General features: G+C 44.6%; 2 protein-coding genes and 1 long non-coding RNA gene across 5 annotated transcripts; 2 read left to right on the top strand and 1 right to left on the bottom strand.

Annotated features, from left to right (window-relative positions):
* Positions 1–52,531: 52,531 nt before the first annotated feature.
* LOC132397075 (ceramide-1-phosphate transfer protein-like) lies at positions 52,532–83,860 on the top strand. Of its 2 annotated transcripts, XM_059975336.1 has the most exons (5): positions 52,624–52,760; positions 53,166–53,249; positions 75,631–75,701; positions 81,492–81,661; positions 82,866–83,860. In XM_059975336.1, exons 2-5 carry the CDS (start codon positions 53,210–53,212, stop codon positions 83,389–83,391), a joined length of 807 nt encoding a protein of 268 aa, XP_059831319.1. In that variant the 5' UTR covers positions 52,624–52,760; positions 53,166–53,209; the 3' UTR covers positions 83,392–83,860. The 2 variants fall into 2 exon arrangements, with proteins under 2 accessions (XP_059831318.1, XP_059831319.1); XM_059975335.1 differs by lacking the exon at positions 53,166–53,249 and having other exon boundaries at positions 52,532–52,760.
* LOC132397076 (uncharacterized) lies at positions 53,814–112,368 on the bottom strand. 2 transcript variants are annotated; one of them, XR_009513262.1, is made up of 4 exons: positions 111,850–112,368; positions 105,322–109,263; positions 91,354–91,440; positions 53,814–54,149 (listed from the first exon to the last, which is right to left on the bottom strand). It is a non-coding gene; the product is annotated as an uncharacterized LOC132397076 (long non-coding RNA). The 2 variants fall into 2 exon arrangements; XR_009513263.1 differs by lacking the exon at positions 91,354–91,440.
* A 139-nt stretch (positions 112,369–112,507) lies between these two features.
* dvl2 (dishevelled segment polarity protein 2) lies at positions 112,508–208,971 on the top strand. Its single transcript, XM_059975333.1, has 15 exons — positions 112,508–112,749; positions 162,045–162,114; positions 176,234–176,355; positions 178,896–179,002; positions 180,377–180,506; positions 186,265–186,355; positions 187,255–187,324; positions 189,401–189,540; positions 195,527–195,603; positions 197,666–197,733; positions 200,397–200,531; positions 201,588–201,719; positions 202,673–202,849; positions 206,949–207,176; positions 207,973–208,971. The coding sequence occupies exons 1-15, from the start codon at positions 112,589–112,591 to the stop codon at positions 208,386–208,388; spliced, it is 2,124 nt and encodes a 707-aa protein (XP_059831316.1). The 5' UTR covers positions 112,508–112,588; the 3' UTR covers positions 208,389–208,971.
* The last annotated feature ends 9,015 nt before the right edge of the window (positions 208,972–217,986 follow it).

The following is a 217,986-nucleotide window of genomic DNA, read 5'->3' as shown; positions in this document are numbered from 1 at the left end:
ATTCTGACAGTCTGCGTCACTATCTGGTATGGGGGGGGGAGAGCATTCTGACAGGCTGCCTCACTGTCTGGCATGGGGGGGAGAGGAGAGAATTCTGACAGTCTGCGTCACTGTCTGGTATGGGGGGGGAGCATTCTGACAGGCTGCCTCACTGTCTGGCATGGGGGGGAGAGGAGAGAATTCTGACAGTCTGCGTCACTGTCTGGTATGGGGGGGGAGCATTCTGACAGGCTGCTTCACTGTCTGGCATGGGGGGGAGAGGAGAGCATTCTGACAGGCTGCGTCACTGTCTGGTATGGGGGGTCAGAGGAGAGCATTCTGACAGGCTCCGTCACTGTCTGGTATGCGGGGGAGAGAGGAGAGCATTCTGACAGGCTGCGTCACTGTCTGGTTTGGGGGGGAAGAGCATTCTGACAGGCTGCGACACTGTCTGGTATGTGGGGGTGGAAAGGAGAGCTTTCTGACAGGCTGCGTCACTGTCTGGTATGGGGGGGAGAGCATTCTGACAGGCTGCGTCACTGTCTGGTATGGGGGGGAGAGGAAAGCATTCTGACAGGCTGCGTCACTGTCTGGTATGGGGGGGGAGAGGTGAGCATTCTGACAGGCTGCGTCACTGTCTGGTATGGGGGGGAGAGGAGAGCATTCTGACAGGCAGCGTCACTGTCTGGTATGGGGGGGAGAGGAGAGCATTCTGACAGGCTGCGTCACTGGCTGGTATGGGGGGGAGAGGAGAGCATTCTGACAGGCTGCGTCACTGTCTGGTATGGGGGGGAGAGGAGAGCATTCTGACAGGCTGCGTCACTGTCTGGTATGGGGGGGAGAGGAGAGCATTCTGACAGGCTGCGTCACTGTCTGGTATGGGGGGGAGAGGAGAGCATTCTGACAGGCTGCGTCACTGTCTGGTATGGTGGGGGAGAGGAGAGCATTCTGACAGGCTGCGTCACTGTCTGGTTTGGGGGGGAGAGGAGAGCATTCTGACAGGCTGCTTCACTGTCTGGTATGGCGGGGAGAGGAGAGCATTCTGTCAGGCTGCGTCACTGTCTGGTATGGGGGTGAGAGGATAGCATTCTGACAGTTTGCGTCACTGTCTGGTATGGGGAGAGAGAGGAGAGCATTCTGACAGGCTGCGCCACTGTCTGGTATGGGGGGGAGAGCATTCTGACAGGCTGCGTCACTATCTGGTATGGGGGGGAGAGGATAGCATTCTGACAGGCTGCGTCACTGTCTGGTATGGGGGGGAGAGGATAGCATTCTGACAGTTTGCGTCACTGTCTGGTATGGGGAGAGAGAGGAGAGCATTCTGACAGGCTGCGTCACTGTCTGGTATGGGGGGGAGAGCATTCTGACAGGCTGCGTCACTGTCTGGTATGGGGGGGAGAGGAGAGCATTCTGACAGGCTGCGTCACTGTCTGGTATGGGGCGGAGAGGAGAGCATTCTGACAGGCTGCGTCACTGTCTGGTATGGGGCGGAGAGGAGAGCATTCTGACAGGCTGCGTCACTGTCTGGTATGGGGGGGAGAGCATTCTGACAGGCTGCGTCACTGTCTGGTATGGAGTGAAGTGAGCATTCTGACAGGCTGCGTCACTGGTATGGAGGGAAGTGAGCATTCTGACAGGCTGCGTCACTGTCTGGTTTGGGGGGGAAGAGCTTTCTGACAGGCTGAGTCACTGTCTGGTATGGGAGGGGAGAGAGGAGAGCATTCTGACAGGCTCCGTCACTGTCTGGTATGGGGGAGAGAGAGAGGAGAGCATTCTGACAGGCTCCGTCACTCTCTGGTATGGGGGAGAGAGAGAGGAGAGCATTCTGACAGGCTGCGTCACTGTCTGGTTTGGGGGGGAAGAGCATTCTGACAGGCTGAGTCACTGTCTGGTATGTGGGGTTGGAGAGGAGAGCATTCTGACAGGCTCCGTCACTATCTGGTTTGGGGGGGAAGAGCATTCTGACAGGCTGAGTCACTGTCTGGTATGGGAGGGGAGAGAGGAGAGCATTCTGACAGGCTCCGTCACTGTCTGGTTTGGGGGGGAGAGGAGAGCATTCTGACAGGCTGCTTCACTGTCTGGTATGGGGGGGAGAGGAGAGCGTTCTGTCAGGCTGCGTCACTGTCTGGTATGGGGGGGAGAGGAGTGCATTCTGACAGGCTGCGTCACTGGCTGGTATGGGGGGGAGAGGAGAGCATTCTGACAGGCTGCGTCACTGTCTGGTATGGGGGGGAGAGGAGAGCATTCTGACAGGCTGCGTCACTGTCTGGTATGGGGGGGGAGAGAGGAGAGCATTCTGACAGGCTGCGTCACTGTCTGGTATGTGGGGGGAGAGAGGAGAGCATTCTGACAGGCTGCGTCACTGTCTGGTTTGGGGGGGAAGAGCATTCTGACAGGCTGAGTCACTGTCTGGTATGGGAGGTTAGAGGAGGAGAGCATTCTGACAGGCTCCTTCACTGTCTGGTATGTGGGGGAGAGGTGAGCATTCTGACAGGCTGCGTCACTGTCTGGTATGGGGGGGGAGAGAGGAGCATTCTGACAGTCTCCGTCACTGTCTGGTATGGGGGGGAGAGAGAGGAGAGCATTCTGACAGGCTGCGTCACTGTCTGGTTTGGGGGGGAGAGAGAGGAGAGCATTCTGACAGGGTGCGTCACTGTCTGGTTTGGGGGGGAAGAGCATTCTGACAGGCTGAGTCACTGTCTGGTTTGTGGGGGTGGAGAGGAGAGCATTCTGACAGGCTGCGTCACTGTCTGGTTTGGGGGGGAAGAGGAGAGCATTCTGACAGGCTCCGTCACTGTCTTGTATTGGGGGGAGAGGAGAGCATTCTGACAGGCTGCGTCACTGTCTGGTATGAGGGCTGGAGAGGAGAGCATTCTGACAGGCTGCTTCACTGTCTGGTTTGGGGGGGAAGAGCATTCGGACAGGCTCCGTCACTGTCTGGTATGGGGGAGAGAGGAGAGCATTCTGACAGGCTGCGTCACTGTCTGGTATGAGGGCAGGAGAGGAGAGCATTCTGACAGGCTGCTTCACTGTCTGGTTTGGGGGGGAAGAGCATTCGGTCAGGCTCCGTCACTGTCTGGTATGGGGGAGAGAGGAGAGCATTCTGACAGGCTGCGTCACTGTCTGGTATGAGGGCAGGAGAGGAGAGCATTCTGACAGGCTGCTTCACTGTCTGGTTTGGGGGGGAAGAGCATTCGGACAGGCTCCGTCACTGTCTGGTATTGGGGGGAGACGAGAGCATTCTGACAGGCTGCGTCACTGTCTGGTATGGGGGGGAGAGGAGAGCATTCTGACAGGCTACGTCACTGTCTGGTATGGTGGGGGGGAGAGGAGAGCATTCTGACAGGCTGCGTCACCATCTGCTATGGGAGGGGAGAGGAGAGCATTCTGACAGGCTACGTCACTGTCTGGTATGGTGGGTGGGAGAGGAGAGCATTCTGACAGGCTGCTTCACTGTCTGGTATGGGGGGGGGATAGAGGAGAGCTGTCTGACAGGCTGTGTCACTGTCTGGTATGGGGGGGAAGAGGAGCGCTTTCTGACAGGCTGCGTCACTGACTGCTATCGGTCGGGAGTGGAGAGCATTCTGACAGGCTGTGTCTCTGTCTGGTATGGGGGGGAGAGGAGAGCATTCTGACAGGCTGCGTCACTGTCTGGTATGGGGGGTAGAGCATTCTGTCAGGCTGCCTCACTGTCTGGTATAGGGGGGTAGAGCAATCTGACAGGCTGCGTCACTGTCTGGTATGGGGGGGAGAGGAGAGCATTCTGACAGGCTGCGTCACTGTCTGGTATGGGGGGGAGAGGATAGCATTCTGACAGGCTGCGTCACTGTCTGGTATGGGGGGGAGAGGAGAGCATTCTGACAGGCTCCGTCACTGTCTGGTATGGGGGGGAGAGGAGAGAATTCTGACAGTCTGCGTCACTATCTGGTATGGGGGGGGGAGAGCATTCTGACAGGCTGCCTCACTGTCTGGCATGGGGGGGAGAGGAGAGAATTCTGACAGTCTGCGTCACTGTCTGGTATGGGGGGGGAGCATTCTGACAGGCTGCTTCACTGTCTGGCATGGGGGGGAGAGGAGAGAATTCTGACAGTCTGCGTCACTGTCTGGTATGGGGGGGGAGCATTCTGTCAGGCTGCGTCACTGTCTGGTATGGGGGGGGGCGGAGAGGAGAGCATTCTGACAGGCTGCGTCACTGTCTGGTATGGGGAGAGAGAGGAGAGCATTCTGACAGGCTGCGTCACTGTCTGGTAAGGGGGGGTAGAGGATAGCATTCTGACAGGCTGCGTCTCTGTCTGGTATTGGGGGGGGGAAGAGCATTCTGACAGTCTGCGTCACTGTCTGGTATGGGGGGGGAAAGTGAGCATTCTGACTGTCTGCTTCACTCTCTGGTATGGGGGGGAAAGTGGGCATTTTGACAGGCTGCGTCACTGTCTGGTATGGAGTGGGAGAGGAGAGCATTCTGACAGGCTGCGTCACTGTCTGGTATGGAGGGGAGAAGAGAGCATTCGGTCAGGCTGCGTCACTGTCTGGTATGGAGGGGAGAAGAGAGCATTCGGTCAGGCTGCATCACTGTCTGGTATGGAGGGAAGCGAGCATTCTGTCCGGCTGCTTCAGTGTCTGGTATGGGGGGGAGAGGAGAGCATTCTGACAGGCTGCGTCACTGTCTGGTATGGGGGGGAGAGGAGAGCATTCTGACAGGCTGCCTCACTGTCTGGTATGGGGGGGGAGAGCATTCTGACAGGCTGCCTCACTGGCTGGTATGGAGGGGAGAAGAGAGCATTCGGTCAGGCTGCGTCACTGTCTGGTATGGGGGGGGAGAGGAGAGCATTCTGACAGGCTGCGTCACCATCTGCTATGGGAGGGGAGAGGAGAGCATCCTGACAGGCTGCGTCACTGTCTGGTATGGTGGGGGGGAGAGGAGAGCATTCTGACAGGCTGCGTCACTGTCTGGTATGGGGGGGGGAGAGAGGAGAGCATTCTGACAGGCTCCGTCACTGTCTGGTATGGGGGGGAGAGAGGAGAGCATTCTGACAGGCTGCGTCACTATCTTGTATTGGGGGGAGAGGAGAGCATTCTGTCAAGCTCGTCACTGTCTGGTATGGGGGGGGAGAGTGGAGCATTCTGACAGGCTCCGTCACTATCTGGTATGGTGGGGGAGAGAGGAGAGCATTCTGACAGGCTCCGTCACTGTCTGGTATGGGGGGGAGAGGAGAGCATTCTGTCAAGCTCGTCACTGTCTGGTATGGGGGGGGAGAGTGGAGCATTCTGACAGGCTGCGTCACTGTCTGGTTTGGGGGGGAAGAGCATTCTGACAGGCTGAGTCACTGTCTGGTATGGGAGGGGAGAGGAGAGCATTCTGACAGGCTCCGTCACTGTCTGGTATGTGGGGGTGGAGAGGAGAGGATTCTGACAGGCTGCGTCACTGTCTGGTTTGGGGGTGAAGAGGAGAGCATTCTGAGAGGCTGCGTCTCTGTCTGGTTTGGGGGGGAAGAGCATTCTGACAGGCTCCGTCACTGTCTGGTATGGGGGGGCAGAAGTGAGCATTCTGACAGGCTGCGTCACTGTCTGGTATGGGGGGGGGGAGAGGAGAGCATTCTGACAGGCTGTGTCACTGTCTGTTATGGGGGGGAGAGGAGAGCATTCTGTCAGGCTGCGTCACTGTCTGGTATGGGGGGGCAGAGGTGAGCATTCTGACAGGCTGCGTCACTGTCTGGTATGGGGGGGAGAGGAGAGCATTCTGACAGGCTGCGTCACTGTCTGGTATGGGGGGGAGAGGAGAGCATTCTGACAGGCTGCGTCACTGTCTGGTATGGGGGGGAGAGGAGAGCATTCTGACAGGCTCCGTCACTATCTGGTATGCTGGGGGAGAGAGGAGAGCATTCTGACAGGCTGCGTCACTGTCTGGTTTGGGGGGGAAGAGCATTCTGACAGGCTGAGTCACTGTCTGGTATGGGAGGGGAGAGAGGAGAGCATTCTGACAGGCTCCGTCACTGTCTGGTTTGGGGGGGAGAGGAGAGCATTCTGACAGGCTGCTTCACTGTCTGGTATGGGGGGGAGAGGAGAGCGTTCTGTCAGGCTGCGTCACTGTCTGGTATGGGGGGGAGAGGAGTGCATTCTGACAGGCTGCGTCACTGGCTGGTATGGGGGGGAGAGGAGAGCATTCTGACAGGCTGCGTCACTGTCTGGTATGGGGGGGAGAGGAGAGCATTCTGACAGGCTGCGTCACTGTCTGGTATGGGGGGGGGAGAGAGGAGAGCATTCTGACAGGCTGCGTCACTGTCTGGTATGTGGGGGGAGAGAGGAGAGCATTCTGACAGGCTGCGTCACTGTCTGGTTTGGGGGGGAAGAGCATTCTGACAGGCTGAGTCACTGTCTGGTATGGGAGGTTAGAGGAGGAGAGCATTCTGACAGGCTCCTTCACTGTCTGGTATGTGGGGGAGAGGTGAGCATTCTGACAGGCTGCGTCACTGTCTGGTATGGGGGGGGAGAGAGGAGCATTCTGACAGTCTCCGTCACTGTCTGGTATGGGGGGGAGAGAGAGGAGAGCATTCTGACAGGCTGCGTCACTGTCTGGTTTGGGGGGAGAGAGAGGAGAGCATTCTGACAGGGTGCGTCACTGTCTGGTTTGGGGGGGAAGAGCATTCTGACAGGCTGAGTCACTGTCTGGTTTGTGGGGGTGGAGAGGAGAGCATTCTGACAGGCTGCGTCACTGTCTGGTTTGGGGGGGAAGAGGAGAGCATTCTGACAGGCTCCGTCACTGTCTTGTATTGGGGGGAGAGGAGAGCATTCTGACAGGCTGCGTCACTGTCTGGTATGAGGGCAGGAGAGGAGAGCATTCTGACAGGCTGCTTCACTGTCTGGTTTGGGGGGGAAGAGCATTCGGACAGGCTCCGTCACTGTCTGGTATGGGGGAGAGAGGAGAGCATTCTGACAGGCTGCGTCACTGTCTGGTATGAGGGCAGGAGAGGAGAGCATTCTGACAGGCTGCTTCACTGTCTGGTTTGGGGGGGAAGAGCATTCGGTCAGGCTCCGTCACTGTCTGGTATGGGGGAGAGAGGAGAGCATTCTGACAGGCTGCGTCACTGTCTGGTATGAGGGCAGGAGAGGAGAGCATTCTGACAGGCTGCTTCACTGTCTGGTTTGGGGGGGAAGAGCATTCGGACAGGCTCCGTCACTGTCTGGTATTGGGGGGAGACGAGAGCATTCTGACAGGCTGCGTCACTGTCTGGTATGGGGGGGAGAGGAGAGCATTCTGACAGGCTACGTCACTGTCTGGTATGGTGGGGGGGAGAGGAGAGCATTCTGACAGGCTGCGTCACCATCTGCTATGGGAGGGGAGAGGAGAGCATTCTGACAGGCTACGTCACTGTCTGGTATGGTGGGTGGGAGAGGAGAGCATTCTGACAGGCTGCTTCACTGTCTGGTATGGGGGGGGGATAGAGGAGAGCTGTCTGACAGGCTGTGTCACTGTCTGGTATGGGGGGGAAGAGGAGAGCTTTCTGACAGGCTGCGTCACTGACTGCTATCGGTCGGGAGTGGAGAGCATTCTGACAGGCTGTGTCTCTGTCTGGTATGGGGGGGAGAGGAGAGCATTCTGACAGGCTGCGTCACTGTCTGGTATGGGGGGTAGAGCATTCTGTCAGGCTGCCTCACTGTCTGGTATAGGGGGGTAGAGCAATCTGACAGGCTGCGTCACTGTCTGGTATGGGGGGGAGAGGAGAGCATTCTGACAGGCTGCGTCACTGTCTGGTATGGGGGGGAGAGGATAGCATTCTGACAGGCTGCGTCACTGTCTGGTATGGGGGGGAGAGGAGAGCATTCTGACAGGCTCCGTCACTGTCTGGTATGGGGGGGAGAGGAGAGAATTCTGACAGTCTGCGTCACTATCTGGTATGGGGGGGGGAGAGCATTCTGACAGGCTGCCTCACTGTCTGGCATGGGGGGGAGAGGAGAGAATTCTGACAGTCTGCGTCACTGTCTGGTATGGGGGGGGAGCATTCTGACAGGCTGCTTCACTGTCTGGCATGGGGGGGAGAGGAGAGAATTCTGACAGTCTGCGTCACTGTCTGGTATGGGGGGGGAGCATTCTGTCAGGCTGCGTCACTGTCTGGTATGGGGGGGGGCGGAGAGGAGAGCATTCTGACAGGCTGCGTCACTGTCTGGTATGGGGAGAGAGAGGAGAGCATTCTGACAGGCTGCGTCACTGTCTGGTAAGGGGGGGTAGAGGATAGCATTCTGACAGGCTGCGTCTCTGTCTGGTATTGGGGGGGGGAAGAGCATTCTGACAGTCTGCGTCACTGTCTGGTATGGGGGGGGAAAGTGAGCATTCTGACTGTCTGCTTCACTCTCTGGTATGGGGGGGAAAGTGGGCATTTTGACAGGCTGCGTCACTGTCTGGTATGGAGGGGAGAAGAGAGCATTCGGTCAGGCTGCGTCACTGTCTGGTATGGAGGGAAGCGAGCATTCTGTCCGGCTGCTTCAGTGTCTGGTATGGGGGGGAGAGGAGAGCATTCTGACAGGCTGCGTCACTGTCTGGTATGGGGGGGAGAGGAGAGCATTCTGACAGGCTGCCTCACTGTCTGGTATGGGGGGGGAGAGCATTCTGACAGGCTGCCTCACTGGCTGGTATGGAGGGGAGAAGAGAGCATTCGGTCAGGCTGCGTCACTGTCTGGTATGGGGGGGGAGAGGAGAGCATTCTGACAGGCTGCGTCACCATCTGCTATGGGAGGGGAGAGGAGAGCATCCTGACAGGCTGCGTCACTGTCTGGTATGGTGGGGGGGAGAGGAGAGCATTCTGACAGGCTGCGTCACTGTCTGGTATGGGGGGGGGAGAGAGGAGAGCATTCTGACAGGCTCCGTCACTGTCTGGTATGGGGGGGAGAGAGGAGAGCATTCTGACAGGCTGCGTCACTATCTTGTATTGGGGGGAGAGGAGAGCATTCTGTCAAGCTCGTCACTGTCTGGTATGGGGGGGGAGAGTGGAGCATTCTGACAGGCTCCGTCACTATCTGGTATGGTGGGGGAGAGAGGAGAGCATTCTGACAGGCTCCGTCACTGTCTGGTATGGGGGGGAGAGGAGAGCATTCTGTCAAGCTCGTCACTGTCTGGTATGGGGGGGGAGAGTGGAGCATTCTGACAGGCTGCGTCACTGTCTGGTTTGGGGGGGAAGAGCATTCTGACAGGCTGAGTCACTGTCTGGTATGGGAGGGGAGAGGAGAGCATTCTGACAGGCTCCGTCACTGTCTGGTATGTGGGGGTGGAGAGGAGAGGATTCTGACAGGCTGCGTCACTGTCTGGTTTGGGGGTGAAGAGGAGAGCATTCTGAGAGGCTGCGTCTCTGTCTGGTTTGGGGGGGAAGAGCATTCTGACAGGCTCCGTCACTGTCTGGTATGGGGGGGCAGAAGTGAGCATTCTGACAGGCTGCGTCACTGTCTGGTATGGGGGGGGGAGAGGAGAGCATTCTGACAGGCTGTGTCACTGTCTGTTATGGGGGGGAGAGGAGAGCATTCTGACAGGCTGCGTCACTGTCTGGTATGGGGGGGGGAGAGGAGAGCATTCTGACAGGCTGCGTCACTGTCTGGTATGGGGAGGAGAGGAGAGCATTCTGACAGGCTGCGTCACTGTCTGGTATGGGGGGGAGAGGAGAGCATTCTGACAGGCTGCGTCACTGTCTGGTATGGGGGGGAGAGGAGAGCATTCTGTCAGGCTGCGTCACTGTCTGGTATGGGGCGGGAGAGGAGAGCATTCTGACAGGCTGCGTCACTGTCTGGTATGGGGCGGGAGAGGAGAGCATTCTGACAGGCTGCGTCACTGTCTGGTATGGGGGGGAGAGGAGAGCATTCTGTCAGGCTGCGTCACTGTCTGGTATGGGGGGGCAGAGGTGAGCATTCTGACAGGCTGCGTCACTGTCTGGTATGGGGGGGAGAGGAGAGCATTCTGACATGCTGCGTCACTGTCTGGTATGGGGGGGAGAGCATTCTGACAGGCTGCCTCACTGGCTGGTATAGGGGGGTAGAGCAATCTGACAGGCTGCGTCACTGTCTGGTATGGGGGGGAGAGGAGAGCATTCTGACAGGCTGCGTCACTGTCTGGTATGGGGGGGAGAGGATAGCATTCTGACAGGCTGCGTCACTGTCTGGTATGGGGGGGAGAGGAGAGCATTCTGACAGGCTCCGTCACTGTCTGGTATGGGGGGGAGAGGAGAGAATTCTGACAGTCTGCGTCACTATCTGGTATGGGGGGGGCGGAGAGGAGAGCATTCTGACAGGCTGCCTCACTGTCTGGCATGGGGGGGAGAGGAGAGAATTCTGACAGTCTGCGTCACTATCTGGTATGGGGGGGGAGCATTCTGACAGGCTGCCTCACTGTCTGGCATGGGGGGGAGAGGAGAGCATTCTGACAGGCTGCGTCACTATCTGGTATGGGGGGGGAGCATTCTGACAGGCTGCTTCACTGTCTGGTATGGGGGGGAGAGGAGAGCATTCTGACAGGCTGCGTCACTGTCTGGCATGGGGGGGAGAGGAGAGAATTCTGACAGTCTGCGTCACTATCTGGTATGGGGGGGGAGCATTCTGACAGGCTGCGTCACTGTCTGGTATGGGGGGGCGGAGAGGAGAGCATTCTGACAGGCTGCGTCACTGTCTGGTATGGGGAGAGAGAGGATAGCATTCTGACAGGCTGCGTCTCTGTCTGGTATGGGGGCGGGGGGAAGAGCATTCTGACAGTCTGCGTCACTGTCTGGTATGGTGGGGGAAAGTGAGCATTCTGACAGGCTGCGTCACTGTCTGGTATGGAGGGGAGAAGAGAGCATTCTGACAGGCTGCGTCACTGTCTGGTATGGAGGGGAGAAGAGAGCATTCTGACAGGCTGCGTCACTGTCTGGTATGGGGGGGAGAGGAGAGAATTCTGACAGGCTGCCTCACTGTCTGGTATGGGGGGGAGAGCATTCTGACAGGCTGCCTCACTGGCTGGTATAGGGGGGAGAGGAGAGCATTCTGACAGGCTGCGTCACTGTCTGGTATGGGGGGGAGAGGAGAGCATTCTGACAGGCTGCCTCACTGGCTGGTATGGGGGGGGAGAGCATTCTGACAGGCTGCCTCACTGGCTGGTATGGAGGTGAGAAGAGAGCATTCGGTCAGGCTGCGTCACTGTCTGGCATGGGGGGGGAGAGGAGAGCATTCTGACAGGCTACGTCACTGTCTGGCATGGGGGGGGAGAGGAGAGCATTCTGACCGGCTGCGTCACTGTCTGGCATGGGGGGGGAGAGGAGAGCATTCTGACAGGCTGCGTCACCATCTGCTATGGGAGGGGAGAGGAGAGCATTCTGACCGGCTGCGTCACTGTCTGGCATGGGGGGCGAGAGGAGAGCATTCTGACAGGCTCCGTCACTGTCTGGTATGACAGGGAGAGGTGAGCATTCTGACCGGCTCCGTCACTTTCTGATATGGGGGGGGAGAGGTGAGCATTCTGACCAGCTCCGTCACTATCTGGTATGGAGGGTCTACTGCTCAGGACCACAAGAAGCTGCAGAGGGTGTAAGTTTAGTCAGCTCCATCTTAAGTTCTCGCCTTCAAATTATCCTGGATATCTTCAAGGAGTGGCATCTCAGAAAGGCATCATCCATTATTAAGTACCTCCAGCACCCAGGGCTTGCACTTTTCTCACTGTTACCATTAGGCAGGAGATACAGAAGCCTGAAGGCACACACTCAGTGATTCAGGAACAGCTTCTTCCCCTCTGCCATCCGATTCCTAAATGGACATTGAATCCTTTTTTAATATTATTTCTGGGTTTTGCACAATTTTTCATCTTTTCAATATAGTATAATTTATTTATGTTTATTATTATTTTATTTTGTTTTTCTTCTAGATTATGTGTTATATTGAACTACTGCTGCTAAGTTAATTAATTTCACATGAGATGATAATAACTTGATTCTGATTGGCCACAAAATGTATTTGATGCACCATCAATAACTCACTCTGAGACGTAAGGCGAGATATCGGCTTTTATTGTCTGGAAGAAGGACAAGCAGTGGTTGACCACCATACTACATCCTGGAGACTGAGAGGCCGGGCTCAGGCCTCAATCGCCTTTATACAGGGGTCAGTGGGAGGAGCCACGGGAGCAGTCAGCAGGGGGTGTGTCCAGACAGGTATATGTAGTTCACCACAGTCAGCAGGGGGAGTGTCCAGACAGGTATATGTAGTTCACCACACGGGGTCTGTGGGAGGAGCCACGGGAGCAGTCAGCAGGGGGCGTGTCCAGACAGGTATATGTAGTTCACCACAGTCAGCAGGGGGAGTGTCCAGACAGGTATATGTAGTTCACCACAGTCAGCAGGGGGAGTGTCCAGACAGGTATATGTAGTTCACCACAGTCAGCAGGGGGAGTGTCCAGACAGGTATATGTAGTTCACCACAGTCAGCAGGGGGCGTGTCCAGACAGGTATATGTAGTTCACCACAGTATTCCTACTCTTATGGCTTATGGCCTTGTGGTTAGCGCTGAGCTGAAACCTCAAACCTGAAAGAATGGTGGACCACTCTTGATCTTGCCTCTACCCTCTGACCTGTTTGGCATGGGTGACCAGACCATGAGCCAAATCACAAGGCCCTGACTCCAGGTCATTGAGACATGCAAACCTCTAAACGACAAGTTTATGGTCCTTGTGGAGGCTTAAGTGAAGAGCTCACTTACCATTTCCCTTGATTGGGTTTATGTCCCTTTCTCACCCTAATATTTTCAAAAATCTTTCTAATGTCAGTACTCATTGATCCTTGTCACTTTATCAGTCTCATACTGTCATGTCATAAACCTTACTTCTTTCCCAAACTCTGCTTGGAAAGCTGAAAGGCCTGTATTTTTTTTAGAGTAGATTTGTAGTACACGACAACATGGAAATAGCCTTTACTCCTCAAATCCATGTTGGCTATGGTGCCCCTCCATCTTGTCCCAATATCCCTCTAAGCCCTGCCCCTGCATGTACTTAAATGATACCACTGTGCTTGTTTCACCCAATTCCCCTGGCAGCTCATTCAATACACTCACACCTTCTGCATGGAAAAGTTACCCCTTATATTCCTTATAAATCTTTCCTGTCTCACACTAAATCTGTGGACCTTAGTTTTGGACTCCTTGACCCTGAGGAAAAGTCTGCTTTTTCTCTGCCCATCTTATCGATGCCACTTACCATTTTATGAACTTCTATAAAATCATCTTCATTCTCCAGTGCTGCAAGGACTAAAGACCTAGCCTTGCCAATCTCTCCTTATAACTCCAGCCCTCTAGTCCTGGTGACATACTCATAAATCTTTCCTGCTGAACCATGTCCTTTCTGTAAGAGGGTGACTGAAGACTGTAATTCAACTGCGGCCTCATGGACAACTTGTACAACTGCAATAAAACGTGCAAAAAAATAAACTCAAACATTCTGACTGTAGAAAGCCAAGCATGCTTTTCCACCTCACTGTCTACCTGCGCTTCCACTTTCAACAAACTTTTGTAACCTTAAGTCCCTCCATTCCAGGAGTTCCCAACATGTTTTTAATGCCATGGGCCAATACCATTAAGCAAGGGGTTGGTGGAACCCAGGTTGGGGACCTCTGCTCTGTTCCATTGCACTGCATTGATAAGGTTATAAAGAAAGCTTTTGGCACACTGGCCATAAATCAAAGTACTGGGTACAGCAGCTGAGATGTTTTGTATAAGACAATGGTGACGCCTAATTTGGAGTATTGTGTACGGTTTTGGTCACTGACCTACAAGAAAGATGTAAATAAGGTTGAAAGAATACAGAGAAAAATTATGATGTTGCTGGGTGTGGAGGACCTGAGTTCTAAGGAAAGATTGAATAGGAAAGGAGAAGATTGAGAGGAGATTTGACAGAGGTATACAAAATTATGACAGATATGGATAGGGAAATGCAAGCAAGCTTTTCCGCTGAGGTTGAGTGGGACTACAATTAGAGGTTGTGGGTTAAGGGTGAAAGGTTTAATGGGAACATGAGGGGATGTTTCTTCACTTGGAGGAATGTGGGAGAGTGGAATGAGCTGCCTGCACAAGTGGTGCATGCAAGCTAGATTTCAACATTTAAGAGAAATTTGGAGGTACGTGGAGGGTACGAATATGGAGGGCTATGGTCCAGGTGTAGGCTGATGGGAGTAGGAAGTTTAAATGATTTGACACAAACTAGATGGGCCAAAGGGTCTGTTTCTGTGCTGTACTTTTCTATGATTCTATGACTCATAGTAAAAGCTGATTTGACTTTCCAAATACCATCACCTCACACTTATCTATGTTGAAATCTTTTTGTTAATTGTTGGTTCACTTCTAACTGAGCAAGAACTTCTACTTAATGTCATAGGATCATAGAGTCAAATAAGACCTCAACCCAGAAACAGGTCCATCAAAACAACCATTACCCCACAACCATCAGGTGCTTAAACCAGATGGAGTAACTTCACAGATCTTCACTTGCTGCATCACTGAATTGTGCCCACAACCTATGCACTCACTTTCAAGGACTCTTCAACTTGTTCTCGAAACTTATTTCTTATTTATTTCTTTATTCTTTTAGGATCTCTTTCTTTTTGTATTTGTGTAGTATGTTGTCATTTGCAAATTGGTTGTTTTTCCTGCTGCATATAGTCTTTCATTGTTTCTATTTTGCTCCTTTGTAGTTACTGTAAATTCTGCAAGAAAATTGATCTAAAGGCTCTCTATGGTCACATAAATGTACTTTGTATTTATATTGAAATTTCTACTTTTTGAACTCAACAGATCAGGCAGCGTCCCATGGAGAGAGAAGCTGTGAATGTTGCAGATAGCAATCCTTCACTTCCTTGTCTTGTTCTCCAAGCTTATGTTTGGACCTTTATCAAAAGTCACCTGAAATTTTAAATACTGCCTCACCACTGTTGTCCATATCCGGAATAATATAACGTTTTGCCTCCATTTGCAGCCCAATCTATATCTTTCAGCATAGGTGTCTGGGGACTTGTCATTCTTTCCTGACACATATTGAAAATCCCTCTGCATAAAGCCTGGTGTTTGAACAGCCTTAGCCACAGATTGATTTTAAAGTTACGAATCTGAACCACCAAATCCCTCAGCAACAAGTATACCCCTCTGGATACAGCTGGGGGGGGATGTTCTGTCAGGACAGAGCCCCGGCTGCCAGCCCAGTGGCATTGTGGCTGGCCTGACTTGATTATTAGGGGGATGGACAGGAGATTCTGTGGCTGAGAAAGAGACACCAGGATGGTGTGTGGCCTCCCAGGTGCTGAGGTCCAGGATGTCTTAAAGCAACTGCAGGATACTCACAATGGGGAGAATGAGCAGCTAGAGAATGTGATGCACATTGGTACTAATGACATGGATAGAAAGAAAGAAAAGTAGGGAGTTAGGAAAGAGGCTGAAGAGCAGGATCTCCAAAGTAGTAATCCTGGCACCATGTGCCAATCAGGGCAGGGATAGGATGCTAGAACAGATGAATGAGTGGCTGAGTGACTGTGCAAGGGCAGAGTTTCAGCATCTTGGATCTTTGTGGCCTCTTCTAGGCCCAGGGTGATGTGTGTAAGAGGAACTGGTTGCACTTAAACTGGAGGGGAACCAATATCCTGGCTCAGAGGTTCTCTTGAGTGACTCAGGAGGGTTTAAGCTAGTTTGGTAGGGGGTGGGGACCAGGGCACCAGCTCAGAAAGTGCAGGGGTGAAGAGGAAGGTAGATATCTGACCCAATTAGCACTGGCAGAAGCAAAGTAACAGATAAAATGGGGACAGAAAGTTTGAAGCGTGTGCATTTTATTGCTTGGAGTATTGTAAGTAAAGGTGATGAACTCAGAGCATGGATCAGTACATGGAATTACGATGTTGTTGCTGTTACAGACGCTTAGTTGAGAGAGGGACAGGAATCAGTGCTTAATGTCCTAGGGTTTAAATGTTTATGAAGATAAAGAGGGGGTACAAGTTGGGGGGGGTGTGAGTTGCACCACAATATCACTCATAATAGACATAGTGGAGGATCACACTGATGGGATTGTATCACAAAATGCCAAACAGCCATGAGGTCATTGAGGAACAGATATACAGACAGTTAGAGAATGATGTAAAAAATACAAGCAATGTTGTTGTCATGGCAGATTTCAACTTCCCAAATATAAACTGGTTAAACTCAGTGGAAGTGGTTAAGATGGGGTGGAATTTGTTATGTACATACAGGAGGGTTTCCTGAATCAGTCTGTAGGTATTGTACTAGAAGGGGCTGAACTAGACCTGCTGTTGGGTTCATGAGTCTGCCTTTCAGTGCGTGAACAATCAGGGCACAGTGAACACAACTCCTTAAGTTTTAAGATTGCCGTTGATCAGGATAAGTATGGACCTTGTGAGAGAGTATTAAATTGGAGCAGGGCAAATTACAAGGCAGGAACTAGAGAGAGGCAGGAACAACTGTTCTCGGGCAAGTCCACATCTGACAAGTGGAAGGTGTTTAAAGACCAACTGAACAGAGTATGTTCCAGTCAGAAGGAAGGACAAGGATGGCAAGCTGAGAGCCAGGTAATGTTGAGAGAAGTGATGAATTTAGTCAAGAAGAAAAAGAAAAAGTATGTTGAGGTTAGAAAGCTAGAAGCAGACTCTTAGAGAATTATAAAGAAGGCAGAAATAACTCAAGAAGGGAATTAGGAAAGCCAGGAGGGTCCATGAAAGGTCCTTGCCAGGTGGGATTAAGGTGAATCCCAGGACATTCTAAACATACATCAACAGCAAGAGAATAACTAGGGAGAGGGTAGGATCATTTGATATAAAGGGGGAACATTTGCTTGGATGCAAAGGAAGTGGGGCAGATCCAAAATGAATACTTTACATCAGAATTTGACAAGGAAGAGGATGTAGTATTGAGTCTCTTAAAGAGCACGAAGATGGATAAATCTTCAGGGCCTGATGGGATATATACCAGATTATTGAGCGAAGGAAATGAAGAGATTGACCAGCCTTTGACAAGCATCTTTCTATCCTTACTAGACACAGGTAAGATTCTGAAGGACCAGTAAGTTCAAGAAGGAAACTAGGGATTATCCTGGAAGCCATAGACCGGTGAATCCTGTGTCAGTGGTAGAGAAGTTATTAGAGAGAATTCTTCGGCATAGGATTTATAGAAACATAGAAAATAGGTGCAGGGGTAGGCCATTCGGCCCTTCGAGCCTGCACTGCCATTCAGTATGATCATGGCTGATCATCCAACTCAGAACCCTGTATCTGCTTTCTCTCCATACCCCCTGATTCCTTTAGCCACAAGGGCCATATCTAACTTATGAGCGTATAGAAACCCATGACCTAATATGGCTTTGTGCTGGAAAAGTCATGTTTTACTAACTCGACTGAGTTTTTGATGAGCTGAGGAAGGTGGTTGTGCTGGAGAAGTCATGTCTTGCTAACTCAGCTGTGTTTTTGATGAGGATAGAAGGGTCATTAATGAAGGTAGAGCTGTGGATGCTGTCCATCTGGATTAGGATCAGTGGTGAATTGTCCATTTGGATTTAGAACTGGCTTGTGCATAGAGGACAGAGAGTGATGGTCAAAAAGACATTCTAGTTGGAGGTCTGTGAGAAAGTTTCCATGGGGATTTATACTAGGACCTCTGTTTATGATGTACATAAATGACTGGATGAAAATGTAAATGGAGGGATAAGAGACAGTACTCTGTTAAGGGCAAGATCCTCACCAATGTTGATGAGCAGAGGAATCTTGGGATCCAAGTTCATAGATCCCTATAAGTGGTTACACGAGTTGATAGAGTGGTTCAGAAGGCATGTGGCACATTTGCCTTTATTAGTCAAAGCCTTGAGTTAAAAAGTCAGGAAGCTATGTTGCAAACACGAGGAAATCTGCAGTGCTGGAAATTCAAACAACACACGCAAAATGCTGGTGGAACACAGCAGACCAGGCAACATCTATAGGGAGAAGCACTGTCGACATTTCGGGCCGAGACCCTTCATCAGGACTTAAGCTATGTTGCAGATTTGTAAAACGCTAGTTATGCCACATCTGGAGTATTGCATACAGTTCTGGTTGCTCCATTATTGGAAGGATGCTGAGGCTTTCAAGAGGATGCTGCCTGGATTAGAGGGCCTGTGCTATAACAAGAGCTTGAACAAACTTGAGACACAGAATACAGTACTGTACAAAAATCTTTGACATATATATAGCACTGTAGTGATTTTATGTACTGCAGCCACAAAAAGCACACAGTTCATGACATGTGAGTGATGATAAACCTGATTCTGATATGGGTCTTTATTATGGACTGAGTGGGAAGGGGGCAAGGAGAGGGGAATCATGGTTGGAAACAGGGGAAGGGAAAGGGGAGGTAGTTGGAAGCACCAAAGAGATATTCTGTAATGATCAATAAACCAATTGTTTGGAATCAAATTACCTTGGCGAGTGTCTCAGGGCTGGGTGTGTGTACCCCATGCAAGCCATCCCCCTCCACCCATGGCACTCGTTCTCTGCCACCTGTCCCACACCCCTCCCCAGTGCTCCACCCTCACCATTCCCAGCATCCTTTGCTCAGCCGGATTTACAAACCCACTCCCTGCTCCATGTTGACAAATACAGTACTTTGCAAAGGTTTGATGGACTCTAGCTGTACACACACAGTATGTACCTAAGGCGTTGCACAGTACTATACACAGACAGTATCTGTTTCCCAGGGTTGCAATGTCTAACATTAGACATTGTTAAGGTGAGAGGTAGTAATTTCAAAGGAGATGTGAAGGGCAAGTTTTTTATACCAGGAATTGTGGGTGCCTGGAATGTGCTGTTTGGAGTGGGAAGAGCTCACTGGAAATGGCATTTCATTGACAAGCAGAACCTTTTGGAGGTCTCCCACCTCCCAACCACAGCTGCTGCTTCAGGGCGAGGAATACCTTGTCCTTGGGTACTCAGGAAGGAAGAGCCTCCCATACATTTTAGAACTAGGATTCCCAACACAGTCTACAGACTCGGTGTATGGTAGGGATCAATGGCATAAGAAAGGTTGGGAAGCCCTATGTTAGATGTTCTAACAATGGCTGAGGGCTGATATTGTTGCCTTTCTTCGGCAGTTTCAACGGGGCACGACTGCACAAGCACATGAAAGTCAATCCATGAGGCAGCGGGAGAGTTTAAAAAGCAAGCAGCTTGGGAGAGGGAAGGTAATTTCTTTGGCAGTTTGAACGGAGCATGACTGCGCAAGTGCATGAAAGTCAGCCCATGAGGCAGCGGGAGAATTTAAAAAGCGAGCAGATTAACGGAATGGGCAACGGAGTAGAGGGAGACAGAGTAGGAAGGCTCGAGAGGCTTCGGGGAGCAGAGGCTGAGCTTGCTCCCAGTCAGGTAAGGCCAGGTAAGATCCTTTAATTAATCTAATTGGCTTAGGAGTCGGTAATGGAGGCAGCAGTTAGGGCAGCCGAGTGCTCTGTTTGCAGGATGTGGGAAGTCAGGGCGAGCACAATTGTCCCTGATGACTACACCTGCAAAAGGTGCATCCAGCTGCAGCTCCTGACAATCCGAGTTAGGGAACTGGAGCTGGAGCTGGATGAACTTCGGATCATTCAGGAGGCAGAAGCAGAAATAGACAGGAGTTTCAGGGAGATAGTCACCCCTAAGAGTCAGGAGACAGGTAGCTGGGTGTCTGTCAGAAGAGGGAAGGGGTATAGACAGAATGAGCAGAGCACCCCTGTGGCCATTCCCATCAATAATATGTTTGCCGTTTTGGATACTGTTGGTGGGGATGACCTACCAGGGACAAGTTGCAGTGGTTGCATCTCTGGCACCAAGACTGGACCCTCAGAAGGGAAAAGAGAAGGGCAATAGTGATAGGTGATTCGATGGTTAGGGGGACAGATAGGAGGTCCTGTGGAAGAGATCGAGAATCCCAGATGGTCTGTTGCCTCCCTGGTGCCAGGGTCCGCGATATCTCGGATCGCGTTCTCAGTATTCTCAAGAGGGAGGGTGAGCAGCCGGATGTCGTGGTCCATGTAGGGACCAATGACGTGGATAGGAAGAAGGAGGAGGTCCTGCAAAGAGATTTTAGTGAGTTAGATGCAAAGTTGAAGGACAGGGTTGCAATCCAAGGTTGCAATCTCAGGATTGCTACCCATGCCACGTGCTAGTGAGGCCAGAAATAGGAAGATAATGCAGCTAAATACGTGACTAAGGAGATGGTACAGGAGCTTCATGTTTTTGGACAATTGGGCCTTGTTCTAGGGAAGGTGGGGCCTGTTCTGACGGGACAGGTTGCACCTGAACTGGAGGGGGACTAACATCCTTGCGGGAAGGTTTGCTAGTGCTGCTCTGGGGGGTTTAAACTAGATTTGCAGGGGGAGGGGAACCAGAGTGTTAGAGCAGATAGTGAGGTGGAGGAGGATAAAGTCATGCGAGAACTGCAAGTATAGTGCATGGAGTAAAGTCAGATCTAACGTATATCACACACAAAATGCTGGTGGAACCCTTCATCAGGACGGTCTCAGCCCGAAATGTCAACAGTGCTTCTCCTTATAGATGCTGCCTGGCCTGCTGTGTTCCACCATCATTTTGTGTGTGTTGTTTGAATTTCCAGCATCTGCAGATTTCCTTGTGTTTACTCTAACATATAGAGAGGCTTTGAGGAAAGAGAAGCAGAATGAAGGGTGTAAAGGTAGTAAAGTAGAAGGGCTAAAGTGGGCGTACTTCAATGCAAGAAGCATCAGGAGCAAAGGTGATGAACTGAGAGCTTGGATACATACATGGAATTATGATGTAGTGGCCATTACGGAGACTTGGCTGGCACCAGGGCAGGAATGGATTCTCAATATTCCTGGATTTCAGTGCTTTAAAAGAGGAGGAGGGATGGCATTACTGGTCAGGGATACTATTTCAGCTGCAAAAAGGGTGGGTAATGTAGCAGGATCCTCTTTTGAGTCAGTATGGGTGGAAGTCAGAAATAGGAAGGGAGCAGTTACTCTACTGGGGGTATTCTATAGGCCCCCGGTAGCAGCAGCGATACCGAGGAGCAGATTGGGAGGCAGATTTTGGAAAGGTGCAAAAATAAAAGGGTTGTTATCTTGGGTGACTTTAACTTCCCTAATATTGATTGGCAGTTGATTAGTTGCAATGGTTTAGATGGGGCAGAGTTTGTTAAGTGTGTCCAGGATGGATTCCTGTCAGGCCGACTAGGGGGAATGCCATACTAGATCTAGTATTAGGTAACAAACTGGGTCAGGTCACAGATCTGTCAGTGGGTGAGCATCTGGGGGACAGTGACCACCGCTCCCTGGCCTTTAGCATCATCATGGAAAAGGATAAAATCAGAGAGGACAGGAAAATTTTTAATTGGGGAAGGGCAAATTATGAGGCTATAAGGCTAGAACTTGCGGCTGTGAATTGGGATGATGTTTTTGCAGGGAAATGTACTATGGACATGTGGTTGATGTTCAGGGATATCTTGCAGGATGCTAGGGATAAATTTGTTCCAGTGAGAAAGATAAAGAATGGTAGGGTGAAGGAACCATGGGTGACAAGTGAGGTGGAGAATCTAGTCAGATGGAAGAAGGCAGCATACGTAAGGATTAGGAAGCAAGGATCAGATGGGGCTATTGAGGAATATAGGGTAGCAAGAAAGGAGCTTAAGAAGGGGCTGAGAAGAGCAAGAAGGGGGCATGAGAAGGCCTTGGTGAGTAGGGTGAAGGAAAACCCCTAGGCATTCTTCAATTATGTGAAGAACAAAAGGATGACAGGAGTGTAGGTAGGACCGATTAGAGATAAAAGTGGGAAGATGTGCCTGGAGGCTGTGGAAGTGAGCAAGATCCTCAATGAATATTTCTCTTTGGTATTCACCAGTGGGAGGGACTTGATGGTGAGGACAATATGAGTGAGGTTGATGTTCTGGAACATGTTGATATTAAGGGAGAGAAGGTGTTAGAGTTGTTAAAATACATTAGGAAGGAAAAGTCCCTGGGGCCTGATGGAATATTCCCCAGGCTGCTCCATGAGGTGAGGGAAGAGATTGCTGACCCTCTGGCAAGGATCTTTATGTCCTCATTGTCCACGGGAATGGAACTGGAAGATTGCTTTTAAATCAAAGCAAGAGGCAGAGAGGGAAGAATAGAAATAATTAAATTAAAAATTAAAAATTAAATTAAAAAATAAATAATCCAAATAGAACATACAGAGTAAATGGTAGGGCATTGAGGAATGCAGAGGAACAGAGAGATCTAGGAATAACTGTGCATAGTTCCCTGAAAGTGGAGTCTCATGTAGATAGGGTGGTGAAGAGGGCTTTTGGAACGCTGGCCTTTATAAATCAAAGCATTGAGTACAGAAGTTGGGATGTAATGCTAAAGTTGTACAAGGCATTGGTAAGGCCAAATTTGGAATATTGTGTGCAGTTCTGGTCACCGAATTATAGGAAAGATATCAATAAATTAGAGAGAGTGCAGAGACGATTTACTAGGATGTTACCTGGGTTTCAGCAATTAAGTTACAGAGAAAGGTTGAACATGTTAGGTCTCTATTCATTGGAGCGTAGAAGGTTGAGGGGGGATTTGATCGAGGTATTTAAAATTTTGAGAGGGATAGATAGAGTTGACATGAACAGGCTGTTTCCATTGAGAGTAGGGGAGATTCAAACGAGAGGACATGATTTGAGAGTTAGGGGGCAGAAATTTAAGGGAAACACGAGGGGGTATTTCTTTACTCGGAGAGTGATAGCTATGTGGAATGAGCTTCCTGTAGAAGTAGTAGAGGCCAGTTCAGTTGTGTCATTTAAGGCAAAATTGGATAGGTATATTGTACAGGAAAGGAGTGGAGGGTTATGGGCTGAGTGTGGGTAGGTGGGACTAGGTGAGATTAAGAGTTCGGCACGGACTAGGAGGGCCAAGATGGCCTGTTTCTGTGCTGTGATTGTTATATGGTTATATGGTTATAAGTAAAGGCATCTCAGAGAGAAGCCTTTTCTTTTAACTGTTAGGGGGAAAAGAGGCCAGACTGCACAGGCACATGACGTAGCGCGCCAAAGGTTTGATAAAAAGACCACCATATGCAGCGGCCATCGGCGGAGTGGACTGAGGCAGAGTGGGACGGCTTTGGCTCAACTGGCTTCGGCGAAAACAGGCAGAGGCGAGGTTTGAACAGGGCACGACTGCACAAGCGCATGAAAGTTGGCCCATGAGGCGACAGGAGAATTTAAAAAGCGAGCAGATTAACGGAGTGGGCAACATAGTAGAGGGAGACAGAGTAGGAAGACTTTGGCTCAAGAGGCTTCGGTGAGCAGAAGCAGAAGCATGAGCTTCACTCCAAGTGAGGGAAAGCCAGTTAACATAGAAACATTGAAAATAGGTGTAGGAGTAGGCCATTCGGCCCTTTGAGCCGGCACCGCCATTCAGTATGATCATGGCTGATCATCCAACTCAGAACCCTCAACCTGCTTTCTCTCCATACCCCCTGATCCCTTTAGCCACAAGGACCATATCTAACTTCCTCTTAAATATAGACAATGAGCCGGCCTCAACTGTTTCCTGTGGCAGAGAATTCCACAGATTCACCACTCTCTGTGTGAAGAAGTTTTTCCTCATCTCAGTCCTAAAAGGCTTCCCCTTTATCCTTAAATTGTGACCCCTCATTCTGGACTTCCCCAACATTGGAAACAATCTTCCTGCATCTAGCTTGTCCAATCCCTTTAGAATTTTATACGTTTCAGTAAGATCCCCCCTCAGTCTTCTAAATTCCAGTGAGTATAAGCCTAGTCGATCCAGTCTTTCTTCATATGAAAGTCCTGCCATCCCTGGAAACAATCTGGTGAACCTTCTTTGTACTCTCTCTATGGTAAGTATGTCTTTCCTCAGATTAGGGGACCAAAACTGCACACAATACTCTAGGTACGGTCTCACCAAGGCCTTGTACAACTGCAGTAGAACCTCCCTGCTCCTGTACTCAAATCCTTTTGCTATGAATGCCAACATACCATTTGCCTTTTTCACCGCCTTCTGTACCTGCATGCCCACCTTCAATGTGTACAACAACACCCAGGTCTTGTTGCACCTCCCCTTTTCCTAATCGGCCACCGTTCAGATAATAATCTGTTTTCCTGTTCTTGCAACCAAAGTGGATAACCTCACATTTATCCACATTAAATTGCATCTGCCATGAATTTGCCCACTCACCTCACCTATCCAAGTCACCCTGCATCCTCTTAGCATCCTCCTCACAGCTAACACCGCCGTCCAGCTTCGTGTCATCCGCAGACTTGGAGATGCTGCATTTAATCCCCTCATCTAAATCATTAATATATATTATAAACAACTAGGGTCCCAGCACTGAGCCTTGCGGTACCCCACTAGTCACTGCCTGCCTATCTGAAAAGGTCCAGTTTATTCCCACTCTTTGCTTCCTGTTTGCCAACCAGTTCTCTATCCACATCAATATCATACCCCCAATACTGTGTGCTTTAAGTTTGCACACTAATCTCCTGTGTGGGACCTTGTCAAAAGCCTTTTGAAAATCTAAATATACCACATCCACTGGCTCTCCCCTAATTAATTTCCTTTAATTAATTTAATTACCTTAGGAGTAGGTAATGGAGGCAGCAGTTAGGGCAGTCGAGTGCTCCGTTTGCAGTATGTGGGAAGTCGGGGTGAGCACAATTGTCCCTGATAACTACACCTGCAGCTCCTGATAAACTGTGTTAGGGAACTGGAGCTGGATGAACTTTGGATCATTCAGGAGACAGAATTAAACAGGAGTTACAGGGAGATAGTTACCCCTAAGAGTCAGGAGAGGTAGCTGGGTGACTGTCAAGAGAGGGAAGGTGATTAGACAGAATGAGCAGAGCACCCCTGTGGTCGTTCACATCAACAATAAGTATACTGTTTGGATACTGTTGGTGGGGACAACCTACCAGGGACAATTTGCAGTGGTTGTGTCTCTGGCACCAAGACTGGACCCTCAGCTCAGAAGGGAAGGAGGGAGACTCAGGATTGCTACCAGTGCCACGTGCAGTTGGGTTTAGAAATAGCAAGATAACACAGATCAACATGTGGCTAAAGATGTGGTGCAGGAGGGAGGGCTTCAGAGTTATAGATAATTGGGCAGTTTTCCAGGGAAGGTGGGACGGTTTACATCTGAACTGGAGGGGGGACAAATATTCTTGCAGGTAGGTTTGCTAGAGAGGCTCCAGTGGATTTAAACTAGATTTAAACTGGGAGGGGGAGGGGAACCAAAGTATATGAACAAATGTATGGGAGAAGGAAGAAAAAGAAGATAGTAAAGTTGTTTACACAATTGGAGATAAACAGAGAGGAAGAGGTGGAGAATTTCTTAAATGCATTTATTTTAACGCTAGCAGAATTGCAAGAAAGGTGGATGAGCTAGAGCATGGATTGATACCTGGAAGTATAATGTTGTAGCTATTAGTGAAACATGGTTGCAGGAGGTGTGTGATTGGCAACTAAATATTCCTGGATTTTGTTGCTTCAGGTGTGATAGAATCAGAAGGACAAGAGGGGGAGGTGTTGCATTGCTTGTCAGAGAAAATATTATAGCAGTGCTCTGGCAGGATGGTTTAGAGGGCTCGTCTAGGGAGAATATTTGGGTGGAATTGAGGAATGGGAAAGCTGTAGTAACATTTATAGGGGTGTATTATGGACCACCTAATGGGGAGCGAGAATTGGAGGAGCAAATTTGTAAGGAGATAGCAGATATTTGTAGTAAGCTCAGGGTTGTGATTGTGGGAGATTTTAATTTTCCACACATAGACTGGGAAGCCGATACTGTAAAAGGGGTGGATGGTTTGGAGTTTGTAAAATGTGTGCAGGATAGTTTTTGCAGTAATACATAGAGGTACCAACTAGAGAAGGGGTAGTGTTGGATCTCCTGTTAGGGAATGAGATAAGTCAGGTGATGGAAGTATGTGTTGGGGAGCACTTCGGGTCCAGTGATCACAATGTCATTAGTGACAATATAATTATGGAGAAGGATATGACTGGACCCAGGGTTGAGATTTTTGATTGGCGAAAGGCTAACTTTGAGGAGATACAAAAGGATTTAGAAAGAGTGGATTAGGACAATTTGTTTTATGGGAAGGATGTGATAGAAAAATGGAGGTCATTTAAAGGACAAATTTGGAGGATACAGAATATTTATGTTCCTGTTAGGTTAAAAGGAAAGGTTAAAAGTTTGAGAGAGCCATGGTTTTCAAGGGATATTGGAAACGTGATTAGGAAAAAGAGAGAGATCTACAATAAATATAGGCAGCATGGAGTAAATGAGGTGCTTGAGGAATATAAAGAATGTAAAAAGAATCTTAAGAAAGAAATTAGAAAAGCTAAAGAAGGTTGCTTTGGCAAAGAAGGTGCAAATAAATCCAAAGGGTTTCTACAGTTAAATTAATAGCAAAAGGATAATGAGGGATAAATTTGGTCCCTTAGAGAATCAGAGTGGACAGCTTTGTGTGGAGCAGAAAGGGATGGGGGAGATTGTGAACAATTTATTTTCTTCGGTATTCACCAAGGAGAAGGATATTGAATTGTGTAAAATAAGAGAAACAAGTAGGGAGGTTATGGAAATTATGACAATTAAAGAGGAGGAAGTACTGGCACTTTTAAGGAATATAGAAGTGGATAAATCTCCAGGTCCTGACAGGATATTCCCTAGGACCTTGAGGGAAGTTAGTGTAGAAATAGCAGGGGCTCCGACCGAAATATTTCAAATGTCATTTGAAACAGGGATGGTGCCGGAGGATTGGCATATTGCTCATGTTGTTCCTTTGTTTAAAAAGGGTTCTAAGAGTAAACCTAGCAATTGTAGGCCTGTCAGTTTGATGTCTGTGGTGGGTAAATTAATGGAAGGTATTTTTAGAGATGGTATATATAAATATCTGGATAGACAGGGTCTGATTAGGAACAGTCAACATGGATTTGTGCGTGGAAGGCCATGTTTGACAAATCTTACTCAATTTTTTGAAGAGGTTACTAGGAAAATTGACAAGGGTAAAGCAGCAAATGTCTATATGGACCTCAGTAAGGCCTTTGACTTCTGCACGGAAGGTTAATTAGATTTAGATTTATGCCATTTAGAAGAGTGGGCTGAAAGATGGCAGATGGAGTTTAATGCTGATAAATGTGAGGTGCTACATTTTGGTAGGAATGATCAAAATAGGACATACATGTTAAATAGTAGGGCATTGAAGAATGCAGTAGAACAGAGTGATCTATGGAGCATAGTTTCCTGAAGGTGGAATCTCATGTGGATAGGGTGGTGAAGAAAGCTTTTGGTATGCTGGCCTTTATAAATCAGAGCATTGAGTATAGGCGTTGGGACGTAATGTAAAAATTGTACAAGGCATTGGTAAGGCCAAATCTGGATTATGGTGTACAGTTCTAGTCAACAAATTATAGGAAAGATGTCAACAAAGTAGAGAGAGTACAGAGGAGATTTACTAGAATGTTACCTGGGTTTCAGCACCTAAATTACAGAGAAAGGTTGAACAAGTTATGTCTTTATTCTTTGGAGCATAGTCGGTTGAGGGGGGACTTGATAGGGGTATTTAATATTATGAGGGGGATAGATAGAGTTAACGTTGATAGTCTTTTTCCATTGAGAGTATTGGAGACTCAAACATGACAACATGAGTGTTAAGGGGCAAAAGTTTAGGGGTAACACAAGGGGGAATTTGTTTACTCAGAGAGTGGTAGCTGTGTGGAATGAGCTTCCAGTAGAAGTGGTAGAGGCAGGTTTGATATGGTCATTTAAAGTAAAATTGGATAGATGTATGGACAGGAAAGGAATGGAGGGTTATGGGCTGAGTGCAGGTCAGTGGGACTAGGTGAGAGTAAGCGTTCGGCATGGATTAGAAGGGCCGAGATGGCCTGTTTCTGTGCTGTATTTGTTATATGGCTATATGATTAGAGGGAGGCGAATGTTGTCCCCTTGTTCAAAGGGATAGTCCAGGTAATTATAGACCAGTGAGCCTTACATCTGTGTGGGAAAGCTGTTGGAAAAGATTCTTAGAGATAGAATCTATGGGCATTTAGAGAATCATGGTCTGATCAGGGACATTCAGCATGGCTTTGTGAAGGGTGGATCATGTCAACAAGCCTGATAGAGTTCTTCAAGGAGGTGACCAGGCAAATAGATGAGGGTAGTGCAGTGGATGTGATCTACATGGATTTTAGTAAGGCATTTGACAAGGTAGGCTTATTCAGAAAGTCAGAAGTCATGGGATCCAAGGAAGTTTGGCCAGGTAGATTCAGAATTGGCTTGCCTGCAGAAAGCAGAGGGTTGTGGTGGAGGGAGTACATTTGGATTGGAGGGCTGTGACTAGTGGTGTCCCACAAGGATCTGTTCTGGGACCTCTACTTTTTGTGATTTTTATTAATGATGTGGATGTGGGGGTAGAAGGGTGGGTTGGCAAGTTTGCAGATGACATAAAGGTTGGTGGTGTTGTGGATAGTGTTGAGGATTGTCAAAGATTGCAGAGAGACATTGATAGGATGCAGAAGTGGGCTGAGAAGTGGCAGATGGAGTTCAACCTGGAGAAGTGTGAGGTGGTACACTTTGGAAGGACAAACTCCAAGGCAAAGTAAATGGCAGGATACTTGGGAGTGTGGAGGAGCAAAGGGTTCTGGAGGTACGTGTCCACAGATCCCTGACAGTTGCCTCACAGGTAGATAGGGTAGTTAAGAAAGCATATGGGGTGTTAGCTTTCATAAGTCGAGGGATAGAGTTTAAGAGTCGCAAGGTAATGATGCAGCTCTATAAAACTCTGGTTAGGCCACACTTGGAGTATTGTGTCCATTTCTGGTCATCTCACTATAGGGAGGATGTGGAAGCATTGGAAAGGGTACAGGGGAGATTTACCAGGATGCTGCCTGCTTTAGAGAGTATGCATTATGATCAGAGGTTAAGGAGCTAGGGCTTCTCTCTCTGGAGAAAAGGAGGATGAGAGGAGACATGATAGAGGTATACAAGATATTAAGAGGAATGGATAGAGTGGACAGCTAGCGCCTCTTCCCCAGGGCTCAATACAAGAGGACATGGCTTTAAGGTATGGGGTGGAAAGTTCAAGGGGGATATTAAAGGAAGGTTTTTTACTCAGAGTGGTTGGTGCATGGAATGCACTGCCTGAGTCAATGGTGGAGGCAGATACACTAGTGGAATTTAAGAGACTACTTGACAGGTATATGGAGGAATTTAAGGTGGGGGGTTATATGGGAGGCAGGGTTTAGGGTTGGCACAACATTGTGGGCCGAAGGGCCTGTACTGTGCTGTATTGTTCTATGTTATGCACAGCTTTGATCATTCCTTTTGGGATCAATTTCTAACTGTTTGTCTGATGATGATTAATGAAAATTAAGGCAGTCACAACAGCTCTTGGAAAACAGTTACTGTATATCAGAAGGTACATCGCAAACAGAAGAGGTTCTACAGATGCTCAAAATCCACAGCAATACACAAAATGCTGAAGGAACTCAGCAGATCAGGCAGCATCTATAGAAATGAATAAACAGTCGACATTTTGGACCAAGACCCTTAATCGGGACTGAAAAGGAAGGAGGGAAAATGCCAGAATAAAAAAGAAGGGGGAGGGGAAGAGGACTAGCTAGAAGGTGATAGATGAAGCCAAATGGGTTGTAAGATAAAGGGTTGGAGAAGAAGGAATCTGATAAGAGAGGAGGGTAGACCATAGGAGAGAGGGAAAGAAAAGGGATCTGGAGGAGGGGGAGATGATTGATTTATTTATTATTATAATAGTGTGGAGTTGGCCCTTCAAACTGCACAGTCCAGCAACTCTTGATTTGAATCTAGCCGAATCACAGGACCATTTGCAATGACCAATTTACCTACCAACTATTATGTCTTTGGACTGCGAGCACCCGAAGGAAACCTATAAGGTCACAGGGAGGGTGGGGGAGCATAAAAATTCCATACAGACAATAGCAGGAATTGAACCCAGGTCACTGGTACTGTAAAAGTGTTGTGCTAACCACTAGATTACAGTGCTGCCCCAAGGTGATAGGAAAGTGAGAAGAGATAAGAGCCCAGCATTAGGAATAGAAGAAGAGGAAAGTGGGAGGGATTTTTTTTAAATTGGAAGGAGAAATCAATATTCATGCCATCCAGACAGAATATAGGGTGTTGCTCCTCCACCCTGAAGGTGGCTTTAACTTGGCACAAGAGAGGGTACAGCACTGGAGAGGGCAGAGTTGGTCCTGTGTCTTAAGAAGTAATAAACAGAAGATATGAAAGGATTTTGGAAAGGGGAAGCAGAAAGTTGATGGTTTTGTCTCTAATATGAATGTGTAACAGTTCTGAAATGTTTTTAACTGGGGAAGGTATTTCACATAGGTATTTCAAAGCACCCAGTCCTCCTTGCTCTCCTGATATTCCAAAGTTTAAGATACAAAGCTTCCTTTACCTGGGCAGCTTCAGTACTTCTGGGCCGGGCAGATGTGCAGGGATTTTCTGTGAAGGATTAAAATAGAGCACAGGATACAAGCTTCCAGCAGGATCAGGCAGCCTATGTCTGAAGTGTAACAGACTTCCTCCAATAGTTTTTATGTACCCACAGTAACCAGTTATAGAAACATAGAAAACCTACAGCACAATATAGGCCCTTCAGCCCACAATGCAGTGCCAAACATGTACTTACTTTAGAAATTACCTAGGGTAACCCATAGCCTTCTATTTTTCTGAGCTCCATGTACCTATCCAGGGGTCTCCTAAAAGATCCTATCGGATCTGCCTCCACCACCAACATTGGCAGCCCATTCCACACGCTTACCACTCTGTGTTTTTAAAACAAAACTAACAAACTTACCCCTGACATCTCCTCGCTACCTACTTCCAAGCACCTTAAAACTGTACCCTCTTGTGCTAGCCATTTCAGCCTTGGGAAAAAGCCTCTGGCTATCCAGCATTGTGAGCCAAAGGGCCTGTATTGTGCTGTAGGTTTTCTATGTTTCTATGTCTATCCACACAATCAGTGTCCCTCAGTCCTGTGGATTTTTAAAGGAATTCTTCCTGTCTTTCTAAAAAGCTCTCTCTCTCTCCATTTTCCTGTCAGCAAGACTGGATGGAGGAAAATGGAGGAAATGAGTTGAGAGTTAAGGGGCAAAAGTTTAGGGGTAACATGAGGAGGAACTTCTTTACTCAGTGGTAGCTGTGTGGAACGAGCTTCCAGTAGAAGTGATAGAGACAGGTTTGATTTTGTCATTTAAAACAAAATTGGATAGGTATATGGACAGGAAAGGAATGGAGGGTTATGGGCTGAGTGCAGGTAGGTGGGACTAGGTGAGAGTAAGCATTCAACACGGACTAGAAGGGCCGAGATGGCCTGTTTCCGTGCTGTAATTGTTATATATGGTTATATGGCCTTTTTGGATTCCTGCACTGGACTCACACATCATACACTGCACTGGTTCCAGTTGAAATGCAACAATGCTGTCCTCCGTGGCTGTGTTGGGAATAATGTACAGGGAATTTTATTGTGTCTGACCTGTGCAGGACAAATTACTGGATAGAATTGGATTTGGAACTGATTTATTATTGTCACATGTACTGAGATACAGTGAAAAGCTTGTCTTGTACACTGTTCATAGAGGTCAGGTCAGTATAGTGCGCTGAGGTAGAGGGCAATAAACTTGAACCATTTAATGACAGCAGGGTGAAAGCTGTCCTTGAGCATGGTGGTAAATGCCTTTAGGCTTGTGAACTTTCTACTCAGCAGAAGAGAGATAATCCAGAGTGCGAAGGCACTTTGGATAATGTGAGTGCATTAGGCAACAAGAAATACAGACAGGGTTCATGGAGAGGAGGGCACTTCTTGTGATATGTCCACAACTCCAGTTTTTTTAATCACAGACACAAAAACCAGTGGCCATACGAAACTGTTATGCATGCAAATGGACAACTTTCTATGGTGTATCAATAAAAATGAATAGGAATAGGACAGGGCATACCGAATTTCTTTAGCTTCCTCTTGGCTGTGACATCTACCTGGTTGGACCTAGACAAACAGATGGTGTTTACCTGAACCTCAATTCCATCAATGTAGGTAGGATCTTATGCACCACCCCTCCTCCTGAAGGCATATTATGATTACTTGCTGCTAAGGGTTTATTTATCTTAACCTTCTGTTCATTACACAACAACCAATCCAGAGTTGCCTTTCCCCTAGTGGGCTCAACCACAAGGTGTTCTAAAAAGCCATCTGTAGGTATTCTACAAATCCTCCCTCTTGTGATCCAGCACCATGATTTTCCCAATCTACCTGCATATTACCTCCATGATTATCGTAATATGACATGCATTTTCTATCTCCCATTATCATTTGTAGCCCACATCCTGACTGCTGTTCAGAGGCCTGTTGGTAATTCCCCTCAGGGTGGTTTTACCCTTGCAGTTTCTTAACTCTACCCACAAGAATCTTACACCCTCCACTCCAATGTCACCACTTTTGAAGGATTTGATTTTACTTCTTAACCAATTGAGCTATGCCACCTTGTCTGCCTACCTGCCTTTCTTTCCTTACAATATGTATCCTTGGATGTTAAACCCCCATCTGTGATCATCTTTGAGCCACGGCTCCATTATGACTACAATGTCTCACCTGCCAATCTTCAACTGTGCTACAAGACCTTCTGAATGAATGAATGATCTTTAATGTCATTATACATAGATACAATGAAACTCTGGCTTCCTCTCAGGGGATTAAGTAAAGCGGTAGATAAAAAACAAGAGAGTAATAGAAAAACAGTATTAAATAGGTAAGTAGCAGAAAATAAGTTGCAGCAGCACCAGATTATCACAGTAATGCACAAAGTGCCGTTAGTGCAAGTATTTGAGTCCTTGTGTGTGCATGTGTGTGCTCACAGTTTCAGTCATTGTTCTGTGCAAGTGGTGTGATGGAGGCCACAGCTCTGGGGTAGAAGCTGTTCTTCAGTCTCTTTGTTCTGGCTTTTAGTGTCCTGAACCTTTTCTGGATGGCAGCAGGTCAAACGGAGCGGCTGGGGTGTGTGGTGTCTCTGGTTATGCTGATTGCATTCCTCCTGAGTCTGCTGGAATAGATGGTGTCCAGTCGTGGGAACTCCATCCTGACAATTCACTGGGCTGCCTTCACCACGCAATGCAGGTCTTGTCACTCAGTGGCTGTGCAGCTGGCATACCACACTGTGGCGCTGCTGGTCAGTATGGTTTCAATTGTGCTTCTGTAGAAGTTAAGCAACAGCTTTTGTGGGAGTTTGGCCTGTTTTAGCTTTATTAGCTGATTTGAAATATAACTCCAAGGAACTTTAGATTTTCCACGCTTACCACTACCTCGCCATGCATATGGAGGGGCCTCTATACTCTGTCCTTTGATCTCCTGAAGTCAATGATAATCTCTTTTGTTTTAGAAGTGTTAAGGACTAGGTCGTTGTCCTTACACCACTCTGTCAGATGATCCACTTCACCTGTAGGCTGTTTCATCCTCATCCAAGATCAGGCCAACCACTGTGGTATCGTCCACAAATTTAATTATGGAGTTGGAGGTGTAGATTGGGGTGCAGTCATGTGTGAAGAGTGTGTAGAGCTTAGGGCTCAGCACACAGCCCTGTGGAGTTCCTGTCTTTAAGATGAGGGTGGTGGATGTGTGCTCACCAACTCTGACTTGCTGTGGTCGCTCTGTGAGAAAGTCCATGACCCATGTGCACAGGGAGGAACCAAGGCCAAGAGAGTTCAGTTTGCTGACCAGTTTATGGGGGATGACTGTGTTCAATGCAGAACTAAAGTCCACAAATGACATCCTCACAAAAGTGTTCAGTTCCTCTAAGTGGGTCAGAGCAATATGGAGGCTGTTGTGATTGCATCCTCTGTGGAGCGGTTTGCCCGGGAGGCAAACTGGTGTTTGTCCAGATCAGGTGGGATTGTAGCCTTAATGTGTGAGAGCACAAGTCTCTGAAAGCACTTCATGGCTATGGGTGTCAGCGCTACAGGGCGGTAGTCATTCAGGCACTTCACAGCTGATTTTTGGGCACTAGGATGATGGTGGAGGTTTTAAGGCATGTTGGAACAGCAGCTTGTTGCAGTGAGAGGTTAAATATACTTGTAAACACCTCAGCAAGCTGGTCGGCACATGCTTTCAGTACCCGGCCGGGCACTCCGTCTGGGCCAGCTGCCTTACTCGCATTCACTTTCCTCAGGGTGGATCTCACCTGATGTTGCTTAAGGACCAGTGTGGAATCATCATCAGGTGGGTTGATGAGTGGAGCAGCCTCCTCCCTCTGTATCAAAGCGGGCAAAGAACTGGTTTAGGACATCAGGCAGGGTGGTGTCATCATCTGGCAGCAGATTATTGGTTTTGTAGTCTGTCAGCGCCTTGATGCCTTTCCACATACTGCGGGGTTTAATTGTTATCAAACTGATTTTCAATGCGCAATTTATATTTGCGCTTTGCATCCCTGATGCCCCTGCAGAGATTTCCCCGTGCTTCACTGTAGGCTTTTTTGTCTCCTGACCTGAAGGCCGCATCACACTCCCTGAGTAGTGCCCTCACATTGCTGTCAATCCACGGCTTTTGATTGGGAAACAGCTTAATTGTCTTTTATGTTATTACATTTTCTGTGCACGACTTAATATATCCTAAGACTGAACTAGCATATTCCTCCAGGTCTGCTCCCTTTGCAAACAAGCCCCAGTCTGTGTTGTCAGAACTGTCCTGTAGCCTTGAGGTAGCTTCCTCAGACCACACGTACTGTCTTGATAGTTGGTTTTACTCTACAGGTTTGTGGTCTGTAAGCTGGGCTCAGTGTGAGGGAGATTTGGTCTGATTGTCCTAGGGGTACAATTGGGGTTGCTTTGAATGCTTCTGGAATATTTGTGTAGACTTGGTTTAGTATGTTATTTTCTCGTGTCGGGAAATTCATATTTTTGTAAAATTTGGGCACGATCAGTTTAAGATCTGTGTGATTGAAGTCCCCGCTACAATGATCACTCCGTCCGGGTGAGCCATGAGCTGTTTGTTGGCACTATCATGTAGCTTTTCCAGCGCTAACTTAGCTTTAGCTTGCGGGGGAACGTATACAGCCATAAGTATTATCGTTGAATAATTTATTCTAGCTTATTCCTTATACTGTGTGCATTCAAATACAACACCTTCAGCCATGTATTCATCACCCTTTCTGACTTTGTCCCCATGTCACACTGCAATTTTGTTCTATCATCTGCCTGTCCTTCCTGACAGTCTCATTACACACTGCATCCACTTTAATATCAACTGCACCACCTTCAGCCCTTTCACTCCAGTTCCCATGTCCCGGCCAAATTAGTTTAAACCCTCCCCAACATCTCTAGCAAACCTGCCCAGAAGTAAATTGGACCCCTTGAGTTCAAGCATAAACCTTTCCCTTTTGTATAGGTCATCTCTTCCCCGGAAGGGATCCATAAATCTGAAACCCTGCCTCCTGCACCAATTGCTCAGCCACATGTTCATCTGTCAAACCATCCTATTCTTACCTTCACTGCCACAGGCAGCAATCCAGAGATTACCTGGAGGTCAAGTGTTTAGCTTTCTACCTGATGCACCATCAATAACGCTCTGAGATGTGAGGCGAGATATTGGCTTTTATTGACTGGAAGAAAGAACAAGCAGCAATTCACCACCATGCTACATCCTGGTTTAGACTTACAGACCTTGGCAAAATGGCCCTTCTTCCCGCAGCTGGAACAGGTCGCTTCTCGGGCCAGGCAACGTTTTCAGGGGTGCTTTTCGAGTCCGCAGAAGTAACACTGCGCGGGCTTGCAACTGGCAGCAGCTGTGGTCAGGTTCGGGGAGTCCGTGGAATTGCAACTGGCAGCGGCGTTGGCGAATTTGCTTGCGGGAACTGGCGGCGGTGGGGTCTGAGGTGTCCACGGAACCGGCGGGGGATTGCGCAGCTGGACAGCATCAGCATTGTGCAGAGCAGCCTCCAGCGTGTCGGCCATCTCGATCGCCAAGCGTAAGGTAAGATTGGCATTTTCCAGCAGCCGCTGGCGCACATACACTGACCTGATCCCCGTAACGAAGGCGTCTCTTACCAGGAGCTCTGAATGCTGCTCTGCCATCAGACTTTTGCAGTCGCAAGTTCGCACAAGTGTCTGTAGGGCTCGGAGAAACACAGCGCTCGACTCTCCAGCCCACTGTCGCCGCATTGCTAAGTGATGTCTTGCATAGACGGTGTTCACTGGTCGCAGGTACTGTCTTTTAAGGGTATCCAGTGCCCCTTGGTAGGTCGACAGGTCCCTGTTGAGGGAGAATACTTTCGGACTTACTCTAGATAATAATATTTTGTACTTTGTGGCAGGCTCAGTCACTGGAATCTGTTCCAAGTATGATTGGAAGCATGCAAGCCAGAGTTCAAAGGCAAGAGCCACTTCGGAGTCTTGCGGATCAAGGTCTAATTTTTCCAGACGTAAAATGCTGTCCATGGTTTAAACTTCCAGTCAATAAAATCGATGCACCATCAATAACTCTGAGATGTGAGGCGAGATATCGGCTTTTATTGATTGGAAGAAAGAACAAGCAGCAAATGACCATCATGCTACATCCTGGAGACTGAGGGCAGGGCTCAGGCCTCGATCACATTTATACCGGGGTCTGTGGGAGGAGTCACGGTCAGTGGGAGGAGCCACAGGAGCAGTCAGCGGGGGTGGCGTGTCCAGACAGGTATATGTAGTTCACCACACTACCTAACTCTCTAAATATTCTCTTCAGGACCTCATCCATTTTTCTGAGCCTTGGTTCCAAAAAGCCAGTCGCTGTGGCTCTCCCCTGGTAGGTCGTTCCCCTCAATAGTGTCCAAGACTTATTATTGAGGAGAAATGCCACAAGGATACTCTACATTGGCTTTCCATCTCCTGACTGTCATCCAGGTACCTGTCTCCTCCAAATGAGGGGTGACTACTTCCCCGTAACTCCAATCTATCACCTCCTCAATTTCCCCTATGAGCTGAAAGTTATCGAGCTGCAGCTCAACTTCCTTAAAATATGCTCTGAAGAGCTGTAGCTTGCTGCACCTCATGCAGATGTGGTTACTCAGGAGGCCAGAGTTCTCCCAGAATTCTCACATCTCACACAAAGAACATAACAATGTCCCAGAGCGATTCTTACTACTCTAACTATAGGCAGTCCTTGGGTTACAAACGAGTTCCATTCCTGAGTCCGTCTTTGTCGGATTTGTATGTAAGTCGGAACAAGTACATCTGGTATTATTTAGCATCAGTTAGTCAAATGTTTGTCTTAGTATATAGTATATATTTTACCTTTCTATGCATATAAAACACTTAAGAAATGTATGTATTCCAATAATTGAACCACTGTGTTGCTTAGTAATAATTGTAGCTTTCATCGGGGCAGGACCTTTCACATGCTCCATTATTCTCACTTTATCCTTTATCCTTGAAAATTGTTCCGATCGTAGACTGATTGTAGCCCAATGCTTTTCCAATGACCGATGATGTTTCACCTCTTTCCAAACACTTATTTCCACTTTATTTTTGATTGTAATCACTTCCCATCAATGGAACAGAAACACTGCGGGCAGTGGGTCCTTAGGTCCACTGGGTCCTAAGGACCACCACTCTGAATTCCCCGGGTCCCAAAGTCCTCTGCACTGAGACAGGTTAAATGGGACAAGTGGGGGCTGCGCTGGGTTTGGGTATTTGATCCTCCACAATATTCCACATGGGAATTTAAACTGGAAGAAGTGGTGTTATTTTTTTACGAGGTCGAGTTGCGAGCTCAACATCAACCCGGCACGGATGATATGGGAGTCACTGGATCGACATCAACCCAGCACAGGAGCGGTCTGTCACTGGATTGAACTTGGGAACCTCCGTTCTTGAGCCTGACGCTGATCTCACTGTGCCACCAGCCGACTAGACCGGGGGTGGGGTGGGGGGGTGGTCAAGGTGAATCTTGCTAAGCCAAATACAAAGTTACACACTTAACACAGTGTCAATGGCAATGACTTAAAATGGCGGACTGCGTCGCGATCTGACTTAAAATGGCAGACGGTGTTCTCCTTCCTTGGTTCGTAAGTACGAGTTGTACGAAAGTCGGGCGTTCATAACTCAGGGACTACCTGTTACCAATGTTACCAATGATGAATGCAACACTGTCCCGGAGCGAATCTCACTGCTCTAACTATACAGTTACCAATGACGAACGTAACACTGTTCCGGAGCGAATCTCATTGCTCTAACGATACAGTTACCAATGACAAACGTAACACTGTCCCGGAGCGAATCTCACTGCTCTAACGATACAGTTACCAATGACGAACGTAACACTGTCCCGGAGCGAATCTCACTGCTCTAACGATACAGTTACCAATGACGAACGTAACACTGTCCCAGAGCGAATCTCACTGCTCTAACGATACAGTTACCAATGACGAACGTAACACTGTCCCGGAGTGAATCTCACTGCTCTAACGATACAGTTACCAATGACGAACATAACACTGTCCCGGAGCGAATCTCATTGCTCTAACGATACAGTTACCAATGACGAACGTAACACTGTCCCGGAGCGAATCTCACTGCTCTAACGATACAGTTACCAATGACGAACGTAACACTGTCCCGGAGCGAATCTCATTGCTCTAACTATACAGTTACCAATGACGAACGTAACACTGTCCCGGAGCGAATCTCATTGCTCTAACTATACAGTTACCAATGACGAACGTAACACTGTCCCGGAGCGAATCTCATTGCTCTAACGATACAGTTACCAATGACGAAAGTAACACTGTCCCGGAGCGAATCTCACTGCTCTAACGATACAGTTACCAATGACGAAAGTAACACTGTCCCGGAGCGAATCTCATTGCTCTAACGATACAGTTACCAATGACGAACGTAACACTGTCCCGGAGCGAATCTCACTGCTCTAACTATACAGTTACCAATGACGAACGTAACACTGTCCCGGAGCGAATCTCACTGCTCTAACGATACAGTTACCAATGACGAACGTAACACTGTCCCGGAGCGAATCTCATTGCTCTAACGATACAGTTACCAATGACGAACGTAACACTGTCCCGGAGCGAATCTCACTGCTCTAACGATACAGTTACTCATGAAGAATAAAGAAGAAATTTATTAGAAACTTACCTCACCCAAGATGTTGAGACAAACCCTTCCCACTCTAACACTGGCCCACTCACACAATGGCAACTCCAATAATGGCTGCTCTGCTTGTCCCTACCTTATTTTTATTTGCCTTTGCTATTGAATCTCAATTCATTTCGGCTGCTGGAAAAAGTCAAAAGCCTGTAAACGCTCCTTTTTGAATCACTTGCCCAACCTGACCTGTGTGGAGTATCCTCTGTTGATTTGATTAGGATATCTTATGAGAGGTTGAGTGAGCTAAGGCTTTTTCTTTGGAGTGAATGAGAATGTGAGGTAATTTGATAAAGGTGTACGAGATCATAAGAGGCAGAGATCAAGTGGACAGCCAGAGACTTTTTACTGGGGCAGAAATGGCAAATATGAGGGGCACCATTTTCAAGTGATTGGAGGAAAGTTTACAGAGAGTAGTCAGTGTGTGACATGCCCTGCCGGGATTGGTGGTGGAGGCAGATACATTAGAGACATTTCGTAAACTCTTAGGCACATGGATGATAGAGAAATGGAGGGCTGTGTGGGAAGGAAGGGTTGGATTTATCTTAGAGGAGGTTAAAAGGTGGCACAACATTGTGGACTGAATGGTCTGTACTATGCTGTAGTTTTCTATGTTCTATGTGTTAAGCTCATCAAGAAGGAACGTGCTCATTCAATTCATACTGCAACTCGAGAGGGAGAAGCACAAGTCACATGTATCAGTATCACAGTGGAATAAAGCCATGAGAGAGGAGCTTGCCCAGGGGGATTGGAGGAGGATGCTGGCGGGAATGATGGCAGAGCAGAGGCGGCAGAAGTTTCTGGGAATCATTCACAAGGCATAGGATAGATATGTCCCACAGAGGAAGAAGTTCTCAAATGTCAGAGCTAGGCAACCGTGGCTGACAAGAGAAGTTAAGAACTGAGTAAAAGCCAAGGAAAAGGCATATAAGGTAGCAAAAGTGAGTGGGACGTTGGATGATTGGGAAGTTTTTTAAAATCCAACAAAAGGTAACTAAAAAGCTATAGGAAGGGAAAAGAGGAAATAAAAGGACAGACTAGCCAATAATATACAGCAGGATACTAAAACTTTTTTTCAGCTATACACTGTAAGGGATAAAAGAGATGAAAGTTGATATCGGACCACTGGAAAATGATGCTGGTGAGGTAGTAATAGGGGACAAAGAAATGGCAGATGAATTTAGGATACTTTGCATCTGTCTTCACTGTGGAAGACACTTGCAGTGTGCCAGAGGTCTGTGAGTGTCAGGAAGCTGGAGTGAGTGCCATTGCTATTTCTAGGCAAACTGAAAGGTCTAAAGGTGGTCACCTGGACCAGATGGACGTCATCCTAGAGTCCTGAGAGAGGTTGCTGAAGAGATGACTAATGCATTAGTCATGATCTTTCAAATATCACTTGATTCTGACATGGTCCCGGCGGACTGGAAAATTGACAATGTTACTCCACTCTTATAGGCCAGTTAGCCTAACCTCAGTGGCTGGGAAAGTGTTGGAGGCTATTATTAAGGATGAGGTTTCGAGGTACTTGGAGACTAATGATAAAATAAGTGAAAGTCAGCATGGTTCTGTAAAGGGAAATCTTGCCTGACAAATCTGTTGGAATTCATTGAACAAGTAACAAATAGGGTGGACAAAGGAGAGGCAGTGGATGTTATTTACCTGGATTTTCAGAAGGTATTTAATAAGTTGCCTCACATGAAGCTGCTTAACAAGATAAAAATCCTATGAGGTTACAGGAAAGATTACTATTAGGAAAGAGACTACTAGACATGTATAGGGAGGAATTTAAGGTGAGGGTTTATATGGGAGGCAGGGTTTGAGGGTCGGCACAACATTGTGGGCCGAAGGGCCTGTAATGTGCTGTACTATTCTATGTTCTATGTCTATACCAGCATTTAAATCGAAGCAAGAGGCAGAGAGGGAAGAGGTAAAAAAAGCTTGGAGAGAAGTTTTTTTTTAAACTGATCGAGGCAAAGAGGCTAGACTGCGCAGACACGTGACGTAGCGCGCCAAAGGTTTAAAAGAAAGACCGCCATATACAGCGGCCGTCATTGGAGTGGACTGAGGCAGAGTGGGACGGCTTTGGCTCAATCAGGCTTTGGTGAGAACAGGCAGAGGCGAGGTTTGAACAGGGCACAACTGCGCAAGTGCATGAAAATCGGCCTCTGAGATCAGCAGGGGAATTTAAAAAGCGAGTAGAGGCCGAGTGCGGACTTCACTCCAGGTAAGATCCTTTAATTAATCTAATTGGCTTAGGAGTAGGTAATGGAGGCAGCAGTTAGGGCAGTCGAGTGCTCTGTTTGCAGTATGTGGGAAGTCATGGCGAACACAGCTGTCCCTGATGACTACACCTGCAAAAGGTGCATCCAGCTGCAGCTCCTGACAAACCGTGTTAGGGAACTGGAGCTGGATGAACTTCAGATCATTTGGGAGACAGAGGCAGAAATAGACAGGAGTTTCAGGGAGATAGTCACCCCTAAGTCAGGAGACAGGTAGCTGGGTGACTGTCAGGAGAGGGAAGGGGAATAGACAGAATGAGCAGAGCACCCCTGTGGCAGTTCCCATCAACAATAAGTATACAGTTTTGGATACTGTTGGTGGGGACAACCTACCAGGGACAATTTGCAGTGGTTGCATCTCTGGCACCAAGACTGGACCCTCAGTTCAGAAGGGAAGGAGGGAAAAGAGGAGAGCGGTAGTGATAGGGGATTCGATAGTCAGGGGGACAGATAGGAGGTTCTGTGGAAGAGATCGAGAATCCCGGATGGTCTGTTGCCTCCCTGGTGCCAGGGTCCCCGATATCTCGGATCGAGTTCTCAGTATTCTCAAGAGGGAGGGTGAGCCGCCAGATGTCGTGGTCCATGTAGGGAACAATGACGTGGGTAGGAAGAGTGAGGAGGTCCTGAAAGGTGAGTTTAGGGAGCTAGGTGCCAAGTTAAAGGACAGGACCTCCAGGATAGCAATCTCAGGATTGCTACCAGTGCCACGTGCAGGTGGGTTTAGAAATAATAAGATAGTGCAGATCAACACGTGGCTGAAGACATGGTGCAGGACAGAGGGCTTCAGATTTATAGATAATTAGGCAGTTTTTCAGGGAAGGTGGGACCTGTTCCGGCAGGACAGTTTACATCTGAACTGGAGGGGGAACAAATATTCTTGCAGGTAGGTTTGCTAGAGAGGCTGCAGTGGATTTAAACTAGATATGAAGGGGGAGGGGAACCAGAGTGTAGGAACAGATGTATGGGAGAAGGAAGAAAAAGAAGAGAGTGAAGTTGTTTGTACTGTTAGAGATAAACAGAGAGGAAGAGGTGGAGAATTTCTTAAATGCATCTATTTTAATACTAGGAGCATTGTGAGAAAGCCAGAGCATGGATTCATACCTGGAAATATGATGATGTAGCTATTAGTGAAACATGGTTGCAGGAGGGGTGTGATTGGCAACTAAATATTCCTGGATCTTGTTGCTTCTGGTGTGATAGAATCAGACAGACAAGAGGGGGAGGTGTTTCATTGCTTGTCAGAGAAAATATTACAGCGGTGCTCTGGCAGGATAGATTAGAGGGCTTGTCTAGGGAGACTATTTGGGTGGAATTGAGGAATAGGAAAGGTGTGGTAACACTTATAAGGGTGTATTATAGACCACCTAATGGAGAGCAAGAATTGGAGGAGCAAATTTGCAAGGAGATAGCAGATATTTGTAGTAAGCACAGGGTTGTGATTGTGGGAAATTTTAATTTTCCACACATAGACTGGGAAACCCATACTGTAAAAGGGATGGATGGTTTGGAGTTTGTAAAATGTGTGCAGGATAGTTTTTTGCAGCGATACATAGAGGTACCAAATAGAGAAAGGGCAGTGTTGCATATTCTATTAGGGAATGAAATAGGTCAGGTGACGGAGGTGTGTGTTGGGGAACACTTTGGGTCCAGTAATCAGAATGGCATTAGTTTCAATATAATTATGGAGAAGGATAGGACTGGTCCCAGGGTTGAGATTTTTGATTGGAGAAAGGCTAACTTTGAGGCGATGTGAAAGGATTTGGAGGGAGTGGATTGGAACAATTTGTTCTATGGGAAGGATATAATAGAGAAATGGAGGTCATTTAAAGGTAAAATTTTGAGGGTACAGAATCTTTATGTTCCTGTTAGGTTGAAAGGAAAGGTTAAAAGTTTGAGAGAGCCATGGTTTTCAGGGGATATTGGAAACGTGGTTAGGAAAAAGAGAGAGATCTACAATAAATATAGGCAGCATGGAGTAAATGAGGTGCTCAAGGAATATAAAGAATGTAAAAAGAATCTTAAGAAAGAAATTAGAAAAGCTAAAAGAAGATGAGGTTGCTTTGGCAAGTAAGGAGAAAATAAATCCAAAAGGTTTCTACAGTTATATTAACAGCAAAAGGATAGTGAGGGATAAAATTGGGCCCTTAGCGAATCAGAGTGGACAGCTATGTGTGGAGATGGGGGAGATTTTGAACAATGTCTTTTCTTCAGTATTCACTAAGGATATTGAATTGTGTAAGATAAGGGAAACAAGTAGGGAAGTTATGGAAACTATGACAATTAAAGAGGAGGAAGTACTGGCGCTTTTAAAGAATATAAAAGTGGATAAATCTCTGGGTCCTGACAGGATATTCCCTAGGACCTTGAGGGAAGTTAGTGTGGAAATAGCAGTGGCTCTGACAGAAATATTTCAAATCTCATTAGAAACGGGGATGGTGCCAGAGGATTGGTGTATTGCTCAAGTGGTTCCATTGTTTAAGAAGGGTTCTAAGAGTAAACCTAGCAATTATAGGCCTGTAAATTTGACATCAGTGGTGGGTAAATTGATGGAAAGTATTCTTAGAGATGGTATATATAATTATATGGATGGACAGGGTCTGATTAGGAACAGTCAACATGGATTCGTGTGTGGAAGGTCATGTTTGACAAATCTTATTGAATTTTTTGAAGAGGTTACAAGGAAGGTTGACAAGGGTAAAGCAGTGGATGTTGTCTATATGGACTTCAGTAAGGCCTTTGACAAGGTTCTGCATGGAAGATTCGTTAGGAAGGTTCAATCATTAGGTATTAATATTGAAGTAGTAAAATAGATTCAACAGTATCTGGATGGGAGATGCCAGAGAGTAGGGGTGGATGACTGTTTGTCAGGTTGGAGGCCAGTGACTGGTGGTGTGCCTCAGGGATCTGTACTGGGTCCAGTGTTGTTTGTCATATACATTAATGATCTGGATGATGGGGTGGTAAATTGGATTAGTAAGTATGCAGATGATACTAAAGTAGGTGGCATTGTGGATAATGAAGTAGGTTTTCAAAGTTTGCAGAGAGATTTAGGCCAGTTAGAAGAGTGGGCTGAACGATGGCAGATGGAGTTTAATGCTGATAAATGTGAGGTGCTACATTTTGGTAGGAATAATCCAAATAGGACATACATGGTAAATGGTAGGGCATTGAAGAATGCAGCAGAACAGAGTGATCTAGGAATAATGGTGCATAGTTCCCTGAAGGTGGAATCTCATGTGGATAGGGTGGTGAAGAAAGCTTTTGGTGTGCTGGCCTTTATAAATCAGAGCATTGAGTATCGGAGTTAGGACGTAATGTTAAAATTGTACAAGGCATTGGTAAGGCCAAATTTGGAGTATTGTGTACAGTTCTGATCACCAAATTATAGGAAAGATGTCAACAAAATAGAGAGAGTACTGAGAAGATTTACTAGAATGTTACCTGGGTTTCAGCACCTAAGTTACAGAGAGAGATTGAACAAGTTAGGTCTTTATTCTTTGGTTGAGGGGGGACTTGATAGAGGTATTTAAAATTATGAGGGGGATAGACAGAGTTGATGTGGATAGGCTTTTTCCATTGAGGGTAGGGGAGATTCAAACGAGGATATGAGTTGAGAGTTAAGGGGCAAAAGTTTAAGGGTAACACAAGGGGGAATTTCTTTACTCAGAGTGTGGTAGCTATATGGAACGAGCTTCCAGTAGAAGTGGTAGAGGCAGGTTCGAAATTGACATTTAAAGTAAAATTGGATAGGTATATGGACAGGAAAGGAATGGAGGGTTATGGGCTGAGTGCGGGCCAGTGGGACTAGGTGAGAGTAAGCGTTCGGCACAGACTAGAAGGGCCAAGATGGTCTGCTTCTGTGCTGTAATTGTTATATGGTTATATATGGATAGAGGAATGGCAAACAGGCAGGAGGCAGCGAGTGAGAATAAAAGGGGCCTTTTCTGGTCGACAGCTAGTGACTAGTGGTGTTCCTCAGAGGTCAGTATTGGGACCGCAACTTTTCACATTGTCAGTGATTTGGATAATTGAATTGATGGCTTTGTAGCTAAACCTGCTACAAAGGAGGATAGATGGAGAAGTAGGTAGTACTGAGGAAGCAATGTGATGGGAGCAGGACTTAGACAAATTGGAAGAAAAAGCAAAAAAGTGGCAGGTGGAATACGGTGTTGGAAAATGTATGATTGTTCCTTTTTCCAAAATGTACATTAGTGTGAACTATTATCTAAATGGGGAGAAGGTTCAAAAAGACTTAGGAGTCCTCATGCAAGACTCCCAGAAGGTTAATGTTACAGGTTGTGGTAGAGGAGACAAATGCAATGTTGCCATTTATTTTAAGTGGAATAGAATATAAAAGCAAGGAGATAATACTGAAGGTTTATAAGACACTAGTCAGGCTGCACTTGGAGTATTGTCAACAGTTTTGGGCCTCCTATCTCAGAAAGAATGTGTTGTCATTGGAGAGATTCCAGAGGAGGTTCATGAGGATGATTCCGGGAATGAAGGAGCGTTTGGCAACTTTGGCTTCGTACTCACTGGAATTTAGAAGAATGCGGGGGGATCTCATTGAAACCCACTGAATGTTGAAATTACTAGATAAGGTGGATGTGGAGAGGATATTTCCTGTGGTTTGGGTATCCAGAACTAGAGGACACAGCATGAAAATTGAGGAGTGACCTTTTAGAACAGAGGTAAGGAAGATTTTTTTAGCCAGAGAGTAGTGAACCTGTGAAAAGCTCTGTCACAGACTGCGGTGGAGGGCATGGCCATAGATATAAGGCAGAAGTTGATAGATTCCTGATCGGTCAGGGCATCAAAGGATATGGCAAGAAAGCAGGTGTGTGGGGTTGAATGGGATCCGGCACCAGCCATGATGGAATGACAGAGCAGACTCAATGGGCTGAGTGGCCTAATTCTGCTCCTATGTCTTATGGTCTTATACTGCTGTCAGTGATGCTGCCCAAATTTATTTTGTTGCCTGCAATATTAGTTAAATGATGGTAACTGTGTGTTCCTGGTGTGCTTGTCATGAAATACAGCAGATACCAGCAGGGCTTTTCCATTTTTTTCCAGATTCTGCGGTTGAGTGCAGGCTGTGGGAATGAGCCATCAAAGAAACAAGGGCAACGAGTCCAAAGAAAGCCCTCAAACCAAGTGAAAACAGACGGCTGCATGAAATCAAACACTGATTGTAAATCTTCTATTTAAACCAAAATAAAAAGTCAACAGAAAAAAGCTGACGTGTACATGTAACCTCAGTGATGCTTGATGGTCATTAGGATATTTTAATCCATTGCATCTTTGCAGAGAGAATTTGCTGAAGGAAATATGGGTCCTTTCCACACAAGAGTCAGGGTAGTGATATAGAATGTGTATGAATTCTGCTTCAACTCAGACAGTTCTATCTATCTCTCTGTCTTTCTGTCTCTCCTCACACTCTCTCTCAACTTTTTCACACCCTTTTCTCACTCCCTCTCTCCTCTCCTGCACTCACCCTCTCATGCTCTCTCACTCCCTTCTCGCTCAAATTCTCTCCTCTGTATCACTCACTGTTGCATTGTCTCTCCTCTCTGTCTGTGCCTCTCTCGCTCACTCTCACACTCCCTCTCTCACTCCCTCAGTCACCTCTCCCTTGTCTCTCCTCTCTCTCACCCACTCATTCTCTCTTCTCTCTGACTCTCTTTCTCGTGCTCTCTCACACTCTCTCCTCTCACTCACTCTCTCCCCCCTCCTCTCTCTATCTGTCTCTGCTCTCTTCCTCACTTTCTCTTCTCTCACTCCAACTCTGTGTCTCTCTTACACTCTCCCTCTCTCCTCTCTGCTCTCTCCTGTTTCTCTCTCTCTTTCTCTTGCGCACTCTCTCTCTCTCTCTCCCCTCTCTTCATCTGTCTCTCTGTATCTCTTTCTCTATTTCACTGTCTGTTTCTCCCTCTCCCCGTCCACTCTCTTTCTCTCTCTCTCTCTCTCCTCTCTCTGTCTGTCTCGCTCACTCTCTCTTACCCCATCTCTCTCCCCCCACCCACTCTCCATCTATCTCTCTCTCTCTCTTCTCCCACTCTGTCTCTCTCTTTCGGTCTCTCTCTTTCCTCTCTCTGTATCTCTCTTTTCTCTCCTTCACCCTAACACACTTTCTCTATCTCTATCACCCCTCTCTTTTTCCTCTGCCTCACTCTGTTTCTCTCTACCTCCCTCCCTCTCCCCCCGTCCCCTCACTCTTGTGCGCTCTCTCTGTCAGGAAAATACAGAGCAGGAAACATTGGCATAGGCATCATAGGCATTGAGCTATGATGTAAAAAAATTAAAATGGTGGAATCTTGGCAAATTAAAAGGTAGTGCTAGAAATGTTCTGCCAGTTAGTAAGCATCTATGGAACACCCAGAGTTTCCAGCCAGCAGCCCTTCAGCAAGGTTGGAAAGTGAGAAACCAGTTACAACATCAGGTCCAGTGGAGTCCAAGATTATTCAGACTTCCAAAGTAGTTATGAAACTGGAATCTAATTGGAATAAAAGTGGAGCCAAGATTATTTATTAATATAGAGATGTATATTTGGGAGCAAGTTTTTGATAAGAACCAGCCTGGCCAAAACAGCAAGATAAAAAAGAAAGACTGATAGTAATCTCGTCAGAGAGGACTGTGAACAATGATCCCCCATTATCACTGATTCATTGATCATTTATCAAAAGATGCAAACTGAGCACAGGCTGGAGTTCCTGACTGAGCTATCAGCAGAGATGTGGCTTTCACTCAGACAGTTAAACAGCACAGAAACAGGCCTTTTGGCTCAACTGGTCCACGCCGACTACAGTGTCCTCCCTGTGAGTCCCCTCTGCCTAAAGTCAGTCACTGGCCTGTGGGTGTCCTTTCTACCCTTCTTGAACAATGGAGCCCTCCACTCTTCTAAAATTTCACCAGTGGCTAACAACGAAGCAAGTATCGACAAAGGCCGCTGTCATTTTATCCATGACTGCCCATAAGGTGCAGAGCTGTGCTGGGATGTCTCTGTGGATTTACTCATATTAATGTGCCTCCCTCTTTCTTCATAATATGTATATGTTTCAAGACCTCATAACTATCATTCTTTTAACTTTGATATTCTCCTTAGAAACAGACAATAAAAATTTCAGCTATCTCCTGTGGCTCCACACATAGGCAGCCATGAGGTCCTTTAAAGACCTATTCTCTCCCTAGTCACCCATTCATTGTTGGGATTATCTTCAACCCTGCCTGCCACATCCATCTCATTTCACCCTCCTGATTTCCCTCTCAGCCTGATAATAAACTTAATGTATTTGATGAGGGATTAATTTCTACCCAGCTGCCTGAAGTATAAAAACATTTTATACTATCTTGTTTTTCCTGACCAGAGCCTAGATATTTCTCATTAGCTGAGGTTCCCTGACCTTGGTGTATCTGTCCTCCACCCTAACAGGAACGTTCTGCCCTGAATGTTCCTGGGATGTGGACTACAGATTACAATTGGAAAAAGAAAAGTCATGGGAGATTTTAACATGCAGATCGTTGTTAATGGATCCCAAGAGATCGAATTTGTTGAATGCCTACGAGATAGCTTTTTAGACAGTTTGTCATTGACCCTACCAGGGGATCAGCTATACTGGATTGGGTGTTACGTAATGAACCAGAGGCAGCTTAAAGTAAATGAACCCTTAGGAGGCTGTAGTTATAACATGATTAAGTTCAGTTTGAAATTTGATAGGGAGAAAGCAAAGTCTGATGTAGCAAGAGACAAGGAGATAGATGGCAGATGAACTAAATGAGTATTTTGCATCAGTGGAAGACACTAGCAGTGTGCCCAATGTGGAAGGGGAAGAGAAGTGAGTGCAGTTACTTCTAAGGGAGAAAGTGCTTAAGAAGCTGAAAGACCTAAAAGTGCTTAAGTCACCCAGATCAGAAGAACTGCACGCTAGGGTTATGAAAGAGGTAGTGGTCGAGATTGTGGAGGCATTCATTTGCCATGATCTTTCAAGAATCACTGGACCCTGGCATTGTTCCAGAGGACTGGAAATTGCAAATATAACTCCACTCTTTAAAAAAAGGAGAAAACTCAAAGGGCCAAAATAGTCTTCTTCTGTTCCTATATCTTATCAGTCAGTACTGGGACTGCTTTTTATGCTGTATATCAATGGTTTAGAATTAGAAGATGGAGTAGATGGCTTTCTTGCCAAGTTTGCAGTTGATATGATGATTGGTGGAGGGGCAGGTGGTGTTGAGGAAACAGGAAGTCTGCAGAAGGACTTAGACAGATTATGAGAATGGGCAAGAGAGTGGCAAATGAAATACAATGTTGGAAAATGCATGGCCATGCACTTTGGTAGTAGAAATAAATGTGCAGACTATTCTTAAACAGGGAGAAAATCCAAAAATCTGAGATGGAAAGGGACTTGGGGGTCCTTGTGCAGAACACCCTAATGGTTGACTTGCAGTTTGAGTCGCTAGTGAGGAAGGCAAATGCAATGTTAGTATTCATTGAATGGCAGTGCAGTCTCAATGGGCCAGGTGGCTTATTTCTGCTCCTTTGTCTTCTGGTCTTGTAAAACCATTCAAAGAGAAACATCAAATTCCAATGCACAAAATAAAAGAATAAATCTCGCAAATGGCAAAAAAAAAACTAGCGAAAAGCACTGAATATAAAACATTAAACAACAAAGTCATGGAAACAGCCCAGGATCATTCAGTGTCAGCTCAGCTCAGTACAATTTCGTGCTGTGTTGTTCGTTAACTGCAGCCCACCAAGCTGTTCCACCCCGAACAAAATTGTCCAAAATAGCAACAGAAAAGGAGTGACCAGAAACACATCAGAACATGAACTACAGGGTCCAATCCACACACTGCGTTGATTAAACCTTTCTCAAGACTCAAGGCTCCAGCAGCATCAAGCAAGATGGAGAAAGAGAGACCGGTTGATGCAAACACCTTCCTCCAGAGCAGCAAGAGACAGACTGGTCACACATAGGCCCCTTCCCCTGGCAGTAGTCTCTCGCTGACCGCTGCTCACCTTCTACTGTCATCCTTGTCAATTTCAGTCTTGATCGATGCTTTAATCAGTGAGAAATGGAGTTGATCATGCACTCGTGCCCCTTCTTGGCTTTCCTGCTTGAAGCCTCACCGAGGTACAGCAGAGCACCAATGGCTCAATCAGCCCAAAGAAGAACCATCAAACTGTAAATATCTTATGTCTCACAGGAGGTCAATTACAGCCCCTTTATTACATTAGCAGCCTTAAGGAAAGTGAGGGGTCTCAGCCCAAAACTTTTCCTAGATGCTGACTGGCCTGCTGAGTTCCTCCAGCATTTTGTGTGTGTTGCTTGAAAAATACTATCTTGTTGCTACTCGCTGTCCTCCCTGTAGACCGGTGTCCACACTTTAACCTTAATAACAGCATCCCCAACTCAATATTGCTCTTCTCAAAGCTTTGCATGTCTGTGGGCAGACGGTCGGGCTTCAGCGAGGAGGGTGACTGGGAGCAACACAGGTAAGTGTACCTCTCTTTGTTCTCAAAGTAAAAGTAAATACTTAACCCTCACCCTAACCAAGTGGAATGAAGCCCCCAGTGGACTTGGCTAATCCCTTTAAATGAGAGTACTCAGATCATTGTCCCTGGCAACTAGATGTGCAGGAAGTGCATCCAGCTGCCACACTTTACTAAGTAATTTGTGGAGCTGGAGCTGAATTCACTATGGAGCTGAGAAATAATGCTTAGTCTGTTTATTGAAACTCTTCACCCCATGATTAATGGGGATGCAAGGGTTTGAAAATATTGCAGGAGCTCTGTGGAGGGAAATAGACAGGCGATATTGTGGATCTGGATAAAGAGTCGCAACCTGAAACACCGAGTGTCCATTTCATTCAACAGATGCTGCCTGGCCCTCTGCATTCCTCCCCAGTGTGCTTTGCCTCCACAATTATTGTCGGCACTGATGTGTGACCAGCAGGTGGGGTTGTCGGCACAGGGTAACTGGCCATCCTCTTTTCAAACAATATTGGAAATTGCTGGGAGTGCTGCTTTCCAAGAAAAGCAACGACAGTCAAGCCTGTACAGCTGCACGGGGATGTGGCAATCACTATGAGACAAGAGTCGGCAGTGATGCGTGACCAGCAGGGAGAGCTCTACTGCTGGATGCAATTGCACACAGGTGGCTGCAAAAGGGATTCCCAAAATGGTGTCACCACTTATGCCAGGGTCAGGGATTTTGCAGAGCGATTTCAACACGTTCAAAATACGGAGGATAAACAGCCACAGTCATGATCCACATTGGTACTATCAATACAAGGAAAAAGAAGGATGTTGTCCTGCAACATGAAATTAGAGAGCATGACCAATGATTAATGATAATTGATGATACATTAAGGAATCCAAGGTGGTGATGAATCAGCATACAAGAGGGAAATTGAAAATCTGGTTGAGTGTTGCCACAACAACAACCTCTCACTCAATGTCAGAAAACAATAGGGTCGTTTAAGAGACTGTTGGGTAGACACATAGAGCTTAGAAAAATAGAGGCCTACGCAGTAGGGAAATTCTAGGCACTTCTAGAGTAGGTTACAGGGTTGGCACAACATTGTGGACTGAAGGGCCTGTAATGTGCTGTCGATTTCTATGTTCTAAAACCAAAGAGCTGATTATCTATAGCAGGATCTGTATGGGTTGCTTGCAAAACAAAATTGTTCACTGTACCTCAGTACGTGTGAAAACAATAAACGGATTTACCTCTACTTCTAAGAAGGACAAGAGCAATAGGACAAGGGACTACCACCACCCTTTCAAGTCACACACTCTTCCTTCATTTTAATGCTGTATAAATGCCTCCCAACAACAAGGAATGACTTTGAAGAGGACTTCATTGGCTCAGGATTGACCCAGCAGCAACCATTCCATAACAAACTCCTGAGGATTCTCCCTCCTCCCCCCTTGCCCAAGGCAGTTTAATTTATCAATAACTAGAGTGTGCAGATATTTTGGTACAAAATCCAATGTAATAAGAATTCTGTTCACTCTCAGTATACCCAAACATATTTCCCTTTTAAGACTGCAGTGACAGCAGAAAGGGAGGAACAAACAGACCAGAGGACTTTGTAACCTCTATTTGTTTGGTTAACATTTAAATCACATTTCACCACCAAACAAGGAGTCTGCATTAGGATGTCATTAAGGCTGTGGGATTCGCCAGCCAAGACAGTATCCCTGCAAATTTCAGTATGTATCAGAGAAAGTTGCAGCCAGAGAATAAGGCAAAGTTGTTGGGCTGCTGGGGGAGAGCCGTGAGATTTCTGCCAGCAGTAGTGATTATCATCCTGCTCCTCATTTACCTGATGAGCTTTAACCTCTGTAAGTAGTGCCTGTCTGTAAGCATTTTCTTTATATTTATTACTTGTTTATTGAAATACAATGTGGAACAGGCCCTCTGACCCTTCGAGCCTCACCGCCCAGCAACCCCCAATTTAATTCTAGCCTCATCATGGGACAGTTTACAATGACCCACCAACCAGTACGTCTTTGGTCAGTGGGCGGAAACTGAAGCACCCGGAAGAAACCCACAAGGCCACAGGGAGAACATGCCAACTCCTTACAGGCAGTGGTGGGAATTGAACCCCCGGTCGCTGGTACTGTAAAACATTGTCACTACGCTACTGATTTTTTTTATCTCCAATTCCTTCCAAGTTTGTCTGAGAATGATTCACTCTATTTTTCTCTATCAGTCAGACTTTGATTTGGTTATGTCTCACACTTCAGGAAATGAAAGCTGTTGGCCGGTCCTTGGTGAGGACTGAGGTAGTATGGAAGGGCCACAATTCTATCTCAGAGAAAGAGATACGTGTAAGTCTGATCTTGAGCGTAAGTGAATAAGGCTGCCTTCCTTAACAGAACATAAGAAACAGGAGCAGGAGTAGGCCATCTGGCCCGTTGACCCCACTCCGCCATTCAATAAGATCATGGCTCATCTGCACCTACCTTTTCCACATAACCCTTAATCCCTGAACTATGCAAATAGGAATGGGAATTTCCTGAATCTCCAGTTCAGATTTAAAAAAACCTTAACAATGCAAGTGTTCCAGCAAAACCGAACCTAAACTAAGGGAAAAATGCATCCAGACCCCTCTCTGGGCCCTTAGATGGGATAAATTGAGAAAGATAAGCTTTATTTGTCACACATATATCAAAATATTGAAGCGTACCCCCTTGTTCTGTGAAATGCAACAACTGTCAGGTCTTCAAAATGAATCAATAGCAAATCAGTTTTAAGAAATTCAAGGAAAAAGCATCACTTTTATGACTCTACTTCATCACAGTAAGATAATTAATTTAAATGCACACAGAAGTTATGTAAGATATTAATCTTTTTTATTATTTAAAAAATTACATGTTAATATTTTATGGGAATTAGAGATTGTTCAGCAAAAATTAAAATGTTAAAATTTTGTTTAAAGGCTCAAAAAAATACCTTATTCAGCAAAGTACAATATTTTCAGATAGTTTTACAATGGACTATAGAAACTTCACATTAAATCACTGTAGGCCAGATCACCAGCCCTGACACAGAGATCAACTTATCTCAGTAAACAACTTTTGTTTATCTGCAAAACCATGTGAAACTTTACCAAAGAGCATGAAGAAACCCGAGTTATGAAAACTATAGAGGTTTTCCCAGGCAGAAGATGGTTACTCTTTACTCCATCTGATGTTCCATTTTGGAAAGTGGGCAGCTTCTAGGCATCACTAAAAAACAAAGTGCAACATTCAAAGTAAATTTATTATCAAAGAATATGTATGTTCAAGCCTGAGATTCATTTCCTTGTGGGAATACTTAATAAATCCATAATAGAATAATAACTATAACAGAATCAATGAAAGACAGCACCAACTTGGTGTTCAACCAATGTGTGAATGACACCAAGCTGTGTAAGTACAAAAAGGCAGAAAAAAAATAAATATATCAAGAACATGAGGTCAAGAATCCTTGAAGGTGAAACCATTGGTTGTGGGAACATTTCACTGATGGGGTGAGTGAAGTTGATGAAGGTATCCACTCTGGTTCAAGAGCCTGATGGTTAAGGGATAATAACTGTTCCTGAACCTGGTGGTGTGATGGTTGAGGGGTAATAACTGTTCCTGAACCTGGTGGTGTGGTCCTGGGGATCCTGTACCTCCTTCCTGATGGTTGAGGGATAATAACTGTTCCTGAACCTGGTGGTGTGGGTCCTGAGGATCCTGCACCTCTTTCCTGATGGTTGAGGGATAATAACTGTTCCTGAACCTGGTGGTGTGGGTCCTGAGGATCCTGCACCTCTTTCCTGATGGTTAAGGGATAATAACTGTTCCTGAACCTGGTGGTGTGATGGTTGAGGGGTAATAACTGTTCCTGAACCTGGTGGTGTGGTCCTGGGGATCCTGTACCTCCTTTCTGATGGTTGAGGGATAATAACTGTTCCTGAACCTGGTGGTGTGGGTCCTGAGGATCCTGCACCTCTTTCCTGATGGTTGAGGGATAATAACTGTTCCTGAACCCGGTGGTGTGGGTCCTGAGGATCCTGCACCTCTTTCCTGATGGTTGAGAGATAATAACTGTTCCTGAACCTGGTGGTGTGGTCCTGGGGATCCTGTACCTCCTTCCTGATGGTTGAGAGATAATAACTGTTCCTGAACCTGGTGGTGTGGGTCCTGAGGATCCTGCACCTCTTTCCTGATGGTTGAGGGATAATAACTGTTCCTGAACCTGGTGGTGTGGTCCTGGGGATCCTGTACCTCCTTTCTGATGGTTGAGGGATAATAACTGTTCCTGAACCTGGTGGTGTGGGTCCTGAGGATCCTGCACCTCTTTCCTGATGGTTGAGGGATAATAACTGTTCCTGAACCTGGTGGTGTGGTCCTGGGGATCCTGTACCTCCTTCCTGATGGTTGAGAGATAATAACTGTTCCTGAACCTGGTGGTGTGGGTCCTGAGGATCCTGCACCTCTTTCCTGATGGTTGAGGGATAATAACTGTTCCTGAACCTGGTGGTGTGGTCCTGGGGATCCTGTACCTCCTTCCTGATGGTTGAGGGATAATAACTGTTCCTGAACCTGGTGGTGTGGGTCCTGAGGATCCTGCACCTCTTTCCTGATGGCAGCAGTGAGAAAAGAGCATGTCCTGGGTGATGAGGGCTTCTGATGATCACAGCAACATTTCATGTAGATGTGCTCAATTAAACAACACAGTTCACTTATATCCACATAGGTTTAACATTAACTTGTGAGAAAGTTAGGAGGCATGGGATCCAAGGGGACATTGCTTTCTAAATCCGAAACTGGCTTGCCCACAGTAGGCTAAGAGTGGTTGTAGACGGGTCATTTTCTGCATGGAGGTCGGTCACTAGTGGTGTGCCTCAGGGATCTATTCTGGATGAATGACCTGTATGAGGAAGTGGAGGGATGGGTTAGTAAGTTTGCTGATGACACAAAGGTTGGAGGTGTTGTGGATAGTGTGGAGGACTGTCAAAGGTTACAGCGGGACATTGATAGGATGCAAAACTGGGCTGAGAAGTGGCAGATGGAGTTCAACCCAGATAACTGTGAGGTGGTTCATTTTGGTAGGTCAAATATGATGGCAGAATATAGTATTATTGGTAAGACTCTTGGCAGTATGGAGGATCAGAGAGATCTTGGGGTCTGAGTCCATAGGACACTCAAAGCAGCTGCGCAGGTTGACTCTGTGGTTAAGAAGGCATATGGTGCATTGACCTTCATCAATCATGGAATTGACTTTAGGAGCCGAGAGGTAATGTTGCAGCTATATGGGACCCTGGTCAGACCCCACTTGGAGTATTGTGCTCAGTTCAGGTCGCTTCACTACAAGAAGGATGTGGAAACTTTAGAAAAGATGCAGAGGAGATTTACAAGGATGTTGCCTGGATTGGGGAGCATGCCTTATGAGAATAGGTTGAGTGAACTCAGTCTTTTCTCCTTGGAGTGATGGAGGATGAGAGGTGACCTGATAGAGATGTATAAGATTATGGAGAGACATTGATCATGTGGATAGTGAGAGGCTTTTTCCCAGGGCTGAAATGGTTGCCACAAGAGGACACAGGTTTAAGGTGCTGGGGAGTAGGCACAGAGATGATGTCAGGGGTAAGTTTTTTTACACAGAGAGTGGTGAGTGCATGGAATGGGCTGCTGGCAACGGTGGTGGAGGCAGATACGATAGGGTCTTTTAAGAGACTTTTGGATAGGTACATGGAGCTTAGAAAAATAGAGGGCTATGTGTAAGCCTAGTAATTTCTAAGGTAGGGACAAGTTCAGCACAACTTCGTGGGCTGAAGGGCCGGTATTGTGCTGTACGTTTTCTATGTTTCTATGTTAACATTAACTATTCAAATCTGTAGTACTTGGCTAGGGAGAATTCCAGGAAGAGAATCACAAAGTAATTGTGTTATAATACTAGGCTGTTGTACCTTCCAAATATTATCTGGGACTATTTTAATATGAAAATCTCAGAGCCTTCATACCTTCATACTGCACCCACAAGATCACAATAAACCAAAATGTAGTACTGGATCTAATCTGTGAGGACGCAGACAGACAACTCATTGTATAGTCAATGGGAGGACTCTTTGGGAAAAGTGATGACCTCAAAGCGTCGAGGAAGTTATGGAAAGAAATATTATATTGTGCTGTAGGTTTTCTATGAGATGATAGCATTCAATGAGAAATAAATCTAGTCTGAAAGTTGAAGTTCTGGACTGAGGGCAGGCAAGTTTCAATGTTATAAGAAAGGTTGTGCCAAGAAGCATACAGGGAGCAACCACTGGCAGATAGATCAACATCTGACAAATGGGATGCATCCAGGAAGAGCATGGCCTATAGGACAAAGAAATTGATAGCAAGCCCAGTGAGTCTAGGAGATCATAGACTGGATTAAAAACAATCTGTAAACCACAATATAGAAACTGTATGCAAAGCATGCTACCATGCAGTGTTACTTCAAAAAGAGGGGTAGGAAATATCAGGCATGAAAGGAAAATCCAAAATCTCTAAAATGCTAGAAGAACTCAGCAGGTAAGGCAGTATCTGTGCAAATGAATAAACAATCAACATTTTGAGCTGAGACCCTTCATCAGGACTGAAATCAAAACGTAGGCCTGAAATGTCGACTGTTTATTCATTTCCATAGATGCTGCCTGACCCGCTGAGTTCCTCATCAAAATCGATTTCTCCTTTCGATAAAAAACATTTTTCCCTCCCCTCCCCTCTTTCTCCATTCTCCACTCTGGCCTTCTACTTCTTCTCACATACCTAACACTTGCCTCTGGGTCCACTCCTCCTTCCCTTTCTCCGATGGTCCACTTACCTCTCCTATCAGGTTCTTTCCTCTCCAGCCCTTGATCTTTTCCACCCAACTGGATTCACCTGTCACCTGCCACCTTGTACTTCTTCCTTTCCTCCTCCCACCTCCCACCTTCTCAATCTGACTTTTCCCCCCTTCCTTTCCAGTCCTGATGAAGGGTCTCAGCCCGAAACATAAACTGTTTATTCAGTTCCACAGTCTTGCTGAGTTCCTTCAGCCCTTTATGTGTGTTCCAGGATCTACAAAATCTCTTCTGTCCAGGACAAAGATCTCTGTATCACCTTTAGCTAGTATGAGGTACCAGAGGATTGGAGGATAACTGATGTTGTTCCCGTGTTCTGGAAGGGTGGTATGGAACAGTGCTCATTCCAAGAACCTCTCTGAACAATTCTCAGGGATGGGATTCATTACCACAGGGAGAATCAGCACATTTTTGTGTGTGGGAAACCCTATCTCCCAAATCTGAGTGTTTTTAAGAATATTAATAACGTAAGTTGGTTGACATGGAATGCATGGGCTTTAGCAAGGATTTTGACAGGGTCCCACATGGTAGGCTGGTCCCAAAAGTGAAGGTATATGGGTTCCATGGAGTTTTAGCAAACTTGATCCAAAATGGGATTAAACATAGGAGTCAGAGCGATGTGTTTTTCTGACTGAAACACTAACCAGTGCTGAACATCACATATCAATGGTGGGATCATTAGTATTTGTCGTGTATCTAAAGGATTTGGAGAACAGTCTTCAGGGGACTGAGTGTATGAGTTAGGACGTAAGCATTCGGTTGGAAGGAATAAGTTTGGCCAAAAATCCTGTTTTTATGTTCAACACTCTATAACATTGTAGGAGTTATGATTCGTTTGTTTGTAGATGAAAAAAATATTGGTGAAAATCAAAAGAAACTGCAAGTGAAGGTAATCTGAAACAAAACCTGAGTAAAATAGACAATGCCTATGGAAAGAGAAGCAGTGACTGTCAAAAGGATTCATCACCAAAGTCAATATTGTTATTGACTGCAAGGACTTTTCAAATGTCAAAGTTCAAAATAAGTTTATGATCAGTATATATGTCACCAGACACTACACTTGTGGGCATTCACATTAACTACAAAGAAACACAACAGAACCAATGAAAAGCTGCACACTGCAAAGACAGGCAAACAACAAAGCTGCAAAAGACAGCTGCAAATACATTAAAACTCCATTATAGATAAATAAAAGAAACACCACGGTTTCCTTAGCTGTGTAAGTCTAGGGAAGACAACCCATGAGACTGCAGCATGCTTGACCCCAGTTTGTGTGGATGCTACCCTGTTACAAATTAATGCCACAAAATAACAGACAATCAAAGCAATTATATTTATGAGTCTTAAAGGGTTAGTAAAAAAAATAACAAAAAGGGCCCATTCTAATTAAACAGTCAAATGTGCACAAGTTGGAGCTCATCTTGAACTTCTCTGTCACTCACACACTGGGTCGTTGGTCAACGTGAAAGCACACACCACCTTCTGAATGTCACTCACAATCCATCTCGAACAAACGGGTTCCCCCCAGTGTCTTCTCTCTTCATCTCCTCTCGAATAAAAGCCCAAGACCAACCTTATTGTCCCTCACCAAGAAAACCTCCCGCTAATTGGATAGCACACATTCCCCATCATCTCTACGTACAAACAAGCTAGATGAACTCAGCAGGTCAGGCAGCATCCATTGAAATGAGCAGTCAACGTTTTGGGCCAGGACCCTTTGACAGGAATGAAGAAGGAGGGGGCAGGGGCCCTATAAAGAAGGTGGGGAGAGGGTGAAAAACCAATCAGAGGAAAGATCAAGGGGTGGGGAGGGGAAGCAGGGAGAGGATAGGCAGGAGAGGTGAAGAAGGAATGTAAGGGGAAAGCACTATGGGTAGTAGAAGGCAGAATCATGAGAGAGATGATAAGCAGCTGGCAGAGTGAAAGTGGGATGGGGGAAGGGAGAGGGAGGGATTTACCGGAAGTTGAAGAATTCAATGTTCATACCAAGGGGCTGGAGACTACCCAGACGGTATATGAGATGTTGCTCCTCCAACCTGAGTTTGGCCTCATCATGGCAGTAGAGGAGGCCATGTATGGACATATCTGAATGGGAATGTGAAGCAGAGTTGAAGTGGGTGGCAACCAGGAGATCCTGTCTGTTGTGGCGGTCGGAGCGGAGGTGCTCAACGAAGCGGTCCCCCAATCTGCTTCGGGTCTCGGCGATGTAGAGGAGGCTGCTCCGGGCGCACCGGATGCAATAGATGACCCCAACAGACTCACACGTGAAGTGTTGCCTCACCTGGAAGGACTGTTTGGGGCCCTGAATGGTGGTAAGAGAGGAGATGTAGGGACAGGTGTAGCACTTACGCTTACAGGGATAAGTGCCAGGTGGGAGATCCGTGAGGAGGGACGTGTGGACCAGGCAGTCGCGGAGGGAACGATCCCTGCAAAAAGTGGAGAGGGGTAGAGAGGGAAAGATGTGCTTGGTGGTGGGGTCCTGTTGAAGGTGGCGGAAGTTGCGGAGGATCATATGCCTGATCCGGAGGCTGGTGGGGTGGTAGGTGAGGACAAGGGGGACACGGTTCCTGTTGTGGTGACGGGAGGATGGGGTGGGGGCCAAAGTGCGGGAAATGGAGGAGATGCGGATGAGGGCATCAATGATGACAGCATAAGGGAAACCATGATTCTTAAAGAAAGAGGACATTTGAGATGTCCTGGAATGGAAAGCCTCATGCTGGGAGTAGATGCGGCGGAGACGGAGGAACTGGGAATAGGGAGTAGCATTTTTACATTTGGCAGGGTGGGAAGAGGTATAATCAAGGTAGTTATGGGAGTCGGTGGGTTTGTAGAAGATGTCAGTGGACAGTCTGTCTCCAAAGATGGAGACTGAGAGATCGAGAAAGGGGAGAGAAGTGTCTGAGATGGACCAAGTGAATTTGAGGGCTGGGTGAAAGTTAGAGGCAAAGTCAATGAAATTTACGAGCTCAGCATGGGTGCAGGAAGCAGCACCAATGTAGTTGTCAATGTAATGAAGGAAAAGTTGGGGAGCAGTACCATAGATTTGGAGCGTAGACTGTTCCACACAACCCACGAAGAGGCAGGCATAGCTGGGGCCCATGCGAGTGCCCATAGGTACACCCTTGGTCTGAAGAAAGTGGGAAGAGCCAAAAGAGACGTTATTAAGTGTGAGTACCAGTTCTGCCAACTGGAGGAGTGTGGTGGTGTTGGGGAACTGGTGAGGTCTATTGTTAAGAAAGTGGAGGGGGGCTTTGAAGGCTTCTTGATGGGAATTGAAGTGTATAAGGATTGGACATCCATGATGAAAATGAAGCAGTCGAGACCGGGGAACTGGTCTTATCTCATCTCTTATCTTCAACAATAACCCAAAGAGACTGACAGCAGAACAGCAGCTCATACAGAACTGCTAAATAAAATACCTACAGCATAACAGTACAGATGTGAACCAAGGTATTACAAAAAGAAATCGATGTTTAGAGTTGAGTGCTGTCATGCCATGTAGAAGTATCTAGACAGCCATCTGAATAAGCACGGCATAGACCGCTACTAACCAAGAGCTGACACAGTGTTTGAGTGGATAGTGTTTGATGCTCAACATGGTAATGATGGGCAGAAGGGCTGTTTCTATGTGCCATGAATCTAACAGCATCCATCTATTACAGATTGTAACAGCCAGGGGCTCCCAACCTGGTGTCATGGACCCCTTGCTTAATTGTATTGGTCCATACCATAAAAGAGGTGGGGAACCCCAACTCACAACAATTTTAAGATTGCTTTCACAGCCAGTGGGATGAGTTACAGGGCAATAAAACAGTTAAAACAGAAAGATACAGATACTGGACTGAAAATGTTATATTTGAATGCACGCAGCTTAAAAAATAAAATGGATGATCTTGAAATTCAGCTACAGATCGGCAGATTGGCAAGTATGACATTGTGGCCATCTCTGAAACTTGGCTAAAGGACGGTTGCCATTGGGAGCTGAACGTCCAAGGATATACGGTGTATGGGAAAGATTGGTTAGTAGGCAGAGGGGGTGGTGTGGCCCTGTGCATAAATATGGTTGTCTCTCAGGGTCCAAGGAAGACTACATTGTACAGGGTGACATATTTTATGAGGCCGATTTGCGAGCTCAACATCAACTTGGCACGGATGGAGAGCGTGCTCGGGGGCGGCCTGTCACTGGATCGAACTCGGGAACCTCTGTTCTCGAACCCAGCGCTGATCTCACTGCGCCACCAGCCGACCTTTTGCACAATGTAGCCAGTGTGTGAAAAATTTTAAAGTGGAAAAGCCTTGCTCAGAGACGATCCCACTCTCTTGGCCTCAGAAGTCAGGATCCAGTGGCACAAAGAATCGTTACATCTGACAACTTCCTTGGCTGCATTGGATGGTCGCATTTTGTTAAATGCTCTACGCATTCCACAATGCGCTGCTGCAACACCTTCTCAGCCACTAAACCCTCAGGGTTTCCTCCGCCTGATCCACCAAAGCAGTCTTCACATGCTGGGATGAGCAAATTCCTATCTCACCCAGGGTTTCAGACCTGTTGGCTACCCGCACCTGGTTTAGCTGGCCTGTCGAAGCTGTTGCCCGGGGTGTGGCCGCTGTCACATGCTAACAGCTACGAGGAGCCACAGTTGAGAGCTGGGTGTTGGTGGGGACCAATAGATGACAAGACACTCCAAGGAATGTGACAAGCGCCCCTCCCATGCACCCCCCTGTATACACTAAATAATATAAAATCATTAGGAAGGGATGACGTAGGATTGGAAGGTGTAGAATCTCTATGGGTTGAGTTAAGAAATGGCACGGGTAAAAGGACCCTAATGGCAGTTGTACACAAGCCTCCAAACAGCAAGCGGGATGTGAATTACAAATGACAGTGGAAGATAGAAAGGGCGTGTCAGAAGGGCAATGTCATGGTAATCGTTGGGGATTTTCACATGAAAGTGGATTGGGAAAACTAGGTCAGTACTGGAATTTGGAGAAGGAAGTCTGAGAATCAGAACAGGAGTGCTGCGGGAGCCATTTTGATTTTTTTTCTTCTCATTGGAGTTAAGAGAGGTGGGACTGAGCAGGCGTGTGACGTCAGACAGTGAAGGGCAGAAGATTTAAAAGGAACACAGCTTTATACAGCGGGCAGTGTCGTTTGCAGGCAGTGGAGTGAGCCGGGAGCAGAGTGAAGGCTTAAGGGCTTTGGCTCAATGGGCTTAGGCGGAAATGGGCGAGGCAAGGTAGGTTTAGGTTTCAGTTTTTCCTGTTATTTGAGGAAAGGGGGAAGTGTGAGTGTGAGGGTACCTTGTTGTTCTCGGTGTCGGATGTGGGAGGTCCTGGAGTCGTCCAGCCTCTTGGACGTCCATATCTGCGCAAGGTGCACCGAGCAGCAGCTCCTAAGGGACCGTGTTAGGGAACTGGAGGTGCAGCTCGATGACCTTCGTCTGGTCAGGGAGAGAGAGGAGTTGCTAGAGAGGAGTTACAGGTAGGTTGTCACACCAGGGCTACGGGAGGCAGGCAGGTGGGTCACGGTTAGGAGAGGGAAGGGGATGTGTCAGGTACTAGAGAGTAACCCAGTGGCTGTACCCCTGGATAATAAGTACTCCTGTATAAGTACTGTCGGGGGGGGGGGGGGACAACCTACCTGGGGGAAGCAACAGTGACTGTGCCTCCAGCACAGAGTCCGGCCCTGTAGCTCAGCAGGGTAGAGAAAGAAAGAGGAAGGCAGTAGTAATAGAGGACTTGATAGTAAGGGGGTCAGATAGACGATTTTGGAGACACAGTCAGGAGACCTGGATGGTAGTTTACATCCCTGGTGCCAGGGTCCGGGATGTTTCTGATTGTGTCCAAGATATCCTGAAGTGGGAGGGTGGGGAGCCAGAGGTCGTGGTAAATATAGGTATCAATGACATAGGTAGGAAAAGGGAAGAGGTCCTGAAAGGAGAATATAGGGAGTTAGGAAGGCAGTTGAGAAGAAGGACTGCAAAGGTAGTAATCTTGGGATTACTGCCTGTGCCACACGACAGTGAGTGTAGAAGTGGAATGAGGTGGAGGATAAATGTGTGGCTAAGGGATTGGAGCAAGGGGCAGGGATTCAAGTTTCTGGATCATTGGGACCTCCTTTGGGGCAGGTGTGCCCTGTACAAAAAGGATGGGTTGCACTTGAATCCTAGGGTAACCAATATCCTGGCAGGGAGATTTGCTAAGGCTACTGCGGAGACTTTAAACTAAATGGTTGGGGGGGGGGGGTGGGAAACAAATTGAAGAGACCAGGAGAGAGGAGGTTAGTTCACAAATAGAGAAAGCTTGTAGACAGTGTGTGAGGGAGATTAGCCAGCTGATAGAGAAGGGGAGCACTCAGACTGAAGATGTAGGGGAGAAGGAAGAAAAAGAAGATAGTAAAGTTGTTTGCACCGTGAGGGATAAACAGAGAGTAAGAGGTGGAGAATTTCTTAAATGCATTTATTTTAATGCTAGGAGTATTGTAAGAAAGGTGGATGAACTTATAGCATGGATTGATACCTGGAAATATGATGTTGTAGCTATTAGTGAAACATGGTTGCAGGAGGGGTGTGAATGGCAGCTAATTCTTCCTGGATTTCGTTGCTTCAGGTGTGATAGAATCAGAGGGGCAAGAGGGGGAGGTGTTGCGTTGCTTGTCAGAGAAAATATTAAAGTGGTGATTTGGCAGGATAGATTAGAGGGCTCGTCTAGGGAGAATATTTGGGTGGAATTGAGGAATGGGAAAGGCATAGTAACACTTATAGTGGTGTATTATAGACTACCTAATGGGGAGCGAGAAATGCAGGGGCAAATTTGTAAGGAGGTAACAGATATTTGTAGTAAGCACAAGGTTGTGATTGTGGGAGATTTTAATTTTCCACACATAGACTGGGAAGCCTATTCTGTAAAAGGATTGGATGGTTTGGAATTTGTAAAATGTGTTTTTGCAGCAATACATAGAGGTACCGACGAGAGAAGGGGCAGTGTTGGATCTCCTTTTAGGGAATGGGACAGGTCAGGTGATGGAGGTATGTGTTGGGGAGCTCTTTGGGTCCAGTGATCACAATGCCATTAGTTTCAATATAATTATGGAGAAGGATAGGTCTGGGCCCAGGGTTGAGATTTTTGATTGGAGAAATGCTAACTTTGAGGAGATGCGAAAGGATTTAGAAGGAGTGGATTGGGACAATTTGTTTTATGGGAAGGATATAATAGAGAAATGGAGATCATTTAAAGGTGAAATTTTGAGGGTACAGAATCTTTATGTTCCTGTTAGGTTGAAAGGAAAGGTCGAAAGTTTGAGAGAGCCATGGTTTTCAAGAGATATTGGAAACTTGGTTTGGAAAAAGAGAGAGATCTACAATAAATATAGGCAGCATGGAGTAAATGAGGTGCTCAAGGAATATAAAGATGTAAAAAGAATCTTAAGAAAGAAATTAGAAAAGCTAAAAAAAGATGAGGTTGCTTTGGTAAGGAAGGAGAAAATAAATCCAAAGGGTTTCTACAGTTATATTAATAGCAAAAGGATAGTCAGGGATAAAATTGCTCCCTTAGAGAATCAGAGTGGACAGCTATGTGTGGAGCCAAAAGAGATGGGGGAGATTTTGAACAATTTCTTTTCTTCGGTATTCACTAAGGAGAAGAATATAGAATTGTGCAAGGTAATGGAAACAAGTAGGGTAGTTATGGAAACATGGATGAAGAGGAGGAAGGGGGGATGGTGCCGGAGGATAGGCGTATTGCTCATGTGATTCCATTGTTTAAAAAGGGTTCTAAGAGTAAACCTAGCAATTATTGGCCTGGAAGCTTCAATCGTTAGGTATTAATATTGAAGTAGTAAAATGGATTCAACAATGGCTGGATGGGAGATGCCAGAGAGTAGTGGTGGATAACTGTTTGTCAGGTTGGAGGCCGGTGACTAGTGGTGTGCCTCAGGAATCTGTACTGGGTCCAATGTTGTTTATCATATACATTAATGATCTGGATGATGGGGTGGTAAATTGGATTAGTAAGTATGCAGATGATACTAAGGTAAGTGGCGTTGTGGATAATGAAGTAGGTTTCCAAAGCTTGCAGAGAGGTTTAGGCCAGTTGGAAGAGTGGGCTGAAAGATGGCAGATGGAGTTTAATGCTGATAAGTGTGAGGTGCTACACTTTGGTAGGACTAATCAAAATAGGACATACATGGTAAATGGTAGGGCATTGAGGAATGCAGTAGAACAGGGTGATCTAATGGTGCATAGTTCCCTGAAGGTGGAATCTCATGTGGATAGGTGAAGAAAGATTTTGATATGCTGGCCTTTATAAATCAGAGCATTGAGTGTAGGAGTTGTGATGTAATGTTAAAATTGTACAAGGCATTGGTAAGGCCAAATTTGGAGTATTGTGTACAGTTCTGATCACCGAATTATAGGAAAGATATAACCATATAAAAATTACAGCACGGAAACAGGCCATCTCGGCCTTTCTAGTCCATGTCGAACGCTTACTCTCACCTAGCCCCACTGACCCGCACTCAGCCCATAACCCTCCATTCCTTTCCTGTCCATATACCTATCCAATTTTACTTTAAATGACAATACCGAACCTGCCTCTACCACTGCTACTGGAAGCTCGTTCAACACAGCTACCACTCTCTGAGTAAAGAAATTCCCTCTCGTGTTACCCTTAAATTTTTGCCCCCTAACTCTCAACTCATGTCCTCTTGTTTGAATCTCCCCTACTTTCAACTCTACCTATCCCCCTCATAATTTTAAATACCTCTATCAAGTCCCCCCTCAACCTTCTATGCTCCAAAGAATAAAGACCTAACTTGTTCAACCTGTCTCTGTAACTTGGGTGCTGAAACCCAGGCAACATTCTAGTGAATCTTCTCTGTACTCTCTCTATTTTGTTGACATCTTTCCTATAATTTGGTGACCAGAACTTTACACAATACTCCAAATTCGGCCTTACCAATGCCTTGTACAATTTTAACATGACATCCCAACTCCTAAACTCAATACTCTGATTTATAGAGGCCAACATACCAAAAGCTTTCTTCACCACCCTATCCACATTTGATTCCACCTTCAGGGAACTATGCACCATTAATCCTAGGTCACTCTGTTCTACTGCATTCTTCAATGCCCTACCATTTACCATGTATGTCTTATTTGGATTCCTACCAAAATGTAGCACGTCACACTTATCAGCATTAAACTCCACCTGCCATCATTCAGCCCACTCTTCCAACTGGCCTAAATACCTTTGCAAACTTTGTAGTGTTCTTGCACAGGTGTAAACTCTGAACTAAACACAAAGTATAAACCGGTCAATGAAGCGCGATCCCAGTAAGATTAACCGTTTACTGCTCACTCTTCCTCATTAACGTATGGTGAAAACTGTTGATAAAACAATACAAAATATATACAGTATTTGTTTCCTTCTTGGCATCACATTTACATCATAAATACTTGCAAAAATAAAACTACAACAAACTATATTACATTAAAGTACAACATACAGTCAGAATCTACCTACGCCATCGACTGGCTTTAAATACACTTCAACACAAACTATCCGCAACTCTTTAAATAACAAAGAACATAAACTATCAACCATCATTACTTTTAACAGAATCAGCATTAACATTTTTACTTCAACATATCGATTATCTTATGAACTTACAGCATTGCTTCTCTGATGTTTCTAGTGCGTAGAAAGAAAACTTCTCTCACGCTGATCCTGCACACATAACCCCCTCCTTCCCGTTTCTCCAAACCAGTATTTTCCCACAGGACATAGCAAAACCGAGTGTGACATCGTCGCATGCTGCGATATATCATAGACAATGAATTTAAACAACCTTACCTTTAACTAAAAAATAAATACAAACGAATTACTAAAGCCAAAATATAATAAACTAAACAAATGCCTTTAAAATAACACAAACTTTAAAAACCGACTTCGTTATCCACAACGCCACCTACCTTATGATAATCTGCATACTTACGAATCCAATTTACCACCCCATCATCCAGATCATTAACGTGTATGACAAACAACATTGGACCCAGTACAGATCCCTGAGGCACACCACTAGTCATCGGCCTCCAACCTGACAAACAGTTATCCACCACTACTCGCTGGCATCTCCCATCCAGCCACTGTTGAATCCATTTAATACTTCAATATTTATACCTAACGATTGAACCTTCCTAACTAACCTACCATGCGGAACCTTGTCAAAGGCCTTACTGAAGTCCATATAGACAACATGCACTGCTTTACCCTCAACAACTTCCCTCGTAACCTCTTCAAAAAATTCAATAAGATTTGTCAAACATGACCTTCCACGCACAAATCCATGTTGACTGTTCCTAATCAGACCCTGTCTATCCAGATAATTATATATACCATCTCTAAGAATTCTTTCCATTAATTTACCCACCACTTACGTCAAATGGACAGGCCTATAATTGCTATGTTTAATCTTAGAACCCTTTTCAAAACAATGGAACCACATGAGCAATACGCCAATCCTCTGGCACTATCCCCGTTTCTAATGACATTTGAAATATTTCTGTCAGAGCCCTTGCTATTTCTACACTAACCTCCCTCAAGGTCCTAGGGAATATCCTGTCAGGACCCAGAGATTTATCCACTTTTATATTTCTTAAAAGCCCAGTACTTCCTCCTCTTTAATCGTCATAGTTTCCATAACTTCCCTACTTGTTTCCCTTAAACATTTCTATATCCTGCTCCTTAGTGAATACCAAAGAAAAGAAATTGTTCAAAATTTCCCCCATCTCTTTCGGCTCCACACATAGCTGTCCACTCTGATTCTCTAAGGGACCAATTTTATCCCTCACTATCCTTTTGCTATTAATATAACTGTAGAAACCCTTTGGATTTATTTTCACCTTACTTGCCAAAGCAACCTCGTATCTTCTTTTAGCTTTTCTAATTTCTTTCTTAAGATTCTTTTTACATTCTTTATATTCCTCAAGCACCTCATTTACTCCATGCTGCCTATATTTATTGTAGATCTCTCTCTTTTCTTGAACCAAGTTTCCAATATCCTTTGAAACCAATGGCTCTCTCAAACTTTTAACCTTTTCTTTCAACCTAACAGGAACATAAAGATTCTGTTCCCTCAAAATTTCACCTTTAGAGACCTCCATTTCTCTATTACATCCTTTCCATAAAACAAATTGTCCCAATACACTCCTTCTAAATCTTTTTGCATCTCCTCAAAGTTAGCCTTTCTCCAATCAAAAATCTCACCCCTGGGTCCAGTCCTATCCTTCTCCATAATTATTTTGAAACTAACGGCATTATGATAACTGGACCCGAAGTTCTCCCCAGCACATACCTTTGTCACCTGACCTATTTCATTCCCTAACAGAAGATCCAACACTGCCCCTTCTCTAGTTGGTACCTCTATGTATTGCTGTAAAAAACTATCCTGCACACATTTTACAAACTCCAAACCATCCATCCCTTTTACAGTATCAGCTTCCCAGTCTATGTGTGGAAAATTAAAATCTCCCACAATCACAACCCTGTGCTTACTACAAACATCTGCTAGCTCCTTGCAAATTTGCTCCTCCAATTCTTGTTCCCCATTAGGTGGTCTATAATACACCCCTATAAGTGTTACTATGCCTTTCCCATTCCTCAATTCCACCCAAATATTCTCCCTAGCCGAGCCCTCTAATCTATCCTGCCATAGGAACCACTGTCAACAAAATTGAGAGAGTACAGCGGAGATTTACTAGAATGTTACCTGGGTTTCAGCACCTGAGTTACAGAGAAAGGTTGAAAAAATTAGGTCTTTATTCTTTGGAGCGTAGAAGGTTGAGGGGGGACTTGATAGAAGTATTTAAAATTATGAGGGGAGTAGATAGAGTTGACATGGATAGGCTTTTTCCATTGAGAGTAGGGGAGATTCAAACAAGAGGACATGTGTTGAGAGTTGGGGGCAAAAGTTTATAGGGGTAACACGAGGGGGACTTCTTTACTCAAAGAGTGGTAGCTGTGTGTAATGAGCTTCCATTAGAAGTGGTAGAGGCAGGTTCAATATTGTTATTTTTAAAAAAAAATGGATAGGTATATAGACAGGAAAGGAATGGAGGGTTTTGAGCTGAGTGCAGATCAGTGGGACTAGGTGAGAGTAAGCATTCAGCACGGATGAGAAGGGCCGAGATGGCCTGTTTCCGTGCTGTAATTATTGTATGGTTTATATGGTGTATATGAACCTCAAGAGAGAGAATTTTTAGAATGTCTAAGAGATGGCTTTTTAGAACAGCTTACTGTTGATCCCACTAGGGGATCAGGTGTGCTGGATTGGGTGTCATGCAATGATCCGGACGTGATAAGAGAGCTTAAGGTTAAGGAAACCTTAGGGAACAGTGATCACAATATGATCGAGTTCATACTGAAATTTGAGAAGGAGAAACTAAATTCCAATGTGTCGGTATTTCAGTAGGGTAAAAGGAAATTACAATGGCATGAGAGGGGAACAAAGTTGACTGGAAAAGGACACTAGCAGGAAGGACAGCAGAGCAGCAGTGACTGGGGTTTCTGCAAAAAATGAGGGAAATGCAAGACAGATGTATTCCAAATAAGAAATTTTCGATTGGCAGAAGGACACCACCGTGGCTGACAAGTGAAGTCAGAGGCAAAGTAAAAGCAAAAGAGAAGGCATACAAGGAAGCCAAAGCTGGTGGGAAGATAGAGGATTGGGAAGCTTTTAAAAACTTGCAGAAGGAAACTAAGAAGGTCATTAGGAAGGAGAAGATGAATTATGAAAGGAAGCTGGTGACTAATATCAAAGAAAATACTAAAAGCTTTGTTAAGTATATAAATGGTAAAAGAGAGCTGAGGGGAGATATAGGACCAATAGAAAATGATAGTGGAGATATTGAAATGAGAGACGCAAAAATGACAGAGGAACTGAATGCATATTTTGCATCAGTCTTCACACTGGAAGGCATCTGCAGTAATATCAACATTCAAGAGTGTCAGGGAAGTGAAGTATGAGAGGACATAGCTTTAGGTGAAAGGGGAAAGGATTAGGGGGAACATTAAGGGGAACTTCTTCACTCAGAGAGTGGTTGGAGTGTGGAACCAGCTGCCATCTGATGTGGTAAACGCGGGCTCACTCTTAAGTTTTAAGAATAAACTGGACAGATACATGGATGGGAGAGGTCTGGAGGGTTATGGACTGAGTGCAGGTCAATGGGACTAGTGGAACAAAGTTTTGGCACAGACTAGAAGGGCCGAATGGCCTGTTTTCAACGCTGTAGTGTTCTACGGTTCTATGATTCTATGTGCAGTGTAAGTATGACTGAGAAGGTGCTCAGGAAGCTTAATGGTCTGAGGGTGGATAAATCTCCTAGACCTGATGGAATACACCCACGGCTTCTGAAGGAAGTAGCTGGAGAGATTGTGGAGGCATTAATAATGATTTTTCAACAATCGATAAATTCTGGCATTGTACCAGATGACTGGAAAATTAGAAATGTTACTCCGCTATTTAAGAAGGGTGGGAAGCACATGACAAAATAGGCTAAAGCCAGCATGGTTTCCTGAAAGGAAAATCCTGCCTGACTAACCTACTGCAATTTTTTGAGTAAATTACAAGCAGGGTAGACAAAGGAGATGCAGTAGATGTCGTGTACTTGGATTTTCAGAAGGCCTTTGACAAGGTGACAAGGTGCCGCCCATGAGGCTGCTTATCAACATAAGACCCCACGGAGCTACTAGCATGGGTGGAGAATTGGCTGATAGCAGAAAACAGAGAGTGGGAATAAAGGGATCTTATTCTGGCTGGCTGCTGGTTACCACTGGAGTTCCATGGGTTGGCATTGGGACCGCTGCTTTTTACGATGTATGCTAAAAATTTGGACAATGGGATTAATGGATTTGTGGCTAAATTTGCTGATGATACAAAGATAGGCAGAGGAGTGAGTAGTGTTGAGGAAACAGAGAGCCTGCAGAGAATTTAGGGGAATGGGCAAAGAAGTGGCTAAAGAAATACAATGTTGGAAAGTGTACGGTCATGCACTTTGGTGGAAGAAATAAACAGGCAGGCTATTATTTAGATGGTTACCATAGGCGGAACATCTGGCAGCTCTAGGGCTGTATTCCCTGGAGTTCAGGAGAATGAGGGAAGATCTCATAGAAACATTCCAAATGTTAAAAGGCCCGAAGAGATTGGACATGATAAAGTTATTTCCCATGATAGGGGATTTTAGGATAAGAGGGCACAACTTCAGGATTGAAGGATGTCCATTTACATAGAACATAGAATAGTACAGCACATTACAGGCCCTTCGGCCCACAATATTGTGCTGACCTTCAAACCCTGCCTCCCATATAACCCCCCACCTTAAATTCCTCCATATACCTGTCTAGTAGTCTCTTAAACTTCACTAGTGTATCTGCCTCCACCACTGACTCAGGCAGTGCATTCCACACACCAACCACTCTCTGAGTGAAAAACTTTCCTCTAATATCCCCCTTGAACTTCCCTCCCCTTACCTTAAAGCTATGTCCTCTTGTACTGAGCAGTGGTGCCCTGGGGAAGAGGCGCTGGCTGTCCACTCTGTCTATTCCTCTTAATATCTTGTACACCTCTATCATGTCTCCTCTCATCCTCCTTCTCTCCAAAGAGTAAAGCCCTAGCTCCCTTAATCTCTGATCATAATCCATACTCTCTAAACCAGGCAGCATCCTGGTAAATCTCCAATGCTTCCACATCCTTCATATAGTGAGGCGACCAGAACTGGACACAGTATTCTAAGTGTGTCCTAGCTAGAGTTTTATACGGCTGCATCATTACATCGCGACTCTTAAACTCTATCCTTCGACTTATGAAAACTAACACCCTATAACCTTAACTACCCTATCTACCTGTGAGACAGCTTTCAGGGATCTGTGGACAGGTACCCCCAGATCCCTCTGCTCCTCCACACTACCAAGTATCCTGCCATTTACTTTGTACTCTGCCTTGGAGTTTGTCCTTCCAAAGTGTACCACCTCACACTTCTCTGGGTTGAACTCCATCTGCCACTTCTCAGCCCACTTCTGCATCCTATCAATGTCTCTCTGCAATCTTCAACAATCCTCTACACTATCTACAACACCACCAACCTTTGTGTCATCTGCAAACTTGCCAACCCACTCTTCTACCCCCACATCCAGGTCGTTAATAAAAATCACAAAAAGTAGAGGTCCCAGAACAGATCCTTGTGGGACACCACTAGTCACAACCCTCCAATCTGAATGTACTCCCTCCACCACGACCCTCTGCAGGCAAGCCAATTCTGAATCCAGCTGGCCAAACTTCCCTGGATCCCATGCCTTCTGACTTTCTGAATAAGCATACCATGTGGAACCTTTTCAAATGCCTTACTAAAATCCATGTAGATCACATCCACTGCACTACCCTCATCTATATGCTTGGTCACCTCCTCAAAGAACTCTATCAGGCTTGTTAGGCATGATCTGCCCTTCTCAAAACCATGCTGACTGTCCCTGATCAGACCATGATTCTCTAATGCCCATAGATCCTATATCTAAGAATCTTTTCCAACAGCTTTCCCACCACAGATGTAAGGCTCACTGGTCTATAATTACCTGGACTATCCATACTACCTTTTTTGAACAAGGGGACAACATTCGCCTCCCTCCAATCCTCCGGTACCATTCCCATGGACAACGAGGACATAAAGATCCTAGCCAGAGGTTCAGCAATCTCTTCCCTTGCCTCGTGGAGCAGCCTGGGGAAAATTCCGTCAGACCCCAGGGACTTATCCGTCCTAATGTATTTTAACAACTCCAACACCTCCTCTCTCTTAATATTAACATGCTCCAGAACATCAACCTCACTCATATTGTCCTCACCATCATCAAGTTCCCTCTCAGTGGTGAATACTGAAGAGAAGTATTCATTGAGGACCTCGCTCACTTCCACCAACTCCAGGCACATCTTCCCACTTTTATCTCAATCAGTCCTACCTTCACTCCTGTCATCCTTTTGTTCTTCACATAACTGAAGAATGCCTTGGGGTTTTCCTTTACCCTACTCGCCAAGGCTTTCTCATGCCCCCTTCTTGCTCTTCTCAGCCCCTTCTTAAGCTCCTTTCTTGCTACCCTATATTCCTCAATAGCCTCATCTGATCCTTGCTTCCTAATCCTTACGTATGCTGCCTTCTTCCATCTGACTAGATTCTCCACCTCACTTGTCACCCATGGTTCCTTCACCCTACCATTCTTTATCTTTCTCACTGGAACAAATTTATCCCTAGCATCCTGCAAGATATCCCTGAACATCAACCACATGTCCATAGTACATTTCCCTGCAAAAACATCATCCCAATTCACAGCCGCAAGTTCTAGCCTTATAGCCTCATAATTTGCCCTTCCCCAATTAAAAATTTTCCTGTCCTCTCTGATTTTATCCTTTTCCATGATGATGCTAAAGGCCAGGGAGCGGTGGTCACTGTCCCCCAGATGCTCACCCACTGACAGATCTGTGACCTGACCCAGTTTGTTACCTAATACTAGATCTAGTATGGCATTCCCCCTAGTCGGCCTGACAGGAATCCATCCTGGACACACTTAACAAACTCTGCCCCATCTAAACCATTGCAACTAATCAACTGCCAATCAATATTAGGGAAGTTAAAGTCACCCAAGATAACAACCCTTTTATTTTTGCACCTTTCCAAAATCTGCCTCCCAATCTGCTCCTCGGTATCGCTGCTGCTACCGGGGGCCTATAGAATACCCCCAGTAGAGTAACTGCTCCCTTCCTATTTCTGACTTCCACCCATACTGACTCAAAAGAGGATCCTGCTACATTACCCACCCTTTTTGCAGCTGAAATAGTATCCCTGACCAGTAATGCCATCCCTCCTCCTCTTTTAAAGCACTGAAATCCAGGAATATTGAGAATCCATTCCTGCCCTGGTGCCAGCCAAGTCTCCGTAATGGCCACTACATCATAATTCCATGTATGTATCCAAGCTCTCAGTTCATCACCTTTGCTCCTGATGCTTCTTGCATTGAAATACATGCAGTTTAGCCCTTCTACTTTACTACCTTTACACCCTTTATTCTGCTTCTCTTTCCTCAGAGCCTCTCTATTTACTGAATCTGGCTTTACTCCATGCACTTCTTTCACTGCTCTATCGCTCTGGATCCCATCCCCCTTGCAAATTAATTTAAACCCTCCCGAACCATGCTAGCAAACCTACCAGCAAGGATATTGCTCCCCCTCGAGTTCAGGTGCAACCCATCCAATCTGTACAGGTCCCACCTTCCCCAGAAGAGATCCCAATGGTCCAAAAATCTAAAACCCTGTCCCCGCACCAACTCCTCAGCCACGCATTCAACTGCCATCTCCTCCAATTCTTACCATCATTTAGAACAGAGATGCAGAGAAATTACTTTAGTCAGAGGGTGGTAAATCTATGGAATTTGTTGCCATGAGCGGCTGTGGAGGACAAGTCATTGGATGTATTTAAGGCTGAGATAGATAGGTTCTTGATTAGCCAGGATTTCAAAGGGTATGGGGAGAAGGCAGGGGAGTGGGGATGACTGTTAGAATTGGATCAGCCCATGATCGAATGGCAGAGCAGACTCGATAGGCCGAATGGCCTACTTCCGCTCCTATATCTTATGGTCTTTCCAGAAGGAAAAATTTGTGATTTTCCACAGAAGAGCATAATGGCACGTAACTTGAAATGCTAGCTGAGCACATCAATAGTGTGCATTGCTTTGTGTCACTGGACTTCACTCCAGTTGTACCCAGGATTTGATACTAAGGCCCAACTACTCTTAGTTGTTCATTATTTCTACAGCCCCATTTCAACAGTTAAACCCTCAGGAATCAAGACACGAAAGTAGCCAAAGAGATCATCACAAAATCAAGGTAAGACTCTCCTCACCTACCCACCATCAATATCATCCTTCCAATAGCAGTAAAGCTCTGCCCCAAATTTTGTTGTATGTCTCCGTTTGGGAGAACCACCCCATTGGAAGTGATTTTTTACAAGGCCATTCAGTCCCTTAAGTTGGTTACGGTAAAAAATAATTTGTATTTATAGCTCAACAAAATCAAACAAAGAACTGGGGTTTATTGATGTGATTGAAAAGCAGAGAAATGATAACCTAGTGCAGAAGTTTTGAACAATCATTGGGTAGTTGGGAGACAAGATTATGGAAGGAGGAGCCCAGTCAGTCCATTGTGGAAGTGCACAATCTGATCATCCTAGTCAGACTTCCTGGGATCTCCCAAAGATCTCCAAAGATTATTCTCAATCACATTTACATTATTTTATATGCATTTAAGGATTTTTGCATTTACCATTTCTTCAAGTGTGTGTTCCAGACCAAAACTACCCTTTGGATGGAAAGAAGTTCTAAATCTCTCCTTCAATGGATTCCTTAGGCTTTTGGGGATTTTTTTACATCTCCATCCTCCTTCCCCACCTTTGGTGTTCCTCTTGATCCTCTTCTGTCCTTTGGCTATGGAGGAGGTTACAGAGGAAAGAATGGGGCCTGTCAATGCATTTGATGCTCGGGACTTTTAAGACATTTTAATATCTGTCTTGAATACTTTGGTGCAGAACTGCCAAAGCACTTCACCTCTTCCTGCATTCCTTCACACACACAAACAATAGGTTTCAATAGGTACATTTAATGTCAGAGAAATGTATACGATATACATCCTGAAATTCTTTTTCTTCCTATACAATGGAAGACAACTTGTAGCTCCTGCCTTAATCTCCTAAACTTAAAGAAATTCAAATCAACTGATTGGACATCAGCACTTTAGATCCAGCATCGTTCTGCTGAAGCTATTGTACAATCGCTTCTCTGCCATTCTCTCAATTGTTGGGATCAGGCCTCAGAACAGAATCCATTTACTCCTGGTGAAATTTAACTGGATAATTACATAACTGTAGTCCACCTCCTTCCTCCCAATTCTCCAAACTTCAAGTCACCCATGCTAAATTTCAACAGGTTGATTACAAGTCCTGTTGCTCCTTCATAGCTCCTAGAGTCTCAGCAATAAGAAAATAAAATTTCTCTTCCCACAAGCACTAAATGATCTTCCAATTCTGTGTAGTGAACACCAATTCACATTTGCAACTATTTGCAACCCACTGTCTTTGCAACTTAAGACTGCCATACACACTGCTTCATCTCAGCAACTTTGGGTGTCTGACCCTGTTTTCCCATCCAGTTCTTAGAATTTCATAGAGAAACAGCATGGCAACAGGCCCTTCCGACCAGCAGGGCTACACCACCAATGTGGTCAATTAACCATGAACCTGTATGTCTTTGGAATGTGGGAGGAAACCAGAGCACCCAGAAGAAACCAATGCGGTCACAGGGAAAGCATAAATATTTGTGCAGACAACGGCAGGAGTTGCTTGATTCTAGCCGCATGATCATGACCTATCTCAATACGAATGCATCAACTTATTCTGTCGACCTATTGAGAGAGTTTGTGGACCAGACACATTGACCTATCTAGATGACCGAGTGAGATCATGGACCAGACACATTGAACACTCCCAATGACCAATCACGTGAAGTAATGGACCAGACACACCGTACTCTGTTAATGACCATTGAGTATGATCACTGACCAGAGGCATTGATCTGTCACAATGACCATTGAGTGAGATCATCAACCAGACATATTGATCTACTGCAATGACCATCGAGTGCTATTATTGACCTGACTCATAGATCTATCTGGATGATCAATGGAAAGTAATTATGGATCAGATACATTGACCTCTCCTGATGACCAATTGAGTGATTTCATAGACCAGACACATTGATTCATCTGGATGAGCAACTGAGTAAGAGCATAGGCAGGTCACATCGATCTGTCTTGATGAACAATTTTTTACGTAGAAACATAGAAAACCTACAGCACAATACAGGCTCTTCAGCCCACAAAGTTGTGCCGAACATGTCCCTACCTTAGAAATTACCCAGGGTTACCCACAGCCCTCTATTTCTCTAAGCTCCATGTACCTATCCAAAAGTCTCTTAAAAGACCCTATGGTATCCACCTCCACCACCGTTGCCAGCAACCCATTCCACACACTCACCACTCTCTGAGTAAAAAACCCCTGACATCTCCTCTGTTACTACTCCCCAGTACCTTAAACCTGTGTCCTTTTGTGGCAGCCATTTCAGCCCTGGGAAAAAGCCTCTAACTATCCACATGATCAATGCCTCTCATCATCTTACACACCTCTACCGGTTCACCTCTCATCCTCCGTCGCTCCAAGGATAAAAGGCCGAGTTCACTCAACCTATTCTCATTAGGCATTCTCCCCAATCCAGGCAACATCCTTGTAGGTCTCCTCTGCACCTTTTCTATGTCTTCCACATCCTTCCTGTAGCGAGGCAACAAAAACTGAGCACAGAACTCCAAGTGGGGTCTGACCACTGTCCTATATAGCTGCAACATTACCTCTCGGCTCCTAAATTCAGTTCCACGATTGATGAAGGCCAATACACCATACGCCTTCTTAACCACGGAGTCAATCTGCGCAGCTGCTTTGAGCGTCCTATGGACTCAGACCCCAAGAACCCCCCGATCCTCCACACTGCCAAGAGTCTTACCATTAATACTATATGCTGCCATCATACTTGACTGACCAAAATTAATCACTTCACACTTATCTGGGTTGAATTCCTTCTGCCACTTCCCAGCCTTGTTTTGCATCCTATCTGTGTCCCGCTGTAACCTCTGACAGCCCTCCACACTACCCACAACACCTCCAACCTTTGTATCATCAGCAAACTTACTAACTCATCCCTCCACTTCCTCATCCAGCTCATTTATAAAAATCACAAAGAGTAAGGGTCCCAAAACAGATCCCTTAAGGCACCCCACTGGTCACCTATCTCCATGCAGAATATGACCCATTCACAACCACTCTTTGCCTTCCGTGGGCAAGCCAGTTCTGGATCCACAAAGCAATGTCCCCTTGGATCCAATGCTTCCTTACTTTCTCAATAAGCCTTGCATGGGGTACCTTATCAAATGCCTTGCTGAAATCCATATACACTACATCTACTGCTCTTCCTTCATTGATGTGTTTAGTTCAATCCTCAGAAAATTCAATCAGGCTCATAAAGCATGACCTGCCCTTGACGAAGCCATGCTGACTATTCCTAATCATATTACACCTCTCCAAATGTTCATAAATCCTGCCTCTCGGGATCTTCTCCATCAACTTACCAACCACTCACTGGTCTATAATTTCCCGGACTATCTCTACTCCCTTTCTTCAATAAAGGAACAACATCCGCAACACTCCAATCCTCCGGAACTTCTCCCATACCCATTGCTGATGCAAAGATCATCGCCAGAGACTCAGAAATCTCCTCCCTCACCTCTCACAGTAGCCTGGGGTACATCTCATCCGGTCCCGGAGACTTATCTAACTTGATGCTTTCCAGAAGCTCCAGCACATCCTCTTTCTTAATATCTACATGCTCAAGCTTTTCAGTCTACTGCAAGTCATCACTACAATTACCAAGATCTTTTTCCATAGTGAATACTGAAGTAAAGTATTCATTAAGTACCTCTGCTATTTCCTCCAGTTCCATACACACTTTCCCACTGTCACACTAGACAGGTCCTATTTTTTCACGTCTTATCCTCTTGCTCTTCACATACTTGTAGAATGCCTTGGGGTTTTCCTTAATCCTGCCCGATAAGGCCTTCTAATGGCTCCTTCTGGTTCTCCTGATTTCCTTCTTAAGCTCCTTCCTAGTAGCCTTATAATCTTCTAGATCTCTAACATTACCTGGCTCTCTGAACCTTTCGTAATCTTTTCTTTATTTCATGACTAGATTTATTACAGCCTTTGTACACCATGGTTCCTGTACCCTACCATAACTTCCCCATCTCATTGGAACATACCTATGCAGAACCTCACACAAATATCCCTGGAGTATTTGCTAGATTTCTTCCGTACTTTTCTCTGAGAACATCTGTTTCCAATTTAAGCTTCTAATTTCCTGCCTAATAGCTCATAATTCCCCTTACTCCAATTAAATGCTTTTCTAACTTGTCTGTTCCCATCTCTCTTGCAATGCTATTGTAAAGGAGATAGAATTATGATCACTATCTCAAAAATGCTCTCCCACTGAGAGATCTGACACCTGACCAGGTTCATTTCCCAATACCAAATCAAGTACAGCCTCTCCTCTTGTAGGCTTATCTACATATTGTGTCAAGAAACCTTCCTGAACACACCTAACAAACTCCACCCCATCTAAACCTCTTGTTCCAGGGAGATGCCAATTGATATTTGGGAAATTATAATCTCCCATCACAACAACTCTGTTATTATAACCATATAACAATCACAGCACAGAAACAGGCCATCTCGGCCCTCCTAGTCCGTGCCGAACCCTTAATCTCACCTAGTCCCACCTACCCGCACTCAGCCCATAACCCTCCACTCCTTTCCTGTCCATATACCTATCCAATTTTACCTTAAATGACACAACTGAACTGGCCTCTATTACTTCTACAGGAAGCTCATTCCACACAGCTATCACTCTTTGAGTAAAGAAATACCCCCTCGTGTTTCCCTTAAACTTCTGCCCCCTAACTCTCAAATCATGTCCTCTAGTTTGAATCACCCCTACTCTCAATGGAAACAGCCTATTCACGTCAACTCTATCTATCCCTCTCAAAATTTTAAATACCTCGATCAAATCCCCCCTCAACCTTCTACGCTCCAATGAATAGAGACCTAACTTGTTCAACCATTATTACACCTTTCCAGGATCTGTTTCCCTAACTGCTCCTCAATATCCCTGTTAATACTGGGTGGCCTTTAAAAAACACCCAGTAAAGTTCCTAGCCCTTCCTGTTCCTAGCCTCCACCCACAGAGACTCCATAAACAATCCCTCCATGGCGACCACCTTTTCTGCAGCCGTGACACTATCTCTAATCAACAGAGCCACGCCCCCACCTCTTTTGCCTCCCTCCCTGTCCTTTCTGAAACATCTAAAACCCAGTACTTGAAGTAACCAATCCTGTCCCTGAGTCGTCCAAGTCTCTGTAATGGCTACCACATCATAGTTCCAAGCACTAATCCACACTCTAAGCTCATCTGCTTTGTTCACAATACTCATTGCGGTAAAATAAATATTTTTGAGGTCATGAGCATGACAAAACAATCTGTTCTGATGACCAATTGAGAGAGGTCATAGACCGGACACATTGAGTGAGTTCATGGTCCAGATGCATCAATTTATTGTGGCAATCAATGGGAAGAGGTCATCGATCAGACACGTCAACCTGTCCCGATGTCTTCCCTCAACCGGACATCGTCCAGACACATCAATCTGTGTCAAAGACCAATTGAGTGAGTTAGTGGACCAGGCACATTGATCTGTCCAGATGTCCAGCTGAGAGAGGACATGGACCAGACAGATTGATCTGTCTCAGTGACCAACTGAGTGACGTGATGGACCAGACACATTGATCCATCTCAAAGACAGTAATGCACATGCAACTTATTTCCATCTCACTCAAAAAAAATGTACTGGAGCTATATGAAAGAAAATAGAGTGTGATAGAATTGGCACATTGTTTTCAGAATTTCCGTCCAAAAGAAATGGCTCAATTTTAATAATTTTCTCCTGCCTTCTCATACCTGCGAATAGCTCATTGCTGCTTCAGCAACCATGAATCCTATGGACAGAATTTCTGGACAACAATGTAACAACAACAATTTCCAGATCCCCAAACTATTGGCTGCCTTCCAGGCATCTGTGACCAAAGATGAAGATATTTCATTGGAAAGTTATCTTGAAGGATGGACAGAACTACAAAAGTAAGTGAGCAAGCAAAAGCATGGACCAAATCATCTTCATTTGATAGATAGAGTTAGATGGAAATAGTTAGACTAGATAAGGAAGGAGTACAAGGAGTCAGGAAAGGAACAGAGCAAGGAATAAGTGGCCTGGTTTTACACGATAGGACATCCATACATGGCAGGCAACAAAAAACGTACTTCAGTCAAGCAACTTCGTTCCATCTGCCACAACAGGCAAGAATTCCCAGTAACGCCCATCTTAATTCTACTTCCCATTCTGACATGTCAGTCCATGGCCTCCTCTCTTGCCAAAATAAAGCCACTCTGAGGTAGGGGAGAAACAACACCTCATATTCTGTCTAGGGGTAGCCTCCCTAAGAGTTCTAGAAACATAGAAAAACCACATCACAATACAGGCCCTTCAGCCCACAATTCTGTGTCGAACATGCTGCAGAAGGTTGTAAATCTAGTCAGCTCCATCTTGGGCACTAGCCTACTAAGTAACCAGGACATCTTTAGGGAGCGGTATCTCAGAAAGGCAGCATACATTATTAAGGACGTTCGTCACCCAGGGCATGCTGTTTTCTTACTGTTACCATCAGGTGGGAGGTACAGAAGCCTGAAGGCACACACTCAGCAATTCAGGAACAGTTTCTTCCCCTCTGCCATCCGATTCCTAAATGGGCATTGAAGCTTTGGACACTACCTCACTTTTTAAAAAATATACAGTATTTCTGTTTTTTGCACATTTTAAAAAGTCTATTCAATACATGTAATTGATTTACTTGTTTATTTATTATTAGGTTTTATTTTATTTATTATTTTTTCTCTCTCTGCTAGATTATGTATTGCATTGAACTGCTGCTGCTAATTTCACGTCACATGCCGGTGATCATATACCTGATTCTGATGTACTTACTTTAGAAATTACCTACGGTTACTCATAGCCCTCTATTTTTCTGGTACAACAATGTAGAGAAAATTTTATTCTCAATCTCACCCTGGTTGCATGCCCTGCCAATGTTTAACCCAGTGATTAAAGCTATACATTTGGTAATATTTTAGCAGCTTGCTAGCCAGAATGTCAAAATGGATGTTTTTCTACACTGGGTTCTATTGAAGGTCTACAGCCAGACAGATATTTCAGAGACACAGCTCCTGATTTTGCTGAGAGGTAGCCAGGTCTTTGTTTCGGTAACTGACTCTGGACTTGTCTTTTCAGAATTATCAATGCACTTGGCACTGTTTTTGGATTTATATCAGAGGAAGTGAACAGTAAGATGGAGATAATCATCCGTCATCGAAAGGGTGTACATGGGAAGGAATATGCCACTATAATGTCCATGATTGATTATGAACTGAGAAGTAAGTTGGTGAACAACAGTAGCCTTCACAGTGATGGCCTGGTGTCTGGCTGTCACACTTTACTGCGTCTCCATCGAGCACTGCAATGGCTCCAGCTTTTTCTTGATAAGTTAAGATATGATTCTCAGAGTAATTCAATATCCGATATGTGTGCTGATGCCTACCAGAGGACCCTTGCCAAACATCACAGCTGGTTGATACAAAAGGCTGCTGGTTTTGCCTTCCTTGCCCTACCATCCAGAGCAAAATTCCTCCACATGTTATGTATGCAAGACAACAAGGACACCAGGGTGAAATTATGGAAATCTGTCAATGCGATTGAGAGAGTTTATAATATTACACAACACATGTATGCACAACATGGAATGCTGGAATTGCCCTAGTCCCAAAGCACTTCATCAAATCGGATGTGTGCTAATGAGAAGGGGACTTATTATAGATAAGGGGGGATTAAACAAATGTATTTCAGTAGATCGCCTTAAACCAGCCCATCAAGATTTGGAGGATTCCACTACCAAGTCCCTGCTGTCACAACTTGACATGTCAACTCACCTCTGGATGAGCCAGAGGAATCTGCTGTTCCTCCACTCATGGAACATTGTCTGAGCAGTCTGAGCTCCAGAAAGGCTCACAATACCAGTTTAAATGAATTCTGGTTGGGGGGCCTGTGTAGGGTAATGTAATAGGTAGAAATGAGACATAATTCACAACTACTGACCTCAAGTTGGGGTTCATTTTAAGAGGCTGGTCTGACATGATGATGTAATGACATGGAAATTTTTTTAACCGCGCTTTATGTTCTGTGCTTGGAGGACAATAAAAGAGTAGTCACGGCTTTCTTTAAACTTAAAATGCCTCTGCCATTTTATTTTTCAAAAATATACACCTACATCAACTGATGGAGTTACCGAGGGTCAGAGGTCCCAGATGAGGAATGCACCCTATTACATTCCCTCGACCTGGCTTTGTAGACATAATACTCATAGTTCAGGAAAATCTCATAAGTGGCTTATTAAAATATAATATAAAAATAAATATTAGGTTATTTAATCCCAGCATGCTTACCATTAAGTTTTCTGTAGGCTTTTACCTTGTTCAAGAATTGCCACAATTTTTTTCCGAGAGTCACTGTTATGGCTAAATTTATTTATAAATATTTCAAACAGATTCTGGAGTAAATTTAGTGAAATTAAAGGAAGCTTCACTTCTTTCTGTTCCCATGCAGCTCTATTGTTTATAATATTTCCTTTCATCATCGTTAATACTCTCAGACCAATTCATCACCATGAATCTGAGTCAGGTTTATTATCACTGATTTACATGTTGTCAAATTTGTTGCTGTGCAGCAGCAGTACAAAGCATGGATGCTGCACTCTTGACACACCGCCTCTTCTACATGTCCTCAGTGGTTGCAAGGGTTGTGGCTCAGTCTACAACCCTATGCAGTCTATTGCCGTCCTCAACACAAGGCTGTGATACAGTCAGTCAGAATACTCCCTATTATACCTCTATAGAAATTTTCAAGAGTCTGTGTGACATACCAAATCTCCTCAGACTCCTCATGAAGTAAGGCTGCTGGTTTGCCTTCTTTGTCATTGCATCACGTCAGACATAGAACCATAGAACATTACAGCACAGTACAGGCCCTTCAGCCCTCCATGTTGTGCCGACCCATATAATCCTTTTAAAAAAAAGTACTAAACCCACACTACCCCCATAACCCTCCGTTTTTCTTTCATCCATGTCCCTGTCCAAGAGGCTCTTAAATACTCTTAATGTTTTAGCCTCCACCACCATCCCTGGCAAGTCATTCCAGGCACTCACAACCCTCTGTGTAAAAAAACTTACCCCTGATGTCTCCCCTAAACTTCCCTCCCTTAATTTTGTGCATAAGCCCTCTGGTGTTTGCTATTGGTGCCCTGGGAAACAGGTACTGACTATCCACCCTATCTATGCCTCTCATAATCTTGTAGACTTCTATCAAGTCCCCTCTCATTCTTCTATGCTCCAAAGATAAAAGTCCCAGCTTTGCTAACCTTGCTTCATATGACTTGTTCTCCAAACCAGGCAACATCCTAGTAAATCTCCTCTGCACCCTATAGTTTCCACATCCTTCCTATAATGAAGTGACCAGAATTGAACACAATACCCTAAGCGTGATCTCAGCAGAGATTTGTAGTTGCAACAAGACCTCTATGCATCACCTCACATTTGTCCGGATTGAACTCCATCTGCCATTTTTCTGCCCAACTCTGCAGCCTGTCTATATCCTCTTGTAACCTTTAACAACCTTCAGCTCCATCCACAACTCCTTCAATCATCGTGTCATCCACAAACTTACTCACCCATCCTTCCGCCTCTACATCCAGGTCATTTATAAAAATCACAAATAGCAGAGGTTCCAGGACAGATCCCTGCGGCACTCCACTAGTCACTGATCTCCAGGCAGAATATTTTACTTCCACAACTACCCTCTGCTTTCTTCTTTTAAGCCATTTTTTTTATCCAAACAGCCAGAGTTCCACTTATCCCATGCCTCATGACTTTCTGGATGAGTCTCTCATCAGGGACCTTGTCAAATGCTTTGCTAATGTAGACCTCATATAGTTAAAATGATAATTTTACCAAAATTTTTATATTTATTTCAGAATATTCCTGTTTTTTTGACTAAGAAGTTTTTTGATCGGATTGACTCTATTATTCTATCTTTTATTTCGGATAATAAAAGACCAAGGATCAGTAAAAATCATTTACAAAAGTTGAAAAAGGACGGAGGTCTCGCTTTGCCTAATCTAAGGATGTATTATTGGGCTGTTAATTTGCGATATATGTCCTTTTGGTTATATTGGGGTGATAGGAATGACCGGCCAATCTGGGTAAACCTGGAACTGAGAGCTGTGAAACTGTTTTATTTAACTTCGTTATTAGGAGTTGCTTTACCTATACAATTAGCTAAAGTTGCTAATTTAAATTTATATCCTGTGGTTAAGCACTCTTTACAAATTTGGCTCCAGTTCCACAATTTTTTTAAACTTAAAAAATTTAAAATTTGTAGTATAATTTATCATAATTACTTTTTTAAACCTTCCTGGAGTGATACAATTTTTTTACTTTGGAAAAATAAAGGTATTAAGTCTTTTTTGGATTTATTTAAAGAAGGCAGATTGATGTCTTTTGAACAATTAGTCCATAAATATTCTCTTTCATATTCACACTTTTTACAATATCTTGAAGTTAGACATTTTTTACAAAAATATTTAAGTAATTTTCCTTATATATTGGAGGCTGACTTGTTAGATACTATTATGAATATGAACCCCTTGATGAAAGGTTCTATTGGAAGAATTTATAATTTATTATTACAATGAGATAAGCATCCTTTACTTAAGATTAAACAGGATTGGGAGAAAGAACTTAATTTGACTTTTATATGGAAGGATTTCATGCGGATCCTGAAGTTGGTTAACTCTTCCTCGGTCTGTGCTAGTCATTCACTGATTCAATTTAAAATTGTACATCGTTACCACTGGACAAAAGAGAGACTTCCTAAAACATTTCCCAAAGTTGACAAGTATTGTGATAGATGTAAAACTGAGATAGCCACACTGACACATATGTTCTGGTCATGTTCTATATTAAAACCATTCTGGAAGTCAGTCTTTTCAACAATTTCTAAAGCACTTAGAATCAATTTACAACCTAATAAATTGACTGTGCTTTTTGGAATAATTCCTCAAAATATTCACGGTATTTCTCTGTCTGACCAACATGTTATTGTGCTTGTTACATTGATAGCTAGGAGGGCCATCTTGTTGAAATGGAAGGATATATCAGCTCCTCCTTTGTCACAATGGTTCTCTCAAGTGATGCTGTGTCTCACTTTGGAGAAAATTAGAAGTCCAACCTTTGAACCTTTATTTGATTTTGAGAAGAGATGGGGTCATTTGCTCGTTACTATCATTTCAGTTAACTGATAGATTTCCTCCACAATCTAAATGTAAATTTTTTTTGATATATTTTTCTTTCTTGTTGGCGGTTTGATGTTTATTTTTAGAAGCTTTCTGTATGGTGCATGGCTCCAGGGTTGTGCCCTCAATGGGTTATTTTTTTTTTCTCTCACTTTTCTTGCTTAGTAGGGTTTTTTTTTTACTCACAAAATTTTCAATCTTTAAGATAATTTTTTTTTCTATTAGTTTTTTTTATACATTTTACAGATTAAAAAACCCCAAATCACAATGAGGAACATTAATACAGTACAAATAATAATAATAATAATAAAAGATTTGAAAAGAAAAATCCATGTAGACCACATCCACTGCCCTACCCTCATCAATTTCTTTTGTTACCTCTTCAAAAAACTCGATCAGGCTTATGAGGCACGATCTTCCCTTCACAAAGCCATATTGACTATCCATGAGTTGACTGTACTTCTCCAAATGCTCATAGATCCTATCCTTAAGAATCCTTTCCAGTAGTTTGCATACCACCGACGTAAGACTCACTGGTCTATAGTTCCCAGGTTTCCCCCTATTACCTTTTTTAAACAAGAAAACTACATTTGCCATTCTCCAGTCCTCTGGCACTTCCCCTGCAGCCAAAGAGGATTCAAAGATCATAGCTAATGCTCCTGCAATCTCTTCTCTCAATTCCCACAACAACCTGGGGTATATCATATCTGGCCCTGGGGATTTATCAATCTTAATTTTTTTAAGAAGATCCAGCACTTCTTCTTCCTTATTCTCCACATTGTCCAGCACACAAGCCCACTCTACTTCAACCTCAACCTGATCAAGATCCTTTTCACTTGTGAATACTGAAGCAAAGTATTCATTTAGGACCTCCCCAATCTCCTCCGCTTCCAGGCACATGTTGCCCTCTTTATCCTTTAGCAGTCCCACCTTCGTTCTCATCATCCTCATAGACATAAGATATATAACATAGCAACAAAATTAGGCCTATTGGCCTTTTGAGTCCACTTCGCCATCCAGTCATGGCTGATTTATTATCCCTCTCAACCCCATTCTCCTGACTTCTCCCCGTAACATTTGACACCCTTACTAATCAAGAACCTATCAATCTCTGCTATAAATATATTCGTATATCCTGCAATATCAAGGGCTCTTACTTAGTTAAGCAGCCTCATGTCTGGCACCTTGTCAAAGGCCTTCTGAAAATCGAAGGAAATAACATCCACTGACTCTCCTTTAACTATCCTGCCAGTTATTTCCTTAAAGAATTCCAACAGATTTGTCAGACAAGATTTCTCCTTAAGGAAACCACTCTGACTTTAGCTTATTTTATTACTGCCTCCAAGTACCCTGCGACCTCTTGCTTAATAATGGACTCCAACATCTTCCCAATCACTGAAGTCAAGCTAATTAGCCAATAATTTCCTTTCTTTTGCATCACTCTCTCCTTAAAAAGTGGAGTGACATTGCGATTTTGCCTCAGTCATAGAACATGACAGCACAGAAAAGGGCCATTCAGCCCATCTAGAATGTGTCAACTAATTAATCTGCCTGGTCCCATTGACCTGCACAATGACCATAATCTTCCATACCCTTCCCTATCCAAACTTCTCTTAAATTTTGGAATACTGTAGACCCTGCATCCACTACTCTGGCAGCTTATTCCACACCTCACCACACTCTGAGTTAAGAAGTTCCCTCCCATGTTCTCCTTAAACATTTAACCTTTCACCCTTAACCCCTGATCTGACACAACCTCAATGGGAAAAGCCTGCATTTACCATATCTATACTCCTCATAACTTTGTACACTTCTATCAAATCTCCACTCATTCTGCTCCAATCTAGGGAATAAAGTTCTATTGTATTTAACTTTTTCCTATAACACAGGTCCTCAAGTCCTGGCAACATCCTTGTAAATTTTTGCTGCACTTTTTCCAATCTTATTGACATCATTCCTGTAGGTAGGTGACCAAAACTGCTCCCAATACTCCAAATTAGGCCTCACCAAGGTCTTACACAACTTCAACATAACATCCCAACTTCTGTATTGAATAATTTGATTTATGAAGGCCAATATGCGAAAAGCTTTCTTTACAACCCTATCAACCTGTAACATCACTTTCAAGGTGTTATGGATCTGTATTCCAAGATCTCTCTGTTCTACCACACTCCTCAGTGTAAGATTGGTCCTCCCAAAATGCAACATCTCACACTTGCTGCATTCCATCTGCCATTTTCCAGCTATTCTGATCCTACTGCAAGCTCTGATAGTCCGTCTCGCTGCCCACTACACCTTGTTGTCATCTGCAAATTAGCTGATCCAGTTTACCACATTTTTTACCAGATCATTGATATAAATGACAGACAACAACAGACCCACCACCAGTCCCTGTGGCACTCCACTAGTCCAGTCTTGTATCTCTTTCACCAATCAACTTTCCAGCTCCTTACCTCACCCTCCCCTCCACCACTTTCTTACTCTGACTGCTCAGCTGTTTTCTCCAGGGTCTCAGTCCGAAACGTCAACGGAGCTCTTTCTCATAGGTGTTCCTCCATCATTTTGTGTGTATTGCTTGGATTTGCAACATCTGCAAATTTTCTCTTGTTAAAGATCTCCCATCTCTTTTGGCTCCATGAATACAGATGACCATCAGAGATGACTCTGATGTCCAGAGGAACAATTTTGACCCTTGCTATCCTTTTGTTCTTAATATATCTGTCGAAGCCCTGAGGATTCTCCTTCACTTGTCTGCTAGAGCAACCTTGTGCCTTCACTTAGCCCTCTTAATTTCCTTCTTAAGTGTTCTCTTAGATTTCTAAATCTCCTCAAGTAACTTAATTTGCTTCTCCCTGCCTATACCTTCTATGTACCTCCTCCTTTTTCTTTACCAGCGCCTTAATATCTCTAAAAAACTAAGGTTCTATAAACCTGTTATCCTTGCCTTTTATTCTGACAGGAACATGCAATCTCTGTTCTTTCAAAATTTCATTTTTGAAGGCCTCCACTTGCCAAGAAAACAGCCTGTCCCAATCCACACTTGCTAAATCTGCTCTGATACCATCAAAATTGACCTGTATCCAATTTAGAATCTCAACCCGAGAACAAGACCTATCCTTTTTCATAACTGTCTCAAAACTAATAGCACTATCATCACAAAATGCAAAGTGGTCCCCTACACAAACTTCTGATACCTGCCCTGTCTCATTCCCTAATACGAGATCTAGTATCACACTCTCTCTGGGACTTCTATGTACTGATAAAGGAAACTCCTGGACATATTTATCCCATCGAGACCTTTTACAGTATGGTAGTCCCAGTCAATATGTGGAAAGTTAAAGTCACCTACCTTATGTTTTTTGCAGAAGTCTGCAATCTCTCTACAAATTTGTTCCTCTGCATCTTGCAGACTGTTGGGTAGTCTGTTATATAATCCCATTAACCTTTCTTATTCCTCAGTTCCACCATAAATCCTCAGTAGGTGAGCTCTCCAGTCTCTCCTGAGAACTGCCGTGATATCTTCCTGACCAGTAATGCCTTTATTCCTTTCTGCTCTAACACAAATGGAACAATGAAACCCTGAACTACTTGTCCTACTCTTCCTGCAACCAATGACAGTCAAATTCCACATGCTAATCCATGCCCAACACCCATCCATCTTACCTATAATACTCTTTACATTGAAATATACACAGCTCAAAGCATTATCCCACCATGCTCAACCTTTCGATTCCTGGCTTTGTTTGTAGCTTATCAACATCTTTCCCCACAACCACTCCACTATCAACACGTACAAACAAGCTGGATGAACTCAGCAGTTTGGGCAGCATCCGTTGAAACAAGCAGTCAACACTTCGGGCCAAGACCCTTTGTCAGGACTCCACTATATGTGCTAGTGCTCTGGTTCTCATTCCCCTGCAACTCCTCATTAAATCTCCTCATTCAGCACTAGTAAACCTTACCGCAGAGATATTAGTTCAGGTGCAAACTGTACAGGTCCCATCTTCCCTGGAAGAGAGCACAATGATCCACAAATCTGAAGACCTCCTTCCAGTACCATCTCCTTAGTCACATGTAAAACTGTATAATCTTCGTATTTGTAGCCTCAGTAGCAGCTGTAATGGGTAGCAATCCTGAGATCGGGGCCCTGGAGGTCTGTCCTTCAACTTAGCACTTATCTTCCCGATCTCACTTTGCAGGACCCCATCCACCTTCCTACCCGTTATTAACACTGACATGGACCAGACCTCTGGCTGCTCATCCTCCCACTTAAGAATGCTTTGGACTCTGTAACACCTCAGTCTCCTGAATGATCCAGTTCTGGCTCCGGTTCATTACCATAGTCCAACAGAAGCTGCAGCTGGATGAACTCCTTACCTGTGTATTGTCAGGGACACTGGATGCTTTCATATATTGCACAGGAGGAGCATTCCACTATTCTGCTTGGCATCCCCACTGCTCTAGCTGTGCAATAAGAAAGAAAAATTAAACAATAAAATCTGCCCACCGTCTCTTGGATACAATAGGGTCTTTTAAGAGCCTCTTGTATAGGTACATGGAGCTTAGAAAAATAGAGGGCTATGGGTAACCCTAGGTAATTTCTAAAGTAAGGTCATGTTCAGCACAGCATTGTGGGCTGAAGGGCCTGTATCGTGCTGTAGGTTTTCTATGCTTCTATGACTCTATTCCTGTCTTTGTATGTAGGTTTAACTTTCCCCATTACCACTCCACTATCTGCCCTGGCGCTCTCTTTTCCAAGCCCCTACAACTCGAGTTTAAACCCTGGAGAAACACTGCTAACCTTCAAGGATGCAAGGATGTTGGTCTCAGATGTAAGGATGCAAGGATGTTGGCTCAGATGTAAGGATGCAAGGATGTTGGCTCAGGTGTAAACTGTCTCAAACATACAGGTCCCACCTTCCCTGGAGGAGTTCCAAAAAACTGAATGCCTCCTTCCTGCACCATTCCTTAGTCACGTTAAACTACCTACTTCTGGCCTCACTAGCATGTGGCACAGTAGCAGTCCTGAGATCACCAACCTGGAGGTCCTGTTCTTAGCACCTAACTCCCTGAACTCACTTTCCAGGACCTTGTCACCTTTCCTGCCCACGTCATTGGTAGCAACACAGACCAGGGACTGGCTGCTCACCCTCCTCCTTAAGAATGGTATGGTCTCAACATGAGACATCTCTGATCCTGGCACCTGGGAGGCAACACACCATCCAGGAGTCTCATTCTTGTCCACAGAATCCCCTGTCACTACTGCTTGCTTCTTCTCCCATTCCATTCAGACCCAGACTCAGTGCATTCCTCTGCTTGGTTCCCCAAACGTGTATCCAAAATCATAAACTTGTTATGGAGGGGAATAGCCACAGGGCCACCCTGCACTGATTGCCTGTTCACTTTCCCTCTGCTGCACCCTGCAATTTAGGAGTAACTGCCTTGCCGCAACTCTGGGAATAATGGTGCATAGTTCCCTGAAGGTGGAATCTCATGTGGATAGGGTGGTGAAGAAAGCTTTTGGTATGTTGGCCTCTATAAATCAGAGTATTGAGTAGAGGAGTTGGGAAGTCATGTTAAAATTGTACAAGGCATTGGTAAGCCGAATTTGGAGTACTGTGTACAGTTCTGGTCACCGAATTAAAGAAAAGATGTCAACAAAATAGAGAGAGTACAGAGAAGATTTACTAGAATGTTACCTGGGTTTCAGCACCCAAGTTACAGGGAACGGTTGAACAAGTTAGGTCTTTATTCTTTGGGGCGTAGAAGGTTGAGGAAGGACTTGATAGAGGAATTTAAAATTATGAGGGGGATAGATAGAATTGACATGGATAGGCTTTTTCCATTGAGAGTAGTGGAGATTCAAATAAGAGGAGATGATTTGAGAGTTAGGGGGCAAAAGTTTAAGGGTAACATGAGGGGAAATTTCTTTACTCAGAGAGTGGTAGCTGTGTGGAATGAGCTTCCAGTAGAAGTGGTAGAGGTAGGTTCAGTATTGTCATTTAAAGTAAAATTGGATAGGTATATGGACAGGAAAGGAATGGAGGGTTATGGGCTGAGTGCGGGCCAGCAGGACTAGGTGAGAGTAAGCGCTCAGCACGGACTAGAAGGGCGGAGATGGCCTGTTTCCGTGCTGTAATTGTTATATGGTTATAACTCTTGTCAATCAACTCCCATCAGTTCTGAACAATCTGAAGGAATGGTGCTCTGGCTCCCAAACGTGGTCTGAACCAGAATCATGATTATTATCATCAGCATGAGTCATGAAATTTTTTATCTTAGCAGCAGCAGGACATATTAATATAGAAATGAGAAATAAATAAATAAATTACACTAAGTATATATAGCAACACACACAAAATGCTGGAGGAACTCAGTAGGCCAGCCCTGCCAAAGGGTTTCAGCCTGAAACGTCAATTGTACTTTTTTCATAGATGCTGCCCGGCCTGCTGAGTTCCTCCAGCATTTTGTGTGTGGTACTTGGATTTCCAGCATCTGCAGGCTTTCTCTTGTCACTAAGTATATGTACATTGCATATTAAATAGTGCAAAAATAGAAAGAACATAGATTATAAAATGGTCAGTGTCCATTCCCAGTGCTACACTTATGATGTAGTAAAGGAGGAAAAAGAAACTTTGCCCTAGCCTCCAACTCTTCATGCTGAAGCCTCTTGAGCCAAAGCCTCAGTCTTCCACTGTAATCCTGGCCACTCCATAATAGCTACTCTGCTTAACCCAAACTTCATTTTATTGGCCCTTACCAATGACTTATTTATCTGATCAATTTGCAACTAACAATTCACAGTTGTGCCTCCTTTAGGCTCCTGCTGCCTGAAAATGAGCAGAAAGTCCCTAACAGGCACCACTTTTCAAATTGCTGGTACAATTTCTGCCTTTGGAACCAAGAGTGCAGCTGTGAGAGGCTGAAGCTGCTCTTGGACACTTCCTCCAGGTACACAGTGGGGCCTAGAGTCTTGTAAATGTATTTGCCTGCAACCCACTGTCTTTCAACATATAGACTCTGATAATCCTACCATTGACCCACAGCAATCAATATACAGCAACTGTTTGTTTATTGGTCTCCCCTCTCCCTGTGGAAAGGGTGACACTTGTTAGTCCCTTGTTAGTGAGAGAGAGCGAGCCTGTAGCATGTCGAATTGTTGGGTGAACAATATTTTTTGTTGGATAGCAGATCATGATCTCTCTTTAGGGAATTTGCTATTGTTTGTTTGGTGGGTGGCAGACACTGATGCTTCCTGCCGAAATGTGAGGGGGGAGGAGCAGGAGAGGGGCTTTGGGGTTCCAGCGTTTTTTCTGCATTCATTCTTTAGGGTTCTCTTCTGTTTCGTGGATGTCTGTGAAGAGTAAGAATTTTGGGTTGTATATACTGTATACATTCTCCGATAGTAAATGGACCATTGAGCCACTGAACTTACCAACTCTTCATATTACTAGTATCAACACTTTTGTGAGAGGATGCAAACTAAAGTACTCACAAAAACCCCACACAATTAGAGAGAAAAATCCACAGCGTGGGTGTGGCTGCATCATTTGCTGCACTGCAACATCGCATTAATCATAGTGAAAGTGTGAAAGCCCAGACATTTGTCAACATAGCATTTGTAAAGAGCATCTCTCAAGAGTGAGCTGAGGCTACAGTCGAGAGATGAGAAGGGCTAGAAGCTAGAGTGGTGAACAGGAAAAAGTTGTTTCGGTCTTGGATGGTGGTGATGGAGAAGTTGTAGAGGATGTTGTTGGCTATAAAGAACTATACTATACAAATCAATGAACAACAAGAGCAGTGGAAACAGACAAAATAAAATTATTTGTTCTTGCCATGTGGTTGCAAGAATGGAGGTGGACATTTTGTTAAACCGTCCTTGCAGCCACTATTTTGTGAACTGCTTGGTGAATTGATTCTTGCTCTGAAATAACTTAAGCAGAGCAACTGAACATGGACACAATGAGGTTTCTACTGTTATGATCCCAGCCCCCTCCTTTGTGAGAATCGCAAGAGCACCCGTCGAAAGGGGGGGGGGGGGTCAGTAGACCCAGTCGGAGAGAGAGAGAGAAACGTGCCAAATTGCACGTCCCACCCGGGATGCAGAATAAGACGACAGCGACTATTGTCTCGTGGAGACCATGTGAAAAGCCCTCGGGCAAGGTGGGCTGGTTGAGAGAGAGATTGCATCATAACAACCTGATTGACACCTGCGACCCCGTGAGGAAGTATAAAGGAGAGTCTCGGGGGACAGCCCCCTCAGACGCACCAAGAAGACAAGAGAGAGTGATCCCGCAGCAGCGGGAAGCCATTCTGAAGGAAGTCACGTGCATTAGGTTCCGGGATTGGAATTTGTGGCTAGAATCATGGAAAACCGCTTTTAACTAACATCGGGGAGAGGAAACCAACGCTCCCCCGATTTCACGGAAGATTCATCAAGACTCGGCAAGTTCTTTCTCTTCTCCCCCAATCTCTCTCTCTCGGTCGCCCCACGTAAAACCCAGCGATTTTCAAAGGGCTGAGGCCAGCAGACTTTCTGAGTGACTTTTATATTTCCAATGGACAATCTATTAACCCCTAGACACCAGCAGAGCTCACTTCTTAATGATGATTATTACTATACCCGCGCTTTAGATTGAGTGTTGACGATGTGCATTATCTGAATGTATGTATTAACCCTACTTTTGTGTCCCTTTATAAATAAAACGTTTGAAAATAGTGACATCAGACTTCAACGGACCTCTCTATCTTTGCTGGTAAGTGATCCAGTTACGGGATTCGTAACAGTTGGGGTTCTCATCTCGGGATTTGACACCTAATTGGGAGGCCAGTGAATCGGGCTTGTAAATCAAAAACTTGAATCTGGTTACGCGGGTAGCCAGACAGGAAACCAGCAAAGATGGACGTGGGTGAATTTATGGAAAACCCGACGGCGGCCACAAAATCAGACTTGTTAAATTTAGCGAAGGGGTTGAACTTCACAGAAGTGAGGTCGTCCATGAAAAAGCGGGAGGTACGAAGGGCCATAACTCAGTATTACATTGGGAAGAAGGTGTTTGAAGCTGAGGTATTGGGAGATATCCCTGAAGAGGTACCATCAAGTGGGACAGTTCAGTTAGAGGTGGAGAAATTGAAGTTGGAACGTGAAATTGTTAAAGGAGCTGGAAGCGGCTGAGAGAGAGAGAGAGAGAGAGAGAGAAAGGGTTGAGAGAGAGAGGGGGGGGGGAAAGGCAAAGGCAGCATGAAATTCACCTAAAGAAGCTAGAAGCAGAAGAGAAAGAGAAAGAACTGGCCGAAAAAGAGGGAATGGGCCGAGAAAGAGAAACAGAGGCAAAATGACTGGGAAATTGAGAAGATGAAGAACGAGCGAAAAGATCAAGGGTTAGACCTAGCGGAGCGGTTTAATGTTAGTAGGGAGTTGAGATTGGTGCCCCCCGTTCGAGGAGGCAGATGTCGATAGTTATTTCTTGCTTTTTGAAAAGGTGGCAGTAAATCAGAAGTGGCCAAAAGAGCAGTGGGTGGCGTTGTTACAAAGTGTGTTAAAGGGGAAGGCCCAACGAGCATATGCGGCCTTGTCCCTGGAGGAGGGAGGAGTGGAGAATTATGATGAGGTAAAAAAGGTCATTCTCCGGACTTACGAATTGGTACCTGAGGCCTATAGACAAAAGTTTAGAAATTTAAGGAAAGGGTGGAATCAAACGTATACCGAGCTAGCCCATGAGAAGGGGGTGCTCTTGGACCGTTGGTGCACCGCGGAAAGAGTGGGCGAGGATTATGGGCGTCTCAGGGAGTTGTTTTTGATTAAGGAATTTAAAAGTTGTGTTCCGGAGGAGATCCGGATGTATTTGAATGAGAAGCCGGATAAGTCCATGTCAGAATTTGCTAGGTTTGCAGACGAATATGCCCTAACCCACAAGACAAAGACTCCCTCGAATAAAGGTCCCCAGAGAGACCGTGGGATCGATCGAGAAAGTCCGACGAGTGAGGCAGAGGTCCCACCGGGAGCTAGCGGTAAGGTTGAGGGGGAAAAGCAAGACGGCCAGAGGGCTCCGGGTTTGACCTGTTTTAATTGTGGAAAGGAGGGGCACATTGCATCTCGATGCTTTGCTCCGAGGAAGGAGATAGGAAGAGGGAAAGCCACAGTCCCTATCAGGTGTGCCGTGGTAATCAGCAAATCGACCAGAGAGCCGAGGGTAGACAGAGTACGAGAAGGCTCTGAGAGTTGTCTGTCACACGGAACCATGTCTGTGATGGAGGGAGACACACCAGTTCCCGTACGAATCTGGAGGGATACGGGCGCTGAACTATCCCTGGTTAGCCGTAAGGTACTAGAATTTGGTCGGGAAACGGGCATGGTAAAGGTGGAAGGAATAAATAAACGGATAGAAATGGTGCCCTTATATAAGGTCATTCTGGATTGTGAGCTGGTGTATGGGCCAGTTGAAATAGGGGTGCCCTCAGAATTCCCGAGAGCTGACGTGGACATCCTGCTGGGAAATGACTTAGCAGGGGGTAAGGTTTGGTCAGCCATGCTGACGACCTGCCGACCGGAGAGTGTGGTGGCCCCGTCCCTAGCGCCCAAGGACCGTCTCGCCGGCGCGGTCACTCACAGCCTGTCGAGAGAGAGAGCTGTGAACGAGAGCAGTTTAAATCTGGCCAGTTTTGATTTGGCCGAGACGTCTTTGCTGACCCTGTGCCATGAGGGTTTAGAGGGTGGTAAGACGAAGAGTAGTAAAGTGAAAGAGGGTAAGGGAAAGGAGATAGATCTGCCCTTAGTGAAGAGAAAGGTCCTAAAGGTAGGAAATAAAGATGAGAAACAGATAAAGCTGTTAAAAGGTCCAGAGTTGGACATGGATGATCTGTCTGGTTTGGCAGAGTTGTTTGAAGAACTTGAGAGTTCTAAAGGTGTTCCCGATAACGAGAGGAGGGCAGTCCTAGATGGAAAGGATACCCTTGCCTCGAAGGAGTCTGCTGAAAAGGCCGAGGAGGTTGTTTCAGCTCGCAGGGTTGCGCCTTCCCTGGGTGGGAGCTGCCCAGAGAGTAACTGGGAGGATCGGGGGAAGTTAGAATTTGAAAAAGGTACGGGTGTTGAAAGCCTGGAAGAGGCCAATGTCCCGTTTGAGTGTGTCCGAGATGGGGATGCACGAGGTGCTGAACCTGGTAACGGAGCTCAGAAGAAGTCTGAGATGTCTGATCCAGTGGAACGGGGCAGCCGTCCTTATGGGTCAGATGGACTCGGTTCAGTGGGAAAAGGGTTAACCTTGGTAACCGGGGAAAGTGTGAGTTCCCCGGCATCTGTACTCGAAGGTGAGTTCAAAGTTAATGCCGAATTTAAAAATGGGGGGGCTCGCCGAAAAAGAGGCGACGGTTAATGGGGATGCCATTGTTAGACAGCCAAGCAGGTTGAACGGGTTTGCGCCAAAGCCTGTGAATAATAAAGACAGCCCTTTGGAGACCTGCTGGTTAAGTTAAATGACTGAAACGATTAGTATTCGCGTAAACTTTTGTAAATGCACCTAAGCTAAGGTCACACCTCCTTAGTTTTGTTGCGAAAAGAAAAATTAAATAAGTGGTTATTGAATTGAAGTCTGATGTACGGTTCGCAATGTTAAGATATTAAAGAAAGGGACACTGTAATTGTTAACTATTTAGATACTGACTTGAATGTATAACGGTAGTATTTTGTGAAAAGAAAAACTTGTGTATTGTGTTAGATTCAAAACTCCTGTAAGACTGGACCACTCCGTTTTAACCGCTGGTAAAAACATTTTTTAAGGGGGGAGGTGTTATGATCCCACCCCCTTCCTTTGTGAGAATCGCAAGAGCACCCGTCGAAAGGGGGGGGGGGGTCAGTAGACCCAGTCGGAGAGAGAGAGAGAAACGTGCCAAATTGCACGTCCCACCCGGGATGCAGAATAAGACGACAGCGACTATTGTCTCGTGGAGACCATGTGAAAAGCCCTCGGGCAAGGTGGGCTGGTTGAGAGAGAGATTGCATCATAACAACCTAATTGACACCTGCGACCCCGTGAGGAAGTATAGAGGAGAGTCTCAGGGGGACAGCCCCTTCAGACACACCAAGAAGACAAGAGAGAGTGATCCCGCAGCAGCGGGAAGCCATTCTGAAGGAAGTCACGTGCATTAGGTTCCGGGATTGGAATTTGTGGCTAGAATCATGGAAAACCGCTTTTAACTAACATCGGGGAGAGGAAACCAACGCTCCCCCGATTTCACGGAAGATTCATCAAGACTCGGCAAGTTCTTTCTCTTCTCCCCCAATCTCTCTCTCTCGGTCGCCCCACGTAAAACCCAGCGATTTTCAAAGGGCTGAGGCCAGCAGACTTTCTGAGTGACTTTTATATTTCCAATGGACAATCTATTAACCCCTAGACACCAGCAGAGCTCACTTCTTAATGATGATTATTACTATACCCGCGCTTTAGATTGAGTGTTGACGATGTGCATTATCTGAATGTATGTATTAACCCTACTTTTGTGTCCCTTTATAAATAAAACGTTTGAAAATAGTGACATCAGACTTCAACAGACCTCTCTATCTTTGCTGGTGAGTTATCCAGTTGCGGGATTCATAACACTACTGAGACCACTTTCAGATAAGAAACTTTATTATGGAAAGTGCAGGCTGACAGAAGGCACAGCCTATTACCCGGTTGTCTGGTCTGGTTCCAGTGTTTGGCTGTCCTGTTTAGACTGCTTTGAACCAGTCTTAATTGGAAAGAAATCACCCAAGGCTCTCGGCTAAAAAGAAAGGCCATAAAGCAATACTCTGTGTAGCCTCGGGCCACGTCCAATGAAGCCAACACAGGTCAGTCAGATGACCTTGAGCCAATTAAATTGAAACATCATAGATTGATAAGGAAAAGAATAAGAATGGAGAATATTGGGAGCACAAACAACAACAAATATGGAGACCAATCATCGCTGAAGTGGATGACCCTACGTCAGAACGTCAGAATGCCTGGCCAGCATAGACTCTTTTTCCTGGGCATCACCTTGCTAATCTTTGACCACTCATGCAGAGTCAAGGAGACCTGGTGGGTGTACACACAGGTACTTAGTTTGTAAATTTGCATGCTTTTAACTGTGACAATAAAGGCGCTTGTCAGTAAATAGAGACTCTCTCTGTGCCTAACTGGTCATTAATATTGAATGCTAAGACTTGTAACATTGGTAATATGCCTCTTCAGGCTGCAGGGGAAATGCCTGGGGTAGTGGGCATGGGAGGGCAACAGCAGACAGCAGTTCTACTCATTGCACCCTAAAATTAAACTCCTTCCTCCCTGCACTGGTGAGTGATCAGGCTAGCTGGGCAGAGTACAGGGTTCCAGGCTGCACGACCATAGATCCTTCAAAGTTGCAGTAAAAGTAGTCAGGGTGGTTAAGAAGGTGTATGCTGCATTGGTCTTCATTAGCCATGGGATTGAGTTCAAGAATCATGAAGCAAAGTTGCAGCTCTATAAACCCTGGTTTGACTACACTTGGCTTACTGCGTTCAGTTCTGATCACCTGTTAGAGGAAGGATGTGGAAGCTTTCGAGAAGGTGCAGAGATTTGCCAGGATGCCTCAGAGCATGGCTTATGAGGAAAGGTTGAGCAAGTTAGGATTTTCCTTGTAGCAAAGGAATATGAGAGATGAGTTGATAGAGTTGTTTAATATGAGAGGCAAAGGTAGACAGTCAGCACCTTTTCCCAAGCCAATACCAAAAGACATCTGTTCAAGTTGAGTGGAGAAACATTTAGGGGAGATGTCACAGGAAGGTTCCTTTCTACACACAGTGGTGCATGGCTGAGTACACTGCCGGGTGGTGTTTGATAGATAGGCAAATAGGTGAAAGAAAAATGTATTATGGGCTGTACAGGTGGAAAAGGGTTAGATTGATTGTTAAGGTAATGTGTGGATCTACTTCTTTTAGAGCAATGACTCCCCTTAACACTACTTGTGATCTGTAGTTTATGCATGTGCATTGATATTTCTCTCTCCCCCCCCTCTCTCCCTCCCTCCCTGAAAAACAAGCAAATTGTTCATCAAGATCGTTACAATTTTACAAAATCACTTGAGCTCTAAACCACTGGTAGTAGCTGAGAGATTTAGATTTTACAAAAGAAACCAGTCAAAGGATGAAAACATTTCTTAATACATTGTAGAACTGCACAAACTTTCTCAGTACTGTGACTTTAGAGATGGACTTTCTAATGCATTAAGGGACAGGCTTGTATGTGGCATGCAGAGAATAATATATGTTCTCTCAAATCAGGCAACTGTCCAGAAGAAACTTAACCTTAGAATGAGCACTGACAATTGCAATAACATTAGAGACTGCAGCAAAGGGGACAGCAGAACTACAGAAAGGGGGTTACATTCAAGGAAAACGTTTGCAAAAGATGCTAGAAGACGAGGTCACACGATAGAATATATAAGGCAGATGAAAAGCAGAACTGAGTGAAAAGTTTCAAACACAAAACTAAGCAAACGCACAAAATGACTGAATGTGAAACAGAATCAGACAGCACAGACTCTGACAAAGGTGAGCTGTCATGCCCAGAACTGCATAGTATTACTCAAGCAGATAACAAAATCATCTGGATCACAATCAATGTATTTGGGGTCAAACTGGAAATGGAGTTGGATACAGGGTCAGCTTTGTCAATAATTCCCGAGGCCGACCACAACAGGCTTCTCTAAGGTTACGTTAGAGAAGACCTCAGTGATGCTAAAGACCTACACAAGTGAAAAAGTGTCCCCCAAACATAAACTAAAAGTCCTTTTCAGAATGGCAGGCAGTGACTTGTGGGGTACCGCAAGGCTCGGTGCTGGGACCACAGCTATTTACAATATACATTAATGATTTAGATGAAGGGATTAAAAGTAACATTAGCAAATTTGCAGATTACACAAAGCTGTGTGGCAGTATGAAATATGAAGAGGATGTTAGGAGAATGCAGGTTGACGGACAGGTTGGGTGAGTGGGCAGATGCATGGCAATGCAGTTTAATGTGGATAAATGTGAAGTTATCCACTTTGGTGGCAAGAACAAGAAGACAGATTACTATCTGAATGGTGTCATGTTAGGAAAAGGGGAAGTACAACGAGATCTAGGTGTTCCTGTACATCAGTCACTGAAAGCAAGCATGCAGGTACAGCAGGCAGTGAAGAAAACTAATGGCATGTTGGCCTTCACAACAAGGGGAGTTGAGTATCGGAGCAAAGAGGTCCTTCTGCAGTTGTACAGGGCCCTGGTGAGACCACATCTGGAGAATTATGTTCAGTTTTGGTCTCCAAATTTGAGGAAGGACATTCTTGCTATTGAGGGAGTGTAGCATAGTTTCACAAGGTTAATTCCCGGGATGGCAGGACTGTCATACATTGAAAGATTGGAGCGACTGGGCTTTAAGACAGCCCAGGAACACAATGACATCATCGCAACTGGCAAGAATGATGAAGAGCACCTCCAGAACCTTGGTAAAGTGTTTACCAGGCTGAGTGAGTATGGTCTGTGCACAAAGAGAGAGAAATGCATTTTTCAAGAATGAAATCTCATATTGTGGACATGTCGTTGACAAGCACGGCTTACGTAAGTCACGAGAGAAGATTGAAACAGAGCTGCAGACACTCAAAATGGAAAATGTGACACAACTCAGGTCACTCTTGGGCCTTGTAAACTAGTGTTACAGACAGGAGCAAAGTGGGAATGGTCAGACAGATGTGACAGAGCATGCAAGGAAACAAAGACTAATAACATCTGAAGAACTGCTCACTCATTTCATTATGACCCATCTCTGCCCATCAGACTGGTGTGCGATGTGTCCCTTTATGGCATTGGAGCCATTTTGTGACACAGTATGAAAAATGGATCTGAATGTCTGATTGCATTTACTTCAAAATCACTGATGAGCCCAGAACGCAACTACGCACAGATCAACTGAGAGGCCCTTGGTCTAGTAAGGGGAATAAAGAAGTTCTACCACTACCTCTACAGACAAAAATTTACACTAGTGACAGACCACCAGCCCCTTGTGTCCATTTTCAATCCCAGGAAGGGAATTGCAGTGATGTCTGCATTGTTATAACAGTTATAACATTGGCACTGTTCCTAGGAGTCCACTCTTGTGACGTAGAGTTCAAGGGTACCAAACAACACAGCAACACAATGGAATGGGCTGCCCGTGGCGGTGGAAGCAGATACGATAGGGTCTTTTAAGAGACTCCTGGATAGGTACATGGGGCTTTGAAAAATAGAAGGCTATGGGCAACCCTAGGTAATTTCTAAGGTAAGGACCTGTTTGGCACAGCGTTGTGGGCCAAAGGGCATTTTCTATGTTTTAATTGTCGGTATGTCAGAGAACACTGATGTGTGGATCTCTAATCTGCACACCAGAGTGTTAGAAAATCTGCACGACGGACACCTGGGTTTAGTCAAGATGAAGAGCCTTACCTGGAGCCTATGTGGCTGAGAATAGGTGCACAGATTGAAGACTTGGACAAAAGCTGTTCAGGATGCCAAGAACTGGACCACTGACATACACAGTGGATGTTGGAGATCAGACACAGACGTCATTGGGACCAGATACTGGATGCTCAACCGAAGAACAAACCTGAGTCGACTCCATCCAACAAGATGGACCCACTACAGCCACCAGACTTCTTGGTGATGATAATGTCACTGACAGCAAAGTGACATTTCAAACTAAGAACGTTGTTTTAGACAAGACACCTGCCCGACCTGATGCCACTCCACATGTCCAAAGGCATTATCCTGAAAAGAACAGAGCGCCACCCGAAAGACTGAACCTTTAGTGTAGTGAAGTTAGTTATGGGCTGTTATTGTGAAAGCATGTTTATTTGGATATCACACACAAAATGCTGGTGGAACACAGCAGGAACGTCGACAGTGCTTCTCCCTACAGATGCTGCCTGGCCTGCTGCGTTTCACCAGCATTTTGTGTGTGTTGTTTGAATTTCCAGCATCTGCAGATTTCCTCGTGTTTGCTCTTTATTTAGATATGGTTTGTTAAAGGGAAATTGAATGTTTTGTACATATAGAGTTTAATATTATATTAATCTAAAGGGGGAGGAAATGTAATATATGGATTTGTTTCTTTTACAGCAATGACTCCCCTTAGCAGAAAGTATGATCTGTTGTCTATGCATGTGCATTAATCTCTCTCTCTCTCACACACACACATTCTTGCTCTTTCTCTCACTCTTTCTCTTTCCTGTCCTTTCTATCTCACTCTCTCTCGTGTTCTCTCTCTCTCACTCTCTCGCTGCAATGTGAATACACCAGTTAAAGTCATCTCCCACATGCGTGCTTTTATTTCATTGATATGTAGTTGCAAAGACACCACAGTTTAAAAGTGTCATGCACTTTGGTAGAAGAAATAAAAGTGTAGCTATTTTCTAAATGGAGAGAAAATTCAAAAGTCCAAGGCACAAAGGGACCTGAGAGTCCTCATGCAGGATTCCTTAAAGGTAAATTTGCAGGTTGAGTCTGTGGTGAGAAAGGCAAATGGAATGTTGGCATTCATTTTGAAAGGACTAGAAAAGAAAAGAAGGGTTGAAATGCTGAGGCTTAATAAGACTCTGGTAAGGCCTCTCTTGGAATATTGTGGGCAGTTTTGGGCCCTGTAGCTGATTTTGGAGAGGTTCATGAGAATGATTATGGGAATTGAAGGTTTACCATGTGAGGACCAGTTGATGGCTCTAGGCCTGAACATTCAGAAGAATGAGGAGGAATCTCATTGAAACCTATCAAATGTTGAAAGGACTCAATAAAGACAATATGAAGAGGTTTCCTGTGGTGAGGTAAGTAGGCTACAGGAGATGCGAGGGTTCCTAGGTTAGTCGACCACAGGCAACACATGGGTTCATAGGTTAGTAGGCTACAGGTGACGCATGGGTTCATAGATTAATAGGCTACAGGAGATGCATGGGCTTGTAGGTTAGTAGGCTACAGGCATGCTACCTTGGCACTGGAAGCAGGGCAACACTTGTGACCTGCCCCACCACATCCTCAGACAGTTTTGGTCATTGATGTAAACAACGTATTTCACATGTGACAAATAAACCTTTCCAAGAAATATGCCCGCTCCTGCAGCCAATTCTTCTAAGAGCCAGGAATAGAAACTATCATTTGGATCCCAGTTCTGAGCATTTACTCTCGTGAGGCTGGATTGCGTGGGGTGGGAGAAGGACAGGTCCCACAGTAGGGGCAAAGATTTATTTATTATTGATTTAGCAACACAGCAGAGTAGGTAGGTCCTTCTAGCCACATTGCCCCATTCACCCTAACCTAAACACAGGATAATTTACAATGAGTTAACTTACCCAGTATGTCCTTAGACTGTGGGAGGAAACCTGAGCACCCATGCATTCCACGGGAAGGATATACAGAGACTCCTTATGGCATAGCACTGGAATTGAACCTTGAACTCTGCAATGCTCCAATCTGTTATGGTCGAAATGACAATAAAAAGTGACTTGACTTTTTTTAGACATGCTAGGCAGCCAGTATCTTTATCCCAGGGCTAAAATGCCTGATACCAGAGGGTATGCATTTGAGTTCAAGGCATGTTTTTTTACACTGTGTGGGTGGAGACAAATATAATAGAGGTGTTCAAGAGATTCTTAGACAGGCATGTGAATGAATGTGCAGAGCAGAGGGATATGAACATCAGCAGCAGCCATCAGTAATCAGGATTCAATTCCCTCCTCTGTCTGTAAGGAGTTTCCCCCATGACCATGAGACCTTGTGGGTGCTCCAGGTTTCCCCACATTCCAGACTCATGGAGGTTAGGGTTAGAGAGTTGTGGGCATGCTGTGTTGGCACTGGAAGCATGGTGACCCTCACAGGCTGCCCTAGTCTGTGTTGGTCATCGACACAAAAACATTGCATCTTATATTTCGATGTTTTGATGTGCATGTGCTAAATAAAGCTTATCTTTATCACAAGGGATTAATTTAGTTGGGTATTTGATTACTAAATGAGCTTGGCACACATTGCGGGCTGAAGGGCCTGTTCCTATATTCTGTGTTTAACCTTCACAGGTCGAACGCTGCTACCCAGAATGGGAAAAAGCTGCAGAAAATTGTAAACTCAGCCGGCTATATCATCAGCACTAGCCTCCCCAGCATCCAGGACACCTCAAAAGGCAATGCCTCAGGAAGGACTCAGAAATGTCATCATTAAGGGCTCCCATCAGCCAGGATATACCCTCTTCTCATTGCTACCATCAGGGAGGAACTCCAGGAGCCTGAAGATAGTGTTTCAGGAACAGCTTCTTCCTTCTCCCCCCATCACCATCAGACTTCTGAATGGACAACGAACCCATAAACACTTCCTCGATATTTTTCCCTCTCTTTTTGCACTACTTATTTAATTTAATTTTCTTTTTTGGATATACTTATTGTAAATTATAGTTATTATTATGTCTTGCACTGTCCTGTTGCTGCTAAACAACAAATTTCATGCCAGTGCCAGTGATATTAAACCTAATTCTGATTCTGGTTCACCCTGTGTCCTGCCATGCATCTCTAGCTTTGTATTATCTATTTCCACTCTGAGAAAAAGTCTCTGTCTGTCCCCTTGATCTTATCATCTTGTACACCTCTATCAAATCAACTCTCAATGCCCTTCTCTCCAAAGACAAAAAGCCCTAGCTCAACCTTTCCTCATAAAACATGCCCTCTAATCCAGGGAGCATCCTCTGCACTGTCTCAAGTTTCTACATCCTTCCTCTAATGAGGAGGAGGTGATCAGAACAGAACAGAATACTCCTAGTGTGGTCTAAGCAGAATTTTATAGAGCTGCAACACTATCTCACAGCTTTTGAACTAATGAAGGCCAACACACCATACACCTTTATTAACCACTCTATCAACTTGTGTGACACCTTTGAAGATCTATGGACAAGGACCTCAAGATCCCTCTGTTCCTCCATGCTGCTAAGAACTCTGCCATTAACTCAGCTACTCTGCCTTCACATTTGACCTTCCAAATGAATCACTTCACACTTTGAGTTGAACTCCATCTGCCACTTCTCAGCCCAGCTCTGAATCCTGTCAGTGTCCCATTGTAACCTACAACAACCTTCTACACCATCCACAACACCCCCAACTTTCATCTCATCTGCAAACTTACTAACACACCTTTCACTTCCTCATCCAAGTCATTTATAAAAATCACATGGACCAGGGTCCCAGAACACCATGATCATCACCCTCCAGATAGGTATCCTTCTGCTATGTCTATCACACAGCTGATGTTTGCTCCATGACAGAGCTACCTGCCAGTAGCAATACTGTGGGAATGTGCCACCGCCAGATGTGCCTTCTTTTGGACATGGTGGATGTGGACCAACACTTACTGGAGATTTAAAACAAAGTGAGGCAATCTCAATGCATTATGTAACATTCTGAGGAAAGTGCTGAAGAACAAGAAGGCTGCCTCCTCTCAGTAGAAAGTCTAGACCAGGAGCCAGAATCTCATGTGGAGCTCAAGTCCTTCTCATCCTAGCGTTTACAACTGGGATGGGAAGGATGTAGATCTCAGGGACAATGGCTCCTCAGCCACTGAGAACACGCAAGGTTTAGATCAGTAGATTTTAGGGAGGAAAAAATGAAAAAAGAGAGAAGTGAATCAAACCAGAGGGAAATACACTCGGTGGCCACTTTATTAGGTACACCTGCTCATTAATTAATTTTTGGATTGAGGTACAGTGTGGAATAAGCCCTTCCAACCTCTCGAGCCTTGTCACCCGGCAATTCCCCCGATTTAATCCTAACCTAATCACAGAATAATTTACAATGGCCAATTAACCTACTGGGAGGAAACCAGAGGAAACCCACATGGACATGGGGAGAATGTACAAACTCCTGACAGACAGCTGCAAGAACGGAACCTAGGTTATTGTTCTTTAAAGCGTTGTTGTAACCCCTATGCTACTGTGCCACTCTTAATGCAAATACCTAATCAGCCAATTACTTGGTAGCAACTCAATGCATAAAAGCATGGTCAAGAAGTTTGGTTGCTTTCCAACCCAAACATCAGAATGGGCAAGAAATGTCATCTATGTGACTTTGACCACAGTATAATTACTGGTGGCGGGGTGGGGGGGGGAGTGGTTTGAGCATCTCAAAACTATTGATCTCCTGGGATTTTCACAGAGTTTACAGAGAAGGTTGCAACTAACAAAAAAAATCCAGTGAGCAGCAGGTCTGTGTAATGCTTTGCTAATGAGAGAGGTCGGGGAGAATTGCCAGACTGCTTCAAGCTAACAGGAAGGCGATGGTAATTCAAATTACATCAATGGTGTGCAGACTAGCATTTGTGAATGGACAATATGTCCTTGAAGTGGATGGGCTCAGTAGTACACAAGGAATCTAATTCAGTGGCCACTGAGTGTATATCTGTTCCTTATGTTCTGCTTTGAAAGATCTGTGGTCTCTTGTTGCAAACTAGAGCAGAGAGCATCCTAAAACAGAACAGTGCTGTTCAGGAACAGGTCCGTTGTTCTACGATGACATGCTGAACCAGTAACTGAATGCCCAACTAAACATTCTACCTACAAGTTGTCCAGCCCCTTCGTTCTTCACAGGCTCAGAATTGGGTTTCCTTTTACTGACATTGCCCATGAGATTGGTTGTTTTGTGGAGGTTATAGATATCACTGAATATTCCATCCAGCTGATCACCACAGGGCTTTAGTACTTGGCCAGGAAGGTAGATGCATGCCATGGGTTCACCCTCCTTAAGGATACTACCTCAGTGTCACCGGTGGCTCTGGGAGTTGGTGTTGCTTCCTCCATGTTTTGACCTTCAAAGCAAGCATAGATGTTATTGAGCTCATCGGGAGGAAAGTCCTGTCGTCACTTTAGCTGTTTGGTTTCTCTTTATAAGACAGTGGTGCCAAACCATCAGGCCGTGGACCGGTACCAGGCCACAAAACACGTGCTACCAGGTTGTGAGGAAACGATATGATTTGGCGATATGAAATGATATGAGTCAGCTTCACCTTTCCTCATTCCCTGTCACGCCCACTGTTGAACTTGAATGCACGCAAGGTCATTACCCATGCGTCATCCATGTCAGTGTAGGAAGAAGATCAACTCCTTGAGTTTGCAAATGACAGTGGGCTGAAAAGTATGTTTGACATAACATCTCTGCCGGCATTCTGGATCAAAGTCAATGCTAAATATCCTGAGATAGCCATGAATGCACTGAAAACATTGCTTCCATTTCCAACATCATATCTCTGCGAAGCAGGGTTTTCTGCAATGAAAGCAACAAAAACTAAATTGCGTTACAGACTGGACATAATTGTGTTCAATTCTAGTCACCTCATTATAGGAAGGATGTGGAAGCTATGGAGAGTGCAGAGGAGATTTACCAGGATGTTGCCTGGATTGGAGAACAAGTCATATGAAGCAAGGTTAGCAGAGCTGGGGACTCTTTGGAGTGTAGAAGAATGAGAGGGGACTTGATAGAGGTCTACAAGATTATGAGAGGCATAGACAGGTTACCTGTTTCCCAGGGCACCAATAGCAAACACCAGAGGGCATATGTGTAAAATTAAGGGAGGGAAGTTTAGGGGAGACATCAGGGGTAAGTTTTTTTACACAGAGGGTTATGAGTGCCTGGAATGACTTGCCAGGGATGGTGGTGGAGGCTAAAACATTAGGGTAATTTAAGAGTTTCTTGGACAGGCACATGGATGAAAGAAAAATGGAGGGTTGTGGGGTAGTGTGGGTTTAGTACTTTTTTTTAAGGATTATTGGGGTCAGCACAACATGGAGGGCTGAAGGGCCTGTACTGTGCTGTAATGTTCTATGGTTCTATGAAGACCCCTTCAAGTATCGCTGTCTCCCATCACCTCTCAATGGGACTGTCTTGTTACAGGGAAACAGGCCCAGGGCTCCCACTGATTCACTGATATTGGTGTGTTGCAATGATTTTATATGTTCATACAAGGAAAATATGCGCTGTGTGTTTAATATCCAAACATTACTTAAAATGTTATGATACTATTGACTTATAAGTGGGTTATAATTGACTTATCACTATATTCATGCAAGGAAAATATGTGCTGTGTGTCTAATACTAAATTTGTTAGATAAACCCTTTTAGAAACGAAATTGAGTGTATTAGCCACTTAGAAGTGATTTATAGTTGACTTCTCACCCATATTCCGGTCGTGATTAACACCACCCCCACCCCCATCGGCCGGTCCGCAAGAATATTGTCAATATTAAACCAGTCCGCGGTGCAAAAAAGGTTGGGGACCCGTTATAAGCAGTAACAGCATTCAAGCCCTGTCACAGCTGTCGTGCATCCCTAAGCAATTCAAGTTTGGTCTAGAATTGCCACTTAGCAGGTGAGAAGGCTTTCTGGAGATTGTACCTGAACCTCTTGGTTGCCAGACTTGAATACCTCTGATCTGGCTCATTGCAGAGCTGATGGTTCATCCACAGCTTCTAGTTGGGGAAGAGTCTGGATGATTTTGTGGGGACACACTGGTCAATTTATAAAGTTGGTAACAACCATAGTGTAATCATTCGATGCTCTGATGAGTCATAGAAACACAGAAAACCTACAGCACAATACAGGCCCTTCGGCCCACAATGCTGTGCTGAACATGACCTTGCTTTAGAAATTACCTAGGTTTACCCAAATCCCTCTACTTTTCTAAGCTCCATGAACCTATCCAGGAGTCTCTTACAAGACCCTATCGTATCCGCTTCCATCACTGTCGCCAGCAGCCTATTCCACGCACTCACCACTTTCTGTGTTAAAAAAGCTTACCCCTGACATCTCCTCTGTACCAACTCCCAAGCGCCTTAAAACTGTGTCCTCTCATGTTAGCCATTTCAGCCCTGGGAAAAAGCGTCTGACTATCCACACAATCAATGCCTCTTATACAATCTTATACACCTCTATTAGGTCACCTCTCATATTCTGTCGCTCTAAGGAGAAAAGGCCAAGTTCACTCAACCTATTCTCATAAGGCATGCTCCCAATCCAGGCAACATCCTTGTAAATCTCCTCTGCACCCTTTCTATGGCTTCCACATCCTTCCTGTAGTGAGGCGACCAGAAATGAGCACAGTACTCCAAGTGGGGTCTGACCAGGTCCTCTATAGCAGCAACATTACCTCTCGGCTCCTAAATTCAATTCCACAATTGATGAAGGCCAATACACTGTACGCCTTCTTAACCACAGAGTCAACCTGCACAGCTGCTTTGAGCGTCTTATGGGCTCAGACCCCAAGATCTCTCTGATCCTCCACACTGTGAAGCGTCTTACCGTAAATGCTATATTCTGCCATCATATTTGACCTACCAAAATTAACCACTTCATACTTCTCTGTATTGAACTCCATCTGCCACTTTTCAGCCCAGTTTTGCATCCTATCAATGTTCCGCTGTAACCTCTAACAGCCCTCCATACTATCCACAACATCTCCAACCATTATGTCATCAGCAAACTTACTAACCCATCCCTCCAATTCCTCATCCAGGTCATTTATAAAAATCACGAAGAGTAAAGGTCCCAGAACAGATCCCGAGGTACTCCACTGGTCACCGATCTCCATGCAGACCCATCTACAACCACTCTTTGCCTTCCGTGGGCAAGCCAGTTCTGGATCCACAAAGCAAGGTCCACTTGGATCCCATGCCTCCTTGACCACTGACTCAAAGCTGCTCCTCTGCCTCCCTCAACCACCTTTGGAGCCTTGCTCTTTCGCCTCTGCCTGTCTGCTCCTTTACTGTACTGTCCTCTTCAACACCCTTGCTTTCCTCCACCACCCACGGCAATTAATTCGACATCCACAATTCTCTGTTTAAAAATAAAACTTACCCCGTGCATCTCCTTTGAAATTATTCAATTTCACCTCTAGTATTAGACGTTTTGAACCTGGGAAAATGATACTGACAGTGCGCATAACACACACAAAATGCTGAAGGAACTCAGGCCAGGCAGATTCTATGGAAAAGAGTAATCAACGTTTCCGGCCGAGACCCTTCATCAGGGCTGGATGGAAAAAGGATGAGGAATAAAAGGTGGGGGAGAGGGGAGAAGAAATACAAGGCGATAGTTGAAACACTTCAACTGTATTCTTTTCCATAGATGCTGCCTGTCCTGCTGAGTTCCTTCAGCATTTTGTGTATTGCTTCGATTTACAGCATCTACAAATTTTCTCTTGTGATTCGATAATCGACATTCTTCTTTAAGCATTGGAATAACTTGTCTTTTGTCAATTTGCTGTCGTTGGAAATCTTCATGTTCACAGCTTCATTTTCAACACCTTAAACTAAAATTAGTTAAAACAACGCACGTCCTGGGCTGAGGGTTGGAATGAGAACTGTATGCGCAAGAGCAACAACTCCACACTCTCTGCCCTTATTGATATTCAGGAATTCCGCAAACTGTGTACGTGGTGCGCGATGACGCCGCGCGCCTCGTCGGGGGACGTGGAGCGCAGTGACGTCAGGCGCCGGGTGGGTGGGAGGGGAGGGGGTGGTCGCACTCGAGCCCGAGCCGGAGCGCCCGCCGGAGGAGCAGCTGGAGCGAGCGCGGTTTCGGGCCGCTCGCCGTCATGGCCGAGACCAAGATCATCTACCACATGGACGAGGAGGAGACTCCGTACCTGGTGAAGCTGCAGCTGCCTGCCGACAGGGTCACACTGGCTGACTTCAAGCTGGTGCTCAACAAGCCCAACTACAAATTCTTCTTCAAATCCATGGACCAGGACTTCGGGTAGGAGCGGGGCGGGGGGTGGGGTAGGGGAGGGTGTGAGGGAACGTTCGGAGGGACGAGGAATGGGGGAGGGAGCAATGAGGGATGATGGAGTAGGACTGAAGGGGCAGCGAGGGAGGAGGAATGAGGGAGTAGGACTGGAGGAGGCAGTGAGGGATGATGAAGTGGGACTAAAGGGAGCAGCGAGGGAGGAAGGATAAGGGAGTGGGACTGGAGGGGGCCGCGAAGGGAAGGACTTTGAGGGAGGGGGACTGGAGGGGGCAGCGAGGGAAGGACTTCGAGGGAGGGGGCAGCGAGGGAAGGACTTTGAGGGAGTGGGACTGGAGGGGGCAGCGAGGGAAGGAGTTTGAGGAAGTGGGACTGGAGGGGGCAGCGAGGGAAGGACTTCGAGGGAGGGGGCAGCGAGGGAAGGACTTTGAGGGAGTGGGACTGGAGGGGGCAGCGAGGGAAGGAGTTTGAGGAAGTGAGACTGGAGGGGACAGCGAGGGAAGGACTTTGAGTGGGCGGCGAGTGAGTGGGATTGAAGGGAGCACCTAGAGACGGGCCATTGAGGGTGTAATATGTTTGGGTGTGGTGTAGGTGAGGGCTGGGGGAGATGTGCCAAACCTGCAGGGTCTCGACCCAGAACGTTGACAGTTACTTCCACCACGAGATTTTGCTTGACCTGCTGTCCCTCCAGCAGATTTTGTGTAATTCCATAATCCAACATCCACAGTCTACTTCCAGTGCCCATTCTGACTCATCTCTCTCCCCACCACTTGGAGTTCTGCCTGTCTACCTTCAGTTCCCTGCCTAAATCACCCACCTCCCCAAGCCCTCTCCTTCTGACCCACCCATTTCTCCACTTTCTCTTCAGCTGGCTATCCCCCTTATCAGATGCTATCAGTTCCGATTCACTTATGTATGTATGTCAGAACGTAGAGTGAAATGCGTTCTTTGTGCCAATGGCCAACAGGCCTGAGGGCTCTTAGGGGGCAGCCCATAGGTGTCGACGCACATTCTGGCCCCAGCATAGCATCCCCACCATGGTCAGTAGAACAACACCTGTAGCAACGACAAGACAACATCAGAACCGAATAGCTCAGCAAGTTCCTTTCCTTCCTTATTCCTTCCCTCCATCCCTCCTAGGCACCCACAGATGCACACACATTTTCTCCTTTTCTTGGTGTCTTTTCCCCTGTCTGCGCACATCCCCACCTCTCTGTACTTCCACGTTTCCAGTTTGAGTTCCCTCCCACTGACCCATTGGGATTTTAAAGGGAAGTTTACAGTTTGCATTGCTTCTGTTTCCTGGCTTGTATCACAAAGCCTCATTGTCACCCTCCTGGTTTCCAATCATTGTCCTCCGCCTGCTCACAGGATCCCACTCTCAACTTGGCCCTTGTAATTTATTTTTCTGTCTGCACTGCACTTTCTCTGTAAGATGCTATTTTTCCTAATGGAAAAATAGTGGACTTGTGTTTTGGATGATCTGAAAAGCAAACACAAGCTTTTCACTATATCCAGGAATCTGAGGTAATAGTAAACCAATATGTCACCTCCACTACCCTCGCTTGTCCATTTTGAAGAACGAGCTTTCCCTTTCACAGCCTGGTGTGGCCTGGTTTCATGCTCTCAACAGCTCTCATGAATCTGCAAATATTTAAATTCTGTGAGTGAAATATCTTTTTCAGGCTGGATCCACTTAAACCTCCCTCCCAACACACCCCTCTCCAAAAAATAAAGAAAACGGAATGCTGTTGATTCCCACTCTACCCCTGTGGAGATTGTTTCAGGTTTGGTGTGAGCTGAAGTTGTGCGTCCTGGGTTCCAACTGTAGTTTTTCTATCTTGCTGACTAGTAACATTCCGGTTTCTCTTGTAACTTTTCCTTGGAATCTGAATTTCTGGCTTTCTGTCTGGGATTCTGGCTTGGGATCTGCTTTGTCTCCAAGCTTTGTGTTTTTGCTCTGTCTCTCTCTACCCCCACTATTTCCACCCCCCTCCCGCCCTCACTACTCCAAGTGGTGAATTCTTTAGTTTACCCGCTTTCCCTTTCCTCAAACTTGCCTCCCCAGAGGCGCTTCAGCGTCTGACCACAGGGCCAAATCTGAGAAATGGCAGCAGAAATTGCTGCTTCTTTCCTTTTCACTGAGTGCCTTGGAAAGGGAGGGGGGAGGCGGAGGAATCCTGTGGGGTTTTGTATTGGCTAGCAGGCTCCAGTGGCCTGGATTGAGGGCCCGAGAATGTAACTGACTGGGTGACTTTGTGAATAGCCCCCCCCATCCCCCACCCCTGAATCCTTCCATTGATTATTGACCCTCCCTTGTACTGTTGGAGCAGCAGTTTTATGTTCTGGGGTCTGACAGGAAATCACCCACTTCCCTGTTTCCTCCTCGGGTCTCAGCAGCATTTTCCTTTCAGACGCACTTTGCTCGGTTGAGGTTTGTGGGGGAGGGCAGGGGAGAATTGTTGCATTAGTCTGCACAATTGTCCTCAGCAAAGGAACTGCTGGAGGAGCTGGGTGGGTAGAAAAGTGACTGCGGGGGTGGGGGAAAGGGATTGTCAATATTACGGGTCAAAGTCCTGGATCAGGATCATTTGCACCATTGGTATATTCCGGATCGTATTTTTGCTTCCCCGTAGTTTGTGTGTTTGTGTCTGGGGTTATGAACTGAGTTTAAGAACAGATTTCAAGGGTTTGAAACGCAGAGTCTGTGTGAAACAGTGGGCAGTTTAGAAGTTTCTGTTTGAGTGGTGGAGTGAGCTGGACAGCCTGTCCAAAATATGAGTTAGCTGCAGGGGGTGAGGATCTCTCTGTTGGACAGCCTGGTGAGGGTGGGGAGGTGTTCTCTTTTCTCTCTGAAAAGATGTAGTTGCAGACCTGTCTGTATCCCTGCCAGCTATGTATAGATTTCATCTGTCCCCTTGTTGGGTATGAGTGAGGGTCTCCCTGACATTTCCAGTGGATGTGGGTGAGGGGTCTCTCTGCAACCCCCTCCCCACTGAGTGTCAGTGAGAGTTCCCACTCTTCTGCCCCCACTAGATGTGGATGAGGGGTCTATGTCTCCCCACAGGATGTGAGTGAGGGGTCTCTCTGTTACCACCCCCACCTAGTGTGAGTGCAGGGTCTCTCTCTGTTCCCCCCCACCAAGCTGAAGTGAGTGACGGGTCTCTCTCTTCCTTCCCCAGCTGGTGAGAGGCGTCTCTCTATCTCACCCCACTGGCTGTATGAGAGGAAAACACACAAAATGCTGGTGGAACACAGCAGGCCAGGCAGCATCTATAGGGAGAAGCGCTGTCGATGTTTCGTGCTGAGACCCTTCGTCAAGACTTCCTTAGTCCTGGCGAAGGGTCTCAGCCCGAAACGTCGACAGCGTTTCTCCCTATAGATGCTGCCTGGCCTGCTGTGTTCCACCAGCATTTTGTGTGTGTTGCTTGAATTACCAGCATCTTCAGATTTCCTCGTGTTGGACTGTATGAGAGGTCTCTGTATGCCCCCCACACTAATGTGTAGTGGGTTCTCTGTCCCACTGGCTGTGAGTGAGGGGTCTCTCTGTTCCCCCATTGGGTGTGGGCAAGGGATCTCTTTGTTGCCCCCACCAGGTTGGTGTGAGCAAGGGGTCTCTCTGTACCCCCACTGGGTGTGAGTGAAGGGTCTCTGTCTCCCACCAGGTTATGGTGAACGTGAGTCTCTCTCTCTCTCTGTCAGGTGTAGGTAAACAGTATCTCTCTCCCCTGCAGGGTGTAGGTGGGAGTCTGATGGACTGTTGGTTGAGGTGGTGGTCCCTTTGATGAACCGCTGGGTGCGAGTCTGGGTTCCTCTACCATGTAACTGAAAGCTGTTCAGCCTGATTTGCAGGAAGTATCCCCAAATGCACGAGGCCAATGTTTACATTTCCCCACCAGTTCCTGCTGGTTTAACTGCAGCTGGACTGAACCATTTACTATGTGCTGTTAGACTGAACCTTTTGATTGGCACTGGGTGAAATGGCTTTGCAGTTCAGAGCTAGTAATATTTTGCACCTTTGTTCTGAACTGAGTGAGTCCAGTCCCGGAGGAGAATGTGAGGTGTTATAATCAAGTACATGTTGTAGCCTGCCTGCATTGAATAGATTTGTCCATTTCCTCTACAATGAAGACAGCCCAGTACCTGTTGGCAAAGAATCAGAGTTTCTGCTGTGCTCAACTGAGATATTAGCAGTGTAGCTTTGACTAAGTTACACACCAAGTCTTGGCCGTACTATGGCAGAGCAACTGATAGTGTCTTTCTATAGTGGGTCAAAAGACCGATGTGCATTTGGGAAATCAAGGTGGTGAAGTCTGTTTTAAACATAAGATTTTGCAGATGCTGGAGGCAGGCAGGTCAGGTCAGGCAGTGTCTTTGGAGAGAAATAAATGGTCGATGTTTTGGACCAAGATGCTTCATCAGAACTATTTTCTCTCCTCCCATTCTTCCTAAATCTGATCCTTCTGTTTTAGCACCTAGCTATTGCATCCAGTATCCTGTTCTTGCCCAACTTTCTTCGTGTTGTCATTCACTGAATTTAAAAAGAACTGACTGCCTTCAGTTTGCTCTTCTATTTTCTCTCTGCCTTAAACATTACCATTCCTTGTATGCTATCTCTGATGTAGCCAGTAGCTTGGCCTTCTGGCTCCAGGTGCTAACATTTACTGAAGTACAATCAGACGCCCCCCCCCCCCTTTTGTCCTAGATTCCTTGACATCTACTCGATCTGGATCTTTCAACATTCGAAAGGTTTCAATGAGATGCCACCTCCCCCATCCTTTTAAATTCCAGCGAGTACAAGTCCAAAGCTAACAAACATTCCTTATATGATGACACTTTCATTCCCAGAATCATCCTTGTGAGCCTCCTCTGAACCCTTCTCCAATGCCAGCACATCTTTTCTTAGATAAGGAGCCCAAAGCTGTTCACAATACTCACAGTGAGGCCTCACCAGTCTTATAAAGCCTCAGTGTCACATCCCTGCTCTTGTATTCTGCACCCTTGAAATGAATGCCAACATGGCACAGGGCAAGCTCACCACCGACTTAATCTGCAAGTTAACCCTTAGTTTCAGAGATACATTTAATGTCAGAAAAATGTATACAATATACATCCTGAAATGCTTTTCCTTCGCATCTCAGATTTTTGGATTTCCTCTTCGTCTAGAAAATAGTCTGCATATTTATTTCTTCCACCAAAATGCATGACCATGCACTTTTGAACAGTGCATTTCATTTGCCACTTTTTTGCCCATTCTCCTATTCTAAGACCTGCAGCCTTCCTTTTCCCTCAACACTACCTGCCCCTCCTCCAATCTTTGTATCATCTGCAAACTTGGCAACAAAACCATCTATTCCATCATCTAAATCAATGATATACAGCTTAAAAAGAAGTGGTCCCAACACCGACCTCTGTGGAACACCACGTCATTGGTGCCAACTAGAGAAGGGCCGTTTTACAGGCAGTCCCCGGGTTACGAACGAGTTCTGTTCCTGAGTCCGTCTCTAAGACGGATTTGTACATAAGTTGGAACAAGTACATCTGGTATTATTTAGCATCAGTTAGTCAAACGTTTATCTTAGTATATATTTTACCTTTCTATGCATATAAAACACTTATGAAATGTATGTATTCCAATAATTAAACTACTGCGTTGCTTAGTATTGTAGCTTTTATCGCGGCAGGGCCTTTCACATGCTTCATTATTCTCACTTTATCCTTTATCCTTTAAAATTGTTCTGATCGTTGACCGACTGTAGACTAATGCTTTTCCAATGACCGATGGCGTTATTATTTCCACTTTATTTTCAATCGTGATCGCTTCCCATCAATGGAACAGAAACACTGCGGGTGGCAGGTCCCGAGCTCTGCCGGCTCCCAAGGTCCGCTGGGTCCTAAGGACTACTGCACTGAATTCCCCGGGTCCTAAAGTCCACCGCACTGAGACAGGTTAAATGGGACAAGCGGGGGCTGTGCTGGGTTTGGGTATTTGATCCTCCACAATATTCCACATGGGAATTTAAACTGGAGGTGGCAGTGTTTTTTTTACAAGGTTGAGTTGCGAGCTCGACATCAACCCGGCACGGATGGTACGGGAGTCACTGGATCGACATCAACCCGGCACGGGAGCAGTCTGTCACTGGATGGAACTCGGGAACCTCAGTTCTGGAGCCTGGCGCTGATCTCACTGTGCCACTAGCCGACCAGAACGGGTGAATCTTGCTAAGAAAAATTTAAGCCAAATACAAAGTTACACACTTAACACAGTGTCAACGGCAACAACTTAAAATGGCGGACGGCGTTCTCCTTCCTCAGTTCGTAAGTATGAGTTGTCCGTAAGTTGGACATTCGTAACTTGGGGACTACATCTATTCCCATTCACTGTCTCCTACCAATCAGCCACTGCTCTAACCATGCTAGTAAATTTCCTGTGCATGTGTTCTTAACTTTGTAAGCAGCCTCATGTGGCACCTTGTCGAAAGCCTTCTGAAAGTCCAAATATACAGCATTCACTGCATCCCCTTTATCTATCCTACTTGTAATCTACTTAAAGAATGCCAACACGTTTGTCAGACAAGATTTTCCCTTAAGGAAACCATGCTGATTTTGTCCTATCTTGTCCTGTGTCACCAAGTACTCCCAAACCTTGTCCTTAACAATTAAATCCAACATCTTCTCAACCACTGAGGTCAGGCTAGTTGGTCTATAATTTCCTTTCTGCTGCCTTCCTCCTTTCTTAAAGAGTGGACATCTTTATTCACATTTGCAATTTTTTAGTCCTCTGGAACCACGCCAGGGTCTAGTGATTCTTGAAAGATCATTATAAATGCCTTCACAATCTCTACCTCTTTCAGAACCCTAGGGTGTAATTCATCTTCTCCCTCACTCCCTTCCACATCTGCCAGTGTCTTCCACAGTGAAGACTAATGCAAAATACTCATTTAGTTCATCTGCCATCTCCTTGTCCCTTGTTATTATTTCTCCAGCCTCATTTTCTTGCGATCCTATATCTACTTTTTAATTTTTTGTATACTTGAAAAAGCTTTTTCTATTCACCTTAATATTTCTTTGCTAGCTTGCTTTTATATTTAATATCTTCTCTCCCAATGATTCTTTTAATTGCTTTCTGTTTTTAAAAGCTTCCCAATCCTCCCTCTATCTGGTAATTTTTGCTTTGGTGAATGGTCTTTTACTTTTACATTAGCTTTGACTTCCTTTGACAACCACAGTTGTACTGTTTTGCCATTTGAATATTTTTGTTTTTGGAATACATCAAACCTGCACCTTCCTCATTTTCCCCAGAAACTCAAGCCTTTGCTGCTTTGGTGTCATCCCTGCCAGCATCTCCTTGCCAACCAAAGTACTCTCATACCTCTGTGATTTCCATACTGCTACATCAGACTTTACTTTCTCCCTATCAAATTTCAAGTTGAACTCAATCATGTGATCACTGTCTCCTAAAGTTTCCTTAAACTTCCTAATCACCTCTGGTTCATTACATAACACTCAATCCATTATAGTTGATCCCCAAGTAGGTTCAATGGCAAACTGCTCTAAAAAGCCTTGTAGGCATTCAACAAATTCATTCTTGAGATCCATTACCAGCTCGATTTTCCCCAATTGGCCTGCACGTTGAAATCTCCCATGATTATCATAACATTGCTCTTTTGACACGCCTTTACTATTTCCTGTTGTAATCTGTGGTCAACATCCCAGCTAATGTTGGGAGACCTGTACGATCCTTATCCACGAGTTCCGCATGCGTGAATTCAACCAACCGTGAATCAAAATAACCTGGAAGTGCTCTTCCAACACTTGTTGTTCGAGCATGTACAGACTTTTTTTTGTCATTATTCCCTAAACAATACAGTATAACAACTATTTTACGTAGCATTTACATTGTATTAGGTATTATAAGTAATCTAGAGATTATTTAAAGTATATGGGAGGATATGTGTGGGCTATCGTGGATCGGGATCGAAAAAAACGGAAGTTCTCTTGCTAAGTAAGTTGGAACAGGTACATCTGGTATTATTTAGCGTCGGATAGTCAAATGTTTGTCTTAGTATATAGTATATATCTTACCTTTCTATGCATATAAAACACTTAAGAAATGTATGTTTCAGCGCCGGGCGATCCAGTGACAGATTGCTCCCGAGTGCGCTGTCCATCTGTGCCAGGTTGATGTGGAGGATCAAAAACACAAAACCCCAAAGCCCTATAATTAAACCACTGCGTTGCTCAGTAATAATTGTAGCTGTCATCGGGGCAGGGCCTTTCTCACTTTATCTTTTAAAGTTGTTCCAATCGTTGACCAACTGTAGCCCAACACTTTTCCAGTGACCAATGGTGTTTCACCTCTTTCCGATCGCTTTATTATTTCCACTTTATTTTCAATCGTGATTGTGATTTTTTTCATGAACAGAAACACTGCAAATTCAGAGCTCCGCCACCAGGTCCTAATGTCCACCGCTTTGAGACAGGTTGAATAAGGGACTTGAGCATCCGCATTTTTTTGGTATCCGCAAGGGGTCCCGGGACCAATCCCTCGCGGATAAGGAGGGCCAACTGTATATAACTACCATCAGGGTCCTTTTGCAGTTTCTTAATTCAACCCACAAGGAATCAACATCTTCTGATCCTATGTCACATCTTTCCACTGATTTGATGCCATTCTTTACCTGCAGAGCCACACCGCCCTCTCTGCCTACCTTCCTATTCCTCCGATACAACGTGTAACCTTGGACATACAGCTTCCAAATACAACAATCCTTCAGCTAGAATTTAGTGATGGTCATAACATCATACTTTACAATCTGTAATAGAGCAGCAAGATCCACCTTATTTCTTATAGATATCTGTGTTGAAATATCACACTGAGTACTATATTTGCTACCCTTTTTGATTCTCCATCCCTAATGCACTGATACTCACCCTGCTGGCTACAATTCTGTTCTATCATCTGCCTGTCCTTCCTGACAGTCTGACAGCACATTATCTTTGCTTTTTTTTTAAAAGCATTTTCCTATCCTGAATCTCTTCACTCCAGTTCTGGTTCTGCATAATATCTAGTGTTTAAGCTAAGTAATTAAATGCATAGCTTAACTAATTCTTCAGTCTAAATTACATCCATATTTCCTCCATTCTCTGTACATTCTAAGAGCCTCTGAAATGCCTCTATTGTATCTGCCTCCACAATTACAGTTGACATTTTGGGCCGAGACCTCCATCAGGACTGGAAAGGGAAGGTGGCAGAAGCCAGAAATGGGGCAGAGTGTATGGGGTCAGTTGGAGCAAAACCAGATAAAGATCACCACTGAAAAAAGGTAGTTTTTTGTTTGCTCTGCAGAGCATGGAAATGTGCCTAGTAACACAAAATCTAGTGGAACTGAGCAGGTTAGGCTTGAAAAGTTGGCCATTTATTTCCCTCTATAGATGCTGCCTGACCTGCTGAGTTCCTCCAACGTTTTTTGTGTGTTACTCATGACCAAATATTGTGCTCTGGTGGTGGCATCAATACTGAGCCAGACTGTCCTTTCAAGAAGTTGCTTGCTTCTTGAGAGAGAAATGAACTTCAGATTTGAACATCCTGGATAAAAGTCTGAAATTTTGAGAGCCATAGATTTTGTTTGAGTTCCCAGTTGATGTCAAGCTCTCTCTAAGCTATATGGAGACCATGGTAGTTCTCTCGGGCAAGGATGCTGCCCACTGAACCTCAGCTGCTTCCAGAAGGGAAGAATCCTGAATGAAATCCTGGGGTTTTGTTCTGAGTGGGACAGGCTTCGTGCTGCTGAACCATTTCTATAGTAGAGAGATCCATAAGATTGACAGTACAGAGAAAGTTTTGAAGGATGTTCCTGGTAACGAGTAAAATGTGGACCTGCTGCGGCCTCTACTACATGCTCTGAATGGCACTCCTCAATCATGAAGTGCTTCGAGCGGTCGGTCATGACACAGTAGATCCAGCCTCTCAGACATCTCTGGCTCCCTGCAATTTGCCTACTGTCAAAACTGGTCCTTGACAGATGCCATTTCCCTGGCCCTCATCTCTGGATCACCTGGGCAGTAAAGGCACCTATATCACACTATTATTTACTGACTACAACTCTGCCTCAATATTATAATTTCAACCAAATTTCAGACCCTAGTCAATGCCTCTCTCTGCAACTTGGTCCTCTTCTTCCTGACCAGTAAGGACAGGCAGCATCACCTTCCCAACACTGGTGTCCCAGAAAGTTGTTTCCTCAGTTCTCTACTGTACTTCCTGTACTGTACTGTGGCCAGGTTCTGCCCTAACTCCATCCGTAAATTTGCAGATAATACCATGGTAGCGGGCAGTATGACAAAAAAACAATGAGTAAAGGAAGGAGCGAGAGCCTAGTGACATGGTGTCATGACAATAACTTTTCCTTTGGTGTTAGCAAAGCCATAGAGCTCGTCAGTGACTTCAGGAAGGGGGTGTTGCACATGCTCTTGTCTACATCAACAGTGCTGAGTTTGAGAGTTACAAGTTTCTGTGAGTGAACATAACCAATACCCTGTCCTCATCCAAAAATGTCAGGAAAGTTCACCGGTGCTATTACTTCTCCAAGACGCAGAAATTTCACATTTTTTTATTGATGCATCATAGAAAGCATTCTATCTGCTTGCATGGCAATGTCACCACTCTTCATGTGACTGAAAGAAACTGCAGAGATTATGGACACAGCACAGTACATCAGAAACCAGCCCTTCTCTCTTCTCCCCTTTCCCATTGGGTAGAAGTTACAAAAGCCTGAAAGCATTTACCACCAGGCTCAAGTATGACTATTGTAACTGTTCCTTAATAGATAAGATACTCTTGACCTCACCATCTAACTTGCACTTTGTCTGTATACTTTCTCTACTGTAATTCTTTACTCTAGATTCTGTCATTATACTACCTCAATAGTGTTGTAATGAATTAATCTGTATAAACAGTACGTAAAATGTGTTTTATACTCTACCTTGATACATATGGCAGTAATAAACTAATTTACCAATATTCCCAAGGTTTTCCCAAGTTGTCTATTGTTGGTCGTTCTCATCATAGAGCAGGAAACATCTCTGTACTCTCAGGGACAATTATCCCTGAAGGTCACTCCTCTTTCCAAATGCACTAAATTGCCTTTTGTGAGTTCCAGTTGAAAGCAGAAGTTAGGAGCTGGGGAAGCTTCTCTATGATTTAATCAGATCGGGGCCCATCAGGTTATAACCACCTCCTCTTTCTCCTGTCTGCATGTGGTAATTTTTCGTTCATTGCTTATCAACAATTTTTCCACCTCTGCCTTAAAATCCAAATGTGTATCACACCCATATTATCTGGATGTGTTGCACAATTATTTTTGGCTAATCTCCCCAGGTGATCTAAAATCTGTCTTTGATACAATCTTTGTGTGAGAGAATTTCAGTCTGCAGCTGTATGGACTGCAAGTTTCTGAATAGTGTATGGAGTACTAGTTGTTTATTGATGTCACTTTGCTTAACCCATGAGCTTCCATAAACTCAAGATGCTGGAAATCCAGAGTAAAACACACAGAATGCTGGAGAAATTCGGCATGTCAGGCAGGATCTGTAGGTGCTGTTTCAGGCCTAGACCCTTCATCAGGACTGAAATGGCGACTGTTTATTCCTGTCCACAGATGCTGCCTGACCTGCTGAGCTCCTCCAGCATTTTGTGTGTTTTACCAATGAGTTGCATGTCGAAATTAGAGGTAAACTTCCAAACATTTCCATCTTGAAGTTCTTGCACGGGCTTTCTAAGTTTAAAATCAGACCATGACATTGTCATCACTGACCGCAAACTTGTGGCAAGCGGGACTAGCTTAGGTGGGCTTCATGGTTGGCGTGAATGCGTGGGACGGAAGGGCCTGTTTTAGTGCTGTATGATTGTGCTTGGACCAGGGGATGTGTTGAAACTGTGTACAATGGTATATTTGTACTGCATGCATTATAAAGTTGTAGAGCACTGCAGCACAGAAACAGGCCCTTCAGCCATCTAATCTATGCCAAGCTTTTATTCTGCCTAGTCCCATCACCCTGCACTCAGACCACAGACCTCCATACACCTTCTGTCTATTTACTCATCCAAACATTATATGGACACTACATTATATGGTTTTTCAGTGTGCAATCACTAGTACTGTAACCTGGTCTTGCATAGCCGTAGACCATACTGCAATTTTTTGAGGAAATTACAAGCAGGGTAGACAAAGGAGATGCAGTAGATGCAGTGTACGTGGATTTTCAGAAGACCTTTGACAAGGTCTACTTGGCTGCTTAGCAACATAAGAGCCCATGGAATTACAGAGAGGTTACTAGCATGGGTGGAGCATTTGCTGATAGCAGAAAACAGTAGGGAAAAAAAATCCTGTAGCTATGTGCTACACACAATGCTGAAATAACGACATGCAGTTGGTAAGTCGTTTCGAGACTAGTTTAATCAAACTTCGTGGCGCTGGCATTTAATCCCTAGTGCCCGCCCTCTCCGGGCGGAAATGACGTCAGAGGTGCATTACCAAAGTCTCCCCCCGCGCGCTGGCTATTTGTGAGCTGGTTCGCCTGCGCAGAAAGTGGGTCGCCACATAACCCCCCCCCCCCCCCCCCCAGAACTGGCGATACACTCCCCAATGTCCACAGTCTGGATCAGCCTCTATTTGGGAGGTCTGCCTCTGCGCCGCAGTGCCTGAACCTCGACCGGCTGCGCCAAGTCCACATGGGCTGGTTTGAGTCGGTCCACTGTGAAAACCACCTCTTTCCCCCCAATGTCCAGAACGTACGTGGACCTGTTGTTGCTGATCACCTTGAATGGCCCCTTGTACGGCTGCTGTAGCGGTTCCCGGTGTCCACCCCTTTGAACAAACACAAACTTACAGTTCTGCAGGTCTTTGGATACATGGGTTGGGGTCCGTCTGTGCTGTGAAGTCGATACGGGGGCCAGGTTGCCGAGCCTTTCGCGTAGCCTGTCCAGGACAGCTGCAGGTTCTTCCTCTTGCCCCCTCGGGGCTGGTATGAACTCTCCTGGGACGGCCAGGGGCGCGCCGTACACCAACTTGGCCGACGACCCAGGGAAGCTCGTCCACCCAGTTAGGTCCTCTCAGGAGGGCCATGAGAGCTGACTTCAAATGAAGGTGGAAGCATTCCACTAGTCCGTTCGACTGTGGGTGGTAGGCAGTAGTGTGGTGTGGCTGCGTTCCCAACAGGCTGGCCACAGCCAACCACAGGCTGGAGGTGAACTGGGCGCCTCTGTCGGAGGTAATGTGGGCCGGTACCCCAAAGCGTGCTACCCAGGTTGCAATCAGTGCTCGGGCGCAGGAATCGGCAGATGTGTCGGTGAGCGGGACCGCCTCTGGCCACCTCATGAACCATAGTTAGGAGGTACCGCGCTCCTCGGGACACTGGTAGGGGGCCCACGATATCTGCATGAATGTGGTCGAACTTCCAGTGGGTGGGTTCGAACTGCTGCGGCGGGGCTTTAGTGTGCCGCTGCACCTTGGCTGTTTGGCACTGCGCACACGTTCTGGCCCATTCACTGACCTGCTTGCGAAGTCCGTGCCGTGCAAACTTGCTGGAGACCAGCCGGATGGTTGTCCTGATAGATGGGTGTGCCGAACAGTGTATGGAGTCAAAAACTCGCCACCTCCAGGCTGCCGAGATGATGGGGTGAGGTTGGCCAGTAGCCACGTCGTACAAGAGGGTCCTCTCACCTGGGCCTACGAGAAAGTCCTGCAGCTGCAAACCCGAGACTGCGGTCCTGTAGCTGGGCATCTCATGGTCTGCCTGCTGCGTCTCTGCCAGTGCTGCATAGTCCACCCCCAGGGACAGGGCCTGGACAGCTGGTCTGGAGAGTGCATCCGACACAACATTGTCCTTTCCCGAGACATGCTGGATGACCGTCGTGTACTCGGAGATGTAGGACAGATGTCACTGCTGGCGAGCCGACCAAGGATCGGACACCTTTGTGAACGCGAAGGTCAACGGTTTGTGGTCCGGGAACACGGTGCCTTCCAAGAAGTACCTGAAATGCCAGATTGCCAGATATAGTGCCAACAGCTCCCGGTCGAAAGCACTGTACTTGAGTTCGGCTGGTCGTAGGTGCTTGCTGAAGAACGCCAGGGGTTGCCAGCGCCCCTCGATGAGCTGCTCCAGCACCCCACCGACTGCTGTGTCAGATGTGTCCACCGTGAGGGTGGTCAGAACGTCCGTTCTGGGATGCACCAGCATTGCGGCATCTGCCAAGGCTTCCTTGGCTTTAACGAAAGTGGCCGTGGCCTCCTCATCCCAAGTAATGTCCTTGCCTTTACCCAACATCAGGGTGTACAAAGGGCGCATGATATGGGCTGCTGAGGGGAGGAAACGATGGTAGAAGTTCACCACACCAACGAACTCCTGCAGGCCTTTGACCGTGTTGGGCCGGGCAAAGTGGTGGATCGCGTCTACCTTGGCAGGCAGAGGTGTTGCCCTGTCTTTGGTAATCCTGTGGCCCAGGAAGTCGATGGTATCGAGACCGAACTGGCATTTGGTGGGGTTGATCATGAGGCCGAAATCACTCAGGCGGGGGTAGAGCTGGTGGAGGTGGGACAGATGCTCCTGACGACTACTGCTGGCTATAAGGATGTCGTCCAAATAGATAAACACAAAAGTCCAGGTCGCGTCCCACTGCATCCATTAGCCGCTGGAAAGTCTGTGCGGCATTCTTCAGGCCAAACGGCATTCGGAGGAACTCGAACAGGTCGAACAGTGCTGTTTTGGGGATGTCTTCAGGGTGCACCGGGATTTGATGGTATCCCCGGACGAGGTCTACTTTGGAAAAGATTCTTGCCCTGTACAGGTTTGCTGCAAAGCCCTGTATGTGTGGCACGGGGTAGCGTTCTGGAGTTGTAGCCTCGTTCAGTCTGCGGTAGTCGCTGCATGGTCTCCAACCCCCGGCTGCTTTGGGCACCATGTGCAGGGGGGGAGGCCCATGGGCTGTCGGACCTCCGTACAATCCCCGATCCCCATCCTCTTGAACTCCTCCTTCGCCAGGCGGAGCTTTTCCGGGGGGAGCTTTCGTGCGCGGGCGTGGAGCGGTGGTCCCTGGGTCGGGATGTGGTGCTGTACCCCGTGTTTGGGCATGGCTGCCGTGAGCTGCGGTGCCAGAATCGATGGAAAGTCCGCCAGGATTCTGGTGAATTCGTTGTCAGACAGCGTGATGGAGTTCAGGTGTGGGGCCGGCAACTTGGCTTCACCCAGGGAGAACGTCTGGGAAGTCTCAGCATGTTCTAGTCTTTTCCCTTGCAAGTCGACCAGCAGGCTGTGAGCTTGGAAGAAGTCCGCCCCCAGGAGTGGTTGGGCCACTCCACACTTCACACTTCACAGTGTGAAGTCCCACGTGAACCGGCTGGTGCCGAACTGCAGCTGCACTGTGCATGTGCCTTAAGTCCGTATCGTGCTGCCGTTTACGGCCCTCGGTGGGTCCTGGTTTTCTGTTGCGGGTGTCATACCCCGTCGGGGGCAAGATGCTGATCTCTGCTCCGGTATTGACCAAGAAGCGGCGTCCCGACTGTTTGTCCCAGACGTACAAGAGTCTGACCTGGTGGCCAGCCGCCATAGTCATTAGCGGCAGCTGGCCCTGGCCCTTGCAGGGCGGGCATCAACGGCAGGCTTTTGTGCCCCACCGCTGGTGGTAGAAACACCACTGTTCGCTGGCCTCCTCACTCCTGCCTTTGTGTTGTGTGCGCCCCCCTGCCAGGCCTAGTCTGGTCCGCTGTTGGGCGCGTGGCCTGGTGTTCTGACTCTGCCTCTTGGCTTTCCACAGCACACCTGCCCGGACCGCCACCTTCGGGGGGGGGGGGGGGGGTTGCTGAAATCTGCGTCGGCCGGCAGCAGATGTATGTCCTCAGGCAGTTGCTCTAGGAACGCTTGCTCGAACATGAGGCAGGGCTTGTGTCCATTGGTCAGGGCCAGTATCTCGTTCATCAATGCTGATGGCAGTCTGTCTCCCAAACCGTCCAGGTGAAGCAGATGGACACCTTGTTCACACCGTGAGAGGCCAAAGGTCTCAATGAGCAGCGCTTTGAATGCTTCATATTTGCCTTCTTCCGGGGGCAACTGTATGAAATCCGCAACCTGTGCGGCCGTCTCCTGGTCAAGTCCGCTCACCACATGGTAGTAACACGTGGAATCAGAAGATATCTGCCAAATCTGGAACTGGGCTTCTGTTTGGCTAAACCACACGCGTCGTCACAGCGTCCAGAAAGTTGGCAGTTTTAGCGAAACTGCATGAACAGATGAAGAGTCGGTCATCTTTGGTCCAAATCCCGTTTGGACCGTCGGGGTCACCAATGTAGCAATGTGCTACACACAGCGCTGAAATAAAGACACGCAGTCGGTAAGTCATTTCGAGACTAGTTTATTCAAACTTCACTGCGCTGGCATTTAATCCCAGGCGGAAATGACGTCAGAGGTGCATTACCAAAGTCTCCCCCCGCGTGCTGGCTATTTGTGAGCCGATTCGCCTGCGCAGAAAGTGGGTCGCCACAATCCTACTCTGGCTGGCTGGCAGTTACTGGTGGAGTTCCACAGGGGTCGATGTTTGGGACTGCTGCTTTTTTATGATGTATGTCAGTGATTTGGACTAAGGGATTAATGGATATGTGGCTAACTTTGCCAATGATACAAAGATAGGTAGAGGTGCAGGTAGTGTTGAGGAAACAGAGCCTGCAGAGAGACTTGAATAGTTTAGGGAATGGGCAAAGAAGTGGCTAATGAAATACAATGTTGGAAAGTGTATGATCATGCACTTTGGTGAAAGAATTAAATGGTCAGACTATTTAGATGGGGGAGAAAATTCAAAATGCAGAGATGCAAAGGGACTCGGGAGTCCTTGTGTAAGATACTCTAAAGTTAACCTCCAGGTTGAGTTGGTGGTGCAGAAGGCGAATGCAATGTTGGCATTCATTTCTACAGGTATAGAATATAAGGGCAGGGATGTGATGTGGAGGCTCTATAAGGCACTTGTGGAGTATTGTGTGCAGTTTTGGGCTCCTTATTTTAGAAAGGATATACTGGCACTGGAGACAGTTCAGAGAAGATTCACAAGAATTATTTCAGCAATGAAAGGGTTACCATATGAGGAATGTCTGGCAGCCCTTGGGCTGTATTCCCTGGAGTTCAGGAGAATGAGGCGGAATGTCATAGAACCATTCCATATGTTAAAAGGCCTGAACAGATTAGATATGGCAAAGTTATTTCCCAAGGTAGGGGAGTCTAGGACAAGAGGTCACAACTTAAGGATTGAAGGACATCCATTTAAAACAGCGATGTGGGGAAATTACTTTAGTCAGAGGGTGGTAAATCTGTGGAATTCAGTGCCACGAATGGCTGTGGAGGCCAAGTCATTGGGTGCATTTAAGGCACAGAGAGAGATTGGTTCTTAATTAGCCAGGGCATTGGGAGAAGGCAGGGGACTGGGGATGACTGGAAGAATTAGATCAGCCCATGATTGAATGGCAGAGCAGACTCGATGGACCAGATGGCCTACTTCTGCTCCTATGTCTTATGGCCTTGCATCCCTTTGTTATAATATGTTAGATTTTAGTCCCATCCTGGTCAGAATATTAACCAAAGGCTATACTGCTGAAAATGCTCTTGCCGTTACAGTTCAAGTTTGGAAAGAGTATATTGACACTTCTATCAGTAAGTAATTGAGAAAAGTAGACTTGGTATGATTATACCTCCTCATCTATCACCTGCCAGCTGGTACGCACACCCCCTCCCCCCACCCTTGTCTGGCTTTTGCTTCCTTTGCAGTTCTGATGAAGGGTCTCAGCGCAAAGTGTATCGACTTTTTTTTCCTCCATAGACACCCAGCATTTTAGTCTGGGCATGTGTGTTTGTGTGCTCTGGATTTCTAGCATCTGCAGAATCTTCTGTTTATAATCATGGTATGGAGCTTTCGCATACTACTTGGCAATTCATTGGATAAATTGAAGAATGTGACAGTGTTAAAATTCGATTCTCTGAGCTTTGTATGTATTAAACTGAGTCTACTGAGTTAGTTTGGTGGGGGGAGGGGAAGATGGTGAGGGAATAGAGCGTGGCTATCTCCTTGTTTTTGTGTCAACCCTTCACATGCCTTTTGCCCAACAGATTAGCTGGGGCTGATTGAAGTTTGAGAATTGAGCAGTTCATTAGTTCAATGATTTGATCAATAGACCACGACTCTCTTCAGTGGGAGCTAGGAGTCTTACCACAAACTGGAATATATCCTTCCGTCAATTCACTGCTGGTTGTACACTCCAGTTAATGGCCTCAGAGCACCTTGCCCATTCTGCACCATTAGGGCTGCAGAGAAACACATCTCTTACTTCACACACTTTCAATATTGAACTGTTGAATCATGTATTCGTTCTGCTGTGCAGAAAGTAGTAGAACAGATGAACCCCAGGTTGAGTGTTGGTCTTCATCTGGTACACTGTTATTACCTGATTTCAGAATCAGGTTTAATATCACCAGCATATGTTGTGAAATTTGTTAACCTTGTAGTGATAGTACAATACAATACATAATAATACAGAGAAAACAATTACTGAGACAGAGATCACAGGGTCATCAGATGCTACAGGAATCCTCACAGCTGTAGTTTTATTCTCCCTTTCAAAGCAAGCATAAAAAGTGTTGAACTCATTTGGTAGTGAAGCATCGCTGCCAATCATAGTGAGAACTACTGAATTAGAATCAGATTTATTATCACTGACATTTGTTTTATTGGCTGCAGTACAGTATAATATAGAAAACATGCTCTAAATTATAAATATATATAAAATTGTGCAGCAAGAGATAAAATATAGAGGTAATGGTGAAGGATTCATTGACCGTTTAGATATCTGATGGTGGATGGAAAGAAGCTGTTCCTCTCACATCGAGTGTGTGTCTTTAGTCTCCTGTACCACCTCTGCGATAATGAGAAGGGGGCAAGGCCTGGGTGGTGGGGGTCCTTAATGATGAATGCTGCATTTTTGAGGTATTGCCTTTTGAAGATGTCCTCTGGTAAAGAGGCTCATGCCCATGATGGAGCTGGCTGAGTTTACAACCCTCCGTTTTCTTTTTCTGATTCTGTGCATTGGCCCTTCCACACCAGTTGGTGATAGAACCAAACAGAGCACTCTCCACAGTACATCTGCAGAAATATACCAGTCTTTGGTGTCATTGAAATAGCACATGGTATTGCAATGAAAGTCAGGAGGTGGCACACATATCAAATAAATGTTTCGGATCTGAAGGATGTCACTAGGTTAAAAAGATGGGGAACAATGGTAATGAAAAGTGGTTAATGCCCAGGTAAATGTCCTGATGAAGGGTCTTGGACCGAGGCGTCGACAGTGCTTCTCCTTATAGATGCTGCCTGGCCTGCTGTGTTCCACCAGCGTTTTGTGTGTGTTGTTTGAAATGCCCAGGACTCTGTGTTTTCTAAACAGAGGAACCTGGAAGATTTTTGTTTTTCACTGCCCTACTTCCTCTAATATAGGCAACCCAGATCGTTACTGAAATTTGTCATGAGGGAATTTGTAACTCACTACCAAAATAGTTCTGGGATCTATTTGCTCTTATAAAGTTTAAGTGAAAAGAAAGTAAGTTAATGCAATTTTTTAACTTGCATTTCTTGCTGCGTGCACATATGATATGGATTTGCATTTTGGAAAATTGTGATGTGGAGCTTAAACCCTTCTAATACAAGGGGTTGCTAGTATTATAAGAAATGAATGTAGCACATTAACCTCAAGAAACAAAATTCTACTGGGTTGTAATGTGATTGTGCAGAACTGCTGGCTTCAGTTATCCACCATTCAGGAAGGAATCTTTCCCATGTAACCTTGAATTCTCTAATCAAAAATCATATGGCAGCTCACTTGCTGTGTGTATGTGAGAAACAGATTAAGGGAATGGGGTTAGTGCAGAGATTAAAGATTAGCTTTATTTGTCACATACATCGAAACATGCTGTTAAATGCAACGTTTGTGTCAAAGACTAATGCAGTCTGACAATGTACTGTGAACATTTTCTTGGCACCAACATGTCCACAACTTGCAAACCCTAACCAATATACCTTTTGAATGAGAGGGGAAACTGGAGAATCTGGAGGAAACCCACATGCTCACAGGGAGAACATTAAGACTTCTTACAGAAGGAATTTAAAGTTGCTCAGAAGGAACTGTTAACTGAGGAGGTTTGTGGTACCAGTGGCAGTTTTTTGATGGGTGCTGGGAGGCCGGAAAAGATAACAGTATTGGTATTGATATTAGTGTAGTCTTGTCTGTACTACATGTACATAGTACATGTCTATCACCGTCTACAACCCAGAGATTAACTTTCTTTTAATACATTTTAAAATAGTATTTTAAAACTTTTCAAACTTTTAACTTTTAAAACTTTCTTAATACATCCATAATAAAATAGTAACCATAGTAGAATTCATGAAAGACTGCAACATCTTGAATTAACCAGTGTGCAAAAGACAAACTGCAAATACAAAAAGAAGGAAATAATAATAATAATAATAATAATAATAATAATAATAAATAAGCAATAAATATCAAGAACAGGAGATGGAAAGTGGCAGCAGCGGCAACAAGAGAGCATGACCTAGGTAGTGGGGGTCCCTGATGATGGATACTCCTTTCCTGCAACAATGCTTCATGTAGATGTACTCGATTGTGGGGAGGGCTTTACCCATGAAGGGCTGTATCCACTACAACTTACAGAATTTTCTGTTCAAGGGCATTGGTGTTCCTATACCAGGCTGTGATGCACCCAGTTGATATACACTCCACTACACATCTTTAGAAGCTTGTTGAGGTTTTATATGTAATACCAAATCTTCATAAACTTCTAAGGAAGGAGAGGCGTTGCCATGGTTGTTTTGTAATTTCACAGGTACTGGACCCAGGGCAGGACCTCGGAAATAATAACAGGAAATTATAGTTGCTAACCCTCCCCAACTCTGATCCTCCATTGAGGACTGGCTCATGGACCTTAGTTTCCTCCTCCTGAATTCAATAAATTGGCTCCTTTGTCTTGTTAGATTCTTTATTGATCCCAAAGAAAATAATAGTGGCACAGTAGCATTACAGTGCACAAGTATACAAATATTAAGAGAAGAAAGAATTTTTTTAAAAGTTGCCTCAGTCTAACTGAAGGGAGTCGTCACTTCCCTGGCTATAGGTAGACTCATTATAGAGCCTAATGGCAAAGGGTAAGAATGACCTCATATAGCGCTCTTTGGAGTAGGGTAGTTGTCTTAGTCGATTACTAATACTCCTTTGTTCAGCCAAGGTGGCATGCAGAAGGTGAGAAACATTGTCCAGAATTGCCAGAATTTTCTGAAGGGTAATTTTTCTACCACAGTCTCATGTGTCCAGTTTGACTCCTATAACAGAGCCAGCCTTCTAATAAGTGCTTTGAGTCTGTTGGCATCATCCATGTAGAAGTCATTGCCCCAGCACACCACCACATAGAAGATTGTATTGGCAGCAACAGACCAGTAGAACATGTGAAGGAGAGGCCTGCATATTCCAAAGGACCTCAGTCTCCTCAGGAAGTAGAGGGAACTCTGGCCCTTCTTTGTACACAGCCTCAGAGTTGGTGCTCTACTCAAGTCCTTCGCCCAGGGACTCTTGAACCCTCACCACATCCTCATCATCAGTAGTAACAGGGAGCAGTGCAGTGATGGACTTCTTCCTGAAGTCCATCACCATCCCCTTTGTCTAATTGAGTGAGTGAAATTTTGTTGTTATGGCACCGTTAAGCCCGAGTTTCAATCTCCCTCGTATATGCTTATTCTCCACTGCCTTTGATTTGACTTATGACAGTGGTGTTGTCAGCAAACTTGAATATGGCACTGGAGCTGTGCTTAGCCATACAGTCATAAATGTAAAGCAAGCGAGAGCACAACTTTGTGGTGCACCTGTGCTGCTGGAGATTGTGGAGATGTTGTTGCCAATCCAAACTGACTGTGGTCTGCAAGTGAGGAAATCGACTATCTAATTGCACAAGGAGATGTTCTCTTGAAGCTTATTGATTAGTTTTGAGAGGGTGATGGTATTGAATACTGAGCTGTAATCGATGAAGAGTATCCTGATTACTGCAGCTTTGCTGTCCAGATGTTCCAGGGTTGAGTGAAGGTGACATTTTGCACTGGTAGGCAAATTGGAGTAGGTCCAAGTCACTTCCCAGGGAAGAGTTGATATATTGCATCACCAACCTCTCTAACACCTCACCACTGTGGATGTAAGTGTTACTGGACGATAGTCATTGAGGCAGATTACCACATACTTCTTGGGCACTAGTATAATTGAAGCCTCCTTGAAGCAGGTTGGTACCTCAGACTGCAGAAGTTAAAGGTTTCAGTGAACACTCCAGCCAGTTGATCAGCATATGTCTTTTGTATGTGCCCAATTCCTTCAGTTCCCTGAGGAAGTGCAACAGGGTTTGGAGATAAAAACACTAAAAGCTGGTCACACACAGCAGGTTTGGCAGCATTTGTTGAAATAGAAATGTTGTTACCACTTCAGCTCAGAGACCTTCTATCAGAGATATTGATGCCCTTGTTGAAAAAACAACAGTGGCAGGTGTAGGCAGCAGAAACAAATGAGATGCTTATGGAGTATAAGAAATGTAAGAGAACACTTCAGAAAGAAATCAGGAGGGCTAAAAGAAGGTATGATGTTGCCTTAGCAGACAAGGCAAAGGTGAATCTTAGGGTTTCTACAGATATGTTGAGAACAAGAAGATTGCCAGGGACAAAATTGGAAGATCAGGATGGTAATATATGCATGGAGCCAGAAGAGATTTGGACTTTTTGCATCAGGAGACAGACAGAGTCTATTGAAGTGAGGCAAAGCAGCAGCAAAGTCATGGACCCCATACAGATTACAGAGGAAGAAGTGTTGCTGTCTTGAGGCAAATTAGGGTGGATAAATCCCAGAGCCTGGCAGAGCTCTTTGACCCCATGGGAGGCAAGTGCAGAAATTTCAGGGGCTCTAGCAGAGTTGTTCAAATTGACCTTCAACAGGTGATACCACAAGATCACAAGACAAAGGAGCAGAAGTAGGCCATTTGGCCCATCAACTCTGCTCCGCCACTCCACCATGAGCTAAACTATTCTCCCACCTAGTTCCAATTTTTGGCTTTTTCTCCATATCCCTTGATACCCTTACTAATTAGATACCTATCATTTAACATATATATAACAATTACAGCACGGAAACAAGCCATCTCCGCCCTTCTAGTCCGTGCTGAAAGCTTAATCTCACCTACCTGCACTCAGCCCATAACCCTCCATTCCTTTCCCGTACAAATACATATCCAGTTTTTTCTTAACTGACAAAATCGAACCTGCTTCTACCACTTCTACTGGAAGCTTGTTCCACACAGCTACCACTCTCTGAGTAAAGAAGTTCCCCCTCCTGATACCCCTAAACTTTTGCCCCTTAACTCTCAACTCATGTCCTCTTGTTTGAATCTCCCCTACTCTCAATGGAAAAAGCCTATCCACGTCAACTCTATCTATCCCCCTCATAATTTTAAATACGTCTATCAAGTCCCCCCTCAATCTTCTACGCTCCAAAGAATAAAGACATAACTTGTTCAACCTTTCCCTGTAACTTAGGTGCTGAAACCCAGGTAACATTCTAGTAAATCTTCTCTGTACTCCAAATTCAGCCTTACCAATGCCTTGTACAATTTTAACGTTACCTCCCAACTCCTATACTCAATGCTCTGATTTATAAAGGCCAACACACCAAAGACTTTCTTCACCACCCTATCCACATGAGATTCCACCTTCAGGGAACTATGCACCATTATTCCTAGATCATTCTGTTCTACTGCATTCTTCAGTGCCCTACTATTTACCATGTATGTCCTATTTGGATTATTCCTACCAAAAAGTAGCACTTATCAGCATTAGACTCCATCTGCCATCTTTCAGCCCACTCTTCTAACTGGCCTAAATCTCCCTGAAAACTTTGAAAACCTACTTCATTATCCACAACGCCACCTACTTTAGTATCATCCTAATCCTAATCCAATTTACCACCCCATCATCCAGATCATTAATGTATATGACAAACAACATTGGACCCAGTACAGATCCCTGAGGCACACCACTACTCTTTGGCATCTCCCATCCAGCCACTGTTGAATCCATTTTACTAATTCAATATTAATACCTAACGATTGAACCTTCCTAACTAACCTTCCGAGCGGAACCTTGTCAAAGGCCTTACTGAAGTCCATATAGACAGCATCCACTGCTTCACCCTCTTCAACTTCCCTCGTAACCTCTTCAAAAAATTCAATAAGATTTGTTGCACAAATCCATGTGACTGTTCCTGATATGACCCTGTCTATCCAGATAATTATATATACCATCTCTAAGAATACTTTCCATTAATTTACCTACCACTGACGTCAAACTGACAGGCCTATAATTGCTAGGTTTACTCTTAGAACCCTTTTTAAACAATGGAACCACATGAGCAATGCGCCAATTCTCCAGCACCATCCCCGTTTCTAATGAGATTTGAAATATTTCTGTCAGAGCCCCTGCTATTTCTACACTAACTTCCCTCAAGGTTCTTGGGAATATCTTGCCAGGACCCGGAGATTTATCCACTTTTATATTCCTTAAAAGCTCCAGTACTTCCTCCTCTTTAATCGTCATAGTTTCCATAACTTCCCTACTTGTTTCCCTTACCTTACACAATTCAATATCCTTCTCCTTAGTGAATACCGAGGAAAAGAAATTGTTCAAAATCTCCCCCATCTCTTTTGGCTCCACACATAGCTGTCCACTCTGATTCTCTAAGGGACCAATTTTATCCCTCACTATCCTTTTGCTATTAATATAACTGTAGAAACCCTTTGGATTTATTTTCACCTTACTTGCCAAAGCAACCTCGTATCTTCTTTTAGCTTTTCTAATTTCTTTCTTAAAATTCTTTTTACATTCTTTATATTCCTCAAGCACCTCATTTACTCCATGCTGCCTATATTTATTGTAGAAATCTCTCTTTTTCCGTACCAAGTTTCCAATATCCCTTGAAATTCCTCAATCTCCTCATTAAACACCCTCAATGATCAAGCCTTTACAGCTGCATGTGGCAACGAATTCCATAAATCCACGACCCTCTGGCTGAAAAAAATTCTCCTCATCTCTGTTTTAAATGGGTATCCTCTAGTTCTAAGACCGTGGCCTCTTGTCCTGGACCCACCCGCCAAGGGAAACAGCCTTTCCACATCTACTCTGTCCAACCCTTTCAACGTTTGAAATGTTTTATGAGATCCCCTCTCATTCTTTTATACTCTAATGAGTACAGTTCAAGAGCCAACAAAAGTTCTTCACATGTTAGCCCCTGCATTCCAGGAATCATCTTCGTAAATCTTCTCTGAATTCTCTCCAACATCAGTACATCCCTTCTAAGATAGGGGGCCCAAAACTGCACACATTATTCCAAATGAGGTCTCACCAGTGCCCCATAGAGCCTCGTCAACACTTTCTTTCTCTTATACACTATTTGTCTTGAAATGAATGCTAACATAGCATTTGCTTTCCTTATTGCCGATCCAACCTGGTGGTTAATCTTTAGGGTATCCTGCACGAGGACCCCCAATTCCCTTTGCACTTCTGAGTTTTGAATTTTCTCCCTATCTAAATAATAATCTGCCTGATTATTTCTTCTTCCAAAATGTACAACTGTACGTTTCTCAACATTGTATCTCATCTGCCATTTCTTTGCCCACTCTCCTAAACTGACCAAGTCTCTCTGTAAACTTAATGTTTCTTTAATACTTCCTGCTCCTCCACCTATCTTGGTGTCATCCACAAACCTAGCCACAAAACCATTTAGTCCGTAATATAAATCATCGATATACAGTGTAAAAAGAAGCGGTCCAACACCAACCCCCTGCGAAACACCACTAGTAACTGGCAACAAACCAGAATATGATCCCTTTATTCCCATCCTTTGCTTTCTGCCTATCAGTCAATGCTCCACCCATTCTAATATCTTACCTGTAATTCCATGGGCTCTCATCTTATTAAGCAGCCTCTTATGCGGCACCTTTTTGAAGGCCTTTTGAAAATCCAAATGCACAAAATCCACAGCCTCTCCCTTGTCAATCTTATTTGAGATTACCTAAAAAAAAATTCCAATAGGTTGGTGAGACAGGATCTTCCCTTCATAAAACCATGCTGGCTTGGGCCTATCTTGTCATGCACCTCGAGGTATTTCATAACCTCGGCCTTGAGGATCGACTCCAATAACTTTCCAACTACCGATGTCAGAATAATAGGTCTGTCTGTAATTTTCTTTTTGCTGCCTCCCTCCTTTCTTAAACAGTGGAACATTTACGACCTTCCAGTCCTCTGGAACCATGCCAGAGTCTATTGATTCCTGGATGATCATTTCCAATGCCTCCACAATGTCCAAAACCACCACCTTCAGAACCTGTGGGTGCACTTCATCCAGTTTGGGAGACTTATCTATCCTTAGTCCATTTAGCTTCCCAAGCACTTTCTCTCTAGTAATCTTGACTGTACCTAATTCTATTCCCTGAGACCTCTGGCTATTGGGTATGTTGCTAATGTGTCTTCCACCGTGAAGACTGATGCAAAATACTTACTTAGTTCCTCTGCCATCTCTTTGTTACCCATTATAATTTCTCCAGCATCATTTTCAATCGGTCCTATATCTACCCATGTCACTCTTTTACTCTTCATATATTCAAAAAAAACTTAGTATCTTTTTTATGTTAATTGCCAACTTCCTTTCATAATTCATCTTTTCTTTCCTAATGACTTTCTTTTTCTTTTCCAATCTTTTTATTATTATTAATAATATGAACAAAATACAATTGATATATTAATAAAAGGATTACAAATATACATTCCCATTGCACATGAAAGAATATATAAGCAATGATTACAGTATAAATGAGTATTCCCAAAACATGAACGATACAGTATATATATGAACAAGGTAAATCAAGATATTTCATAATATATAATATAAAAAAAACAGAAAAAAGAAAAGGAAAAAAAATGATGTGCAAAAATAACTAAACTACTAATCTAATAGCTAATAAAGAAGGAAAAAAAAGCAAAAAAGAAAAACTAGAAAAAGAAAAAAAAGGGCTGTTTATAATATCTCACAAGAATACATAATCATCGGTGTCATCAACTCCGCTCCTCTCAACATAAATAAGATTAAAGCTGGAAAAACAAATAGGTTTGGAACAGGGTCATGTTACTTCATATGAAAATATTGAATAAATGGTCTCCATATCTTTTCAAATTTAATAGAAGTATCAAATACACCACTTCTAATTTTTTCTAAATTTAAGCATAACATAGTTTGAGTAAACCAATGAAATACAGTGGGAGGGTTAATTTCCTTCCAATTCAGCAAAATAGATCTTCCAGCCAGTAGAGTGAGAAATGCAATCATTCGACAGGCGGGAGAAGATAAATGAAGTAAGTCCATCATTGGTAAACCAAAAATTGTGGTAATAGGATGGGGTTGTAAATCGATGTTCAATACCGCAGAGATATAATCAAAAATATCTTTCCAATATTTTTTCAAAAGCGGACATGACCAAAACATATGAGCTAAAGATGCTGTTTCAGATTGACATCTATCACAAATAGGATTTATATAAGAATAAAAATGAGCTAATTTATCCTTGGACATATGGGCCCTATGTACGACTATAAATTGTATTAATGAATGTTTGGCACATATAGATGTTGTATTAACTAATTGAAGAATTTTATCCCAAGTCTCAATAGGAATAATAAGATTAAGCTCTCTTTCCCAATCATTTTTTGTCTTATAAAGGGGCTCTGAACGTATCTTCATAATTATATTATAAAGTTTTGATATAAGCCCTTTTTGAAAAGGGTTTAATTCAAACAAACTCTCCAAAATATCTGAAGACAAATTTTGGAAATGTAGGAAGTACAGTACTTAAAAAATGCCTAATCTGTAAATATCTAAAAAAATGAGATCTAGGCAAATTATATTTATTAGATAATTGTTCAAAAGACATAAAGCAATTGTCCAAAAATAAATCAGAAAATCTTAGTAATCCCTTAGTTTTCCAAGCCAAATTAGCTTGATCTATAATTGGTGGAAAAAACAATTAGATACAATAGGAGTATTTAAAACGAACTGAGTCAACCCGAAAAATTTCCGAAATTGAAACCATATACGTAAAGTATGTTTAACTATCGGGTTGTCAATTCGTTTCGGCAGTTTAGAAAGAGCAAAAGGGAGAGAAGTCCCTAAAATAGAACCCAGAGCATAACCTGGTACCGATTTAATTTCCAAACTCACCCAATGAGGGCTAAAAGATCCATCCCCGTCTTTCAACCAACATAACAAATATCTTAATATTAACTGCCCAATAATAAAATCTGAAATTAGGTAATGCTAACCCACCTTCCTTCTTTACCTTCTGTAAGTATATTTTGCCTAACCTGGGATTTTTATTCTGCCATATATATAAGGAAATTTTTGAATCAACATTAGTAAAAAAAGATTTCAGAATAAAAATTGGTACCGCTTGAAAAATGTATAAAAACTTAGGTAAAATAACCATCTTAACAGCATTAATCCTACCTATCAGAGATAAAGATAATGGTGACCACTTGGTAAACAAACATTTAATCTGATCAATTAAGGGTAAAAAATTAAACCTAAATAAGTCTTTATGGTTTTTTATGATTTTAATCCCTAAGTAAATAAAAGAATCTTTAACTAATTTAAAAGGTAAATTTCCATAAATTGGGACCTGTCTATTCAAAGGAAACAATTCACTCTTATTAAGATTTAACTTATACCCAGAAAACTCACTAAATTGAGCCAATAATGATAGAACTGCTGGAATAGATTTCTCAGGGTTAGAAATGAATAATAATAAATCATCTGCATACAGAGATAACTTATGAATATCTGTCCCCCGATTAATACCCGAAATATCCTGTGATTCTCTGATGGCAATTGCCAAAGGTTCTAAAGCAATATTAAATAATAATGGGCTAAGAGGACAACCCTGTCTAGTGCCCCGAAATAAACGAAAAAAGGGAGATCTTTGATTATTAGTAAACACTGAGGCTACTGGAGTGTGATAAATCAGTTTAATCCAGGAAATAAATGTCGGACTAAAATTAAACTTCTCCAACACATTAAGAAGTAAGGCCATTCAACTCTATCAAATGCTTTCTCCGCATCTAATGAAATAACACATTCTGAAGTGCTATGTGAAGGAGTATAAACAATATTCAATAATCTCCTAACATTAAAAAAAGAATAGCGATTTTTAATAAAACCAGTTTGATCTTCCGAAATAATTTGGGGTAATACCTTCTCCAACCTGGATGCCAGTAACTTGGAAGAGATCTTGGAGTCTACATTCAATAAAGATATTGGTCTGTAGGATGCACAGTCAGAAGGGTCTTTATCTTTCTTCAGTATTAAAGAAATGGAAGCTCTATAAAAAGATTGTGGCAAATTCCCCAATCTAATTGCTTCTTCAAAAACCCTGCATAACCAAGGAGAAAGAGTAGAGGAAAAACATTTTAAAAATTCTACTGTATACCCATCTGGGCCTGGTGCTTTCCCAGAATTCATTGAGGAAATAACCCCTTTAATTTCTGCATCTGTAATAGGATTATCTAATATTGAAAGATCATCTGATGATAATTTTGGAAAATTCAATTTCCCAAGAAAATCACACATGGTATTACGATCCTGAGGGAATTCAGAATGATACAGGGAGGTATAAAAATCTTGAAATGACTTATTTATCTCAGCATGGCTAATTGTCAAATCCCCATTCTGTTGACGAATCTTAGTGATTTGACGTTTAACCAAAGCATTCTTCAACTGACTAGCTAACAGTTTGCCTGATTTATCACTATGTATATAAAAATCAGATATGGCTTTCATTCATTGATTTTCAATCAGAGATGTAAGTAATAAACTTATGTTCCGTTTGAAGTTCAACCCTTTGTTTGTAAAGCTCCTTACTAGGCGTGATCGAATATTTCTTGTCAATCTCTTTAATTTTATCAACCAATAAAAGAGTTTCCTTCTTAATATGTTTTCTCAGACCAACAGAGTAAGAGATAATCTGTCCATGTATATACGCTTTAAAAGTGTCCCAAAGTGTTCCTCAAGAAATATCATCCATGGAATTAGTTGAAAAGAAAAAATCGATCTGTTCCTTCATAAATTGAATAAAATCCGGATCTTGCAGTAAGGTAGAATCAAATCGCCATTGTCTAACATTAGAAGCTGTATCCGTAAATTTAATAGAAAGTTTTAATGGAGCATGGTCAGAAATGGCTATAATATCATAATTACAACCAATTACCAATGGAATAAGAGTCAATAAAAAAAAATCAATTCTCGAATAAGAATGATAAACATGTGAGAAAAAAGAAAACTCTTTGTCGTTAGAATGCTGAAATCTCCAAATATCAAAAACTCCATTATCAGTCAAAAAGGAGTTAATACAAGTGGCCGACTTATTGGGTAAAGTCTGAATAGATATAGATTTGTCCATCAAAGGATTTAAACAACAATTAAACTCAGCACCCATTATTAACTTATATTCATTTAAATTAGGTAAAGAAGTAAACAAGGACTTAAAAAAATCAGGACAATCCACATTTAGAGCATAAACATTAACCATAGCAACCTTTTTATTACAAAGTAAACCCGTAATTAACAAAAATCTACCATTCGGATCCGAAAAGATATCGTGTTGGACAAATGCAGTAGAGGAGTCAATAAAAATTGAAACTCCCTTTACTTTGGCATTCGAATTCGAATGATACTGTTGACCCTGCCAAAACCTAAAAAAGCGATATTTGTCCTCCTTCCTCACATGAGTTTCTTGTACAAAAATGATATGAGCATTAAGTCTTTGGAATACTTTGGAAAATCTTCTTTCGTTTAATCGGATGGTTTAAACCATTAGTATTCCAAGACACGAAATTAATGGTCTGAGCCATATTTCTAAAATCAACCCTTTGGTATAAAAAGGGTTAACCAAATTATAAACTCATGCACCCGGAAGAGGAACAAAAATAGAGAGTGGTCCCGGAAGTGACGACATCGTAGACATATTTGAAGTTCAAAAACAGCCCAAATGAAAAAAACTAAAACAAACTGATAAAAGAAAAATAAAATTAGAAAACAGACCATCCCCCACCCCCTCCCAAGAAAAAGAAAGAAAGCCAAAATATGGCTTAAAAAAAGGAAAAAATGAGACTAACTCTACCCCTATATCAGCGGAAGACCACTCCGTATATAAAGGATATAAATAAAAAAAATCACCCAGATTTTAAAAATTATAATCACTATAGTAAAACCACACTTCTTAATATACTTGGTTGTAAAAAAAAGAATATAATCACTAAAAGCTTATAAATCGGGTTATAACCCAAACAAATCAAGAAATATTTAAACTGTGATAAGCGATGCATTGTAGGAAGAAGACGAGAAAAAAAATAATGCCATCTTAAACAAAACCAAGAATATTTTCCCAAAAAGCCACCATCTTAATATAAAAGAATTCACCTTCGAAGGGTTAAAAATGCACCTTCGAAGGAACAAAAATAATAGTCAAGAATATAGTATAGTAGTTAAATTGTATAAAACAGAGCAATTACTATGACGAAAACACACTTAAATATAAAGTATAGGATAAGCCTACACCAATAGCCAGAAACTAAATCTGGTTTGAGGAATTGAAAACCATCTTACACGATCAGAATCACTCATTTATTAGAAATTAGTGTCTGTAGCAGTAGGGAAATTCTCCTCCAGGTAACTTATCGCTTCAGATGTAGAAAGGAAATCTTGGCATGGAGCATTCGGCGGAGAGATTCTAAGCTTCGCAGGGTATAAGAGCGCAGGTTTTAGATTTTTCTCATAATATTCAGACATCAGAGGCTTAAAAAGAAGCTTTATCTTCATAACTTCAGGACTAAAATCTTCAACCAAATGGAAATAGTAATCTTGAAATTTAACCATTCCTACTCGCTGAGCCGCACGAATAAGTTGTTCTTTGTCGTGTACATAATGAAACTGGACAATTACAACCGAAGGTTTAGCTGGAGCACTTGATGATTGATGCCTAATTCTATGTGCGCGATCAAGTAACGGAGGGTTATCTGGGAAAACCGCCGGGAACGCATCTTTTAAAAGTTGAGCAAAATATTTCGAAGGGTCGTCTTTTTCTATGCCATCTGGGAGACCAAGTATACATAGGTTCTGTCTTCTGGACCGATTCTCAAAGTCGACACTCTTGGCTTTAAGTGTTTCCACCAGTTGAGTGGTCAAAATTAAATCTTGTTGCAATTTTTCAATTATCAAATCCCGTTTCCGAGCGTCTTCTTGCAGAGATGTGATAAGAGCTTGCTGCTGGTTAATTACTGAATCCGTCTTATCCATATAATCTTGAAAAGCCTTTATATCTTGTTTAAAAATTTGTTGTTGTTCAAAAAACTTTTTATCCATAGCTTCCAGAAACAATTCATAAGTTAATTCAGTGCGTTGCGGATTAGCTTGCTTCTTTCCGTTACCGTTCGGGTTCCGCCCAGGTTGCCGTTCTTTAGATCTAAGAGACATTTCTGAGTGCATATCCTCAAAAATTCACAATAAACTCTTAACAATAAATCCAAAAAAATAGTAAGAGTGTTTTGGTGTAGGTAAAAATAAGTTGAATAAGGGTGATCAAAGGTTAAAAAAAGTAAAGGTTATGGAGCGAATCTGAAGCAGTACTCACTCCATGAGCGTCACCCGCTGACCTCCCCCCAATGACTTTCTTAGTTTCCTTCTGTAAGTTTTTAAAAGTCACCCAGTCCTCAGTTTTCCCACTAATTTTTGCTTCTCTTGCTTTTATTTTAGTCTTAACTTCTCTCGCTAGCCACATTTGTGCCATTTTTCCATTCATGATTTTCTTTTTTCTTGGAATATATTTTTCCTGCACTCTCCTTATTTCTTGTAGGAATTTCATCCAATTCTCCTCTACCGTCCTTCCATCTAGCTTAGTTTTCCAGTCAACTAGGGCCAGTTCCTCTCTCATACCACTAATTTCCTTTGTTCCACTGAAATATCGATACACCTGATTCCAGCTTCTCCTTTTCAAATTTGAAACTGAACTCAATCATACTGTGATCACTACTTCCAAGGGGTTCCATTACCTCTAGCTCCCTAATCACTTCAGGTTCATTACACAGCACCCAATCCAAAACAGCCGATCCCCGGTAGGCTTATGGACAAGCTGCTTCAAAAAGCCGTCTCACAAGCATTCTACAAACTCTCTCTCCTGAGATCCAGTACCTTCCTGATTTTCCCAATCCACTTGCATATTAAAATCCCCCATAATTATCTTGACATTATCCTTCTGACACACTTTTTCTATTTCCAGCTCTAACTTGTAGTTCACATCCTGGCTGCTGTTTGGAGGGCTGTATATAACTGCTATTAGTGTCTTTTTACCCTTGCCATTTCTTAACTCGATGCACAAGAATTCTACCTCTTCTGATCCTATGTCTCTTCTTTCTAGTGATTTGATATCGTTGCTTACCATCAGGGCCACACCACCCCCTTTACCTACCCTCCTATCTTTCCAATACACTGTGTATCCTTGAACTTTCAGCTCCCAGTCAAATCCATCATTTAGCCATGACTCAGTGAAGGCTACAATGTCATATCTTTTAACCTGTAGCTGTACAACAAGGTCATCCACTTTATTTTTAATGCTGCGTGCATTTAAGTATAGTACATTTAGATCAGTATCTGTTACCGATTTTGATATATTTCTATCGCACAGCAAATTACCCTGCCTATTCACCTGCCTGTCCTCCTTGCCATCTTTGCTGCACGGTATCTTCGACTTATTTCTATTTTCCTCTTCTTCGACCCTAACACCCTAGTTTCCTTCCCCTTGATATACTGGAGGAGTAGAGGATAGCTTATGTTCAGCTAAAGTAAACCAGGAGATTATAGGCCTGTGAGCCCGACGTCTCTAGTAGAAAAGTTATTGGAAGGTATGCTAAGGGACTGGATATGAGTATTTGGATAGATATGGAGTGATAAGGGATAGTCTGCATGGCTTTGTGCATGGTAAGTCATATCTGATCAATCTTAGTTTTTCAAGGAAGTTACCAGGAAAAGTGATGAAGACAGGGCAGTTGATGTCTACTTGGATTTTGCAAGGTAACTGTCGAGGATCCCCTTGGGAGGTTGGTCAAGAAGGTTCAGTTGCTTGGCATTTAAGATGAGCTAATAAATAGACATTGGCTTTGTGGGAGAAGCCAGAGAGTAGTAAATAGTTGCCTCCCTGACTGGAGGCCTGGAGGGTTCAGTGCTGGGTTTGTTGCTGTCATCTATATAACCATAAAACAATTACAGCACAGAAACAGGCCACCTCGGCCCTTCTAGTTAGTGCCGAACACTTACTCTCACCTAGTCCCACCGACCTGCACTCAGCGCATAACCCTCCATTCCTTTCTTGTACATAAACTTATCCAATTTTTTAAAAATGAGAATCCAATGAACTGGATGATAATTCGGTAAACTGGATTTGAAAATTGGCAGATGACACCAAGATTGGGTGTGTAGTGGAAGTGAGAAGACTATCAAAGCTTGCAGTAGGTTCTGGATCAGCTGGAAAAATGGGTTATAAAGAAAACTTCTGGCACATTGGTTTCATAAATCATAGTACTGAGTACAGGAGATAGGATGCTTTGTTGAAGTTGTACAAGATGAATTTGGAGTGTGGTTTTAGTCACCTACCTGTGGCAAAGATGTAAATAAGGTTGAAAGAGTACAGAAGAAATTTACAAGGATGTAGCTGGGACTGGACGACCCGAGTTATAAGGAAAGATTGAATAGGTTAGGAATTTATTCCTTGGAACAAAGGAGAGATTTGATAGAGGTATACAGAATTGAATGTATAAATAGGGTTTTTGGAAGCAAGCTTTGTCCACTGTGGTTGGGTAGGACTGTAGCCAGAGGTTATTGGTTAAGGCTGCTAGGTGAAATGTTTAAGGGGGGGCATGAAGGAAAACTTCCTCACTCGTGTGAGAGTAGAACAAGCTGTGAGCACAAGTGGTGTGTGCAAGCAGGATTTCAGCGCTTCAGCTAAGTTTGCATAGTTACATGGTTAGTAGGGTTATGTATAGCTCGGGTGCAGGTTGATGGGAGTAGGCAGTTTAAATGCTTCCGCACAGGCTAGATGGGCTGAAGGGCCTATTGTATGCTGTAGTTTTCTATGCCTCTGACTCTAACTGCTTTACCTGAGCAGCCAAGCTTTTCCCAACATTCTATGTTCAGTTCAGCTTTCTAACATCTGGATTTCATTTTTTTTTTCAGTCATGATTTGCAATATGTTCCAAGACCAGACTTGACTGCTGAACCCCACCCAAGTACATGTAATTTGTTCATATCTAACCTAGAAAAGCCAATAAAAAGACTTGAGCAACACACAGTGGCGCTGCAGGACCTCAGCTGGTCAGGCAGCATCTATGGACGGGAAAATTACAGTTGATGTTTCATAGAACAGTACAGGCCTTTTAAGATCAATCTAACCTTTCTCTTTTACATAGCCCTCTATAAATGTTCCCATTGTATCTGCCTCTACCACCCCTGGCAGGTCATTCTATGCACCTGCTACACTCTGAAATAATTAAAAACTACCTCTGACATCCCCCTATATTTTCCTTCATTTGCCTTGAAATTATACCTGCTTGTATAAGCTATTTCCACCCTGGGGGGAAAATGCGCTGGCTGTTTACTTTTTATGCTGCTTATCTTCTGTGCAGCTCTGTTATCTCAGGCAGAAAAAGCCAATAAAGAGGCTCAAACAATGTACAAAATGCTGGAGGAACTCTGGGTCAGGCTGAGGGAAAATGACAGTTGGTCTTTCAGGTTGAGACCCTTCACCAGAATTGGCCCTGTGCTGATCTCGACTCAAAATGTCCTCTGTCCATTTCCCTGCATAAATGTTGCCCTGCCTGCCAAGTGTCCCCAGCCTCTGTGTGTGTTGCTTCAGATTTCCAGCATCTGCAGTCTCTTTTCTCACCAATAAAAAGGTGTATGTTGCCTACATGTTTTGGTTGATAAAGTGTAGTCTTCTCGTGCAAATCACCCCGACCCAGAGAAAGTTCCCGGCTGAATTGACACAGAATGGCACAGACCCATTTTTGCAGCATAAACACCCCATTGCATCTGGGGATTATTGTTGGATTCCATTGGGTTCAGGTCAGGAGCCATTGTATTTATGTTTGTAATTAATTAAATGATTTGACACAGCGGGGTCATTTTGTGAGGAAACACAAGTGTTCACTGTTTATGAGCATCTTGAGATGATAGAAATTCATAAGTTGAAGTTTGCTGGTAATTCAGAGATAGTGGATATCGTCAGTAGTGTCAATGTAAGTTGAAATTACTTATTTTAGATATACAATGTGTAACAGGCTCTTTCAGCCCTTCAGGCCGTGCCATCCAGCAATCCCCCAATTTAACCTAGCCTGGTCATGGGACAACTTGTAATGACAATTAACCTACCCACCAATATGTATTTGGACTGTAGGATAAAACTGGAACACCCGGAGGACACCCACACGACAACAGGGAGGACATATAAGCTCCTTACAGGCAACGGCGGGTATTGAACCCGGGTCACCTGTACTGTAAAGCTATTATGCTAACCACTACACTATCATGCCGTCTGAAGGGATAGTAATAGATTGAGCAAATGCATTCCTCCATGAAAATGTGTGCTGGCCCACAAAGGAGAGTGCATTCCATAAATTCTTGCACATTGGCAGCCTAGAGAGATTTGTGTATTGTTTGGAATTAAACTGTTGTTGGAAATAAATATCAATGTGGAGACATGGGGGACTGCAGAAGCTGGAATCTACAAACAAGACGCTGGAGGAATTCAGTGAGTCGGGCAGCATCTGTGGAGGGAGATAGACGGTTGGCAGTTCGGGTTGAGACCCTTCATCTGGACTGAAAGCTGGAGGGAAATAACAGCTGGATGGAGTGAGCAAGCAAATGATAGATTCAGATGAGGGAGGTGACCATCAGATGGAGTAGAGAGTGGAAATGATTTCACAAGCTGGAAGGTGCTAAGTTTTGAAGCTGGTGGAATCTGATTGAGGAAGGTGGAGCATGCACTCAGGAGAGGTAGGAAGGTCAAATGTGAAACAATGGAAGGTGTGTGTGAGTGATGGGCAAATTAAATGGGTGAAGGAGGGGAATGTAATGGGTCGCAAACATGAGAAAATCACCCACATGAGATACTGGAGGTCCAAAGCAACTCTCTCAAAATACTGGAAGAATTCAGCAGGCAGGCAGCATCTATAAAAAAAGAGAATCGTTGACATTTTGAGCCAAAGTCCATCAGGACTGGGGGAAAATTGAGAAGGAATAAGAAGGTGGGGGAGGGGAAAGAAGAAGTACAAGGTGATGGGTGAAACCGGTGGGGGGGGGAGGGGCATGTGAAGTAAAGAGTGTGAAGTCAACTGGTAAAGGAAAAAGACCATCGAAGAAAGGGAAGGAGGAGGAGCACCCAGAGGGAGGTGATGGGCGGGTAGGAGATAAAGTGAGAGAGGGAAACAAGAATGGTGAAGGGTGGGGGGGGCAAATACCCCAAGTTTGAGAAATCTATGTTCATACCATCAGGTTGGAGGAGACCCAGACAGAATACAAGGTGTTGCTCCTCCAACCTGAGTGTGGCCTCATCACAACAGTAGAGGAGGCCATGGACTGACATGTCAAAATGGGAAGTGGAAATAAAATTGTTGACCACTGGGAAATCACACTTTTTCTGGCGGTCAGAACCTAAGTGCTCGGTCAAGCAGTCTCCCAATCTATGTTGGGTCTCACTGATATATAGGAGGCCACACCAGGAGCACTAGATACATAGATGACCCCAATACATTCACAGGTGAACTGTTGTGTCACCTGGAAGTAATGGATGCTGAGGTTGAAGGTGGAAGAACTGGGTGGGTCAGGACGAGAGAGAAAAGGGACAAGAAGGAGAGCAATTTATCCAAAATAAGTAAGTTTGATGTTCAAAGTGTCAGATTGTAGAATGAAGGGTCTTGGCCCAAAACGTAGACTGCTTATTCCCCTCTATAGATACTGCCTGACTTGCCTCCAGCATTTTGTGCGTGCTGCGTTTAGCCTCACCTTGGCGGCAGAGGCTGAGGACAGGTGTCAGTGTGGGAATGAGAAAAGGAATTAAAATGCCTGGCAATTGGAATAAATAGTTATAAATGCTATAAATATCTGGAAGCCTACTGGAATGCTGGCTTTGATATTTAGTCTTTACAAGGGGTAGGGCATTTGTAACCTAGGGAAGGGCCTATGTGGGATAAATTAAACACTCACAAAATACTGGTGGAATGCAGCGGTTTTTTGTGTGTGTTGCTTGAATTTCCAGCATCTGCAGATTTCCTCGTGTAAATTAAACACTGACTGGATTTAGATGTTGCCTGGACTCCTGGGATTAAATTATACATAGTGACTACACAAACTCAACAGTGCTTGCTGGAATTTGAATATTAAGAGGAAATTTGATCAAGAGTCTTCAGCATGTTGAAGGTAACTGATTGGGTGTATTGCGGGGGGGGGGGGGGCAGAGTTCATTCTGCTGCTTCGCAATCCAGAACTGTCTTAAAAAAAATTAATACCCAGGCAGGAGCAAAATTAGCAAAAGCTCTGCACGCCCTAGCAGAAATGTGGATTTTTTTTTCCACAAATAGTAAATCATGCTGTTAGCTGTTAATATTAAATCTGAGCTGTAGGTTTTTGCTAACAACTGGATTTTCCTCAAATGATCTGAGGAAAAGACACGTGCTGGAGGAACTCCCCTGCATAGATGCTGCCTGACTTGTTGAGTTCCTCCAGCATTTTATATGTGCTGCCCAAGATGCTGACTGATGCTGTCCCTCAGTTGTGCTTTGGGTCTTACTGATGTAGAGTAGACTGCACCCAGGAGCACCAAATACCAAGTAGATGATGCTGACAGACTCCCAAGTGAGGCAACACTTCACCTGCAAGGACTGTGGAGCCCAGACTGTTGGTAAGGGAGTGGGTGTGGGGGTAGATGCTTTCAGGGATATAGATTAGCAAATTCACTGATTGACAGAGCTATATGATAATCTGAGAGACTGCAGATGCTGCATGTAGAGGAACTCAGCAAGTTGGGTAGCAGCTGTGGAGGGAAATAGCCAGTTTCAGGATAGTCTTCATTCTGATACAGAATGGGTGGAGGGGGTTATTTCACTCCATAGAAGCTGCCTGATTCTGTGTTGAGTTTGAAGACCCCTTGCTGCAATGAATACAGCCAAAATGCTTCGAGTCAGCTTTCTCCCACCCGCGATACTTCCAAAATTGTTATTCAATAACTAGATTAGATTTATTAGTCACATACGGTGAAATACATTCTCTGTGTCAACAACCAACATAGTCTGAGAATGAGCTAGAGGCAGCCCACAAGTGTTGTCACATATTCCAGTGCCAACAATGTTCAGTGAAACTACATACAGCCATAAAAAAAAATGCAACAGTAGCAAAATAAAACCCTTCCTATTCTCCACCATGCCCCCCCACCCACCCCGCTTCATCCTTGGTGTCTGCCAACCCAACCTCTGTCATCAGAGATCGCTGGAATCCGACATCCAGATCTACCTGATGACGGATTTTGGATCTCCAACCCTGCGGCTCACCAGTCTTCATCCTTGGAGCCCACCGACCTCTGTCCTTGAGGATGAGGATAACTGGTCTATATTCTTGACCTGACCTCTAGGATCTTTGACCCCAGAGCACTCCAACCTCGAGCTCTTCATTTACTTTCGCTGACCTCTAACTTCCCCTCATCCCTTTCCCTAAACCCTAATGTGACCCCTAACTCCCTACGCTGTCCCCAAAACTATCTGTATGAACCTAAATGGTTATGTTATTGGATAGGTATACGGACAGGAAAGGAATGGAGTGTTATGGGCTGAGTGCAGGTTGGTGGGACTAGGTGAGAGTAAGTGTTCGGCACGGACTAGAAGGGCCAAGATGGCCTGTTTCCATGCTGTAATTGTTATATGGTTAAATAAAACAACCAGGTCTGAGCCTTGTCCTTGAACAGTGCAATTTGGCACCATCTTGACCAGGAGCTATTTCTGTTGTTTAGAGAATGCATGGATCTAGCAAGCTGAGACACTGATTAAAACTAAAGGGATTAACTTGACTTCCTTTGCAAATAGCCACTCTTCAATAACCATTATTGATCAATGATTAATTTCACTTTCACTAGGGCACCTGATGTCACACCAACTGAATCAGTACGTTGTGGGGAATGAAGGTAGGCATGATGGGAGGAAGCTCTCCATGTCCCCAGTAGATTTAGCTACAGCAATAGCAAACCCTACCCCCACTCTGTGGGACTTGTAATGAGAAATGTTTGCATTTCTAAAGTGCTTTCAATCTAATGCTCTTTGTGGGATAGGCTTGATAGGCTATTTGGAAAGCATGCGCTGAACCAAAAGGAATAATTAAGAGACTGATTGAAAACTGAAAGAGGATTTAAGATGTGGATGTTTTGAAGACTTGGGTTCCGCACTACCAGGTTCAGGAACAGTAACTACCCTACAATCATCTGGCTCCTGAACTGGAGTGGAAAACTTCACTCTCTACAACTCGTGTTCTCTGTGTTGTTTTTGTTATTTGCACAGTTTGTATGTTTTAGCAGTCGGTTATTTGTCAGTCTTTGTTATGAAAAAGGATCTAGAGCTTTTCCAGCATACATGATGAATAAACTCTTCACAGGCTTCCAACTGGGTACAGGTATCAATTATGACTGACAAGCTCAGGAATGACGGTTCACCGATGAAGATGGCAGAGTTTGTGATTGAAATGTCAGTAATAATTGATATTTGTGTCCAGCTGGAAGCCTGAGAAAATTATTTGTTTATAGTTCTTGCATGGGATTTCATTGTATTTTTCCCTTTCTTTGTAATTTTTTTAATTGAAGTTCATCATCAAACAAACATTTCCATAAGATGTATTTCAGACATTGTACATATATATCATATAATAACTTATGTCACAAATCTCCACATAGTATTTGTCTGAGGTATACACTTATAGAAAAGAGTGGAGAGAGAAAACAAGCAAAAGGAAAAAACTATGTAGAAATAGGGAGTGATCTTTTTTACAACATATTCATTGATTTGTAAGAATAAAATCAGGCCTATGAGGCTTTATGTAGTTAAAACATTTTTCCCAGTATGAATCAAATTCTTCCAGCTTATGATTAACAGATGCTGTTATCTTCTCCATTTTGTAAATGTCCATTGTAATTTCCATCCATGCATTTAAAGCTGGGCTCTTCTGTGATAACCATTTCCTAGTAAGAGTCTTTTTACCAGCCACCAACAGTATATTCATTAAATATTTATCTCTTTTGAACCATTCTTGAGGTCTATATCCAAAATATATGGTCTTACTCTCTAAGGGTATTTCACATTTAAAGATGTCTTGTAGGGCATTGTGTATCCACCTTCGATAGCCTTTGATAACAGGGCAGTCCCAAAAAATATGATAAAGATTTGCATTTTGATTTCCACAATTTCTCCAGCAAACAGGGAGATTACTATCATAATGGGATTTCCGAGAGGGTGTAATAAAATATCTTATCAAGTTTTTCCATCCTAACTCCCTCCATTTCGGTGAACTGGTGCACTTCCATTGAAACGTCCATATTGTCCATTCTTCCTCAGACATCAATTATCCCTCCTTCCTTCTCCCATTTTGTTTTAATGTATGAAGTCGAATGTGTTTTAAGATTTGACAACCCCTTATACATGCTTGAAATTATTCTACTACCATTATCTGAATTATATGCTTTTCTAAATAGCTTTATCAAGCATGTACTTGCCTTGGTTACATTTTTAAGCATCCTGTTAACATATTGCCGCATCTGTAAATACCGATTTTAAAAAATCTTGTTTTTCTGATAAGCATTTCAAAACTGAACAGTGTTCCTTTCATTATGTTGCAAAGAACTGTTACTCCTTTAGCTGTCCGGTCCTTAAATCTAGCATCCAATTTATTTGGTGTAAAATCAGAGTCATATGCACACCATTTAAGAATTGCAATATCTCCCTCTAGATTATATTCTTTTATAGTAGTTTTCCATATTTTAAGAGTCAATTTCACCCATGGGTTATGTACCTTTGCAGGTTGTTATCAGCCAAAATTGCTTGTATGGGGATGAGAAGTACCCACTCCTCAATGTTTTTCAATTGAGCATCATATGATGGGTTGCACCAACATATCACAGCTCTCAACTGTGCTGCAAAATAATAATCTCTAAGTGAAGATAGGCCCCATCCCCTCTTTATCTTAGATGAACTCTAGGCCTTTTATCCTGCTAAATATACCTTGATACCATCTTGTTCCATTCATTGAATTGATTTTGAATAATCTCTGTTGGTAGGGTCTGAAAGTGATATAACAGTCTGGGCAGTATATTCATTTTAATAGAGTCAATCCTTGAACTGAGACTGAAAAAAGGAATCAGGTTCCATTTTGCCATATCTTAATTTTTTTATATAAAGGCTGATAATTACATTCTGAAAATTTTGCCAAATCTTTTGGCATAATGATGCCCAAATATTTACATGACTCTGTTTGCCATGCCCAGGGATATCTACATACAATTTCTCTTGGTGGGCTATAGTAATATGAAAGTAATTGGGTTTTATCTATGTTGATCTTGTATCCTGATAATTGACCATATTGTTCAAAGGATTGCATCAATTCAGGTAAAGAGTATGTTGGTTGACCTAGCTAGATCAAAATGTCATTGGCATAACAAGCCAATTTATGCTCTGTCCCTTTAATAGTGATTTCCCTGGTATCTTCATTTTGTCTGATATATTGAGCTAATGGTTCCAGATATAATTTGAAGAGTAGTGGTGACCATTCACAACCTTGTCTTGTGCCCCTTTCTAGGGAAGACTATTTGATAAATATCCATTGATTTTAATCCTAGCAGTAGGGTTGTCAGACAGTGTCTGTATAGTTTTAATAATTGTGTTTTGGAAACCAACTCTATGTAAAACTCTGTAAAGAAAACTCCAGTTAACTGAATCAAATGTCTTTCCAGCGTCCACGCTTATCACTATTGCTTCGATTTTATTTTTGTGTATATGATCCATAATGTGAAGTGTCCTTCATATATTGTCTTGTGTTTGGCGTTGTCGTATAAAACCTGTCTGATCGTTACGTATCAGTATGGGTAGAAACTCCTCTAATCGTTTGGCCATGATGGAGGTAATAATCTATAATCTACATTAAGAATGGATATTGGTCTGAATGACTCGCATTCCATTTTATCCTTGCCTTCTTTCGGTATAGCTGAGATTATCGCTTCCTTCTACCTGGGTGGCATTTGTGCCTTTTTTAGAGCCCAGTTCAGTGTGGGGAGTAAAACAGGAATTAACTCATTTTTAAATTCTTTGTACCACTCTGCCATATACCCATCTGATCCTGGTGACTTGCTTAATTTAAGCGTACTAATTGCAGCTTTTAATTCAACTTCAGTTATGTCAGCAGTCATCGTTCTATTTTGTTCTTCGCTTAAAGTGGGTAACTCTGGAGAATTCAAGAAGGTGTCAATTTGGGTTATGCTTCCCACTGAAACTTTGGAATATAGAGTTTTGTAAAACACTTCAAAAGCTTCTTGAATTTCACTTAGCTTATGTTTTTTTTTATCATTTTCATTCTTGGGTCCCTAATTCTATGAATTGTATTTTCTGCTATCTCTTTTTTCAGTTTTCACGCCAGTATCTTCATAGACTTTGATTCACTTTCATAATGTCTCTGTTTCAGAAACATTAAATTTTTCCTTATTTCTTGTGTAGCCAAACTATTAATTTCATTCCTAATTCTTTTAATTTCCCCTAATGTATCCTGTGCCAAATTCAATTTGTGTTTTTTCTCTAGTTCCTTCAGCCTATTTTGTAATTCCTGTAATGTTTTATTCCTTATTTTTTCTTATATGAAGATATCGCTATAATTTTCCCTCTTAAGACAGCCTTCAGAGTATCCCATAAAATGGGAGGTGAAACCTCTCCATTATCATTAAATTCTAAGTAGAGACCAATTTCTTTTTTAATTTGTTCCTTAAAGTACGGATCATTGAGCAGACTTGAATTGGTTGTGGGTCAAAATCAACAGATAAATATATAGGTGCATGGTCACTTACATCTATTGACTGAATTCCACAGGTGTTTATTTTGTCTTTGTCTTTTCCAAATGTTATGAAATAGTCTATTCTTGTATGTACAGAATGGGAAGCAGAATAATGAGTGTAAGCCCTTCTGTCAGGGAAAAGGTCAATTAAACCAACATCCTCAAAAAGTGTACTAACTTTCTTATGTAAGGATTTTGTTTCATAGATTTTTCCATTGGAAGAGTCTAAGTTTGGTTGTAATTGTAAATTTAAGTCTTCCCCCACATATCAGGAGACCTTCTGTTTCTGCTACCATAATATCAGTAATTTTCTGAAACCAATATCACTTCCGGGGGGTGCATATATATTCAACAGAGTAACAGAATTTCCGTCTATATTCCCCCTTACTAGGATATATCTGCCCTCTTTATTTCCCATTTTGAATACTTTTTCAAAATTAAGCTTACTTGAGATAAGAATAGCAACTCCTCTCCTATGTCCTGATCTATATGAGCAGAAAAACAAATTAGTGAAGCCCATTCTCTTTAGTTTTCTATGCTCTTTGTCACTTAAATGAGTTTCCTGTAAATATACTACATGGGCTTGTTCTTTTTTCATTTTGGATAAAATTCTATTACGTTTGATTGGATTTAATAACCAATTAACATTAAAAGAAATGAATTTTACTGTCCTTAGTCATTTGTATTTATCTGTCAATGTATCATTGAAATTAGCAGAATAAAACTTAATCTCCTACTCCCTGAACAAATAAGAACCAAGAAATGCAAATAATAACAAAATGGCAATGAATGTGTGATTCCAAGGCTGAGGTCTCTGGTAGATGACCTCTGGTAGTTGAGCTAGAAGAAATGTCTAGTTGTGGGGGATGCCCCCTCCTACTTGAGTTGAGGGCCCCCATTGCAGTATTCATAGAAGTCAGTGAACAAATCCATTACACAGAAAAGATTTCTCTGTGTACTCCTAATGTGTGTGTGTGTGTGTGTGTGTGTGTGTATATATATATATATATATATATATATATATACACACACACATATATATTACATACACATATATGCACACATATATAGTCTCATTTTGGTGAGGAAAAAGGAGTAAGAGCGAATAAAAAAGAATGACTGAGTAATATAAAATCCGCATTATAATAAGTATTTCTTGAGATAGATATATCACCATCTACTTTTGCTTCTCTTTAGCTTCTCAACATTTTTAAAGTTAGCCAAACCTTATGGCTCCTCTGGAGGGGGTGAGGGCTGTCTTTAGAAAACTCCCAGTCTCTTCCTGATGTACTTCTCTTGGCCTCCTCCCGTCTCCTGCCTTCCTCGATTCTCGCACTATTTCTCAGGCATTTATTTATTCCAGAAATTTAAGCCAAGAGTTTATGTTGTGGAGAATGGAGAAGCAAGGTGGCCAGTGAAGAGTTGCAGGAGCATTGCAGAGGTGTTAAACTTGGTTCCCTTTACACTATTGGGAGATTTTCTTTAAAAATATACTTTACCATATTCATAATGTACACAGTGAATATATCTGCTCATCTTCAGTATGTCAGTAGTTCCATACCATTTCTCACAATGAGTCATGTTTCCTCAAACGATCTTTTCATGAAGCTGTTACACGTTGTCCAGCACATCAATGTGCATGGATGTCAGGACCTAAGACTATAAGATAATGAGGCCATTGGTCCCTTCTGATGCCCTTGACAACAGAGTGTTTGATGCACTCAACTTCTGTTGGTCCCTCAACTTGTATTCCTTCACCTTGGAATGTGCCCATTGGCCACATTCACTGACTGGATACATGTTAAAGATTCCAGGGCACTCTTTGGAAGAAAAGCAGTATGTCCTTGCCACCAATGTGGAGGCAATTCATCACGTTAATGTGTGTAGGACCTTTGGTGAGTTCAAATTTGCTGTTAGAATCGCTGTCTTTTAACAGCATTTTTCAAAAGTTCCTCATTGTAAAGCATTGTAGGGTACCGTAAGGTCATGAAGGTGCTAAATAACAGAAGTCTATTGCTGTGCTCCTCTTTTCTTTTGAACTCAACACGACCAGTTTGGGGAATTCCACTGGTAAAATGTTGATGACAATTAGATCTCTACCTCTATTTCATTTGAAATTCTGTATCAGAGGGCAGTATGGTAGCAGTGCAGGTAGTGTAAAGTTTTACAGTGCCAGCAGTCATAATCTAGGTTCAATTCCCTTTGCTGACTATAAGGAGATTGTGTGTTCTCCCTATGACTGCATGGGTTTCCTCCAGGTGCTCCAGTTTCCTCCCACATTCCAAAGATGTACACCCTATCCTCGTTATATGTGGGGGATACATTCCTCACAGCCGTAATAATGTGAATAATTATTTAAATGGAAAAAATAGGGATGCATTCCAGAGGGTTTCCTAAATGTTTTATCTGTAATTTATTCACATTTTCATACCAATACAACACAAAAGCAGTACCACAAGGCAACATTCGTACTATATTTCATCAATTTAAGGTAATATTCAATGTAATAAATCATAAAAAGTTACCATAAAAGGGTGTACAGTACTCACCAACAGTGGCAGGCGTATTTTCTCTGGGAGATGAGTGGTTGTTGTGTCGGGAAGCTTTACATGAATGAGGTGGAGGGTTGTGTGTTGTCAGGATCATTAAGGACAGCAAGGGGTGAAGGAAGACTCACAGAACACTCAGTACTGCCAGCTGCAGAAGATGACACCGGTTTGAAGAAAGTGGTGAGGGTTGTTTGCTTGGCAGCATTTTGCTTTTCAGCATAAATTTGCTTGTAGGGAAGAAGGATCAACTACAGGGAGCAACTGAAATGCTGACTCCATTCTAAACTTGGGTCCATGTCCATCACCATTTGTGCCAAGTGTTCTGCAGCCTTAAAAAATTCTGCCAGTTGCTTCACTGTAAAATCCTTCACCTGCAACTCGACACTTCCTTCTTCATCGTTATCACGTTCAGTCTGAGTTAAATGCAGAAGGTCATCTGCACTTAATTCTTTATCATGAGAATCCAGGAGTTCCACCAAGTCAGCAGTCTCGAGATCTGAGAATCCTTCCCCACCAATTTTACGACTCAGGGCCACACAATCCTGGACAGCTGGAGTGAAGGCAGGAAACCCCTTGAGGGTGTGCACACACTCTGCCCAAATTGATTTCCATGCTCCATTAAGAGTGGAGGACCTGACTTCTTTCCAGGATTCATCAATGTTGTTGATGGCGTGTCTGATGTTGAAGGACTTCCACCATTCCCTCACTGTTGGTAAACTCCTGGGATTTTCAAAATCATCTGTTGCTTGCAGCATCTGAGAGATAGTTCACCGTAAAAAATACGCTTTGAATGTAGATATCACACCTTGGTCGAGTGGTTGAATCAGTGATGTTGTGTTAGCCGGCTGCTGTCCAAGTGTTTAGGATGGGCTGGCCTATTGTCAAGCAACAATAGAACTTTAAAGGCAAGATTCTGTTCCTGGCAGTAGCATTCAAACTCAACAGCAAAATGATTAGCAAACCAATCTTCAAAGATTTGACCAGTGACCCATGCTTTCTTGTTAGCTGCCCAGTGGACAGGAAGTATATTCTTACTCAAACCCTTAAGAGCACGGAGGTTTAGTGAATAGTAAACTAAGAGAGGCTTCATCTTACAGTCTCCTTCAGCATTGGAACACATAAGCAAAGTCATTCTGTCCTTTGCTACCTTGAAACCTGACGTAGTTTTTTCTTACTTATGTAAGTGCGTTTCGGCTTCCAAAAAAGCCCAGTCTCATCTGCATTAAACGCCTGCTTTGGTGTGATGCCTAACTCAGCTACCATAGCCTGCAACTGCTCAGGGTAGCATTCAGCAGCTTCGTGGTCAGCACTAGCTTGCTCACCGTGCACAGCTAAGTTGTGAAGCCTGAGACGATTAACAAACTTAGCAAACCATCCCCTACTTGCACTAAAGCTAACACTTCCTCACTAGCCTCTGAACAAAGGTGACCGTAAATTTCCAAAGCTTTCACACAAAGATGATAAGAACTAGGAGTTATTTTTTTCTTTGTTTCATGGTCAATGTGCAAATTCAACATTTTATCCATTTTTGTCATAATCAGGTTACGCACTTTGGTAACCATCTTTGAAGACACTTGTGATGAATCAACCACTGCACTTTTTATTTTCTCAGCACTTTTCTTTACATTTCTGATTGTGGACTCACCCAGGTCAAAATAGCGTCCCAGAGCTGTGGAAGGTAACTTCACCTGACGATGCCCTATTTATAATTCCAACTTTTTTTCAAGTGTCAGATTCTCTGCCGCTTGGCTGATGGCCCAAGACTTGCCATCGGATGCTTAGGAGGCATAGTTAAATATTTCAAGAACAAAATCATTGCACTGTAGGTAAAACCAGCAAAAGTTTAGAAGAGCGCAAGCTCGCACATCCGCATATCGCCCAAACCAATGCAAGGCTGGCGGGAGTGAGACTGTGTGGTCTGACTTGTATTTACGGGAAAGTGGTGCTTCTCATCCCAACAGTGATATTGTGAGGCGTGTGCACCTGACTTGTATTGGTAGGAAAGCGGGTGCTTCTCATCCCAATAGTGATACTGTGGGACGTGCACAAGTGACTTGTATTGGCGGGAAAGCATGTTCCTTGCATAACAGTTTTGGACGCATATAAGGAGATGTTGGTAGAAATAGGTTCCTCGCATAACTGTGAGTCCGCATTGTCTGAAGACGCATATAACGAGGATAGGATGTACCAGTTAGGGTTAGTAAGTTGTGGGTAGGCTATGTTGGCATCAGAAGTATAACAACACTTGTGGGCTGATCTCAGCATCTCCTCGTACTCTGATCATTAATGCAAACAATGTATATTTTGATGTACCTGTGACGAATACAGGTAATCTTTAAATCTTTAACCCATTTATTGTCGCTGTACTGCCAGCTTTTGTGCAACAGTATTTAATTCTGAACTCTTTCCTGTTTTGCAGTGTTGTAAAGGAAGAGATCTCTGATGACAATGCAAAGTTGCCCTGTTTCAATGGCAGAGTGGTGTCCTGGGTAAGACGTCTCTTTTCTTTTTGAGAGTCCTTCATTTAAAATTGTCAACAATTGTGCTTTATAAACTTTGGCTTTCTGTGTCCCAATATGGTGATTTGAGGATGGAGAAAGAGAATGATGATGCAATCTGTGAAAGGATAATGTACAGTCTGTATTAGTAGTTGATGTATCAGATCATCCTCTTATCTGGAACGTAGAACATTGTAGCACAGTACAGGCCCTTTGGCCTACAGTGTTGTACCAACCTTTTAACTTACTCTTAAGATCAATCTAACCCTTTTCTCCCATATACCCTCCATTTTTCTACCAACCATGGTGTCTTTCTAATGCCACTATCATATCTGCTTCCACCACTTCCCCTGGCAGCAGTTCTAGGCACCAACTACTCCGTGTATATTAAAAAAAAACGCCCACACATCTCTTTTAAACTTTTCCCCTTGCATCTGAGCTGTGGCTTATAGTATTTGAAATCTCTGCACTGGGATAAAGATTCCAGCTGTCAGTCTTTTTTTGCCTTTCAAAAACTGTCTTAACCCTAAAACTATCTTGATGCAGTTGAACGAAAATATATTAATTGCTGCACATTACAACTGTATATATAATGTGTGGTAACAGCATTACAGTTACATTGTAGGGCAACACAATTGATGGAAGAATTCACAACCACCAACATTAAGCTGGGGTTTCACTGGAAGAGCTTGGCCTGACGTGATGACATTATTATGTAAAGGGTTTTTTAGTGCGCTTTGGGTTCAGTTTTTGTTCAAGCTACTGCTTGTCCAACACAAAATGTCTTCGCCATTTTAATTACGTGTTAGGAGTCTGTAGGAGGAATTAGACAGATTAGAATAGGCAAAGCAGTGACAAATGGAATATAGTGAAGGGAATATAGTATATGGTCATGTACTTTGGTAGACAGAATAAAGGAATAGAATATTTTCTAAATGAGGAGCAAATTCAGAAATCACAGGTGCAAAGGGACGGAATATTTGTGCAGGATTCACTTAAGGTTAACTTGCAGGTTGATTCAGTGGTAAGGAAGGAAGTTGAAATGATAGAATTCATTTCAAGAGGACTAGAATATAAAAGACAGAATGTAATGCTGAGTCATTGGCCAGACTGCATTTGTACTATTGTATTGGGCCTCATATCTAAGGCAAGATGTACTGACGTTCCAGAGGGTCAAAAGAAGGTTTATGAGAATGATCCTGGGAATGAAAGGGTTAATACGAGGCTTGATGGTTCTGGGCCTGTACTTGCTGAAGTTTAGAAGAATCAGATTCAGATTCAGTTTATTGTCATTTAGAAACCACAAATGCAATGCAGTTAAAAAATAAGAGTTAAAAGAATGAGGGGAGTTCTCATTGAAACTTTCTAAATATTGAAAGAACACTCTGGCCTGAGGCCATAAGACATAGGAGTAGAAATAGTCCACTTGGCCTATGGAGTCAGCTCTTCAAGCTTGGCCATCTATTCCATCATCTAAATTCTGCTCCTGCTGATGTTAGAGATTAAAATGCTTTATCTAGTGAGTGAAATGTCAGCTCTGGGGGACTGGGTGGATGAGAGCTACAGTGAGATCCAATGGCCAGGAAGGCAGTTCTGCAATGCTCAATGGAGAATGAAGGGCATGATGAGGCACAGAAGTAGTTGTGGTCATCCACTGCAACCGAAATGACTACTGGTGTCACTGGACCTGGACTTCCCAGGCTGAGAGTGTGAATGCCACAGTGCGGCTGTTTTTCTCCTGCGCAGGTTTCCTGTCATCGTCAAATACAACGGACAACCACCAATAGTGTTACTAGTGTTCTGATTTGTTCTGTATTTCATTTAAATATACAATTTGTGACTCAGTTACAGTTTTTTCTTGTTTATACGTTTTAACTATTTCCATGAAACCGGCTAGTAAGGGCCAATTGGTCTAAAATGTACTGGTCGATGTGTCCCAATGAGCCAGAATCCACCGTATTGAATCTTTTCTCACTGCATAATCAGTCCAGTATAATTAATGAATTATTTCCTCAGTGATTAGAGGGGTCCCCACACCCATACGTCCCACTTGCTCTGGGTCACAATCTTGAGCAGCACTTCGTTTTGCCTGCATCTGAGTGACGGGAAGGAGCCAAAATTCCCTCCGCTGACAAGTTAAGGAGAGTTCCTGCTGTAATTTTGTGGCCAGCTTCAGAGTGATTCATCTGCAAAGCAGCCACGCAGTTGGTTCTCTGGGTCTGATGGACCTTTTGCAGGGATGAAGCATGTTGGCAAAGCAGGGGAGGGAAGATTACTGTCAAGATTGCCTCTGCGCAATAGCAACTAATCCTTGGAGTACTGAGTCCTGGCAAACTTGTGAAGTAAAATGCAGCTTGGATAAAATGCAGCACTCAGTAAGCTCTTCTCCTTGTTAACCGCCTTGTCTGTTCACATGACAATCTTTGCAGGGTTACACCAGCAGGGCCCTTTATTAGTTGTCCTGGCTGAGTGCCTGTGCAAGTTGTTTCCTTTGGGATGGTAATTAAGGAAACAATCAACTTTCAGATGGGAAACAACTGTTACAGAACAAAAGGATTGACTGGTGTTTTGGTTTGACCATCTATTGTAATGGTTTCAGCTGGCAGGATTATTACAGGAAACTCTCCTCAGCATCGTTGCCTACATGTGTTGCTGTATGTTTTTTTATATTTTAGAAACCGTTCTTTGTTAAAAGGCTGCATGCTTGGCTGTCAGCTGAGTAGAGCCATGGTTGAGGCTGCAGCCTGGTATAACCTGCATCAGCTCCTGACAAGCCTGTCCATGCTGAGGTGTCTGTGGGAACTAAAAACTTGCAGATTCTGTGGTTTTGGACCCCTTATCTAAGAAAGGATGTGCTGACATTGCAGAGGGTCCAGAGGAGGTTCATGAGAATAATCCCAGGAGTCAAAGGATTAACATATGAGAAGCACTTGATGTCTTTAGGCCTGTACTCACTGGAGTTTAGAAGAATGATGGGGAATCTAATTGAAACCTACTGAACATTGAAAGACCTAGATAGAGTAGGATGTTTCAAATAATGGGGGAGTCTAGGACCAGAGGGTAGAGCCTCAGAATAGGATGTCATAATCATAGAACAGTACAGCACAGAAACAGGCCATTTGACCCATCTAGTCCATGCTGAACAATTTAGATTGCTTGCTCCCATCAACCTGTACTGGGACGTGTACTCCATACCCCTACTATCTATGCACCTGTCCAAATTTCTCAACTGTTGAAATTGAGCTTGCATGCACCACTTGTGCTGACAGCTCATTCCACATTCTCATGAGTGAAAAAGTTTCCTCTCATGTTCCCCTTAAACTTTTCACCTTTTACCTTTAACCAATGACCTCTGGTTGTAGTCCCACCCAACCTCCATCGGAAAAGCCTGACTACATTTATCCTATCTATACCCCTCATAATTTTGTATACTTCTATCAAATGTCCTCTTAATCTTCTATGTCGCAAGGAATATAACCTGTTCAGTCTTTCCATATAACTCAGGTCCTCCAATCCTGGCAACATCATTATAATTTTTTTGTGTGCTCTTTCAACCTTATTTACATCTTTCCTGCAGGTAGGTGACCAAAACTGCCCGTAATATTCCAAATTTAAGCCTCTTGTACAATTTCAACATAATATGCCATCTGTACTCAATACTTTGTTTTATGAAAGCTAGTGTGCCAAAAGCTTTCTTTACAACCCTATCAACCCATGACACCACTTTCAGTGGACTATGGTCCTGTTTTCCCAGATGTTTTTGTTCTGCTCTCCTCAATGCCCTACCTCTCAGTGTGTAAGACCCACTCTGATTGGTCCAACTGAAGTGCAACACCTCGCACTTGTTTACATTAAATTCCATATGTGATTTTTCAACCCATTTTTCCAGCTGATCCAGATCCATCTACAAGCTCCGATGGTCTTCCTTGCTGTCCACTACACCCCCAATGTTGGCGTCACCTGCAAATTTACTGATACAGTTAATCATATTACCATCCAGACCATTGATATAGGTGGCAAACAACAATGGACCCAGCACTGATCCCTGTGGCACTCCACTAGTCACAGGCCTCCAGTCAGAGAGACAAACATCTACTACTCTCTGGCTTCTCCCACAAAGCCAATGTCTAATCTAATTTATGACCTCATCTAGCAACTGAACCTTCTTGACCAATCTCCCAAGCAGGATCTTGATAAGTGTCTTCCTGAAGTCCATGTAGAAAATGTCCAGTGCCTTGCCTTCATCAACTTTCATGGTAACTTCCTTGAAAAACTATAAGTTTTGTTAGACACGACCTTACCATGCACAAAGCCATGCTGATTATCCTTGTCTATCCAAATACTCTCATAGCCAGTCCCTTAGAATACCTTCCCTGGGATTCCTGAATGTGTTATTTCCCTCGATGTGGAGAAAGCATTTGATCGTATAGAGTGGAACTACCTTTTTACAGTCATAGAAAAATTTGACCTCGGTCAAAGTTTCATCTCTTGGATCAAATTGCTGTACCTGTGTCCTGCTGCTTCTGTTTTAACTATTTTTCAGAAATCCCAGGTATTTAATCTCAAACATGGCACCCATCAGGGATGCCCCTCAAGTCCCTTTCTCTTTGATTTGGCCATAGAACCTTTGGTGATAGCATTTTGAAATTGTCCTGAATTGACCAGGATTTGGAGAGGGGGTGTTGAGCATAAAGTTTCTCTTTATGCTGATGACTTATTACTCTTTCTCTCAAATCCGTCTACATCCTTACCTCCAATGTTTTCACTTCTTGACCAGTTTAGCCAGATCTCTGACTATAAACTTAATTTACATAAGAGTGAACTTTTCCCAATTAGTAAAGAAGCACAAGAATTAACATTTCGTGATCTCCCTTTTAAAGTAGTCCATAATCAATTTACTTATCTTGGAATTACAGTCACAAGGAAGTTTAAAGATCTCTTTCGTGAAAACTTTGCCAATCTTTCATATACTATAAAACAGAGTCTGGTACAATGGTCACCTCTATCTATGTCTTTGGTAGGTCGTATTAATGTTGTTAAAATGTATGTTCTCCCCAAATTTTTATACTTATTTCAATTTTTCCAATTTTTATTCCTAAATCTTTTTTTGACTCCTTAGACTCTATTATTTTGTCATATCTGTGGAAGAATAAGCGCTCTAGAATTAGTAAAATCCATCTCCAAAAACCTAAAAAAAAAAGAGGGTGGCATGGCTTTACCTAACTTTCGTTTATATTATTGGGCAGCTAATATACGTTGTGCTACCTTTTGGTCTTTTTTCCATGGCCAACCCGAGTGCCCTAATTGGGTGGCAATGGAGTTGAGCTCCACCAAAGAACTATCTATCTCTGCACTTCTTGGCTCTGCACTCCCTAGTAGTCTGGCCAGATTAATAGCTAACCCTCTTGTTAGACACACTTTGCGTATATGGGCTCAGTTTAGGAAATGCTATGGTTTCCATGGTTTTTCCGTTTCCAGCCCTGTCGTACATAATTACCTTTTTCTAACTACTACCTACGATTCAGCGTTCCATGTTTGGTATAGGAAGGGCATTAGGCATTTTGAAGGTCTTTTCATTGATAATCGCTTCGCTTCTTTTCCTAACTTTCCTGAAATGCCTGCGAAAAATGCTATGGACTTATTTCTTTCCATTAATCCACTAGGTAAAGGTTTAATATCAATTATTCGAGATAAGTTAGCAGCCTTACGACAGGCCTCTGTGGATAAAATTAAAATGGCATGGGGAGCAGGATTTAAATATCTCCTTATCTGATGAGAGTTGGGACTCTATTCTCAAATCGGTTAACTCAACCTCTCTTTGTGCTCGCCATTGCCTTTTACAGTTTGATTGTTCATAGAGCCCATATGTCTAAATCTAAACAATCTCGATTCTACCCTAACATTAGTCCGCTCTGTGATAAATGCAAGAGGGGCGAGGCTTCTCTCATTCATATGCACTGGTTCTGTCCTAGCTTGGAGAAATTTTGGAAAAATGTCTTCACTACGTTATCGTATATTCTGAATCAGCACCTAGAACCAAACCCCTTAATTGCTTTGTTCGGTTTCTGGGGCGAGACAGATTTACGTCTGACTCCGACCAAATGCCAAATATTATCCTTTGCCTCTCTCCTGGCTAGACGCTTGATCCTCCTTAGATGGAGAGATGTTGCCCCGCCCACTCATGCTCAATGGCTTAACGACATTATGGCCTGCTTGGACCTCGAAAAAATCCATTATTCAGTTCTTAATTTGGATTTAAAGTTACATAAGGTCTGGGGACCTTTTATCGAGTACTTTCATAACCTTCCTCTTGACTAGGGTTTCTTTTTCTTTTTTTCGGTCCCTTGCTTTCAGCTCCCTTTTTTTTCTGGTAGTAGGCATTATTATCCTCTGTTGCTAAGTGTATTCACAGTCTGGGAGTTTGATTGTCCTGATTTATATTCTCTATATTGTGTTGTGGTTGGTCTGGAGTTTTTTTTATTGTGTTGTGGGGTTGGGGGAGGATACTAAGTTTACTTGTCTTCAATTTAGGTGTTTTTTTTTTAAATTCTCTTTCTTTGTATCATATTGTCATTGTATGCTTAATTTTGCACTGTATTAATGTTCCTCATTCTGATTTGGGGTTTTTTAAATTTGTAAAATGTATAAGGAAAACTAATAAAAAAAAACCTTCCAGTACTTTTCCCACTACGATGTCGGGCTCACCGGCGCCTATAAGTTCCTGGTTTATTTTTAGAGCCTTAAACAGCAGAATAGCATTGGCTATCCTCCAGTCCTCTGGTACTTCACCTGTTGCTAGGGATTACTAAGTATCTCTTCAAGGGCCCTTTAAATCATAGGTGAGGAGGAATTTTAGCCAGAGGATAGTGAATTTATTGCACCAATGGGTATGGAGGCCAAGTCTAAAGTATATTTAAAGCTGAGTTTAGGTTCTTGATTAGTAAGGGCATCAGCAGTTACAGGGAGAAGACAGGATAATGGGGTTGAGAGGGAAAATAATTCAGCCGAGATGGAATGGCAGAGCAGACTGGATAGGCAGAATGGCCTAATTCTGCTCCAATCTGTTACGGCTTTATCTTTAATAAAAACACTTAGCCAGTCAGGCATATAAACATATAACAATTACAGCACGGAAACAGGCCATCTCGGCCCTTCTAGTCCGTGCCGACGCTTGCATTCACCTAGTCCCACTGGCCCGCACTCAGCCCATAACCCTCCATTCCTTTTCTGTCCATATACCTATCCAATTTTACTTTAAATGACAATACCGAACCTGCCTCTACCACTTCTACTGGAAGCTCGTTCCACACAGCTACCACTCTCTGAGTAAAGAAATTCCCCCTCGTGTTACCCTTAAACTTTTGCCCCCTAACTCTCAAATCATGTCCTCTTGTTTGAATCTCCTCTGCTCTCAATGGAAAAAGCCTATCCACGTCAACTCGATCTATCCCCCTCAGCCTTCTACGCTCCAAAGAATAAAGACCTAACTTGTTCAGCCTTTCCCTGTAACTTAGGTGCTGAAACCCAGGTAACATTCTAGTAAATCTTCTCTGTACTCTCTCTGTTTTGTTGATATCTTTCCTATAATTCAGTGACCAAAACTGTACACAAAACTCCAAATTCGGCCTTACCAATGCCTTGTACAATTTTAACATTACATCCCAACTCCTATACTCAATGCTCTGATTTATAAAGGCCAGCATACCAAAAGCTTTCTTCACCACCCTTTCCACATGAGATTCCACCTTCAGGGAACTATGCACCATTATTCCTAGATCACTCTGTTCTACTGCATTCCTCAATGCCCTACCATTTACGACACCATCACAGCAGCACCTGTGGAGAAGGAAACAGTTAAATTTTCAGGTCAATGTTCTTTCATTAGTCCAGTGAAAGGTTATTCACTTTGTTTCTCTACATAGCTGCTGCCTGATCTGCTGGGTATTCCTGACTATTTATCTCATTAAACATGACTGATATTTTCCTGGGTAGAAAGCTGAGGGAAGTGAGTCTGATATGATGGAGTAATTGGTGTCGCTTTTGCTGTCCAACCATTGCACTAGCCAGACTCCAAATTCAGGCTGGAGCATCTATTTGTACCACTTACCTGCTTGTCTATTTGTACGACTTACGTCGCGAGTGACGTCAGCGTCGAGCGCGCACTTTAAAAGGCAGGACTTCTTTTCAGAGTGGTCATTTGAATTGGGAGCAAGTTACAGCTTGTGATTCAGCTGGGAGCTCAGAGAATTCGACCGTGTAGGTAGGATTTAAGCCTACCTGGTCAATACCTGTGGAGCAGGCGCGAGTGACGTCAGCGTCGAGCGCGCACTTTAAAAAGCAGGACTTCTTTTCAGAGCGGGCAGCGTCGAGCGGGCAGCGGAGTCCGTGGAAGCAGAGTCCTGGGCTTTGGCTAAGTGGGCTTCGGCGTAAGGGGACTTCGGTAAGCTTGTGTGATTGCTCGCTGAGGGGAAGAAGGTAAGGTCGCTAGGTGCTTTTTAGACTTATTCTATTAATCCAGTTCAGGTATGGGGGAGACAGTCAGAGCAGTGGTGTGCTCCGTATGCAGTATGTGGGAGGTCAGGGTCAACACAGTTGTCCCTGATGACCACACCTGCAAAAGGTGCGTCCAGCTGCAGCTCCTATCAGCCCGTGTTAGGGAGTTGGAGCAGGAGCTGGATGAACTACGGATCATTCGGGAGGCAGAGGCAGAGATAGATAGGAGTTATCAGGAGGTAGTCACACCAAAAAACCAAGAAGTAGGCAGATGGGTGACGGTCCAGAGAGGCAGGGGGAGCAGGCAGAGAGAGCAGAGCACCCCTGCGGCCATTCCCATTAACAATAAGTATACCGTACTGGATACTGTTGATGGGGATGACCTACCAGGAATGAGTTGTAGTGGTCCTGCCTCTGGCACAGAGGTTGAACCCTCAACTAGAAAGGGGAGGAGGGAAGAGAAGAGAGTAATAGTTTTAGGGGACTCTATCTTTAGGGGGGCAGATAGGAGATTTTGTGGGGCAGATCGGGAGTCTCGGATGGTATGTTGCCTCCCTGGTGCCAGGGTCCAGGACATCTCAGATCGGGTGCAGGCTATTCTTGAGAATGAGGGCATGAACCCAGATGTAGTGGTCCATGTAGGGACCAATGATGTAGGTAAGGTGAGTGAGGGGGTCCTGCTTAGAGAGTTCAGGGAGTTAGGAGTGAAGCTGAAAGGCAGGATCTCCAGGGTGACAATCTCGGGACTGCTACCTGTGCCACGTGCGAGTGAGGCGAAGAATAGAATGATTATGCACATTAATACGAGGCTGAGAGCATGGTGCAGGAAGGAAGGGTTCAGGTTTTTGGATAATTGGTCTTTGTTCCAGGGACATTGGGATCTGTTTCGAAGGGATGGTCTACATCTGAACCGGAGGGGTACTAACATTCTTGCAGGAGTATTTGCCAGTGCTGCTCGGGGGGGTTTAAACTAGATGTGCAGGGGGCAGGGATCCAGATCCAGAGGGTTGGTCAGAAGGTGCATGGGGTTAAATGTGTAGAAGGTTTGGGTGATCTTGAGAAGGTCATCAAAATTCAGGGTGCAATTTGCCCGATGGAAGTTCAAGGAGCTGGGTTAGGTACAGTAGACAGTGTCTTAAGCAAAGAGAGGAGGAATGGGCTAAGAATTCTATACTTGAATGCGCGTAGTGTCAGAAATAAGACAGATGAGCTTGAAGCTCAGATGAAAATGGGGAACTACGATATTGTTGGGATAACGGAGACATGGCTGCAAGGGGATCAGGCCTGGGAATTGAGTGTACCAGGGTATACGTGCTATCGTAGAGACAGAAATATGGGAAGGGGGGTGGGGTGGCCCTGTTGGTGAGGAATGAGGTTCAGTCCTTAGCAAGAGGTGACTTGGGAACAGGGGAAGTAGAGTCTGTGTGGATTGAGCTGAGGAACAGTAAGGATAAAAAGACCCTAATGGGTGTTGTGTACAGGCCCCCAAACAGTAGCGTGGATATTGGGTACAAGTTGATTAGGGAGTTAACATTGGCATGTGCTAAAGGCAATGCAGTCGTTATGGGAGATTTCAACATGCAGGTGAACTGGGAGAATCAGGTAGGTGCTGGACCCCAGGATAGGGAGTTTGTGGAGTGTCTAAGGGATGTATTTTTGGAACAGCTTGTGCTTGAGCCAACCAGGAACGAGGCTATTTTGGACTTGGTGATGTGTAATGAACAGGAATTGATAAGTGATCTTGAAGTAAAGGAGCCATTAGCAAGTAGTGATCATAACATGATAAGTTTTTATCTACAATTTGAGAGGGATAGGGGCAGATCAGAGGTGTCAGTGTTGCAATTAAATAAAGGAGACTACGGAGCCATGAGGGAAGAGCTGGCCAAAGTTAAATGGGCGGATGCCCTGGCAGGAAAGACAGTGGATCAGCAGTGGCAGATATTCTTGGGCATAATACAAAAGATGCAAATGCAGTTCATTCCAATGAGAAGGAAGTATTCAAAGAGTGGGAAGGGGCCACAGTGGTTGACAAAGGAAGTCAGAGATTGTATAGCATTAAAGAAAAAGAAGTATGACAGGGCTAAGATGAGTGGGAATACAGATGATTGGGAAAGTTTTAAGGAACAGCAGATCTTAACTAAAAAAGCAATACGGAGAGAAAAAATCAGGTATGAGCTCAGTCTAGCCAGGAATATAAAAGGGGATAGCAAAAGCTTTTTTAGTTATGTGAAGAGAAAGAAGATAGTTAAGAACAATGTTGGCCCCTTGAAGAATGAATTGGGAGAAATTGTTATGGGGAACAGGGAAATGGCAACAGAATTTAATGCATACTTTAGATCTGTCTTCACCAGGGAGGACACAAGCAATCTCCCAGATGTGTGGATGGGCCAGGGTCATAAGATATCAGAGGAATTGAGACAGATTGACATTAGGAAAGAAACTGTGATGAGTAGACTGGTAGGACTGAAGGCTAATAAATCCCCTGGTCCAGATGGTCTGCATCCGAGGGTTCTAAAAGAGGTGGCTCAGGAAATTGCGGATGCATTGGTGATCATTTTCCAATGTTCCTTAGATTCAGGATCAGTTCCTGAAGATTGGAGAGTGGCTAATGTTGTCCCATTTTTCAAGAAGGGAGGGAAGGAGAAAACGGAGAACGTCAGTCGTGGGGAAGATGCTTGAGTCCATTATTAAGGACGAAATAGTGGCACATCTAGATGGCAGAAATAGGATTAGGCCGAGCCAGCATGGATTTACCAAGGGCAAATCATGCTTGACTAATCTGTTGGAGTTTTTTGAGGGTGTAACAAGGATGTTAGATGAGGGTAAGCCAGTAGATGTTGTGTACCTAGATTTTCAGAAGGCATTCGATAAGGTGCCACATAGGAGATTGGTGAGTAAAATCAGAGCTCATGGCATTGGGGGCAGGGTTTCAACATGGATAGAAAACTGGTTGGCAGAAAGAAAGCAAAGGGTAGCAGTGAATGGGTGTTTCTCGGACTGGCTGGAGGTGACTAGTGGGGTACCACAGGGCTCTGTATTGGGACCACAGCTCTTTACGATTTATGTCAATGATTTAGATGAGGGCATTGAAAACTATATCAGCAAGTTTGCTGACGATACTAAACTGGGTGGCATTGTGACATGCGAAGAGGACGTTAGGGGAATACAGGGAGACTTGGATAGGCTGGGTGAGTGGGCAGATACTTGGCAGATGTCATTCAATGTGAATAAATGTGAAGTTATCCACTTTGGAAGCAGGAACAAGAGGGCAGAGTATTGTCTGAACGGTGTAGAGTTAGGTAAGGGAGAAATGCAAAGAGACCTAGGAGTCCTAGTTCATCAGTCAATGAAGGTGAATGAGCAAGTGCAACAGGCAGTGAAGAGGGCAAATGGAATGTTGGCCTTTGTTACAAGGGGAATTGAATACAAGAACAAGGATGTCCTTTTGCATTTGTACAGGGCCCTGGTGAGACCACACCTGGAATATTGTGTACAGTTTTGGTCTCCAGGTTTAAGGAAGGACATTCTGGCAATTGAGGAAGTGCAGCGTAGATTCACTAGGTTGATTCCTGGGATGGCAGGGCTGTCTTACGCAGAGAGATTGGAGAGATTGGGCTTGTACACGCTGGAATTGAGGAGATTGAGAGGGGATCTGATTGAAACGTTTAAGATAATTAAAGGATTTGATAGGATTGAGGCAGGAAATATGTTCCAGAGAGTCCAGTACCAGAGGGCATGGATTGAGAATAAGAGGTCGGTTATTTAAAACAGAGTTGAGGAAGAGCTTCTTCTCCCAGAGAGTTGTGGAGGTGTGGAATGCACTGCCTCGGAAGACGGTGGAGGCCAATTCTCTGGATGCTTTCAAGAAGGAGCTGGATAGATATCTGATGGATAGGGGAATCAAGGGATATGGGGACAAGGCAGGGACTGGGTATTGATAGTGAATGATCAGCCATGATCTCAGAATGGCGGTGCAGACTCGAGGGGCCGAATGGTCTACTTCTGTACCTATTGTCTATTGTCTATTACCTGAAGCTAGTGGGTGCCATGGTGCAATAGAGGAGGCAGATCCAGGATATTGACATAGCTGGAGTTGAGTAAGGTTGTGTTGACTGGCGTTCAGGAGCATGAGAGGGATTTAGACCTTGTATATAAAACTTGAGATGCATGGGGCCAACAGAATAACCAGACAAAGATTTAAAGTGGTAGTTTTGTGGGGATTTGAGGAATTTTTTTCACCCAAACAGTGGACCTCACAGCTTGAAATTTTTTTAGGGTCAGGGTTCACTGAACACTTTCAAAAAAAATAGTTGGGCAAGAACTGAAAGGACTGAACTATAACCTGCCGGAACTTGGATCAAGAACAGGGAAATGGGATTTGGCTGCTGGACTAAATGGGCTGAATGGCCTCAATAACCTTCCATGATATATGACCACATGACATGGGAGCATTATTAGTGCATTTAGCCCATCAAGTCTGCTGTGTCATTCAGTCATGGCTAATATATTTTCCTTTTTAGCCCCATTCTCCTATCTTCTCCCCACAATCTTTGACACTCTTACTAAACAAGAACCTATCAATCTCACCTTTAAATATACCCAATTACTTGGCTTCTACTGCCATCCACAACAATGAATTCCACAGATTCTCCACCCTCTGGCTAAAGAAATTCTGCATCATTTCTGTTTAATGTCCAGGGACTGGAGGTGGTTGCTGGATAACAATTGAATTTGTTGACTTTTCTGTCTCCTTTCCTTGTTGAGAAATGAGAAGAATTGTATTGGCAGGAATCAAGTAACCATACACAGCCTTCATGGCGAGGTAGCTTAGTGATTAACAACGCTGTCCAGCGCTAGCGATCAGATGACCAACTACCCCACTGCTATCTGTAAGGAGTTTGTATGTTCTCCCTATGAATGCAGGGGTTTCCTCTGCATGTTCTGGTTTCCTCCTACAACCCAAACGCCTACAGGTTAGGCTTACTAAGTTGTGGGCATGTTGTGTTGGTGTATGTGTGAACTGCCATAGGTGCATTTTCAGACTGTGGTTGTTGAAGCATAAATGTATGCTTTGATGTACATGTGGTAGGTAAAGCTGATAAAGCATGACAGTACAGTACAGTGCAGGCCCTTTGGCCCATGATGTTGTGCTGACCTTTATTTACATTGTGATCACTCTAACCCCTCCCTCTCATCTTTATCGTATTTCTGGATTGTTATTGTGCTTGTTTACTTAATGCAACCAAAAAACTGCTAACTAATCTTAATTCCTGTGAAAAAACAAGAGAAAGTCTGCAAATGCTGCAAGTCTGAGCAACACACACAAAATGCTAATGAAGCTCAGCAGGCCAGGCAGCATCTATGGACAAGAGGATGGTTGATGTTTTGGGCTGAGCCCCTTCAGCAGGACAGGAATAAAAAGAACTTTTTTTTTTCCAGTCCTGATGGGTCTTAGTCCAAAACTGTACTGTACTATTTTCCATTGATGCTACCTGCCCTGCTGAGTCTCACCAGCATTTAGTGCTTTGCTTTAATTCATGTGTAGTTTGCATATGAACAGATCTATTACTGTCATGCCTGTGGCCCTTGTTCATAATTTATCCTTTATTTCTCACAGCTGGTGTCTGCTGAAGGGTCACAGCCAGAACCTGTTCCACACCCAGTTGCCAGTGTGCCCGAAGTGCCCCCTCCCATCGAGCGGACAGGCGGAATCGGAGATTCAAGGCCTCCATCTTTCCAGTCAGTGAAATTGTTAACTTATTAAACAAGGCGCTGCAATAGCTCTTCCATGCATTATGTATTGTTCAGCACTGAAAAGGAGCTGTGCCACCCACAAAATGATGGAGGAACTCAGCAGATCAAGAAGCATCAATGCAAAGAAACAAACAGTCGACATTTTGAGGCGAGATTGTTCATCATGTCCTGATGAAGGGTCTCAGCATTTGTATTCTCCTCCATAGGACTAACTATGTGCACAAACAAAATGCTGGAGGAACTCTGCAGGTCTGGCAGCGTGTATGGAGAGGAACAAATGGTCATTGTTTCAGCCAAGACCCGACAAGTTCCATCAGTATTTTGTTTGTTGTTCTGGATTTCCAGATCTGCAGAAATCTCTCATGTAACTGTGGCTACACAGTGGCCTGTAGGTTTCAGAAAGCTTGGATACAGATCTCTAATTCCTCTGCAATTGTTCTCTGGATCTTCAGTTTAACGTGATGGGGCTTGTTCTCTCTTCGTTACAATTGCAAATAACCCTGATGAGATGATAGACTTAACTAGCTTGGGTTTTGTGTGGCAGAGTATTTTGTAAGAATGGAGTGAAGGACCTACTGGGGTCAGTTTGAGCTTTCCTACCCATCGTGCCCTGTGTAGCAGGGTTGCAGATAAAGTTACTCGCCATAGGAATCTGGGAGCTTCTGAACCTGCTGGTTTGTGTCTGAGTAAAAGCATGACCGTAGCACAACCATGTTCCAAAGGAGCCATCATACGGTGTTTTAATACCAGAGTAAATGCTTAGTGTCTTCTACTGGTTTATTATCACTGTCTTATGTAACCCCAAGGTTCGGTGGGCTGCTTAGTCCTGGGAAAGACACTCTCCAGACCGCCAAACTTGGGAAATCTCGTTTGTGTGGATGCTGTGTGATATTTTCCTCTGTTGCAAATCAGTACCACGAAATAACAAACAGTACACCATATGCAATTAAACAATTTAGCTTTATAGTTCTTAATTTGACTAGGTTAGTAAAGAAAACAAAAAGAAACAGTCTAATGTGTACATTGGAGGTCATGACTTTCCCGTCTGTTTATTCTCCATTGATTTCCCCCGGGCATCTTCAACTCCCGCTCCATTCCATGTCCACTCAGTCCTGCGGTCTGCGACCTCTCCATTCCATCCTCTTCTCTCTCCATCTTCCACCAAACAAAAACCCCTAAATACCTTCTCTCAGACACACAAGGAAGAAACAACACGCCTGTCATTGGATGGCACACGTTCCAAAGCCCCCGTTATCTCTTGTCATAACCCAAACATTGCAGCTACAGGGAAACCATTACATTAAGAGTGAAACCTTACAGAGAAACCATTACATTAGCAGAGAAACCTTGCAGAGCATTACTCTGGAATTTGTTGTTTTGTGGCAACCATTACATTAGCAGAGAAACCTTGCAGAGCATTACTCTGGAATTTGTTGTTTTGTGGCAACAGGCAAAAAATTAATGTAAATTACTAAACAAATCTTGCCAAACATAAGGTAGTATTCATGGATCATTAGTCCATTCAAAAAATCTGATGGTGGAGGGGAAGGAGCTGTTCCTGAATTGTTGAGCTTGGGTCTTCTGGGTCCTATACCACCTCCTTAATGAGAGTAACAAGAAGAGAGCATGTCCTGGATGCTGAGGCACTTGCTGATGGTTGCCACCTTTTGAGGCACTGCTGCTCAGTGGTGGGGAGGGTTGTGCTCAAGATGGAGCTGGCTGAGTCTACAACCCTCTGCAGCCTCTTGCGATCCTGTGCACTGGAGTCTCCAACCAGGCATTGATGTCATCAGTTAAAATAATCGGACTGCTCTCCGTGGTACATCTGTAGAAATTTGCTAGGATCTTTGGTGACATACCAAATTTCCTCAAACTCCTAATGAAATATCACTGTTGGTATGCCCTCGTCATAATTTCATCAATGCCAGCATCGATCCTCTGACTTCTCCCCTTCCTTTCTAGTCCTGAAAACGTCAACTGTTGACTGTTTTCCATAGATGCTGCCTGGCCTTCTGAGTTCCTCCAGCATTTGTGTGTGTTGCTTTAGATCCTCTGAGACGCTTATACACAGCAATTTATTCAGCGTTTCTGCTGCTGACATCTCTGAGGACTGGTGTGTGTTCTCCCAACTTCCCCTTCCTGAAGTCTACAATCAGTTTCTTGCTGACACTGAGTGCAGAGTTGTTACTGTAACACTACTCAACTGAGTGATCTACCTCACTCTTGTACACCACCGTGTTACCATCTGAGATTTCACCAACATTGGTGGCATCTGCAAATGTTTTGAAGTGGTTTAAATGATACATCTTTAAAATGATGTAGATCAAAGCAGTCATTGCAAAAGTGCATATTAAAATAGTTTGGATGTTGTAGATTGCTATGGATCTGTAGCTAAATACAGAAATGGTTAGCAAAAATCAGCATTGAATATTAGACAAAGGGTTTTGTTTAGACTTCCCATCCTTTAGCTATGCTTTGCTTTGCATTTCCCACATGGTTTCTGGATGCTTTTCCTGCTCTTTCAGTGCGAATGTCACTGGGAGTCGGGAAAATCTGGACAATGAGACGGAGACGGAGTCTGTGGTCCTGTCGCGGAGAGAGAAACCCCGGCGCAGAGAGAGTATGGAACATGGTAAGAGCAGAACGTCGGGCCTTGGGAAATTCTGTGACCAAAGTTACTATTGGATTAGGATGTATAGTCATTATTCTCCTATGCTTGTTCTATAGGTGTTCAGTAAATTTTTTAGTATAACTGGGTCTGCATTTTTCTACTGTTATGTAACCAGCAGCTATAAATATGATATTGAATTGGGATTTTATAAATAAACAACAAAATTTATTAACCTCTACTCAAAAACATTGAAAAGTAAACAAACGACTAATGTAAACGGAAGTTAACAGTGTTATGCATCTAGAGTTATCAAACAGTTGAACTTAGAGATAATTCTTAACAGAGCTTATTCAAGCACACTCTTAAAGAGGTAGTTTAAGAAGTCCAAGTGATTTATGAAATAAGTGAGAGGAGAGACTTCCCAAACCAGTGATGAGCCGAGCCTTGAAGAAAAGATGAAACTGCTCGACTCAGAACTCAGCCAATAAATGCCTTTTCTGAAGATCCCGAAGAATAAGATTTCTCAGAGTAACTGACTACATACTTGAGACCTTGCAGGAGTTAACCAAAAGTGCATGCCACACTTCACGTCAATTACTTCGATACACACAGAACGCTGTTGATTTCTACCCAATTCTTTGGGTTTGCATGAAGCTGGTATTTCTTCACTCTCTCTCCTTCTATGATTATGTAACCACCGACTGTGACTCCCAACAAAACAACTACGCAACAAATTATTGTCTCCAATTTTATACCAGCGGGACATGCCATCACATGACACTACAGCACCCCCACTATCAGAAGAGAATTACATCATACCAATATCACAAGACAATTACATCATGCTCACGAGAAACTCACAGGACAGTTAACACTAGAAGCTCCTCAGTTTTTTGCAGCAGCTGTCACACTACTTGAATCTGTCTATTTTATAGGCTCATGCTAATCACTAGAATATTGTTTCTAGTTTGAGAATGAGACAACCATGACTATCTCTGGTTGTTCATTCATGTAACACTAATAAAACAGCTGTAACATGTTTTATGCCTCATTCTTGACTTCTGAAAAGCCTCAGATCAATATCACCAGGTTCAATGGTTACTGTTGAAGAGTCTGCAGTACCAGAAATAATTTGTGTCTAAACTATAAGCTTGGTGTATTTGTCAAGTGCCTGATAGCTCTTTTTGTTTTGGAAGCACCTTAACATTAATGGCAAAGTCTTTGGTCACTGCACTGTGTACTGTGCCTTAGTCTTAAAGCTTCAAGTAAAAATCTCATCATGAATAATGGAAGATATTTTTCTTGTATTTGTAATTTGGAAACAAATCAATGTGCTTTTGATCACTTTTACCGTGTCTGTGTTGCAACTGAGGAATGTCTTCTGCTTCCTCTCAGGTCCCAGAGTTAATGGACACCCCAAGATGGAGCGGCATCTTGCAGGCTATGAGAGTTCATCCACACTCCTGAGCAGTGAGCTAGAAACGACCAGTTTCTGTGATTCTGATGAAGATGATGCAGCCAGCAGGTAGTCCTTTCTAGTGTTCTCTGAAGTCCCCTTGTAGAACTGCTCAGATCCTCATCAGACTGTAAGGTGCCCTGTTCTGAAAAATAGTCGTTCTCTCACCTTTGTGACTATTTGCTCAACTTTTCCCAGCTTGTTTCTATAAAGCTCTTCAAATCCTACGTTAACTACTACTGCTCTTCAGAACATAGAATAGTACAGCACAGTACAGGCCCTTCGGCCCACAGTGTTGTGCAGATCCTTAAACCCTGCCTCCCATAACCCCCCCACTTTAAATTCCTCCATATACCTGTCTAGTAGTCTCTTAAACTTCACTAGTGTATCTGGCTCCACCACTGACTCAGGCAGTGCATTCCACGCACCAACCACTCTCTGAGTGAAAAAACCTTCTAATATCCCCCTTGAACTTCCCTCCCCTTACCTTAAAGCCACGTCCTCTTGTATTGAGCAGTGGTGCCCTGGGGAAGAGGTGCTGGCTGACAACTCTATCTATTCCTCTTAATATCTTGTATACCTCTATCATTGTGTCCTCTCATCTTCCACCTCTTCAAAGAGTAAAGCCCTAGCTCCCTTAATCTCTGATCATAATGCATATTCTCTAAACCAAGCAGCATCCTGGTAAATCTCCTCTGTACCCTTCCCAACGTTTCCACATTCTTCCTATAGTGAGACGACCAGAAATGGACACAGTACTCCAAGTGTGGCCTAACCAGAGTTTTATAGAGCTGCATCATGACATCGCAACTCTTAACCTCTATCCTTCGACTTATGAAAACTAACACCCCATAACCTTAACTACCCTATCTACCTGTGAGACAGCTTTCAGGGATCTGTGGACAGGTACCCCCAGATCCCTCTGCTCCTCCACACTACCAAGTATCCTGCCATTTACTTTGTAATCTGCCTTGGAGTTTGTCCTTCCAAAGTGTACCACCTCACACGTCTCTGGGTTGAACTCCATCTGCCACTTCTCAGCCCACTTCTGCATCCTATCAATGTCTCTCTGCAATTTTCAACAACTATCTACAACACCACCAACCTTTGTGTCGTCTGCAAACTTGCCAACCCACCCTTCTACCCCCATATCCAGGTCGTTAATAAAAATCACAAAAAGTAGAGGTCCCAGAACAGATCCTTGTGGGACACCACTAGTCACAACCCTCCAATCTGAATGTACTCCCTCCACCACGACCCTCTGCAGGCAAGCCAATTCTGAATCCAGCTGGCCAAACTTCCCTGGATCCCATGCCTTCTGACTTTCTGAATAAGCATACCATGTGGAACCTTTTCAAATGCCTTACTAAAATCCATGTAGATCACATCCAATGTACTATCCTCATCTATATGCTTGGTCACCACCTCAAAGACTGTTAACGGGTTTGTTAGACACGATCTGCCCTTCACAAAGCCACGCTGACAATCCCTGATCTGACCATGATCCTCTGAATGCCCATAGATCCTATTTCTAAGAATCTGTCCCAACAGCTTTCCCACCACAGACGTAAGGCTTACTGGTCTGCAATTACCTGGACTATCCCGACTACCATTTTTGAACAAGGGGGCAATATTCGCCTTCCTCCAATCCTCCGGTACCATTCCTGTAACAACAAGCACATAAAGATCCTAGCCAGAGGCTCAGCAATCTCTTCCCTCACCTCGCGGAGCAGCCTGGGGAATATTCTGTCAGACCCCGGGGACTTATCTGTCTTAATGTATTTTAACAACTCCAACCCTTCTCCCTTAATATCAACATGCTCCAGAACATCAACCTCACTCATATTGTCCTCGCCATCATCAAGTTCCCTCTCATTGGTGAACACTGAAGAGGACCTTGCTCACTTCCACAGCCTCCAGGCACATCTTCCCACCTTTATCTCTAATCGGTCCTACCTTCACTCCTGTCATCCTTTTGTTCTTCACATAATTGAAGAATGCCTTGGGGTTTTCCTTTACCCTACTCGCCAAGGCCTTCTTATGCCCCCTTCTTGCTCTCCTCAGCCCCTAAAAATGAGCAGCCACACTTTCTGCCACCTGAACTCAGTTGTTCCAGTATCAGAAGGTAACTAGTTTCCTTTACTTGTCCTTAATGATCAGTGACTCAGCATTGGCCTGACATGTCTCATCTCTTCTTTCTCCCCTAAATTTTGATAATATGAGAGTCCAGGGTTAAGGACTTGAGGCCTGGAGGCAGCCTGTCATGAGGTTAGAGGCCTGTTTGTGTGTGTGTGTGTGTCAAGGAGGTTGGGGGAGGGAAGGGGCTTATTTGTCTATTGTCTTGTTTTAATTTGTTGTTGCTTCTTGTATCCTCTGCTGAACATTGTGAGCATCGTATTTTGGCGCCAGCTCCCAGCACATCCTTGAGTTTGTTGGTTGTTAACACAAGCGATACATTTCACAGTGTTTCGATACGGAGACAATAAACTGAATCTGAATATCTTAAACTTTGATCCATTCCCTCAGTAACCCCTGATCTCACTGCCAGTCTGAGTGTTTTTATGACTTATAAGCATGAAAAATTGTAGGCCTGCTGTAGTCTTCAATAAGATCATGGCTGATGTTGGTAAAAGGCCTTAGTAAAAGGCAAGATCGACCCCAGATCAATTAGTTACACACATGTGCACCAGGCAGAAAAGATCGGAAGTAAAACCCCGCAACCCAGAAGTATAAATAATGTATAAACACCAGGGGTACTCACCCCTTTTTTTGCACCGCGGACCGGTTTAATATTGACAATATTCTTGCGGACTGGCCAACAGAGGGGGAGGAGTTGTGTGTTAAACACGACGGGAATATAACGATACTTGAAGCAGGTTCCTTATGTCCAGTCTATTCCGCAATTTAGTTTTCGCGGCTCTCGGCACTTAGCTTCTGTCCCACGCTGCTCAAATTTTTTCTGCTGAGAAAATACAACGGGTTTGCCTTTAAGTGTTGGGTGCTTGGACTCAGGGTGCCGAAGCAGGTTTGAGTGCTTCATTACCTCATTAGACAGCTTCCGGGCCCGACTTCCAGCTACTCACCCACCTGCCCGCTGCCAGACGCCTTGGCCAGGTGCGGTTGCTTGTGGGTTGGGTGAGAGGACAAGATCAGGGAGAGAGGGCTCCGTGCCGGGGCCGCAGCAGTTGCAGTCCGGAGAGAGCGACTGACTGAGCGAGGAGTGCGACAGGACGCGCGCCCACCTCCCTTGTAGGATCTATCGGCTGACAAAAGTTTGTTTCAGTAGATCGCAGCAAGGAAGCTGCTCTGATACTTATGAAGCATTGAGCCCGAATTAGGTTGTCCGCGAATATTTTAGCACTGGATTCCCCACGAACATTCAGTTTGTTAAATAGGTTTGGAGATGGCGCCCATCTCACCGCGCTCCAGGTCGGTAGCAATGGCACTTCCCGCCGGCTGCGCAAGGCCGACCAGTGATCCCTGGCACGAGGGTATCATTGCATTTAGGCGACTGATGACCTCGCGTGGGTTCAAGTTCAGCAGTGGGCATGACAGGGAATGAGGAAAGGTGCAGCTGACTCATATCGTTTCCTTGCGACCCAGTGATTGGGGACCACTGAAGTACACTGTGTAGTGCGGAGGAACTACACACATGCGCACTGGGCAGAAAGAATGGAACTAAAACCCTGCAACCTGGAAACAATCTCTCAACAGTATTTATGTATTTATTTTTCTTTTTTTTGGGATCTACTGGGAAAGTCTCAAAGATCGACTAGTCAATCGTGATTGACGGGTTGGCGACCACTAATGTAGGCTATCAAGGTGTTTCCAAGTTCTTGACAAATTTTTCTATTTAAGTGGTTTGCAATTACCTCCTTCTGCACAGTGTCTTCACAAGACAGGCAGAGAAATTGCTTGGCATCAGTGATCACATAACCAGGACTTGTGATGTACACCAGCTGCTCATATGACCATCCACCACCTTTTCACATGGCTTCGTGTGACCCTGATCGGGGTGGGGGGGGGGGTGTAGGTAGAGGGGCTAAGCACCTTTCCCAAGGGTGACTCCATGCTTATGGAGTCATAAGCACAGAAGTCAGCCCTTAACCCAACAGTCCATGCCAGCCAAGCAAGTCTTATTTGGCTGATATCCCTCTAATCCTTTCCTAACCATATACCTGTCCAAGTGCCCTTTAAAATGTTGCTGTTGTGCCTACCTGAACCACTTTTTCTTCCAGCTCATTCCAAACACATGCGATGCAGGTTCTTGACCTGTCATGCTGCCTGACCCACTGAGTGCTATTTTTTTTGGTTGCTCTGGATTCCAGCATCTGCAGTCTGATTTGCCCTTTGGGTTGTTATTCAATTTCTCCTCTCTCACCTCAAAACTCTGCTCTCTAGTTCTTGATTTACCAAACCTGGAAAAAGGTTGTAGTGTTATAAAACAGAACAATACAGCACAATTCAGTCCCTTTGGCCCAAAATGTGGTGTTAACCTTTTAACTTTCTCCAAGATCAATCTAACCCTTCCTTTCCATGTGGCCCTCCATTTTTCTTACATTTGTGTACCTATCTAAGATTCTCTTAAACGTCCCAAATATGCCTGCCCCTACAATCACCCTTGTACCTCCCTCCAATCACATTAAAATTATCCCCCCTGATATTATCCATTTCCACTGTGAGGAAAAGTCTAGTTGCCCACTGTATCTATGCCCCTCTTATCATTACGTAAACCTCTATAAAGTCACCGCTCATCCTCCTTGGCTGCGAGGTGAAAAGCTCAGGCTCTGTGTGGAGCTGGCTGCCTTTTCTGTCACCACTGCTCATTTCCTCACAGTTAATGTGAAACCATGCTCAGGTGAAATCAGCTTTACTTGTCCACTTAAGTGGTCAATGGCCCTTTTTGATTGTTCCTTCTGAAGGTTGTGAGCTTGTTGGGCCAAACTGCCTGCCTTCCCTCACTGTACCTCAATCTAACCAAAACTGGATTTGTTAAGCACAGGAGATTCTGCAGATTCCAGAAATCTAGAGTAAGCTAGAAGAACTTAGCAGCATCTTTGGAGGGGAATAAATAGTTAATGTTTTGGGTTGAGACCCTTCATCAGGATTGGAAAGAAAGGGATAGAAGACAGAATGAAAAGTTGGGTGGAGAGGAAGAAATACAAGCTGGCAGGTGATTGGTAAGATGGAAGATTTGTGGTTGGGGAAAGGGGATGATGTGAGAAGCTGGGAGGGAATAGGTCAAAGAGGTGAAGGGCTTAAGAAGGAATCTAATGGGAGATGACTGACGGACATGGAAGGAGGAGGGAGATGATGGGCAGGTGAGGAGAAGAGAAAGGGTGAGAGGGGCACCAGAATGGGGAAAGGTAAAAAGGATCGTGAACATCAATTTCTTTAACTTCTGGTAATTTCTTCTCTCCACCACCCTTCTCCGTTGTCCATTCTGGCCCTAATCTTTTTCGAGATTGAACTCCATCTGCCATTTATCAGCCCAACTCTGCATCCTGCCAATGTCCTGTTCTAACCTATGACGACCTCCTACACTGTCAACACCAGCTACTTTCCTTTCATCTATTCTGGAAGGGAAGAGATGTGTAAAGGATCTGTGTAAAATGAGCTGATGGTGTAACCAGGAGATGAACAAGAGAAGGAAAAGCACAATGTGGAACATGGAGTAAATGTGAGAATTACTCTATCAGCACCTAGTGTTTGGGAAGTTTACAGGGAGAAGGAGAGAAACAGTGGAATATCTCCCAGAAAGACAAAAGCAATCTTGCAGTGTGGGTGATGTGGATTTCCTTGACTTTGTTTGATTTTCTCTCCCTAGGTTCAGCAGCTCCACAGAGCAAAGCAATGCATCCCGCATCCTGAAACGTCATCGGCGCAGGCGGAAGCAGCGACCAGCACGTCTTGAGCGTGTAAGAGATCCACGCAATTTTCTTTGTGAATCAAAAGTAGAAATGATGATGATTGTTCCAGCCCTATGACCTTGATCTTCCTTAGACACCCTTAGCTCCAAACCATTGTCCCCTGTCCCCTATCCCATCCTTCCTAAATCACAGCCAGTTCAGTGACTTGAAATTTTGCCATCGCATGTGTAATCAGTTAGTGCAGAAGATCATTGCTGTGGATGTAGTTTCCTTCATGTTACCTTCATGCAATAGCCCCATTCAGGTGCTGTGCTCCTGGAGTATTCAGATTGAGCCTTTTAATATTTATCTCTAAATCTTTTGCAAGCTGTGTTCTAAACTGTAAATTGTGCTCTTTTTTCTCCCCTGAGTTTTAATCAATTCTATTAATTTGTCTTCCTCTGGCAAACCTTCCTTTAAATGCTAAAATACCTTCTTTCTCTGAAAGCCCAGAAGGTTCTACAAAAAAACTCAAAATTAGACAGTCAGTTAGTAGTTAACATTGTGCTAAATAGCACCAGCACTCGTGATCAGGGTTCAATTCCCACGGCAGCCTGTAAAAAGTTAGTACGTTCTCCTCATGATCGCATGGGTTTAGCACAGTGACACTTGCAGACTGTTCCCAGCACAATCTTGGACTGTGGTGGTTGATGAAAATGACACATCTCACTGTATGTTTCAATGTACAGGTGACAAAGGTAATCTTAATATTTCTGGATATAAAATAAAATCTTATTATAAAAATGTAAAATTCTGAATATAAAAGCTAACAAAAAATAAACTTGCCCTCTCTTGGTTTGTCCTGCTTCTCCCTGCCCAGTTGTTATGGTTTGACTCAAAAGTAGTTTCACACTCTGTAGATTTTATACTTCACCTAATGTTGTTCCTCTGGTTATAACCCTTCACAGGCATCCTCGTTCAGCAGCGTCACTGACTCAACAATGTCCCTGAACATCATCACAGTCACACTAAACATGGGTAAGTGGGTCACCTTTAGGTAGACACATGTACAGTCGGCCCTCCTTATCCGTGAGTTCCGCATGCACAAATTCAACCAACCAAGAATTGAGAAAACCCAGAAGTGCTCTTCCAACACTTGTTCGAGCATGTACAGACTTTTTTTCTTGTCATTATTCCCTAAGCAATGTAGTATAGCAGCTATTTAGATAGCATTTACATTGTATTAGGTATTATAAGTAATATAGAGATGATTTAAAGTATGCGGGAGGATGTGCATAGGTTACTGTGGATCGGGATCGAAAGAAACTGGAACTTCTCTTACTAAGGAAGTCGGAACAGCTACATCCAGTATTATTTAGCGTCAGTTAATCAAACGTTTGTCTTAGTATATAGTATATATTTTACCTTTCTATGCATATAAAACACTTAAGAAACATATGTATTTCAATAATTAAACCACTGCGTTGCATAGTAATACTTGTAGCGTTCATCAGGGCACAGCCTTTCTCATTTTAACCTTTAAAGTTGTTCTGATCATTGACCAACTGTAGCCTGACACTTTTCCAATGACCAATGGCTTTTTCACCTTTTTCCGATCGCTTAACTATTTCCACTTAATTTTCGTGAACAGAAACACTGCGGATTCAGGGTTCCGCTGGGTCCTAAAGACCACTGCACTGAGACAGGTTAAATAAGGGATTGAGCATTTGTGCTTTTTGGTGTCCGCGAGGGGTCCCGGAACCCATCTCTCGTGGATAAGGATATGAGGGGGATGAGGGTTTGAAATGATCTACAGGCACTTGTAATCTTAAGTCAGCTCCATCATGGTCACTAGCCTCAGTAGTGTCCAGGATATCTTCTAGGAGTGATGCCTCAGAAAGGTGCATCCGGCATTATGGACACCCATCACCCAGGTCATGCCTTGTTCTCATTGCTAACATCAGGAAGGAAGTACATTAGCCTGAAGACACACATTCAATGATTTAGAAACACTTTCCTCAATGCCATTAGATATATATGTGGATCTGTGTGTGTGTACGTGCATGTACTTGTGCATGCGCAAACACACACAGTCACTCACATTTTTCCTTCTATTATTATGTATTGCATACTGGTGCAAAGACGAATTTCACAATGTATGCTGGTGATATTAAACTTGATTCTGAATGGAAGGACATGGATGATACAGAGGAGGAGGAGGGCACTTAGTGTAAATTTGCATCAAGATTGGCACATCAATGGGCTAAATAGTCTGCCCGGTGCTGTACTGTTCTACGTCAATGTGGGTAAATAGTCTGCCCGGTGCTGTACTGTTCTACGTCATTGTAGGTAAATAATCTGTCTGGTGCTGTACTGGGCACTGTACAATGTTGGCCAAGCGGCCTGCACAGTGCTATGTAAAACTGAAAGACTCGGGGGAGAAATTTAAAGATGAGAGGTAGGTTTCTTCCCAGGCAGTGGTGGTTATATGGAACGAGCTGCTAGAGGAGATGGCAGATACAGATACTATTACACCATTGAAGAGACATTTTGATAAGTAATAGAGTATGAAAGAAGGATACAGACTTAATATGGGACAGAGGGCTCATTACTGTACTGTATGTGACAAGACTGAGCAGATTCAGTTACTGTGCAGCTAAATTAGAGGTTACCTCACTGAAAAGTAAGATTCTGAGGTTTTTGTTGAGTGTGTTCCCACTGATGAAGTATTCCAGAACTAAAGGGGCATAGTCTCAAGGTATGGTATTGCCTGTTTATTATTGAAATTAATAGGAATTTTGTCCCTGTGGGTAGGGAGCCTTTGAAATTCCTGTACCTCAGAATAGAGGCTTTGTCTTTGAATATATTCAATGTGAAATATAAGGGCAGGTAGGAAGGTGGAGCTGAAGGACATAGATCAGCTATTGTACTGAATGGTGATCCCGCAAGGCTCCTCTGCCATTCCGTACAATGGCTGAGGAGGCTTGAAGAGTCATTCAGGCCTCTTCTATTTTTAGAAATTGTATAGATAATTAAGATTTCTCATTGCATGCTCAAGAGTGCCTTGATCATGAATAGAAGAGAAATAACCTTTCTATCTCTAACCATCTCCAGAGAAGTACAACTTCTTGGGCATCAGTATTGTCGGTCAGAGCAACGAGCGAGGCGACGGAGGGATTTACATTGGCTCAATAATGAAAGGAGGAGCAGTGGCAGCGGATGGGAGGATTGAACCCGGGGACATGCTGTTACAGGTAATTTGGGAATTTCACCAATGGAATCTAAAGACAGGCTCCCCTGAAGCTGAAGTGAAACTCACCATGTTTGATGAGCCAGTCTGTATGAGGAGATCGTAATTGAGAAATGTGGCAGTATTGTATGTGGCACCGGTGTGCTACGTGCAGCGCTGCAATAACGACACGGAGTCGGTGAGCTGCAGTTACAAAAGAGGTTTATTCAAACTTCGCGGCCTCGCTTTAAAGCCTTCCTGATCCCACCCTCCCCAGGTGGGAATGCTGTATTCGCAGTCCCGTCCCGCGCGCGGGCTTTTCCCCTTGCTAGTGAAGCAGGCTTGGCGCCCTCTTTGGGACCGGCCTCAATGCCGGTGCGCGCCGCTTTGTGAGCCCGGTTCGAGTGCGCTGGGAAGTGGGTCGCACATAACCACCCCCCCCCCCCCCCCCAGAGCCGGCGATATACCCCCCAATGTTCACAGTCTGGGTCAGACTCTGTTTGGGAGGTCTGCCTCGGCGCCGCGGTGCCAGAATCTCGACCGGCTATGCCAAGTCCACATGGGCTGGTTTGAGTTGGTCCACCATGAAAACCACCTCTTTCCCCCCCAATGTCCAGCACGAATGTGGACCCGTTGTTTCTGATCACCTTAAACGGCCCCTTGTAGGGCCGCTGTAGCAGTGGAGTGTAGATGTCGGCCTCGTCGTACAAAAACAAACTTACAGTTTTGCAGGTCTTTGGGTACGCAGGTCGGGTTCTGCCCATGCTGCGAAGTGGGTATGGGGGCCAGGTTACCGAGCCTGTCACGCAGTCTGCCCAGGACTGCTGTGGGTTCTTCCTCTTGCCCCCTTGGGGCTGGTATGAACTCTCCTGGGACAACCAGGGGTGCGCCGTATGCCAACTCAGCCGACGAGGCGTGCAGATCCTCTTTGGGCGCCGTGCGGATTCCGAGCAGGACCCAGGGGAGCTCGCTCGTCCACCCAGTTAGGCCCTTTGAGGCAGGCCATGAGAGCCGACTTCAGGTGATGGTGGAAACGCTCCACTAGTCCGTTCGACTGTGGGTGGTAGGCAGTTGTGTGGTGCAGCTGTGTCCCCAGAAGGCTGGCCATAGCTGACCACAGGCTGGAGGTGAACTGGGCGCCTCTGTCGGAGGTAATGTAGGTCGGTACACCAAAGCGAGATACCCAGGTAGCAATCAGTGCCCGGGCGCAAGATTCGGAGGTGGTGTCGGTGAGCGGGACCGCCTCTGGCCGTCTTTCTTGTGAACCGGTCCACGATAGTCAGGAGGTGCCGTGCTCCTCGCGACACCGGCACTCCACAATATCCACATGAATGTGGTCAAAACTCAGGCGGGTGGGGTGGAACTGCTGCGGCAGAGCTTTGGTGTGCCGCTGCACCTTGGCTGTTTGGCAGTGCATACACGTTCTGGCCCATTCACTGACCTGCTTGAGGAGTCCATGCCAAATGAACCTGTAGGCTACCATCCAGACGGTTGTCCTGATGGAGGGGTGCGCTAAGTTGTGAATGGAGTTGAAAACGCGCCGCCGACAGGCTGCCGGGATGACGGAACGGAGTTGGCCGGTGGTGATGTCACAGAGTAGGGTTCTCTCACCTGGGCCTACAGGGAGGTCCTGGAGCTGCAAACCGGAGACTGCAGTCCTATAACTAGGGATCTCCTCGTCTGCCTGCTGCGCCTCCGCCAGTGCTTCATCGTCTACCCCTTGGGACAGGGCTTGGATATTAGGGCGGGAGAGGGCGTCAGCCACAACATTGTCCTTTCCCGAGACATGCCGGACATCCGTCGTGTATTCGGAGATGTAGGACAGATGTCGCTGCTGGCAGGACGACCAGGGTCGAATGCTTTCGTGAACGCAAAGGTAAGCGGTTTGTGGTCCGCGAATGCGGTGAAGGGCCTACCTTCTAAGAAGTAACTGAAATGCCGGATTGCCAGGTATAGCACCAACAGTTCCCAGTCGAAAGCACTGTATTTGCGCTCGGGTGGTTGTAGGTGTTTGCTGAAAAACGCCAGAGGTTGCCAGCGACCCTTGATGAATAGTTCCAGCACTCCACCGACTGCCGTGTTGAATGTGTCCACTGTGAGGGCGGTAGAGACGTCCATTCTGGGGTGCACTAGCATTGTGGCATTTGCCAAGGCTTCTTTGGTTTTAATGAAAGCAGTGGCGGACTCCTCATCCCAGGTAATGTCCTTGCCCTTATCCGACATCAGGGCAAACAGGGGGCTCATGATTCGGGCAGCTGAAGGGAGGAAGCGGTGGTAGAAATTCACCATACCCACGAATTCCTGAAGGCTTTTGATTGTGTTGTGTCGGGGGAAATGGCGGACCGCGTCTACCTTGGAGGGCAGAGGGGTTGCCCCGTCTTTAGTAATCCTGTGGCCCAGGAAGTCGATGGTGTCGAGCCCGAACTGGCATTTGGCCGGGTTGATTGTCAGGCCGTAATCACTCAGTTGGGCGTAGAGTTGACGAAGGTGGGACAGATGCTCCTGACGACTGCTGCTGGCTATGAGGATGTCGTCCAATTAGATGAAAGCAAAGTCCAGGTCAAGTCCCACCGTGTCCATTAACCGCTAAAACGTCTGTGCGGCATTCTTTAGGCCGAAAGGGGTGATGAGTGCCATTTTGGGGACGTCATCCGGATGCATCAGGATTTGATGATATCCCCGGATGAGGTCTACCTTGGAGAAGATCCGTGCACCGTGCAGGTTTGCTACAAAGTCCTGAATGTGCGGCACAAGGTAGCGGTCGGGTGTTGTAGCCTCGTTCAGCCTGCGGTAGTTGCCGCATGGTCTCCAGCCCCCTGTTGCTTTGGGTACCATGTGCAGGCGGGAGGCCCATAGGCTGTTGGACCGCCGTATGATCCCCAATTTCTCCATCCTCTTGGAACTCCTTTGCCAGCTGGAGCTTGTCCTGGGGAAGCCTTCGAGCACGGGCGTGGAGGGGTGGCCCTTGTGTCGGGATATGGTGCTGTACGCCGTGTCTGGGCATGGCTGCCGTGAACTGCGGTGCCAGAACCGATGGGAAATCCGCCAGGCCTCTGGTGAAGTCATTGTCGAACAGCGTGATGGGGTCTAGGTGTGATGCCAGATGGCATCTGGGCTTCACCCAGGGAGAACATTTGAAAGGTCTCGGTGTGGACCAGTCTCTTCCTGGGCAGGTCGACCAGTAGGCTGTGAGCTCGCAAAAAATCCGCTCCCAGGAGCGGTTGGGCTACGGCAGCCAGTGTGAAGTCCCACGTGAACCGGCTGGAGCCGAACTGTAGCCGCACCGTACGGGTGCTGTAGGTCCTTACTGTGCTGCCGTTCGCGGCGCTCAGGGTGGGACCCGGTTCTCTGTTGCGGGTGTGGTAACTCGTCAGAGGTAAGACACTGATCTCGACGCTGATGTCGACTAAAAAGCGGCATCCCGACTGCTTGTCCTAGACATACAGAAGGCTATCCTGATGACCAGCCGCCGTAGCCATCAGCGGCGGCTGGCCCTGGCATTTCCCAGGAACTTGCAGGGCGGGCTACAGCGCCCCACTGCTGGTGGTAGAAGCACCATTGTTCGTTGGTCTCCTCACCCCTGCCTCTGGGGTTAGCGGGCTCTGCGGCCGGGCCTGGTCTGGTTTGCTGCTGGGAGCATGGCCTGGTGATCTGTGCGACGGACGCCCCACTCTCCTTCTTGGCTTTCCACAGCACGTCCGCCCAGGCCGCCTCCTTCCGAGGGTCGCTGAAATCCGCGTCAGACAGCAGCAGGCGTATGTCCTCGGGCAGCTGCTCCAGGAATGCCTGCTCAAACATGAGGCAGGGCTTTTGACCTCCAGCCAGGGACAGCATCTTGTTCATCAAAACCAACTGTGGCCTGTCCCCCAAACCATCCAGGTGCAGTGCTCGTGCCGTGAGAGTCCACAAGTCCTTATGAGCAAGGCTTTGAATTCTGAGTATTTTCCGTCCGCTGGGGGCGAATGTATGAACTCCTCAACCTGGGCAGCTGTCTCCTGGTCGAGGGAGCTCACCACGTAGTAGTAATGTGTGGCATCCGAGGTTATCTGCCGAATGTGGAATTGGGCTTCTGTTTGCTGGAACCATAGGTGAGGTTGCAGCGTCCAGAAGCTTGGCAGTTTTAATGAAACTGCATGAACAGATGCGGCGTCGTTCATCTCCAGTCCAAATATCGTTTGGGCCATTGGGGTCACCAACTGTAGCGGTGTGCTACACGCAGTGCTACAATAACGACACGGAGTTGGTGAGCTGCAGTTACAAAAGAGGTTTATTCAAACTTCGCGGCCTCGCTTTAAAGCCTTCCTGATCCCGCCCTCCCTGGGCGGGAATGCTGTAGGGGGGCGCATATTCACAGTCCCGTCCCGCGCATGGGCTCTTCCTCTTGCTGGTGAAGCAGGCTTGGCGCCCTCTTTGGGACCTGCCTCAATGCCGGCGCCCGCCGCTTTGTAAGCTGGTTCGAGTGCGCTGGGAAGTGGGTGGCCACAGTATTGTAATTAAGCAGTGTTCTGGGATTTGGTTTACTATTGTCAAGTACCAAGGTACAGTGAAAAGCTTGTTTTGTGTACTGTTCCTACAGATCAGATCATTATATCGAGCTAGAGTAAAGTAAGCAATAACGGAATGCAGAATTAAGTGTAACAGGAACAGACAAAGTGCAGTGCAGGTAAAATGCAAGATCATAACAAGATTGATTTAAGAGTCTGATATCAGTGGATTAGGAGCTGTCCTTGAGCCTAGTAGTATGTGCTTTCTGGCTTTTATATCTTCTGCCCGATGGAGATGGAAGAAGCCTTGTAGCCATCACACGCCTGTTGACAGTGTGGGCTCCTAACCTCCACGGTAGATGGCGGCTAACATAACCCTGTTCCAGTGCCAGTGATGTAGGTTTAAATTCGACAGCTGGAGTTTGTATATCCCCTTGTAGCTGGTGTGGTTTTCTCTGACATCCCAGAGATGTATAGGCTAAGGTTAGTAAAGTTGTGAGCATGCTGTGTTGACATTAGAAGTGTGCTGACACTTGCGGGCTGCCCCCAGCACAGTCTTTGAACTGTGGTTGTTGACACAAACATCACACATCATTGTGTTTTGATGTGGTACATGTGACAAGTAAAGCTAATCCCCAATAGTGCTCTCAATGATCTACTCCGAGGTAGAGTTGTTCCTTGTATGAGCCTTGTGGGCATTAGTGGGCACCTTTATTGTTTGGGTGAGCCTGGATCAAACCTGATAGCTCTTGACTTCGCCCATGGCCTCCAGAGTGTCACAAAGGGAGAAGATTGCTGCTTGCTTGGGTTTTTACCTTTCAGCAAGGAAGCTGAGGCCTGGTATCATTTACCTGTTCCTCACCTTAAAACCCATCCACACCCTATTCTAGCTACAGATATCACAACTGGAGCTCAAAACAGGGACCTTTGGGACAATGTGGTTTTGTGTCATGTTACTGCTATTTCTTTTGATTTATTACACACATTCCCAAACAACTGGAGCAGGGAGTGCAAGACCAGAGTGGTTAGTGTGTCTCGATTAGAATCACTCACAACAACCTAGAGGAGAGACATTGAGCAGAACTGCTCGCTTCCCGAAAAAGGAAAGCTATAGCAGTGGTTCCACTACCAGATCCAGAACAGTTTCCACATCCTTATGATGAACACCCATATCACTCTCAGCTTGGCCTCAACAGCCACTTTGTACAAATCAAAGTTGGATATAACAGACAGACAATTCATTGTCACATGTACTGAGATACAGTGAAAACCTTGTGTGTGCCATCCAGACACCATTCCATGCACAAGTACATCGAGTGCAGCCCTCCCTTGCCTCTGGCCCCAACACCCTGACCTTTTCAATCTGTGTAGCAGTGGAGGCACAATTAGCTGTTCGCACACTATTCAGCTGATCTTGTTCTGGGATAGCTCTGTTTACTATTGAAACATACTTATAATGATTCCTGGGTGTGGGCAAGTTTTCATATTGAGTGGGTTACTCACTCCAGGTCCTCCTGTCTTCTAAAGGTAAATGACATCAATTTCGAAAACATGAGCAACGATGATGCCGTGAGGGTTCTGAGGGAAATTGTGCACAAACCTGGGTAAGTAATAAGAGAATGGCTGGCCTTTTACCCCTCCTTTCCCGCCTTTCATTGCAAGGAAAGCCTGATATCTCCACAGAATATAGGACTGTCCTATCCAAGGGTGATGTCAGGGAGTACAACTTCCCATGAAAGGGAGAGAAAATTTGAATCTTTGCTGAAAACTCATTGGGTCAAGGATCAGTTGTGAAGTTTGTGGATTTTATTTTTAAATGCAGAGACAATGGGTTTCAAAGCATTGATCTGGGGCATCCAGGGAACAGAGCTGGTGAAGGGCGACTGACTCAGCAGCTGTGAATATAATTGGAATACTCTGACAAGAAGCAGAAGCTGTTGGAAATCTGAAATAAGAATATAAAATGCTAGAAATGATCTGCTTGGTCTCTGGCCAGAAAGGCAAACTATCCCTCTTCACGGAAGAAACTGAATCCAGTTTATGAGCAACGCACACAAAATGATGGCAGAATACAGACCGGGCATCATCTATGGAGAGGAATAAAGAGTCAACATTTAGGACTGAGACCCTTCATCGGGATGGAAAGGAAGGGGGGCAGAAGCCAGAATGAGAAGGTGGGGGCAAGAGAAGGAGTACAGGCTGGCAGGTGAGAGGTGAAACCAGCTGATGGGGAAGATGAGTGGGTTGGGAAGGGGAATGAGGTAAGAAGCAGGGAGGGGGATAGGTGATAAAGCTGAAGGGCTAAAGACAAAGGAATCTGATAGGCAAAGAGAAGGAGTGAAGAGAAGAAAAGGAGGAGGGGTGAGAAATTACTGGAAGTTAAGCAAATTGAAGTTCATGCTCCTCTCTTTTTCCTTTCTGCATTCTGGTTCCCTTCTCTTACCTGCCCATCACTTCCCTCTGGTTCCCGTCCTCCTTCCCCTTTTTCCATTGTCCACTCTCCTCTCTCTTCAGATTCCTTCTTCAGCCCTTTACCTCGTCCATCTATCCCCTCCTGCTTCTCACATTATCTACCACACACCCACCTTTTCTCTCACCTACCACCTGCTAGCTTTTACTCCTTCCCAGCTCCACTTTCTTTTCCTGCTTCTACCCCTTTCTTTCTCGTACTGAAGAAGGGTAAAGGTCTGAAACGTTGACTGGTTATTTCCCCATGCATAGATGTTGCTGAGTTCCTCCAGCATTTTGTGTGCGTTGCTCAAGATTTCCAGCATTGGCAGAATCTCTTGTGTTTAACAAATCCAGCTTTGGTCAGGTTGGTATCATACAGTGTGGGGTGGCAGGCAGTTTGGCTCAGCAAGCTCACGCCCTTGAAAGAGCAAGCAAGTAGGGCCCTTGACCACCTAAAATCAAGTGGACAAGAAATGCTGATTTCATCTGAGCATAATTTCACATTAAATTCTGAGAGCAGAGCATGAAAATGAAAGAGTGAGTGTGCAATGCTGGGCTAAAAGGCAGCAAACTCCACATAGAGCTAGATCTTTTCTATTTGGAGCAAAGGTGAATGAGTGCTGATTTGACAGACATACAAAATAAAAGAGGCACAGGTAGTGGATACCCAGAGACTTTTTATCCTTAGATGCAGATACTTTAGGGACATTTGAAGAAACCCTTATGTTTCTACACATCTACATATGGATGAAATAAAAATGGAGGGCTGTGGGGGACAGAGGGGTCAGGTTATTCTTGCAGTAGGCTAAAGGGTTGGCACAAAATTGTGGGCTAAAAGACCTGTGTGTATGTTGTGTATGTCAGAGCCATGACCTTGTGGGAAATGGAGGGTAAGTTCAAAGCAAATTTATTATCATCCAAGTGCATTTATGTCACCATATGCATTCTTTGGTGTGGCATTGCTCAGCAGGCAGTTTGACGTGGCAATGGAGATGAATTGTGTTGACCCCACCCCCCCCAATACTTAGAGGGATGAGTAAGTCTTAACCGTGCGTTGAGTGGTTGAACCTGATTGAAGAAAGTTTTCTTTCTGGATCTGTAAATCTGTCAGTGTTGTTATCCTTCCCTCGCCAATCCTCCATTGTGCTCTGTGCTGCATCTTCACTGCTTTTAGTGACTGTTCAACAGTAATCTGTGTGCTTTTCCTGTTTTAAGGCCAATCATTTTAACTGTTGCCAAGTGCTGGGACCCATCGCCTCAGGGTTATTTTACGTTGCCCAGAAGTAAGTATCAGAACATCCATTCAAAGAATTAACTTTTCACAGCATTAAAGGAACCATAAGATATAGAGCAGAATTAGGCCATTCAGCCCCTCAAGTCTGCTCCCGGATCCTACTTAACCCCATACACCACCTTCTTGGCATATCCTTTGATGCCATGACCGATCAGGAAACTAGTAACTTCCGTGTTAATTAAGAGCAGAATGTTCTGTGCCACCTCCACCAATATTTATTGGGACTTGTGTAAGTAACATTTTGAATGGCTCAATCTATTGACTTATCTATTCACATTAGATACAATGTAGTGTTGTAGAGCATTACAGCACAGAAACAGGCTGTCTGGCCCACCTACTACATGCTGAACTGCCTTGTCTGCCTTGTCCCTTGGTCCTACATCTAGATCATAGCCCTCAATAATCCTCCCTTTCATGTACTTAAGTGTTGCAGTCAAAGGCGCATCCATCACTTCTGCTGGCAGCTTGTTCCACACTCTAAGTGAAAATGTTCCCCCTCAGGTTCTCCTTAAATATTACCCTGTCATCCTTAACCTATGACCTCTAGTCATCCTTAACCTATGACCTGTAGCACTAGTCTCACCCAATCTCAGTAGCAGAAGCCTGAACATGAGGAAATCTACAGATGCTGGAAATTCAAGCAAAACAAAAAAATGCTAGAGGAACTCAGCAGGTCAGGCAGCGTCTATAGGAAGAGGTACAGTGGACGTTTCGGGCCAAGACCCTTTGTCAGGACTAACTGAAAAAAAATCACAGTGTTGCTTGAGCAAAAGCCTGTTTATGTTTACCCTATCTATACCATTCATAATTCTGTATACCTCTATCCAATCATCCCTCATTCGCCTACACTCCAGGGAATTGAGACCATAAGATGTAGGAGCAGAATTAGGCCATTTAGCCCATCATGTCTGCTCTGTCATTCAAATATGGCTGATCCTTTTTACCCCCTCCTCAGCTCCACTCCCTGGCCTTCTCCCTGTAAGCTTTGATGCTATGGCCAGTCAAGAACCTATCAATCTCTGCCTTAAATACACCCAATGACCTGGCCTCCAAAGCTACCTTAGGGAGCAAATTCCACAAATTCACCACTCTCTGGCTTAAGAAATTTCTCCGCATCTCTGTTTTAAGTGATAGCCTCTCTATCCTGAAGCTGTGCCCTCTTGTCCTAGACTCCTCCACCATGGGAAGCATCCTTTCTGTCTAGGCCTATCAACATTCAAAAGGTTTCAATTAGATCCTCCCATCCTTCTAAATTCCAGTGAGTACCCACCTGGAGCTATCAGATGTTCCTTGTATGATAACCCTTTCATTCCTAGAATCACCCTTGTGAACCTCCTCTGAACCCTCCCTAATGCCAGTACATCTTTTCTAAGATGAGGAGCCCAAAACTCTTCACGATACTCAAGGTAAAGCCTTACCAGTGCCTTTTAAAGCCTCAGCATCACATCCCTGCTCTTGTATTCAAGACCTCTTGAACTGAATGCTAACATTGTATTTGTCTTGCTCACCAGCAACTCAACCTGTAAGTTCACCTTTGGGAACTCCCAGATCGCTTTTCAGCTCAGATTTTTGGATTTTCTCCCCATTTAGAAAATAGTCTGCACATTTTTTTCTACTACCAAAGTGCATGGCCTAACTTATTCCGTATACCATAGGTCTCAAGTCGCAGCAACATCCATGTCATTTTTTCTGCATTCTTTCAATCTTTTTGATATCTTTCCTGTAGGCAGGAGACCAGAACTTAACACAATTGTCAAAATTTGGCCTCATCAATGTCTTGTACAATGTCAAAATAACATGGTTTAGGGTCAGGACCAAACTCTCCATCAGACATTCCCAAGGTATGGCTTAGCTTTAGATAACTTCCCCCTACATTCTTCCAGGGCAATACAAATTACCTTTGGGTACAGATTAATGCTCCCTCAACTCTGTCCCATTAAAATGTTCCATGGCAGTCACAGTATAGGTTTGTGTATAGATTATCTATGTCACATTTTCTGTACCTGGGAGTGTTAGATGCACAGTCTGGAGACATTGTATACATACTGACCCATCTAACATACCCAGGCACAGAAAATAAGCGTAGATAGAGCATAATGTTCCATCTGTCTCGTCCCATCAAACACTCCTAGGGCAGAGAAAGACTGTGACTTAGATACATAGTCAGTTGCTGCCAGGCACTTTCCTGTCCAAAACTCCTAAGGCAGGGACATAGCTTGGGTTAGAGTAAAGCTCCCTTCAGTGTGGGGATGTATTGGATAATTGTTTGCAATATCTCTGATAGAAGACCCTGTCTGGTTAGTCCGTTAGAAGGAGTATGCTGAATTAGGATAAGATCTAGGATGGGACAAACCTGTCCCCACCTGTTTGTCTAACCTCTGGACACTGGAGGTAGGATGCTCATACACAGGGCTTCCATTGTGAGGGCGTGGCACTCCCATTGGGGGGTGGGAGGCTCAGTCTCATTGGGGGTGATATCTCAGAGAAGAATCACAGTGAGAGGACCTCATTGGGCTGGTATGTCGCTATGTTACTGTATTGTTAGCTGCATCCTGTGGTGAGTTGATTTTTGCTCCCTCCCTGTGCTTTTACTGTCTCTCCCCCGGCTCTATCCCCTGCCCTTACTGATACAATTTTCTGTGCTTTTTGTAGATGAGCCAATCAGACCCATCGATCCTGCAGCCTGGGTTTCACATTCTGTGGCCATGACCGGAGCATATCCAGCCTACGGTGCCAGCTCATCCATGAGTACCATAACTTCCAGCAGTTCAATAACTGAAACTGAACGTGAGTGACTTCCTCGCCTTGGGGAGGAAAGTTAACTTCTGCAGAAATTGTAGTGGGCAGGGAGAGGGAGAGTATGGTAACCTACAGAAGCCTGTGCCTTACAATTATATCCATGTGGTCATGGGAGAATGTACAGACGGTAGTGAAATTGAACCCATGTTACTGGCACTGTAATTAGTATCACACTAAGTATCAACTGATACTTGTATCTAATGCCCTCTTGTCCCTGTAACATCCTCATGGGGTCAAACACAGAGCACCAGGACCAGGACTGTAGTCGCAAGGAACGGTCCTTCCTCTACGAATCCACCCCTCAGAAGTGGAACAACAGGGCTGTGCTCAGTGGGGGAGATGGGAACTAATAGCATAATGTTATTAGTGTCTGTGATCATGATTTAATATCTGCTGCTGAGCAGTTTATACGTTCTCCCCGTGGGTTTCCTCCAGATGCTCCGGTTTCCTCCCACAGTTCAAAGACCTATGGAGTTAGGGTTAGTAACTTGTGGGCATGCTACATTGGAGACACTTGTGGAGTGCGTCCAGCACATCTCCAGTCTGTGGTCGTTAACGCAAATGACACATTTAATTGTATCTTTTAATGTTTTGATTGTACATGTGACAAATAAAGTTAATCTATTTTTTTTATAGACCTGATGAGTTGATAATGTGGTTTTGAAAGGTGAATCAGAATCAGGTTTGCTATCATTGACATTTGTTATGAAATGTGTTGTTTTGTGACAGAAGTACAGTGAAATACATAAAATACTATAAATTACAACAAGAAATTATAAATAAATCAAAAGTGCAGAAGAGAGCAGGAGTGTGATAGTGTTCATGGACCATTCAGAAATCTGATGGCAAAGTGGAAGAAGTTGTTCCTAAAACATTGAGTGTGCATTTCAGACTTCTGTACCTCCTCTGTTGTGAGAAGAGGGCATTTCCTGGGTGGTGAGGGTTCATGGTGATAGGTGGAAAGTTGGGAGTAAATGTAGTGAACAGCCTTGATCTATGTTAGTTCTGGTCTACTAATCATTTTTTCACAATCTCTCAATGCAGGGTTTGATGACTTCAATCTGTCAATCCACACGGATATGATGTCTGTTGCCAAGGCCATGGCTTCGCCAGAGTCTGGCCTTGAGGTTCGAGACAGGATGTGGTTGAAAATTACAATCCCCAATGCCTTTTTAGGTGGGTTGTTTGTTCATAGACGTTTATTCCCCAGTATGTAAGATGTTCGCATTGCTGGTGTCACAAGATAAATGTTGTCGAATTCCCCCTATCTTGGAAGGAGATTTGTACCAAAATGTGTGTCTTACAGGCTCTGACTCGGGAAGTCAGTGCACTGACTTCCAGCCCCATTTTGTCAGGGAGGGCTCAGTGTTCATGCTAACACTGCAGTAGCCTGGTGTGATGCAATCTTTCCTCATCTCTGCCTGTCAATAAGATAACCTTGAACTTCCCTTAAGATACTGGAAAACTTGTTTCATTCTGTTCCTGTCCCTTGGCAATATTGGTATGTAACTTCACTGCACTAATGAAATATAATCCCTTATTCCTTGGGGAAAGATCAGGACACTGGTAGTGGTTCTCCTTCCTCTTTCAGCGGAGGACCCTGGGACCCTGTTTAGGGGCACTAGCCCCCGTGCAAGGCTGTTTGCTCTTCTCTGTTCGTTCGTCCAATGTATATCTGAAAGCTTCAAATGCTGGAAATCTGAAATGGCGTCCATAAGAATAAAAGCAGAATTAGGCCAGTTAAACCTTTGAGTTCATTCCAAACTTCCATCAGTGCTGATCTATTATCCCTCTTAAACCTTCTGAAAAGAAAACCATCAAAGTCAGCACTGAGCAATGTGCTTGATGCACAATATTAATGCTGTGTTGTATGTGCGGTTGCTTCCCTTCCACTGTCCAGGATAAATCCATCGGACCACATCCCAGGAACTTCCATTTCTCCAGAACTCCTAATGAGTTCCTTGGGATCTCTTCTGTCTGAGTCATGATTAACCTGGGTCTGTGACACTGTTATGTTTCGGGTGGAAGAAAGTTGGTCTTGTTCCCCTCTCACAGTTGCTGCCTGATATGCCAAGTATTTTCAATATTCGCTGGCTCCTTTGTTTTATCACTAATGCTTTTGTCCACAGGCTCTGATGTCGTTGATTGGCTTTACCACCACATTGAGGGCTTCCAGGACCGCAGGGAAGCCAGGAAGTATGCCAGCAACCTACTGAAGGCTGGTTTCATCCGCCACACAGTGAACAAAATAACCTTCTCAGAACAGTGTTACTACATCTTTGGTGACTTCAGTGGCTGTGAGAATTGTGAGTGAGGGAGAGCGATCCTTGGTGTGAACTGGAGAAGGGAGTTGGGGAATTCTGTGTCAGCCTCACAAACTGGATGTTGGGTGTTAGAGGGTTAAATCCCAAGGACACTTGACGTAAGTGTTCCCCGCAGTGCAAGAGCTGATTAAAGTGTTTAAGTTGGCTAAAGGATTGTGTACAGCAGGAAGATGGAAAGTGGTTTATAACAAGGGCTCAGAGCCTTAAAAATTTCCACCTTTCTTTGCAACATGAGTTGATTCGGACCGTCAAATCAATCTAAACTTGCAAGGCAATTCAATTCCCCTGTAAATTAACTATGGCCGAATAACCCACAAGTCTTTGGAATGGGGAGGAAACCACATTGTCACAGGGAGAACGTGAACATTCCACACAGACAGCACCAGAAGTCAGCATTGAACTGAGGTTTCTGAAGCAGTAAGGCAATGGCTCAGCACTGGGCTGCTCTAGAATTCAGAGGCACATAGGAGTGATTATAGGATGCATTTCCATAAGACATAGGAGCAGAATAGACCATCTGGCCATCAAGTCTGCTCTGCCATTCAATCATGTCTGATCCTTTTTTAATTTAAATCTCCTCCTCAACCCTAGTTCCCGACCTTCTCCCCATAACCTTTGAGGCCATGTCTAATCAAGAACCTGTCAATCTCTGCTTAAAATACACCCAATGACCTGACCTCCACAGCTGCATGTGGCAACAAATTCAATAAATTTGGCTAAAGAAATTTCTCTGCATCTCTTTTGAAAGAGCGACGCTCTATCCTGATGCTGTGCCCTCTTGTCCTAGACACTTCCACCATGGGAAACATCTTTTCCACATTTACTCTGACTAGGTCTTTCAACATTCAATGAAATCACCTGTCATCCTTCTGAATTCCAGCGAGTACAGACCCAGAGCCATCAAGCATTCCTCATATGATAACCCTTTCATTATCCTTGTGGTCCTCCTCTGGACCCTCTCCAATGCCAGCTCATCTTTTCTAAGATGAGGGGCCCTAAACTGTTCACAGTACTCAAAGTACTCACCAGTGCCTATAAAGCCTCAGCATCATTTCATAGAAACATAGAAAACCTACAGCATAATACAGGCCCTTTGGCCCACAACGCTGTGCCGAACATGGCCCCACCCCAGAACCACGCAGGCCTACCCTGTATTTTCCAAGCTCCATGTATCCATCCAGGAGTCTCTTAAAAGGCCCTATTGTTTCCGTCTCCACCACCGCTGCTGGCAGTCCATTCTATGCACTCACCACCCTCTGCATTTTTAAAAAAAAAACAGCAACAACAACTTACCCCTGACATCTCCTCTATACCTATTCCAAGCACCTTAAAACTATGCCCTCATGCTAGCCATTTCAGCTCTGGGAAAAAGCCTCTGACCATCCACACCATCAGTGCCTCTCATTATCTTGTACACCTCTATCAGGTCACCTATCATCCTCCGTCACTCCAGGGAAAAAAGGCTGAGTTCACTCAACCTATTCTCATAAGGCATTCTCTCCAATCCAGGCAACATCCTTGTAACTCTCCTCTGCACCCTTTCTATGGTTTCCATGTCCTTCCTGTAGTGAAGCAACCAGAATTAAGCACAGTACTCCAAGTGGGGTCTGACCAGGGTCCTATATAGCTGCAACATTACCTCTTGGCTCTTAAACTCAATCCTACGATTGATGAAGGCCAATGCACTGTATGCCTTCTTAACCACAAAGTCAACCTGCATAGCAGCTTTGAGTGTCCTATGGATTCGGACCTCAAGATCCCTCTGATCCTCCACCCTGCCAACAGTCTTGCCATTAATGCTATATTCTGTCATCATATTTGACCTACCAAAATGAACCACCTCACACTTATCTGGGTTGAACTCCATCTGCCACTTCTCAGCCCAGTTGTGCATCCTATCAATGTCCTGCTGTAACCTCTGACAGCCCTCCACACTATCCACAACACCTCCAACCTTTGTGTCATCAGCAAATTTACCAGCCCATCCCTCCACTTCCTCATCCGGGTATTTATAAAAATCACAAGGAGTAGGGGTCCCAGAACAGATTCCTGAGGCACACCACTGGTCACTGGCCTCCATGCAGAATATGACCTATCAACAACCACTCTTTGCCTTCTGTGGGCAAGCCAGTTCTGGATCCACAAAGCAATGTCCCCTTGGATCCCATGCCTCTTTACTTTCTCAATAAGCTTTGCCTGGGGTACCTTATCAAATGCCTTGCTGAAATCCATATACACTGTACCTACTGCTCTACCTTCATCAATGTGTTTAGTCACTTCCTCAAAAAATTCAATCAGGTTCGTAAGGCACGACCTGCCTTTGACAAAGCCATGCTAAGTATTCCTAATAATATTATGCCTCTTCAAATGTTCATAAATCCTGCCTCTCAGGATCTTCTCCATCGGTCTATAATTTCCTGGGCTATCCTTACTCCCTTCCTTGAATAAGGGAACAACATCCACAATCCTCCAATCCTCTGGAACCTCTCCCGTCCTCATTGATGATGCAAAGGTCATTGCCAGAGGCTCAGCAATCTCCTCCCTCACTTCCCGCAGTAGCCTGGCATATATCCTGTCCGGTCCTGGAGACTTATCCAACTTGATGCTTTCCAAAAGCTCCAGCACATCCTCTTCCTTAATATCTACGTGCTCAAGGTTTTCAGTCCGCTGCAAGTCATCCCTACAATGGCCAAGATACTTTTCCATAGTGAATACTGAAGCAAAGTATTCATTAAGTACAGTTGGCCCTCCGTATCCGCGGGGGATTGGTTCCAGGACCCCTCGTGGATACCAAAAAAATGCAGATGCTCAAGTCCCTTTTTTAATCTGTCTAAATGTGGTGGACTAAATAATACTAGGTGTACCTGTTCCGACTTACTTAGTACGAGAACTTCCATTTTTTTTCCGATCGCAATCCGCGGTAACCTACGCACATCCTCCCGTATACTTTAAATACTCTAGATTACTTATAATACCTAATACAATGCTATGTAAATAATTATTATACTGCATTGTTTAGGGAATAATGACAAGAAAAAAAACTCTGTACATGCTCAAACAACAAGTGCTGGAGAGAGAACTTACAGGTTTTCTCGATCTGGTCAAATTGAATCTGCGCATGCGCAACCTGCGTATAAGGACTGTACCTCTGCCATCTCCTCTGGTTCCATACACATTTTTCCTCTGTCACATTTGATTGGTGGGGGCGGCCCACAAGTGTCACCACATATTCTGGCACCAACATAACATGCCTGCTGTGTTCAGCAGAACAACGTGAGCAAGAGCAGGAAAACAGGCCCTTTTCTCCCTCCCACTCATACACTCTGACAGACCCAGACTCTCAGACATCAGTCCTCCCACCTCCAGGTATGTTAACTTTGGTCCTTGACTTCTAATTTTGACCCCAAGACTTCAAACTCCAGGCCTTGACCCAGAGCTCCAAGTGTAATTTTAGTGTCATCTGCAAACTTACTAACCATAACCATCCCTTGAATATTCTTATCCAAATCATTCAACTAGATATAAATAGCAATGGGGCAAGCACCTTGACCCCATATTAGAAACAAAGACAGCTAGTCTTCGACTCTCCCACTACTGGAAACATCCACTCTGTGTAGGTCTTCTGCTGTAATGACTGGGTAGAGAAATCGAGAACAATGAGCTTTCAAAATAATCAGAGTCACTTGAAAACTGATGGGTTTGGAGGAGTGGGGTGAGGGGGGGGGAGGGTAGGAAAGCAGATGGGAGTTGAACCGTGTCAGATCAATTGTGAAAATATGACAAATGCATAGGACGCCCAATTGATTGACACAATTCGCAGCCCCCTGTCCTCGATGTAAGCTGGCCATGAAGGCACAGAGAAGCTGCTACTTTCAGTGGTATTAAAATTCTAAAATGACTGGTACTACTCTGCCATTGCTGCTCTGTGTGTACGTAGCAGGGCAATTGTCCAGCATCTGTAGAGTGAGTGTAGCAGAGTGATGGCAGGATGTGTATCTGGGATGAAGAGGTGTGCCTCAGTGAAACGAGTGCTGTGTTTGACCATGTTGACGATGAGCTAACCTATTCCTTCTCGATGCAGACCTGGCCAACCTCTCGCTGAACGACAACGACGGATCGAGTGGTGCCTCTGACCAGGACACGCTGGCACCACTCCCACACCCAGGCAGCTCCGCCTGGCCGATAATGCATTCCTTCCAGTACCCCTACCCTCCACCGCACCCCTACTCCACACAGCCCCCCAGCTACCATGAGCTTACCACCTACAGCTACGCAGGGGGTGGCAGTGCAGGCAGCCAGCACAGTGAAGGTGAGTGACGCCATTGTGTTCCGGGCAGTCCCAAGGCTGTCAGCTCGTTAGGAATTCCAAAGGGCTGGGAGTTGCAGGGATGTGTGTACCGCTGGATTTATCCAGGGACCTGAAGTGGAGCACAGCCTTGGCTGAGAGAAGGGTTGTCCCTGCTGCACATCATCACCATGAGTTAGCCTGGTGGTCCTACTCAATGCCAAGAGGGGATCTCAGGGTGGTTGAAATCTGGATCACAGCTGCTTGATGGGTACTGGAGGGAGTATCTTGCACAACAGGGAGAAGAATAAAATCAGATCAGATGAATGGTCATGCCGGAACTGGGGTCTTGTGGTTTGGGCATAGGCTGGGATTACTTTTCCTGGAGGGCACCTCAAAGCGAGTTATAAAACCATGTGGGCTTGCAGATAAGGTGCATCGTCACAACTTTTTGCCCAGGGTTGGGAAGTCTGTGAATGGACCTGAGGGGCAACAACTTCTCATGGGGTATTGGGTGTTTGGAATGAGACAGTGGCTGAGCTGAGTACATCAAGAACGTTTAAAAGACACTTGTACAGCAACTTGGGTAGGAAGGGCTGAACACAGGCAAATGGAACCAGGTCAGTTCAGCATGGATGAGTTGGGCCGAAGGGTCTGTTTCTGTGACCCTATCTACAGAGAGCTGGCTGGCTTCGGTTTGGAGAGGTGTATGCTGAGCAGCAAGAATGGGACAGGACAAAGGGCCCCATTACCGTGCTGTGTGGCTGCTGTGATAACTGAGTGGTGTCAGAGAGTAATGTCCTTACCCTTTTCCCGGCAGGGAGCCGCAGTAGCGGGTCAAACCGCAGCGAGAGCGAGCGACGGGCCGCCAAGGACAAGGATGGCAAGGCGGTGGATTCCAAGTCGGGCAGTGGCAGTGAATCAGAGTATTCGGTGAGAAGCAGTGCGAGGCGGGAGCCTGCAGCCAGTGAGCACAGCCACCGCAGCCACCACCACTCGGTGGTGGGCAGTGTCCGCTCCCACCACTCCGTGCACGCCTTCCCGCCGCCTGGCGTACCCCTCCAATACAACCCGTTGATGGTGATGATGGTGCCCCAGCCCCCCTCTGCCACCGTACCCCCAGGGGCTCCTCCTGTCCGGGACCTGGGCTCTGTACCACCGGAGCTGACTGCCAGCCGCCAGTCCTTCCACATGGCCATGGGCAATCCCAGCGAGTTCTTTGTGGACGTTATGTGACCCAGATCGGAATGCCGGAAATCACTCCGGTGGAAATCCCGAAGACCAGGCCTCAGCGTTCCTCACGAGTCCTGGACTTCAGCTCCATGATCAGCGCTGGAGCAGAGACCCAGACAAGTATTTTAACACAAACTGCGTCTTAGTATAATTTAATTGAAGTACGATTAACAAGTGCAATTCTAGCCTTTTTTATCCATTTTTTGTATTATAAACCGAGACCTAGTATTATCCTCCTACCTGTAGAGTTTGTATCATAAACTCAAACCTCACCTGCAAAATAAAAATGGAATGTACAGTAGCTGCCCACTAAGCTCCCCATAGGAGTTTCACATCACCACCCGCACAGTGTTCCAAGAGGACAAAGATTCTCACTAGCCTCCCATGCCTTACAGTGTCACTTAGAGGAATGTGAAAGGTCTGGCAATTTTTTTAATAATTCTTCTTAGAAAACAAGTAATTCAATTATGTTTTTGGAATTTTTTGGAAGAAAGCAATAATCAATTTGTTCAAGTTTGCATTGATTTTTGTTTCTTTAAAGAAAAATAAAAAGAAACTTAGTCTTACATCTTTATAGCAAACTCAACTTTGTCTGTCGTGTTCTGTTTTACCCGACTGCATTCTGAATTGTGGTACCAGGTATGGAATGTATTAGCCCTGGTCTGGCTCGATGCTCGATCCTCCCAACAGCATACAGAGAACCATGTCAAGGTGCTTCCCAGGAATGAAATCAAACAAAGCCAGAGGAAGTCATCAGCTTGGCTGCAGATACAAGTTAAAAGGGACATCTAAAGTGAGAGGAGCCAGGAATTCAGGGAGTTCAAAGTATATTTATTATCAAAGTATGTATATGTTATACACTACCTTAAGATTCATGTCCTTGCAGGCATTCACAGGAAATATAAGTAACATAAAATTAATTAAAACTACATAAACAAAGATTGATCATAAGACATAGGAACATACTGAAGCCATGCAGTCGATCAAGTCTGCTCCACCATTTCATCATGGCTGATCCATTTTTACCTCTCAACCCTATTCTACTGCCTTGGACCATAGACATAGGAGCAGAGTTAGGCCATTTGGCCCATCAAGTCTGCTCCACCATCCCAGATCCCGTCAACCCCATTCAGCTCATCGAGTCTGTTCTACCATCCCAGATTCCACTCAACCCCACACACCTGCCTTCTCACCATATCCTTTGATGCCCTGAAAGATCAACCTACATTGGGGCCCAAAGATATGGGGTCCAAAATTGTTGATGATGCTCCCAAGTGTGGCCTGAAAAAGCCTCAGTATTGTCTCCTTGCTTTTATATTCCCATTGAAGTAAGTGCCAACATTGCACTTGCCTTCTTTATCACAGATTTAACCTATAAATTAACCTGCTGGGAGTCTTGTACGAGGACTCCTAAGTCCCTCTACACCTCTGATGTTTGAATTTTTCCCCCATTTAGATAATTGTCTGCATTATTCCTTTTTACCAGAATGCATTGTCATTCATTTCCCAACACTATTCCATCTACCACCTTTTTGCCCAGGTTCTGCTGCGATCGCATTGCTTCCTCAGCACTACTTACCCCTCTACCTATCTTCGTATCATTGACAAACAGTGTGAAAAGTAGCCCTGAGCAACAATAATGACCCCTGAGCAACACCACTAGTTTCTGGCAGCCAACCAGAAAAGACCCCTTTTATTCCTACTCACTGCCTCCTGCCTGCCAGCCATCCCTCTATCCATGCCTGTATCTTTCCTGTAACACCATAAGATTTTATCTTGTTAAGCAGCCTTGTGTGTGGCACCTTATCAAATGCCTTCTGAAAATCCAAATAGGTAACATCCACTGCCTCTCCCTTGTCCACCCTGCTTGTTACTTCCTCAAAGAATTCTAACAGATTTGTCAGGCAAGTTTTCCCTTCACAAAAACCATGCTGACATTTTAACATTAGTCTCCAAGTACCCCGAAACCTCATCCTTAATAATGGACTCTCAACACTTTTCCCCAACCACTAAGGTTAGGCTAACTGGCCTATAATTACCTTTCTTTTGTCTTCCTCCCTTCTTAAAGAGTGGAGTGACATTTGGAATCTTCCAGTCCATCAGGACCATGCCAGAGTCAAGTGGTTCTTGAAAGATCATGACCAATGCATCTGTTATCTCTTCAGCAACCTCTCTCAGGACTCTGGGATGTAGTCCAGGTGACTTATCCACCTTTAGACCTTTCAGTTTGCCTAGCACTTTTTCCTTTATGATAGCAATGTCCTCACCGGTGCCTAAGAATTACATCCTTGCTTTTATATTCTGTCAAAATGAATACTAACCTTTATGCTGCCTTCCTCACCACAAACTCAACCTGCAAGTTAACCTTTGGAGAACCCTGCACAATGACTCCCAAGTTCCTTTGCATGTTAGATTTTTAAATTTTCTCCCCGTTTCAAAAATAGTCAACGCTTTTATTCCTTTTATCAACCTGCATGACCATACACTTACTGACACTGCCACTTTTTTTGCCCATTGTCCCGATCTGTCTATGTCCTTTTGCAGCTTCCCTGCTCTTCAACATTATATGCCCCTTCCACTTATATTTGTATCGGCTACAAAGCCATCAATTCTATCATCCAAATCATTGACATACAACGTAAAACAACGCAGTTCCAATGATGACCCAACAGTTTCGTCAGGCAAAGTTTTCCCTTAAGGAAACCATGCTGACTGCAGCCTATTTTATCAAGTACCTCCAAGTATCCTGAACCACATATTTAACAATTGACTCCAAGATCTTCCCAACTACTGAGGTCAGGGTACCTCACCTATAATTTCCTTTCTTCTGCCTCCCTCCCTCCTTGAAAAGCGTAGTGCCATTTGCAATTTTTCAGTCCTCTGGAAATATGCCAGAATCTATGTATTCTTGAAAGATCACTAATGCCTCCACAATCTCTTCTGCTACCTCTTTCAGAACCCTGGGGAGTACTTCATCTTGGTCCAGGTGACTTATCTACTTTCAGACCTTTCAGTGTCCCAAGCACCTTCTCCCTAGTAATAGCAACTGCACTCACTTCCACCCCTGACACTCTTGAACTTATGACATACTTCCACAGTGAAGACTGATGCAAAATACTTGTTCAAAGTCAAACAACCAATGTGCAAAAAAAAATTGCAAATTAAAAATAATATTGAGAACATAAGTTGTAAAGAGACCTTGAAAGTAAGTTTACAGGTTGCAGAAGCAGTTCAAAGTGGTTATCCACACTGGTTCAGGAGTCTGATGGCTGAAGGGACGAGACTCTGAACCTGGTGGTGTGTACCTAGTAGTATGGCCTGGATGATGCAGGTTAGAAGCTGTCCTTGAGCCCTGTGGTACGTCCTTTCAGGCTTTTATCTCTGTTTGATCGGAGGGGGGAAAAGAGCCTATGCTTAGGGTGGGTGGGTTCTTGATTACACTAGTAGCTCTACCGAGACGAGGTGTAGACAGTCCATGGAGGGGAGGCTGGATTCCGTGGTATAGACCTTGATCCTGTCCACGCAGAATGCTGCCTTTAACTTATTGCCTTGCTGAAACTCCATTATCTTCTTCAGTGTCCAACTTGGGTCAATAACGTTTCCTCTGCCGTGTTAACCCAAATGTTTTGAGTGAATGCTCTTTGTTACCTGCCTTGCTTTCAGTCTAACACAGCTCTCATTGTGTTATTCCTTCATTTCAGACTTCCAACTGCCTGCTCTGCCTCACATAGCCACGTTCAGCAGTTTTCTTAGCTGTGGAAGTTCCTTCCCCTCTCTATATTGGGCAGATGAGGTGATTCCTCTCATATTATTCCTCCTGGTGCTTACCTTTTTTGCCCTCCTTGGAGATGATCGGTGACAGATACTTGTGCAAGACTCTCCTGCTTTAAAAAAAATATTTCTAATGGTCACACCACATTTGGAGTATTCTGAGCAGTTCAGGGCCCTTTATCAAAGAAAGGATGTGCTAGCATTTGAGAGGGCCCAGAGGAGTTTCACAATAATGACCCCTGAAATGAAAGGATTAAGGTTTGAGGAGAGTTTGATGGCTCTGGGCCTGTATTTACTGGAGTTTCAAAGAATTATCGAATATTGAAAGGCCTCTATAGAATGGGAATGGAGAGTGTGTTGCTTGGATGTGGAGAGGATGTTTCCAATCCTTTGGGAGTGCGGGACCAGAATTCACAGCCTCAGAACAGAAGGACATTGCTTTAGAACAGAGATGAGGAACTTATTTAACAAGAAAATGGTGAATTTATGGAATTCATTGCCACAAACAGCTGTGGCGCCAAGTCATTGGGTATATTTAAAGTGGAGGTTGAAAGGTTCTTGGTTAGGAAGGGCAGCAAAGGTTAGGGGGAGAAAACAGGAGAATGGTTTTCAGAGGGATAATAATTCTGCTGTGGTGGAATGGCAGAGTAGACCAATCACTTAACGTCTTATTCACATTGGGTCGAGGTCACAATTTGGGGAAACACACAAATGGGAGACTACAGAACAAGAACTAAACTGAATTGGGGAGTCACTCTGAAACTAGCTTAGTGACTTGAACTGATTTCATACATTGGCTGTCCTCTGTACAATATGTTCATAAATTAAATCACCCTGATTCTGTTGGCAGAATTTGCTGCAGTTTCTTTATTCCTTACTCCTGTCAGACCGTAAGACACAGGAGCAGAACTAGACATTCTCTCCCTCCACCTTCCCTTTCCCCTCTCCCCCTCCCCTCTCTCTCCACCCCCCTATCTCCACCCCCTTCTATCATCCAAATTGCCTCCTCCCTCCTCCCTCTCCCTCTCCCCTTCTCTCCCTCTCTTCCATTGCCTGGCCAGCAGGTGGCAATAAGAGCTCAGTGTGAGAAGCATGACCGGCGATTGGTCTGTATTTCAGTTCACAGTTTCAGGGTTCAGTATGAAGGAACCGTGTTATAGAAACATAGAAAACCAGGCTCTCTCAGCTGAGAAATTACTATATTTTTCTGAGCTATGTGTACTTGTCTAGGAGTCTCTTAAAAGACCCGATCATATCCACCTCCACCACTGCAGCCAGCAACCCATTCCACTCACTCACCACTCTCCGTGCGGGGAAAAAAAAGCTTCTGTTACTCGCTGAAAGTAATTACTGATTTTATTTCACTTTCAGCACCCCCTCCCATGGAGCGGCACTGCCATCCCTGCTCACTGACTCTCCCCTCCTGTGGAGCGGCATTCTCCTCCCACAGCCTCTCCCCTCCCATCCCATTGAGAGGAACTCCCCTCCATTCCCATGAAATGGCACTCCCCTCCCATGTAGTGGCACTCCACTCCCTTGGAGCAGCACTCCACTCCCCTCCCTTGGAGAAGCATACAACTCACCACCCATCCCCTCTCATGGAGCAGCACTCACAACTCACAGCCCCTACCCTCCCATGAAGCAGTCCTCCCCTCCCATGAGGTGGCATTCTTCCCCCACTGCCGCTCCCGTAAAGCTGTGTTCAGCCCTCACCATAATTCACGCAGGGCGAGAGAGAGTTGTCTGGAGACTGGTGATTGTGACGAGGGGACTCCAAGAACTAAGATGGACAATGCAATTGTCATTGCTGTCAGTCAGGATGGAGACATTGTAACCGAGATGGACAGTGCCGATGGTCACTGCTGTCAGTCACGATGGAGAAATTGTATCCAAGATGGAGAATACAATGGTCACTGCTGTCCATGAGGATGGACAAATTGCATCTGAGATGGAAAAGGTGATGGTCACCGCTGTCAGTCAGGACGGAGACATTGCATCTGATGTGGACAATGCGATAGTCACTGCTGTCACTGAGGATGGATACATTGTATCTGAGATGGACAATGCAATAGCCGCTGCTGTCAGTGAGGATAGAAACATTGTATCTGAGATAGTGCAATTGACATTACTGTTAGTGACGATAGACACATTGTATCAGAGATGGACAATGCGATGGTCACTGCTGTCAGTCAGGGCGGAGACATTGTATCTGAGATAAACAATGTGATGGTCACTGCTGTCAGTCAGTATGGAGACATTGAATCTCAGATGGACAATACGATGGCACCGGTGTCAGTCAGTATGGAGACATTGTATCTGAGATGGACAATGCAATGGTCACTGCTGTCAGCCACGACGGAGACTTTCCATCTCAGATGGACAATGCGATGGCACTGCAGTCAGCCCCGACGCAGACAATGTATGTGAGATGGATAATGCGATGGTCACTGCTGTCAGTGAGGATAGGGACATTGTATCTCAGATGGACATTGCGATGGTCACCACTGTGAGGACAGAGACATTGTATCGGAGATAGTCAAGGCGAGGGTTACTGCTATCAGTTAGGATGGAGACATTGCATCTGAGATGGACAATGCGATGGTCACTGCTGTCAGTCAGACCGGAGACATTGTATCTGAGATAGATAATGTGATGGTCACTGCTGTCAGTCAGTATGGAGACATTGAATCTCAGATGGACAATACGATGGCACCGGTGTCAGTCAGTATGGAGACATTGTATCTGAGATGGACAATGCAATGGTCACTGCTGTCAGCCACGACGGAGACTTTCCATCTCAGATGGACAATGCGATGGCACTGCAGTCAGCCCCGACGCAGACAATGTATGTGAGATGGATAATGCGATGGTCACTGCTGTCAGTGAGGATAGGGACATTGTATCTCAGATGGACATTGCGATGGTCACCACTGTGAGGACAGAGACATTGTATCGGAGATAGTCAAGGCGAGGGTTACTGCTATCAGTTAGGATGGAGACATTGCATCTGAGATGGACAATGCGATGGTCACTGCTGTCAGTCAGACCGGAGACATTGTATCTGAGATAGATAATGTGATGGTCACTGCTGTCAGTCAGTATGGAGACATTGAATCTCAGATGGACAATACGATGGCACCGGTGTCAGTCAGTATGGAGACATTGTATCTGAGATGGACAATGCAATGGTCACTGCTGTCAGCCACGACGGAGACTTTCCATCTCAGATGGACAATGCGATGGCACTGCAGTCAGCCCCGACGCAGACAATGTATCTGAGGTGCATAATGCAATGGACACTGCTGCCATTGAGGATGGAGACATTGTATCTGAGATGGACAATGCAATCGTCACTACTATCGGTGAGTATAGAGACATTGTATCTGAGATGGACAATGTGGTGGTCACTGCTGTCAGCCACGACGGAGACCTTGTATCTGCGATGGACAACGCGATGGTCACTACTGTCAGTGAGGATAGAAACTCTGTATCTGAGATGGACAATGTTATGGTCTCTTTTGTCACAGAGGATAGAGATATTATATCCGAGATGGACAAGGCAATGGTCACTACTGTCAGTGAGGATAGAAACTCTGTATCTGAGATGGACAATGTTATGGTCTCTTTTGTCACAGAGGATAGAGATATTATATCCGAGATGGACAAGGCAATGGTCTCTACTGTGAGGATACAGACATTATATCCGAGATAGACAATGCAATGGTCACTGCTGTCAGTCATGATAGGGACATTGTATCTAAGATGGACAATGCGATGGTCACTGCTGTCACTGACAATGGGTACATTGTATCTAAGATGGACAATGCGATGATCACTGCTGTCAGTGAGGAGTCAGTGAAATGGACTATGATGGACACTGCTGTCAGTCAGGACGGAGACATTCTATCTTGGATCCACAATGCAATGGTCACTGCTGTCAGTGAGGATAGAGACAACGTATCTGAAATAGACTAGGTGATGGACACTGCTGTCAGTCAGGACGGAGATAAGTATCTGATATGGACAATGCGATGATCACTGTTGTCAGTTATGAATCAGTCATTGTATTTGAGATGGACAACGCGATGGTCACTGCTGTCAGTGAGGATAGATACATTGTTTCTGAGATGGACAATGCGATGGTCACTGCTGTCAGTCAGAAAGGAGACAGTGTGTCTGAGATGGTCAATGCGTTGGTTACTGATGTCAGGACGAAGAAATTGTATCTGAGATGGACAATGCGATTGTCACTGCTGTAGCATGGAGACATTGTATCTGAGATGGACAGTGCATTGGACACTGCTGTCATTGAGGATAGAGACATTGTATCTGAAATGGACAATGTGATGGACACTGTTGTCATTGAGGATGGAGACATGGTATCTGAAATAGACAATGTGATGGTCAGTGCTGTCAGTCTACATGGAGACATTGTATCACAGATGCACAATGTGATGGTCACTGCTGTCAGCCACTATGGAGACTTTGTATCTCAGATGGACAATTTGATGGTCACCACTGTCAGTGAGGATAGTCACATTGTATCTGAGATGGTCAATGTGATGGTTACTGCTGTCAGTTAGAATGGAGACATTCTCTCTGAGGTGGGCAATGCGATTGTCACTGCTGTCAGTGAGGATAGAGACATTGTATCTGAGATGGACAGTGCGATGGTCACTGTTGTCAGTGAGGATAGAGACATGATATCCGAGATGGACAAAGCGATGGTCACTGCTGTCAGTCTGGACAGAGACATTGTATTTGAGATGGACAATGCGATGGTCACTGATGTCAGTCAGGATGGAGGCATTGTATCTGAGATGGACAATGCGATGGTCACTGCTGTCACTGAGGATAGAGACATTGTATCTCAGATGGACAATGCAATGCTCACTGCTGTCAGTGAGGATGGAGACGTTGTATCTGAGATGGACAATGCGATGGTCACTGCTGTCAGCCAGTATGGAGACTTTCTATCTCAGATGGACAATGTGATGGTAACTGCTGTCAGGATGGAGACATTCTCTCTGAGATGGACAATGTGATGGTCATTGCTGTCAGTCAGGAAGGAGACGTTGTGTCTGAGATGGTGAATGCAATGGTTACTGATGTCAGGACGAAGAAATTGTATCTGAGATGGACAATGCGCTGTTCACTACTTTCAGTGAGGATAAAGACATTGTATCTGAGATGGATAATGCGATGGTCACTACTGTAGGATGGAGACATTGTATCTGAGATGGACAGTGCGATTGTCACTGCTGTCACTGAGGATAGAGACATTGTATCTGAGATGGACAATGCGATTGTCACTGCTGTCACTGAGGATAGAGACATTGTATCTGAGATGGACAGTGCGATTGTCACTGCTGTCACTGAGGATAGAGACATTGTATCTGAGATGGACAGTGCGATTGTCACTGCTGTCACTGAGGATAGAGACATTGTATCTGAGATGGACAATGCGATTGTCACTGCTGTAGCATGGAGACATTGTATCTGAGATGGACAGTGCATTTGGACACTGCTGTCATTGAGGATGGAGACATTGTATCTGAGATGGACAATGCGATGGTCACTGCTGTCACTGAGGATAGAGACATTGTATCTAAAATGCACTATGTGATGGACACTGTTGTCATTGAGGATGGAGACATGATATCTGAAATGGACAATGTGATGGACACTGTTGTTATTGAGGATGGAGACATGGTATCTGAAATAGACAATGTGATGGTCAGTGCTGTCAGTCTACACAGACACATTGTATCTCAGATGCACAATGCGATGGTCTCTGCTGTCAGCCAGTATGGAGACTTTGTATCTCAGA

This window comes from Hypanus sabinus, chromosome 7 (assembly GCF_030144855.1).
Source record: "Hypanus sabinus isolate sHypSab1 chromosome 7, sHypSab1.hap1, whole genome shotgun sequence".
NCBI lineage: Eukaryota > Metazoa > Chordata > Chondrichthyes > Myliobatiformes > Dasyatidae > Hypanus > Hypanus sabinus.
Note: the sequence above shows the minus strand (reverse complement) of the source record. Positions and strands in the feature narration are given on the sequence as shown.

Bases quoted from the DNA above. Each gene is read 5' to 3' on its own strand.
- LOC132397075 (XM_059975335.1), top strand. From the start codon at position 52,631: ATGTATCAGAGAAAGTTGCAGCCAGAGAATAAGGCAAAGTTGTTGGGC. The intron at 75,702-81,491 runs GTAAGACTCTCC...ACCTGCGAATAG, and splicing joins GAGATCATCACAAAATCAAG to CTCATTGCTGCTTCAGCAAC. The intron at 81,662-82,865 runs GTAAGTGAGCAA...TTGTCTTTTCAG, and splicing joins GGATGGACAGAACTACAAAA to AATTATCAATGCACTTGGCA.
- dvl2 (XM_059975333.1), top strand. From the start codon at position 112,589: ATGGCCGAGACCAAGATCATCTACCACATGGACGAGGAGGAGACTCCG. The intron at 180,507-186,264 runs GTAGTCCTTTCT...TTCTCTCCCTAG, and splicing joins GAAGATGATGCAGCCAGCAG to GTTCAGCAGCTCCACAGAGC. The intron at 202,850-206,948 runs GTGAGTGAGGGA...TTCTCGATGCAG, and splicing joins CTTCAGTGGCTGTGAGAATT to ACCTGGCCAACCTCTCGCTG.